General features: G+C 51.3%; 2 protein-coding genes across 7 annotated transcripts; one reads left to right on the forward strand and one right to left on the reverse strand.

Annotated features, from left to right (window-relative positions):
* Positions 1 to 13,658: 13,658 nt before the first annotated feature.
* LOC140428680 (uncharacterized) lies at positions 13,659 to 208,815 on the forward strand. 6 transcript variants are annotated; one of them, XM_072515405.1, is made up of 5 exons: positions 13,659 to 13,807; positions 29,935 to 30,330; positions 31,272 to 31,538; positions 31,661 to 31,813; positions 40,447 to 41,333. In XM_072515405.1, exons 2-5 carry the CDS (start codon positions 30,054 to 30,056, stop codon positions 40,608 to 40,610), a joined length of 861 nt encoding a protein of 286 aa, XP_072371506.1. In that variant the 5' UTR covers positions 13,659 to 13,807; positions 29,935 to 30,053; the 3' UTR covers positions 40,611 to 41,333. The 6 variants fall into 6 exon arrangements, 5 of the variants coding, with proteins under 5 accessions (XP_072371506.1, XP_072371505.1, XP_072371509.1 ...); XM_072515404.1 differs by having other exon boundaries at positions 13,664 to 13,840; XM_072515408.1 differs by lacking the exon at positions 40,447 to 41,333 and adding an exon at positions 208,295 to 208,815 and having other exon boundaries at positions 13,666 to 13,840.
* On the reverse strand, positions 70,294 to 192,676 carry eif6 (eukaryotic translation initiation factor 6). The gene is made up of 6 exons (XM_072515409.1): positions 192,503 to 192,676; positions 171,149 to 171,234; positions 137,245 to 137,420; positions 119,475 to 119,651; positions 86,295 to 86,476; positions 70,294 to 70,591 (listed from the first exon to the last, which is right to left on the reverse strand). Exons 1-6 carry the CDS (start codon positions 192,607 to 192,609, stop codon positions 70,582 to 70,584), a joined length of 738 nt encoding a protein of 245 aa, XP_072371510.1. The 5' UTR covers positions 192,610 to 192,676; the 3' UTR covers positions 70,294 to 70,581.
* Positions 208,816 to 230,612: the final 21,797 nt, after the last annotated feature.

Here is a 230,612-nt window from a genome sequence, read left to right on the forward strand (position 1 = left end):
ACCCTCATCACTCCCCTCATTCCCCATCACTCCCCTCATTTCCCATCACTCTCCTCATTCCCCATCACTCCCCTCATTCCCCATCACACCCCTCATTCCCCATCACTCCCCTCATTTCCCATCACTGTCCTCATTCCCCATCACTCCCCTCATTCCCCATCACACCCCTCATTCCCCATCACTCCCCTCATTCCCCATCACACCCCTCATTCCCCATCACTCCCCTCATTTCCCATCACTGTCCTCATTCCCCATCACTCCCCTCATTCCCCATCACACCCCTCATTCCCCATCACTCCCCTCATTCCCCATCACTCCCCATCACCCTCATCACTCCCCTCATTCCCCATCACTCCCCTCATTCCCCATCACTCCCCTCATTTCCCATCACTGTCCTCATTCCCCATCACTCCCCTCATTCCCCATCACACCCCTCATTCCCCATCACTCCCCTCATTCCCCATCACTCCCCTCATTCCCCATCACTCCCCTCATTCACCATCACTCCCCTCATTCACCATCACACCCCTCATTCCCCATCACTCCCCTCATTCCCCATCACTCCCCTCATTCCCCATCACTCCCCTCATTCACCATCACCCCCCTCATTCCCCATCACTCCCCTCATTCACCATCACTCCCCTCATTCCCCATCACTCTCCTCATTCCCCATCACCCCCCTCATTCCCCATCACTCCCCTCATTCCCCATCACTCCCCTCATTCATCTCATTCCCCATGACTCCCCTCATTCCCCATGACTCCCCTCATTCCCCATCACTCCCCTCATTCCCCATCACTCCCCTCATTCCCCATCGCTCCCCTCATTCCCCATCACTCCCCTCATTCCTCATCACACCCTCATTCCACATCACTCCCCTCTTACCCCATTACTCCCCTCATTCACCATCACTCCCCTCATTCCCCATCACTCCCCTCACTCCCCATCACTCCCCTCATTCCCCATCACTCCCCTCATTCCCCATCACTCCCCTCATTCCCCATCACTCCCCTCATTCACCCTCATTCCCCATCACTCCACTCATTCCCCATCACTCCCCTCATTCACCATCACTCCCCTCATTCACCTCGTTCCCCATCACTCCCCTCACTCCCCATCACCCCCCTCATTCCCCATCACCCCCCTCATTCCCCATCACTCCCCTCATTCCCCATCACTCCCCTCACCCCCCTCATTCCCCATGACTCCCCTCATTCCCATCACTCCCCTCATTCCCCATCACCCCCCTCATTCCCCATCACTCCCCTCATTTCCCATCACTCCCCTCAACCCCCTCATTCCCCATCACTCCCCTCATTCACTCTCATTCCCCATGACTCCCCTCATTCCCCATCACCCCCCTCATTCCCCACATTCCCCATCACTCCCTCATTCACTCTCATTCCCCATCACCCCCCTCATTCCCCATCACTCCCCTCATTCCCCACATTCCCCATCACTCCCTCATTCACCATCACCCCCCTCATTCCCCATCACTCCCCTCATTCCCCATCACTCCCCTCATTCCCCATCACTCCCCTCATTCCCCATCACTCCCCTCATTCCCCATCACTCCCCTCATTCCCCATCACTCCCCTCATTCCCCATCACTCTCCTCATTCCCCATCACTCCCCTCATTCCCCATCACTCCCCTCATTCACCATCACTCCCCTCATTCACCATCACTCCCCTCATTCACCATCACACCCCTCATTCCCCATCACTCCCCTCATTCCCCATCACTCCCCTCATTCCCCATCACTCCCCTCATTCCCCATCACCCCCCTCATTCACCATTCTCCCCCTCATTCCCCATCACTCCCCTCATTCCCCATCACTCCCCTCATTCACCATCACTCCCCTCATTCACCATCACACCCCTCATTCCCCATCACTCCCCTCATTCCCCATCACTCCCCTCATTCCCCATCACTCCCCTCATTCCCCATCACTCCCCTCATTCCCCATCACTCCCCTCATTCACCATCACTCCCCTCATTCACCATCACACCCCTCATTCCCCATCACTCCCCTCATTCCCCATCACTCCCCTCATTCCCCATCACTCCCCTCATTCCCCATCACTCTCCTCATTCCCATCACTCCCCTCATTCACCATCACTCCCCTCATTCCCCATCACACCCCTCATTCCCCATCACTCCCCTCATTTCCCATCACTCTCCTCATTCCCCATCACTCCCCTCATTCCCCATCACTCCCCTCACTCACCATCACTCCCCTCATTCCCCATCACTCCCCTCATTCACCATCACTCCCCTCATTCCCCATCACACCCCTCATTCCCCATCACTCCCCTCATTCCCCATCACTCCCCTCATTCCCCATCACTCCCCTCATTTCCCATCACTCTCCTCATTCCCCATCACTCCCCTCATTCCCCATCACACCCCTCATTCCCCATCACTCCCCTCATTTCCCATCACTGTCCTCATTCCCCATCACTCCCCTCATTCCCCATCACACCCCTCATTCCCCATCACTCCCCTCATTCCCCATCACTCCCCTCATTCCCCATCACTCCCCTCATTCCCCATCACACCCCTCATTCCCCATCACTCCCCTCATTCCCCATCACTCCCCTCATTCCCCATCACTCCCCTCATTCACCATCACTCCCCTCATTCACCATCACACCCCTCATTCCCCATCACTCCCCTCATTTCCCATCACTCCCCTCATTCCCCATCACTCCCCTCATTCCCCATCACTCCCCTCATTCCCCATCACTCCCCTCATTCCCCATCACCCCCCTCATTCCCCATCACTCCCCTCATTCCCCATCACTCCCCTCACCCCCCTCATTCCCCATCACTCCCCTCATTCACTCTCATTCCCCATGACTCCCCTCATTCCCCATGACTCCCCTCATTCCCCATCACTCCCCATCACTCCCCTCATTCCCCATCACTCCCCTCATTCCCCATCACTCCCCTCATTCCCCATCACACCCTCATTCCACATCACTCCCCTCTTACCCCATTACTCCCCTCATACACCCTCATTCACCATCACTCCCCTCATTCCCCGTCACTCCCCTCACTCCCCATCACTCCCCTCATTCCCCATCACTCCCCTCATTCCCCATCACTCCCATCACTCCCCTCATTCACCCTCATTCCCCATCACTCCACTCATTCCCCATCACTCCCCTCATTCACCATCACTCCCCTCATTCCCCATCACTCCCCTCATTCCCCATCACTCCCCCCATTCCCCATCACTCCCCTCATTCCCCATCACTCCCCTCATTCCCCATCACTCCCCTCATTCCCCATCACTCCCCTCATTCACCATCACTCCCCTCATTCACCATCACTCCCCTCATTCCCCATCACTCCCCCCATTCCCCATCACTCCCCTCATTTCCCATCACTCCCCTCATTCCCCATCACTCCCCTCATTCCCCATCACTCCCCTCATTCCCCATCACTCCCCTCATTCCCCATCACTCCCCTCATTCCCCATCACTCCCCTCATTCAACATCACTCCCCTCATTCCCCATGACTCCCCTCATTCCCCATCACTCCCCTCATTCACTCTCATTCCCCATGACTCCCCTCATTCCCCATGACTCCCCTCATTCCCCATGACTCCCATCATTCCCCATCACTCCCCTCACTCCCCTCATTCCCTATCACTCCCCTCATTCCCCATCACTCCCCTCATTCCCCATCACTCCCCTCATTCCCCATGACTCCCCTCATTCCCCATCACTCCCCTCACTCCGCATCACTCCCCTCATTCCCCATCACTCCCCTCATTCCCCATCACTCCCCTCATTCCCCATCACTCCCCTCATTCCCCATCACTCCCCTCATTCCCCATCACTCTCCTCATTCCCCATCACTCCCCTCATTCCCCATCACTCCCCTCACTCCCCTCATTCCCCATCACTCCCCTCATTCCCCATCACTCCCCTCATTCCCCATCACTCCCCTCATTCCCCATCACTCCCCATCACTCCCCTCATTCCCCATCACTCCCCTCATTCCCCATCACTCCCCTCATTCCCCATCACTCCCCTCATTTCCCATCACTCCTCATTCCCCTCACTCCCCTCATTTCCCATCACTCCTCATTCCCCTCACTCCCCTCACTCCCCTCACTCCCCATGACTCCCCTCATTCCCCATCACACCCCTCATTCCCCTCACTCTCCTCATTCCCCTCACTCCCCTCATTTCCCATCACTCCTCATTCCCCTCACTCCCCTCATTCCCCATCACTCCCCTCATTCCCCATCACTCCCTCATTCCCCATCACTCCCCTCATTCCCCATCACTCCCCTCATTCAACATCACTCCCCTCACTCTCCTCATTCCCCATCACTCCCCTCATTCCCCATCACTCCCCTCATTTCCCATCACTCCCCTCATTCCCCATCACTCCCCTCATTCCCCATCACTCCCCTCATTCCCCATCACTCCCCTCATTCACCATCACCCCCCTCATTCCCCATCACCCCCCTCATTCCCCATCACTCCCCTCATTCCCCATCACTCCCCTCACCCCCCTCATTCCCCATCACTCCCCTCATTCACTCTCATTCCCCATGACTCCCCTCATTCCCCATGACTCCCCTCATTCCCCATCACTCCCCTCATTCCCCATCACTCCCCTCATTCCCCATCACTCCCCTCATTCCCATCACTCCCCTCATTCCCCATCACACCCTCATTCCACATCACTCCCCTCTTACCCCATTACTCCCCTCATACACCCTCATTCACCATCACTCCCCTCATTCCCCGTCACTCCCCTCACTCCCCATCACTCCCCTCATTCCCCATCACTCCCCTCATTCCCCATCACTCCCATCACTCCCCTCATTCACCCTCATTCCCCATCACTCCACTCATTCCCCATCACTCCCCTCATTCACCATCACTCCCCTCATTCCCCATCACTCCCCTCATTCCCCATCACTCCCCCCATTCCCCATCACTCCCCTCATTCCCCATCACTCCCCTCATTCCCCATCACTCCCCTCATTCCCCATCACTCCCCTCATTCACCATCACTCCCCTCATTCACCATCACTCCCCTCATTCCCCATCACTCCCCCCATTCCCCATCACTCCCCTCATTTCCCATCACTCCCCTCATTCCCCATCACTCCCCTCATTCCCCATCACTCCCCTCATTCCCCTCATTCCCCATCACTCCCCTCATTCCCCATCACTCCCCTCATTCCCCATCACTCCCCTCATTCAACATCACTCCCCTCATTCCCCATGACTCCCCTCATTCCCCATCACTCCCCTCATTCACTCTCATTCCCCATGACTCCCCTCATTCCCCATGACTCCCCTCATTCCCCATGACTACCATCATTCCCCATCACTCCCCTCACTCCCCTCATTCCCTATCACTCCCCTCATTCCCCATCACTCCCCTCATTCCCCATCACTCCCCTCATTCCCCATCACTCCCCTCATTCCCCATGACTCCCCTCATTCCCCATCACTCCCCTCACTCCGCATCACTCCCCTCATTCCCCATCACTCCCCTCATTCCCCATCACTCCCCTCATTCCCCATCACTCCCCTCATTCCCCATCACTCCCCTCATTCCCCATCACTCTCCTCATTCCCCATCACTCCCCTCATTCCCCATCACTCCCCTCACTCCCCTCATTCCCCATCACTCCCCTCATTCCCCATCACTCCCCTCATTCCCCATCACTCCCCTCATTCCCCATCACTCCCCTCATTCCCCATCACTCCCCTCATTCCCCATCACTCCCCTCATTCCCCATCACTCCCCTCATTTCCCATCACTCCTCATTCCCCTCACTCCCCTCATTTCCCATCACTCCTCATTCCCCTCACTCCCCTCACTCCCCTCACTCCCCATGACTCCCCTCATTCCCCATCACACCCCTCATTCCCCTCACTCTCCTCATTCCCCTCACTCCCCTCATTTCCCATCACTCCTCATTCCCCTCACTCCCCTCATTCCCCATCACTCCCCTCATTCCCCATCACTCCCCTCATTCCCCATCACTCCCCTCATTCCCCATCACTCCCCTCATTCAACATCACTCCCCTCACTCTCCTCATTCCCCATCACTCCCCTCATTCCCCATCACTCCCCTCATTCCCCATCACCCCCCTCATTCCCCATCACACCCCTAATTCCCCATCACTCCCCTCATTTCCCATCACTCCTCATTCCCCTCACTCCCCTCATTTCCCATCACTCCTCATTCCCCTCACTCCCCATCACTCCCCTCACTCCCCATGACTCCCCTCATTCCCCATCACACCCCTCATTCCCTCACTCTCCTCATTCCCCTCACTCCCCTCATTTCCATCACTCCTCATTCCCCTCACTCCCCTCATTCCCCATCACTCCCCTCATTCCCCATCACTCCCCTCATTCCCCATCACTCCCCTCATTCCCCATCACTCCCCTCATTCAACATCACTCCCCTCACTCTCCTCATTCCCCATCACTCCCCTCATTCCCCATCACTCCCCTCATTCCCCATCACTCCCCTCATTCCCCATCACACCCCTCATTCACCATCACCCCCCTCATTCCCCATCACCCCCCTCATTCCCCATCACCCCCCTCATTCCCCATCACTCCCCTCACTCCCCATCACTCCCCTCATTCACTCTCATTCCCCATGACTCCCCTCATTCCCCATCACTCCCCTCATTCCCCATCACTCCCATCATTCCCCATCACTCCCCTCACTCCCCATCACTCCCCTCATTCCCCATCACTCCCCATCACTCCCCTCATTCCCCATCACTCCCCTCATTCCCCATGACTCCCCTCATTCCCCATCACTCCCCATCACTCCCCTCATTGCCCATCACTCCCCTCATTCCCCATCACTCCCCTCATTCCCCATCACTCCCCTCATTCCCCATCACTCCCCTCATTCACCATCACTCCCCTCATTCCCCATCACTCCCCTCATTCCCCATCACCCCCCTCATTCCCCATCACCCCCCTCATTCCCCATCACTCCCCTCATTCCCCTCATTCCCCATCACTCCCCTCATTCCCCATCACTCCCCATCACTCCCCTCATTCCCCATCACTCCCCATCACCCTCATCACTCCCCTCATTCCCCATCACTCCCCTCATTCCCCATCACTCCCCTCATTTCCCATCACTCTCCTCATTCCCCATCACTCCCCTCATTCCCCATCACACCCCTCATTCCCCATCACTCCCCTCATTTCCCATCACTGTCCTCATTCCCCATCACTCCCCTCATTCCCCATCACACCCCTCATTCCCCATCACTCCCCTCATTCCCCATCACTCCCCTCATTCCCCATCACTCCCCTCATTCCCCATCACACCCTCATTCCACATCACTCCCCTCTTACCCCATTACTCCCCTCATACACCCTCATTCACCATCACTCCCCTCATTCCCCGTCACTCCCCTCACTCCCCATCACTCCCCTCATTCCCCATCACTCCCCTCATTCCCCATCACTCCCATCACTCCCCTCATTCACCCTCATTCCCCATCACTCCACTCATTCCCCATCACTCCCCTCATTCACCATCACTCCCCTCATTCCCCATCACTCCCCTCATTCCCCATCACTCCCCCCATTCCCCATCACTTCCCTCATTCCCCATCACTCCCCTCATTCCCCATCACTCCCCTCATTCCCCATCACTCCCCTCATTCACCATCACTCCCCTCATTCACCATCACTCCCCTCATTCCCCATCACTCCCCCCATTCCCCATCACTCCCCTCATTTCCCATCACTCCCCTCATTCCCCATCACTCCCCTCATTCCCCATCACTCCCCTCATTCCCCTCATTCCCCATCACTCCCCTCATTCCCCATCACTCCCCTCATTCCCCATCACTCCCCTCATTCAACATCACTCCCCTCATTCCCCATGACTCCCCTCATTCCCCATCACTCCCCTCATTCACTCTCATTCCCCATGACTCCCCTCATTCCCCATGACTCCCCTCATTCCCCATGACTCCCATCATTCCCCATCACTCCCCTCACTCCCCTCATTCCCTATCACTCCCCTCATTCCCCATCACTCCCCTCATTCCCCATCACTCCCCTCATTCCCCATGACTCCCCTCATTCCCCATCACTCCCCTCACTCCCCATCACTCCCCTCATTCCCCATCACTCCCCTCATTCCCCATCACTCCCCTCATTCCCCATCACTCCCCTCATTCCCCATCACTCCCCTCATTCCCCATCACTCTCCTCATTCCCCATCACTCCCCTCATTCCCCATCACTCCCCTCACTCCCCATCACTCCCCTCATTCCCCATCACTCCCCTCATTCCCCATCACTCCCCTCATTCCCCATCACTCCCCATCACTCCCCTCATTCCCCATCACTCCCCTCATTCCCCATCACTCCCCTCATTCCCCATCACTCCCCTCATTTCCCATCACTCCTCATTCCCCTCACTCCCCTCATTTCCCATCACTCCTCATTCCCCTCACTCCCCTCACTCCCCATCACTCCCCTCACTCCCCATGACTCCCCTCATTCCCCATCACACCCCTCATTCCCCTCACTCTCCTCATTCCCCTCACTCCCCTCATGTCCCATCACTCCTCATTCCCCTCACTCCCCTCATTCCCCATCACTCCCCTCATTCCCCATCACTCCCCTCATTCCCCATCACTCCCCTCATTCCCCATCACTCCCCTCATTCAACATCACTCCCCTCACTCTCCTCATTCCCCATCACTCCCCTCATTCCCCATCACTCCCCTCATTCCCCATCACCCCCCTCATTCCCCATCACACCCCTAATTCCCCATCACTCCCCTCATTTCCCATCACTCCTCATTCCCCTCACTTCCCATCACTCCTCATTCCCCTCACTCCCCATCACTCCCCTCACTCCCCATGACTCCCCTCATTCCCCATCACACCCCTCATTCCCCTCACTCTCCTCATTCCCCTCACTCCCCTCATTTCCCATCACTCCTCATTCCCCTCACTCCCCTCATTCCCCATCACTCCCCTCATTCCCCATCACTCCCCTCATTCCCCATCACTCCCCTCATTCCCCATCACTCCCCTCATTCAACATCACTCCCCTCACTCTCCTCATTCCCCATCACTCCCCTCATTCCCCATCACTCCCCTCATTCCCCATCACTCCCCTCATTCCCCATCACACCCCTCATTCACCATCACCCCCCTCATTCCCCATCACCCCCCTCATTCCCCATCACCCCCCTCATTCCCCATCACTCCCCTCATTCCCCATCACTCCCCTCACTCCCCATCACTCCCCTCATTCACTCTCATTCCCCATGACTCCCCTCATTCCCCATGACTCCCCTCATTCCCCATCACTCGCATCATTCCCCATCACTCCCCATCACTCCCCTCATTCCCCATCACTCCCCATCACTCCCCTCATTCCCCATCACTCCCCTCATTCCCCATGACTCCCCTCATTCCCCATCACTCCCCATCACTCCCCTCATTGCCCATCACTCCCCTCATTCCCCATCACTCCCCTCATTCCCCATCACTCCCCTCATTCCCCATCACTCCCCTCATTCACCATCACTCCCCTCATTCCCCATCACTCCCCTCATTCCCCATCACCCCCCTCATTCCCCATCACCCCCCACATTCCCCATCACTCCCCTCATTCCCCATCACTCCCCTCATTCCCCATCACTCCCCTCATTCCCCATCACTCCCCATCACTCCCCTCATTCCCCATCACTCCCCATCACCCTCATCACTCCCCTCATTCCCCATCACTCCCCTCATTCCCCATCACTCCCCTCATTTCCCATCACTCTCCTCATTCCCCATCACTCCCCTCATTCCCCATCACACCCCTCATTCCCCATCACTCCCCTCATTTCCCATCACTGTCCTCATTCCCCATCACTCCCCTCATTCCCCATCACACCCCTCATTCCCCATCACTCCCCTCATTCCCCATCACTCCCCTCATTCCCCATCACACCCCTCATTCCCCATCACACCCCTCATTCCCCATCACTCCCCTCATTCCCCATCACTCCCCTCATTCACCATCACTCCCCTCATTCACCATCACACCCCTCATTCCCCATCACTCCCCTCATTTCCATCACTCCCCTCATTCCCCATCACTCCCATCACTCCCCTCATTCCCCATCACTCCCCTCATTCACCATCACCCCCCTCATTCCCCATCACTCCCCTCATTCCCCATCACTCCCCTCATTCCCCATCACTCCCCTCATTCCCCATCACTCCCCTCATTCCCCATCACTCCCCTCATTCCTCATCACACCCTCATTCCACATCACTCCCCTCTTACCCCATTACTCCCCTCATTCACCATCACTCCCCTCATTCCCCATCACTCCCCATCACTCCCCTCATTCCCCATCACTCCCCTCATTCCCCATCACTCCCCTCATTCCCCATCACTCCCCTCATTCACCCTCATTCCCCATCACTCCACTCATTCCCCATCACTCCCCTCATTCACCATCACTCCCCTCATTCCCCATCACTCCCCTCATTCCCCATCACTCCCCTCATTCAACATCACTCCCCTCATTCCCCATCACTCCCCTCTTTCCCCATCACACCCCTCATTCACCATCGCCCCCCTCATTCCCCATCACCCCCCTCATTCCCCATCACCCCCCTCATTCCCCATCACTCCCCTCATTCCCCGTCACTCCCCTCACCCCCCTCATTCCCCATCACTCCCCTCATTCCCCATCACTCCCCTCATTCCCCATCACTCCCCTCATTCCCCATGACTCCCCTCATTCCCCATGACTCCCCTCATTCCCCATCACTCCCCATCACTCCCCTCATTCCCCATCACTCCCCTCATTCCCCATCACTCCCCTCATTCCCCATCACTCCCCTCATTCCCCATCACTCCCCTCATTCCCCATCACTCTCCTCATTCCCCATCACTCCCCTCATTCCCCATCACTCCCCTCACTCCCCATCACTCCCCTCATTCTCCATCACTCCCCTCATTCCCCATCACTCCCCTCATTCCCCATCACTCCCCTCATTCCCCATCACTCCCCTCACTCCCCATCACTCCCCTCACTCCCCATCACTCCCCTCATTCCCCATCACTCCCCTCATTCCCCATCACTCCCCTCATTCCCCATCACTCCCCTCATTTCCCATCACTCCTCATTCCCCTCATTTCCCATCACTCCTCATTCCCCTCACTCCCCATCACTCCCCTCACTCCCCATGACTCCCCTCATTCCCCATCACACCCCTCATTCCCCTCACTCTCATTCCCCTCACTCCCCTCATTCCCCATCACTCCCCTCATTCCCCATCACTCCCCTCATTCCCCATCACTCCCCTCATTCCCCATCACTCCCCTCATTCAACATCACTCCCCTCACTCTCCTCATTCCCCATCACTCCCCTCATTCCCATCACTCCCCTCATTCCCCATCACTCCCCTCATTCCCCATCACACCCCTCATTCACCATCACCCCCCTCATTCCCCATCACCCCCCTCATTCCCCATCACCCCCCTCATTCCCCATCACTCCCCTCATTCCCCTCATTCCCCATCACTCCCCTCACCCCCCTCATTCCCCATCACTCCCCTCATTCACTCTCATTCCCCATGACTCCCCTCATTCCCCATGACTCCCCTCATTCCCCATCACTCCCCTCATTCCCCATCACTCCCCTCACTCCCCTCATTCCCCATCACTCCCCTCATTCCCCATCACTCCCCTCATTCCCCATCACTCCCCTCATTCCCCATCACTCCCCTCATTCACCATCACTCCCCTCATTCCCCATCACTCCCCTCATTCCCCATCACCCCCCTCATTCCCCATCACTCCCCATCACTCCCCTCATTCCCCATCACTCCCCTCATTCCCCATCACTCTCCTCATTCCCCATCACTCCCCTCATTCCCCATCACTCCCGTCATTCCCCATCACTCCCCTCATTCACCATCACTCTCCTCATTCCCCATCACTCCCCTCATTCCCCATCACTCCCCTCATTCCCCATCACTCCCCTCATTCCCCATCACTCCCCTCATTCCCCATCACTCCCCTCACCCCCCTCATTCCCCATCACTCCCCTCATTCACTCTCATTCCCCATGACTCCCCTCATTCCCCATGACTCCCCTCATTCCCCATCACTCCCCTCATTCCCCATCACTCCCCTCACTCCCCTCATTCCCCATCACTCCCCTCATTCCCCATCACTCCCCTCATTCCCCATCACTCCCCTCATTCCCCATCACTCCCCTCATTCACCATCACTCCCCTCATTCCCCATCACTCCCCTCATTCCCCATCACCCCCTCATTCCCCATCACTCCCCTCATTCCCCATCACTCCCCTCATTCCCCATCACTCTCCTCATTCCCCATCACTCCCCTCATTCCCCATCACTCCCCTCATTCCCCATCAATCCCCTCATTCCCCATCACTCCCCTCATTCACCATCACTCTCCTCATTCCCCATCACTCCCCTCATTCCCCATCACTCCCCTCATTCCCCATCACTCCCCTCACTCCCCATCACCCCCCTCATTCCCCATCACTCCCCTCACTCCCCATCACCCCCCTCATTCACCATCACTCTCCTCATTCCCCATCACTCCCCTCATTCACCATCACTCTCCTCATTCCCCATCACTCCCCTCATTCCCCATCACCCCCCTCATTCCCCATCACTCCCCTCATTCCCCATCACTCCCCTCATTCCCCATCACTCCCCTCATTCCCCATCACTCCCCTCATTCCCCATCACTCCCCTCATTCCCCATCACCCCCCTCATTCCCCATCACTCACCATCACTCCCCTCATTCCCCATCACTCCCCTCATTCCCCATCACCCCCCTCATTCCCCATCACTCCCCTCATTCCCCATCACTCCCCTCATTCCCCATCACTCTCCTCATTCCCCATCACTCCTCTCATTCCCCATCACTCCCCTCATTCCCCATCACCCCCCTCATTCCCCATCACTCACCATCACTCCCCTCATTCCCCATCACTCCCCTCATTCCCCATCACCCCCATCACTCCCCTCATTCCCCATCACCCCCCTCATTCCCCATCACCCTCCTCATTCCCCATCACCCCCCTCATTCCCCATCACCCCCCTCATTCCCCATCACCCCCCTCATTCCCCATCACCCCCCTCATTCCCCATCACCCCCCTCATTCCCCATCACCCCCCTCATTCCCCATCACCCCCCTCATTCCCCATCACCCTCCTCATTCCCCATCACTCCCCTCATTCCCCATCACCCCCCTCATTCCCCATCACCCCCCTCATTCCCCATCACCCCCCTCATTCCCCATCACCCCCCTCATTCCCCATCACCCCCCTCATTCCCCATCACCCCCCTCATTCCCCATCACCCCCCTCATTCCCCATCACCCCCCTCATTCCCCATCACCCCCCTCATTCCCCATCACCCCCCTCATTCACCATCACCCCCCTCATTCCCCATCACTCCCCTCACTCCCCATCACCCCCCTCATTCCCCATCACCCCCCTCATTCCCCATCACCCCCCTCGTTCCCCATCACCCCCCTCATTCCCCATCACTCCCACTCCGTTGCGTCACTTCCGCTCTGTCGAGGAACGGCGCGCCAACATCGGAAGTGACGTCGTTGTAGGCGTTCGTCCTCCCGGAATCGTCGGGCGGGTTGGCAACCGTGCCCCGCTCCCAATCCAGCCCCAGGCTGAGAGGCCTGCAACCCACCCGGACAGCAACGCGGCCCCGGAGTCAGGACACCGAGAGACCCCCGCACTGTCAGGGGGTCAGTACTGAGGGAGTGCCGCACTGTCAGAGGGTCAGTACTGAGGGAGTGCCGCACTGTCAGAGGGTCAGTACTGAGGGAGTGCTGCACTGTCAGAGGGTCAGTACTGAGGGAGTGCCGCACTGTCAGAGGGTCAGTACTGAGGGAGTGCCGCACTGTCAGAGGGTCAGTACTGAGAGAGTGCCGCACTGTCAGAGGGTCAGTACTGAGGGAGTGCCGCACTGTCAGAGGGTCAGTACTGAGGGAGTGCCGGACTGTCAGAGAGTCAGTACTGAGGGAGTGCTGCACTGTCAGAGGGTCAGTACTGAGGGAGTGCCGCACTGTCAGAGGGTCAGTACTGAGGGAGTGCCGCACTGTCAGAGGGTCAGTACTGAGAGAGTGCCGCACTGTCAGAGGGTCAGTACTGAGAGAGTGCCGCACTGTCAGAGGGTCAGTACTGAGGGAGTGCCGCACTGTCAGAGGGTCAGTACTGAGGGAGTGCTGCACTGTCAGAGGGTCAGTACTGAGAGAGTGCCGCACTGTCAGAGGGTCAGTACTGAGGGAGTGCCGCACTGTCAGAGGGTCAGTACTGAGGGAGTGCCGCACTGTCAGAGGGTCAGTACTGAGGGAGTGCCGCACTGTCAGAGGGTCAGTACTGAGGGAGTGCCGCACTGTCAGAGGGTCAGTACTGAGGGAGTGCAGCACTGTCAGAGGGTCAGTACTGAGGGAGAGCCGCATTGTCAGAGGGTCAGTACTGAGGGAGTGCCGCACTGTCAGAGGGTCAGTACTGAGGGAGTGCTGCACTGTCAGAGGGTCAGTACTGAGGGAGAGCTGCACTGTCAGAGCGTCAGTACTGAGGGAGAGCTGCACTGTCAGAGCGTCAGTACTGAGGGAGTGCTGCACTGTCAGAGGGTCAGTACTGAGGGAGCGCCGGACTGTCAGAGAGTCAGTACTGAGAGAGTGCCGCACTGTCAGAGGGTCAGTACTGAGGGAGTGCCGCACTGTCAGAGGGTCAGTACTGAGGGAGTGCTGCGCTGTCAGAGGGTCAGTACTGAGGGAGTGCCGGACTGTCAGAGAGTCAGTACTGAGGGAGTGCCGCACTGTCAGAGGGTCAGTACTGAGGGAGTGCCGCACTGTCAGAGGGTCAGTACTGAGGGAGTGCCGCACTGTCAGAGGGTCAGTACTGAGAGAGTGCCGCACTGTCAGAGGGTCAGTACTGAGAGAGTGCCGCACTGTCAGAGGGTCAGTACTGAGGGAGTGCCGCACTGTCAGAGGGTCATTATTGAGGGAGTGCTGCACTGTCAGAGGGTCAGTATTGAGGGAGTGCCGCACTGTCAGAGGGTCAGTACTGAGGGAGTGCCGCACTGTCACACGGTCAGTACTGAGGGAGTGCCGCACTGTCAGAGGGTCAGTACTGAGGGAGTGCCGCACTGTCAGAGGGTCAGTACTGAGAGAGTGCCGCACTGTCAGAGGGTCAGTACTGAGGGAGTGCTGCACTGTCAGAGGGTCAGTACTGAGGGAGCGCCGCACTGTCAGAGGGTCAGTACTGAGGGAGTGCAGCACTGTCACACGGTCAGTACTGAGGGGGTGCCGCACTGTCAGAGGGTCAGTACTGAGGGAGTGCCGCACTGTCAGAGGGTCAGTACTGAGGGAGTGCTGCACTGTCAGAGGGTCAGTACTGAGGGAGCGCCGCACTGTCAGAGGGTCAGTACTGAGGGAGTGCAGCACTGTCACACGGTCAGTACTGAGGGGGTGCCGCACTGTCAGAGGGTCAGTACTGAGGGAGTGCCGCACTGTCAGAGGGTCAGTACTGAGGGAGTGCTGCACTGTCAGAGGGTCAGTACTGAGGGAGTGCTGCACTGTCAGAGGGTCAGTACTGAGGGTGTGCCGCACTGTCAGAGGGTCAGTACTGAGGGAGTGTCGCACTGTCGGATGGTCAGTACTGAGGGAGTGCCGCACTGTCAGAGGGTCAGTACTGAGGGAGTGCAGCACTGTCACACGGTCAGTACTCAGGGAGTGCCGCACTGTCAGAGGGTCAGTACTGAGGGAGTGCCGCACTGTCAGAGGGTCAGTACTGAGGGAGTGCTGCACTGTCAGAGGGTCAGTACTGAGGGAGTGCTGCACTGTCAGAGGGTCAGTACTGAGGGAGTGCCGCACTGTCAGAGGGTCAGTACTGAGGGAGTGCCGCACTGTCAGAGGGTCAGTACTGAGGGAGTGCCGCACTGTCAGAGGGTCAGTACTGAGGGAGTGCTGCACTGTCAGAGGGTCAGTACTGAGAGAGTGCCGCACTGTCAGAGGGTCAGTACTGAGAGAGTGCCGCACTGTCAGAGACTCAATACTGAGGGAGTGCCGCACTGTCAGAGGGTCAGTACTGAGGGAGTGCTGCACTGTCAGAGGGTCAGTACTGAGAGAGTGCCGCACTGTCAGAGGGTCAGTGCTGAGGGAGTGCTGCACTGTCAGAAGGTCAGTACTGAGGGAGCGCCGCACTGTCAGAGACTCAATACTGAGGGAGTGCTGCACTGTCAGAGGGTCAGTACTGAGGGAGTGCTGCACTGTCAGAGGGTCAGTACTGAGGGAGCGCCGCACTGTCAGAGGGTCAGTACTGAGGGAGTGCCGCACTGTCAGAGGGTCAGTACTGAGGGAGTGCCGCACTGTCAGAGGGTCAGTACTGAGGGAGTGCTGCACTGTCAGAGGGTCAGTACTGAGGGAGCGCCGCACTGTCAGAGGGTCAGTACTGAGGGAGTGCCGCACTGTCAGAGGGTCAGTACTGAGGGAGTGCCGCACTGTCCGAGGGTCAGTACTGAGGGAGTGCCGCACTGTCAGAGGGTCAGTACTGAGAGAGTGCCGCACTGTCAGAGGGTCAGTACTGAGGGAGTGCTGCACTGTCAGAGGGTCAGTACTGAGGGAGTGCTGCTCTGTCAGAGGGTCAGTGCTGAGGGAGTGCCGCACTGTCCGAGGGTCGGTACTGAGGGAGTGCCGCACTGTCCGAGGGTCAGTACTGAGGGAGTGCCGCACTGTCCGAGGGTCAGTACTGAGGGAGTGCCGCACTGTCAGAGGGTCAGTACTGAGGGAGTGCCGCACTGTCAGAGGGTCGGTACTGAGGGAGTGCCGCACTGTCCGAGGGTCAGTACTGAGGGAGTTCCGCACTGTCCGAGGGTCAGTACTGAGGGAGTGCCGCACTGTCCGAGGGTCAGTACTGAGGGAGTGCCGCTCTGTCAGAGAGTCAGTACTGAGGGAGTGCCGCACTGTCCGAGGGTCAGTACTGAGGGAGTGCCGCACTGTCAGAGGGTCAGTACTGAGGGAGAGCCGCACTGTCAGAGGGTCAATACTGAGGGAGTGCCGCACTGTCAGAGGGTCAGTACAGAGGGAGTGCCGCACTGTCAGAGGGTCAGTACTGAGGGAGTGCCGCACTGTCAGAGGGTCAGTACTGAGGGTCACTACTGAGGGAGTGCCGCACTGTCAGAGGGTCAGTACTGAGGGAGTGCTGCACTGTCAGAGGGTCAGTACTGAGGGAGGACTGCATTGTCAGAAGATCAGTACTGAGGGAGTGCTGCACTGTCAGAGGGTCAGTACTGAGGGAGTGCCGCACTGTCAGAGAGTCAGTACTGAGGGAGTGCCGCACTGTCAGAGGGTCTGTACTGAGGGAGAGCCGCACTGTCAGAGGGTCAGTACTGAGGGAGTGCCGCACTGTCAGAGGGTCAGTACAGAGGGAGTGCCGCACTGTCAGAGGGTCAGTACTGAGGGAGTGCCGCACTGTCAGAGGGTCAGTACTGAGGGTCACTACTGAGGGAGTGCCGCACTGTCAGAGGGTCAGTACTGAGGGAGTGCTGCACTGTCAGAGAGTCAGTACTGACGGAGTGCCGCACTGTCAGAGAGTCAGTACTGAGGGAGTGCTGCACTGTCAGAGGGTCAGTACTGAGGGAGGACTGCATTGTCAGAAGATCAGTACTGAGGGAGTGCCGCACTGTCAGAGAGTCAGTACTGAGGGAGGACTGCATTGTCAGAGGATCAGTACTGAGGGAGTGCCGCACTGTCAGAGTGTCAGTACTGAGGGAGTGCCGCACTGTCAGAGAGTCAGGACTGAGGGAGTGCCGCACTGTCAGAGGGTCAGTACTGAGGGAGGACTGCATTGTCAGAGGATCAGTACTGAGGGAGTGCCGCACTGTCAGAGGGTCAGTACTGAGGGAGTGCCGCACTCTCAGAGGGTCAGTACTGAGGGAGGACTGCATTGTCAGAGGATCAGTACTGAGGGAGTGCCGCACTATCAGAGAGTCAGGACTGAGGGAGTGCCGCACTGTCAGAGGGTCAGTACTGAGGGAGGACTGCATTGTCAGAGGATCAGTACTGAGGGAGTGCTGCACTGTCAGAGTGTCATTACTGAGGGAGAGCTGTACTGTCAGAGGGTCAGTACTGAGGGAGTGCTGCACTGTCGGAGTGTCATTACTGAGGGAGGGCTGTACTGTCAGAGGGTCAGTACTGAGGGAGTGCTGCACTATCAGAGGGTCAGTACTGGGGGAGTGCCGCACTGTCAGAGGGTCAGTACTGAGGGAGTGCCGCAGTGTCAGAGGGTCAGTACTGAGGGAGTGCTGCACTGTCAGAGAGTCAGTACTGAGGGAGTGCCGCACTTTTAAAAGGTTACTACGGAGGGAATGCTGCACTGTCAGGGGGTCAGTACTGAGGGAGTGCTGCACTGTCACACCGTCAGGACTGAGGGAGTGCCGCACTATCAGAGGGTCAGGACTGAGGGAGTGCCGCACTGTCAGAGGGTCAGTACTGAGGGAGTGCCGCACTGTCAGAGGGTCAGTACTGAGGGAGTGCTGCACTGTCAGAGGGTCAGTCCTGAGGGAGTGCCGCACTGTCAGAGGGTCAGTACTGAGGGAGTGCCGCACTATCAGATGGTCAGTACTGAGGGAGTGCTGCACTGTCAGAGGGTCAGTACTGAGGGAGTGCCGCACTGTCAGAGGGTCAGTACTGAGGGAGTGCTGCACTGTCAGAGGGTCAGTACTGAGGGAGTGCTGCACTGTCAGAGGGTCAGTACTGAGGGAGTGCTGCACTGTCAGAGGGTCAGTACTGAGGGAGTGCCGCACTGTCAGAGGGTCAGTACTGAGGGAGTGCCGCACTGTCAGAGGGTCAGTACTGAGGGAGTGCCGCACTGTCAGAGGGTCAGTACTGAGGGAGTTCCGCTCTGTCAGAGGGTCAGTACTGAGGGAGTGCTGCACTGTCAGAGGGTCAGTACTGAGGGAGTGCCGCACTGTCAGAGGGTCAGTACTGAGGGAGTGCTGCACTGTCAGAGGATCAGTACTGAGGGAGTGCCGCACTGTCAGAGGGTCAGTACTGAGGGAGTGCCGCACTGTCAGAGGGTCAGTACTGAGGGAGTGCCGCACTGTCAGAGGGTCAGTACTGAGGGAGTGCTGCACTGTCAGAGGATCAGTACTGAGGGAGTGCCGCACTGTCAGAGGGTCAGTACTGAGGGAGTGCCGTACTGTCAGAGGGTCAGTACTGAGGGAGTGCTGCACTGTCAGAGGGTCAGTACTGAGGGAGTGCTGCACTGTCAGAGGGTCAGTACCGAGGGAGTGCTGCACTGTCAGAGGGTCAGTACTGAGGGAGTGCCGCACTGTCAGAGGGTCAGGACTGAGGGAGTGCCGCACTGTCAGAGGGTCAGGACTGAGGGAGTGCCGCACTGTCAGAGGGTCAGGACTGAGGGAGTGCCGCACTGTCAGAGGGTCAGGACTGAGGGAGTGCTGCACTGTCAGAGGGTCAGTACTGAGGGAGTGCCGCACTGTCAGAGGGTCAGTACTGAGGGAGTGCTGCACTGTCAGAGGGTCAATGCTGAGGGAGTGCCGCACTGTCAGAGGGTCAGTACTGAGGGAGTGCCGCACTGTCAGAGGGTCAGTACTGAGGGAGTGCTGCACTGTCAGAGGGTTAGTGCTGAGGGAGTGCCGCACTGTCAGAGGGTCAGTACTGAGGGAGTGCCGCACTGTCAGAGGGTCAGTACTGAGGGAGTTCCGCACTGTCAGAGGGTTAGTGCTGAGGTGAACGTTTCTAAAACAATGTTTAGACAGTAACTGAATTGTGTGCTATTCTTCACATCACCCTGTCCCTCGATTGAAGAATGATGCCTGTTCTACATCCGTTGTTTCTGCCAGAATTTCGGCAGGACATGGAAGTTATTCCTGAGGGTGCAGAGAGGTTTTCACACGCTGACTCCAGGGAGGAGGGAATGCAGTTAATCTGGAGAAGTGGGATTGTTCTGATTCGAGCAGAGGTGGTTCCAGGTGATTTATCAGAGATGTTTAAAATCAGGAATATCTTGATGGAGTAAATAAGGAGAACCCATTTTGAATTGTGGCAAGTTTAAGAGCCAGGAGATTGAGATTTGATTGGCAGAAGAACTGGAGGTGACATGAGAAAATTTGAATTTAACACAATGTGTGGGTGACATTTCACTGTCCGTGTGGAGTTTGCACATTCTCCCCGTGTTTGCGTTGGTTTCGCCCCCAAAACCCAAAGATGTGCAGGGTAGGTGGATTGGCCACGATAAATTGCCCTTAATTGGAAAAAATGAATTGGGGACTCTAAATTTAAAAAAAACAGCAAAAATAAAAGAAAGAGGAGATAAGGGAACAACCAGGAAAGAGCCTTAGAGGGGTAAAACTCCCTCGATACTGTCCCCATCAAACACTGCACTGTCCCCATCAAACACTGCACTGTCCCCATCAAACACTGCACTGTCCCCATCAAACACTCCCAGGACAGGTACAGCACAGGGTTAGATACCGAGTAAAGCTCCCTCTACACTGTCCCCATCAAACACTCCCAGGACAGGTACAGCACGGGGTTAGATACAGAGTAAAGCTCCCACTACACTGTCCCCATCAAACACTCCCAGGACAGGTACAGCACGGGGTTGGATATAGAGTAAAGCTCCCTCTACACTGTCCCCATCAAACACTCCCAGGACAGGTATAGCACGGGGTTAGATACAGAGTAAAGCTCCCTCTACACTGTCCCTATCAAACACTCCCAGGACAGGTATAGCACGGGGTTAGATACAGAGTAAAGCTCCCTCTACACTGTCCCCATCAAACACTCCCAGGACAGGAACAGCACGGGGTTAGATACAGAGTAAAGCTCCCTCTACACTGTCCCCATCAAAACACTCCCAGGACAGGTACAGCACGGGGTTAGATACAGAGTAAAGCTCCCTCGACACTGTCCCCATCAAACACTCCCAGGACAGGTACAGCACGGGGTTAGATACAGAGTAAAGCTCCCTCGACACTGTCCCCATCAAACACTCCCGGGACAGGTACAGCACAGGTTAGATACAGAGTAAAGCTCCCTCGACATTGTCCCCATCAAACACTCCCAGGACAGGTACAGCACGGGGCTAGATACAGAGTAAAGCTCCCTCTACACTGTCCCCATCAAACACTCCCAGGACAGGTACAGCACGGGGCTAGATACAGAGTAAAGCTCCCTCTACACTGTCCCCATCAAACACTCCCAGGACAGGTACAGCACGGGGTTAGATACAGAGTAAAGCTCCCTCGACACTGTCCCCATCAAACACTCCCAGGACAGGTACAGCACGGGGCTAGATACAGAGTAAAGCTCCCTCTACACTGTCCCCATCAAACACTCCCAGGACAGGTACAGCACGGGGTTAGATACAGAGTAAAGCTCCCTCGACACTGTCCCCATCAAACACTCCCAGGACAGGTACAGCATGGGGCTAGATACAGAGTAAAGCTCCCTCTACACTGTCCCCATCAAACACTCCCAGGACAGGTACAGCACGGGGTTAGATACAGAGTAAAGCTCCCTCGACACTGTCCCCATCAAACACTCCCAGGACAGGTACAGCACGGGGTTAGATACAGAGTAAAGCTCCCTCGACACTGTCCCCATCAAACACTCCCAGGACAGGTATAGCACGGGGTTAGATACAGAGTAAAGCTCCCTCTACACTGTCCCTATCAAACACTCCCAGGACAGATACAGCATGGGGTTAGATACAGAGTAAAGCTCCCTCTACACTGTCCCCATCAAACACTCCCAGGACAGGTACAGCACTGGGTTAGATACAGAGTAAAGCTCCCTCGACACTGTCCCCAACAAACACTCCCAGGACAGGTACAGCACTGGGTTAGATACAGAGTAAAGCTCCCTCGACACTGTCCCCATCAAACACTCCCAGGACAGGTACAGCACTGGGTTAGATACAGAGTAAAGCTCCCTCTACACTGTCCCCATCAAACACTCCCAGCACAGGTACAGCACGGGTTAGATACAGAGTAAAGCTCCCTCGACACTGTCCCCATCAAACACTCTCAGGACAGGTACAGCATGGGGCTAGATACAGAGTAAAGCTCCCTCTACACTGTCCCCATCAAACACTTCCAGGACAGGTACAGCACGGGGTTAGATACAGAGTAAAGCTCCCTCTACACTGTCCCCATCAAACACTCCCAGGACAGGTACAGCACGGGGTTAGATACAGAGTAAAGCTCCCTCGACACTGTCCACATCAAACACTCCCAGGACAGGTATAGCACGGGGTTAGATACAGAGCAAAGCTCTCTCTACACTGTCCCTATCAAACACTCCCAGGACAGATACAGCATGGGGTTAGATACAGAGTAAAGCTCCCTCTACACTGTCCCCATCAAACACTCCCAGGACAGGTACAGCACGGGGTTAGATACAGAGTAAAGCTCCCTCTACACTGTCCCCATCAAACACTCCCAGGACAGGTATAGCACGGGGTTAGATGCAGAGTAAAGCTCCCTCTACACTGTCCCCATCAAACACTCCCAGGACAGGTATAGCACGGGGTTAGATGCAGAGTAAAGCTCCCTCTACACTGTCCCCATCAAACACTCCCAGGACAGGTACAGCACGGGGTTAGATACAGAGTAAAGCTCCCTCTACACTGTCCCCATCAAACACTCCCAGGACAGGTACAGCACGGGGTTAGATACAGAGTAAAGCTCCCTCGACACTGTCCCCATCAAACACTCCCAGGACAGGTATAGCACGGGGTTAGATACAGAGTAAAGCTCCCTCTACACTGTCCCTATCAAACACTCCCAGGACAGATACAGCATGGGGTTAGATACAGAGTAAAGCTCCCTCTACACTGTCCCCATCAAACACTCCCAGGACAGGTACAGCACTGGGTTAGATACAGAGTAAAGCTCCCTCGACACTGTCCCCAACAAACACTCCCAGGACAGGTACAGCACTGGGTTAGATACAGAGTAAAGCTCCCTCGACACTGTCCCCATCAAACACTCCCAGGACAGGTACAGCACTGGGTTAGATACAGAGTAAAGCTCCCTCGACACTGTCCCCATCAAACACTCCCAGGACAGGTACAGCACGGGGCTAGATACAGAGTAAAGCTCCCTCTACACTGTCCCCATCAAACACTCCCAGGACAGGTACAGCACGGGGCTAGATACAGAGTAAAGCTCCCTCTACACTGTCCCCATCAAACACTCCCAGGACAGGTACAGCACGGGGTTAGATACAGAGTAAAGCTCCCTCTACACTGTCCCCATCAAACACTCCCAGGACAGGTACAGCACGGGGTTAGATACAGAGTAAAGCTCCCTCGACACTGTCCACATCAAACACTCCCAGGACAGGTATAGCACGGGGTTAGATACAGAGCAAAGCTCTCTCTACACTGTCCCTATCAAACACTCCCAGGACAGATACAGCATGGGGTTAGATACAGAGTAAAGCTCCCTCTACACTGTCCCCATCAAACACTCCCAGGACAGGTACAGCACGGGGTTAGATACAGAGTAAAGCTCCCTCTACACTGTCCCCATCAAACACTCCCAGGACAGGTATAGCACGGGGTTAGATGCAGAGTAAAGCTCCCTCTACACTGTCCCCATCAAACACTCCCAGGACAGGTATAGCACGGGGTTAGATAAAGAGTAAAGCTCCCTCTACACTGTCCCCATCAAACACTCCCAGGACAAGTACAGCACGGGGTTAGATACAGAGTAAAGCTCCCTCTACACTGTCCCCATCAAACACTCCCAGGACAGGAACAGCACGGGGTTAGATACAGAGTAAAGCTCCCTCTACACTGTCCCCATCAAACACTCCCAGGACAGGTACAGCACGGGGTTAGATACAGAGTAAAGCTCCCTCGACACTGTCCCCATCAAACACTCCCAGGACAGGTACAGCACGGGGTTAGATACAGAGTAAAGCTCCCTCTACACTGTCCCCATCAAACACTCCCAGGACAAGTACAGCACGGGGTTAGATACAGAGTAAAGCTCCCTCTACACTGTCCCCATCAAACACTCCCAGGACAGGTACAGCACGGGGTTAGATACAGAGTAAAGCTCCCTCTACACTGTCCCCATCAAACACTCCCAGGACAGGTACAGCACGGGGTTAGATACAGAGTAAAGCTCCCTCTACAGCAGCTGGTTAGTCAGTTTCAGCGGGAGCAGTGCGGAAGGAGGTTGCTGGGAGGTAAGTCAACCTTTAAAAGCACTTGTCTTTGCAGGGGCAGGCCAGTCGATTTCGGCGGGAGTGGAGCTGGCTGGTTAGTCAATTTCAGCAGGAGCTGAGAATTTTTCTTTTTTTAAAAATTAGTTTTTTAGGCGGGAACAGGAAGTCGACCCGCGGACGTCTGGGAAGACCCTCACCAATAAATTCTGGTGGAGAGGAAACCCGAGACACTACACGTGTAGTGTCTCCCACCCGCCCTCCTCCTCTAACCTAATAATAAAACCCTTTGGTCTGAGGTAAGTACCATATTTTTATTATATTATTATTATTTTTTATAAAAATTTAATTTAGTTGTTAGCCAGATCTTGGTAGAAAGTTAGAGGAATGGCAGGGAAGGGAGTGCAATGTTCCTCCTGCAGGATGTTTGAGGTGAGGGATGCAGTTAGTGTCCCTGCTGATTTTACCTGCAGGAAGTGCTGCCATCTCCAGCTCCTCCAAGACCGAGTTAGGGAACTGGAGCTGGAGTTGGAAGAACTTCGGATCATTCGGGAGGCAGAAGGGGTCATAGATAGCAGCTTCAGGGAATTAGTTACACCAAAGATTGGAGATAGGTGGGTAACTGTAAGAGAGACTGGGAAAAAACAGTCAGTGCAGGGATCCCCTGCGGTCGTTCCCCTGAGAAACAAGTATACCGCTTTGGATACTTGTGGGGGGGACGACTTACCAGGGGTAAGCCATGGGGTACGGGCCTCTGGCACGGAGTCTGTCCCTGTTGCTCAGAAGGGAAGGGGGGAGAGGAGCAGAGCATTAGTAATTGGGGACTCTATAGTCAGGGGCACAGATAGGAGATTTTGTGGGAGCGTGAGAGACTCACGTTTGGTATGTTGCCTCCCAGGTGCAAGGGTACGTGATGTCTCGGATCGTGTTTTCCGGGTCCTTAGGGGGGAGGGGGAGCAGCCCCAAGTCGTGGTCCACATTGGCACCAACGACATAGGTAGGAAAGGGGACAAGGATGTCAGGCAGGCTTTCAGGGAGCTAGGATGGAAGCTCAGAACTAGAACAAACAGAGTTGTTATCTCTGGGTTGTTGCCCGTGCCACGTGATAGTGAGATGAGGAATAGGGAGAGAGAGCATTTAAACACGTGGCTACAGGGATGGTGCAGGCGGGAGGGTTTCAGATTTTTGGATAACTGGGGCTCTTTCTGGGGAAGGTGGGACCTCTACAGACAGGATGGTCTACATCTGAACCTGAGGGGCACAAATATCCTGGGGGGGAGATTTGTTAGTGCTCTTTGGGGGGGTTTAAACTAATGCAGCAGGGGCATGGGAACCTGGATTGTAGTTTTAGGGTAAGGGAGAATGAGAGTATAGAGGTCAGGAGCACAGATTTGACGTCGCAGGAGGGGGCCAGCGTTCAGGTAGGTGGTTTGAAGTGTGCCTACTTCAATGCCAGGAGTATACGAAACAAGGTAGGGGAACTGGCAGCGTGGGTTGGTACCTGGGACTTCGATGTTGTGGCCATTTCGGAGACATGGATAGAGCAGGGACAGGAATGGATGTTGCAGGTTCCGGGGTTTAGGTGTTTTAGTAAGCTCAGAGAAGGAGGCAAAAGAGGGGGAGGTGTGGCGCTGCTAGTCAAGAGCAGTATTACGGTGGCGGAGAGGATGCTAGATGGGGACTCTTCCGAGGTAGTATTGGCTGAAGTTAGAAACAGGAAAGGAGAGGTCACCCTGTTGGGAGTTTTTTATAGGCCTCCTAATAGTTCTAGGGATGTAGAGGAAAGGATGGCGAAGATGATTCTGGATATGAGCGAAAGTAACAGGGTAGTTATTATGGGAGACTTTAACTTTCCAAATATTGACTGGAAAATATATAGTTCGAGTACAATAGATGGGTCGTTTTTTGTACAGTGTGTGCAGGAGGGTTTCCTGAAACAATATGTTGACAGGCCAACAAGAGGCGAGGCCACGTTGGATTTGGTTTTGGGTAATGAACCAGGCCAGGTGTTGGATTTGGAGGTAGGAGAGCACTTTGGGGACAGTGACCACAATTCGGTGACGTTTACGTTAATGATGGAAAGGGATAAGTATACACCGCAGGGCAAGAGTTATAGCTGGGGGAAGGGCAATTATGATGCCATTAGACGTGACTTGGGGGGGATAAGGTGGAGAAGTAGGCTGCAAGTGTTGGGCACACTGGATAAGTGGGGCTTGTTCAAGGATCAGCTACTGCGTGTTCTTGATAAGTATGTACCGGTCAGACAGGGAGGAAGGCGTCGAGCGAGGGAACCGTGGTTTACCAAGGAAGTGGAATCTCTTGTTAAGAGGAAGAAGAAGGCCTATGTGAAGATGAAGTGTGAAGTTTCGGTTGGGGCGATGGATAGTTACAAGGTAGCGAGGAAGGATCTAAAGAGAGAGCTAAGACGAGCAAGGAGGGGACATGAGAAGTATTTGGCAGGAAGGATCAAGGAAAACCCAAAAGCTTTCTATAGGTATGTCAGGAATAAGCGAATGACTAGGGAAAGAGTAGGACCAGTCAAGGACAGGGATGGGAAATTGTGTGTGGAGTCTGAAGAGATAGGCGAGATACTAAATGAATATTTTTCGTCAGTATTCACTCAGGAAAAAGATAATGTTGTGGAGGAGAATGCTGAGCCCCAGGCTAATAGAATAGATGGCATTGAGGTACGTAGGGAAGAGGTGTTGGCAATTCTGGACAGGCTGAAAATAGATAAGTCCCCGGGACCTGATGGGATTTATCCTAGGATTCTATGGGAGGCCAGGGAAGAGATTGCTGGACCTTTGGCTTTGATTTTTATGTCATCATTGGCTACAGGAATAGTGCCAGAGGACTGGAGGACAGCAAATGTGGTCCCTTTGTTCAAAAAGGGGAGCAGAGACAACCCCGGCAACTATAGACCGGTGAGCCTCACGTCTGTAGTGGGTAAAGTCTTGGAGGGGATTATAAGGGACAAGATTTATAATCATCTAGATAGGAATAATATGATCAGGGATAGTCAGCATGGCTTTGTGAAGGGTAGGTCATGCCTCACAAACCTTATTGAGTTCTTTGAGAAGGTGACTGAACAGGTAGACGAGGGTAGAGCAGTTGATGTGGTGTATATGGATTTCAGCAAAGTGTTTGATAAGGTTCCCCACGGTAGGCTATTGCAAAAAATACGGAGGCTGGGGATTGAGGGTGATTTAGAGATGTGGATCAGAAATTGGCTAGCTGAAAGAAGACAGAGGGTGGTGGTTGATGGGAAATGTTCAGAATGGAGTACAGTCACAAGTGGAGTACCACAAGGATCTGTTCTGGGGCCGTTGCTGTTTGTCATTTTTATCAATGACCTAGAGGAAGGCGCAGAAGGGTGGGTGAGTAAATTTGCAGACGATACTAAAGTCGGTGGTGTTGTCGATAGTGTGGAAGGATGTAGCAGGTTACAGAGGGATATAGATGGTAGCATGGCAGCATGGTAGCATTGTGGATAGCACAATTGCTTCACAGCTCCAGAGTCCCAGGTTCGATTCCGGCTTGGGTCACTGTCTGTGCGGAGTCTGCACATCCTCCCCGTGTGTGCGTGGGTTTCCTCCGGGTGCTCCGGTTTCCTCCCACAGTCCAAAGATGTGCAGGTTAGGTGGATTGGCCATGATAAATTGCCCTTAGTGTCCAAAATTGCCCTTAGTGTTGGGTGGGGTTATTGGGTTATGGGGATAGGGTGGAGGTGTTGACCTTGGGTAGGGTACTCTTTCCAAGAGCTAGTGCAGACTCGATGGGCTGAATGGCCTCCTTCTGCACTGTAAATTCTAGATAAGCTGCAGAGCTGGGCTGAGAGGTGGCAAATGGAGTTTAATGTAGAGAAGTGTGAGGTGATTCACTTTGGAAGGAATAACAGGAATGCGGAATATTTGGCTAATGGCAAAGTTCTTGAAAGTGTGGATGAGCAGAGGGATCTAGGTGTCCATGTACATAGATCCCTGAAAGTTGCCACCCAGGTTGATAGGGTTGTGAAGAAGGCCTATGGAGTGTTGGCCTTTATTGGTAGAGGGATTGAGTTCCGGAGTCGGGAGGTCATGTTGCAGCTGTACAGAACTCTGGTACGGCCGCATTTGGAGTATTGCGTACAGTTCTGGTCACCGCATTATAGGAATGACGTGGAGGCTTTGGAGCGGGTGCAGAGGAGATTTACCAGGATGTTGCCTGGTATGGAGGGAAAATCTTATGAGGAAAGGCTGACGGACTTGAGGTTGTTTTCGTTGGAGAGAAGAAGGTTAAGAGGAGACTTAATAGAGGCATACAAAATGATCAGGGGGTTGGATAGGGTGGACAGTGAGAGCCTTCTCCCGCGGATGGATATGGCTGGCACGAGGGGACATAACTTTAAACTGAGGGGTAATAGATATAGGACAGAGGTCAGAGGTAGGTTCTTTACGCAAAGAGTAGTGAGGCCGTGGAATGCCCTACCTGCTACAGTAGTGAACTCGCCAACATTGAGGGCATTTAAAAGTTTATTGGATAAACATATGGATGATAATGGCATAGTGTAGGTTCGATGGCTTTTGTTTCGGTGCAACATCGTGGGCCGAAGGGCCTGTACTGCGCTGTAGTGTTCTATGTTCTATGTTCTATGTACACTGTCCCCATCAAACACTCCCAGGACAGGAACAGCACGGGGTTAGATACAGAGTAAAGCTCCCTCTACACTGTCCCCATCAAAACACTCCCAGGACAGGTACAGCACGGGGTTAGATACAGAGTAAAGCTCCCTCGACACTGTCCCCATCAAACACTCCCAGGACAGGTACAGCACGGGGTTAGATACAGAGTAAAGCTCCCTCGACACTGTCCCCATCAAACACTCCCAGGACAGGTACAGCACGGGTTAGATACAGAGTAAAGCTCCCTCGACACTGTCCCCATCAAACACTCCCAGGACAGGTACAGCACGGGGCTAGATACAGAGTAAAGCTCCCTCTACACTGTCCCCATCAAACACTCCCAGGACAGGTACAGCACGGGGCTAGATACAGAGTAAAGCTCCTTCTACACTGTCCCCATCAAACACTCCCAGGACAGGTACAGCACGGGTTAGATACAGAGTAAAGCTCCCTCGACACTGTCCCCATCAAACACTCCCAGGACAGGTACAGCATGGGGCTAGATACAGAGTAAAGCTCCCTCTACACTGTCCACATCAAACACCCCCAGGACAGGTACAGCACGGGGTTAGATACAGAGTAAAGCTCCCTCTACACTGTCCCCATCAAACACTCCCAGGACAGATACAGCACGGGTTAGATACAGAGTAAAGCTCCCTCGACACTGTCCCCATCAAACACTCCCAGGACAGGTACAGCATGGGGCTAGATACAGAGTAAAGCTCCCTCTACACTGTCCCCATCAAATACTCCCAGGACAGGTACAGCACGGGGTTAGATACAGAGTAAAGCTCCCTCTACACTGTCCCCATCAAACACTCCCAGGACAGGTACAGCACGGGGTTAGATACAGAGTAAAGCTCCCTCTACACTGTCCCCATCAAATACTCCCAGGACAGGTACAGCACGGGGTTAGATACAGAGTAAAGTTCCCTCTACACTGTCCTTCAATGTGCCTTGACCCTAATCTCAGAAAAGTAATGTGTTTGTTTTCCTGTATTGTAGGGTTTTGTTACTCTGAAAGGAAACCATCCTGAATATTTTGGGGAAGTTGGCCATCATTCAGATTGAGGGTTTCTGCTCCAACTGACAGAATTGTGAGAAACACGTGGTTTGTGTGAAGAATGGACTCTCGTGATCCATGTCGTGGTGCCGTGGGCCAAGAGAGGTCTGCAGAGGATGAGAAAGTGCAATCAGTGATGATCTGGAGGTTGGAGGAGGCTGAGCAGAAACAGATTGTGCAGATTGGGTCGAGTGCATGTGGTGCAACTGCAGTCCTCAACATTCTGCAGGCGCTGAGATTTGACATTCCCGCTGAGGTTGTCGCCAGGTGTGTCCAGACCAGACTGCGCAAGAACGATGCACCGCTGGCTGAATATTTAATATCGCGAAGTGTTGCAGGTAGGAGTCTTTTCAGGAGCTTTGTTGTAATTTGTACTCTCTCACCCCCCCCCCCAACATTTAAATGCCCCAATCCTTCCTCCCCCTGAAGCTGCCCACTTGTGTCGGGTGACTGGTTCACGAGCCCCGACTGCTCTGTGATTTCTGTGTCAGCTGAGGAGGAATTCAGACATTCGTGGAAGTTGAGGAAGGTTTAGGGAAGGTCGTTCACTGTATTGCACACGTGACCAGGTGATCGAGAATACGCTGAGCAACAAACATCAAACCATTAACATGCTGCATCAGCGAGCACTGTTTAACAATCATTAACATGTTTGGTTTAAATGCACAAGTTAAATGCACAACACAGCTCACCAGCATCTGCTCAGGGGCCATTAGGGATAGAATCATAGAATTTTCAGTGCAGTAGGAGGCCATTCAGCCCATCGAGTCTGCACCGCCCCTTGGAAAGAGCACTCTACTTAAGCCCCATGCCTCCACCCTATCCCCACTTTATCCCCGTAACCCAGTACCTCACCTAACCTTTTTGGACACCAAGAGCAACTTAGCATGCCCAATCCACGTAACCTGCACGTCTTTGGATTGAGGGAGGAAACCATAGCACCCAGGGAAACCCACGCGCACACGGGGAGAACGTGCAGACTCCGCACAGACAACCCAAGCCAGGAATTGAACCTGGAGCTGTGAAGCAACTGTGCTAACCACTATGCTACCATGCCACCCTAGGATGGGCCTAACCAGCGACACCTGCACCATACTGGATGGACCTTCACTTGGGCTGAAGACTAGGGGAGGTGGCCGAGTCTTCACACTGGGCGGAAGTGGGCTTGAATATCTCTCTGATGTTTGGGATGGCTGGAAGTCTGATGAAGACAGGAACATGAGCTGGGACAGAGAATGCGATGCCAGTGACTGACTGCAGGTTGTTTTCTGCTTCCTAGGTGCCACCCACCAGCAGCTGATTGAGGGAGCGGAGAGGGCAACGGAAGGAGGTGTCGTAGGCAAGTTTTTCAGTTTCTACCCTGAACGACGTGTGCAATTGACAGCTTGGCTGGCACACTGGATGCGTAGAGGAGCTGTTGCTGTACTGACCATGAACATGCAAGTGGCAGTGCCAAGCGACAAGGAGATCCCAGATGCATGGCACCATCAGATGATCTTTGGAGTTGACACTGAAGAGATTTACATGACCAATCCCTTAGAAATAGGTGGGTTCAGGAGATTTTTTGTTCCCATCAATGATCCCTCCCTGTCCTTGGTGTTGATCCAGTTGAACAACTGGAGGTAATTTACTGCCCGCCGAGGCTAACGCTCTCTCTATTCTCTGCAGTGAAAAGCAGCCTTGTTAAACAACGCCTCTCCAGCGAATCGCTGTTACTGATCCGGCGACACGATATCCTGGCTCGGCTCTCGGGGGGCACGGATTTCTCCAGGTTCAAACAGCTCCCGAACCATTCCCTGTGGGAGCAGCTAGATGTTGCAGGTGAGTGGACTGGGAGTGACCTGAACTTTCCACATATGTCCTCAGCATCAGAAATACCAAATATAAGACCATTCGGCCCATTAAGTCTGCTTCTCCATTCAGTGAGATCATAGCTGATCTGAAACTTTAAAAAAATGTATTTTATTACAAACATTTATCAAAACAGGTTACAGCAAATAAACGCCCAGGAAACATATTTCCCAACAATCAACTATACAGTCTGTAAAGATTAGCCCTCTGGTCCTAGAATGCCCCACAAAGGGAAACATCCTCTCAGCATCGACCCTGTCAAGCCCCCTGAGAATCCGATATGTCTCAATAAGGTCGCCTCTCATTCTTCTAAGCTCCAGCGAGCACAGGCCCCACCTACTCAACCTCTCTGAAGAAAATCCCTCCATACCTGGGATCAACCCAGTGAACCTTCTCCGGACGGCCTCCAATGTCAGTATATCTGTCCTTAGATAAGGGGATCAAAACCACTCACAATATTCCAGGTGGGGTCTAATTAGCGCTTGTATAGTTTTAATAATGGTAATAATCTTTATTATTGTCACAAGTAGGCTTACATTAATACTGCAATGACGTGACTTCCGGTTGCGGCGATGCACTGCTAAGCCGCACGTTTCGGCAGCTCCCGTTCTAACAGACTTTTGGGCTCTTATCGGGAGCCCCAACGGAATTTTTTTTCGACCTAACCCAGTGTAGGGTGACGAAGGAAGGAGTCCCCCTGGGTGTGTATGGAAAGGAGCGGCGGTAGTGGCCAGATTGCGAAGGATCCTTTGGAGCAGCGGCAGAGAAGAGAAGGGAGAAGCAAGATGGCGGCGGATGGGGCCCGGACCAGCAGGAGTTTCTCCGACAATGTGTGGAGGAGCTTAAGAAAGAGGTGCTGGCGCCGATGCTACTGGCAATCGAGGGACTGAAGGAAACACAAAAGGTCCAGGCGATGGAGCTCCGTGGAGTGAAGGCAAAGGCAGCCGAGAATGAAGATGAGATACAGGGCCTGGTGGTAAAAACGGAGACACACGAGGCACTACACAAGAGGTGCATAGAAAGGCTGGAAGCCCTGGAGAACAGCTCGAGGAGGAAAAACCTACGGATTCTAGGTCTCCCCGAAGGAGCAGAGGGAGCTGATGTTGGGGCTTATGTGAGCGCAATGCTCCACACGCTAATGGGAGCTGAGGCCCCAACGGGCCCCCTGGAAGTGGAGGGAGCGTACCGGGTCCTCGTGAGAAGACCAAAGGCAGGTGAAACACCAAGAGCAATAGTGGTGAAGTTCCATCGCTACAGGGACAGAGAGATGGTCCTGAGCTGGGCCAAGAAGGCACGGAGTGGCAAATGGTAGAATGCGGTGATACGTGTGTTTCAGGACTGGAGTGCAAAGGTGGCGAGAAGGGGGGGCGAGCTTTAACCGGGCCAAGGCGGTGCTCCATAGGAAGAAAATAAAATTTGGGATGCTGCAGCCGGCGCGATTGTGCATCACGCGTCAGGGCAAGCACCACTACTTCGAGACGGCAGATGAGGCATGGACATTCATCCAAGAGGAGAAACTGGACTAGATTTGAGAGTTTAATGTTTGGAGAGAAGCAGCGAGGTGGTGGTACAGGAATGTAAAGCGGGGAAAGGGGAGGGCTATTGTACAGCAATGTTGGACGGGGAATTTCTCTCCCCCCGATGGGGGGGACACGAAGAAATGTGGGCGCCGGTGGAAAAAGGGACAGGGAAGGGGAATGAGGGAACTGCGCCATAGGGGGCGGGGCCGAGAGGAAAGCGCGGGTATTTTCCCGCGCTGTGGAAATTATAGCAGGAAAACGGGCGCAGGAAGGAAGGGAGCCCCACACGCAGGGAGGTCAAAGAGTGAACGGGGGAAGCCGAGGTCAGCCAGAGTTAGCTGACTTCCGGAAGCAATATGGGGGGAGTAACCAAGCTAGAGGGGGATCTCGGGGGTGGGGGGGGTGGGGGGGGGGGGATTAACTGGGTTGCTGCTGCTGAGTGCAAGGGGGAGCTGGTAAGAGATGAGGTGATCGGGGCGGGAAGGCGCTGCCTGGGGGACAGACGGGTGCGCGGGACCTGGATGGGGAGATGGCCTAAAACAGGGGATGGCTAGTCGACGGGGGGGGGGGGGCGGTGAATGGCCCCCCAATCCGGCTGATCACATGGAATGTGAGAGGCTTAAATGGGCCGATTAAGAGGGCACGGGTGTTTGCGCACTTCAAGAGACTGAAGGCGGACGTAGTCATGCTCCAGGAGACGCACCTGAAGGTGGCGGATCAGGTTAGATTAAGAAAAGGATGGGTGGGACAGGTATTCCCCTCAGGGTTGGACGTGAAAAACAGAGGGGTGGCAATATTGGTGGGGAAACGTGTATCATTCGAGGCTAAGAATATAGTGGTGGACAGTGGGGGCAGATATGTGATGGCGAGTGGCAGACTGCAGGGAGAGGCGGTTGTGCTGGTGAATGTATATGCCCCGAACTGGCATGACGCGGGATTCATGAAGCGAATGCTGGGACGTATCCCGGACCTGGAGGTGGGAAGCTTGGTAATGAGGGGGGATTTTAACACAGTGCTAGATCCAGGGCTAGACTGGTCCAGATCCAGGACCGGGAGAAGGCCGGCAGCGGCCAAGGTGCTTAAGGGATTTATGGAACAAATGGGGGGAAGTGGATCCGTGGAGATTCGCCAGGCCAATGGCTAAAGAGTTCTCTTTCTTCTCCCACGTCCATAAGGTATACTCCCGGATAGACTTTTTCGTTTTGGGAAGGGCACTGATCCCGAACGTGGCAGGAACGGAGTACTCGGCCATAGCCGTTTCAGACCACGCCCCGCATTGGGTGGATTTGGAACTAGGAGAGGAAAGGGAGCAGCGCCCACTCTGGCGACTAGATATGGGACTACTGGCGGACAAGGGGGTCTGCGGAAGGGTGAGGGGGTGTATTGAGCGATACCTGGAGGTCAACGACGATGGGGAGGTTCAGGTGGGGATAGTATGGGAAGTGGGGGTAGTATGGGAAGCGCTGAAGGCGGTGGTTAGAGGAGAGCTGATCTCCATCAGAGCCCACAAGGGGAAACAAGAGGGCAAAGAAAGAGAGAGATTAGTGGGGGAAATTTTGAGAGTGGATAAAAAATATGCGGAGACCCCAGACGAAGGGCTATACAGAGAAAGACGAAGACTACAGACGGAGTTTGACCTGCTGACCACGGGAAAGGCAGAGGCACAGTGGAGGAAGGCACAGGGGATGCAATATGAGTATGGGGAAAAGGCGAGCCGGCAGTTGGCCCACCAACTTCGGAAGAGGACGGCGGCGAGAGAGAACGGGGGAGTTAGGGACGAAACGGGAAATATGGAGCAGAGAGCAGGGAAAGTGAACGAGGTGTTCAAGACCTTTTATGAGAGGCTATATAAGTCCCAACCCCCGGGGGGAAAAGAAGGAATGTTACACTTTCTGGACCAGCTAAGGTTCCCGAAGGTGAAGGGGCAGGAGGTGGCAGGTCTGGGGGCGCCAATTGAGGTGGATGAGGTGATTAAAGGACCGGGGAACATGCAGGCAGGGAAGGCCCCGGGACCAGACGGGTTTCTGGTGGAATTCTACAGGAAGTATATGGATCTGTTGGCCCCGCTCTTGGCGAGAACCTTTAATGAGGCTAAGGAAAGGGGGATGCTACCCCCGACAATGTCGGAGGCGACGATATCGCTAATCCTGAAACGAGATAAAGACCCGCTGCAATGCGGGTCATACAGGCCTATCTCACTCCTAAATGTAGATGCCAAACTGCTGGCCAAAGTGATGGCGACAAGGATAGAGGATTGCGTCCCAGGGGTGGTGCATGATGACCAGACAGGGTTTGTAAAGGGGAGACAACTGAATGTTAATGTACGAAGGTTGCTGGGGGTGATGATGACGCCTCCACCGGAGGGGGAGGCAGATATAGTGGCGGCGATGGATGCAGAGAAGGCATTCGATAGGGTGGAGTGGGACTATCTGTGGGAGGTGCTGAAGAGGTTTGGGTTCGGTGAGGGGTTTATTAGATGGGTCAGACTCTTATATGGGTCCCTGGTGGCAAGCGTAGTCACAAACCGGCAAAGATCAGGGTATTTTCGGCTACATAGGGGTACAAGACAAGGGTGTCCCCTATCCCCGTTACTGTTTGCGCTGGCAATTGAACCACTGGCCATAGCGCTGAGGGGTTCTAAGAAGTGGAGGGGGGTGCTTAGAGGGGGAGAGGAGCACCGGTTGTCGCTTTACACAGATGATCTACTGCTATATGTTGCGGACCCGGTAGAGGGGATGCCAGAAGTAATGCAGATACTTAGGGAGTTTGGAGAGTTCTCGGGATACAAACTAAATATGGGGAAGAGCGAGCTTTTTGTAATGCACCCCGGGGAACAGGGAAGGGTGATAGATGCTCTGCCGCTGAGGAGAGTGGAAAGGAACTTCCGATACCTGGGGATCCAGGTGGCCAGGAACTGGGGAACCCTGCATAGACTTAACCTGACGCGACTGGTGGAGCAGATGGAGGAGGACTTTAAGAGGTGGGATATGGTGCCGCTATCGCTGGCGGGCAGAGTGCAGGCAGTTAAAATGGTGGTCCTCCCGAGGTTTCTTTTCGTGTTTCAGTGCCTCCCCATTCTGATCACAAAGGCCTTTTTAAAAAAAATAGACAGGAGCATTACGAGGTTTGTGTGGGCAGGAAAGACCCCGAGAGTAAAGAGACTACTACTGGGCTGCCAATGTGTCGATGGTCTGTAAGTGGATGAGGGAGGAAGAGGGAGCAGCGTGGAAGAAGCTGGAGATGGCGTCCTGTAAGGGAACGAGCCTAAAAGCGCTGGTGACGGCGCCGCTGCCGTTCTCCCCGAAAAGGTACACCACAAACCCAGTGGTGGTGGCAACCTTGAGGATCTGGGGGCAATGGAGGCGACACAGGGGGGTGACGGGTGCCTCGGTGTGGTCCCCGATAAGGAATAACCACAGGTTTGTCTCAGGGAGGATGGATGGGGGGTTCCAGTGTTGGCAACGAGCAGGAATTAGGAAGCTGAGGGACCTGTTTGTAGACGGGACGTTTGCAAGTCTGGGAGCGCTAGAAGAAAAATATAAGTTGCCCCCGGGGAACGCCTTCCGGTATATGCAAGTGAGGGCATTTGCGAGGCAACAGGTGAGGGAATTTCCGCAGCTCCCGACGCAGGGGATCCAAGATAGAGTGATTTCGGGGGTATGGGTCGGAGAGGGCAAAGTGTCCGAAATATGCCGGGAGGTGATGGACGAGGGGAAGGCGAGGATAGAGGAGCTGAAGGGAAAATGGGAAGAAGAGCTGGGGGAAGAGATTGAGGAGGGGCTGTGGGCTGATGCCCTAAGTAGGGTAGATTCCTCGTCCTCGGGTGCCAGGCTTAGCCTGATTCAATTTAAGGTTCTACATAGAGCACATATGATGGGAGCAAGACTGAGCAGGTTTTTTGGGGCGGAGGACAGGTGTGGGAGCTGCTCAGGAAGCTCGGCGAACCACACACACATGTTCTGGTCGTGTCCGGCACTGCAGGAGTTCTGGGGGGGTGTGGCAAGGGTAATTTCAAAGGTGGTGAAGGTCCGGGTCAAGCCAGGCTGGGGGTTAGCTATATTTGGGGTTGCGGAAGAGCCGGGAGTGCAGGAGGCGAAAGAGGCCGATATTTTGGCCTTTGCGTCCCTAGTAGCCCGGCGCAGGATTCTACTCATGTGGAAGGAAGCAAAACCCCCGGGCGTGGAGGCCTGGATAAACGACATGGCAGGGTTCATAAGGTTGGAATGAATAAAATTTGCGTTAAGAGGATCGGCTCAGGGGTTCTCCTGGCGGTGGCAACCGTTCCTTGACTATTTCGCGGAACGATAATGAAAAGATAGAAATGACAGCAGCAGCAACCCGGGGGGGGGAGGGGGGGAACACTATTTTGTGTTTTTGCTATTTTTTTTTTTTAGTTGTTGTTGTTAGTTCACTATATTATTTAAATAATGTTATTTACCAGTTAATGTATAATCCCGTGTTGAGTTGTAAAAACGGAAACATTTTTGTTTGAAAAATTTTAATAAAATATATATATTTTTTAAAAAACTACTGCAATGACGTTACTGTGAAAGCCCCTAGTCGCCACACTCCGGCGCCTGTTCGGGTACACAGAGGGAGAATTTGGAATGTCCAATTCACCCAACAGCACATCTTTCGGGACTTGTGGGAGGAAACCCACGCAGACACGGGGACCGGAGCACCCGGAGGAAACCCACGCAGACACGGGGACCGGAGCACCCGGAGGAAACCCACGGGGACCGGAGCACCCGGAGGAAACCCACGCACACACGGGGAGAACGTGCAGATTCCGCACAGACAGTGCCCTAGCGGGGAATCGAACCTGGGACCCTGGCGCTGTGAAGCCACAGTGCTAACCACTGTGCTACCGTGCCGCCCCATTTTAGCAGGACTTCCCTATTTTTGTTTAATCCTCCTGCAGAGAACCTCCTAGCATATGAAATCTGCTGTCCACAACCGTAAGAGCAAAGCTCACACTGGCTGCTCACTGGCCAGTAACTCACCTTCTGAAACCTATCCCCCAACCCAAAGGCACAAATCCAGCGTCGGGTGGAATACCCGCCACTCTCCTGCAACAATATCTACTCCAGAGGCTCCGCAGCATCCAGGATGAAGCAATTACTCAATGTCCGTGTGTCCAGACTGACCTCCACTTCACCCACCACTGATGCACAGTGAGAGCGTGTGTACAATCTATACGATTCACCTCCGTGACCACCAGAACTCCTTCGACAGCAGCTTCCAAACCCTTGACATCTATGACCTTGAAGGACAAGGGCAGCAGATCCATGGGAAAACCGCCACCTGCATGTTCCCGTCCAAGACACACATACACAGAAGATAGAAGCAGGAGGAGGCCATTCGGCCCTTCGAGCCTGCTCCGCCATTCATCCTGATCATGGCTGATCATCCAGCTCAATAGCCTGATCCCACCTTTCCCCCCAAATCCTTTGATCCCTTTGCCCCAAGGGCTATATCTTTTTTTTAAATTTAGAGTACCCAATTATTTTTTTCGCATTAAGGGGTAGTTTAGTGAGGCCATTTCACCTACTCTGCACATCTTTGGGTTGTGAGGGTGAGACCCACGCAGACACAGGGAGAATGTGCGAACTCCACTTTCACACTTGGAGTATAGTGTTCAATTCTGGTCACCACACTACCAGAAGGATGTGCAGACTTTAGAGAGGGTGCAGAAGAGATTTACTAGGAAGTTGCCTGGTATGGAGGGTATTAGCTATGAGGAGAGGTTGAATAAACTAATTACATTCATAGACAATCACAGCACAGATGGAGACCTGGTTGGACTTGGTTTTGTTCTCACTGGAACGAAGGAGGTTGAGGGGCGACCTGATAGAGGTCTACAAAATTATGAGGGGCATAGACAGAGTGGATAGTCAGAGGCTTTTCCCCAGGGTAGAGGGGTCAATTACTAGGGGGCGTAGGTATAAAGTGCGAGGGGCAAGGTTTAGAGGAGATATCCGAGGCAAGTTTTTTTTACACCGGTCGTAATGGGTGCCTGGAACTCGCTGCCGGAGGAGGTGGTGGAAGCAGGGACGATAGTGACATTTAAGGGGCATCTTGACAAATACATGAATAGGATGGGAATAGAGGGATACGGACCCAGGAAGTGTAGAAGATTTTAATTTCGACGGGCAGCATGGTCGGCACGGGCTTGGAGGGCCGAAGGGCCTGTTCCTGTGCTGTACTTTCTTTGTTCTTTGTTCCACACGGACAGTGACCCAGAGCCGGGATCGAACCTGGGTCCTCAGCACTGTGAGGCAGCAGTGCCAACCACTGCGCCACAGTGCCCACCCCCCCGATGTCAGGTCTCTGTGGTTTCAGGAATACAGCACTCACAGCCTTTCTGGAGAGAGAGAGAGAGAGAGAGACGGTGCTTTATTTGCAGCTTGTTTTCCCCGTAGATAGATCCTTCTTTCCTTTCTTCTTCCCTTACCTTCATCAAACTGAGCTCCTTGGAACTCTGAAAATCATTCCACTGGGAAAGGATCCAATCGGCACCTGTTTTAAACAGACAGAGTTGCCGTCTCCCCCCCCCCCCCCCCCCCATTTCTCTCTCTGGTGATGAAACGTCTGAGGCCTCCTGTTCAGACTAGCAGAGACTAGCAGCGTGTTCTCTCCTATAACTTCCAAATTCCTCAATCTCTGAAAGACGCATGTCCATTCATCACCCATGGATCAAAAATGATTCCGGCAAAATAAGAGAAAGAGGAATAAGGGAATCAACAGGAAGAGGCCTCACACTTTCAGGTGTCTGTCCGATGGTCATGAAAGGTTCGATACAAATGTGAGCATTTCTGTTTTTCCCTTCCAGGTAAAAATTCTGGCTCTGCCTCCCCAATAGCAATGTGGGTGCAGCCACACCAGAGGATAAATCATGTTAATTGAGGGAGCCGAAAAATTCCACAGTTTTGAGTATCTACGGTTGAATTGGAGGTGGTGATGCAGGTCGAGAGGACAGGGAATTAAATTGGGAGGAAAGGATAGTTCTGAGAAATTGACCGTGTAAGATTAATAACCGTGGTGTTTGGAGTAGTGACAATGCGTGCTTGTTTCCTCCCTCAGGTCAGATTGCTGCGATGATTTCCCAAGGTGCTGTTCCCGGTGAGGTTTCTGACTATGTGGTCATCCCAGCTGCCTACAGGTCAGGGGTCACGCTGTTTACCCCGAGACACTCGGACCTGACCAGTGAGCTTTTATCAGCCTCCGAGTTGTCTTTATTACACTGAACCGTTATGACCCAGAGCAAAATAGGTTAGAAACCTGGAGTCACCTTCACTGAAACTGGATAAGCAACAAACTGAAAAGCAACAAGTGGGAACCTTGGACGTAGCAAGTAACCAGCAAGGTGCACTGGCTGCTGAAAACAGGGTTTGTCTCTTTGCATTAATCACATAAATCAACAAGCTGTGGGATAAATTAAAAATGCAGTTCCTGAAAGGATTACTGCATCAAAATAAACAGAATCTCAAAAGGAAATGTAAAGCATCAAAACAAAATGTGATTAAAGGGGGTTAATAACCCAGTCCCTGTGTGCGCACCGAGCGAGGAGAATCGCGATAGTGCCGGCAGACACCACGTGCTCCTGTTCCAGAGACACCCGGCAGTGAACATAGCCGTGGAAGAGGGAAAGACAGTCAGGACGGACGACCCCCTCAACTGCCTGCTAGGCTCGGCTGAGGAGCAGGTCCTCCTTGCTCCCCGCCCCCTCTGCTCCGGGTACACTATTGTGTGTGCTCATGTCAGTGTTGGTGCAGTGTGAACACAGAGGAAACGGTCTCCCTCCAACCAGCCCCCCCCTCCAAAAACACCATAACCCCACCCCACCCCACCGGTCCCCCAGCTCCTCTTCCAAAGCAGTATCATTATCTCTGGCCTTGCCCTACCCTGATCCACTGGCTCTTTGCTTTCTCAAAGGGTTAATTATTATTGCCCCTAACCCCCCCCCCCCCCCCCCCCCAAAGGCCATTCTTTAAGGGTGATATGGAGGGTATGATATTTTAGCCGGATCCTGTATCCAGGAGTCACTGCACAGTAATCAAGCAGCAACCCTGGTTTATATTCCCTGATCCAATCGAATGTCCTGAGGGTAATTGCCCTTACTGGGAGTGGCCAACAGAGACTAGGCTGTGACTCTGTGCCCCCGAATGGGGCAGGGGGTTGATCTGGGATGGAACAGCTAATGCATCAGTCCTGGATCACTCTCTCCCTCCCTCACGAGGGTTCTTTCCCTCACACTCTGCCTTGCTCTCTCTCCCTCGCTTTGTTTTGCCCAGAGGATTAAAAAAAAAAAAAAATTTAGAGTACCCAATTAATTTTTTCCAATTAAGTGGCCAATCCACCCACCCTGCACATCTTTGGGTTGTGGGGGCGAAACCCACGCAGACACGGGGAGAATGTACAAACTCCACACGGACAGTGACCCAGAGCCGGGATCGAACCCAGGATCTCGGCGCCCTGAGGCAGCAGGGCTAACCCACTGCGCCACCGTGCAGCCCCTGCCCAGAGGATTTGATTGGTTTGTCGAATAATACAGTTCATTTTATTTTGAAAGGGAATTAAATCATGAGAATTTTTCTCACAATTTCTATTTGTTGATTCCTTGCAGAGCTGAATCTACAATTCCAGTAGCCTTGTCCTTACTTCCAAGCTTATGTGTAGATAAGCACGGCACGGTGGCACAGTGGGTAGCACTGTTGCTTCACAGTGCCAGGGTCCCAGTTTCGATTCCCGGTTTGAATCACTGTCTGTGCGGAGTCTGCACGTTCTCCCCGTGTGTGCGTGGGTTTCCTCCGGGTGCTCAGGTTTCCTCCCACAGTCCAAAGATGTAAAGGTTCGGTGGATTGGCCATGATAAATTGCCCCTTCTTGTCCAAAAAATGCTTTGTTTCCTCCCACAACTCCCGAAGTCCCGAAAGACGTGCTGTTAGGTGAATTGAACATTCTGAACTCTCCCTCAGTGTACCCGAACAGGCGCCAGAGTGTGGTGACTAGGGGATTTTCACAGTAACTTCATTGCAGTGTTAATGTAAGCCTACTTGTGACAGTAATAAAGATTATTATTATTAAATAAGGTTTGGTGGGTTACGGGGATAGGGTGGGCTTATGTTGGTGCTCTTTCCAGAGGCCGGTGCAGACCCGATGGGCCGAATGGTCTCCTTCTGCACTGCAAATTCCAAGATATCCTGCCCTTAAACAGCATTAACTGTTTGGGTTTGACTATAATTTGTACAAGTTTATTTTATTTTAGAGTCTGTCTGTGTTCAGTTGAAGCAGGGTCAGTTTATCAGCTTTCAAAAGGGGCTGGGTGAGTAGGGAGTGTGTGTGGTTACATAATCTTTTAAATTCTGAAAGAAATTTCCTGAGATTAAATGTGCTACTTTTCAAAAGATCGAGCCAGTGATTTTTTTGAAAATCTGTTCCTGTCATAACTCCGCTGGGGAGTGGGGTCATTAAGGCCCCCCCTGGGCTAGTGCCCGGTCAATGCCCCTTGACCTGGAGTCACAACACAAGTGAATTAACCAAGAATTCTTAGAAAGATACCCAAAGTCGGGCAGCACGGTGGCGCAGTGGTTAGCACTGCGGCCTCACGGCGCCGAGGTCCCAGGTTCGATCCCGGCTCTGGGTCACTGTCCGTGTGGAGTTTGCACATTCTCCCCGTGTCTGCGTGGGTTTCGCCCCCACAACCCAAAGATGTGCAAAGTAGGTGGATTGAACACGCTAAATTGCCCCTTAATTGGAAAAAATGAATTGGGTACTCTAAATTTATAAAAAAGAACGCTACCCAAAGTCTCTGGCCCATTGGCCGCCCAATAATTACAGTCACCAGGTCTGTAAATTTAAACACGATTACTATTTATTTATAACAAGAACTATCATGAAATATGCAGCAAATACAACTGGTTAACTATTAACTAATTCCTAATCCCCCACTTTAACTTGCTCCCCCCCCCCCCTACCCTCTATACACACCCGAGACAGGCAAACACAGAGGGGAGGGGTGTAATAAAATGATAAATAAAATAAAAATGTTTGTTTCAGATGGTGGTTTTTGGCACCTTCGTCTTCTTCAGACTTCACTTTCAGTTCGAGGTTTTTAACCGTAGATTCATTCAGGCCTCTGTAGTTCAGGAATACAGCGCTCACAGCCTTCTGGAGAGAGAGAGAGTCCTGGGGCGGGATTCTCTGACCCCGGGCCGGGGCGGACAAGGGCTGAGCTGGGCGCGATTCACTGGAGAATTGGCGCCGGCACAGCGGCGGTTGGGGACCGCTCTATGCGGCCCCACCGGCGATTCTCGCACAGGATGGGCCGAGTGGCCGCCGAGATCGGCCGAGTCCCACCGGCGACGTTCACATGTCTTACCCGGCGGGACCTCAGCGTCCATCCTGCGGGGGGCAGCCTGGTGGGGGGGGAGGCGGGATCCGACCCTGGTGGGGGGGAGGGGGATCCGACCCCGGTGGGCGGGGGGGTGGGGCGGGATCCGACCCCGGGTGGGGGGGGGGGGAAGGGCGGGATCCGACCCCGGGGGGGTGGGGGGAAGGGCGGGATCCGACCTCGGAGGGGGGGGGGCGGGATCCGACCACGATGGGGTGGGGGGCGGGATCAGACCCCGATGGGGAGGGGGGGCGGGATCCGGTGGGGGGGGGGGGGAGGGCGGGATCCGACCCCGGTGGGGGAGGGGGGGCGGGATCTGACCCCGGGGGGGGGGGGGGGGGCGGGCGGGATCCGACCCCGGGGGGGGGGGGAAGGGCGGGATCCGACCTCGGTGGGGGGGGAAGGGCGGGATCCGACCACGATGGGGTGGGGGGCGGGATCCGACCCCGGTGGGGGAGGGGGGGGCGGGATCCGACCCCGGTGGGGGAGGGGGGGGCGGGATCCGACCACGGTGGGGGAGGGGGGGGGGGGGCGGGATCCGACCCCGGGGGGGGAGGGATCCAACCCCGGTGGGGGGGGGGGGGGTGCGGGATCCGACCCCGGTGGGGGGGGGGGGAGGGGGGGCGGCGGCCTCCACTGTGGCCTGGCCTGCGATTGGGGCCTACCGATCGGCGGGCATGCTTCTCCTGGTGGGGGCATCTTTTACTTCGCGCCGGGCCCCTGTACCTCTCCACCACGTTGCGTCGGGGCCGTTGCGGAGAAGCTCCCATGCGCGAGTTCGCACCGGTTGCAGCGCGCATGCACAGACCCACGCCGCCGTTTGATGCCGGTATCGAGAGCTGGAGCTGCGTGAGTCGCCCCAGTGCCGTGCTGGCACCCTGTAGGGCTCAGGATCGTTGCTCCTGGGAGCCTGTTGATGCTGTGGGAAAACATGACGGCGTTTACGACGGCATCAACACTTCATAGAATCATAGAATCATAGAAGTTTACAGCATGGAAACAGGCCCTTCGGCCCAACCAGTCCATGCCGCCCAGTTTTTTACCATTAAGCTAGTCCCAGTTGCCCGCACTTGGCCCATAACCCTCTATACCCATCTTACCCATGTAACCATCTAAATGCTTTTTGAAAGACACAATTGTACCCGCTTCTACTACTACCTCTGGCAGCCCATTCCAGACACTCACTACCCTCTGAGTGAAGAAATTGCCCCTCTGGGCCCTTCTGAATCTCTCCCCTCTCACCTTAAACCTATGCCCTCTAGTTTTAGACTCCCCTACCTTTGGGAAAAGATGTTGACTATCTACCTTATCTATGCCCCTCATTATTTTATAGACCTCTATAAGATCACCCCTAAGCCTCCTACGCTCCAGGGAAAAAAGTCCCAGTCTATCCAGCCTCTCCTTATAACTCGAACCATCAAGTCCCGGCAACATCCTAGTAAATCTTTTCTGCACTCTTTCTAGTTTAATAATAGCCTCAGGATCAGAGAATCCCGCCCCGGGTCTTTGCTTGCAGCCTGCAATGGTTTTCCTGGTTCTTGCAATTTCAGGAATACAACACTGACAGCCTTTCTGGAATATGAGAGCAAGTCCTTGTCTGGTTGTGTCTGGGACTCCACTCCTCCCTCAGGTCTCTGAGATCCATCCCACTGGGATAGGATCCAACCACCACCTGTTACCGAGCAGAGTACAGCCTATTGGCCCATTCATTGGCAATCAGCCAATCACTCACACCGGGCCTCTGAAGGAGAAGGAGGCCACCCGGCCCATCGAGTCTGCACCGGCTCTTGGAAAGAGCACCCTACCCTAGGTCAACACCTCCACCCTATCCCCACAACCCAGTAACCCCACCCAACACTAAGGGAAATCGGGGAGTAAGCAGGAAGGACCCTTGCACACCTCCCTCCCTAAAAGAATGAAACATCAAGCACGGACTTTTCATCATGAGGTATGTAAGACATAAATCACAGACACATATCCATCCAATCCAGTCCCATTATGGAAGTTCCTTTTTCAGTCTCTACATTGGTAACTAGTCAGTCCTTAAACCCGTGACAAAGCATCTGCAATCACATTATCCTTTGCAGGAATGTGTACAATTTTAATGGTGAACTGTTTCAGTAATAAACTCCCAACGGAATAAGATTGCGTTCTGGTTTTAAACTTCTCTGTAAACGTGGATTATGGTCTGTATAAACAAAGCTTTGTTTATTCTCATGCCGGACAACATGCCCTTCAAAATGCTAAAGGGCTAGGAGCAGGGCTAAGGCTTCCTTTTCAATGGTGGAATACTTAATCTGGCACGGACTTAGTTTTTTCAAAAATACCCCACTGGTCTCTCTATTCCTGCATCGTCGCCTGGCACTAGCACGGCCCGTATCCCTTGGTCACTGTAGTGATCTCTGTATGTGCATGTACACAAGGGGTTAATGCGTAATCAGCAGCACCACATGATCACTAGAGGGCGGACCAACAGGGGTATAAAAAGCAACCACATTGTGTCTCCCTCAGTCTCTCTCTCTCTCGGGTGCACTGTGACCAGGGCAATTTCAGAATAGTTCAGGTGGCTAGTGGAGTTACGTATAGTTATTGTAGTTAGATCTTGTTAACCTTATCACTTGTATCAAAGTTAAAGTAAAGAACTCATGCACTTGTTGTTATAGTTACTCAATAAACCTTTGTTGTTACTGGACGAGTTTAAGTCTTCTTCATCGAGATTCAGAAGACCTCACCATCAAGTAGCACGAGTTACCTACCACACAGGTAACAAGACATGGTACCATGCGTGTTGGCTTTAAAAGAACAAGTTAGATATGGTTGGACAACAAGAGAAGAAAATTCTGGCCGGACATTCGACTGGAAGACTTCACAGCAAAATGAGTCCTTGACCACTACCTGATTCGATGGAAATCATTGGAATTCCATGGCAGCTGGAAACAACCGGTAATTTAAGTTTTAACTGGAAAATGTTTAAACAGATGTTCCAAATGTGTATCGCAGCTAATGAGTTAACCACTGTCTCTGACGCAACAAAAATAGCACTACTACTCACAGCAGGAGGGCATGAAGCCAGAAAAATCTATAATTGCTTTAATTACTTAGAAGGTGAAAACAACACCAAATTAGAAGTAATACTCAAAAAATGCGATGAACACTAACGGTCAATCTAGTGAGATGCTGAAAAAATGTAACTCCTGTCATAAATGCCACAGAAACGGAGGGCCCATCACTGATTTTATCACAAATCTCAAATCAATACCACAAGGCTGTGATTATGCTGATTTCAGAGATGCTATAATACTGGATCAATTAATTTCTGGAATGTCTGATAAAAATTTGAGGAAAGAACTTTCACAAAAAATATATTTAACATTAGAAATCGCTATACAAAAACAAAATCAATACTTTGAGTCTTTACAAAGACAGAATCATTATCTAGAAAACAATCCGTAAAAATGGCGTGAAAACTTACCACGAGTCGAAGGCAGAATCTCACTCGATGCAACAGCGCTTTTTGATTGGCAGCCACCTTGAGCGAGAGCGTTCCGGCCAGTACGCACATACGCACTTCTTAAAAAGAAAAAAAAAGGCGAAATACACTTGCGCGGGAAGCCGCGCATGCGCAGATGCGAAGAGAGCGCACTGTAAAGGAAAGTCAGATTGGGCACTCAATTCCTACGCCTTGCGTCACGAGCATCATGATGTCAGAAGACCCGGACCATGCCCACTTAAACAGGAAATGCCCGAAAATTACAAATAAGAATTTTAAAGCTACAAACTTCATATTTCTTTCCTCGAACGACAGAATGAAGCCCGAGCCTCCACCCACAGTTAAATATTACCTCCGCAGCACCCTGGAACAAGCAGTTTGCAACACCCAAAGAGGAGAGCACAATGACAAATCCAGACAAAAGATTTGTTGATTGACGAATACTACTCGGAAGATGAGTTCTTCATTGGACACCGAGAACACAATGACAAATCCGAAACAAACAGAGAAGATTTGTTCATTGAAGACTACTGCTCAGACATGGAGGAGTTATTCTGAGTTGATGGTCATTGCATCAGCAACACGGTTGAAAAGCTCAACACGACTCTACTCATGGTAGATGAATCCAATACCATGATGCCATGGCAGATCGTCAATGCATTGGATGACAGCAATACCCAAGAAGAAGGCGACGCCACGCAGAGAGCACAAATCGACTCCACAGATGGAGTAATACAAGCCTCCACAGCGAGCTCGTTGACACACTCCAGAATGGAAGCAATTAAAGACTCCGGAGCGACAACTGTGCACGAGGAAGACTATGACGGTCTATCCGCTTTATCTGAGCAACCAGCAGCAGACTATGAAAGTCTACCCAGCTCATGTAACCAACAAGAAGACATTGAATGTCTACCCACTGTGTGTAAAAACAGTGACAAAGTGATCACACTCGACATACAGAGTGTGCAGGATCACAGCGAGACTGACAGATCTCAGCTTGTCTGTGCAGAAGCACAGAGTAGGACTACTCTTGGGACCAGTGAGACCACGTCAATTGAAATCTTGAAGATTTTGACTCCAGAAGAGGAGCACCAAGAAACCAAAGGTGATTCAAATGAACCAGAAATAACTCCTGAAGAGGAGCATAAAGAGATCACAGATGATTCAAATATACCGGAAATGTCTCCAGCAGAGGAGCACCAAGGAAGCAAAGAAGAGCAATCAAATCCACCACAAATGACTAATGTCACCAATATCAATACGACATCAGATCATTCTTACAATTCTCAAGAAGAAACGCTCAATGTAACATGTCATGACATGCAGACACACACATAATGATATACAGGCAGGCATAGACAAGCAGCTAATGGACAGAGATCAGGACATGACCAATAAGCAGGCAGGACACTCAGGGGGGTGGGGGTGGTGGTGGGGGGTGGGGTGGGGGGTGGGGGGGGGGGGGGGGATGGGATCTGACTATAAAAGACACGCACTCACACTCCACCTCTTTCCACTGATGAACATCTAGAGAGTCAGTCAACGGTGTTGTTACAATCTCACACCTCCACCACGTGGCTAAGAGCTAGTCTGGCTCAGTCAGACAGAGTAACCACATTTAAGTTAGCAGAGAGTCGAACTCACAGAGAACTGTGCTAACTGTGCTATTAGTTCAATAAACCTGATTGAACTAACTTCAAGGTCTGGAGTATCTTTTCGATCTATACTGCATCCAGTTGCAGCCAGTGTTATACCAGTGTACCTAACACGACATAACAGACACCACAAAGGACACTGACGACAATAACTGTGACAATTACTCAAATTATCCACATGGAACACTTTTTGAGCGCAACAAGCAGCACAGCAACAACAAAAACTACAAGCACGACAAAAACAACGGCACGAACGACAACAAAAACAACAAAGACAGAAGCGACAATGACACAACGACCTGTACAACATGGTACAACTCTGCACATGAAGGACAATGCAAGATTACACTCCGAAACTATGACAAGAGTACAAACATGCCATGGCATAGCAAGAAATCTCACAAATTCACATTTGCTCCACGACAAACAAGCGAAGCAGCTTTCAAGAAAGATGACATACAGAATCAATACCACAAGCACAGGAAAAGGTCCAGCTCAGACAACAAAGTGATTCGACCATTCAAACACCTCATTGATGACTTCTTGGTTACTTAGACACAGGAACACTGATGACATTCACAAAGAAATAACACTGTGAGACAGCAGTGTTAACCCGGGTCCCTGGCACTGTGAGACAGCAGTGTTAACCCGGGTCCCTGGCACTGTGAGACAGCAGTGTTAACCCGGGTCCCTGGCACTGAGACAGCAGTGTTAACCCGGGTCCCTGGCACTGTGAGACAGCAGTGCTAACCCGGGTCCCTGGCACTGTGAGACAGCAGTGTTAACCCGGGTCCCTGGCATTGTGAGACAGCAGTGTTAACCTGGGTCCCTGGCACTGTGAGACAGCAGTGCTAACCCGGGTCCCTGGCGCTGTGAGACAGCAGTGTTAACCCGGGTCCCTGGCACTGTGAGACAGCAGTGCTAACCCGGGTCACGGGCGCTGTGAGACAACAGTGTTAACCCGGGTCCCTGGCACTGTGGGACAGCAGTGTTAGCCTGGGTCCCTGGCACTGTGAGACAGCAGTGCTAACCCGGGTCCCTGGCACTGTGGGACAGCAGTGTTAGCCTGGGTCCCTGGCACTGTGGGACAGCAGTGTTAACCCGGGGCTCTGGCACTGTGAGACAGCAGTGCTAACCCAGGTCCCTGGCTCTGTGAGACAGCAGTGTTAACCCAGGTCCCTGGTGCTGTGAGACAGCAGTGTTAACCCGGGCCCCTGGCTGTGAGACAGCAGGGTTAACCCGGGTCCATGACGCTGTGAGACAGCAGTGTTAACCCGGGTCCCTGGCACTGTGAGACAGCAGTGTTAACCCGGGTCCCTGGCACTGTAAGACAGCAGTGTTAACCCGGGTCCCTGGCACTGTAAGACAGCAGTGTTAACCCGGGTCCCTTGCACTGTGAGACAGCTGTGTTAACCCGGGTCCCTGGCACTGTAAGACAGCAGTGTTAACCCGGGTCCCTGGCACTGTGAGACAGCTGTGTTAACCCGGGTCCCTGGCACTGTGAGACAGCAGTGTTAACTCGGGTCCCTGGCACTGTAAGACAGCAGTGTTAACCCGGGTCCCTGGCACTGTGAGACAGCTGTGTTAACCCGGGTCCCTGGCACTGTGAGACAGCAGTGTTAACCCGGGTCCCTGGCACTGTAAGACAGCAGTGTTAACCCGGGTCCCTGGCACTGTGAGACAGCAGTGTTAACCCGGGTCCCTGGCACTGTAAGACAGCAGTGTTAACCCGGGTCCCTGGCACTGTAAGACAGCAGTGTTAACCCGGGTCCCTGGCTCTGTGAGGCAGCAGTGTTAACCCGGGTCCCTGGCACTGTGAGACAGCAGTGTTAACCCGGGTCCCTGGCACTGTGAGACAGCAGTGCTAACCCGGGTCCCTGGCACTGTGAGACAGCAGTGTTAACCCGGGTCCCTGGCACTGTGAGACAGCAGTGTTAACCCGGGTCCCTGGCACTGTGAGACAGCAGTGTTAACCCGGGTCCCTGGCTCTGTGAGGCAGCAGTGTTAACCCGGGTCCCTGGCACTGTGAGACAGCAGTGTTAACCCGGGTCCCTGGCACTGTGAGACAGCAGTGTTAACCCGGGTCCCTGGCTCTGTGAGGCAGCAGTGTTAACCCGGGTCCCTGGCACTGTGAGGCAGCAGTGTTAACCCGGGTACCTGGCACTGTGAGACAGCAGTGCTAACCCGGGTCCCTGGCGCTGTGAGACAGCAGTGTTAACCCGGGTCCCTGGCACTGTGAGACAGCAGTGCTAACCCGGGTCACGGGCGCTGTGAGACAGCAGTGTTAACCCGGGTACCTGGCACTGTGAGACAGCAGTGCTAACCCGGGTCACGGGCGCTGTGAGGCAGCAGGGTTAACCCGGGTCCCTGGCACTGTGAGACAGCGGTTTTAACCCGGGACCCTGGCACTATGAGACAGCAGTGCTAACCCGGGTACGTGGCACTGTCAGACAGCAGTGTTAACCCGGGACCCTGGCACTGTGAGACAGCAGTGTTAACCCGGGTACCTGGCACTGTGAGGCAGCAGTGTTAACCCGGGTACCTGGCACTGTGAGACAGCAGTGCTAACCCGGGTCCCTGGCGCTGTGAGACAGCAGTGTTAACCCGGGTCCCTGGCACTGTGAGACAGCAGTGCTAACCCGGGTCACGGGCGCTGTGAGACAGCAGTGTTAACCCGGGTACCTGGCACTGTGAGACAGCAGTGCTAACCCGGGTCACGGGCGCTGTGAGGCAGCAGGGTTAACCCGGGTCCCTGGCACTGTGAGACAGCGGTTTTAACCCGGGACCCTGGCACTATGAGACAGCAGTGCTAACCCGGGTACGTGGCACTGTCAGACAGCAGTGTTAACCCGGGACCCTGGCACTGTGAGACAGCAGTGTTAACCCGGGACCCTGGCACTGTGAGACAGCAGTGTTAACCCGGGTACGTGGCACTGTGAGACAGCAGTGCTAACCCGGGTCCCTGGCACTGTGAGACAGCAGTGTTAACCCGGGTACCTGGCACTGTGAGACAGCAGTGCTAACCCGGGTCCCTGGCTCTGTGAGACAGCAGTGTTAACCCGGGTCCCTGGCACTGTGAGACAGCAGTGCTAACCCGGGTCCCTGGCTCTGTGAGACAGCAGTGCTAACCCGGGTCCCTGGCTCTGTGAGACAGCAGTGCTAACCCGGGTCCCTGGCTCTGTGAGACAGCAGTGCTAACCCGGGTCCCTGGCTCTGTGAGACAGCAGTGTTAACCCGGGTCCCTGGCACTGTGAGACAGCAGTGTTAACCCGGGTACCTGGCACTGTGAGACAGCGGTTTTAACCCGGGTCCCTGGCTCTGTGAGACAGCAGTGTTAACCCGGGTACCTGGCACTGTGAGACAGCGGTTTTAACCCGGGTCCCTGGCGCTGTGAGACGGCAGTGTTAACCCGGGACCCTGGCTCTGTGAGGCAGTAGTGTTAATTTGTGTGCCACCGAGCAAAGAGTCTGTCTTCCCAGTACTTTTCTGAAACAACCGACTTTGTGTGTCCAACCTTATTATGAAAACATTGAAGATTTTTTATCTCTCTCCCACTATTATAGGTTTCCCTTTTAACCTGAGGCAAAATCTCTTTACTATCTCCAACTAGACGTCGTTTGCCTTGACTATCTGTGGATTTCTCATTTCCCCAATTTCTATCCTTCACAGACTGAAATTGATGTCGGAAACCAAACCTTGATTTCGAATTCAGAAATCATCTGGCATTTCTGCTGCCTGCCGAGCGGTTTTAAAAATATATATTTTTATTGGTATTTTCCAGTTTTTACAACTAAAGCAGTTTCTTACTTACAGAGACTTTTACACGTTGTCCCCGCCTTCCCCCCCCCCCCCCCCCCACCTTTCCTCTGTTGGTAGCTTAGTTTTCCTCTCAGTGTTGCCTCCTGCCTCCTGCCCTGGGTGTCACACACTGCGTTCTGCATCTTTCTGTTGCAGGATTTTTTATTTAGTTGTTGTCGTGGGGGGGGGTTGCTGCATAGCCTCTCCCCTCCTCCCACTTTCCCCATGTTTCACTCTGTGATTCCCGTGGATTCCCTTCTCTCTCCTTCCCCCTTTGCTCTTTCCCTTGTTACCTCCTTAGTTTTTCCTCTCCCCTTCCTCCACCTCTTCCTGGTCGCTGTTGGCTTTGAACAGGCCCTGGACCAGGCTGATGAATGGTCCCCACGCTGTGTAGAAGCCCTCGTCCGACCCTTGGATGGTATATTTGATCTTCCTCTTGTGGAGAAATTCCGAAAGGTCAGCAAGCCAGTCTGCAGCTTTGGATGGTGCTGCTGATCGTCAGCCGAGCAGGATTCGCTGGCGTGCGATTAGGGAAGCGAAAGCTAGGGCTCCGGCCTTCTTCCCTATGTATATTTCTGGCTGGTCCGATACCCCGAAGATTGCCACTATTGGGCATGGCTTCACCCTCACCCCCACAATCTTGGACATCGCCTCGGAGAAGGCTGTCCGGAACACGACAGGTCTGGAACAAGACCCGGAACATGTGCGTGTGGTTGGCCGGGCCTCCCTGACACCAGGAAGAACCTGCTCATTCAGGTTCTGGTCAGGTGCACTCTGTGCACCACTTTGAACTGCATGAGAGTGAGCCTTGTGCAGGAGGAGGTGGAGTTGGCCCTGCTCAGTACTTTGCTCCAGAGTCCCCAACCCACTTCCGTCCCCAATTTGTCCTCCCAGTTCTGTCTCGCTTCATCCAGTGGTAGTCTTGCCCTGTCCAGTAACTGTCCATATATGTTCCACAGATTCCCCCCTCCTTACTGTCTGTGTTGATTAGTTTCTCTAGTAGAGTGTCTCTCGGGGCCTGAGGCACTTTGCCATCTCCTTGCGGAGAAAGTGTTTAATTTGGAGGTGCTTGAGCTCCTGTCCCGTCAGCAGGTCCAGGTCCACATCTTCAGCGTGGCTACCACCACTGGGCTGGATGTGTGCATTAGGGGGAATGGGAGCGTTGCCGTGGCGAGGGCTCGGAGGGTGGTTCCCTTGCACCAGAACTCCTCCAGCCTGACCGATTCCATGTTTAGCTCTCGTATCCACCCCCTCACCCTCTCAGCTGTGGCCGCCCAGTGGGAGTATCGCAGGTTCGGTGGGGCCAGGACGCCCATATTTCTCCTCCTTTGCAGTGTCGACTTGGGGATCCACACATACATACATACATACATACATACATACATACATACATACATACATACATACATACATACATACACACACACACACACACACACACACACTCACTCACTCACTCACTCACTCACTCACTCACTCACTCTGACTCACTCACTCTGACTCACTCACTCTGACTCACTCACTCACTCACACTGACTCACTCACTCACTCACTCACTCACTCACTCACTCACACTCACTCACTCACTCACTCACTCACTCACTCACTCACTCACTCACTCACTCTCACTCACTCACTCACTCACTCACTCACTCACTCACTCACTCACTCTGACTCACACTGACTCACTCACTCACTCACACTCACTCACTCACACTCACTCACTCACTCACACTCACTCACTCACTCACTCACACTCACTCACTCACTCACTCTGACTCACTCACACTGACTCACTCACTCACTCACACTCACACACTCACTCACTCACTCACTCACTCTGACTCACACTGACTCACTCACTCACTCACTCACTCACTCACTCACTCACACTGACTCACTCACTCACTCACTCACTCACTCACTGACACTCACTCACTGACTCACTCACTCACTCACTCACTCACTCACTCACTCACTCTGACTCACTCACACTCACTCACTCACTCACTCACACTCACACACTCACTCACTCACTCACTCTGACTCACTCACACTGACTCACTCACTCACTGACTCACTCACTCACTCACTCACACTGACTCACTCACTCACTGACTCACTGACTCACTCACTCACTCACTCACTCACTCACTCACTCACTCACTCACTGACACTCACTCACTGACTCACACACACTGACTGACTGACTCACTCACTCACTCCATGATCATTTTGTCTATCTTGTGGAAGAAGGCCTTGGGGATGAAGATCAGGATGGATCTGAACAGGAAGAGGAACCTTGGCAGTACGTTCATTTTGATCGTCTGCACCCTCCCCGCCAGGTAATGCGGGAGTGCATCCCAATCTCTGTAGGTCCTTTTTAACTTCCTCCTCCAGACGGGTCAGGTTCCACTTGTGGATCCGTGTCCAGTCCCGGGCTATCAGGAGCCCCAGGTAGCGGAATTTGTTTGGGGCTAGTTTGACACGAAGATGAGTGGTAAAGCAAAAAGTGCAGAGGATACTGGAAGTCTGCAGAGGGATTTGGATAGGCTAAGTGAATGGGCTAGGGTCTGACAGATGGAATACAATGTTGACAAATGTGAGGTTATCCATTTTGGTAGGAATAACAGCAAAAGGGATTATTATTTAAATGATAAAATATTAAAACATGCTGCTGTGCAGAGAGACCTGGGTGTGCTAGTGCATGAGTCGCAGAAAGTTGGTTTTCAGGTGCAACAGGTGATTAAGAAGGCAAATGGAATTTTGTCCTTCATTGCTGGAGGGATGGAGTTTAAGACTAGGGAGGTTCTGCTGCAATTGTATAAGGTGTTAGTGAGGCCACACCTGGAGTATTGTGTTCAGTTTTGGTCTCCTTACTTGAGAAAGGGCGTATTGGCACTGGAGGGTGTGCAGAGGAGATTCACTAAGTTAATCCCAGAGCTGAAGGGGTTGGATTACGAGGAGAGGTTGAGTAGACTGGGACTGTATTCGTTGGAATTTAGAAGGATGAGGGGGGATCTTATAGAAACATATAAGATTATGAAGGGAATAGATAGGATAGATGCGGGCAGGTTGTTTCCACTGGCGGGTGAAAGCAGAACTAGGGGCATAGCCTCAAAATAAGGGGAAGTAGATTTAGGACTGAGTTTAGGAGGAACTCCTTCACCCAAAGGGTTGTGAATCTATGGAATTCCTTGCCCAGTGAAGCAGTAGAGGCTCCTTCATTAAATGTTTTTAAGATAAAGTTAGATAGTTTTTTGAAGAATAAAGGTATTAAGGGTTATGGTGTTTGGGCCGGAAAGTGGAGCTGAGTCCACAAAGATCAGCCATGATCTCATTGAATGGCGGAGCAGGCTCGAGGGGCCAGATGGCCTACTCCTGCTCCTAGTTCTTATATTCATCAGTCGCCTGATGTTCGCAGTTAGCTGTCTACCCTTGACAAAGCCCGTCTGGTCCTCCATGACAACTCTAGTGCCCAGTTCTCCAATCCCTTAGCCAGGATTTTCACGAGTATCTTCATGTCTACATTGAGCAGCGAAATCGGTCTGCATGATCCGCATTCTACATAGATACATAGATACATAGAATTTACAGTGCAGAAGGAGGCCATTCAGCCCATTGAGTCTGCACCGGCTCTTGGAAAGAGCACCCTACCCAAGTCCACACCTCCACCCCATCCCCATAACCCAGTAACCCCACCCAGCACTAAGGGCAATTTTGTCAGGTCTTTGTCTTTTTTGGGTATCAGCGATATCGTGGCCTGTGTAATTGTAGGAGACAGGGGGCCCCTTGCTAGCGAGTCTGCAAATTTTTCCTTTAGATGTGGGGCCAGGGCTGGTGTGAATGTTTATAGAAGTCCGCTAGGAACCGGCCGTTCCCGGTGCCGTCCCCGCCTGCGTGGAGCTGATACTCTCCGCTAGGAACCGGCCGGTCCCGGTGCCGTCCCCGCCTGCGTGGAGCTGATACTCTCCGCTAGGAACCGGCCGGTCCCGGTGCCGTCCCCGCCTGCGTGGAGCTGATACTCTCCGCCAGGAACCGGCCGTTCCCGGTCCCCTCCCCGCCTGCGTGGAGCTGATACTCTCCGCTAGGAACTCACCGGGTCCCGGTGCCGTCCCCGCCTGCGTGGAGCTGATACTCTCCGCTAGGAACTCACCGGGTCCCGGTGCCGTCCCCGCCTGCATGGAGCTGATACTCTCCGCTAGGAACCGGCCGGTCCCGGCCCCGTCCCCGCCTGCGTGGAGCTGATACTCTCCGCTAGGGACTCACCGGGTCCCGGTGCCGTCCCCGCCTGCATGGAGCTGATACTCTCCGCTAGGAACCGGCCGGTCCCGGCCCCGTCCCCGCCTGCGTGGAGCTGATACTCTCCGCTAGGAACCGGCCGTTCCCGGTCCCCTCCCCGCCTGCGTGGAGCTGATACTCTCCGCTAGGAACCGGCCGTTCCCGGTCCCCTCCCCGCCTGCGTGGAGCTGATACTCTCCGCTAGGAACTCACCGGGTCCCGGTGCCGTCCCCGCCTGCGTGGAGCTGATACTCTCCGCTAGGAACCGGCCGGTCCCGTCCCCGCCTGCGTGGAGCTGATACTCTCCGCTAGGAACCGGCCGGTCCCGGCCCCGTCCCCGCCTGCGTGGAGCTGATACTCTCCGCTAGGAACTCACCGGGTCCCGGTGCCGTCCCCGCCTGCGTGGAGCTGACACTCTCCGCTGGGAACCGGCCGGTCCCGTCCCCGCCTGCGTGGAGCTGATACTCTCCGCTAGGAACTCACCGGGTCCCGGCCCGTCCCCGCCTGCGTGGAGCTGATACTCTCCGCTGGGAACCGGCCGTTCCCGGTGCCGTCCCCGCCTGCGTGGAGCTGATACTCTCCGCTAGGGACTCACCGGGTCCCGGTGCCGTCCCCGCCTGCGTGGAGCTGATACTCTCCGCTAGGAACCGGCCGGTCCCGTCCCCGCCTGCGTGGAGCTGATACTCTCCGCTAGGGACTCACCGGGTCCCGGTGCCGTCCCCGCCTGCGTGGAGCTGATACTCTCCGCTAGGAACCGGCCGTTCCCGGTCCCCTCCCCGCCTGCGTGGAGCTGACACTATCCGCTAGGAACTCACCGGGTCCCGGCCCCGTCCCCGCCTGCGTGGAGCTGATACTCTCCGCCAGGAACCCGCCGGTCCCGTCCCCGCCTGCGTGGAGCTGATACTCTTCGCTAGGAACTCACCGGGTCCCGGTGCCGTCCCCGCCTGCGTGGAGCTGATACTCTCCGCCAGGAACCGGCCGTTCCCGGTGCCGTCCCCGCCTGCGTGGAGCTGACACTATCCGCTAGGGACTCACCGGGTCCCGGTGCCGTCCCCGCCTGCGTGGAGCTGATACTCTCCGCTAGGAACTCACCGGGTCCCGGTCCCGTCCCCGCCTGCGTGGAGCTGATACTCTCCGCTAGGAACCGGCCGGTCCCGGTGCCGTCCCCGCCTGCGTGGAGCTGATACTCTCCGCTAGGAACTCACCGGGTCCCGGTCCCGTCCCCGCCTGCGTGGAGCTGATACTCTCCGCTAGGAACCGGCCGTTCCCGGTCCCCTCCCCGCCTGCGTGGAGCTGATACTCTCCGCTAGGAACTCACCGGGTCCCGGCCCCGTCCCCGCCTGCGTGGAGCTGATACTCTCCGCCAGGAACCGGCCGTTCCCGGTGCCGTCCCCGCCTGCGTGGAGCTGATACTCTCCGCTAGGAACCCGCTGGTCCCGGTGCCGTCCCCGCCTGCGTGGAGCTGATACTCTCCGCTAGGAACCGGCCGTTCCCGGTGCCGTCCCCGCCTGCGTGGAGCTGATACTCTCCGCTAGGAACCGGCCGTTCCCGGTGCCGTCCCCGCCTGCGTGGAGCTGATACTCTCCGCTAGGAACCCGCCGGTCCCGGTGCCGTCCCCGCCTGCATGGAGCTGATACTCTCCGCTAGGAACCGGCCGGTCCCGGTGCCATCCCCGCCTGCACGGAGCTGATACTCTCCGCTAGGAACTCACCGGGTTCCGGTGCCGTCTGAGTGGAGCTGATACTCTCCGCTAGGAACCGGCCGTTCCCGGTGCCGTCCCCGCCTGCGTGGAGCTGATAGTCTCCGCTAGGGACTCACCGGGTTTCGGTGCCGTCCCCGCCTGCGTGGAGCTGATACTCTCCGCTAGGAACCCGCTGGTCCCGGTGCCGTCCCCGCCTGCGTGGAGCTGATACTCTCCGCTAGGAACCGGCCGTTCCCGGTGCCGTCCCCGCCTGCGTGGAGCTGATACTCTCCGCTAGGAACCGGCCGTTCCCGGTGCCGTCCCCGCCTGCGTGGAGCTGATACTCTCCGCTAGGAACCCGCCGGTCCCGGTGCCGTCCCCGCCTGCGTGGAGCTGATAGTCTCCGCTAGGGACTCACCGGGTTCCGGTGCCGTCCCCGCCTGCGTGGAGCTGATACTCTCCATGACCTCTCCCAGTCCTATTGGTGCTTCTAGTTCCCTCCGCCTGTCGTCCCCCAAGTGGAATGTTCAGTCCATTAAGAAACCATTTCATCCCTGCATCCCTGGTGGAGGGTTCGGAGGTGTACAGCCCTCAGTAGAAGGTCTCAAACGCTGTTAACCTCTTGGTTACTAGTCTGCCTGCGCTATAGTTTATCTGCGCTATCTCCCTCGCAGCTTACTGCTTTCTCAGCTGGTGAGTCAGTTGGCTGCCAGCCTTGTCCACGTGTTTATAGAAGATCCCCGTGTCTGGCGGAGTTGGTGCACTGCTTTCCTGGTGGATAGCAGCTTAAAGTCCAAGAGCTTTTTACTCTGCGCCAGAAGCTCTACAGTCGGCGCCTTGGAGTATTTTCTCTTGACCTCCAAGATGGAGTCGATCAATTGCTGCCTGGCCGCCCTCTCTTCCCTATCCTTACGTGCCTTGTGGACTATAATCTCTCCCCTAATCACCGCCTTCAGTGTGTCCTCGAAGGTGAGACCTCTCCGTTCCAGTTATTAGTACCGTACTCGCCTATGGCCAGTGATGTTTCCTGGCTGAAGGCCTTGTCGGCCAAGAGGTCCGTGTCCAACCTCCACGTGGGGCGCTGGGCACGGCTAATCTCCAACCTCGCATCCACATAATGTGGAGGGTGGTTGGAGATAATTATCGCGGAGTATTCCGCTCCTACTATTCCTGGAAGCACCGCTTTTCCCACTGCAAAGAAGTATTTGTGGACCGGTGAAAAGAATAAGAATTCCCTCTGACTAGGGTGTAGAAACGGCTATGGGTCCATCACCCCCACCTGCTCCATGAAAACTCCCAGTTCCCGAGCCATGGTCATCCCTTTCCCCGATCTGGGGTTCAATCAGTCTGTCAGTGGGTCCTGTACGCAGTTGAAGTTGCCCCCCCCCCCCACTTGGTGTATGTCCTCGTGGCGAGGATTAGTGGGAAACCAGAGGATTTGGAAGCCTTTTAAAGTGAGCAGAGGACAACTAAAAAAGCAATAAGGGGGAGAAGATGAAGTATGAGTGCAAGCTAGCCAGTAATATAAAGGAAGATAGGAAGAGTTTTTTTCAATATATAAAAGGTAAGAGAGAGTCAAAAATAGACATTGGACCACTGGAAAATGTGGCTGGAGAAGTAATAATAGGAAACAAAAAAATGGCAAACGAACTGAATAGTTACTTTGCATCAGTCTTCACGGTGGAAGTCACCAGTGGGATTCCAGATCTCCAGGAGCACCAGGGGGCAGAGGTGAGTGCCGTGGCCATCACTAAGGAGAAGGTTCTGGGGAAACTGAAAGGTCTGAAGGTGGATAAGTCCCCTGGACCGGATGGACTACACCCCAGGGTTCTAAAAGAGATTGCTGAGGAAATTGTGGAGGCATTAGTGATGATCTTTCAGGTATCACTGGAGGCAGAAAGGGTCCCAGAGGACTGGAAAGTGGCTAATGTAACACCACTGTTTAAGAAAGGAGGGAGGCAGAAGATGGGAAATTATAGGCCGATTAGCCGGACTTCGGTCATTGGTAAGATTTTAGAGTCTGTTATTAAAGATGAAATCGTGAAGTGCATGATAAAATAGGACTGAGTCAGCACGGCTTTGTCAAAGGCAGGTCGTGTCTGACAAATCTGTTAGAGTTCTTTGAGGAGGTAACAAGGATGTTAGACAAAGGAGAATCAGTGGACGTGATTTATTTAGATTTCCAGAAGGCCTTTGACAAGGTGCCGCATAGGAGACTGTTAAATAAGTTAAGAGCCCATGGTGTTCAGGGTAAGATCCTGGCATGGATAGAGGATTGGCTGACTGGCAGAAGGCAGAGAGTGGGGATAAAGGGGTCTTTTTCAGGATGGCAGCCTGTGACTAGTGGTGTGCCTCAGGGGTCGGTACTGGGACCACAACGTTTTACAATATACATTAATGATCTGGAAGGTACTGAAGGCACTGTTGCTAAGTTTGCAGATGACACAAAGATCTGTAGAGGGACAGGTAGCATTGAGGAAGCAGGGGGGCTGCAGAAGGACTTGGACAAGCTAGGAGAGTGGGCAATGAAGTGGCAAATAAAATACAATGTGGAAAAGTGTGAGGTTATGCACTTTGGAAGGAGGATTCTAGGCATAGACTATTTTCGAAATGGGGAAATGCTTCGGAAAGCAGAAGCACAAAGGGACTTGGGAGTCCTTGTTCATGATTCTCGTAAGGTTAATGTGCAGGTTCAGTCGGCAGTTAAGAAGGTAAATACAATGTTAGCATTCATGTCAAGTGGGCTAGAATACAAGACCAGGGATATACTTCTGAGGCTGTATAAGGCTCTGGTCCGACCCCATTTGGAGTATTGTGACCAGATTTGGGCCCCATATCTAAGGAAGGATGTGCTGGCCTTGGAAAGAGTCCAGAGGAGGTTCACAAGAATGATCCCTGGAATGAAGAACTTGTCGTATGAGGAACGGTTGAGGACTCTGGGTCTGTACTCGGAGTTTAGAAGGATGAGGGGGGATCTTATTGAAACTTGCAGGATACTGTGAGGCCTGGATAGAGTGGACGTGGAGAGGATGTTTCCACTTGTAGGAAAAATTAGAAGCAGAGGACACCACCTCAGACTGAAGGGACGATCCTTTAAAACAGAGATGAGGAGGAATTTCTTCGGCCAGAGGGTGGTGAATCTGTGGAACTCTTTGCTGCAGAAGGCTGTGGAGACCAAATCACTGAGTGTCTTTAAAACAGAGATAGATAGGTTCTTGATTAATAAGGGGATCAGGGGTTATGGGGAGGAGGCAGGAGAATGGGGATGAGAAAATATCAGCCTTGATTGAATGGCGGAGCAGACTCGATGGGCCAAGTGGCCGAATTTTGCTCCTATGTCTTATGGTGTTGATGTCGAGGATTTCGCCATGTTCTTTGTAAAGTCTGTGTCATCCCAGTTGGGAGCGTACACATTCACCAGGACTACCGGTGCTCCGTCCAGGACACCGCTGACCATGATATACCGGCCCCCTGGGTCTGTAACTGTCCTGGCTCCGTAAACCTCGTCCTCTTGCTAATCAGTATGGCTACCCCCCTGGCCCTCGTCCCGTAGCAGGAATGGTAGGTCTGTCCCACCCAGCGCTTCCTTACCCGCAGTCGGTCCTTCTCCCTCAGGTGTGTCTCCTGCAGGAAGATTATGTTGGCTTTCAGAATTCTTAAGTGGGCAGAGTCTGGATCTTTTCACTGGAACGCGGACACTCCAGGTGATAATCCTGATGCGGGGGTTTCTGACCCCCCCCCCACCCCGGTCCTGCGGGATCGACCATACTTACCTGGTGGACGCACCCCTGCACTTCGGGCCTCACTTTGCCCAGGGACCCTCCAAAGTGGCTGCTCACGGAGCCATCTTGTTTCCTCGGCCTCCTCCCTACCTGCCAAAGAAAAATCAGAGAACCAACTCTTTTTTTCCCATTCTGTTCCTTTAGTGCTCACCCCCTCCCTGCGTCGCCCTTTCCCCATCCCTCGCTATGTGCTCCTCCTCCCCGGCCAGGCCCTCCCTCCCTGCCAGGAGGTGCCCTGCGCTCCCCTTTGCTTTCTGTCTTCCCATGCTAGCTATCCCTGCTGGTGTGGTGCCTCCTCTCCCAGGGCTGGTCTCGCCTCTAACTGACATCCGCTCTCTCTGCCTGTACCCTCAGCTGTCTTCCCCTGTCCTCGCTTCTCTCTGTGACACGGTCTTTTTGATCGGAACGAGGCAGGGTAGTTCCGCGCAAACACGCTCACTGTCCAATGAGTCTTTGATTCTTCCGCAATCCTGGTCTGATCAGCCATCATCGTTGCTATGCTGCCCCTTTTCCAGGTCCTTAGTTCGAACAAATTCATTCGCTTTTTCCGGTGTGTTGAAGTAATATTCCTTTTTTCGGTATGTGACCCAGAGCCTGGCTGGGAACATCAGACCAAAACGTACCCCGTTCTTGTACAGGGCCGATTTCTTGGCTATGAGTTTGGCTGGATCTGCCCCAATGTCCTGGTAGATTCTGATTTGTGTCCTTCCCAGGTGCTCGCTTTAGCCTGGCCTGCCACCGCAGGATCCCCTCCCACTCCTGATATCATCTGGCGTGCCACCGCAGGATCCCCTCCCACTCCTGATATCGATGCAGCTTCGCGATGGCACCCTTGGTGGCTCCCCGGCCTTGGGTTTCGGTCTGAGTGACCTGTGTGCTCTGGGGAAGCTGTCTCTTCGGACTAGGTTGCCCAGCATTTTTGGCGACGTAGTCCGTCGGGTCTCTGCTCTCGATGCCTTCCGGGGTCCACGAACCAAACATTTTGCCGCCGGGTCGTTTTCTTGGTCCTCGACATTCCCCCTCAAGTTCTCTGCTGCCACCAACCTTTTCACTTCTGCCTCCAAGGCGGCGATTCTGTCGCTCTGGTCCATCGAGGCCTTTTCCAGGTCTAGGATTGTCCTTTCCGGAGGCGCCACTTACTTCCCCAGCCCGTCGATTGTCTTCCCTTTCCGCCACTTCTGCTGTGCCTTCGGCCCCTCGATCCCCGTTTACTGACATTCTTTCATGGTTATTCTCTTCTTGCTTTTGAGGTAAATTGGTCTTCGAATTTTGGGGTAAAATTTGACTAAAAGTGCCTTTTTGGTTCTGGTTGTGAGTAGTTTCCTAATGTGCGTCTGCTCAGCACATCATCACCGGAAGACCCCAGCAGCAGATTTAATCCTTTGTTCTTCCACGAGTTCTCACTATTGCAGGAAGTTAATCTCTAAATTCCTCCAAAATAATTATTCCCTTAGGACGTCATTCGTTTGGTCTATTTTTAATGCTCTTATCCACCTATCAAAATTAGTTTGTTTCTTCCAAATTCTATATACGTCTGACCTGGTTCGTTCCTGACTTTTCTAAACTTCTGTCGGCTTCTGGCACAAGTTCATTTGCACTTAAAATGGCTTTTCTCACCGAGATAACGATGCAAACACGTCACTAGATCTACCCATTAACACACTGACTCTCACTGGGGTACGGGTCCCACACACACTGACTCTCACTGGGGTACGGGTCCCACACACACTGACTCTCACTGGGGTACGGGTCCCTCACACACTGACTCTCACTGGGGTACGGGTCCCACACACACTGACTCTCACTGGGGTACGGGTTCCACACACACTGACTCTCACTGGGGTACGGGTCCCACACACACGGACTCTCACTGGGGTACGGGTCCCACACACATTCACTCTCACTGGAGTACGGGTTCCACACACACTGACTCTCACTGGGGAGTGGGTTCCACACACACTGACTCTCACTGGGGTACGGGTCCCACACACACTGACTTTCACTGGGGTACGGGTCCCACACACACTGACTCTCACTGGGGTACGGGTTCCACACACACTGACTCTCACTGGGGAGTGGGTTCCACACACACTGACTCTCACTGGGGTACGGGTCCCACACACACTGACTCTCACTGGGGTACGGGTCCCACACACACTGACTCTCACTGGGGTACGGATCCCACACACACTGACTCTCACTGGGGTACGGGTCCCACACACACTGACTCTCACTGGGGTACGGGTCCCACACACACTGACTCTCACTGGGGTACGGGTCCCACACACACTGACTCTCACTGGGGTACGGGTCCCACACACATTCACTCTCACTGGAGTACGGATCCCACACACACTGACTCTCACTGGGGTACGGGTCCCACACACACTGACTCTCACTGGGGTACGGGTCCCTCACACACTGACTCTCACTGGGGTACGGGTCCCACACACACTGACTCTCACTGGGGTACGGGTCCCACACACACTGACTCTCACTGGGGTACGGGTTCCACACACACTGACTCTCACTGGGGTACGGGTCCCACACACATTCACTCTCACTGGGGTACGGGTCCCACACACACTGACTCTCACTGGGGTACGGGTCCCACACACACTGACTCTCACTGGGGTACGGGTCCCACACACACTGACTCTCACTGGGGTACGGGTCCCACACACTGACTCTCACTGGGGTACGGGTCCCACACACACACTGACTCTCACTGGGGTACGGGTCCCACACACACTGACTCTCACTGGGGTACGGTCCCTCACACACTGACTCTCACTGGGGTACGGGTCCCACACACACTGACTCTCACTGGGGTACGGGTCCCACACACACTGACTCTCACTGGGGTACGGGTCCCACACACTGACTCTCACTGGGGTTCGGGTCCCCCACACACTGACTCTCACTGGGGTACGGGTCCCACACACACTGACTCTCACTGGGGTACGGGTCCCACACACACTGACTCTCACTGGGGTACGGGTCCCACACACACTGACTCTCACTGGGGTACGGGTCCCACACACACTGACCCTCACTGGGGTACGGGTCCCACACACTGACTCTCACTGGGGTACGGGTTCCACACACACTGACTCTCACTGGGGTACGGGTCCCACACACACTGACTCTCACTGGGGTACGGGTCCCACACACACTGACTCTCACTGGGGTACGGGTCCCACACACACTGACTCTCACTGGGGTACGGGTCCCACACACTGACTCTCACTGGGGTACGGGTTCCACACACACTGACTCTCACTGGGGTACGGGTCCCACACACTGACTCTCACTGGGGTACGGGTTCCACACACACTGACTCTCAGTGGGGTACGGGTCCCACACACACTGACTCTCACTGGGGTACGGGTCCCACACACACTGACTCTCACTGGGGTACGGGTCCCTCACACACTGACTCTCACTGGGGTACGGGTCCCACACACACTGACTCTCACTGGGGTACGGGTCCCACACACACTGACTCTCACTGGGGTACGGGTCCCACACACACTGACTCTCACTGGGGAACGGGTCCCACACACACTGACTCTCACTGGGGTACGGGTCCCACACACACTGACTCTCACTGGGGTACGGGTCCCACACACTGACACTCACTGGGGTACGGGTCCCACACACACTGACTCTCACTGGGGTACGGGTCCCACACACACTGACTCTCACTGGGGAACGGGTCCCACACACACTGACCCTCACTGGGGTACGGGTCCCACACACACTGACTCTCACTGGGGTACGGGTCCCACACACACTGACTCTCACTGGGGTACGGGTCCCTCACACACTGACTCTCACTGGGGTACGGGTCCCACACACACTGACTCTCACTGGGGTACGGGTCCCACACACACTGACTCTCACTGGGGAACGGGTCCCACACACACTGACTCTCACTGGGGTACGGGTCCCACACACACTGACTCTCACTGGGGTACGGGTCCCACACACTGACACTCACTGGGGTACGGGTCCCACACACACTGACTCTCACTGGGGTACGGGTCCCACACACACTGACTCTCACTGGGGAACGGGTCCCACACACACTGACCCTCACTGGGGTACGGGTCCCACACACACTGACTCTCACTGGGGTACGGGTCCCACACACACTGACTCTCACTGGGGTACGGGTCCCACACACTGACACTCACTGGGGTACGGGTCCCACACACACTGACTCTCACTGGGGAACGGGTCCCACACACACTGACTCTCACTGGGGTACGGGTCCCACACACTGACACTCACTGGGGTACGGGTCCCACACACACTGACTCTCACTGGGGTACGGGTCCCACACACACTGACCCTCACTGGGGTACGGGTCCCACACACACTGACTCTCACTGGGGTACGGGTCCCACACACTGACACTCACTGGGGTACGGGTCCCACACACACTGACTCTCACTGGGGAACGGGTCCCACACACACTGACTCTCACTGGGGTACGGGTCCCACACACACTGACTCTCACTGGGGTACGGGTCCCACACACACTGACTCTCACTGGGGAACGGGTCCCACACACACTGACCCTCACTGGGGTACGGGTCCCACACACACTGACTCTCACTGGGGTACGGGTCCCACACACACTGACTCTCACTGGGGTACAGGTCCCACACACACTGACCCTCACTGGGGTACGGGTCCCACACACACTGACCCTCACTGGGGTACGGGTCCCACACACACTGACCCTCACTGGGGTACGGGTCCCACACACACTGACTCTCACTGGGGTACGGGTCCCACACACACTGACTCTCACTGGGGTACGGGTCCCACACACACTGACTCTCACTGGGGTACGGGTCCCACACACACTGACTCTCACTGGGGTACGGGTCCCACACACACTGACCCTCACTGGGGTACGGGTCCCACACACACTGACCCTCACTGGGGTACGGGTCCCACACACACTGACTCTCACTGGGGTACGGGTCCCACACACACTGACTCTCACTGGGGTACGGGTCCCACACACACTGACCCTCACTGGGGTACGGGTCCCACACACACTGACTCTCACTGGGGTATGGCTCCCTCCCAGTCACTCTGTGGGTATCATTACCGAAACAGCTGCCTTGCAATTGTTTTTTTGTACTTAATTCTTTTTTTTTCCCCCAAGGGGCAATTTAGCGCGGCCAATCCACCGACCCGGCACATCTTTGGGTTGTGGGGGTGAGACCCACACATACACGGGGAGAATGTGCAAACTCCACACGGACAGTGACCCAGGGCGGGACCCGGGTCCTCGGCGCCGTGACTGCGTTGCAACGCTGCCATATTGTTTCTTTCACTGTCCATCCCGAATTGCCCGTAAACGCTGAGCAGTTTGTTGCAACCACATTGGGTTGGTTCTGGAGATCCTTTTGCTACCCCCACCTTCTATTTAGTCCTCTCTACTCCCCTCGTTACACGGTTTACAAGAACACTGGTCCCAGCACAGTTCAGATGTCCCAACATAAGAACTAGGAGCAGGAGCAGGCCATCTGGCCCCTCGAGCCTGCTCCACCATTCAATGAGATCATGGCTGATCTTTTGTGGACTCAGCTCCACTTTCCGGCCCGAACACCATAACCCTTAATCCCTTTATTCTCCAAAAAACTATCTATCTTTATCTTAAAAACATTTAATGAAGGAGCCTCTACTGCTTCACTGGACAGGGAATTCCATAGATTCACAACCCTTTGGGTGAAGAAGTTCCTCCTAAACTCAGTCCTAAATCTACTTCCCCTTATTTTGAGGCTATGCCCCCTAGTTCTGCTTTCACCCGCCAGTGGAAACAACCTGCCCGCATCTATCCTATCTATTCCCTTCATAATCTTATATGTTTCTATAAGATCCCCCCCTCATCCTTCTAAATTCCAACGAGAATCCTTCTAAATTCCAACAGTGTATCCCCACCTTCCTCAGTACTGATGTCAGAGGCCATGACCTAAAACCCACTTTTCCCACACCAGCCTTTGAGCCACATGTTGATCTTGAATTTTATATACCCAGTGCCAATTTACACACTGCTCAGATAATAATCCAGATTGTAACCTTGGAGGTTCTGTGGTTTAATTGAATGCTTTGTTCCTCAAACTTTCCAAGCAGAACCTCTTTGTACCGGTCACTGCTGCCCAAGGAATCCCCACCCTTCCGCCCCACTGCAAGTTCCTCTCCAGCCCGGAGCAGATGACCTGAATCCTGGCACCATAGCAGCCAGGGCTCTCATTCCCGGTCACAGAGAAGTGTCAATGCCCCGAACTATACTATCCCCGATTATGACTTAACTTCTCTCCTCTTCCGGTGTTCACCACCCCCATCCCCCTTGAACGTCTCCCTGTACCACATTGCTGTGGTCAGTTTGCTCATCCTTCCTGCAGTCCCTGCTCTCGTCCACACAGGGTGCAAGAATCTCAAACCTGTTGGACAAGGACTGAGGATCCTGTAACCCTACCACCTGCCTCACTCACAGCCACACCCTCCTGAATTCAAGGTAGTCAAACTCAGGGATGTGACTGTCTCCTGAAACACAGCATCTGGATAACTCTCTTCCCCCTCCCTGATCTGTTGCAGCATCCAAAGCTCAGACTCCAGCTCATCAACTCGGAGTTGGAGTCCCTCAAGAAACAAACATTTGCTGCAGATGTGTTCACATGGAACCACAATGGGCTCCTCCAGCTCCCACATCATGCAGGAACAACATATCGCCTGGCCCTGCATCTCTTATTTTTTCTACCCAGCCTTCAATCACAAATCAAGTGCAAGCTGGGAACCCAAGAATCTGCTACCAGCGTGTCAATAAAGAGGTCGAAAGGGGCGGGTTGGGGCAATTAGGAACAAAGATATCTTAGAGGGAAAGGCTAGAATAATTTACTAATAATAATTGCTTATTGTCACAAGTAGGCTTCAACAAAGTTGCTGTGAAAAGTCCCTAGTTGTCACATTCTGGCACCTGTTCAGGGAGGCCGGTACGGGAATTGAACCTGCACTGCTGGCATTGTTCTGCATTACAAGCCAGCTGTTTAGCCCACTGTGCTAAACCAGCCCCCAAGTACTTAGTGAGAATTTACTAAGGGAGAGAATGCTGACAAACATGGTAAAGGCAGTGAATTGGGTGAAAATTGATTCCCCGAGGGTCAGGGCTGGGAATGTTCAGAGAGGGCGGAGCGTGAGAATGGAACTGACTGGACTCCTCGAGAGCTGGCTTAGACTGGATGGGGCGAACGCTGCTCTCCCCAGGATTGGGCAATATTCAGGACGACTCGATTGACCTGGCCTGGGAGCTCAAACACTGTCTGGTTCGTGTATTAAACAAATGAGATGAAGCACATGTCAGTTGGTGATTTAAATCATTCGGGAAAGAGCAACCTGACCCAGTCTCACTCCCCCGCTCTAATCCGATAACCCCTGAACCCAACAGACACATCCCTGGACACTTTGGGGCAATTTATCACGGGCAATCCACCTCACCTGCACGTCTTTGGACTGTGGGAGGAAACCGGAGCACCCGGAGGAAACCCACGCAGACACGGGGAGAACGTGCAGACTCTGCACAGTGACCCAGGGCGACAGACAGCAGTGTTAACCGCTGTGCTGCACTGCCACCCCCGGTGCACACAAGGATATTCAGGAAGGGACAGGAACATTTAGATTTCATGGGTGTGTGTGTCTGTTATAGATGCTCCGTCTCACTGCCATTCACAAACTGCCTGGGGTCAGGACTTGAACTCTGCCCATTCCCAGAATTTCTGGTCCAGTTCATTAGAAAGGAATCGAGGTCTGAGGAATGACTAACAAGCCCTGAAAAATTAAGCATTTATTTATTCATAAGCAGTCTGATCTGGTTAATCAACACATCGAGACAATTCCATCACCTTGTTTCTTATACAACAGATTTCTCTCCTGGATTATTTAACTTTGAACAAGGCGGATTATGGGGTGTGGGATGATTGGAAATTAATTCTGAGCAATGTGGGTGTATTCGAGTAAGAATCGTCCATCAGTTTTGAGCGGTGTGTGGTCTCTCTCTTGTCCGTTCTGCAGATAATGATGATCAACATATTCTCCTGAAGCTGGGTCCACAATGTGTCTTTATGTTAAACTGAAAAAAAGCAAAAATCAGTCAGTCAGCGTTACCCTGGCAACAGCAGCAGGTTAGCACAGATATCAGTCAGTCAGCGTTACCCTGGCAACAGCAGCAGGTTAGCACAGATATCAGTCAGTCAGCGTTACCCTGGCAACAGCAGCAGGTTAGCACAGATATCAGTCAGTCAGCGTTACCCTGGCAACAGCAGCAGGTTAGCACAGATATCAGTCAGTCAGCGTTACCCTGGCAACAGCAGCAGGTTAGCACAGATATCAGTCAGTCAGCGTTACCCTGGCAACAGCAGCAGGTTAGCACAGATATCAGTCAGTCAGCGTTACCCTGGCAACAGCAGCAGGTTAGCACAGATATCAGTCAGTCAGCGTTACCCTGGCAACAGCAGCAGGTTAGCACAGATATCAGTCAGTCAGCGTTACCCTGGCAACAGCAGCAGGTTAGCACAGATATCAGTCAGTCAGCGTTACCCTGGCAACAGCAGCAGGTTAGCACAGATATCAGTCAGTCAGCGTTACCCTGGCAACAGCAGCAGGTTAGCACAGATATCAGTCAGTCAGCGTTACCCTGGCAACAGCAGCAGGTTAGCACAGATATCAGTCAGTCAGCGTTACCCTGGCAACAGCAGCAGGTTAGCACAGATATCAGTGGATAGTAATTACTGACCAAAAACTAAACAGAGGCTCCTACTTTCTGGTGAAACATTGTTGTACATCCTGGAACTGCGACCCTCGGATTTGGCATGGAATCAATGTAAACATACTCAGCGAGACCAGTAGTGGAAATTAATGATCTAATCCCCTCCCATGGGGCAGGTTTGGTGAAAGGTGACTTGGAACCCCAGCATCCCCAGGGTGCGAAGGGTTGTGGTCAGCCTTCCTGCTCATTGCTGCAGTCGAGATGCTGGAGCAGGGAAAAGGGAGCTGCCCTTTCTGCCAAACCCGCTCCCCCGTGACCTCCATCCAGTGACCCCCCCCCCCAAACCCCCCACCCCAACCCCCCCCACCTCAGCTGTGGAGTGGGTCCTTTGGCAATCTTGGGCCTCGAGTGTGTACATTACTGGCAGCAGCTACCACCTCCCCAGAGGCACAGCCCAGCAAAACACACTGCCCACATCTCACTGGGCTCAGCTTTAGGAAGTTGGGGGGGGGGGGGCGGATCTCAGCCCCCTTGATTCTGGGAATGGTCCACCGCTGCCCAGTTAAAGAGCCTGATTGGCACTTTGCTGCGTTTCCGAGAACAGGGGCTCTCCAGCCCGTGGGAAAGGCCCCTGCCCAAAGAATTACCCAAACTGAGCGGAGGCGAGTAACCCTGCAGACACAGCTCAACTTCAGTCCATTTGTCCCCCTCCCCATAACCCACTCTTCATGCCCTCCACCAACGCAGTGCCAGCCGGGTGTACCATCGCCGAGATCCACCGCAGCAACTCACCAAGGCAGCTCCTTCCAAACCCACAACCTCACCAATTAGAATGGGTTCAGTTAGAAAGGTTGTACAAACATCACCTGGAATACAGGTCAGTGAGAGGGTCAGACAGAAAAGGAACAGCGAGAGCGAAGGTCAGGGTGTGGGGACGAGAGAAAATATTGCTGCAAGTTCTCGCTGATGGTGGCTTTACAGCCAATCAGGGCTTTACATGCAGTCGGCGTTATGCAGATACATTGCACAGAACGATCCCAGAATGATCTGATAACAATTATGAGATAACCTTTTTTAGTCATGAAGAATCAATATTGGTCAAAACATGAGCGAGAGCCTGAAATTGTGAAATGGGTTTATTTTAAAAAAATTTTTTTTTTTTTTAAATAAGAGTACCCAATTCATTTTTCCCAAGGGGCAATTTAGCGTGGCCAATCCACCCACCCTGCACATCTTTGGGTTGTGGGGGCGAAGCCCACGCAGACACGGGGAGAATGTGCAAACTCCACACGGACAGTGATCCAGAGCCGGGATTCGAACCCTGCACCTCAGCGCCGTGAGGCAATCATAGATCATAGAATTTACAGTGCAGAAGGAGGCCATTCGGCCCATCGAGTCTGCACCGGCTCTTGGAAAGAGCACCCTACCCAAGGTCAACACCTCATAACCCAGTAACTCCACCCAACACTAAGGGCAATTTTGGACACTAAGGGCAATTTATCATGGCCAATCCACCTAACCTGCACATCTTTGGACTGTGGGAGGAAACCGGAGCACCCGGAGTAAACCCATGCACACACGGGGAGGATGTGCAGACTCTGCACAGACAGTGACCCAAGCCGGAATCAAACCTGGGACCCTGGAGTTGTGAAGCAATTGTGCTATCCACAATGCTACCGTGAAATGGGATTGACATCCAGTTAAAATGGCAGAGCAGGATTCGGGATTGACATCTCATCAGAAAGATGGTAGCCCAACAGTGCGGCACTCTCTCAGTACTGACCCTCTGACAGTGCGGCGCTCCCTCAGTACTGACCCTCTGACAGTGCGGCGCTCCCTCAGTACTGACCCTCTGACAGTGCAGCACTCCCTCAGTACTGACCCTCTGACAGTGCAGCACTCCCTCAGTACTGACCCTCTGACAGTGCAGCACTCCCTCAGTACTGACCCTCTGCCAGTGCAGTACTCCCTCAGTACTGACCCTCTGACAGTGCAGCACTCCCTCAGTACTGACTCTCTGACAGTGCGGCACTCCCTCAGTACTGATCCTCTGACAGTGCGGCGCTCCCTCAGTACTGACCCTCTGACAGTGCGGCACTCCCTCAGTACTGACCCTCTGACAGTGCGGCGCTCCCTCAGTACTGACCCTCTGACAGTGCGGCACTCCCTCAGTACTGACCCTCTGACAGTGCGGCACTCCCTCAGTACTGACCCTCTGACAGTGCAGCACTCCCTCAGTACTGACCCTCTGACAGTGCGGCACTCCCTCAGTACTGACCCTCTGACAGTGCGGCACTCCCTCAGTACTGACCCTCTGACAGTGCAGCACTCCCTCAGTACTGACCCTCTGACAGTGCAGCACTCCCTCAGTACTGACCCTCTGACAGTGCAGCACTCCCTCAGTACTGACCCTCTGACAGTGCGGCACTCCCTCAGTACTGACCCTCTGACAGTGCGGCACTCCCTCAGTACTGACCCTCTGACAGTGCGGCACTCCCTCAGTACTGACCCTCTGACAGTGCGGCACTCCCTCAGTACTGCCCCTCTGACAGTGCGGCACTCACTCAGTACTGTCCCTCTGACAGTGCGGCACTCCCTCAGTACTGACCCTCTGACAGTGCGGCACTCCCTCAGTACTGACCCTCTGACAGTGCGGCACTCCCTCAGCACTGACCCTCTGACAGCGCAGCACTCCCTCAGTACTGCCCCTCTGACAGTGCGGCACTCCCTCAGTACTGTCCCTCTGACAGCGCAGCACTCCCTCAGTACTGACCCTCTGACAGTGCGGCACTCCCTCAGTACTGACCCTCTGACAGTGCAGCACTCCCTCAGTACTGACCCTCTGACAGTGCGGCACTCCCTCAGTACTGACCCTCTGACAGTGCAGCACTCCCTCAGTACTGACCCTCTGACAGTGCGGCACTCCCTCAGTACTGACCCTCTGACAGTGCGGCACTCCCTCAGTACTGACACTCTGACAGTGCAGCACTCCCTCAGTACTGACCCTCTGACAGTGCGGCACTCCCTCAGTACTGACCCTCTGACAGTGCGGCACTCCCTCAGTACTGACCCTCTGACAGTGCGGCACTCCCTCAGTACTGACACTCTGGACAGTGCAGCACTCCCTCAGTACTGACCCTCTGACAGTGCGGCACTCCCTCAGTACTGACCCTCTGACAGTGCGGCACTCCCTCAGTACTGACCCTCTGACAGTGCAGCGCTCCCTCAGTACTGACCCTCTGACAGTGCGGCACTCCCTCAGTACTGACCCTCTGACAGTGCGGCACTCCCTCAGTACTGACCCTCTGACAGTGCGGCACTCCCTCAGTACTGACCCTCTGACAGTGCAGCACTCCCTCAGTACTGACCCTCTGACAGTGCGGCACTCCCTCAGTACTGACCCTCTGACAGTGCAGCACTCCCTCAGTACTGACCCTCTGACAGTGCGGCACTCCCTCAGTACTGACCCTCTGACAGTGCGGCACTCCCTCAGTACTGACCCTCTGACAGTGCAGCACTCCCTCAGTACTGACTCTCTGACAGTGCAGCACTCCCTCAGTACTGACCCTCTGACAGTGCAGCACTCCCTCAGTACTGACCCTCTGACAGTGCATCACTCCCTCAGTACTGACCCTCTGACAGTGCGGCACTCCCTCAGTACTGATCCTCTGACAGTGCAGCACTCCCTCAGTACTGTCCCTCTGACAGTGCAGCACTCCCTCAGTACTGACCCTCTGACAGTGCGGCACTCCCTCAGTACTGACCCTCTGACAGTGCGGCACTCCCTCAGTCCTGACCCTCTGACAGTGCAGCACTCCCTCAGTACTGACCCTCTGACAGTGCGGCACACCCTCAGTACTGACCCTCTGACAGTGCAGCACTCCCTCTGTACTGACCCTCTGACAGTGCGGCACTCCCTCAGTACTGACCCTCTGACAGTGCAGCACTCCCTCAGTACTGACCCTCTGACAGTGCAGCACTCCCGCAGTACTGACCCTCTGACAGTGCGGCACTCCCTCAGTACTGACCCTCTGACAGTGCAGCACTCCCTCAGTACTGACCCTCTGGCAGTGCGGCACTCCCTCAGTACTGACCCTCTGACAGTGCGGCACTCCCTCAGTACTGACCCTCTGACAGTGCAGCACTCCCTCAGTACTGACCCTCTGACAGTGCGGCACTCCCTCAGTATTGACCCTGTGACAGTGCGGCACTCCCTCAGTACTGACCCTGTGACAGTGCGGCACTCCCTCAGTACTGACCCTCTGACAGTGCGGCACTCCCTCAGTACTGACCCTGTGACAGTGCGGCACTCCCTCAGTACTGACCCTCTGACAGTGCGGCACTCCCTCAGTACTGACCCTGTGACAGTGCGGCACTCCCTCAGTACTGACCCTGTGACAGTGCGGCACTCCCTCAGTACTGACCCTCTGACAGTGCAGCACTCCCTCAGTACTGACCCTCTGACAGTGCAGCACTCCCTCAGTACTGACCCTCTGACAGTGCGGCACTCCCTCAGTACTGACCCTGTGACAGTGCGGCACTGTGCTGGGGTGTCGACAGGGACTAAGTGTGCAGTTGAAGGCCGTGTGAACAAATCGCACGTCAGAAACTGGTTGCTGGAAGCTCAGATCTGTTTCGGAGCTATCAGGTCAGAGTTCCACGGATGACTTTGAAACAGCAATTGTTCAGATTTGGGACATCTTTGAAAGGTTAAAAAGGCTCATCTGCAGAGCTGTTAATCCTGGCACCCCTCCTTGGTTTGAGTCGGAACGGTTTTTTGTTTAACGCTGAGGTGCTGTTCGGGAAGCCAGTTGTTGGAAGCTTGTTGGAGCTGGAATCTCGGTTAATAAGTAATTTACACAAATGGAAACACATTTTCCATCGCACTAATTCAATGTTGCACACTGCTGATCACATTCACTCGGAGTTATAGATTGCTGCACATTAGTCAGCCCAGCGATGGCCTTTTCCCTCAAATCCCATTTTCTGCTTGAATGAAATATTTATGTCATCTCACCACCTACTCGACAGCTGTTAATTGACTGCAGAATACACTGTCGAACTGGCTTTCCTGCCTAACAATAAATCTTAATAGCCTCCAGTCTCCTAACCAACATCACAAATGTGCATTTGCCTGTCGGTCGGTCATTTCATTGCTATTCGGGGGAGTTTGCTCAGCTCCACGTCCTACATTCCACAGCGACTGCCCTTCACAAACCCTTCACTGACTTTACAACACTTTGGACCATCTGGAAGCTGTGATAGAACATACAGTGCGCAGAAGGAGGCCATTCAGCCCATCGAGTCTGCACCAACCCACCCAAGCCCCGACTTGCACCCTATCCCCGTAACCCAATAACCCCTCCGAACCTTTTTGGACACGAAGGGCAATTTATCACGGCCAATCCACGTAACCTGCACGTCTTTGGACTGCGGGAGGAAACCGGAGCACCCGGAGGAAACCCACGCAGACACGGGGAGAACGTGCAGACTCTGCACAGACAGTGACCCTGGCGCTGTGAAGCCAGTGCTAGCCACATGTGCTACCGTGCTGCCCCGTGCTACACAAATGCAAGTCTTCCTTTGATAAGGCGCCACGTCAAAGGCTATTGGAGAAAACAGGTTCAAGGTGTAGAGGGTAACATATTGACCTGGATAGAAGATTGGCTGGCTAAAGAAAACTGAGGACGCAAGGAAGCTACACGTTCCCCTCACGGCCGCTCACCACCCTGACTTGCAAATATATCGCCGTTCCTTCACTGTCGCTGGGTCAAAATCCTGGAACTCCCCAACATTACAGGGGGCACGGCGGCATGAGGTGCAGGGGCAGGGGGCACTGCATTCCCTGTCCCTGTCAGGGGCAGGGGTAGTGGGCCACTGCATTCCCTGTCCCTGTGAGGGGCAGGGGGCTACTGCATTCCCTGTCCCTGTGAGGGGCAGGGGGCACTGCATTCCCTGTCCCTGTGAGGTGCAGGGGTAGTGGGCCACTGCATTCCCTGTCCCTGTGAGGTGCAGGGGTAGTGGGCCACTGCATTCCCTGTCCCTGTGAGGTGCAGGGGGCCACTGCATTCCCTGTCCCTGTGAGGTGCAGGGGCAGGGGGCACTGCATTCCCTGTCCCTGAGGGGCAGGAGCAGGGGGCACTGCATTCCCTGTCCCTGTGAGGTGCAGGGGCAGGGGGCACTGCATTCCCTGTCCCTGAGGGGCAGGAGCAGGGGGCACTGCATTCCCTGTCCCTGTCAGGGGCAGGGGCAGGGGGCACTGCATTCCCTGTCCCTGAGGGGCAGGAGCAGGGGGCACTGCATTCCCAGTCCCTGTCAGGGGCAGGGGGCACTGCATTCCCTGTCCCTGTGAGGGGCAGGGGCAGGGGGCACTGCATTCCCTGTCCCTGTGAGGTGCAGGGGCAGGGGGCACTGCATTCCCTGTCCCTGTGAGGGGCAGGGGGCACTGCATTCCCTGTCCCTGTGAGGTGCAGGGGGCACTGCATTCCCTGTCCCTGAGGGGCAGGAGCAGGGGGCACTGCATTCCCAGTCCCTGTCAGGGGCAGGGGGCACTGCATTCCCAGTCCCTGTCAGGGGCAGGGGGCACTGCGTTCCCTGTCCCTGTGAGGTGCAGGGGGGCACTGCATTCCCTGTCCCTGTGAGGTGCAGGGGCAGGGGGCACTGCATTCCCCATCCCTGTGAGGTGCAGGGGCAGGGGGCACTGCATTCCCTGTCCCTGTGAGGGGCAGGGGCAGGGGGCACTGCATTCCCTGTCCCTGTGAGGTGCAGGGGGCACTGCATTCCCTGTCCCTGAGGGGCAGGAGCAGGGGGCACTGCATTCCCTGTCCCTGTGAGGGGCAGGGGCAGGGGGCACTGCATTCCCTGTCCCTGTGAGGTGCAGGGGCAGGGGGCACTGCATTCCCTGTCCCTGTGAGGGGCAGGGGCTGGGGGCACTGCATTCCCAGTCCCTGTCAGGGGCAGGGGGCACTGCGTTCCCTGTCCCTGTGAGGTGCAGGGGGCACTGCATTCCCAGTCCCTGTCAGGGGCAGGGGGCACTGCGTTCCCTGTCCCTGTGAGGTGCAGGGGGGCACTGCATTCCCTGTCCCTGTGAGGTGCAGGGGCAGGGGGCACTGCATTCCCAGTCCCTGTCAGGGGCAGGGGGCACTGCATTCCCAGTCCCTGTCAGGGGCAGGGGGCACTGCGTTCCCTGTCCCTGTGAGGTGCAGGGGGGCACTGCATTCCCTGTCCCTGTGAGGTGCAGGGGCAGGGGGCACTGCATTCCCCATCCCTGTGAGGTGCAGGGGCAGGGGGCACTGCATTCCCTGTCCCTGACAGAGATTTGTTCATGGTTCTTACAGTGAGTGTGAGATTTCTGGTGACCAGCACATATTGGGATTTTGTCCTTCATCTCCATTTTCAGGTGGATTTTATAACTTTGAATTAGTGAGTTTTCGGTAACAGTGATTGGACAGAACACATTATCTCTGCGTCACTTGTTTATTTGCAGTTTCAGTTAACAAATTATTATTTTCCTATTACTACCATGGTCCTGATTCAATGTCTCACTGTCACCATTAAACTCCGTCTCCACCGGTCCCGACTGCTTGTTTCTCCCCACATCATTCGCATTCGGAACACCCGCCCCACAATTATCCTCATTTCTCCCCTTGCCAGGGATCCTGATTATTCCCCATTTCCATCATGTGCTGCTGGGAATAAAGCACTTTCCCTCAGCAATGTCCCTCATTGGTGTAAACAGGGAGAGAGACAGTAGCTCCGATCCCAGTGTTCCATTCCAATGTTGTACGCGTGCCACAGGTGTAAGGCAATGGGAGCTTTATACAGTCTGGTTTTGCAGTGGTTACTTGACCTTCCCAATCTGCAGGAACCATTCCATAATCTATAGAAACTTGGAAAATGATCACCAATGCATCCACTATCTTCATAGCAATCTCCAATATTCTGGGGATCAATCTTCAGTCATATTAATTCCTCCAATACAACCTTGTTTAAATAGATTTCCTTCAATTCATCTCTCCCATGTCACTTGGATCGCTACATCTGGCAGATTTCCTGTATCTTCCTCAGTGAAGATGTTGACAAATAATCTGTCTGGACTGTACACCGAACAATTCTTTTCATTGTACCTTGGTACACGTGACAATAAACTCAAATCAATAATCATTTAACCTCTCTGCCTTTCTCTATTCCTCATTCTGAATTCTCCTCACTCTGCCTGTAATGGCATCACATCGGCTGAGACAAACGTTCCGTTTTACATCCCGACAGAAGCTTTAAAGTCCATTTTTATGTCTTTTGCTCATTTACATTCCTATTATCTTCTCCCTTTCGTTATCAGTTTCTTTGCCTTCCTTTGCTGTACTCCCAAATCCTCCCAATCCTCGGGTTTACTACTATTTCTGGAAACGTTATCAGCCTTTTTGTTTTAAGCTTATACAATCCTTAACTTCCTTTGCCAGCCATGGTTAACTGGCTTTTTGCAGCTTGAAGGAATGTACAAGTGCTGTACGCTATGCAGTAGTTCTTTGAAGACTACCCATCACCTGTGCACAGTCACACATTTTAATGCATTTCCCCCAATCCACCTCAGCCAATTTGTTCCTCATATCTTCGTCATCCCTTTATTCAACTTGAACTATTCAGATTGAACTCGCTCACAATGTAAAATTCCATCACTTTATGATCACTCATCCCTAATAGTCCTTTTACAAGGTGGTTAATTAGCCCTTTATCATTAAATAATACTTGATGTAAAACAGATTGTTCTCCAGTCGATTCATCAACATACTTCCCTGGAAAACCACCCTGGAACTGTCCAGAAACTCTCCACCCACAGCCTCAGCGCTCATCTGGAGTAGTGTGCGCAATTCTGGACGCCGTATTATAGGAAGGGTGCAACTGCACTGGAGGGGGCGGGGGGTGCAGAGGCGATTCATCAGGATATTGTCGAGGATGGAACATTTAAGTTAAAAAAAGGTTGGATAGGCTTGGAGCAGAGAAGACTGAGGGGTGACATGACTGAGGTGTACAAGATTATGAGGGGAGTGGACAGAGTGGATAGGGAGCAGCTGTTCCCCTTTGTTAAAGGGTCAGTTACAAGGGGACACAAGTTCAAGGTCCGGTGCAGGATGCTTTGGGGCGGGGGGATTTGAGGAAAAATGATTTTACCCAGAGAGTGGTGACGGTGTGGAACACACTGCCAGGGAGGGTCGTAGAGGCGGGTTGCCTCGCAGTCTTTAAAAAGTACCTGGATGAGTACTTGATACGTCTTAACATTCCAGGCTATGGGACAAGTGCTGGCAAATGGGATTAGGTGGGCAGGTCAGGTGTTTTTCATGCGTCGGTGCAGACTCGATGGGCCGAAGAGCCTCTTCTATGCTGCACCCGGAGGTTCTATAAGAAGCAGCTGCAGAAATAGTGGATACTCTGGTTCGGATTTCCCAAAACATTCCCATGATTCTAGAACGGCTGCAGCAGACTGGAAATTAGCAAATGCAAAACTGCTATTCAAGGAAGGAGGGCAAGAATAAACGGAGAACTATAGATCATTTAGCCTGCTCTCTCATCAGGAAGATGTGGGAGCCTGTTAAGTCTTAACAAAGCAGCTGGAAAATCAAAGTATGATCAGACAAAATCAACACGGTTTTCCAAAAGGGGAATTGCATTTGGCAAACGCGACAAAATTTGAGGAAGTGACTAGTTGGGCAGAACAAGGGGAACGAGTAGATGTGGTATACATTTCCAAAAAGCATTCAATAAAAATGCTGCACAAAAAGTTAATAGGCAAGGCAGGGCTCACTTGGAGTAATATATTATCATGGATAGTGGATTGGTTAACAGATATAAAGTAATGAGTCGGTATAAGCTGGACACTTTCAAGTTGGCAGGCTGTGACCGTTGGAGAGCTGCCAGGATCACTGCTGGGCCCTCAGCTATCTACAAACTACATTAATGAATTAGACAGAGTATTGGTTTGCTGATGATGTAAAATTAGGTGGGATTGTAAGCTGTGAGCAGGCCACAAAGAGGCTGCAAAGAGATATAGACGGGTTAAGTAGGCAACAGATGGAGTATAATGTTGGGAAGTGTGAGGTTATTCACAGAGCAAGAATAGAAAAGCAGAATTTAAATTTTTTTAAATAAACTTTAGGGCAGCACGGTAGCACAAGTGATTATCACTGTGGCTTCACAGCGCCAGGGTCCCAGGTTCGATTCCCCGCTGGGTCACTGTCTGTGCGGAGTTTGCACGTTCTCCCCGTGTCCGCGTGGGTTTCCTCCGGGTGCTCCGGTTTCCTCCCACAGTCCAAAGACGTGCAGGTTAGGTGGATTGGCCATGCTAAATTACCCGTAGTGTCCATAAAGGTTGGGAGGGGTTATTGGGTTGCGGGGATAAGGTGGAAGTGAGGGATTAATGTGGGTCGGTGCAGACTCGATGGGCCGAATGGCCTCCTTCTGCACTGTATGTTCTATGTAATCAATGTAAAAGGTGTGAATTTTTAAAATGTTGGTATTCATTGGGTCTTTGGTGTACTCGCACGAAGAACACAGAGCTAGTATGTATGCAAGTGCAGCAAGCAATTAGGAAGACAAATGGCATGTCAGCCTAATTTGATGCAGTGTGGAAATTGGCGACGCTCATTTCCTCGGTGTTGCCAGAGCCAGATATTTTCTCCCCTCCCTTGATTGGATTAAATTCCATGGGAATCTACTGCCTGCTGGCACCTCAGCTGATGGCCATTTTCAGTGTGAGATTGGATGGTGACAGGACCACTGTGCTCCCCTCAACACTTCCAAAAAGCTGAATGGAATTAAGTGAGGAAGTTCGACTTCATCTGCAAGAACTCTGGTTAGATGACATCTGGACAGCTGTTTAGTTCAGCGCCCTGCTCCTCAGGAAAGATATATTGGTTGTGAAGCAGGAGCCAAGCCAATTCACCAAGATGATAATTCTCTCACCCTACAGGATAAATATTTCCCACTTTCTCAGTCTTTTAGCTGTGACAAAGAGTCATTGGACTCGAAACGTTAGCTCTTTTCTCTCCCTACAGATGCTGCCAGACCTGCTGAGATTTTCCAGCATTTTCTCTTTTGGTTTTAGATTCCAGTATCTGCAGTAATTTGCTATTATTGATAAGTTATCAAGGAAACTGCATCAAATAGGACAGAAACAAAATAACATGGATGCTAGAAATTAGATACAAGAGGAGAAAATGTTGGAAATTCTCATCAAGTCTGGCAGCATGTGGAGAGGAAACGGGGCTATTGTTTTTAGTGACCTTCCATCAGAATGGACATCAGTGAAGCTGCTGGGTTTTTACAAAGCTTCCTCCTTTCTCCAGGTGGAAGATTTCTTCAATTTCAGAACTGGCCACGGTGGGAAAGGAAACTGAACTCACAACCTGATCAAATTCTTTGATGAAGTCACAGAGAAGCTTGATGGGGGCGGACTGAGGTTCATGTTGTGTTTATGGACTTTCAAAAGGTGTTTGATCAAAGTGTCACATCATAGACGTGTTAGCAAAAGGGACAGTGGCAGTGTGGATATTAAACTGGCTGAGTGGCAGGAAGCAGAGAGAAATGGTGAATCATGGATTCTCAGACTGAGGGAGTTAGAGAGTGGGTGACCCTCAGGAGCTGGTGTTAGCACCGCTGCTGTTTCTAATATAGATCAGTGACATAGAATTGGGAAAGCAGGATATCATTTCAAAGTTTGAAGATGATATGAAGCCCCAAAATTTAGTAAATAGCGAGGAGGATAGTAACCGAGTTCAGGAGGCAGCCAGACCAGTAAATGGGCAGATACGTAGCAGATGGAATTTAACAGTGAAGTGTGAAGTGATTCATTTTGCCAGGAAGAGGAGACTATATAATTTAAATGTTACCATTTTAAAGGGAGTGTAGAAAGAGAGAGAGATCGGTGGGTGCATCAAAGGTGGGAAGTCAAGTTGAGAAGGTTGTTAAAAAAGGCATATGGGATTCTTATATTTATAAAGAGGGACAGAGTATAAAGGCAAGGAATTAATGCAAAATCTCCACAAAACACCGTTATTGTCCATCCCGAACTGACCTTGAACTGAGACGTTTGCCCGGCCATTTCAGGGGCCTTTAAAGGATCAGAGGGTCTGAAGTCACAAGTTGGCCAGACCAGGCAAGGACATCTCAAGTCCTTTAGGGAAGGAACTCTGAACCAGAAGGATTTTCACAACAATCGACAACGGTTTCAAGGTCATCATTTGACTTTTAATTCCAGCTTTTTATTGAATTCAGATTTCACCATGTGCAGTGGTGGGATTGGAACCTGGGGCCCCCTGAGGAATGCAGGAATCTCCTGAGGCCACTACCCTGAGAAAACAGATATCCTGCTTTGGATTCGGTGAGGGGAACGACCTCAAGGGAAAGCAGCAACAGCCAAATTTTTTGCACCACAGTTGGTTCCACTGCAAAGGGGAGGAGTTAAAAAGTGTGGGAATGCAATAGTTACACGGGATTCAATTGTAAGGGGAATAGACAGGCGTTTCTGTGGCCACAAACGAGACTCCCTGGTGCTAGGGTCAAGGATGTCTCCGAGCGGCCTCAGGACATTCAGAACAAGTGGTCGTGGTACACATTGGTACAGATGACATAGGTTAAAAAAAGGGATGAGATCCTAGAAGCAGAATATAGGAAGAAAGTTGAGAAGTCGGACCTCTGAAAGGTATTACTACCAATGCCATATTCTAGTCAGAATAGAAATATCAGGATATATCAGTTAATATGTGGCTGAACAGATGGTGTGAGGGGGAGGGTTTCAGATTTCTGGGGCATTGGGAGCGGTTCCTTTAAGGTGGGACCAGTACAAACTGGACAGGTTGCACCTGGGCAGGACCGGGACTGATGTCCTGCAGGGAGATTTGTTTGAGTGGCTGGGGAGGATTTCAACTAAAATGGCAGGGAGTTGGGAACCTGTGCAAGGAGTCAGAGGAGGAGGAACAAGGACAAAAACAGAGGCAGAAAGGGAATAAGAAATGTGATAGGCAGAAAAATCAAGAGCCAGATTCAAACAGGGCCACAGTGAAAAATATTGGGAACAGGACAAGTAATGTTAAAAAGACAAGCTTTAAGGCTTTGTGCCTTAACGCGTGGAGCATTCACAATAAAGCAGATGAAATGATCACAGAAATGGATGTAAACAGGCATGATATAGTCGGGATGATGGTCCGGTTCAGGGGATGTCCCGGAGGACTGGAGAATAGCCAATGTTGTTCCTCTGTTTAAGAAGGGTAGCAAGGATAATCCCGGGAACTACAGGCCGGCGAGCCTTACTTCAGTGGTAGGGAAATTACTGGAGAGAATTCTTCGAGACAGGATCAACTCCCATTTGGAAGCAAATGGACGTATTAGTGAGAGGCAGCATGGTTTTGTGAAGGGGAGGTCGTGTCTCACTAACTTGATAGAGTTTTTCGAGGAGGTCACAAAGATGATTGATGCAGGTAGGGCAGTGGATGTTGTCTATATGGACTTCAGTAAGGCCTTTGACAAGGTCCCTCAAAAGGTGAAGTCACACGGGATCAGGGGTGAACTGGCAAGGTGGATACAGAACTGGCTAGGTCATAGAAGGCAGAGAGTAGCAATGGAAGGATGCTTTTCTAATTGGAGGGCTGTGACTAGTGGTGTTCCACAGGGATCAGTGCTGGGACCTTTGCTGTTTGTAGTATATATAAATGATTTGGAGGAAAATGTAACTGGTCTGATTAGTAAGTTTGCAGACGACACAAAGGTTGGTAGAATTGCGGATAGCGATGAGGACTGTCAGAGGATACAGCAGGATTTAGATTGTTTGGAGACTTGGGCGGAGAGATGGCAGATGGAGTTTAATCCGGACAAATGTGAGATAATGCATTTTGGAAGGTCTAATGCAGGTAGGGAATATACAGTGAATGGTAGAACCCTCAAGTGTATTGAAAGTCAAAGAGATCTAGGAGTACAGGTCCACAGGTCACTGAAAGGGGCAACACAGGTGGAGAAGGTAGTCAAGAAGGCATACGGCATGCTTGCCTTCATTGGCCGGGGCATTGAGTATAAGAATTGGCAAGTCATGTTGCAGCTGTATAGAACCTTAGTTAGGCCACACTTGGAGTATAGTGTTCAATTCTGGTCACCACACTACCAGAAGGATGTGGAGGCTTTAGAGAGGGTGCAGAAGAGATTTACCAGAATGTTGCCTGGTATGGAGGGCATTAGCTGTGAGGAGCGGTTGAATAAACTCGGTTTGTTCTCACTGGAACGAAGGAGGTTGAGGGGCGACCTGATAGAGGTCTACAAAATTATGAGGGGCATAGACAGAGTGGATAGTCAGAGGCTTTTCCCCAGGGTAGAGGGGTCAATTACTAGGGGGCATAGGTTTAAGGTGCGAGGGGCAAGGTTTAGAGTAGATGTACGAGACAAGTTTTTTTACGCAGAGTAGTGGGTGCCTGGAACTCGCTACCGGAGGAGGTGGTGGAAGCAGGGACGATAGTGACATTTGAGGGGCACCTTGACAAATACATGAATAGGATGGGAATAGAGGGATACGGACCCAGGAAGTGTAGAAGATTGTAGTTTAGTCGGGCAGCATGGTCGGCACGGGCTTGGAGGGCCAAAGGGCCTGTTCCTGTGCTGTACATTTCTTTGTTCTTTGTTATTACAATGGCATTTTTTAGAGAGTCAACCGCATTGCTGTGGCTCTGGAGTCACAGGTAGGCCAGACCGGGTAAGGATGGCAGATTTCTTTCCTCAAAGCACGTTAGTGAACCAGATGGGTTTTTACAATTGATGATTTTTAATTCCAGATTTTGATTGAATTCAATGTCATATCTGCCAAGACAGGATTTGAACCGGGGCTCCCAGAGCATTCCCCTGGTGTCTGGATTACTGCACCCATCACCCCATCGTCTCCCCTTAAAAACATTCACAAAATAACATCAGGCAGTTCCTTAGCATGGTGACCCAGCTACACCATGAACCTCTCTTTCAAACACTGATTTCAAATTCTTTGTTTTCAGTCCACATTTTGCCGTGCATATGGATGTTTTCTCAGAGAACCACTTACCTTTCAATGAGTGAATCTCTCATACTGGTTGCGATTGCACTGGGCTGAGCTTCATTTAATCTAAAAACACTCTCTATAACCGACAGCTCTGTGCTGGTAGTATCAAGGCCACAGAAGGCACACCAATCATTCACCACCATCCCTCCAGCAATCACCTCGCTCCCACGATTCACTGTGCCAGCCTGTAACAAAGAGAACAGATACTGAAGTCAGGGTGCGTCTCGCTGACCAACTGCTACATGTGTCTTGCCCAAGAGCTGCGATGGCTCAAGTGTTAAATTACTGGCATCCTCCAGCCTGGGAAAACTTGGGCTATTTAGGGTGAAAAAGAAAGATGAATTGGATGGCCTCCCTGGGCAGACAGTAAAAAACATGGTAAACATGACAAGTATTACCCCCCCGACATCAACGTCAGCATGGAAACACCACTGTAAATACCACACAACGATCAGGCGCTCACACACTGGCAATTTGCTGGGGTTCACTCCTCCTATAGCCAATGGGTAAGGCTGACAGAGGAGAGAATAGTCAGACAATCCTGCCACTCTTTTGGGATTCATGAAGAGAGGATGGGCTCAGCTATTGCATCGCTCCTGGTTTTAATATCCCACCAAAACCAACTGCCCAGGCTTGTAGACGTGTGGGGACAGGCGTGATGCTGGGGTGGGGGGAGGCTGCACACTGAGCGGAATCAGCTTTTAAGTGATGTGGGGAAATAAAAGAGAAACAGAGCTGGGATACGAGTCCAATTGGGGTGTTGGTGGCCCCCATCACACTTCCCCCAGGCTCATAGCATTGGTCAAAAAGAACATTACATCATCAAATACTGAAAACCAAATCACAAATGCAGGGTGTGCATCAGGGGAACGGAACAGAATGTCTCTGCATTAGCGGAAAGCGGATTGTAACAGCTCGATCAAACAGAGGTCTGACATAAGAGGGCTGATGAGGGTAATGCTGTTGATGCAGTGTACATGGGCTCCTACAAGGCATTTGATACAGTGCCATGCAGCAGACATGAGCAAAACTATAGCTTGTGGAATACGAGAGAGTAGCAACATTGTTACGATAGCCTGGGCTAACGCACGGTCAATTCCAGCCCCACACGCCCCGGAGTCACAACAAAAGAGAATTAACCAATAATTCTTATAACAAATACCCAAATCCTTTGGCTGTCCAATAATCACAGTAAATGTAAATACAATTACTGTTTATTTATAACAAGAACTATGAAATATGCAGTAAACACAATTGGTTAACAACAAACTAATACTGAAACTCATTTAAACGTGCCCCCCACCATCTACACACATCCACACAAGACAGACAAACACAAAGGTGTACAAAGGGGTAAAAATCATAAGTGGAGTGACAAAAGAGTCTTTGTTTCAGATGATTTAGCACACTTTTCTTCACAGCAAGCTTGCAGATTAAAGTCTTTGGTTTGCAGTCTGTAATGATCATCTTTGTAGATGCATTCAGGCAGGTGCTCTGGTTTAGAGATGCATTACTCTCAGCTTTTCCTGGAGAGGTGCCTTACTTCACATTAAATTTTGCTTTCAGTTCACGGTTTGTCTTTTTAAAAAAAAAAAAATGTTTATTCAAATTTTTTTTCAACCGTATTTTTAACAAACCCCCCCCCCCCAGCAACAAAAAGAAACATGAACCCAACAATCAAAAATTATACAAAACTTATACATTGGGTTTCCCCCATATACAGTAACCCTCCATATGACATTCAAAAGTACCCATAGGGAAGCCCCCCCCCACCCACCCACCCGAATTCCCCTCCCGAACAAGACCCCTCCCCTGGGCTGCTGCTGCTGACCTCCTCCTAACGCTCCGTGAGATAATCTAGGAACGGTTGCCACCGCCTGAGGAACCCCTGCACAGACCCTCACAAGGCAAACTTTATCCTCTCCAGCTTGATGAACCCAGCCATGTCATTTATCCAGGCTTCCACACAGGGGGGCTTCGCGTCTTTCCATAATAGCAAGATCCTCCGCCGGGCTACCAGGGACTCAAAGGCCAGAATACCGGCCTCTTTCGCCTCCTGCACTCCCGGCCCGTCAGTTACCCAGAATAATGCCAACCCCCAACTGGGCTTGACCTGGACTTTCACCACCTTGGACATAGTCCTCGCGAAACCCCTCCAAAACCCATCCAGTGCCGCGCACGACCAGAACATATGGACGTGATTCGCCGGGCTTCCCGAGCACCTCCCACATCTGTCCTCCGCCCCAAAGAACCTACTCAACATCGCCCCTGTCACATGCGCTCTGTGAGTAACTTTGAACTGTATTAGGCTGAGCCTGGCGCAAGAGGAGGAAGAATTAACCCTACTCAGGGCATCAGCCCACAGACCCTCATCTATCTCCTCCCCCAGTTCCTCCTCCCACTTGCCCTTTAACTCCTCCACCGAGGCCTCTTCCTCTTCTTTCAGCTCCTGATATAGCGCCACAACTTTGCCTTCTCCAACCCATACACCCGAAATCACCCTGTCCTGGATCCCCTGTGCCGGGAGCAGCGGGAATTCCCTCACATGCCGCCTCACAAACGCCCTCACTTGCATGTACCTGAAAGCATTTCCCGGGGGTAACCCAAACTTCTCCAGCGCCCCTAGGCTCGCAAACGTCCCATCTATAAACAGGTCCCCCATTCTACTAATCCCTGCCCGATGCCAGCTCCGAAACCCCCCATCCATCCTTCCCGGGACGAACCGATGGTTCTCCCGAATCGGGGACCAAACCGAGGCTCCCACCTCGCCCCTGTGTCGTCTCCACTGCCCCCAGATCTTCAACGTCGCCGCCACCACCGGACTCGTGGTATACCTTGTCGGCGAGAGCGGCAGCGGTGCCGTCGCCAGCGCCCTCAGGCTCGTGCCCACACTGGACGCCATCTCTAACCTCTTCCACGCCGCCCCTTCTCCCTCCATTACCCACTTGCAGATCATCGCCACATTGGCTGCCCAATAATAGCCGCACAAATTCGGCAGCGCCAGCCCTCCCCTGTCCCTACTACGCTCCAGAAACACCCTCTTTACCCTCGGGGTCTTATTTGCCTACACAAAACCCATGATGCTCTTACCTACCCATTTGAAAAAGGCCTTGGGAATCATAATGGGAAGGCACAGGAACTCAAAGAGAAACCTCGGGAGGACCGTCATTTTAACCAACTGCACCCTGCCCGCTAGCGAGAGTGGCAGCACATCCCATTTTTTGAAATCCTCCTCCATCTGCTCCACCAACCGCGTCAGATTGAGCTAGTGCAGGGCCCCCCAACTCCCAGCCACTTGGATCCCCAAGTACCGAAAGCTCCTTTCCGCCCACTTCAACGGTAGGTCATCTATCCCTTTTCCCTGGTCCCCTGAATGCACCACAAAGAGCTCACTTTTCCCTACATTGGACTTATACCCCGAAAAGTCCCCAAACTCCCTTCGGATCCACACGACCTCCACCATCCCCTCCACTGGATCTGCCACATACAGCAACAGGTTGTCCGCATACAGCGACACCCAGTGTTCCTCTCCCCCTCGGACCACCCCCCTCCATTTCCTGGACTCCCTTAGTGCCATGGCCATCGGCTCAATTGCCAATGCAAACAACAAGGGGGACAGGGGGCACCCCTGCCTCATCCCTCGGTACAGCCGGAAGTACTCTGACCTCTGCCGATTCGTAGCCACACTCGCCACCGGGGCTCTATATAGCAGCCTGACCCAGCTGATGAACCCCTCCCCAAACCAAAACCTCCGCAGCACTTCCCAGAGATACTCCCACTCCCCCCGATCAAAGGCCTTCTCCGCGTCCATAGCTGCCACTACCTCCGCTTCTCAATCCACCGAGGGCACCATGATCACATTGAGGAGCCTCCGCACATTAGTGTTTAGCTGCCTGCCCTTTACAAATCCCGTCTGGTCCTCATGAATCACCCCTGGGACACAGTCCTCAATTCTCGTAGCCACCACTTTTGCCAGCAACTTAGTATCCACATTGAGGAGCGAGATCGGTCCATACGACCCACATTGCAGTGGGTCCTTGTCCCGCTTCAGGATCAGAGATATCAGCGCCCCGGACATTGTCGGATGCAGGGTCCCCCCCTCCGTTGCCTCATTGAAAGTCCTCACCAGCAACGGGGCTAACAGGTCCGCATACTTCCTGTAAAACTCAACTGGGAACCCATCTGGCCCCGGGGCCTTCCCCGCCTGCATGCTCCCCAGTCCTTTAATCAGCTCCTCCAGCCCCATTGGCGCCCCCAAACCAGCCTTCTCCTGCTCCTCCACCCTCGGGAACCTCAGCTGATCTAAAAAACGTTGCATCCCCTCTTCCCCCTCTGGGGGCTCAGACCTGTACAGATCCCCATAGAAGTCCCTAAATACCTTGTTTATTCTCACCGCACTCCGCACCGTATTCCCCCCGCTATCCTTAACTCCACCTATCTCCCTCGCTGCCTCCTTCTTACGAAGCTGGTGTGCCACCATCCGACTCGCCTTCTCCCCGTACTCGTACGTCGCCCCCTGCGCTTTCCTCCACTGTGCCTCTGCTTTCCCTGTGGTCAACAGGTCGAACTCCGCCTGGAGGTTCCGTCGCTCCCTGAGTAGTCCCTTCTCGGGGGCCTCTGCATATCTCCTGTCCACCCTTAGGATCTCCCCCACCAACCTCTCCCTCCCCTCTCTCTTCTCCCTGTGGACCCTGATGGAGATGAACTCTCCCCCGACCACTGCCTTCAGCGCCTCCCAGACCACCCCCACCTGCACCTCCCCATTCGTCGTTGGCCTCCAAATACCTTTCAATGCACCCCCGCTCCCGCCCGCACACCTCATCCGCCAATAATCCCACATCAAGACGCCACAGCAGGCGCTGGTCCCTCTCCTCCCCCAACTCCAGCTCCACCCAATGGGGGGGCGTGGTCTGAAATGGCTATGGCCGAATGCTTTGTTCCCCCCACTTTCGGGATTAGCGCTCTACTCAAAATAGAAACATCTATCCGGGAGTAGGCTCCATGGACGTGGGAAAAGGAGGAAAATTCCCTGGCCAACAGCCTGACAAACCTCCATGGATCCACTCCCCCAATTTGGTCCATAAACCCCGAGCACCTTGGCCGCAGCCAGCCTCTTACCACCCGCACCCCCTGCAACCTACCGCTCACCATCACATATCGACCTCCATTATTCATTACCTCGAACGACACCCGCTTCCCCACCAGTATTGCGACCCCTCTGTTCTTCGCATCCAGCCCTGAATGAAAGACCTGCCCTACCCATCCCTTTCTCAGCCTAACCTGATCTGCCACCTTCAGATGTGTCTCCTGGAGCATAACCACGTCTGCCTTCAGTCCCTTTAAGTGCGCGAACACCCGGGCCCTCTTGACCGGCCCGTTCAGGCCCCTCACATTACAAGTTATCAGCCGGATTGGGGGGCTGCTCCCCCCCCCCCCTCGCCGACTAGCCATCTCCTTTTCTAGGCCAGCCACGTGCCTGCGCCTCCCGCAACCTCCAATCCCCCAGACGGCGGACCCCCGCCTCGACCACCTCTCCTACTTCCGGCTCCCCTTTGGCCAATGCAGCAGCAACCCTATTCCCCCCCCTCCTCCCCCCCCCTAGATCCGCATCTAGCCATTTTGCTCCCCCATAACACTCCCGTAAGTCAGCTGACTCCTGCTGACCCAGGCCTCTCCCGCCATTCCATCGACCCCCCCCAGTGTGAGAATCCCCCCTCTCCTCCCCCCGGCAGTCAGTGTGCGTTCCTCTCCAGCACCGCCTGCCCCCCCCATCCTTCCCTAACGCGGGAAAAAGCCCACGCTTTCTGGAGCCGGCCCCGCCCGCTCTGGCGCAGCTCCTTTTGCAGCCTTACGCGGGCCTCCACTCCCTCTTCCTTCATGGGGGTCTGCCCCTCCAACACCGACGCCCACACTCTCCCACAATCTCCCCATCAAATCCATTCACCCATCCCCATCCAGCACTCAAACCAAAGGAACATTCTCTAAACTTAATAAACACCATATACACAGTAAACATCCCCCCACAACAAACCCTCAATTTGAATCCAACTTTTCAGTCTGTATAAAGCTCCATGCCACATCAGGCGTTTCAAAATAGCGGTGCCGATCCTGGAACGTGACCCACAATCCCGCTGGCTGCAGCATACCGAACTTCACCCCCTTCCGATGGAGCACCGCCTTAGTACGATTGAAGCCAGCTCTCCTCTTAGCCACCTCCGCACTCCAGTCCTGGTAAATTCGGATCTCCGTGTTCTCCCACTTGCTGCTCCGCTCTTTTTTGGCCCATCTCAGGACACACACTCTGTCCATAAAGCGGTGGAACCTCACCACTACAGCCCCTGGCGGCTCGTTGGCCTTTGGGTCTCCTCGCTAGGACCCGATGAGCCCCATCCAGCTCCAGGGGCCTCGGGAAAGCTCCCGCGCCCATCAGCGAATTGAGCATCGTGCTCACATATGCCCCGGTATCGGGCCTCTCCACTCCTTCAGGGAGACCCAGAATCCGAAGATTCCTCCTCCTCGACCTATTCTCCAGGTCCTCAAATCTTTCCGCCCACCTTTTCACTTGTGCTCCTCCACCGTCACCGCCAGGCCCAAGATCTCATCCTCGTTCTCAGAGGTATCTTCCGCACCTCCTGGATCGCCGCCCCTTGGGCCTTCTGGGTCTCCACTAGCTTCTCAATCGCCGCCTTCATTGGCACCAGCATTTTGGTTTTCAGCTCCTCAAAGCAGCGTTTAAGAAACCCCTGCTGCTACTGCGACCACTGCGCCCACGCTGCTTGGTCTCCACCCGCCGCCAACTTGCTTTTCCTCCCTCGCACTTTTCGCTGCACCAGGATCACTTTTTTAACTGCTCCACTCCTGGTCCAATCCATATAATGTCGGGGGGACCTTGTTGTCACCTTCCCACACTGGAAGCCGTCGAACAATTGCCGTTGGGGCCCCTCTAGAGAGCCCAAAAGTCCGTTCCCGGCGGGAGCTGCCGAACGTGCGACCTACCTAGGCATAGCCGCAACCGGAAGTCCAGTTCACGGTTTGTCTTCAGGCCTCTCTAGTTCTAGGAAAACAAGAGGCCTTCTGGAGAGCGCGTCAGCTGGATCTCTCCGGAGGGAGCTGGATCTCTCTGGGGAGAGTTAGCTGGATCTCTCTGGGGAGAGTTAGCTGGATCTCTCTGGGGAGAGTTAGCTGGATCTCTCTGGGGAGAGTTAGCTGGATCTCTCCGGGGAGAGTTAGCTGGATCTCTCCGGGGAGAGTTAGCTGGAACTCTCCGGGGAGAGTTAGCTGGATCTCTCCGGGGAGAGTTAGCTGGATCTCTCCGGGGAGAGTTAGCTGGATCTCTCCGGGGAGAGTTAGCTGGATCTCTCTGGGGAGAGTTAGCTGGATCTCTCTGGGGAGAGTTAGCTGGATCTCTCTGGGGAGAGTTAGCTGGATCTCTCTGGGGAGAGTTAGCTGGATCTCTCTGGGGAGAGTTAGCTGGATCTCTCTGGGGAGAGTTAGCTGGATCTCTCTGGGGAGAGTTAGCTGGATCTCTCTGGGGAGAGTTAGCTGGATCTCTCTGGGGAGAGTTAGCTGGATCTCTCTGGGGAGAGTTAGCTCGATCTCTCTGGGGAGAGTTAGCTCGATCTCTCTGGGGAGAGTTAGCTCGATCTCTCTGGGGAGAGTTAGCTCGATCTCTCTGGGGAGAGTTAGCTCGATCTCTCTGGGGAGAGTTAGCTCGATCTCTCTGGGGAGAGTTAGCTCGATCTCTCTGGAGTTAGCTGGATCTCTCTGGAGTTAGCTGGATCTCTCTGGAGTTAGCTGGATCTCTCTGGAGTTAGCTGGATCTCTCTGGAGTTAGCTGGATCTCTCTGGAGTTAGCTGGATCTCTCTGGAGTTAGCTGGATCTCTCTGGGGAGAGTTAGCTGGATCTCTCTAGGGAGAGTTAGCTGGATCTCTCTGGGGAGAGTTAGCTGGATCTCTCTGGAGTTAGCTGGATCTCTCTGGGGAGAGTTAGCTGGATCATTCTTCACCCCCGGCTGCCAAAATCAAAACTGAAACCAAACTCAAACCTTGGATTCTGTGAAGCATTCCAGTGGGATCAGATCCAATTAGCACCGGTTACCGGGCAGAGCACAGGCCTATCCATTGGCTACCAGCCAATCAACCAACCCGAGTCCTTACCCATCGCTCGGTCACAGATGCTGGACAGTTTGCAACTTCTATTTAAATCAACACTGCCTTCCGGGTTCTTCCTGCTACAATCAAAGACACAGGCTTCTTGCCTTAAAAGACATGTCCAATAATCATCCACGGATCAAATAGCTAATGGCAAGAATAAAAGAAAGGGGGCACAAGAGAACAAACAGGAAGGATCCTTACACCATGGATACAAAATTGGTTGAAGAGAGCCAGGCAGAGTTGCTGCAGGGGTTCAGACCGGAGTCAGACCTGTTCCGTAAAACAGTATCAAGAGATCTCTTTCTCAAATAACTCTGTAAAGCAGGTGTTCCTCTGTGCCATTGGTGTCCAGGGTGGATTGAAAATGGAGATGGTATCATTTCTTGTTGTTTAGTGGGAATAAAGACAGCCATTGAGGATATTGTATTCACTGTATTGCGTAGTATTGTTTTAAGGGCAATTGTAAGCTATATTCTGGGGTGTGATGTTAAAGATTTTAATAGTGTTCGTAATAAACTTTTGTTTGAGAACACATATCCCCCATTGCTTTGTGCAATCACTTTTGGAGCAAAGTATCTCCCTCACAGTCTTACAAAATTAAAAATATCAGAATTCCGGTCAAATATCCCAGCCACTGTTGGGGTCCGACGGGGTCGAAATAGGAGATTCACACAGCGAGTGGTTAGGGTCCGGAATGTTCTGCCTGAGAGTGAGAGAGACAGATTCACACAGCGAGTGGTTAGGATCCGGAATGTTCTGTCTGAGAGAGAGAGAGAGACAGATTCACACAGCGAGTGGTTAGGATCCGGAATGTTCTGTCTGAGAGTGAAAGAGATTCACACAGCGAGTGGTTAGGATCCGGAATGTTCTGTCTGAGAGTGAGAGAGACAGATTCACACAGCGAGTGGTTAAGATCCGGAATGTTCTGTCTGAGAGTGAGACAGATTCACACAGCGAGTGGTTAGGATCCGGAATGTTCTGTCTGAGAGTGAGAGAGACAGATTCACACAGCGAGTGGTTAAGATCTGGAATGTTCTGTCTGAGAGTGAGAGAGACAGATTCACACAGCGAGTGGTTAAGATCTGGAATGTTCTGTCTGAGAGTGAGAGAGACAGATTCACACAGCGAGTGGTTAAGATCTGGAATGTTCTGTCTGAGAGTGAGAGAGACAGATTCACACAGCGAGTGGTTAGGATCCGGAATGTTCTATCTGAGAGTGAGAGAGACAGATTCATACAGCGAGTGGTTAGGATCCAGAATGTTCTGTCTGAGAGTGAGAGAGACAGATTCACACAGCGAGTGGTTAAGATCTGGAATGTTCTGTCTGAGAGTGAGAGAGACAGATTCACACAGCGAGTGGTTAAGATCTGGAATGTTCTGTCTGAGAGTGAGAGAGACAGATTCACACAGCGAGTGGTTAGGATCCGGAATGTTCTGTCTGAGAGTGAGAGAGACAGATTCACACAGCGAGTGGTTAGGATCCGGAATGTTCTGTCTGAGAGTGAGAGAGACAGATTCACACAGCGAGTGGTTAAGATCTGGAATGTTCTGTCTGAGAGTGAGAGAGACAGATTCACACAGCGAGTGGTTAGGATCCGGAATGTTCTGTCTGAGAGTGAGAGAGACAGATTCACACAGCGAGTGGTTAGGATCCGGAATGTTCTGTCTGAGAGTGAGAGAGACAGATTCACACAGCGAGTGGTTAGGATCCGGAATGTTCTGTCTGAGAGCGAGAGAGACAGATTCACACAGCGAGTGGTTAGGATCCGGAATGTTCTGTCTGAGAGTGAGAGAGACAGATTCACACAGCGAGTGGTTAAGATCTGGAATGTTCTGTCTGAGAGTGAGAGAGACAGATTCACACAGCGAGTGGTTAAGATCTGGAATGTTCTGTCTGAGAGTGAGAGAGACAGATTCACACAGCGAGTGGTTAGGATCCGGAATGTTCTGTCTGAGAGTGAGAGAGACAGATTCACACAGCGAGTGGTTAGGATCCGGAATGTTCTGTCTGAGAGTGAGACAGATTCACACAGCGAGTGGTTAGGATCCGGAATGTTCTGTCTGAGAGTGAGAGAGGCCGATTCACACAGCGAGTGGTTAGGATCCGGAATGTTCTGTCTGAGAGTGAGAGAGACAGATTCACACAGCGAGTGGTTAGGATCCGGAATGTTCTGTCTGAGAGTGAGAGAGACAGATTCACACAGCGAGTGGTTAAGATCTGGAATGTTCTGTCTGAGAGTGAGAGAGACAGATTCACACAGCGAGTGGTTAAGATCTGGAATGTTCTGTCTGAGAGTGAGAGAGACAGATTCACACAGCGAGTGGTTAGGATCCGGAATGTTCTGTCTGAGAGTGAGAGAGACAGATTCACACAGCGAGTGGTTAGGATCCGGAATGTTCTGTCTGAGAGTGAGAGAGACAGATTCACACAGCGAGTGGTTAGGATCCGGAATGTTCTGCCTGAGAGTGAGAGAAACAGATTCACACAGCGAGTGGTTAGGATCCGGAATGTTCTGTCTGAGAGTGAGAGACACAGATTCACACAGCGAGTGGTTAGGATCCGGAATGTTCTGCCTGAGAGTGAGAGAGACAGATTCATACAGCGAGTGGTTAGGATCCGGAATGTTCTGTCTGAGAGTGAGAGAAACAGATTCACACAGCGAGTGGTTAGGATCCGGAATGTTCTGTCTGAGAGTGAGAGAGACAGATTCACACAGCGAGTGGTTAGGATCCGGAATGTTCTGTCTGAGAGTGAGAGAGACAGATTCACACAGCGAACGGTTAGGATCCGGAATGTTCTGTCTGAGAGTGAGAGAGACAGATTCACACAGCGAGTGGTTAGGATCCGGAATGTTCTGTCTGAGAGAGAGACAGATTCACACAGCGAGTGGTTAGGATCCGGAATGTTCTGTCTGAGAGTGAGAGAGACAGATTCACACAGCGAGTGGTTAGGATCCGGAATGTTCTGTCTGAGAGTGAGAGAGACAGATTCACACAGCGAGTGGTTAGGATCCGGAATGTTCTGTCTGAGAGTGAGAGAGACAGATTCACACAGCGAATGGTTAGGATCCGGAATGTTCTGTCTGACAGTGAGAGAGACAGATTCACACAGCGAGTGGTTAGGATCCGGAATGTTCTGTCTGAGAGAGAGACAGATTCACACAGCGAGTGGTTAGGATCCGGAATGTTCTGTCTGAGAGTGAGAGAGACAGATTCACACAGCGAGTGGTTAGGATCCGGAATGTTCTGTCTGAGAGAGAGACAGATTCACACAGCGAGTGGTTAAGATCTGGAATGTTCTGTCTGAGAGTGAGAGAGACAGATTCACACAGCGAGTGGTTAGGATCCGGAATGTTCTGTCTGAGAGTGAGAGAGACAGATTCACACAGCGAGTGGTTAGGATCCGGAATGTTCTGTCTGAGAGTGAGAGAGATTCACACAGCGAGTGGTTAGGATCCGGAATGTTCTGTCTGAGAGTGAGAGAGATTCACACAGCGAGTGGTTAGGATCCGGAATGTTCTGTCTGAGAGTGAGAGAGACAGATTCACACAGCGAGTGGTTAAGATCTGGAATGTTCTGTCTGAGAGTGAGAGAGACAGATTCACACAGCGAGTGGTTAAGATCTGGAATGTTCTGTCTGAGAGTGAGAGAGACAGATTCACACAGCGAGTGGTTAGGATCCGGAATGTTCTGTCTGAGAGTGAGAGAGACAGATTCACACAGCGAGTGGTTAGGATCCGGAATGTTCTGTCTGAGAGTGAGAGAGACAGATTCACACAGCGAGTGGTTAGGATCCGGAATGTTCTGTCTGAGAGTGAGAGAGACAGTTTCACACAGCGAGTGGTTAGGATCCGGAATGTTCTGTCTGAGAGTGAGAGAGACAGATTCACACAGCGAGTGGTTAGGATCCGGAATGTTCTGTCTGAGAGTGAGAGAGACCGATTCACACAGCGAATGGTTAGGATCCGGAATGTTCTGTCTGAGAGCGAGAGACAGATTCACACAGCGAGTGGTTAGGATCCGGAATGTTCTGTCTGAGAGTGAGACAGATTCACACAGCGAGTGGTTAGGATCTGGAATGTTCTGTCTGAGAGTGAGAGAGACAGATTCACACAGCGAGTGGTTAGGATCCGGAATGTTCTGTCTGAGAGTGAGTGAGACAGATTCACACAGCGAGTGGTTAGGATCCGGAATGTTCTGTCTGAGAGTGAGAGAGATTCACACAGCGAGTGGTTAGTCTCCGGAATGTTCTGTCTGAGAGAGAGACAGATTCACACAGCGAGTGGTTAGGATCCGGAATGTTCTGTCTGGGAGTGAGAGAGATTCACACAGCGAGTGGTTAGGATCCGGAATGTTCTGTCTGAGAGTGAGAGTGAGACAGATTCACACAGCGAGTGGTTAGGATCCGGAATGTTCTGTCTGAGAGAGAGACAGATTCACACAGCGAGTGGTTAGGATCCGGAATGTTCTGTCTGAGAGTGAGAGAGACAGATTCACACAGCGAGTGGTTAGGCTCCGGAATGTTCTGTCTGAGAGAGAGACAGATTCACACAGCGAGTGGTTAGGATCCGGAATGTTCTGTCTGGGAGTGAGACAGATTCACACAGCGAGTGGTTAGGATCCGGAATGTTCTGTCTGAGAGTGAGAGAGACAGATTCACACAGCGAGTGGTTAGGATCCGGAATGTTCTGTCTGAGAGTGAGACAGATTCACACAGCGAGTGGTTAGGATCCGGAATGTTCTGTCTGAGAGTGAGAGACAGATTCACACAGCGAGTGGTTAGGATCCGGAATGTTCTGCCTGAGAGTGAGAGAGACAGATTCACACAGCGAGTGGTTAAGATCCGGAATGTTCTGTCTGAGAGAGAGACAGATTCACACAGCGAGTGGTTAAGATCTGGAATGTTCTGCCTAGAGGGTGTGGTGAAGGCCGGTTCAATCGAGGCTTTCAAAAGGACATTTGACTGTTTTCTGAATAGGTGAAACGTGCGTAGAGAGAAGACAGGGGGTGTCGCACTAAGTGAATCCGTCATCCGGAGAGCTGGTGCAGACATGGGCTGAATTCTGTGCCATTGTGCGCTCACTATTCCAAGATCATGGAATGCAGTGATGACCCCCAGCTTCCTTTCGTGACTGCAAAGCACTTTCTTAAAACCCACCCTTCGCCACCGTCACCCTCTTAACGCACCCTTCTCCACCATCACCCTCTAACCCACCCGTCTCCACCATCACCCTCTTAACGCACCCTTCTCCACCATCACCCTCTAACCCACCCGTCTCCACCATCACCCTCTAACCCACCCGTCTCCACCATCACCCTCTTAACGCACCCTTCGCCACTGTCACCCTCTAACCCACCCGTCTCCACCATCGCCCTCCAACCCACCCGTCTCCACCATCACCCTCTTAACGCACCCTTCTCCACCATCACCCTCTAACCCACCCGTCTCCACCATCACCCTCTAACCCACCCGTCTCCACCATCACCCTCTTAACGCACCCTTCGCCACCATCACCCTCTAATCTACCCTTCGCCACCGTCACCCTCTAACCCACCCTTCTCCACCATCACCCTCTAACCCACCCGTCTCCACCATCACCCTCTTAACGCACCCTTCGCCACTGTCACCCTCTAACCCACCCGTCTCCACCATCACCCTCTTAACGCACCCTTCGCCACCATCACCCTCTAATCCACCCGTCTCCACCTTCACCCTCTAACCCACCCGTCTCCACCATCACCCTCTAACCCACCCGTCTCCACCTTCACCCTCTAACCCACCCGTCTCCACCATCACCCTCTAACCCACCCGTCTCCACCTTCACCCTCTAACCCACCCGTCTCCACCATCACCCTCTAACCCACCCTTCTCCACCATCACCCTCTAACCCACCCTTCGCCACCGTCACCCTCTAACCCACCCGTCTCCACCATCACCCTCTAACCCACCCTTCGCCACCGTCACCCTCTAACCCACCCTTCTCCACCATCACCCTCTAACCCACCCTTCGCCACCGTCACCCTCTAACCCACCCTTCTCCACCATCACCCTCTAACCCACCCTTTGCCACCGTCACCCTCTAACCCACCCTTCTCCACCATCACCCTCTAACCCACCCTTCGCCACCGTCACCCGCTAACCCACCCTTCTCCACCATCACCCTCTAACCCACCCGTCTCCACCATCACCCTCTGACCCACCCTTCGCCACCATCACCCGCTAACCCACCAGTCTCCACCGTCACCCTCTAACCCACCCTTCTCCACCGTCACCCTCTAACCCACCCGTCTCCACCATCGCCCTCTAACCCACCCGTCTCCACCATCACCCTCTAACCCACCCGTCTCCACCATCACCCTCTAACCCACCCTTCGCCACCGTCACCCTCTAACCCACCCGTCTCCACCATCACCCTCTAACCCACCCGTCTCCACCATCACCCTCTAACCCACCCGTCTCCACCATCACCCTCTAACCCACCCGTCTCCACCATCACCCTCTAACCCACCCGTCTCCACCATCACCCTCTAACCCACCCGTCTCCACCTTCACCCGCTAACCCACCCGTCTCCACCATCACCCTCTAACCCACCCTTCGCCACCGTCACCCTCTAACCCACCCTTCTCCACCATCACCCTCTAACCCACCATTCTCCACCATCACCCTCTAACCCACCCGTCTCCACCATCACCCTCTAACCCACCCGTCTCCACCATCACCCTCTAACCCACCCTTCTCCACCATCACCCTCTAACCCACCCGTCTCCACTATCACCCTCTAACCCACCCGTCTCCACCATCACCCTCTAACCCACCCTTCGCCACCGTCACCCGCTAACCCACCCGTCTCCACCATCACCCTCTAACCCACCAGTCTCCACCGTCACCCGCTAACCCACCCTTCTCCACCATCACCCTCTAACCCACCCTTCTCCACCGTCACCCTCTAACCCACCCTTCTCCACCATCACCCTCTGACCCACCCTTCTCCACCGTCACCCGCTAACCATCACCCTCTAACCCACCTTTCTCCACCGTCGCCCTCTAACCCACCCTTCTCCACCGTCACCCTCTAACCCACCCTTCTCCACCGTCACCCGCTAACCATCACCCTCTAACCAACCCGTCTCCACAGTCACCCGCTAACCATCACCCTCTAACCCACCATTGCAGTCAGAACAGTACATCACAGAACAGGCCCTTCGGCCCTCGATGTTGAGCCGAGCCTTGTCCGAAACCAAGATCAAGCTATCCCACTCCGTCATTCTGGTGTGCTCCGTGTGCCTATCCAATAACCGCTTGAAAGTTCCTAAAGTGTCCGACTCCACTATCACAGCAGGCAGTCCATTCCACACCCTAACCACTCTCTGGGTAAAGAACCTACCTCGGACATCCCTCCTATATCTCCCACCCTGCATCTTATAGTTACGTCCCCTTGCAACAGCTACATCCACCCGAAGAAATAGTCTCTGAACGTCCACTCTATCTATCCCCCTCATTATCTTATAAACCTCTATTAAGTCGCCTCTCATCCTCCTCCGCTTCAAAGAGAAAAGCCCTCGCGTTCCCTCAACCTTTCCTCATAAGACCCATCCTCCAAACCAGGCAGCATCCTGGTAAATCACCGTTGCACCCTTTCCAATGCTTCCAAATCCTTCCTATAGCCGTCCACACACTTGCTGATGAAGTCTGTGACGGTGGTGGCATATTCTTTTAAGTTGGTCGCTGAGTTCTTAAATATGGACCAGTCCACTGTCTCCAAGCAGTCATGTAAGAGCTCTTCTGTTTCCTCGGTCCAGCACTGCATGACCTTCTTAGCTGGATTCTCCCGCTTGAGTTTCTGCTTGTATGCCGGGAGGAGGAGCACCGTCTTATGGTCTGATTTCCCAAAGTGCGGTCGGGGGATGGAACGGTAGACTCCCTTGATTTTTGAGTAGCAGTGGTCAAGAGTGATGCTGCCCCTGGTGGGACAGGAGATGTTCTGGTGGAATTTTGGCAGGACACTCGAGGTTGGCCTTGTTGAAGTCTCCGGCCACGATGAACAAGGCCTCCGGGTGTTCTGTTTCGTAGTTGTTTATAACTGTTTGTCCAGCATCTTCCTCACTTCTGCCTGGGGTAGGATGTAGACCTCTGTGATAATGGCTGAAGTGAACTCGCGTGGAAGATAGTATGGGCGGCACTTCACGGTCAGGTATTCCAGGTCCAGGGAGCAGTAGGTCGTCAGGGTCACCAGATCCAAGCACCAGGAGGAGTTGATGAGGAGGCAAACCCCTCCACCCTTTGCGGTCTGCCCAGTGAATTGAGAAGCCTTCAGGTTGTATGGCACAGTCTGGTGAGGCGGGGGTGAGCCATGTCTTTGTGAAACAGAGCACACAGCAGTCTCTTTCTTCCCTCTGAGAGGTAAGTCCAGTGTTAAGCTCGTCCAGCTTGTGTTCGATCGCTTGGACGTTTGCCAGGAGTATGCTGGAGAGGGGTCTTGAAACCGCGTTGCTTCAGTCTCACCTGCAACCGCCGCGTTTCCCTCGCTACCTCGGTCATTCTCCATGATGACCCTCTAACCCACCCTTCTCCACCATCGCCCGCTAACCATCACCCGCTAACCATCACCCTCCAACCCACCCGTCTCCACCATCACCCTCCAACCCACCCGTCTCCACCATCACCCTCCAACCCACCCGTCTCCACCATCACCCTCTAACCCACCCGTCTCCACCATCACCCTCTAACCCACCCGTCTCCACCATCACCCTCTAACCCACCCGTCTCCACCATCACCCTCTAACCCACCCTTCTCCACCATCACCCTCTAACTAACCTGCACATCTTTGGACTGTGGGAGGAAACCGGAGCACCCGGAGGAAACCCACGCACACATGGGGAGGATGTGCAGACTCCGCACAGACAGTGACCCAAGCCGGAATCGAACCTGGGACCCTGGAGCTGTGAAGCAATTGTGCTATCCACAATGCGACCATGCTGCCCCAATATTAGCCGATATTGTTAAGGGTTCTCGCTCTTCAGATGTTGTCCTTCTCGCCTTTAAATCTGTCGTCATCACCGCTCTCCCCAAAATAACTTATGACCCCAGTGTCATTGCAGACGACCAACCCATTTCGTTTTCATTTCCCCAACCACAGTTTCCTCGGAGATGTCACTTCCCAAATTTGTCCCCATCTTTCCCTGAGCTTGAATCTCTCCAATCAGATTTCTGACCCTGTTGCATTACCGAAATGGCTCTTCATGTTATAAATGAGATCCTAGTCAGTGTGACAGAGATAAATGGTCCCTCCCTGTCCTTCTCAACCTATTTTCAGGCATTGATACGGTAACCACACCATCCTCCTTCAACACCTCTCCACCGTCATCCATTCAGTTGGGTGCGGCAGCTCTCACCTGGTTTAATTCTTGTGTATTTAATTGCAGCTAAAGTATTATTTGCAATGAATGGCTTCCACTCCCCCCCCCCCCCCCCCCCCCCCACCTATTTCACATCTACACGCTGCCTCTCAGCGACATCATCCGAAAACAGGGTTAGTGTTCATATGGACACTGACAACACCCAGCTCTACCTCACCACTTCTCTCACCTCCCCCACTCTTGCTAAATTGCCAAACTGCTTATCCCACATCCAGCACTGGATCAGAGGTTTCCACCAATTAAACATTGGGAAAGCTGAAGCCACCGCTTTTGATCTCCACTCCGACCCCTCTCGCTGGGAACGGTCTGAGATTCAGCCAGTCTGTTTGTGATCTTTGTTTCATACTTAACCCGGGGAGGAGCTTCTGACCTTTTATTCATAATTAAGACTGCCTATTTCCACATCACCCGTCGCAGCAAATCTGCCGCTGAAACGGACTCAACTATTCTAGCGTACTCGAGGCTGCTCTCCCACATTCTACCCTCAAGCGCTTCGGGACGGTTGATTACGTTAAAGGTGCTAAACAAATAACTTGTTATCCCAGGGAATAAACAGGAAAGGGAAATGTACAGAGCCAGGGTGTGAAGGTGAACAATTCCCTGCCTTTCGATTGTCACCGGGTTGTGATACTGAGCGGCAGTCACAGCCTGATCAGTGCCAGTGTGCTGGCCGAGAGCTGGCAGCTGCTGTAAATATAAACCCTGGTGCGTCACTCACATCCCTGAAGCAGAGAGAAAGGGACAGATCATACCATCGCTGCTATAAACAGGCGTCGAGAGAGACTGTGCTGTTCAGTTACCATAGCAGCAAGCTGAGCGGATACAACTAATTAATGTTATTGCAGAGCCGGAGATTCTAACAAGGTTGCTGGCTTCACCAGCAGCTGAGAGAAATTCCTCGGGGTCGTGGCTTTAGGTGCTGACCCTGACAACAGCACTGGATTGTAATATACATATAACCTAAAATATACAGTCTAACTATCATAAATAGCCAAATACTAACCTACACCCTCTACCCCCCCTGCCCCAACCCTCTAACATGTCCAGGACTTAAAGGAGGAAATAAATGGCCCCCACCGCTGGTCGAACCGCCCCACGGAGCCTCTGATGGTTCACTTGACTTTCTCCAGATGCAAGAGCATTAACAAGTCTTCAATCCAGGCTGAAGCCTTGCTTGTAGAGGGGGATCTCCAGCTGAGTAATATTCGCCTCCTGGCTACATGGAGGCGAAGATAAAAACATCCACCCTCACTCCAGAGTAGAAAGACAGAATGTCCGAAACCCCAAATATTGCAAACAGCTGGCAGGGTTCGAAGGTTATCTGCAAAATCTTGGATATTGTGTCAAAAAAGGGAGGCGCAGAATCCAGCAAGCTGAGGACAAAATCAAAACGTATGCGTGTGGTTAGCCGGTGTAAGTGAACAGCGGTCACACTGTTCTCCACGTCTCGAAAGGATCCACTCCTCCTCGCATTTGTCCAATGCTTTTCTATGTAGCACTTTGAACTGAACCAAACTCAGTCTAGCACAGGACGAAGTGGAGTTCACCCTGTAGAGGGCTTCTAGAACATAGAACATTACAGCGCAGTACAGGCCCTTCGGCCCTCGATGTTGCGCCGACCTGTGAAACCACTAAAGCCCATCTACACTAGTCCCTTATCGTCCATATGTCTATCCAATGACCATTTGAATGTCCTTAGTGTTGGCGAGTCCACTACTGTTGCAGGCAGGGCATTCCACACCCTTACTACTCTCTGAGTAAAGAACCTGCCTCTGACATCTGTCTTATATCTATCTCCCCTCAATTTAAAGCTATGTCCCCTTGTGCTAGACATCACCATCCGAGGAAAAAGGCTCTCACCGTCCACCCTATCCAATCCTCTGATCATCTTGTATGCCTCAAATAAGTCACCTCTTAACCTTCTCTCTAACGAAAACAGCCTCAAGTCCCTCAGCCTTTCCTCATAAGAGCTTCCCTCCAAACCAGGCAACATTCTGGTAAATCTCCTCTGCACCCTTTCCAATGCTTCCACATCCTTCCTATAATGCGGCGACCAGAATTGCACGCAATACTCCAAATGCAGCCGCACCAGAGTTTTGTACAGCTGCAACATGACCCCATGGCTCCGAAACTCAATCTCTCTACCAATAAAAGCTAACACACCATACACCTTAACAACACTCTCAACCTAGGTGGCAACTTTCAGGGATCTATGTACATGGACACAGATCTCTCTGCTCATCCACACTCCCAAGAATCTTACCATTAGCCCAGTACTCTGTCTTCCTGTTATTCCTTCCAAAATGAATCACCTCACACTTTTCTGCATTAAACTCCATTTGCCACCTCTCAGCCCAGCGCTGCAGCTTATCTATGTCCCTCTGTAACTTGTCACATCCTTCCGCACTGTCAACAACTCCACCGACTTTAGTGTCATCTGCAAATTTACTCACCCATCCTTCTACGCCCTCCTCCAGGTCATTTATAAAAATGACAAACAGCAGTGGCCCCAAAACAGATCCTTGTGGTACACCACTAGTAACTGGACTCCAGTCTGAACATTTCCCATCAACCACCACCCTTTGTCTTCTTCCAGCTAGCCAATTTCTGATCCAAATTGCAAAATTACCCTGAATCCCATGCCTCCGTATTTTCTGCAGTAGCCTACCGTTGGGAACCTTATCAAACGCTTTACTGAAATCCATATACACCACATCAACTGCTTTACCTTCATCCACCTGTTTGGTCACCTTCTCAAAGAACTCTATAAGGTTTGTGAGGCATGACCTACCCTTCACAAAACCGTGTTGACTATCTCTAATCAAATTATTCCTTTCCAGATGATTATACATCCTATCTCTTATAAACCTTTCCAAGACTTTGCCCACAACAGAAGTAAGGCTCACTGGTCTATAGTTACCGGGGTTGTCTCTACTCCCCTTCTTGAACAAGGGGACAACATTTGCTATCCTCCAGTCTTATGGCACTATTCCTGTAGACAAAGATGACTTAAAGATCAAGGCCAAAAGCTCAGCAATCTCCTCCCTAGCTTCCCAGAGAATCCTAGGATAAATCCCATCCGGCCCAGGGGACTTATCTATTTTCACACTTTCCAGAAGACAGAATGAGGCTGTACAGATTTGAAACTGAACCCCTCCCCTGGTGTGCCAAGGTTGGGACCTTTTCCAGCCGGGAGAGGCGGGGGAGGAGCTAGACAAAACAAGCTTAGTTGACAAATCCCGATTTGAAAAAAACCCGGAAACGGCCGAGTCCAGTCAGATTGTATCTGTCAGAGAGTTTAAGGCAAAGCTTCCATCTCGGAATAAATCCCCAAAGTGCGCCAGGCCTCCCGTTCTTCAGCACCTGAACGATGGATCCAAGTTGGAAGGCAGGAAGAGGTGGTTGTCACATCTCGGGGCAAGTGAGGACAGCGAGAGGAGATTGAAGTGCTGCCAAAACTGTTTCCAAATCCTGAGGAGTGAAGTCACCACAGGGTTGGAGGAAAGCCGCCCAGGGAGAATGGGGCGGTAACTATGGTGTGTACAGAGGAGGCTGTGACACAACGGCACAAGACCGTGTCTCTAACCTACTCCTATTTGATTTCAGATACTCAGCCATTGTAGGATTCTCTGCATGTTGGCAGCACAGTAATACAACAGGAGATTGAGGAGGACCAGCCTCCCGATCCTCTCTCTGAAGCAGAGCGCTGCGGACTCTGGGACTCGGACCTACCCAGACAAACATAGACATTGATTTGCTAACTGTAATAAAAAATACTTTGGGTAAAAAATGGGCATACTTTGAAATAAGAACAAAACCTTGGTAGCCCATACACCTGAACAGTCTAGATCCTGCCCACTCGAGTCAGGGAGCGAGTATTCTACCTCAAGTCCATTTTGGTCTTACTGTTGAGGCTTGAAAAGTTCAGTTTGTGGAGTAAGTCCCAGTTATGGGCCACCCGGCGGATCCCCAGATATTGAAAATTAGAGGGCGAGGCAGAAAAGCCAAGCTGAGCCCCTCTGGCCATTCAGTTCACTGGGAAACACGCACTTTTACTGAGGTTTAATTTATAGCCTGAAAATGTGTCACATCTCATGAGTATGTTGATGATGTTTTCGGTGTACAGTGTGATCCAGTGCTCCTCCCCCTCTGTGTGTTCCCCTCCATCCCTCTGACCACAACGATATCGCTAGAGGGTCAATGGCCATTGCAGGCAACAACAAAAAAAAGATCAATTCAGGAGCAGACGCAGTGAGCATGCAAAAACGCCACCGGTCAACCCCTCCTATTCTAGCCAAGAGAGGGGTCAATGTCTTGGACATCCCAGTTTGGGGCCGGGATTTGGATATGGAGTGTCCAAGACACAATTTAAATCTCTGCCCAGAATCATCTGATGAGTGTAATTCGGGGAGGACCAGGGAGTTTATGACGCTCGGGTCGTCCCAAGTGGGAGCATAAATATTCACCAAAATAACCAGAGTATTTCCCAGTGAACCACAGACAATAACGTAGCGACCATTGAGGTCACCCATAATCCAGGAGGGAGTAAATTGCATTATTTTGTGGATGAATATTGCCATGCCTCTAGCCCTACCATTAAATTCTGAGTGAACAATTTGTCCAATCCAAGTTGTGAGAAGTCTCATCTGGTCCTTCACCTTCTGGGTGGGACCGGAACCAATGTTCTCGGGGGGGTGTTTGCTAGTGCAGTTGGGGAGGGTTTAAACTAATGTGCCAGGGGGATGGGAACCGATGTAGGAAGTCAGTGGGGACAGAAACAAAAGGCAGGAAGGGAGAGTGTGTAAAGCATGACCAGAGAAAGCAGGGCAGAGAGCAAGGAAGGTCTACATTAAACTGCATTTATTTCAATGCAAGGGGCCTGACGGGCAAAGCGGATGAACTCAGGGCATGGACGGGCACATGGGACTGGGATATTATAGCTATAACTGAAACATGGCTAAGGGAGGGGCAGGACTGGCAGCTCAATGTTCCGGGCTACAGATGCTATAGAAAGGATAGAACAGGAGGTAAGAGAGGAGGGGGAGTGGCGTTTTTGATTAGGGAGAACATCACGGCAGTACTTAGAGGGGATATATCCGAGGGTTCGCCCACTGAGTCTATATGGGTGGAACTGAAAAATAAGAAGGGAGAGATCACCTTGGTAGGACTGTACTACAGGCCCCCAAATAGTCAGCGGGAAATTGAGGAGCAAATATGTAAGGAGATTACAGATAGCTGCAAGAATAATAGGGTGGTAGTAGTAGGGGACTTTAACTTTCCCAACATTGACTGGGACAGTCATAGCATTAGAGGCTTGGATGGAGGGAAATTTGTTGAGTGTATTCAGGAGAAATTTCTCATTCAGTATGTGGATGGACCGACTAGAGAGGGGGCAAAACTTGACCTCGTCTTGGGAAATAAGGAAGGGCAAGTGATAGAAGTGCTAGTGAGGGATCACTTTGGGACAAGTGACCATAATTCCATTAGTTTTAAGATAGCTATGGAGAATGATAGGTCTGGCCCAAGAGTTAAAATTCTTAATTGGGGCAAGGCCAATTTTGATGGTATCAGACAGGAACTTGCAGAGGTAGATTGGGGGAGACTATTGGCAGGCAAAGGGACGGCTGGTAAATGGGAGGCTTTTAAAAATGTGTTAACCAGGGTGCAGGGTAAGCACATTCCCTTTAGAGTGAAGGGCAAGGCTGGTAGAAGTAGGGAACCCTGGATGACTCGAGATATTGAGACTCTGGTCAAAAAGAAGAAGGAGGCATATGACGTACATAAGCAACTGGGATCAAGTGGATCCCTTGAAGAGTATAGAGATTGTCGAAATAGAGTTAAGAGGGAAATCAGGAGGGCAAAAAGGGGACATGAAATTGCTTTGGCAAATAATGCAAGGGAGAATCCAAAGAGATTCTACAGATACATAAAGGGGAAAAGAGTAACTAGGGACAGAGTAGGGCCTCTTAAGGATCAACAAGGGCATTTATGTGCAGAGCCACAAGAGTTGGGTGAGATCCTGAATGAATATTTCTCATCGGTATTCACGGTGGAGAAAGGCATGGATGTTAGGAAACTAAGGGAAATAAATAGTGATGTCTTGAGAAGTGTGCATATTACAGAGGAGGTGGTGCTGGAAGTCTTAAAGCGCATCAAGGTAGATAAATCCCCGGGACCTGATGAAATGTATCCCAGGATGTTGTGGGAGGCTAGGGAGGAAATTGCGGGTCCCCTAACCGAGATATTTGAATCATCGGCAGCCACAGGTGAGGTGCCTGAAGATTGGAGAGTGGCGAATGTTGTGCCCTTGTTTAAGAAGGGCAGCAGGGAAAAGCCTGGGAACTACAGACCGGTGAGCCTAACGTCTGTAGTAGGTAAGTTGCTAGAAGGTATTCTGAGAGACAGGATCTACAAGCATTTAGAGAGGCAAGGACTGATTCGGGGCAGTCAGCATGGCTTTGTGCGTGGAAAATCATGTCTCACAAATTTGATTGAGTTTTTTGAGGGAGTGACCAAGAAGGTAGATGAGGGTAGTGCAGTAGACGTTGTCTACATGGACTTTAGCAAAGCCTTTGACAAGGTACCGCATGGTAGGTTGTTGCAGAAAGTTAAAGCTCACGGGATCCAGGGTGAGGTTGCCAATTGGATTCAAAATTGGCTGGACGACAGAAGGCAGAGGGTGGTTGTAGAGGGTTGTTTTTCAAACTGGAGGCCTGTGACCAGTGGTGTGCCTCAGGGATCGGTGCTGGGTCCACTGTTATTTGTGATTTATATTAATGATTTGGATGAGAATTTAGGAGGCATGGTCAGTAAGTTTGCAGATGACACCAAGATTGGTGGCATAGTGGATAGTGAAGAAGGTTATCTAGGATTGCAACGGGATCTTGATCAATTAGGCCAGTGGGCCGACGAATGGCAGATGGAGTTTAATTTAGATAAATGTGAGGTGATGCATTTTGGCAGATCGAATCAGGCCAGGACCTACTCAGTTAATGGTATGGCGTTGGGGAGAGTTATAGAACAAAGAGATCTAGGAGTACAGGTTCATAGCTCCTTGAAGGTGGAGTCGCAGGTGGACAGGGTGGTGAAGAAGGCATTCGGCATGCTTGGTTTCATTGGTCAGAACATTGAATATAGGAGTTGGGACGTCCTGTTGAAGTTGTACAAGACATTGGTACGGCCACACTTGGAATACTGTGTGCAGTTCTGGTCACCCTATTATAGAAAGGATATTATTAAACTAGAAAGAGTGCAGAAAAGATTTACTAGGATGTTGCCGGGACTTGATGGTTTGAGTTATAAGGAGAGGCTGGATAGACTGGGACTTTTTTCCCTGGAGCGTAGGAGGCTTAGGGGTGATCTTATAGAGGTCTATAAAATAATGAGGGGCATAGATAAGGTAGATAGTCAACATCTTTTCCCAAAGGTAGGGGAGTCTAAAACTAGAGGGCATAGGTTTAAGGTGAGAGGGGAGAGATTCAGAAGGGCCCAGAGGGGCAATTTCTTCACTCAGAGGGTAGTGAGTGTCTGGAATGGGCTGCCAGAGGTAGTAGTAGAAGCGGGTACAATTGTGTCTTTCAAAAAGCATTTAGATGGTTACATGGGTAAGATGGGTATAGAGGGTTATGGGCCAAGTGCGGGCAACTGGGACTAGCTTAATGGTAAAAAACTGGGCGGCATGGACTGGTTGGGCCGAAGGGCCTGTTTCCATGCTGTAAACTTCTATGATTCTATGATTCTAAGCGGGTCTCCTGTAGGAACACACCGCCCGGGTCAAAGCGTACAAAGACACTAGCTCGCTTCACTGGCCCATTCAAACCCATGTTGCAGGTTATAAAGGTGGAGAACCTCTGCTACCTTGCCCACCAGGGTCAGCCATTACATCCGTAGTTCAACAAGAAATGTCATAACACCACGGCGAGGAGATCCCAGCAGCACGGCGGTCTGTACCAGTCCTGCGGCCGGACAGGTACAAATGAATGGACAATGTAAGACTACCAGCTCTGCCCCCCTCCTGCACCCCCCCCCCCCAATCCCCAACAAGACCCCTCCCTCCACCCCATCCCCAACAAAGACATCAAATTTATATAAATCCCAAAGGCAGCATGGTAGCACAGTGGTTAGCACTGCTGCCTCACGGCACCGAGGACCCGGGTTCGATCCCGGCTCTGGGTCACCGACTGTATGGAGTTTGCACATTCTCCCCGTGTTTGTGTGGGTTTCGTCCCCACAACCCAAAGGTGTGCAGCGTAGGTGGATTGGCCACGCTAAATTGCCCCTTAATTGGAAAAAAATGAATTGGGCACTCTAAATTTATTTATTTTTAAAAAATTTATATAAAACCTAAACTCGCCAACACTAAAGTCTAAGCTCCTACTCGCTGGATATTTGCGAGTGGGAGCTGCAGAATAGTCAGGCTTCCCTTCTCCAGCTATCGCAGAGTCCCTCGAACCAATCCTGTACTAGAAGTTTAGAAACTCCATTCTCATTCAAAAACAAGAATTTCACATTTAACATTCCTGTGGTAACAACCGCACTCCAAGAACAATATATTAACACGAGATTAATGAGGGAAAAGAAAAAGGGAACACTTTTAAAGGTGGCACAGTGGTTATCACGGCAAGAGAGGGGCAAACTCCACACAGAAACCCAAGGCTGACATTGAACCCGGGTTCCTAGCGCTGTGAGGCAGCAGTGCTAACCACCGTGCCACCCCAGCATGAATTAGGAACAGCCCATTAGGCCCCTCGAACCGGTTCTGCCATTTGATGAGATCATGGCTGATCTGACTTGTGTCCTCAACGCCACTTTCCTGGCTGTACCTAACCACAGGCCGGGCACCGATCCACAGGCCGGCTCCGAGCCACAGGCCGGCTCCGAGCCACAGGCCGGCTCCGAGCCACAGGCCGGCACCGATCCACAGGCCGGCTCCGAGCCACAGGCCGGGCTCCGATCCACAGGCCGGGCTCCGATCCACAGGCCGGCTCCGAGCCACAGGCCGGGCTCCGATCCACAGGCCGGGCTCCGATCCACAGGCCGGGCTCCGATCCACAGGCCGGCTCCGATCCACAGGCCGGGCACCGATCCACAGACCGGCTCCGAGCCACAGGCCGGGCTCCGATCCACAGGCCGGCTCCGAGCCACAGGCCGGCTCCGAGCCACAGGCCGGCTCCGAGCCACAGGCCGGCTCCGAGCCACAGGCCGGCTCCGAGCCACAGGCCGGCTCCGAGCCACAGGCCGGCTCCGAGCCACAGGCCGGCTCCGAGCCACAGGCCGGCACGCGGGCACCAATGCTCTCACAGGCCCCACAGTTGTTCTGAATTTATTTGCACGTCTCAAACAGTTGAGAACACAGGAAAAATCTTTTAATTAAATTGCTTTGAGACAAGCTGCTAGTCTGTTCACAGAGAAATCGTTAACTCAACTGAACCCCAAATGAAACTCAAATCAGACTGCTTGAAGCCTTGACTGCTCCCATTGGAGGTGAGTAGTGTGTTTAAAAGCCTTGCCTTTACAGGAGCAGCCCTTTGGATTTCGGCGGCAGCGGTGCGCAGGGGCCTTCTGGGAGGTGAGTAGAGTATTTAAAAACCCTTACCTGGTCCCGTGTCTGTTCTTCTTTTCTGTTTTATTTGTTTTTATATAAGGCGGGAACCGGAAGTTCGACCCGCGGACCTCTGGGAAGTCCGCCCCCCCCCAACCAATAAATTCTGGTGGAGAGGAAACCCGAGACACTACACGTGTAGTGTCTCCCACCCGCCCTCCTCCTCTAACCTAATAATAAGACGCATTGGTGTGAGGTAAGTACCATATTATATTATTATATTATTAGCATTGTGCAGGTCAAGGATCGGAGGTGGAGGAGCAGTCTCTGTCAGCGAGAGAACCTGACAACATCTCAGACACTCAGAAGGTAAGAAGGTAAGTAAGTGATTTTTACTTTTATACCTTTTTTCAAATTGTGTGTGTCGGGGGGAAACTAAAGTGACATCACAGAAAAGCTGTGGCCAGAGTGGCTGGTTGGGATTCTAACCTAAATTTAAAAAAAATTTGAGTATTTGGGAACTAATTAAACATAATAACTTAATTATAATTTAGAGGATATCTAAGCCAGAGATCGGAGAGTATTATAGTTAGCTATCGCATTTCTATTAGAAATCTAGTGCTAGGAAACAGATAGTTGACAGTAACTGTGAAATTTAAAAAAAAGTATTTAAAAAAAAAAAAAGACAAATTTTAATTAATTGACGCAATGTCAGTTAGAGGGGTGCTGTGCTCTGACTGTGAGATGTGGCAGGTCCGGGAGGCTTCCAGCGTCCCGGATGGCTTCATCTGCAGAAAGTGCACCCAACTGGAGCTCCTCACAGACCGCATGGTTCGGTTGGAGCAGCAATTGGATGCACTTAGGAGCATGCAGGTGGCGGAAAGCGTCATAGATCGCAGTTATGTAAATGTGGTCACACCCAAAGTGCAGGCAGAGAAATGGGTGACCACCAGAAAGGGCAGGCAGTCAGTGCAGGAATCCCCTGTGGTTGTCCCCCTCTCGAACAGATATACCCCTTTGGATACTGTCGGGGAAGATAGCCTATCAGGGGAAAACAGCAGCAGCCAGAGCAGTGGCACCACGGCTGGCTCTGATGTTCAGAAGGGAGGGTCAAAGCGCAGAAGAGTAATAGTAATAGGGGACTCTATAGTCAGGGGCACAGATAGGCGCTTCTGTGGACGTGAAAGAGACTCCAGGATGGTATGTTGCCTCCCTGGTGCCAGGGTCCAGGATGTCTCCAAACGGGTAGAGGGAATCCTCAAGGGGGAGGGCAAACAGGCAGAGGTCGTTGTACATATTGGTACTAACGACATAGGTAGGAAGGGGCATGAGGTCCTGCAGCAGGAGTTCAGGGAGCTAGGCAGAAAGTTAAAAGACAGGACCTCGAGGGTTGTAATCTCGGGATTACTCCCTGTGCCACGTGCCAGTGAGGCTAGAAATAGGAAGATAGAGCAGATAAACACGTGGCTAAACAGCTGGTGTAGGAGGGAGGGTTTCCATTATCTGGACCACTGGGAGCTCTTCCGGGGCAGGTGTGACCTGTATAAGAAGGACGGGTTGCATCTAAACCGGAGAGGCATAAATATCCTGGCCGCGAGGTTTGCTAGTGTCACACGGGAGGGTTTAAACTAGTATGGCAGGGGGGTGGGCACGGGAGCAATAGGTCAGAAGGTGAGAGCATTGAGGGAGAACTAGGGAATAGGGACAGTGTGGCTCTGAGGCAGAGCAGACGGGGAGAAGTTGCTGAACACAGCGGGTCTGGTGGCCTGAAGTGCATATGTTTTAATGCAAGGAGCATTACGGGTAAGGCAGATAAACTTAGAGCTTGGATTACTACTTGGAACTATGATGTTGTTGCCATTACAGAGACCTGGTTGAGGGAAGGGCAGGATTGGCAGCTAAACGTTCCAGGATTTAGATGTTTCAGGCGGGATAGAGGGGGATGTAAAAGGGGAGGTGGAGTTGCGCTACTTGTTCGGGAGAATATCACAGCTATACTGCGAGAGGACACCTCAGAGGGCAGTGAGGCTATATGGGTAGAGATCAGGAATAAGAAGGGTGCAGTCACAATGTTGGGGGTATACTACAGGCCTCCCAACAGCCAGCGGGAGATAGAGGAGCAGATAGGTAGACAGATTTTGGAAAAGAGTAAAAACAACAGGGTTGTGGTGATGGGAGACTTCAACTTCCCCAATATTGACTGGGACTCACTTAGTGCCAGGGGCTTAGACGGGGCGGAGTTTGTAAGGAGCATCCAGGAGGGCTTCTTAAAACAATATGTAAACAGTCCAACTAGGGAAGGGGTGGTACTGGACCTGGTATTGGGGAATGAGCCCGGCCAGGTGGCAGATGTTTCAGTAGGGGAGCATTTCGGTAACAGTGACCACAATTCAGTAAGTTTTAAAGTACTGGTGGACAAGGATAAGAGTGGTCCGAGGATGAATGTGCTAAATTGGGGGAAGGCTAATTATAACAATATTAGGCGGGAACTGAAGAACATAGATTGGGGGCGGATGTTTGAGGGCAAATCAACATCTGACATGTGGGAGGCTTTCAAGTGTCAGTTGAAAGGAATACAGGACCGGCATGTTCGTGTGAGGAAGAAAGATAAATACGGCAATTTTCGGGAACCTTGGATGACGAGTGATATTGTAGGCCCCGTCAAAAAGAAAAAGGAGGCATTTGTCAGGGCTAAAAGGCTGGGAACAGACGAAGCCTGTGTGGCATATAAGGAAAGTAGGAAGGAACTTAAGCAACGTGTCAGGAGGGCTAGAAGGGGCCACGAAAAGTCATCAGCAAATAGGGTTAAGGAAAATCCCAAGGCTTTTTACACGTACATAAAAAGCAAGAGGGTAGCCAGGGAAAGGGTTGGCCCACTGAAGGATAGGCAAGGGAATCTATGTGTGGAGCCAGAGGAAGTGGGCGAGGTACTAAATGAATACTTTGCATCAGTATTCACCAAAGAGAAGGAATTGGTAGATGTTGAGTCTGGGGAAGGGGGTGTAGATAGCCTGGGTCACATCGTGATCCAAAAAGACGAGGTGTTGGGTGTCTTAAAAAATATTAAGGTAGATAAGTCCCCAGGGCCTGATGGGATCTACCCCAGAATACTGAAGGAGGCTGGAGAGGAAATTGCTGAGGCCTTGACAGAAATCTTTGGATCCTCGCTGTCTTCAGGGGATGTCCCGGAGGACTGGAGAATAGCCAATGTTGTTCCTCTGTTTAAGAAGGGTAGCAAGGATAATCCCGGGAACTACAGGCCGGTGAGCCTTACGTCAGTGGTAGGGAAATTACTGGAGAGAATTCTTCGAGACAGGATCTACTCCCATTTGGAAGCAAATGGACGTATTAGTGAGAGGCAGCACGGTTTTGTGAAGGGGAGGTCGTGTCTCACTAACTTGATAGAGTTTTTCGAGGAGGTCACTAAGATGATTGATGCAGGTAGGGCAGTAGATGTTGTCTATATGGACTTCAGTAAGGCCTTTGACAAGGTCCCTCATGGTAGACTAGTACAAAAGGTGAAGTCACACGGGATCAGGGGTGAACTGGCAAGGTGGATACAGAACTGGCTAGGCCATAGAAGGCAGAGGGTAGCAATGGAGGGATGCTTTTCTAATTGGAGGGCTGTGACCAGTGGTGTTCCACAGGGATCAGTGCTGGGACCTTTGCTCTTTGTAGTATATATAAATGATTTGGAGGAAAAAGTAACTGGTCTGATTAGTAAGTTTGCAGACGACACAAAGGTTGGTGGAATTGCGGATAGCGATGAGGACTGTCTGAGGATACAGCAGGATTTAGATTGTCTGGAGACTTGGGCGGAGAGATGGCAGATGGAGTTTAATCCGGACAAATGTGAGGTAATGCATTTTGGAAGGTCTAATGCAGGTAGGGAATATACAGTGAATGGTAGAACCCTCAAAGAGTATTGAAAGTCAAAGAGATCTAGGAGTACAGGTCCACAGGTCATTGAAAGGGGCAACACAGGTGGAGAAGGTAGTCAAGAAGGCATACGGCATGCTGGCCTTCATTGGCCGGGGCATTGAGTATAAGAATTGGCAAGTCATGTTGCAGCTGTATAGAACCTTAGTTAGGCCACACTTGGAGTATAGTGTTCAATTCTGGTCGCCACACTACCAGAAGGATGTGGAGGCTTTAGAGAGGGTGCAGAAGAGATTTACCAGAATGTTGCCTGGTATGGAGGGCATAAGCTATGAGGAGCGGTTGAATAAACTCGGTTTGTTCTCACTGGAACGAAGGAGGTTGAGGGGCGACCTGATAGAGGTATACAAAATTATGAGGGGCATAGACAGAGTGGATAGTCAGAGGCTTTTCCCCAGGATAGAGGGGTAAATTACTAGGGGGCATAGGTTTAAGGTGAGAGGGGCAAGGTTTAGAGTAGATGTACGAGGCAAGTTTTTTACGCAGAGGGTAGTGGGTACCTGGAACTCGCTACCGGAGGAGGTAGTGGAAGCAGGGACGATAGGGACATTTAAGGGGCATCTTGACAAATATATGAATAGGATGGGAATAGAAGGATACGGACCCAGGAAGTGTAGAAGACTGTAGTTTAGTCGGGCAGTATGGTCGGCACGGGCTTGGAGGGCCGAAGGGCCTGTTCCTGTGCTGTACATTTCTTTGTTCTTTATTAACCACATCTTACTGAGGCCAAACACAATGTCTCTAATAACCTACTCCACAGGAAATCTTCATACAAACCAAATTCCATCCACTCAAACCTTCACGATGCTTTCATTATCCTTGAAGCAGAAGTGTCTTTTAAACCAGGAAGGTACACTACTGCAGCACGCACACACACAGTAACCCTGGCTTTAACCCTTACTGCACCCAATACAGAGAATACAATATCTCTGAAACTCCTACATTACCCAGTGTCGAGGGCTGGGCCAGGTGATACTGGCTCATCTATTTTCAACTTAATGTCCTTCAGTAAATCTGCCGTCCTTACCCGGTCTGGCCTACATGTGACTCCAGACCCATAGCAATGTGCCCTCTGAAATGGCCTAGCAAGGGCAATTAGGGATGGGCAATAAGAGTGCAGAAAAGATTTACGAGGATGCTACCAGGACTTGATAGTCTGAGTTATAAGGAGGGGCTGGATAGGCCGGGACTTTTTTCCCTGGAGCGTAGGAGGCTTAGGGGTGATCTTAGAGGTCTCTAAAATAATTGACTTTGTCTATATAAATGTTTCTGGAATCTACCTCTTCACTCACCCGAGGAAGGAGCATTGCTCCGAAAGCTAGTGATTCGAAACAAACCAGTTGGACTTTAACCTGGTGTTCTTACTGTGCCCACTCCAGTCCAACGCCGGCATCTCCACATTATCAAATAATGGAGGAGCACAGATAAGGTAGATAGTCAACACCTGTTCCCAAAGGTAGGGGAGTCTTAAACTAGAGGGCACAGGTTTAAGGTTGGGGGGAAAGGAGGAGATCCAAAAGGGTCCAGAGGGGCAATTGTTTCACCCAGAGGGTGGCGAGTGTCTGGAACGAGCTGCCAGGGGCAGTGGTAGAGGCGGGTACAATTTTGTCTTTTAAAAACCAGTTAGACAGTTCCATGGGCAGGGTGGGTATAGAGGGATATGGGCCAAATGCGGGCAAGTGGGACTAGCTTAGTGATAGAAACCGGGCGGCATGGACAAGCTGGGCCGAAGGGCCTGTTTGTATGCTGTAAACCTCTGACTCTAAATGCATTGCCCAGCCAGCAATGCCCACATCTCCTGAATGATTAAAAACAATCTCTGGTTAATCCAGGGGTCCAGAGTTCTATCACAGCCCAGCTAGGATCACCCAACTCACTGTGCAAGGATTGACCCCGGCACGTCTCTGTGCCACGTGGATGTCTGGTTCTGCCAGCAGCTGAGCCATAGCGGCGGTCTTTCTCCTCCAGTCACCAACCAGCCGGAGCTTGCAAGAGTTGGGCCAGGAATAGCTGATCTCAGCTTCTTCCAGTCAAACACCTAATCAGCTGTTGGTTGATCATCTTCAGAACAAGAAACCCAAACTGAAACAAGACATGGGAAGAGAAGAACAAGGAAGCAAATGCTCGTACCACCAGAGGAACTTGCAGCAGAGATGAGAGCTCATCCTGGTCTTCAATGGATGTCTTTGGATGAACTAAGCCTCCCTGGTTACTGAAGGCACAGTAACTGCCCACCAGAACCTGCTCAGCAACAGTCTGTCGAAAAACCTCCACCTTCAGCACGTCAGCCAAGATCTCCTCCGTCTCCTACACAAAGAGGAAGAAAACAAAGGCGTTTAGTCTAAGAACGCAGAAAGTTAAGAGGCAGTTTGGGTTTAGCGGCTCTGCGTTAAGGCTGAACTACTCAACCCGAGTGCCAGAAATACAGAAACAAAGACTTGAAGTGACATGGAGCCTGAGCCTCCACTCCCCAAACTCCTTCAATCTGTCTCTTCCCCTGCCCACATCACACACAGACCTGTGCCTATATGTGCAGTCCTGTAAAATAAGTGCTGTCTGGAACCTGTGCAGCTAAACGCCCTCACTAGCTATCAATCAGCACCCAGGGAGCGCCCCCCTGCCCGAGGGTCAGCACCCAGGGAGCGCCCCCCCTGCCCGCGGGTCAGCACCCAGGGAGCGCCCCCCCTGCCCGCGGGTCAGCCCCCAGGGAACGCCCCCCCCCGCCCGCGGGCCAGCCCCCAGGGAGCGCCCCCCTGCCCGCGGGTCAGCCCCCAGGGAACGCCCCCCCCGCCCGCGGGCCAGCCCCCAGGGAGCGCCCCCCTGCCCGCGGGTCAGCACCCAGGGAGCGCCCCCCCTGCCCGCGGGTCAGCCCCCAGGGAACGCCCCCCCGCCCGCGGGTCAGCCCCCAGGCAGCGCCCCCCTGCCCGCCGGTCAGCACCCAGGCAGCGCCCCCCTGCCCGCGGGTCAGCACCCAGGGAGCGCCCCCCTGCCCGCGGGTCAGCACCCAGGCAGCGCCCCCCTGCCAGAGGGTCAGCACCCAGGGAGCACCCCCCTGCCTGAGGGTCAGCACCCAGGGAGCGCCCCCCTGCCCGAGGGTCAGCACCCAGGGAGCGCCCCCCTGCCCGAGGTTCAGCACCCAGGGAGCGCCCCCCTGCCCGAGGGTCAGCACCCAGGGAGCGCCCCCCTGCCCGAGGGTCAGCACCCAGGGAGCGCCCCCCTGCCCGAGGGTCAGCACCCAGGGAGCGCCCCCCTGCCCGAGGGTCAGCACCCAGGGAGCGCCCCCCTGCCCGAGGGTCAGCACCCAGGGAGCGCCCCCCTGCCCGAGGGTCAGCACCCAGGGAGCGCCCCCCTGCCCGAGGGTCAGCACCCAGGGAGCGCCCCCCTGCCCGAGGGTCAGCACCCAGGGAGCGCCCCCCTGCCCGAGGGTCAGCACCCAGGGAGCGCCCCCCTGCCCGAGGGTCAGCACCCAGGGAGCGCCCCCCTGCCCGAGGGGCAGCACCCAGGGAGCGCCCCCCTGCCCGAGGGGCAGCACCCAGGGAGCGCCCCCCTGCCCGCGGGTCAGCCCCCAGGGAGCGCCCCCTTGCCCGCGGGTCAGCACCCAGGGAACGCCCCCCTGCCCGCGGGTCAGCACCCAGGGAACGCCCCCCCCCCCCCCGCCCCAGGGTCAGCACCCCCCTGCCCGCGGGTCAGCACCCAGGGAACGCCCCCCTGCCCGCGGGTCAGCCCCCAGGGAGTGCCGCCCTGCCCCAGGGTCAGCACACAGAGAGCCCCGCACAAGAGGCATTGAGTGAGCACAGCATGCTCCGAAGCGCCCCCCCGAACGGGCACTTTGGCTGCCAGGATCCTACATCATTAGTTGGCTGCCACAAACATTAATGAATGTTGGAAATGAAAATGCTGCACAGTTATACAGGTCTACAATGCAATGGCCATTCGGCCCATCGCGTCTGCGCCAGTCAAGAACAACCTGACTATTCTAACCCCATTTCCCAGCACTTGGCCCATCGCCGTGTCTGCCCTGGGATCGCAAGCACACGTCTAAATACTTCTTAAATGTTCTGAGGGTCTCTGCCTCCACCCCCCTTTCAGGCAGCGAGTTCCAGACTCCCACCCCCCTCTGGGTGAAAAGGTTTTCCCTCACATCCCCTCTAACCCTCCTGCCCCTCACCTTAAATCTCTGCCCCCTGGTCATTGACCCTCCACCAAGGGGAAAAGCTTCTTCCTGCCTACTCGAACTAGACAGGGGCTTTTCACAGTGAAGCCTACTTGTGACAAGAAGTGATTTTCTTTGCATTTTCTATGCTCCTATGTCTCTGAACTTGTTCAATATCTCTCTCTCTCTATCTTTCTGTCCGTCTCTCTTTCACTCTCCTTGCGTCTCTAATCGACATCTTTCTCTGGTCAATGAGAACGTTGTACTGAAGCCGCTGCTCAGGGCCTGGGCTGGCCAGGCTGGTGGTCACTGCCTTTCAATTGAGTGAACAGCGCCTCTCTCAGCCTACCTCAACCAGAATAAAAGGCTCATTAATCACCATGGGGACAGGCCCCAGTCACTGAAACATTATTAGGACTGTGTGAGATTAATGGCCGGTTCGGAGTACAGGAGGGTGGGATTCAGGGTGATTACAGTCAGTAAGCATTCCGTTACGGGCGCTCTTCTACATTTAGGATGGGACTGCGACCTGGGGGTCGTGCTGCTCACTCGTTCATGTATCCAGGGACCCGGTATCTAGCAGTGGACTATATAGTGGAGCCACTGCCAGGAAAGATTTCCTCAAACAACAAGTACTAATCGATGCTGAAATCAGAAGGCAACTGCTGAGCATTTCTTGCTCTTTGGATCCAGGGTGACTCGTGTGTCATAAAGGTGTTGTTTTAATACCAAGGGGAAAGTAGGTTTAAACAGGAGGATCCTTATAGTGTGGATAATGCTACACAGATGGTCCCAGGTCGCAGTCCATGGGGTGTAGGTAAATCCATCACGCTTTTAGAATTGAGCTTCAGGACTTTGACCCTGCAGTAGGAAGGAAAGGTGAGGGCAGCACAGTGGTTAGCACTGCTGCCTCACGGCGCCGAGTTCCCAGGTTCGATCCCAGCTCTGGGTCACTGTCCGTGTGGAGTTTGCACATTCTCCCCGTGTTCGCGTGTGGCTCGGAGGGGAACTTCCAAGTGGTGGAAGGTTAAGAAACCTTGGGGGAGTTGCTGCAACTCCCTGTTACACACGGCTGCTAGGGTGAGTCGGTGGTGGAGGGAGTGAATGTTTAAGCTGATGGATGGGGTGATCATCTGGGCTGCATTGTCCTGGATGGTGTCGAGCTTCCGGAGTGTTGTTGAAGCTGCACTCATCCAGGCAAGTGGAGACCCATTGCATCACACTCCTGACTTGCAGATGGACAGGTTTTGAGGAGTCAGGTGGTTGAATTACTGGCCACAGGATTCCTAGCCTTTGACCTGCTCTTGTAGCCACAGTATCGATGTGGCTAGTCCAGTTCAGATTCTGGTCAATGGTAGCCCTCCAGGGGATTCAGCGATGGTAATGCCATTGAGCAGGAGACAAGGAGAGGTGGTTAAATCATCTCTTGATGGAGATGGTCATCGCCTGGCACTTGTGTGGGGTAAATGTTACTTGGCATTATCAGTCTAAACCTGAACATTGCCCAGGTTTTGCTGCACATGGACACTGACTGTTTCCGTATCCGAGGAGATGGAAATCATGCTGAACATTTGTGCTAATCATTAGCAAACATCCCCACTTCTGACCTTACGATGGCAGGAAGGTCGTTGATGAAGCAGCTGAAGATGGTTGGGCCCCGAGGACATGGGCCTGAGGAACTCCTGCAGTGATGTCCTGGGACTCAGTTGATTGACCTCCACTAACCACAGCCATCTTTCATTATGCCAAGTATGACTCCAGCTAGTGGAGAGATTACCCAGTTTAGCGAGGCCTCCTGAATTCCATACTCAATCAAACGCTGCCTCGATATCAATGGCAGTCACTTTTACTTCAGGATTGTATTTTCTTGCAAACATACCTCCTTTAAAGAAAAGGATTTTGTTTTTAATACAGTTTGTGCCATGCTGACTGGGTCGGTTCAACTGCTGTTTTGCACATTTATCTCAACTTGGGTACGGCTGTGGAAAGGCAGAGATATTTAGGGGAAGAAGATGGAAGAAGCCAGATTTCTTGATCTCTATTTAGGCAATGTTACTACAAAATGGTCTGAGGAAGCAGTGATGGAACAGAAAGGAACAAGCAGCATCTTCCTAGAGGAGGGAAGAGAAGTGGGAGGAACAGCTTGAAAGACGGAGTTACTCGTTACACAACTTGGACATTTAACATGTTGCCAGACTGGCAGGAACTTATTTCCGCTTTTACATTTTGCAGCCCCATCAGTGCAAATGTCACCAACACCCGTGCCGTGTCTGCACAACAGTCCGGTCGGTGCACACCCGTGCCGTGTCTGCACAACAGTCCGGTCGGTGCACACCCGTGCCGTGTCTGCACGTGTTAAACAGTCCGGTCGGTGCACACCCGTGCCGTGTCTGCACGTGTAACACGGTCCGGTCGGTGCACACCCGTGCCGTGTCTGCACAACAGTCCGGTCGGTGCACACCCGTGCCGTGTCTGCACGTGTAACACGGTCCGGTCGGTGCACACCCGTGCCGTGTCTGCACGTGTTAAACAGCCCATTCAGTGCACACCCGTGCCGTGTCTGCACGTGTAACACGGTCCGGTCGGTGCACACCCGTGCCGTGTCTGCACGTGTTAAACAGCCCGGTCAGTGCACACCCGTGCCGTGTCTGCACGTGTTAAACAGCCCGGTCAGTGCACACCCGTGCCGTGTCTGCACAACAGTCCGGTCGGTGCACACCCGTGCCGTGTCTGCACGTGTAACACGGTCCGGTCGGTGCACACCCGTGCCGTGTCTGCACGTGTTAAACAGCCCGGTCGGTGCACACCCGTGCCGTGTCTGCACAACAGTCCGGTCGGTGCACACCAGTGCCGTGTCTGCACAACAGCCCGGTCAGTGCACACCAGTGCCGTGTCTGCACAACAGCCCAGTCAGTGCACACCCGTGCCGTGTCTGCACGTGTAACACGGTCCGGTCGGGGCACACCCGTGCTGTGTCTGCACAACAGCCCGGTCAGTGCACACCCGTGCCGTGTCTGCACGTGTAACACGGTCCGGTCGGGGCACACCCGTGCCGTGTCTGCACAACAGCCCAGTCAGTGCACACCCGTGCCGTGTCTGCACGTGTAACACGGTCCGGTCGGGGCACACCCGTGCCGTGTCTGCACAACAGCCCAGTCAGTGCACACCCGTGCCGTGTCTGCACGTGTAACACGGTCCGGTCGGTGCACACCCGTGCCGTGTCTGCACAACAGTCCAGTCAGTGCACACCCGTGCAGTGTCTGCACAACAGTCCGGTCAGTGCACACCCGTGCCGTGTCTGCACAACAGTCCGGTCAGTGCACACCCGTGCCGTGTCTGCACAACAGCCCGGTCGGTGCACACCCGTGCAGTGTCTGCACAACAGTCCAGTCAGTGCACACCCGTGCCGTGTCTGCACGTGTTAAACAGTCCGGTCAGTGCACACCCGTGCCGTGTCTGCACAACAGTCCGGTCGGTGCACACCCGTGCCGTGTCTGCACGTGTTAAACAGCCCGGTCGGTGCACACCCGTGCCGTGTCTGCACGTGTAACACGGTCCGGCCGGTGCTGGGATCAGCTATGTAACACTAGGTGGTGTTCAAGCTGAAGGTCGCGCGGCCTTTAGCCACTTACATGACTGCGGTTTGCTCCATTCCTGTCAGGCATCTCGGCATTCACATAGGGAATGTCACAAAACTTCAAAATCTGATCTACCGCATACTACTGGGAAGAGTTTATCAATAATTAATCCCATTTACGTGAGGGAAGAGATAACTTACATAAGCACTAACAAACATTACTAATTTACAACACTTGGAAAGAGGTTCCATGGATTCCAAACATTATTCAGTAACTGGCTCATTGCCAGACAAATGCACAATGCAAATGTCAAACACGCATCGCACTGCTGGCACTCAGGAAATGGATCAAATGGAGCATCACTATTCCATTTTAATTGCTGGAAAGTCTATAAATAAAAACTCAAAAATAATGGCAACGTGATCGCCACATACCCATGACCCCCCGAGCGGGGAATTGACCCCCGAGATCAAACACAATATAAATAGGCCATTTGCCCCATCCACTGCCGGGAAAGCAGTAATCACAACCAAGGAAAGAGACACAGATTGTAATTGGTGACTGAGTCTAGAACCAGGCTGCATTTTAAATTTAAGAGATTTGCAGAGAGGGGTGGAAAAGCTTTTACAGTTACATACGTGATGGAATTCCTTAGTCCCAATTCTGGGTGTCCACTCACAACGAACGCACACCAGAGAACGCGCACCATAACTGCAACTTTAGGTGACCCAAGCTCCAACCTCTCCACTGCAGGAAGGTTTAGTCACACTGGAGCTACAAACAATATCCAAACCTAAACCTGCCAACCTTGTTGCTCAACCTATTCTAAATGAACAGCAGCACAATGATGATTTAGAATCAAACTAAAAAATTAAATCAGAATTATGATCACAGTTCCCGAAATGATCTCCTACTCAAGATTTGGAGGAAAATGTAACTGGTTTAATTAGTAAATTTTCGGACGACACAAAGGTTGGTGGAATTGCGGACAGCGACGAGAACTGTCGGAGGATACAGATTAGTTGGAGACTTGGGCAGAGAGATGGCAGATGGAGATTAACCCGGACGAATGTGAGATAATGCACTTTGGAATGTCTAATACAGATGGGATGGGAAATATACAGTAAATGGCAGAACCCTTCAGAATATTGACAGGCAGAGGGGTCTGGGTGTACAGGTCCACAGGTCACTGAAAGGGGCAACACAGGTGGAGAAGGTAGTCAAGAAGGCATACGGCATGCTTGCCTTCATTGGCCGGGGCATTGAGTATAAGAATTGGCAAGTCATGTTGCAGCTGTATAGAACCTTAGTTAGGCCACACTTGGAGTATAGTGTTCAATTCTGGTCGCCACACTACCAGAAGGATGTGGAGGCTTTAGAGAGGGTGCAGAAGAGATTTACCAGAATGTTGCCTGGTATGGAGGGCATAAGCTATGAGGAGCGGTTGAATAAACTCGGTTTGTTCTCTCTTGAACGAAGGAGGTTGAGGGGCGACCTGATTGAAGTTGACAAGATTATGAGGGGTATGGACAGGGTGGATAGTCAGAAGCTTTTTCCCAGGTGTCAGAGTCAATTTCTAGGGGACATCGGTTTAAGGGACGAGGGTCAAGGTTTAAAGGAGATGTACGAGGGAAGTTTTTTTTTTTAATACACAGAGGGTGGTGGGAGCAGATAAGATAGTGAAATTTAAGGGGCATCTTGACAAATACATGAATAGGATGGGAATAGAAGGATACGGACCCAGGAAGTGTAGAAGATTGTAGTTTAGTCGGGCAGCATGGTCGGCACGGGCTCGGAGGGCCGAAGGGCCTGTTCCTGTGCTGCAATTTTCTTTGTTCTAGTTGAATATGGAAATCAGGCACTTGAAAGAGCCACCAGAGGGCGCCCGGTGCTACTGAAACCAAACCTAAAGCAGGAATCAAACTCTTGGGAAGGGAACAAAATAAACCAACATTCCTTTAGTCTAAACGTCTAGAAATCACATAACTGCTTGCCTAACGCAGGTAAAATTAATTTAACAAGTGCAGTACTTTGAATAATAGAGAGAGAGTGAGAGAGTTACTATGAACTGCAATCTCAGCAAAGCATTCTGGTTGTGCTATAACTAGTGACGAGAGTTTTTAGCTGAAGACAGAAGTACGGTTTCTTGATATTTGCTGTAGTTTAAGCTGGAGATTCTGCAGCATATTCGAGCGAGTTGATGACTCGAGGCTGGGCGAGTTCATTGCTATTGAAAATCTGTAAAGGGATTTGAGTGAAGGGCATCTTTTTAGACTGGATGATGGAAGCACAAATTTATTAAACTGTGTTTTCCTCAACACTAAACCAAGCAAAATGCATTTATTTCCTGGAACACAAAGAAGTTTGACTGTAGAAGCGGAGACAGAAACAAAATCTTTGAATATGTTTCACACCATGAGTTCAAACATTTTGGGTATTTTGTGATTTTATGATTTTTCCAAAAATCTGTTGAAGGTTAGCTCTGAATTGCTGTGAATAATTCCTCAATCAGCTCCTTGCCACTGTAGAGGGCTGTTAAAGTCATCGAGGGCGTGGGCAGCATCGAAGGGATGGGGGGACGACGACCAGGGTTTGGGAGGCCGAGGGCGAAGGAGTTTTCATTCTTCTCCCATGTGCACCATGGTGTACTCCCGGACTGTTTTTGTGATGGACAACACGCTCTGGCCGTCTCGGGGTACTCAGCGATTGTGGTTTCTGACCTATTTGTGGGTGGCTCGGGCGGGGGGGGGGGAGACACGACAGCTGCAGTGGAGGCGAGACGTAGAGTTGCTGGCGGATGAGGTGGAGAGAGAGCGGGTGAGGGCCACCATTCAGGCCTATGTGGAGCTGAATGACACAGGCGAGGTCACAGCTGCCTTGCTGTGGGAGGCACTCAAGCCTGTAGTGAGGGGGAGTTTGTAGCAATTTGGGCGCACAGGGAGAAAACGGAGCGGGACGAGACAGCAAGGCAGCATGAGATTTTGAGGGTAGACGGGCAATATTCGGAGGCATGGTTGAAGGAGAGGCAGAGGCTCCAGATGGCATTTGGGCCAGTTTCTACGGGGAAGTCCTTAGAACCTTAAGTTTTAGAACCTTAGTTAGGCCACACTTGGAGTATAGTGTTCAATTCTGGTCGCCACACTACCAGAAGGATGTGGAGGCTTTAGAGAGGGTGCAGAAGAGATTTACCAGAATGTTGCCTGGTATGGAGGGCATTAGCTATGAGGAGCGGTTGAATAAACTCGGTTTGTTCTCACTGGAACGAAGGAGGTTGAGGGGAGACCTGATAGAGGTATACAAAATTATGAGGGGCATAGACAGAGTGGATAGTCAGAGGCTTTTCCCCAGGGTAGAGGGGTCAATTACTAGGGGGCATAGGTTTAAGGTGAGAGGGGCAAGGTTTAGAGTAGATGTGCGAGGCAAGTTTTTTGACGCAGAGGGTAGTGGGTACCTGGAACTCACTACCGGAGGTGGTAGTGGAAGCAGGGACGATAGGGACATTTAAGGGGCATCTTGACAAATATATGAATAGGATGGGAATAGAAGGATACGGACCCAGGAAGTGTAGAAGATTGTAGTTTAGTCGGGCAGTATGGTCGGCAGGGGCTTGGAGGGCCGAAGGGCCTGTTCCTGTGCTGTACATTTCTTTGTTCTTTGTTTTGTTCTTTGAAGTCAGTGGTGCAGCTGTGGAAGGCCAGAAGGATACCAGTGTGGGGAGAAGGCGAGCTGGATGTTGGCCCATCAGTTGAGGAAGCAGGAGGCAGCGAGGGAGATCGCTGGGGTCAGGGATGGTAAGGATAAGATGGTGATGGGCCTGAAGTGGGTGAATGGGGTGTTTGAGGCTTTTTATAGGAGGCTCTATGAGTTGGAGCCCCCGACCGGGAGCAGGGGGAATGCGGTGGTTCCTGGAAGAGTTAGTTTCCCGAAGTGGAGGAGAAGCTGGTTCAGGGCCTGTGGCCCCAATTAGGCTGAGGAGGTGACGGATGGTTTGGGGGCGATGCAGACAGGGAAGGCCAGGCCCAGATGGGTTCCCGGTGGAGTTTTATAAAACGTTTGAGGCGGATCTGGGGCCACTGCTGGTGAGGGCCAATAATGAAGAGAACTCCTCCCTACATTTTTACAGACTTCCACTCCAATTGTGAAGAGGGTTAAAGGCCTTGAGCAGTGTGGGTCGCACTGCCCACGGCACGGGAGCAGTGATCAGCACTGTTGCTTCACCGCGCCAGGGACCCGGGTTCGATTCCCGGCTTGGGTTACTGTCTGTGCGGAGTCTGCACGTTCTCCCCGTGTCTGCGTGGGTTTCCTCCGGGTGCTCCGGTTTCCTCCCACAAGTCCCGGAAGACGTGCTTGTTGGGTGAATTGGACATTCTGAATTCTCCCTCAGTGTACCCGAAAAGGTGCCGGAGTGTGGCGACTAGGGGATTTTCACAGTAACTTCATTGCAGTGTTAATGTAAGCCTACTTGTGACACTAATCAAGATTATTATTATGATTATATCAGTATTGAATGTGGATGCCCAATTATTGGTGAAGGTGTTGGTATCGCGAATTAGGTACCTGCAGATATGTGACTTTATAAGGAGAGAGGTGCCATCCTTTCCAGGGCTGCCGCCCCTGGGGTTGCAGGTCAAGGTGCTGCCGCAGGATGAAGGGGAAGGTGTCGGATGTCTATAAGGAGTTGCAGGATTGGGAGGGAGCCCTGGCAGGGGATATTAAGTGGGAGGAGGAGCTGGGAGGGGAGGTGCGGGACGAGATGTGGGCTGAGGCATTGCAGAGCGTGAACGCGTTGTCATGTGCGAGTTAAGCCTCATCCAGTTTAAAGTGGTGCATAGGGCCCCCATGACGGTGGGGAGGATGCGTAGGTTGTTTGCGGGGGTAGAGGATACTGTGCGCGGGGGGGCCGCAAATCACGTCCACATGTTGTAGGCGTGTCCATGACGGAGAGGGCTCTGCCAGCGGTTCTCCGGTGTCCGAGGTGCTGAGTGTGGAGGCGGCACCGGGTCCAGAGGTGGCGATATTTGGGGTGTTGGAAGACCCGGGAGTCCAGGGGGTGAGAGGGGCCGATGTTTTGGCCTTTGTCACCCCGATAGCCTGGAGACAGATTTTGCTGCGGTGGGGGGACTCGGAGGCGCCTGGCGGAATCCCTGGGGCTGGAGAAGGACAACTTTGCCTGAGGGGATCGTCAGAGGGTTCACCCTGAGGTGGAAGCCATTTATCGATTTCTTCAGGGAGGATTGGGGGGGGGGGGGGGGGGGAGAGAAGAGAGGAGGTCTGCGGGGGGGGGGGGAGAAGAGAGGAGGTCGGCGGGGGGGAGGGAGGAGGAGGTCGGCGGGGGGGGGAGGGAGGAGGAGGTCGGGGGGGGGGGGGAGAAGGAGGAGGTCGGGGGGGAGGAGAGAGGAGGAGGAGAGAGGAGGAGGAGGTCGGGGGGGGGGGGGGGGGGGAGGAGGAGGAGGTCGGGTGGGGGGGGGAGGAGGAGGTCGGGTGGGGGGGGGGAAGGAGGAGGTCGGGTGGGGGGGGGGGAGGAGGAGGTCGGGTGGGGGGGGGGAGGAGGAGGTCGGGTGGGGGGGGGGGGGAGGAGGAGGTCGGGTGGGGGGGAGAGGAGGAGGAGGTCGGGGGGGGGGGGAGAGGAGGAGGAGGTCGGGTGGGGGGGGGGAGGAGGAGGTCGGGTGGGGGGGGGGGAGGAGGAGGTTGGGTGGGGGGGGGGGAGGAGGACGGGGGGGGGGGGTCGGGGTCGGATGGGGAGGATGTCGGGGGGGGGGGGGAGGGATGGCGGGGGGGGGGGGGGGAGGATGTCGGGGGGGGGGGGGAGGATGTCGGGGGGGGGGGGGGGAGGATGTTCGGGGGGGGGGGGGAGGATGTCGGGGGGGGGGGGGAGGATGTCGGGGGGGGGGGGGGATGTCGGGGGGGGGGAGGATGTCGGGGGGGGGGGGGGAGGATGTCGGGGGTGGGGGGGGGGAGGATGTCGGGGGGGGAGGAGGATGTCGGGGGGGGGAGGAGGATGTCGGGGGGGGGGGAGGAGGATGTCGGGGGGGGGGAGGAGGATGTCGGGGGGGGGGAGGAGGATGTCGGGGGGGGGGAGGAGGATGTCGGGGGGGGGGGGGGGGAGGATGTCGGGGGGGGGGGAGAGGATGTCGGGGGGGGAGGATGTCGGGGGGGGAGGATGTCGGGGGGGGGAGGATGTCGGGGGGGGGGGAGGATGTCGGGGGGGGGGGGGGGAGGGAGGATGTCGGGGGGGGGGGAGGGAGGATGTCGGGGGGGGAGGATGTCGGGGGGGGGGGAGGATGTCGGTGGGGGGGGAGGATGTCGGGGGGGGGGGGAGGATGTCGGGGGGGGGGAGGATGTCGGGGGGGGGGAGGATGTCGGGGGGGGGGGAGGATGTCGGGGGGGGGGGGGGAGGAGGATGTCGGGGGGGGGAGGATGTCGGGGGGGGAGGATGTCGGGGGGGGAGGATGTCGGGGGGGGGGAGGATGTCGGGGGGGGGGGAGGATGTCGGGGGGGGGGGGGGAGGATGTCGGGGGGGGGGGGAGAGAGGATGTCGGGGGGGGGATAGGAAGTCGGGGGGGGGCGGGAGGATGTCGGGGGGGGGAGGGAGGATGTCGGGGGGGGGAGGGAGGATGTCGGGGGGGGGGAGGAGGACGGGGGGGGGGGTCGGGGTCGGATGGGGAGGATGTCGGGGGGGGGGGAGGATGGCGGGGGGGGGGGGAGGATGTCGGGGGGGGGGGGGGGAGGATGTCGGGGGGGGGGGGAGGATGTCGGGGGGGGGGGAGGATGTCGGGGGGGGGGGGGAGGATGTCGGGGGGGGGAGGATGTCGGGGGGGGGGGAGGATGTCGGGGGGGGGGGAGGATGTCGGGGGGGGGGGGGAGGATGTCGGGGGGGGGGGGGGAGGATGTCGGGGGGGGGGGGGAGGATGTCGGGGGGGGGGGGGGAGGATGTCGGGGGGGGAGGAGGATGTCGGGGGGGGAGGAGGATGTCGGGGGGGGGGGAGGAGGATGTCGGGGGGGGGGGGGGAGGATGTCGGGGGGGGGGGGGAGGATGTCGGGGGGGGGGGAGGATGTCGGGGGGGGGAGGATGTCGGGGGGGGAGGATGTCGGGAGGGGGGGGGGAGGATGTCGGGGGGGGGGGAGGGAGGATGTCGGGGGGGGAGGATGTCGGGGGGGGGGGGGGGGAGGATGTCGGGGGGGGGGGGGAGGATGTCGGGGGGGGGGAGGATGTCGGGGGGGGGAGGATGTCGGGGGGGGGGGGAGGAGGATGTCGGGGGGGGGAGGATGTCGGGGGGAGGATGTCGGGGGGGGGAGGATGTCGGGGGGGGGAGGATGTCGGGGGGGGGAGGATGTCGGGGGGGGGGGGGAGGATGTCGGGGGGGGGGGGGAGGATGTCGGGGGGGGGGAAGAGAGGATGTCGGGGGGGGGATAAGGAAGTCGGGGGGGGCGGGAGGATGTCGGGGGGGGGAGGAGGATGTCGGGGGGGGGAGGGAGGATGTCGGGGGGGAGGATGTCGGGGGGGGAGGATGTCGGGGGGGGGAGGATGTCGGGGGGAGGAGGATGTCGGGGGGAGGAGGATGTCGGGGGGGGGGGGGGGAGGATTGTCGGGGGGGGGGGGGAGGATGTCGGGGGGGGGGGGGAGGATGTCGGGGGGGGGGAGGACTGTCGGGGGGGGGGGAGGATGTCGGGGGGGGAGGATGTCGGGGGGGGGGGGGGGAGGATGTCGGGGGGGGGGGGAGGATGTCAGGGGGGGGGGGAGGATGTCGGGGGGGGGGGGATGTCAGGGGGGGGGGATGTCAGGGGGGGGAGGATGTCGGGGGGGGGGGGGGGGAGGATGTCGGGGGGGGGGGAGGATGTCGGGGGGGGGGGGGAGGATGTCGGGGGGGGGGGAGGATGTCGGGGGGGGGGGAGGATGTCGGGGGGGGAGGATGTCGGGGGGGGGGAGGATGTCGGGGGGGGGGAGGATGTCGGGGGGGGAGGATGTCGGGGGGGGGGAGGATGTCGGGGGTGGGGGGGAGGATGTCGTGGGGGGGGAGGATGTCGGGGGGGGGGGAGGAGGTCGGGGGGGGGAGGAGGTCGGGGGGGGGGAGGAGGTCGGGGGGGGGAGGAGGTCGGGGGGGGAGGAGGTCGGGGGGGGGGGAAGAGGAGGTCGGGGGTGGGGGGAAGAGGAGGTCGGGGGTGGGGGGGGGGAAGAGGAGGTTGAAGGGGGGGGGAAGAGGAGGGTCGGGGGGGGGGGGGGAAGAGGAGGTCGGGGGGGGGGGGGGGAAGAGGAGGTCGGGGGGGGGGAGGAGGTCGGGGGGGGGGGGAGGAGGTCGGGGGGGGGGGGGTCGCCGGGGGGGGATGGAGGGGAAGAGGAGGTCGGGGGGGGGGGGGATGAGGAGGTCGGGGGGGGATGGGGAATGTCGGGGATGGGGAATGTCGGGGGGGGGGGGGGGGAGTGAGGACGGGGGGGGGGGGGGAGGAGGAGGTCGGGGGGGTGTCGGTGGGAGGAGGATGTCGGGGGAGGGGGGGGGGGGGGGAGGATGTCTGGAACGCACTGCCTGGGAGGGTGGTGAGGGTCTGGAACGCGCTGCCTGGGAGGGTGGTGAGGGTCTGGACGCGCTGCCTGGGAGGGTGGTGAGGGTCTGGAACGCGCTGCCTGGGAGGGTGGTGAGGGTCTGGAACACGCTGTCTGGGGGGGGGTGGTGAGGGTCTGGGACACGCTGCCTGGGAGGGGTGGTGAGGGTCTGGAACGCACTGCCTGGGAGGGTGGTGAGGGTCTGGGACGCACTGCCTGGGAGGGTGGTGAGGGTCTGGAACACACTGCCTGGGAGGGTGGTGAGGGTCTGGAACACACTGCCTGGGAGGGTGGTGAGGGTCTGGAACACACTGCCTGGGAGGGTGGTGAGGGTCTGGAACACGCTGTCTGCGGGGGGGGGGGGGGGGGGTGGTGAGGGTCTGGGACGCGTTGCCTGGGAGGGGGGTAGCCTCACATCCTTCAAAAAGTACCCGGATGAGCAGTTGATACGTCACAACATTCCAGGCTATGGGCCAAGTGCTGGAAAATGCGATTAGGCGGGCAGGTCAGGTGTTTTTCTTGCATCGGTGCAGACTCAATGGGCCCGAAGGGCCTCTTCTACACTGTTGTATTCTGTGATGTGTCCCCTTAAAAGCTGTATTTCCTTGACTTTATTAGATTTTCAAATCTCCCTTCATCTGATCCCTCCCTCACTCTTCAGTTTAAACCCTTATCCGCAGCCCTGGTTAGACGATTCTCTGGGACACTGGTCTCCGCTCTCAGCATGGTTAAGTGGAGTCCAGCCATTCAATCCCTTTCAGATTGTGTCTAAACTAGCCTTATAGTGCGGGATTGAACCGTGTGCACACCAGGCCCAGCAGCATTTTCAGGCTCTCGTCTGAAGGATATTCATTAACCAGTAGAGTTTTTCGAGTAAACCAGCAGCTTTTATGGTCTTTACTGGGGTCAGTCAGAAACTGTAATTCAATTCACAATTTGCAACGGTCTGACCTGAACACACAAAATTGTTGGAGATTGTTCAATATCAGATTCTCAACACTACTGAGTCCACCAAATTCCCAACGTACTGAGGCATCATTTGTCCTCGAAGTTCGATCGTTATTCCAAGCCTGTAATCAAACCCAATCCGCCATCAGCACGGTAGCATTGTGGATAGCACAATTGCTTCACAGCTCCAGGGCCCCAGGTTCGATTCCGGCTTGGGTCACTGTCTGTGCGGAGTCTGCACATCCTCCCCGTGTCTGCGTGGGTTTCCTCCGGGTGCTCCGGTTTCCTCCCGCAGTCCAAAGATGTGCAGGTTAGGTGGATTGGCCATGATAAATTGCCCTTGGTGTCCAAAATTGCCCTTAGTGTTGGGTGGGGTTGCTTCTCGATGGGCCAAATGGCCTCCTTCTGCACTGTAAATTCTATGATAATCTATGATCATCCCACTCACATGTACCTTAGGTCTGGGATAAATCAGGTCATAACAAAACAGGCTTTAAAATCTGCTTCAAACATACATATGCATTGTTACCTTTTGAGCAGGTGCATGGAGGAGTTCAGAAACAACTGCACCTTCTCCATGTCAGGAGGTACACGGCAAGGTTTAAATCATCATACCCAGGAGCCCACCCAGTAAGTCATTCCAATTTCGGCAAGAGGTAGTCTAGAAATTTTACATATTTTGATGGTGACCAGAGGGAAAGATAATTAGTTTATGACTTGGGTAAATGCTGGAAAAACAGCAGCCATGGTACAAAACCAGGATCTGCCACTCCCACCAGCTTAAAGAGACTTTGCGATCCATAATTCTGGGTTTTCTCAGGAAAACTCCGAACTTTCTAATGACGCATGCCTTCATGTTTGAATGAACTGTCCTGGGCCTGGGTCTACATCATGTCCAAATGTCCAGTCCCTCGATACAGTTCCAGCCTGCAGGATAATGAATCTTCTCCCCAAGCCAAGTAATTCTACAAAGTCGTTGTCATGCATACAACAACCACACTTTGCATCTAAAATGTGAGAAACTTCACACTCCAAATCCTTTTACTGGAGGAGACTTTATCAACAGAAGGGATGGGGATCGCAACGCATCTTAATCAATTCAGCAAGTAAACCGGCTCCTTTTGTGCATCTCTTATTCCTACCTCAGTTCCGAAAGTCATATTGGACTTGAAACATTAACACTTCTAAACTAGCTCAGTTTTTCCAGTACAGCTTTTCTTTTAGCTCTCCAGCATGATCGACACCATCCAGGACAAAGCAGCCCCGCTTGATTGCTCCCCCTTCCACAAACCCTCCACCACTGGGCAGCACAGTAGCATAGTGGTCAGCACTGTGGCTTCACAGCACCAGGGTCCCAGGTTCGATTCCCCGCTGGGTCACTGTCTGTGCGGAGTCTGCATGTTCTCCCAGTGTGTGCGTGGGTTTCCTCCGGGTGCTCCGGTTTCCTCCCACAGTCCAAAGACGTGCAGGTGAGGTGGATTGGCCATGATAAATTGCCCTTAGTGTGCAAAATGGTGAGGAGGGGTTATTGGGTTAGGGTGGAAGTGAGGGCTTAAGTGGGTCGATGCAGACTCGATGGGCCTCCTTCTGCACTGTATGTTCTATGTTCACTGACGAACAGTGGCAGCCGTGTGCACCACCTACAAGATGCACTGCAGTAACTCAACAAGCTCCTTAGACAGCACTTTCCAAACCCATGACCACTACCATCTAGAAGGACAAGAGCAGCAGATACCTGGGAACCCCACCACCTGGAGGTTCCCCTCCAAGTCACTCACCATCCTGACTTGGAAATATATCGCCGTTCCTTCACTGTCACTGGGGCAACATCCTGGAACTCCCTCCCCAACAGCACAGTGGGTGTACCTACACCTCAAGGACTTGCGGTTCAAGGCGGCGGCTCACCACCACCTTCTGAAGGGTGCAGCCCACATTCCTATGTTCCCCACACTGCTACGGTACTTTGGTAAAAAGTGGTGAGTAAGCAAACTGTCAATGTACTGGCAAGCCTCATTCAGTCGCATGTGGCTCGGTGTTTGACGCTACTTAGAGAAGAAGTTTCAGATTTTGAAAGAGAAGAGGTTGGGAAGTGGGGGGGGGGGTAAAGAGACAAATCTCTTAACGGGTTTGAGACCCCAGAGTCAGTCATTAATTTATAGCCGACTCCAAATGAGGAGGCAGAGCTGCTGCACCCGACCTGTGACAGCACATTAAAAACATGCCACAAGGTCATGAGGCTGTCAGCATTCTGGAGTGGCATCTCCTAGGAGTATACAGTGCTGAGTAAAACAAGCGTTTTGTTACTATTGCCCTTCACGATAACCTACATGTGCGAGGTTGGATTTTCCGTTCTCACAAAGATGAAGACGGCACAAAGGAACCGGCTGCACCTGATTTGCGCATTGCCCTCTCCTCCTGTGATCCCTGATTGGAGATAGTGAGGACCACGAAGGCTTGCCTGACATATTAAAGGATAGCAAATGTGGCATGGATCGCGAAGTTCGGCCGCTGTGGGTTACGTAGAGCGGCCAGCTAGCAAACGTTTGAAAAACACGGATTTTACTGACATTGCCAGAAAGGCAGTACTTCAGATGAAGTCTGCTTGTTCGATCAACTGGCACATTCTTCGGTGTACTTTTCAATAAATACTCCCATAAAATAACCCCAGTAAAGCATACATACTCTGTCAAGATCTGGGTGCACCAGCGCCACATAGTCATTGCAGGCGATAACATTTCCGAGTGCAGAAAGTCGCTCCTCAATTCTCTGGATGGCTACGGAGTCTGGAAGACAATTGCGGATATGCTGCAACTCCTGATCTGTTGTGTTATTAGGGACCAATAAACCATGTCGGTTACCTGCAGAAGACAAGTGTACTGATTAAACCAAGACTGAATAATGGACCACATCCTCTGAACAAGTTCAAACAACAATGATTTCTCATGGTGTGGTCAACAGCGCAGCCGTCAGGGTTAGCATTACTGCAGAAAAAGGCATTAGATTGGGATACATATGAATTAGGAAGAGTAGGAAACTCAGTCCCTTGTCCCTGCTACGTCATTCAACATCATGGTTGATTGGATTGTAACCTCAAACCCACATTTCTGCCTGCCCCCTCACCCCTCTTGTTAATCCAGAATCTATCTCGCTCTGCCGTAAAAATATTCATAGATTCTGCTTCCACTGCCTTTTGAGGAAGGGAAGAGACAACCTTCAAAAATATTTATCCTCGCTTGTCTTAAATGAGTGACTCTTATTTTTAAACAGTGATCCTTAGTTGCAGCTTCTCTGACAAGAGGAAACATCCTCTCCATATCCACCCTGTGAAGACCCGCCAGGATCTCGGGAACATGGGAACAGGATCAGGCACATCAGCCAGTCCAGCCTGGTCCACCATTCAACTAGATCGAGGTTGATCAGACACTTCAACGCCTTTTACACTCAATGCCCAGAACCCTTTACATTATTGTTAATCAGAAATCTATCACTCTGCTTTAAACATACTCAATGACCGAGCTTCCACAGCCCTCTGGGGTGGAGATTTCCAAAGATTCACAACCCTCTGTGCAAAAGAATTTCTCCTCAGCTTGGTCCCAGTGGCAACCCCCTTATCTTGAAATTATGCCCCAGGTTCCAGAGTCCCCAATTGGGGAAAACATTTGCCCACGAAGGGCCTGTACTGCGCTGTAATGTTCTATGTTCGGATATGGAACCTGACCCCAATGTTTGTTAGGATACCAAATGAGAAACCCCAATAGAAATATTTCTATTTGTAATACTGAGGAAAAGAGACTTCACCCCAGGAGTGCCAACTCTGACCAATAGGATTAAAACAAACTTGAATTTAAACACAGAATTAACCACATTAATCTCAAACAAATAGCTTTACAATTATCAGTTCAAACTTATGCCCCACACCTTCACTATAAATATCCCAGCCTTGCAACCCCAACAGTTCAAATGCCACTTTTATTCTAAACATTATCAAATTCTCACATATCAATGGATAACTATTTAATACAAAGTGTCATTTTTAATTTAACCAAATAACAACCCCAAATCTCCCCCACCCCTCAGCCCAATTATCCTCCCTCCCTCACCCCACCAAACTGCGGGCCACAAACACATCTTAAAGAAAGTGATGAACGGCATCCACCTGGAATAGAACCTTTCCTTCGACACTCTCAGGATATATTTAATCTTTTCCAATCTCCGGAATTCTGCCGGGTCTCCCAACCATTCCGAGGCGTTGGGTGGCACCGCGGACCTCCATGCAAGCAGGACCTGCCACCGGACCACCAAGGAGGCAAAGGCCGAGACATCAGCTCTCCTCCCCTCAAGAAGCTCTGGGGAGTCGGACACCCCAGAGATCGCCACCAGCGGACACGGCTCCAGCTTGGGGCAGGACCACACCAATGTGCGATGATTCGCTGCCCCCTTGAACACCGCTCACACCTGTCCCCCACTGCAGGGAAAAACAGACTCGTGCGTGTCTTAGTTAAATGCACTACTTCAAACTGCATCTCGCTCAGCCTGGCACAGGAGGTGGTAAAGTTCACCATGTGCAAAATCTCACTCCACACCCCTCCCTCTAGCCCCAGGCCCAGCTCCTCTTCCCACTCCTTTTCTAGTGATGGTGTTCCCGTCTCCAGCAAACACATACCAGAGATCTTCCCTTGCCCCATCTCATCCAGTGATAACATTGCATCTATCAGTGTGGGTCTTGGCATCTGGGGGAATGAAGACAGCTCTTTGCGAATAAAGTTCCTTGCCTGCAAATACCTGAATGCACTCGTCCTTCGGAGTTGAAATATCTCCTCCATCGTCCCTCTAGACTCGCAAACCTAACCTTCCACAAACAAAATGGCTGAACCCCTCAACCCCATTTCTCCTCCAGATTCTGTACATTGTATCCAGCCCTAATGGTGCACACCTATGATTATCACAAATTGACATCAGTAAACACATGTCCCTCAGTCCAAAATGTTGCTTAAATTCGTTGCAAACTCTTAAAAATGCCACTACGGCCGGGCTCGTCGAGTCTGGCCAGGGAGAATGGAAGAGGGGCCATAACCAATGACCTTAGACACGACCCTACACAGGAGGCCTCCTCCATCTGTCCCCACCCCGGGCCCTGAAGAGGGGAGATGCCCTCCCGCTATCCTTGGTGGTAGAGCACATTACAGTCAAAATTAATGTTCTGCTGAGGTTTTTATTTGTGTTCCAGTGTCTTCCAATCTTCCTCCCCAAATTCTTTCTTGCTAGGTTTGATAGAAGAGTCTCTGCCTTTGTCTGGGTAGGAAAGACTCCCAGGATTAGAAGAGTCTACCTGCAGAGGGCGACAATTGGGTGGGTTGGCGCTGCCAAAGCTGATGGTCCACTTGTACATAAAGTTAACAAAACAGCTTACTTGCTTATCTGCAGAGAGATTTTTGGAGAGATCCTTTCAAGAGCAGGTCGAGTACACTTCTGTCTTGTCAGATCATTCTGCCCAACCCAACAGCATTTAAACATAGAACATAACAGCGCAGTACAGGCCCTTCGGCCCTCGATGTTGCGCCGACCTGTGAAACCACTAAATCCCATCTACACTAGTCCCTTATCGTCCATATGTCTATCTAATGACCATTTGAATGTCCTTAGTGTTGGCGAGTCCACTACTGTTGCAGGCAGGGCATTCCACACCCTTACTACTCTCCGAGTAAAGAACCTACCTCAGACGTCTGTCTTATATCTATCTCCCCTCAATTTAAAGCTATGTCCCCTCGTGCTAGACATCACCACCTGAGGAAAAAGGCTCTCACTGTCCACCCTATCCAATCCTCTGATCATCTTGTATGCCTCAATTAAGTCACCTCTTAACTTTCTTCTCTCTAACGAAAACAGCCTCAAGTCCCTCAGCCTTTTCTCAAAAGATCTTCCCTCCATACCAGGCAACATTCTGGTAAATCTCCTCTGCACCCTTTCCAATGCTTCCACATCCTTCCTATAATGCGGCGATCAGAATTGCACGCAATACTCCAAATGCGGCTGCACCAGAGTTTTGTACAGCTGCAACATGACCTCATGGCTGCGAAACTCAATCCCTCTACCAATAAAAGCTAACACACCGTACGCCTTCTTAACAACCCTCTCAACCGGAGTGGCAACTTTCAGGGATCTATGTACATGGACACCGAGATCTCTCTGCTCATCCATACTGCCAAGAATCTTACCATTAGCCCAGTACTCAGTCTTCCTGTTATTCCTTCCAAAATGAATCACCTCTCACTTTTCTGCATTAAACTCCATTTGCCACCTCTCAGCCCATCGCTGCAGCTTATCTATGTCCCTCTGTAACTTGTAACATCCTTCCGCACTGTCCGCAACTCCACCGACTTTAGTGTCATCTGCAAATTCACTCATCCATTTGGCAAAACTGCAGACAGACCTGGCTCCTCCTATTAACTGTATCAATAGTATCTCACTAAGATGTCCCATTGCCTGTTTAGCTAGGACTAAACACAATTCGCTCAAATTATCTATATCAGAGAATCATCCAAAATATAAACTATTCTATTAGCCCTTTATCTACAACCAGGTTAAGTGGTTAGAATGAAGGATTACCTCACTCTTAAGACACCTTAATTAGAGCGTTAGCAGAAACACAGTCTGGGTACCGTAACCTAGATTCTCTAATAATATTACTGCAACAAATATAGATCTTAACTCAGGCTTGTAATAAGATATTTTTTTTAAGGTAAGGGGCAGAAGGTTTAGAGGGGATGTGAAGGAACAAATTTTTTATTTGTACCCAGAGTGTGGTGACAGTTTGGAACTCGCTGCCTGAAAGGGGGGTGGAGGCAGAGACCCTCAGAACATTTAAGAAGTATTTAGACGTGTGCTTGCGATCCCAGGGCAGACACGGCGATGGGCCAAGTGCTGGGAAATGGGGTTAGAATAGTCAGGTTGTTCTTGACTGGCGCAGACGCGATGGGCCGAATGGCCATTGCATTGTAGACCTGTATAACTGTGCAGCATTTTCATTTCCAACATTCATTAATGTTTGTGGCAGCCAACTAATGATGTAGGATCCTGGCAGCCAAAGTGCCCGTTCGGGGGGGCGCTTCGGAGCATGCTGTGCTCACTCAATGCCTCGTGTGCGGGGCTCTCTGTGCTGACCCTGGGGCAGGGCAGACACAGCTATGGGCCAAGATCTGGGACATGGGATGAGAATGGTTAGGCGGTTGCCTTTGACCACCGCAGACACGATGGGCCTTTTCTGTGCTGCATGATTCGATATAAAACAATCTGATTTCCATCACCACCTGAATCTATCCAGCCTTTCACTTGAAGTATTTTGTAGGTTTTAACGGGTTCACCCCTCAGTCTTCAAAACTTTATACAGGCCCAGTTTCCCCAATCCCTTTTCACAGGGCAGTCCGATCATCCTCAGAACAAGCGTCTAGTGAACCTTCGCTGCACTCCCTCTACAACAATTATATCCTTCCTTCAGAGGACCAAAATGTAGAGAGTACTCCAGGTGCAGTCTAACCGAGCTTCTCTACTATTGAAGACCTCACTACTCCTGTACTCAAAGCCTCGTGATATAGGCTAACATTCCATTTGTTTGCTGCACATACGACAGCCTTCAGTGACTTATGGACAAGTCCAAAGATGTGCAGGTTAGGTGCATTGGCCGTGATAAATTGCCCTTAGTGTTGGGTGGGGTTGCTGGGTTGTGGGGATAGGGTGGAGGTGTTGACCTTGGGTAGGGTGCTCTTTCCAGGAGCCGGTGCAGACTCGATGGGCCGAATGGCCTCCTTCTGCACTGTAAATTCTATGATGATCTATGACACCGAGGTCCCTCTGTACATCTACAATTTCTAATTTCTTATCATTTAGGAAATGCTCTGCACATCTGTTCCTTCTACCAAAGTAGATTACCTCACATTTTTCCCACATTATATTCCATCTACCATGTTCCTGCCCACTCACTAACTCCGTCCAAATCCCCTTGAAGCTCTTTGCATCTCCCTCACAACACATTCCCATCAAGCTTTGTATCTCTGTGAACCTGAAATATTGCATTTCTGTTCCCACATCTAAATCATTGATATATATTGTGAGCAGCTGGGAGCAGAGTACGGAGCCTTGCAGTAGCCACAGTGAGAATACCCTGTTTATTCTTACTCTGTTCTCTGCCTCTTCAATCCTGAATCAATGCCAATATATTGTCACCCATCCCATGTGCTTATATTTTGCTAACCAACCTCCTGTGGGGAACGTTATCAAAATCTTTCTGAAAATCCAAATATTTATACTACCTCCATCGACTCTCCTTTGTCAATGTTAGTAATATCCTCAAAGAATTCCAACCAGTTCTCTAAACAGGATTTCCCATTCACAAATCCATGCTGACTATTCCCAGTCAGATCAGGAGTGTCCATTTATCACATCCTGTATCATAGAACATAGAACAATACAGCGCAGTACAGGCCCTTCGGCCCACGATGTTGCACCAAAACAAAAGCCATCTAACCTACACTATGTCATTATCGTCATAGATGAGCATTTCCCCCACTACAGAGATACGGCTAACATGTCCCAGGGATAGCTTATCTGGTCTGGGCTGCATGCGAAGCCCAAGTCCAAAGACAATAAATGCTGGCCCAGGCAGGATGCACATATCCTAAGAATATAAAAACAAACCCCTCCACACCCAGGCTGATGACACTCGGCTCTATTTCTCTATCTGCCCCCTGATTACTCCTGTGTTATCAAACTGATGTTTGAACATCCAGTCTTTGATGAACCGTAATTCACTTCAGCTAAACACTGGTCGATCGCCATCAGCCCCCAGCACAGACCATAGGCTTCACCTCCGTTCCTAATAATCGACTCCACTTGAAGCAGACACACTTTGTTTGCTCAGTCAGCTGGATTGCCACCGATATACGGCAGCATGCTGTACAATCACTTACTGCCATCTCTATAGCAACATCACCATTAGCAATTCCGGATGTTGAAGCTGATTCTTCTTTCCTGATTGAAGTTAAATGTCAGTGTTGGCTACAAGTTTGCAGATGGCTTTGGGACCCTTACAGGCTCGCCCAGTGAGGATATCACTTATCGGCGCTAGAGGTGGAGATGGATTGTTGGCTAAAAGGAGCTGACCTCTTTCCATTTTCTCTTGGTGGCTCCACTTGTTCACGGAGATCGTGACAGCGACGATGGATCACATTTTAGTTGCCATTGGGTACCTGCTTCCTATGTGCCGATGTTATTAGAGCACCTTCATGGAGGCTTTGAAATTATAGCAACAACTTGTATTATCACTCACCTCTTTCATTAGTGAATTCCTCACCTATGCCTGCAGCATTATCCCTCCCCTCTCCACCCTCTGCTTTCAAACTTCAGCTCATCTCCTAACTCTACTGCCCGATCGACCCTCAGCCTGCTCATCCGCTGAATTTTAGCACGTTCATGTAGGTGCCTTCGCCCGTTATTGGTACTTCATCCGAAGCAACACCTGACAGTTTCCTATAATCCCTATGGAGTCCCTTCCTTGATGACAAATGGGTATGAAGGTTTAGATAGGAGATCAGATTACAAAGACATACTGCTGTAGCTAGAAGCCCAGAATCCCCTGTGGTCGTTCCCCTTAGTAACAAGTATACCGCTTTGGATACTGTTTGGGGGGGGGGGGGGGGGGGGGGGGGGGGGGGGGAGAGAGAGAGAGAGAGAGAGAGAGAGAGAGACTTACCAGAGGTAAGCCATGGGGTACAGGTCTCTGGCACGGAGTCTGTCCCTGTTGCTCAGAAGGGAAGGGGGGGAGAGGAGTAGAGCATTAGTCATTGGAGACTCCATAGTTAGGGGGATAGATAGGAGATTCTGTGGGAACGAGAGAGACTCGCGGTTGTTGTGTTGCCTCCCAGGTGCCAGGGTGCGTGATGTCTCGGATCGTGTTTTCGGGATCCTTAAGGGGGAGGGGTAGCAGCCCCCAAGTCGTGGTCCACATAGGTACCAACGACATAGGTAGGAAAAGGGATAGGGATGTAAGGCAGGAATTCAGGGAATTAGGTTGGAAACTTAGATCTAGGACAGAGTTATTATCTCTGGGTTGTTACCCGTGCTACGTGCTCGCGAGACGAGGAATAGGGAGAGAGAGGAGTTGAACACGTGGCTACAGGGATGGTACAGGAGGGAGGGTTTCAGATTTCTGGATAATTGGGGCTCATTCTGGGGTCGGTGGGACCTCTACAAATGGGATGGTCTACACCTGGACCAGAGGGGTACCAATATCCTGGGGGGGAAATTTGCTAATGCTCTTTGGGAGGGTTTAAGCTAGTTCCGCAGGGGCTTGGGAACCTGAATTGTAGCTCCAGTATACAGGAGGTTGAGACTAGTGAGGTCATGAGTAAGGTTTCAAAGTTGCAGGAGTGTACCGGCAGGCAGGAAGGTGGGTTAAAGTGTGTCTTCTTCAATGCCAGGAGCATCCGGAATAAGGTGGGTGAACTTGCGGCATGGGTTGGTACCTGGGACGTCGATGTTGTGGCCATTTCGGAGACATGGATAGAGCAGGGACAGCAATGGTTGTTGCAGGTGCCGGGGTTTAGATATTTCAGTAAGCTCAGGGAAGGTGGTAAAAGAGGGGGAGGGGTGGCATTGTTAGTCAAGGACAGTATTACGGTGGCAGAAAGGACGTTTGATGAGGACTCGTCTACTGAGGTAGTATGGGCTGAGGTTAGAAACAGGAAAGGAGAGGTCACCCTGTTAGGGGTTTTCTATAGGCCTCCGAAAAGTTCCAGAGATGTAGAGGAAAGAATTGCAAAGATGATTCTGGATAGGAGCGAGAGCAACAGGGTAGTTGTTATGGGGGACTTTAACTTTCCAAATATTGACTGGAAACGCTATAGTTTGAGTACTTTAGATGGGTCTGTTGTTGTCCAATGTGTGCAGGAGGGTTTCCTGACACAGTACGTAGATAGGCCAACGAGAGGTGAGGCCATATTGGATTTGGTACTGGGTAATGAACCAGGACAGGTGTTAGATTTGGAGGTAGGTGAGCACTTTGGTGATAGTGACCACAATTCGACTGCGTTTACTTTAATGATGGAAAGGGATAGGTATATACCGCAGGGCAAGTCATATCTGGGGGAAAGGCAATTATGATGCGATGAGGCAAGACTTAGAATATTTTTTTGTCAGTATTCACACAGGAAAAAGATAATGTTGTCGAGGAGAATACTGAGATTCAGGCGACTAGACTAGAAGGGCTTGAGGTTCATAAGGAGGAGGTGTTAACAATTCTGGAAAGTGTGAAAATAGATAAGTCACCTGGGCCGGATGGGATTTATCCTAGGATTCTCTGGGAAGCTAGGGAGGAGATTGCTGAGCCTTTGGCTTTGATCTTTAAGTCATCTTTGTCTACAGGAATAGTGCCAGAAGACTGGAGGATAGCAAATGTTGTCCCCTTGTTCAAGAAGGGGAGTAGAGACAACCCTGGTAACTAGAGACCACTTCTGTTGTGGGCAAAATCTTGGAACGGTTTATAAGAGATAGGATGTATAATCATCTGGAAAGGAATAATTTGATTAGAGATAGTCAACACGGTTTTGTGAAGGGTAGGTCGTGCCTCACAAACCTTATTGAGTTCTTTGAGAAGGTGACCAAACAGGTGGATGAGGGTAAAGCAGTTGATGTGGTGAATATGGATTTCAGTAAAGCGTTTGATAAGGTTCCCCATGGTAGGCTACTGCAGAAAATCCAGAGGCATGGGATTCAGGGTGATTTAGCAGTTTGGATCAGAAATTGGCTAGCTGGAAGACGACAAAGGGTGGTGGTTCATGGGAAATGTTCAGACTGGAGTCCAGTTACTAGTGGTGTACCACAAGGATGTGTTTTGGGGCCACTGCGGTTTGTCATTTTTATAAATGACCTGGAGGAGGGCGTAGAAGGATGGGTGAGTAAATTTGCAGATGACACTAAAGGCGGTGGAGTTGTGGACAGTGCAGAAGGATGTTACAAGTTACAGAGGGACATAGATAAGCTGCAGAGCTGGGCTGAGAGGTGGCAAATGGAGTTTAATGCAGAAAAGTGTGAGGTGATTCATTTTGGAAGGAATAACAGGAAGACAGAGTACTGGGCTAATGGTAAGATTCTTGGCAGTGTGGATGAGCAGAGAGATCTCTGTGTCCATGTACATAGATCCCTGAAAGTTGCCACTCAGGTTGAGAGGGTTGTTAAGAAGGCGTACGGTGTGTTAGCTTTTATTGGTAGAGGGATTGAGTTTCGGAGCCATGAGGGCATGTTGCAGCTGTACAAAACTCTGGTGCGACCGCATTTGGAGTATTGCGTGCAATTCTGATCGCCGCATTATAGGAAGGATGTGGAAGCATTGGAAAGGGTGCAGAGGAGATTTACCAGAGAATGTTGCCTGGTATGGAGGGAAGATCTTATAAGGGAAGGCTGAGGGACTTGAGGCTGTTTTCGTTAGAGAAGCGGTGACTTAATTGAGGCATACAAGATGATCAGAGGATTGGATAGGGTGGACAGTGAGAGCCTTTTTCCTCGGATGGTGATGTCTAGCACGAGGGGACATAGCTTTAAATTGAGTGGAGATAGATATCAGACAGATGTCAGAGGTAGGTTCTTTACTCAGAGAGTAGTAAGGGCGTGGAATGCCATGCCTGCAACAATCGTGGACTCGCAAACACTAAGGGCATTCAAATGGTCATTGGATAGACATATGGACGATAAGGGAATAGTGTAGATGGGCTTTAGAGTGGTTTCACAGGTCGGCGCAACATCGGGGGCCGAAGGGCCTGTACTGCGCTGTAATGTTCTATGTACTCCACAGGCTACTGGATCCGCTCGTCTGCAGTGGTCTCTGGAAGGCAGCATTAAAATGAGTTTTTGCAAGGGCAATGCAGTCACCCTACCATCAAGGCAATTCTGAAGATGGATCCACAGCAGATATTCTGGAGAGAATGAAGCCAAGCAGGTTAATCCTAGCTCCATCTTTGTAGGCTTATCTTTCAGTGGAAACCTCTTACCCATGCACATTCTGTGCTCTTGCTTCTTCCCAAGCAATGTTTAAATGGTGTTGAACATTAAGGGGCGCTGACTGGAGTAGTAGGAATACAATTGCTGTTATGCTACAGCGAGTTCCTTTGGACCAGCAGGATCTGAAGTGATGCTTCACAGGTTCAGAGGAGGATGCTGAAGGCTCCCTGGGCCAAGATACGATGCCTGGGTTCCTCCTCCTCAATATAATATTATATTAATATAATATTCAGGTTTCTAGCCAGCCTTCAGAAATGAGTAAAAGTGAATTGAACGATAGATTTTTGTTGGTTGAGGGTATTAAACGATATGGAATCAAGGTGGGTAAATGGAGTTAACATACAGATCAGCATGATCTATTTCAGTGGCAGGACAAGCTGGAGAGGGTGACTGACCCTCCTCCTGTTGCTATACGAAACAATTTTCAATTTGAACACCTTCACAGTACTGAAGCTTTAGAGATCAGAACACAGCCTATGCCTTTTCATTTATTTTCTTTAATATTTTCATTAATCGCAGAAAATGAAACTACAACCGACCATATTTAACAACAGTTACAGAGATTACAGAACCAAGGAATTTGGCCCAATTTCATTTACTCCATTCAGGGGCTGCGGGCATCGCTGGGTCACATTTATCGCCCATCTTGAATTGCACTTGAATAGAGTGGTTTCTCGGCCATTTCGGAGGGCAGTTAAAAGTCAACCACATTGCTGTGGGTCTGGAGTCACATGTTGGCCAGACCGGGTAATGAAAGGGGAGGTGAGGAATGTCAGATCAAGTATGATCCTATTGAACAGCCAAGCAGGCTCCAAGGGCCGAATGGCTTACTCCTGTTCCTATTTCTCATGGTCCTACCCCCATCCCTAAAGGACATTAGTGAACCAGATAGGTTTTTACAACAATCGTCAACATTTCATAGTCCTCATTAGACTTTTAATTCCAGATTTATATTGAATTAATCTGCCATGGTGGGATTTCAACCTGGTCACCAGAGTACGAGGCTGGGTCTCTGCATTACGAGTCCAGTGACACTACCACTGAGCCACTGTCTCCCCTCCTTGGGAATAAGGTTGGGTGAATGCAAAAAGTCGGTAGCTCTTCTTAAAACAAGTCATATAGAACGAGCGGAACATTCAGAATGAGGCGGGAGCAGAGCACAGCCCCTAACTGAGTTTGGCGAGGAAGCCCCCCCTCCTAGATGTGTGTGGGGCAACTACTGTAGACCAGCTGATGAAACTGAAACACAGAAAAGAGGAGGAGGCCATTCGGCCCTTCGAGCCTGCTCTGCTAGATCAGGGAGTTACAGTATTAATGATTCAGGTTGCCTGCTCAAAGGAGCGCAAGAACAGAAAATTCAAACCCCTCACCATGGACATGCAGTTAGTACGCACAAGATGACTCGTTGGTCTAGGGGTATGATTCTCGCTTTGGAGAGTTTAAAAGTTTAAAAGTTTGCGGCCTGGGTGAGGTCAGCTGGGAGCGGGAGAGAGAGAGAGAGCCGGGACATTGAAAACAGCGCGGGTGATTTAAAAAGCGCGGGAGCTGCGAGGCAGAGCGGACAGTTTAAAAGTTTGCGGCCTGGGTGAGGTAAGTACTGCTTAACAACCTCCTTACCTTGCAGGTCAGCTGGGAGCGGGAGAAAGAGAGAGCCGGGACATTGAAAACAGCGCGGGAGATTTAAAAAGCGCGGGAGCTGCGAGGCAGAGCGGAGAGTTTAAACGTTCGCAGCTTGGATGAGGTAAGTACTGTTTAACAACTTCCTTACCTTGCAGGTCAGCTGTTAGTTTCGGGAGATCAGTTTCGGGAGCAGGCCTATTGGCTGACTGTAAATCAGGAAGGATACAAAAGGTGTGGCTGAAGTGCCTTTAGAAACGAAGTGCAGAAAGCAAACAGATTGTATCTGAGTTTGGGTAAGGCCGAGTTCGGGTAAGAGGTGAGTGAGGGCTGTGTTTTTTGGAGTTTGGCGTTTGGGAGGTGGGGGGGGGGGGTTCCCAAAAAAAAAAATTTAAAAATCCAATTAAGTAAGTAAATTAATTAACTAGTTAAGGGAATTTGGTGCTCATCTTAAGGAGGTGCAGAGAAGCAGACCTGTGAGGGAGTCTCGGGAGCAATTACATCACAGCCAGCAGGTAAGTGATTGACTTGTGACTGGTAAGTGATTTTTCTCTCTTTGACTTTCTCCGAGCTGTGTAGTGTAGTTCAAATTTAACTTCAGGTTTAAGTCATGGCAGGAGAGCTCAGACCCGTGTCAGGCTCCTCTTGTGAGATGTGGCAAGTCAGGGACCCTTCTGGTGTCCCTGACTCCTTCATCTGCAAGAAGTGTGTCCAACTGCAGCTCCTGTTAGACCGCTTGACGGCTCTGGAGCTGCGGATGGACTCACTTTGGAGCATCCGCGATGCTGAGGAAGTTGTGGATAGCACATTCAGTGAGTTGGTCACACCGCAGATTAAAATTACTGAGGCAGATAGGGAATGGGTGACCAACAGACAGAGGAAGAGTAGGAAGGCAGTGCAGGGATCCCCTGCGGTCATCTCCCTCCAAAACAGATTTACCGTTTTGGAAACTGTTGGGGGAGATGGCTCACCAGGGGAAGGTGGCAGCAGCCAGGTTCATGGCACCGTGGCTGGCTCTGCTGCACAGAAGGGCGGGAAAAAGAGTGGCAGAGCTATAGTGATAGGGGATTCAATTGTAAGGGGAATAGACAGGCGTTTCTGCGGACGCAAACGAGAAACCAGGTTGGTATGTTGCCTCCCTGGTGCAAGGGTCAAGGATGTCTCGGAGCGGCTGCAGGGCATTCTGGAGGGGGAGGGTGGACAGCCAGCTGTCGTGGTGCTTATAGGCACCAACGATGTAGGTAAAAAACGGGATGAGGTCCTACAAGCTGAATTTAGGGAGTTAGGAGTTAAACTAAAAAGTAGGACCTCAAAGGTAGTAATCTCAGGATTGCTACCAGTGCCACGTGATAGGCAGAGTAGGAATGACAGGATATCTAGGATGAATACGTGGCTTGAGAGATGGTGCAAGAGGGAGGGTTTCAAATTCCTGGGACATTGGGACCGGTTCTGGGGGAGGTGGGACCTGTACAAATCGGACGGTCTGCATCTGGGTGGGACCGGAACCAATGTTCTCGGGGGTGTGTTTGCTAGTGCAGTTGGGGAGGGTTTAAACTAATGTGGCACGGGGATGGGAACCGATGTAGGAAGTCAGTGAGGATGGAAACAAAAGGCAGGAAGGGAGAGTGTGTAAAGCATGACCAGAGAAAGCAGGGCAGAGAGCAAGGAAAGTCTACATTAAACTGCATTTATTTCAATGCAAGGAGCCTGACGGGCAAAGCGGATGAACTCAGGGCATGGATGGGCACATGGGACTGGGATATTGATATTATAGCTATGACTGAAACATGGCTAAGGGAGGGGCAGGACTGGCAGCTCAATGTTCCGGGGTACAGATGCTATAGAAAGGATAGAACAGGAGGTAAGAGAGGAGGGGGAGTGGCGTTTTTGATTAGGGAGAACATTACGGCAGTACTTAGAGGGGATATATCCGAGGGTTCGCCCACTGAGTCTATATGGGTGGAACTGAAAAATAAGAAGGGAGAGATCACCTTGATAGGACTGTACTACAGGCCCCCAAATAGTCAGCGGGAAATTGAGGAGCAAATATGTAAGGAGATTACAGATGGCTGCAAGAAAAATAGGGTGGTAATAGTAGGGGACTTTAACTTTCCCAACATTGACTGGGACAGCCATAGCATTAGGGGCTTGGATGGAGGGAAATTTGTTGAGTGTATTCAGGAGGAATTTCTCATTCAGTATGTGGATGGACCGACTAGAGAGGGGGCAAAACTTGACCTCGTCTTGGGAAATAAGGAAGGGCAAGTGACAGAAGTGTTAGTGAGGGATCACTTTGGGACAAGTGACCATAACTCCATTAGTTTTAAGATAGCTATGGTGAATGATAGGTCTGGCCCAAGAGTTAAAATTCTTAATTGGGGCAAGGCCAATTTTGATGGTATCAGACAGGAACTTTCAGAGGTAGATTGGGGGAGACTGTTGGCAGGCAAAGGGACGGCTGGTAAATGGGAGGCTTTTAAAAATGTGCTAACCAGGGTTCAGGGTAAGCACATTCCCTTTAGAGTGAAGGGCAAGGCTGGTAGAAGTAGGGAACCCTGGATGACTCGAGATATTGAGACTCTGGTCAAAAAGAAGAAGGAGGCATATGACGTACATAAACAACTGGGATCAAGTGGATCCCTTGAAGAGTATAGAGATTGTCGAAATAGAGTTAAGAGGGAAATCAGGAGGGCAAAAAGGGGACATGAAATTGCTTTGGCAAATAATGCAAAGGAGAATCCAAAGAGCTTCTACAGATACATAAAGGGAAAAAGAGTAACTAGGGACAGAGTAGGGCCTCTTAAGGATCAACAAGGACATCTATGTGCAGAGCCACAAGAGTTGGGTGAGATCCTGAATGAATATTTCTCATCGGTATTCACAGTGGAGAAAGGCATGGATGTTAGGAAACTAAGGGAAATAAATAGTGATGTCTTGAGAAGTGTGCATATTACAGAGGAGGTGGTGCTGGAAGTCTTGAAGCGCATCAAGGTAGATAAATCCCCGGGACCTGATGAAATGTATCCCAGGATGTTGAGGGAGGCTAGGGAGGAAATTGCGGGTCCCCTAAGAGATATTTGAATCATCGGCAGCCACAGGTGAGGTGCCTGAAGATTGGAGAGTGGCGAATGTTGTGCCCTTGTTTAAGAAGGGCAGCAGGGAAAAGCCTGGGAACTACAGACCGGTGAGCCTAACGTCTGTAGTAGGTAAGTTGCTAGAAGGTATTCTGAGAGACAGGATCTACAAGCATTTAAAGAGGCAAGGACTGATTCGGGGCAGTCAGCATGGCTTTGTGCGTGGAAAATCATGTCTCACAAATTTGATTGAGTTTTTTGAGGGGGTGACCAAGAAGGTAGATGAGGGCAGTGCAGTAGACGTTGTCTACATGGACTTTAGCAAAGCCTTTGACAAGGTACCGCATGGTAGGTTGTTGCAGAAGGTTAAAGCTCACGGGATCCAGGGTGAGTTTGGCAATTGGATTCAAAATTGGCTGGACGACAGAAGGGTGGTTGTAGAGGGTTGTTTTTCAAACTGGAGGCCTGTGACCAGTGGTGTGCCTCAGGGATCGGTGCTGGGTCCACTGTTATTTGTGATTTATATTAATAATTTGGATGAGAATTTAGGAAGCATGGTTAGTAAGTTTGCAGATGACACCAAGGTTGGTGGCACAGTGGATAGTGAAGAAGGTTATCTAGGATTGCAACGGGATCTTGATCAATTAGGCCAGTGGGCCGACGAATGGCAGATGGAGTTTAATTTAGATAAATGTGAGGTGATGCATTTTGGCAGATCGAATCAGGCCAGGACCTACTCAGTTATTGGTATGGCGTTGGGGAGAGTTATAGAACAAAGAGATCTAGTAGTACAGGTTCATAGCTCCTTGAAGGTGGAGTCGCAGGTGGACAGGGTGGTGAAGAAGGCATCGGCATGCTTGGTTTCATTGGTCAGAACATTGAATACAGGAGTTGGGACGTCTTGTTGAAGTTGTACAAGACATTGGTACGGCCACACTTGGAATACTGTGTGCAGTTCTGGTCACCCTATTATAGAAAGGATATTATTAAACTGGAAAGAGTGCAGAAAAGATTTACTAGGATGTTGCCGGGACTTGATGGTTTGAGTTATAAGGAGAGGCTGGATAGACTGGGACTTTTTTCCCTGGAGCGTAGGAGGCTTAGGGGTGATCTTATAGAGGTCTATAAAATAATGAGGGGCATAGATAAGGTAGATAGTCAACATCTTTTCCCAAAGGTAGGGGAGTCTAAAACTAGAGGGCATAGGTTTAAGGTGAGAGGGGAGAGATTCAGAAGGGCCCAGAGGGGCAATTTCTTCACTCAGAGGGTAGTGAGTGTCTGGAATGTGCTGCCAGAGGTAGTAGTAGAGGCGGGTACAATTGTGTCTTTTAAAGAGCATTTAGATGGTTACATGGATAAGATGGGTATAGAGGGTTATGGGCCAAGTGCGGGCAACTGGGACTAGCTTAATGGTAAAAACTGGGCGGCATGGACTGGTTGGGCCGAAGGGCCTGTTTCCATGCTGTAAACTTCTATGATTCCATGACAACCTTTATAAAAAGTGACGAAAAAATAAAGCATGGACCTCAGTTCTGATCTCGGCTCGGAGGAGAATTTGCAAGCAGTTTCTCAACTCAACACACCTTCCCAGTCAGCCTCTGAGCCTTGTAAACAGAATTGATTAAATATTCATGGCTGTCACTTCTATCAGCTGCTGTGCATAGTGCTGCAGTCAGCAGGAATACATTATACAGCAGCAAGCCCGGCTAGGGGCAGAGCTACAGCGTAAAACAATCCTGGAATTGCCAGAGATGGGAACACAACCGCAGTGCCAGACCTTGGAAGGGAATGGGGTCAACAGTGAAAAATCATCAGCACTTTAAAAACAAGGACTAAAGAGAATTGAATATATTTTAAAAGGAAAAAATCTGCAGGGCTGTGGAAAAAGATCAGGACATGGCCCTAATCCCCTCAATTGCATGTTCAAAAAAAAATCTGTATTCTAAATGTAATTCCCTCACTAACACTCTCAGAAAACAAATGCTATTCTTCATTCACTAGCAGTTTGCAATTTTATCAACTTTCAGGCAGGCAGACTAGAGTCTGAGGTTACTCATCTATTATTGAAGATAAAACACAGCAGCAGCAGCAGCCCGAGCAGCTGCTTCACGCAGGATAAAACCCAGGAGGAGAAGGTGACCTCAATTCCACAGCCTGCCTGGCAGGATTAAGTGGATCCAATTTCAGGCCTTTTTTTGAAAGGGTTATTGGAACCTGCAATTTTTCACCCGTGACTCACCAAATACATAATTGGACTGTTATTGCTTCAGAGGCATCGTATCCTTCAAAACTCTGGTTGGGAAGGAATGTGACATTCACTGTCCGGGGGCATGCTGGATAGAACTCCAAGGACAGACAGCGCAGGAATACTTAACATTCTCACAACAGGAATTATTGGTTTGCCGAGCAATAGGCCTCCGTGCTTACAGGCACATTCGACCATTGATCAGAGCCTATTGAAGACTCACAGCATCAATCTGCTCCCCCTCAAATCGATGAACTGTCATTGATTTGATAATCCTTTAAACTCAAAGTCTTGGTTGAGATCCAAACTAACTAACTGATTTTAAAGAATGCACTTCAGCACAGTACAGAGCAGCCCATTCAGAGCTGTAGGTATAAGCCAGTTTTTGCGTTCCACTGGAGTCACATCCCAGCCCATCAGCAGCATAGCAAGTAGGTCTGAGTACTGTAGCTTGTACAAAATCTACTTTAAAGATTCAAGAACTTCACTGGTGATAACTAATTCAGAAAGGATTAGAGAGGTGTAGTGAGCAGATAAGATATTGTGCAATGGTGAGTATTTTAAAAGGCAGGTTCCATTGCAATGCTTAAGAAGTCAGGCCAAAATAGATTTTTTTCATTCAATTCACCCAGATTCCAAAGCCACCGCCATCCACCCACCCACCCCAACCCCATAACCCCAAGGCACCAAATGAACGGAATGCACAGGTACTTAGCTCATCAGTTTTCCTTGCTGAGGCAGGGGGGAGTTTCGAGTTGATTGCACCTGCCCCTCCACCACTCAATATCAAATAAACAGAGTCTGATTGAATGAAGACACAGCCATACAGCTCTGGAATAATAGCGTGACACCATCCAGCAAACCACCCAGGTGTGACATTCCTGATTTTCTCAGGTTTCTTTCTACTGGGTCATTTCTTCATTTTCATCTTTTCCTTTGCTCGATGCCAACACCCACCTTGAAACAGACTAAGGGAAGCAGTTAGGAACTCAGATTCCAGATCTTGGTCAATGCGAGGCACATTCCTTTGGAGATGTGCGGGTGAGTGTAAGTGAGCCGTTAATCACAGAGCCTTCCTTCATGCTGACACTTAATGGGCACTTTGTAACGGAGGCCGCTCAAATCTCTCTTTATAACACACCAGTAAAAACACCAACAGATTCCACCAGTAACACGGGAGCAGAAATGCTGCTTTTGAAAGGAACATAGAACACAGAACAGTACAGCACAGAACAGGCCCTTCGGCCCTCGATGTTGTGCCGAGCATTGTCCGAAACCAAGATCAAGCTATCCCACTCCCTGTCATTCTGGTGTGCTCCATGTGCCTATCCAATAACCGCTTGAAAGTTCCAAAAGTGTCCGACTCCACTATCACAGCAGGCAATCCATTCCACACCCTAACCACTCTCGAGTAAAGAACCTACCTTGGACATCCCTCCTATATCTCCCACCCTGCATCTTATAGTTATGCCCCCTTGTAGCAGCTACATCCACCCGAGGAAATAGTCTCTGAACGTCCACTCTATCTATCCCCCTCATTATCTTATAAACCTCTATTAAGTCAAAGAACAAAGAACAAAGAAATGTACAGCACAGGAACAGGCCCTTCGGCCCTCCAAGCCCGTGCCGACCATACTGCCCGTCTCTCATCCTCCTCCACTCCAAAGAAAAAAGCCCTAGCTCCCTCAACCTTTCCACATCTACCTCCTCCAGCCTACCCGCCCGAATCACACACAGCCTCAAAAACACGGCCCCTCTCCTTTGTGAACACTGAAGAAAAGTATTCATTCAACGCCTCTCCTATTTCTTCTGACTCCATGCACAAGTTAGGCACACAGAGAGGCTGAAACTCAAGATTCCCGTGTAAATTTTAATTAGATTGATGGACTTAAAGATCAAATTTCAGCCCCACTCTATTCCATTTAAAACCACTGAAATAATAGTCAGCAATAGTTCCCAATTTAACATGCAGACATTACTGGTGTGGACCACACAGAGCCAGCACAGGATGTGATCAGCCAGACATTCAACCAAATAGCACAGTGGTACAATGATTCTTATAGGACGGAACCACAGCACAGCTGGAACAAGAACCAATAGGGGAACATCTGCTAATATTTTTCCGAAGGTAGAATACTCCACTTTTATCACCAGGCTCATTAGGAACCTATAGCATAGCATTCTAACTGTAATAATCTGACGGTGAACAAAGAACAAAGAAAAGTACAGCACAGGAACAGACCCTTCGGCCCTCCAAGCCTGCGCTGACCATGCTGCCCATCTAAACTAACATCTTCTACAGTATACGGGGTCCGTATCCCTCTATTCCCATCCTATTCATGTATTTGTCAAGATGCCCCTTAAACGTCACTATCGTCCCTGCTTCCACCACCTCCTCCGGTAGCGAGTTCCAGGCACCCACTACCCGGTGTAAAAAAAAAATTGTTTAAATTACCTCGTATATCTCCTCTAAACCTTGCCCCACGCACCTTAACCCTATGCCCTCTAGTAATTGACCCCTCTACCCTGGGAAAAAGTCTTTCGACTATAAAAATGATCCACCTACAGTGCAGACTTTGTTTGCACTGAGTGCTGAATTTGGTGCATTTGAGTGCTATAGCGAGAGTTTAGTGACTGAGGGAGTGCTGAATTTGGTGCATTTGAGTGCTATAGTGAGAGTTGGGTGGCTGAGGGAGTATAAGGGTTAATTTTTATCTAAAGTCTAGTCTTTCTTTCATTTAGTTAATTAACTTAAAAGTTGCTGTTTGGTTTAGAAGAAGGTGAATTTTCAATCAGCTTCAAATAAAGGTTCTACTTGTAGGTACTTGCAGCTGGAGCCTGTTGAAATGAAATGAAAATCGCTCATTGTCACAAGTAGGCTTCGAATGAAGTTACTGTGAAAAGCCCCTAGTTGCCACATTCCAGCGCCTGTTCGGGGAGGCTGGTACGGGAATTGAACCGTGCTGCTGGCGGCCTTGGTCGGCTTTAAAAGCCAGCGATTTAGCCCTGTGCTAAACAAATTAGTTAATTGGATTAGGCCAGTTTTCAGAGGCTAGATTCACAGTATAAAAGTGATCCACCTCCAGTGCAGACTTTGCTGTATTTGGTGCATTTGAGTGCTATAGCGAGTTTGGTGACTGAGGGAGTGCTGAATTTGGTGCATTTGAGTGCTATAGCGAGAGTTTGGTGACTGAGGGAGTGCTGAATTTGGTGCATTTGAGTGTTATAGTGAGAGTTTGGTGACTGAGGGAGTTAGGTGAGGAGAGAGTAAGGTGCTCCTTTCATTTCATTTCCTACATTTCCACAAAGAGCAAGAAGGGAGCCAGGAGTTTACAGAGAGTGCAATTGACCGCGAGCAGAGTCGGAGGACGGAGGTCCAGTTGGTCCACAGGGCAGCTATATTCTGCAAGGTAAGAGGGGATGGAGGCTAGGCCAGTTACATGCTCCTCCTGTAGGATGTGGGTGGTGAGGGATACCATCAGCATCCCCGCTGACTATACCTGGGGGAAGTGTACCCAACTCCAGCTCCACAGAGACTGTGTTCGGGAACTGGAGCTCGAGCTGGATGAACTTCGGATCATCCGGGAGGCAGAGGGGGTTATAGAGAAGAGTTACAGGGAGGTAACCACACCCAAGGTACAGGACAAGAGTAGCTGGGTCACAGTCAGGGGAAAGAAAACAAACTGGCAGACAGTGCAGGGATCCCTCGTGGCCGTTCCCCTTCGAAACAAGTGTACCGTTTTGGATGCTGTTGGGGCGGATGACCTACCGGGGGAAGGCCCTAGCGGCCAGGTCTCTGGCACGGAGTCTGGCTCTGGGGCTCAGAAGGGAAGAAAAGCAATAGTAATAGGAGATTCAATGGTTAGGGGAATAGATAGGAGTTTCTGTGGTCGCGAGCGAGACTCCCGGAAGGTATGTTGCCTCCCGGGTGCCAGGGATGTCTCGGATCGTGTCTTCAGGATCCTCAAGGGGGAGGGGGAGCAGCCAGAAGTCATGGTGCACATTGGTACCAACGACGTAGGTAGGAAAAGGGGTGTGGAGGTAATAAACGAGTTTAGGGAGTTAGGCTGGAAGTTAAAAGCCAGGACAGACAGAGTTGTCATCTCTGGTTTGTTGCCGGTGCCACGTGATAGCGAGGCGAGGAATAGGGAGAGAGTGCAGTTGAACACATGGCTGCAGGAATGGTGTAGGAGGAAGGGCTTCAGGTATTTGGATAATTGGAGCACATTCTGGGGAAGGTGGGACCTGTACAAGTGGGACAGGTTGCAGCTGAACCAGAGGGGCACCAATATCCTGGGAGGGAGGTTTTCGAGTACTCTTCGGGAGGGCTTAAACTAATTTGGCAGGGGAATGGGAACCGGATTTGTAGTCCAGCAACTAAGGTATTCAGGACGCCAAAGCGTGTAATGAGGCAGTGGGGAAGGGAACACTGACAAAGGAGAGTAGTTGCAGGCACGGAGATGGGTTGAAGTGTGTATACTTCAACGCAAGAAGCATCAGGAATAAGGTGGGTGAACTTAAGGCATGGATTGGTACTTGGGACTACGATGTGGTGGCCATCACGGAAATTTGGATAGAAGAGGGGCAGAAATGGTTGTTGGAGGTCCCCGATTATAGATGTTTCAATAAGATTAGGGAGGGTGGGAAAAGAGGTTGGGGGGGGGGGGGGGGGGGGGGGGGGGGGCGGGGTGGCATTGTTAATTAGTGATAGTATAATAGCTGCAGAAAGGCAGTTCGAGGAGTATCAGCCTACTGAGGTAGTAGGGGTTGAAGTCAGAAATAGGAAAGGAGCAGTCACCTTGTTGGGAGTTTTCTATAGGCCCCCCAATAGTAGCAGAGATGTGGAGGAACGGATAGGGAAACAGATTTTGGAAAGGTGCAGAAGTCACAGGGTAGTAGTCATGGGTGACTTCGGCTTCCCAAACATTGAGTGGAAACTCTTTAGATCAAATAGTTTGGATGGGGTGGTGTTTGTGCAGTGTGTCCAGGAAGCTTTTCTAACACAGTATGTAGATTGTCCGACCAGAGGGGAGGTCATATTGGATTTGGTACTTGGTAATGAACCAGGGCAAGTGATAGATTTGTTAGTGGGGGAGCATTTTGGAGATAGTGACCACAATTCTGTGACTTTCACTTTAGTAATGGAGAGGGATAGGTACGTGCAACAGGGCAAGGTTTACAATTCGGGGAAGGGTAAATATGATGTTCTCATACAAGAATGAAGTGTATAAGTTGGGAACATAGGCCGTCAGGGAAGGACACAAGTGAAATGTGGAACTTGTTCAAGGAACAGGTACTACATGTCCTTGATATGCATGTCCCTGTCAGGCAGGGAAGAGATGGTCGAGTGAGGGAACCATGGTTGACAAGAGAGGTTGAATGTCTTGTTAAGAGAAAAAGGAGACTTATGTAAGGCGGAGGAAACAAGGTTCAGTCAGGGCGCTGGAGGGATACAAGATAGCCAGGAGGGAACTGAAGAAAGGGATTAGGAGAGCTAAGAGAGGGCATGACAATCTTTGGCGGGTAGGATCAAGGAAAACCCCAAGGCCTTGTGAGAAATATGAGAATGACTAGAGGCAAGGGTAGGTCGATCAAGGACAGTAGCGGGTGATTGTGTATTGAGTCTGAAGAGATAGGAGAGGTCTTGAACGAGAACTTTTCTTCAGTATTTACAAATGAGAAGGGCCATATTGTTGGAGAGGACAGTGTGAAACAGACTGGTAAGCTCAAGGAAATACTTGTTAGGAAGGAAGACAAATCCCCCGGGCCTGACGGGATATATCCAAGGATTCTATGGGAAGCAAGAGATGAAATTGCAGAGCCGTTGGCAATGATCTTTTCGTCCTCACTGTCAACAGGGATGGTACCAGGGACTGGAGAGTGGCGAATGTCGTGCCCCTGTTCAAAAAAGGGAATAGGGATAACCCTGGGAATTATAGGCCAGTCAGTCTTACTTCGGTGGTAGGCAAAGTAATGGAAAGGGTACTGAAGGATAGATTTCTGAGCATCTGGAAAGACACTGCTTGATTTGGGATAGTTAGCACAGATTTGTGAGGGGTAGGTCTTGCCTTACAAGTCTTATTGAATTCTTTGAGGAGGGACCAAGCATGTGGATGAAGGTAAAGCAGTGGATGTAGTGTACATGGATTTTAGTAAGGCATTTGATAAGGGTTCCCCATGGTAGGCTTATGCAGAAAGTAAGGAGGCATGGGATAGTGGGAAATTTGGCCAGTTGGATAACGAACTGGCTAACTGATAGAAGTCAAAGAGTGGTGGTGGATGGCAAAAATTCAGCCTGGATCCCAGTTACCAGTGGCGTACCGCAGGGATCAGTTCTGGGTCCTCTGCGGTTTGTGATTTTCATTAATGACTTGGATGAGGAAGTTTAAGGGTGGATCAGTAAATTTGCAGACGATACGAAGATTGGTGGAGTTGTGGATAATGAGGAGGGCTGTTGTCGGCTGCAAAGAGACATAGATAGGATGCAGAGCTGGGCTGAGAACTGGCAGATGGCGTCTAACCCTGAAAAGTGTGAGGTTGTCCATTTTGGAAGGACAAATATGAATGCGGAACACAGGGTTAACGGTAGAGTTCTTGGCAATGTGAGGAGCAGAGAGATCTTGGGGTCTATGTTCATACATCTTTGAAAGTTGCCACTCAAGTGGATAGAGCTGTGAAGGAGGCCTATGGTGTGCTAGCGTTCATTAACAGGGGGATTTAATTTAAGAGCTGTGAGGTGATGATGCAGCTGTACAAAACCTTGGTACGGCCACATTTGGAGTACTCTGCATAGTTCTGGTCGCCTCATTTTAGGAAGGATGTGGAAGCTTTGGAAAAGGTGCAAAGGAGATTTACCAGGATGTTGCCTGGAATGGAGAGTAGGTCTTCCGAGGAAAGGTTGAGGGTGCTAGCCTTTTCTCATTAGAACGGAGGAGGATCAGGGGCGACTTGATAGAGGTTTTATAAGATGATCAGGGGTATCAGATAGAGTAGACAGTCAGAGACTTTTTCCCCGGGTGGAACAAACCATTACAAGGGGACATAAATTTAAGGTGAATGGTGGAAGATATGGGGGGGGGGGGGGGGGGGGGGGGGGGGGGATGTCAGAGGTAGGTTCTTTACCCAGAGAGTAGTGGGGGCTTGGAATGCACTGCCTGTGGAAGTAGTTGAGTCGGCCAACGTTAGGGACCTTCAAGCAGCTATTGGATAGGTACATGGATTACGGTAAAATGATATAGTGTAGATCAATTTGTTCTTAAGGGCAGCACGGTAGCATTGTGGATAGCACAATTGCTTCACAGCTCCCGGGTCCCAGGTTCGATTCCAGCTTGGGTCACTGTCTGTGCGGAGTCTGCACATCCTCCCCGTGTGCGCATCCTCCGGGAGCTCCGGTTTCCTCCCACAGTCCAAAGATGTGCAGGTTAGGTGGATTGGCCAGGATAAATTGCCCTTAGTGTCCAAAATTGCCCTTAGTGTTGGGTGATGTTACTGGGTTATGGGGATAGGGTGGAGGTGTTGACCTTGGGTCGGGTGCTCTTTCCAAGAACCGGTGCAGACTCGATGGGCCGAATGGCCTCCTTCTGCACTGTAAATTCTATGATAATCTATGATTAATCTGGGACAAAGGTTCGGCACAACATCGTGGGCCGAAGGGCCTGTTCTGTGCTGTATTTGTCTATGTTCTATCCACTCTGTCTATGCCCCTCAATTTTGTAGACCTCTATCAGGTCTCCCCTCAACCTCCGTCGTTCCAGTGAGAACAAACCGAGTTTATTCAACCTCTCCTCATAGCTAATGTCCTCCATACCAGGCAACATCCTGGTAAATCTCTTCTGCACCCTCTCTAAAGCCTCCGCATCCTTCTGGTAGTGTGGCGACCAGAATTGAACACTATACTCCAAGTGTGGCCTATCTTGAGGTTCTATACAGCTGCAACATGACTTGCTAATTTCTATACTCTATGCCCCGGCCAATGAAGCCAAGCATGCCGTATGCCTTCTTGACTACCTTCTCCACCTGTGTTGCCCCTTTCAGTGACCTGTGGACCTGTACACCTAGATCTCTGACTTTCAATACTCGAGGGTTCTTCCCATTTACTGTATATTCCCTACCTGCATTAGACCTTCCAAAATGCATTACCTCACATTTGTCCGGATTAAACTCCATCTGCCATCTCTCCGCCCAAGTCTCCAGACAATCTAAATCCTGTTGTATCCTCAGACAGTCCTCATTGCTATCCGCAATTCCACCAACCTTTGCGTCGTCCGTAAACTTACTAAATCAGACCAGTTACATTTTCCTCCAAATCATTGAGATATACTACAAAGAGCAAATGTCCCAGCACTGATCCCTTCGGAACACCACTAGTCACAACCTTCCAATTAGAAAAGCACCCTTCCATTGCTACTCTCAGCCTTCTATGACCTAACCAGTTCTGTATCCATCTTGCCAGCTCACCTCTGATCCCGTGCGACTTCACCTTTTGTACCAGCCTGCCATGAGGGACCTTGTCAAAAGCCTTACTGAAGTCCATATAGACAACATTCATTGCCCTACCTGCATCAATCATCTTTGTGACCTCCTCGAAAAACTCTTATCAAGTTAGTGAGACACGACCTCCCCTTCACAAAACCACGCTGCCTCTCGCTAATACGTGTAATTGTTTCCAAACGGGAGTAGATCATGTCTCAAAGATTTCTCTCCAGTAATTTCCCTACTACTGAAGTAAGGCTCACCGGCCTGTAGTTCCCTGGATTATCCTTGCTACCCTTCTTAAACAAAGGAACAACACTGGCTATTCTCCAGTCCTCCTAGACATCACCTGAAGACAGTTAGGATCCATAATTTCTGTCAAGGCCTCAGCAATTTCCTCTCCAGGCTCTTTCAGTATTCTGGGGTAGATCCCATCAGGCCCTGGGGACTTATCCACCTTAATATTTTTCAAGATGCCCAATACCTCGTCTTTTTGGATCTCAATGTGACCCAGGCTTTCTACACACTCTTCTCCAGACTCAACATCCACCAATTCCTTCTCTTTGGTGAATACTGATGCAAAGTATTTATTTAGTACCTCGCCCATTTCCTCTGGCTCCACACATAGATTCCCTTGCCTATCCTTCAGTGGGCCAATCCTTTCCCTGGCTACCCTCTTGCTTTTTATGTACGTGTAAAAAGCCTTGGGATTTTCCTTAACCCTACTTGGCAATGACTTTTTGTGACCCCTTTTAGCCCTCCTGACTCCTTGCTCAAGTTCCTTCCGACTTTCCTTATATTCCACACAGGCTTAGTCTGTTCCCAGCCTTTTAGCCCTGACAAATGCCTCCTTTTTCTTTTTGACGAGGCCTACAATATCACTCGTCATCCAAGGTTCCCGAAAATTGCCATATTTATCCTTCTTCCTCACAGGAACATGCCGTCCTGAATTCCTTTCAACTGACCGTTGAAAGTCTCCCACATGTTAGATGTTGATTTACCCTCAAACATCCACCCCCAATCTATGTTCTTCAGGTGCAACCTAATATTGTTATAATTAGCCTTCCCCCAATTTAGCATTCACTATAGGACCATTCTTATCCTTATCCACCAGCACTTTAAAAAACTTACTGAATTGTGGTTACTGTTCCTGAAGTGCTCCCCTACTGAAACTTCTACCACCTGGCTGGGCTCATTCCCCAATACCAGGTCCAGTAGAGCCCCTCCCCTAGTTGGACTATCTACATATTGTTTTAAGAAGCCCTCCTGGATGCTTCTTACAAACTCTGCCCCGTCCAAGCCCCGAGCACTAAGTGAGTCCCAGTCAATATTGGGGAAGTTAAAGTCTCCCATCACAACAACCCTGTTGCTTTTACTCCTTTCCAAAATCTATCTGCTCCTCTGTCTCCCGCTGGCTATTGGGAGGCCTGTAGTAAACCCCCAACATTGTTGCACGGGGCAGCACGGTAGCCTTGTGGATAGCACAATTGCTTCACAGCTCCAGGGTCCCAGGTTCGATTCCGGCTTGGGTCACTGTCTGTGCGGAGTCTGCACATCCTCCCCGTGTGTGCGTGGGTTTCCTCCGGGTGCTCCGGTTTCCTCCCACAGTCCAAAGATGTGCGGGTTCGGTGGATTGGCCATGATAAATTGCCCTTAGTGTCCAAAATTGCCCTTAGTGTTGGGTGGGGTTACTGGGTTATGGGGATAGGGTGGCGGTGTTGACCTTGGGTGGGGTGCTCTTTCCGGGAGCCGGTGCAGACTCGATGGGCTGAATGGCCTCCTTCTGCTCTGTAAATTCTATGATTGTGACTGCACCCTTCTTATTCCAGATCTCTACCCATATAGCCTCACTTACCTCGGAGGTGTCTTCCCGCAGTACAGTTGTGATATTCTCCCTAACCAGTCACGCAACTCCTCCACCCCTTTTACATCTCCCTCTATCCCGCCTGAAACATCGAAATCCTGGAATGTTTAGCTGCCAATCCTGCCCTTCCCTCAACCAGGTCTCTGTAATGGCAACAACATCATAGTTCCAAGTACTAATCCAAGCTCTTAAGTTCATCGGCTTTAACTGTTATACTTCTTGCGTTAAAACATATGCCCTTCAGGCCACCAGTCCCGCTGTTTTCAGCAACATCTCCCTGTCTGCTCTTCCTCAGAGCCATAGTGGCCCTATTTCCTAGTTCTCCCTCCATGCTCTCACCTTCTGACCTATTGCTCCGGTACCCACCCCCCTGCCATATTAGTTTAAACCCTCCCGTGTGACACTAGCAAACCTCGCGGCCAGGGTATTTATGCATCTCCAGTTTAGATGCAACCAGTCCAACTTATACAGGTCACACCTGCTCCGGAAGAGCTCCCAGTGGTCCAGATAACTGAAACCCTCCCTCTTACACCAGCTGTTTAGCCACGTGTTTAGCTGCTCTATCTTCCTATTTCTAGCCTCACTGGCACGTGGCACAGGGAGTAATCCCGAGATTACAACCCTCGAGGTCCTGTCTTTTAACTTTTCGCCTAGCTCCCTGAACTCCTGCTGCAGGACCTCATCCCCCTTCCTGCCTATGTTGTTAACACCAATATGTACCACGACCTCTGCCTGTTTGCCCTCCCCCTTCAGGATGCTGCTACCCGTTCTGAGACAACCTAGCACCAGGGAGTCAACATACCATCCTGCAGTCTCTTTCACGTCCACAGAAGTGCTTATCTGTGCCCCTGACTATAGAGTCCCCTATGACTTGTTCTTCTGCGCTCTGACCCTCGCTGAACATCTGAGCCACTGCTCTGGCTGCTGCTATTTTCCCGATAGGCTATCCCCCTCGTCAGTATCCAAAGTGGTATACCTGTTCGAGAGGGGGACAACCACAGGGGATTTCTTCACTGACTGCCTGCCCTTTCTGGTGGTCACCCATCCCGCTGCCTGCACCTTGGGTGTGACCACATTTATATAACTGCTAACTATGACGCTTTCCGCCACCCGCATGCTCCTAAGTGCATCCAATTGCTGCTCCAACCGAATCACAAGGTCTGTGAGGAACCCCAGCTGGGTGCATCTTCTGCAGATGTAGCCGTCCGGGACGCTGGAAGCCTCCCGGACCTGCCACATCTCAGTCATCATCTGGTACAGTGGTCAGCACTGTTGCCTCACAATGCCAGAGATCCGGGTTCAATTCCGGCCTTGGGTGACTGTGTGGAGTTTGCATTTTCTCCGTGTCTGGGTGGGTTCCCTCCCACAGTTCAAAGATGTACAGGTTAGGTGGATTGACCATGCTAAATTGCCCCTCAAATGTCCAAAGATGTGTAGGTTAGGTGGGATTCCAGGAATATGGCAGGGGAGTGGGCAGAGGTAGGCTTGATGGGCCAAATGGCCTCGGTCTGCACGGTAGGAATTCTATGGTTCTAGGAGTTGGCGCTGGGGGGAGGGGTTTAGATTTCTGGGTTACTAGGATCATTTCTGGGGAAGGTGGGACCTGTACAAGCGGGACAGTCTGCATCTGAACCAGAATTGGATGAACATCTTTCTGGGTGGGTTTGCAAGTGCTGTTGGGAGGGATTTAAATTAGTTCTGCAGGGGAGGAGACACAGCGTGTTTGGCAATGGGGGTTACAGCATGTTGAGTTTCAAGTGAATACGGAGAGGCGGGATGGCCTCTACTTTAATGCCAGGACTATCATGGATAAGACAGGCAATTTAAGAGCGTGTATCGACACATGGAGTTGTGATGTTGCTGCCAGAAAGACATGTTTGGGGGAGCTCAACATTCTAGGGATAGGATCTTCAGGCAGGACAAGGGAGTGTAAAAGAGGAGGTAGTCTTGCATTATTAATTAAGGAGTCTTTTACTGCAGTAAGGAGGGACGATATCATGGAAGGGTCTTCTAATGAAGTTGTGTGGGTAGAACATGGGAATGCTGACCAAGCATCTGCAACAGGAGGAACAAGTCCAGAGAACTCTGGATGTCTGGGAATATTCAGGACTGGATAGAAAGTAAAAGGCGTTTAACAGGAACACAGAGAAACTCTACAAAGACGAGTGTTGAATATAAGAAAGTGCAGGGTGAACTCAGAAAGGCGAATAGGAAAGCAAAGAGGGGGAATGGAAAAGCATTGGTGGATAAATTTATGGAAAATCCCAAGATATGCCATAATTATATCATGGGAAAAAGGTAGGACCCATTAGGGACCCAGGCAGTAATCTGTGTGCCAAGCCGGGTGACATTCGGAGGGTGTTAAACAATTACACAACTGTCTTCACTTTGGAGGAGGAGGATGTTGGTGCAGAATTCAGTCAGAGGGACGGAGGCTCTTGAGCAGGTTGACATAGGGAGTAATGATAATAATCTTTACTATCGTCACAAGTAGGTTTATATTAACACTGCAGTGAAGTTACTGTGAAAATCCCCTAGTCTTCACATTCCGGCGCCTGTTCGGGTACACTGAGGGAGAATTCAGAATGTCCAATTCACCTAACAAGCATGTCTTTCGGGACTTGTTGGAGGTAACCAGAGCACCCGGAGGAAACCCACGCAGACACGGGGAGAACGTGCGGACTCCACACAGACAGTGACCCAAGCCAGCAGTCAAACCCGGGACCCTGGCGCTGTGAAGTCAGGAGATTTTGGCAAGCTTAAAAAGTGGAAAAATCTCTAGGCCCAGATCAGTTGTATCCCAGGATGCTGTGGGAGGCGAGGGAGAAAATTACTGGGGCTCTGGCCCAAATGTTTAATTCCTCTCTGGCCACAGGGAGAGGTACCACTGGATTGGAGGACAGCTACTGTGGTTCCACCTTTCAAGAAGGGTGGTAGAGATAAACCAGGGAATTACAGACCAGTGAGTCTCATGCCAATGGTAGGAAAGCTATTGGAGAAAATTCTGAAGGACAGAATCAATCTCCACTTGGAGGGACAAGGTTTGATCAGGAATATTCAGCATGGCTTTGTCAGAGGAAGGTCATGCCGAACAAATTTGAATGATGTTTTTGGAGGAGGTGACCAGGTGTGTAGATGAGGGTAGTGCAGTTGATGTAGATTACATACATTTCAGCAAAGCCTTTGACAAGGTCCCACACGAGAGACAGAAGGTACAAGCACATAGGACCCAGGGCAATGTGGCAAGTTGGATCCAAAATTGGCTTAGCGGTAGAAGACAGAGGCTGGTGGTAGAAAGTTTGTTTGCGTGACTGGAGGCCAGTGTCCAAGTAAGTGTGTGTGTGTGGGGGGGGGGGGGGGGGGGAGAGAAGAGGGGAGAACTGAAAATGGCTTGTCACAAGTAGGCTTCAAATGAAATTAGTGAGAAAAGCCCCTAGTCGGCACATTCCGGCACCTGTTCGGGGAGGCTGTTACAGGAATTGAACCCGTGCTGCTGGCATTGTTCTCCATTACAAGCCAGCTGTTTAGCCCACTGTGCTAATCCAGCCTCTATAGAGAGAGAGAGAGAAAAAGAGAAAGAGTAGGAGAAAGAGAAAGAGAGAGGATAATAAGTAAGTTCGCAGATGACACGAAGGTTGGCCGGGTGGTTTGACGGGGAAGGAGGTTACAGGTGGATAAAGATGGATTGGTCAGATGGGCAAATTAGTGCCTGATGGAATTTAACCCTGAAAAGTGTGAGGTGATGCACTTTGGAAGGAGTAACACAATAAGAGAGTACCCAAAGGAACGAATAGGAAGCTCTGAGGAACAGAGAGATCTTGGGGATTTGTCCACAGGTCCCTGAAGCGGGAGGGGGGGGCGTTAATATGGTCGTTAAGAAGGCGTACGGGACACCTGCCTTTATCAGTCGCGGCATAGATTATCAGAGCAGGGAGGTTATGTTGGAGCTGTAAAGGACTTTGTTTAGGGCACAGCTAGAGTATTGTGTTCAGTTCTCGGCACCGCATTATTGCACTAGAGCGGGTGCAGAGGTGATTCACCAGGATGTTGCCTGGGATGGGAGCATTTCAGCTACAAAGAGAGAGGCTGGATAAACTCAGATTGATTTCTTTGGAGCAGAGAAGGCGGAGAGGGAACCTGATTGAAGTCTATAAGATTAGGAGAGGCAATGGACAGGATGGATAGAAAGCAGCTCTCCCTCTTGAAGGGTCAATAACAAGAAATTTTAAGGTGAAAGTCAGGAGGTTTAGAGGGGATTTGAGGAAAATAAATGTTAAGTTCTTGAGCAACTAAATGCTGGCCTAACCAGCAACGCCCACAAAACCCAGAGGGTGTTGGGAATCTGGAATGCTCTGCCTGGGAGGCTAGTTGAGGCAGGAAAACCTCACAGTACCTGAAATGTCATAACATTCAAGGATATGGGCCCAGAGTTGGGAATTGGGGTTAGTGGATTCAAGTGGTTATTTTTCTGGTCTGTGCAAATCTGATGGGGAGAGGGACCTCTTTTGTACTGTATGATTCTATCTATGTTTTAACTAATTTAAATCCACCTCTTACCACCGGAGGCATATTTTATACACATTAAACCAGAAGATACAGATGGAGAAAACTATTTCAGAATTTCAGACAGTAAATTACTGTCAACAAAGTGCAGGAAGTATCAGGTTGGTAACTCCAGTAGCCAGTGACCAGAGGAAGTGGGAGAAGAATGGTAGCCAGGACATGGAATCAGGCAATGAGAGTCTCAGACGTTACAGATCTCACAACACACAATATGTCTGGGTGAGCTCCACTGTAAGCTCCATATACAATGGGAGATTAACTACACAGCAGAGGGACGAGCATTACCAGTTGAGTCATCAGGCATTTTAACCACCAATGATTACTGCAGTTTTCTTCAGGGCAATGGGAAACCATCAGCACAAAACTGACAACTCGTGGAGCTGGTCAGAATGATAAATAAAGAGAAAGGAAAGAGTGAATGATCCTCACAGACAATGACACTGCATTATACTGTACAAAAACTCTACGGAGAGGTTATACTCATCACGCCAGGTGTGACGAACGCAGAAATTTCAGATGTATTGTATTATATGTATTTGGTGTCGGGTTAAAAGCCTGGATAGTGAGAGACTGCAGCAGTCATGTTTTTAAAAATCCTGGTTTGAAAGGTTGTGAGTGAGAGGTGCAATTAAAGCATCGTAAAAGCTTGTGATAAATGATGTTTGTTTGGATTAAGAGGGTTCCCTGTGGAAGTATTTAATTAGAGACCTACCTTTGTGTTCAGCAAGTTATGATGTAACTAAGGGAGTACCAGGCACTCCAGCAGAGAAGCAGAGGTTGGTTTCTGGGAGCCAATCCATGAAGACAGTTTCTGAAAACTTGAGCTAGCTGCCAGGATTCAGGTCTATCTCGTAAAACAGTCTCGAAGAACATCTCGTAAGCAAGTATACCTGGGCCTGCTAACTGTATTAAAAGTGGGTTGGGAGCCGAGATGGCTTTGTTGTTTGATTGTAAGTAAAGATAACAAGTTAAGGGTTATTGTGTCACTGTATTGATTAGCATTGTTTAAGGTGCCATTGTAAGCTATTTTTCGTGTAATATACTGTGTTAGTAATAAAGTTTGTTTAATGTACCATATCTCTATTTCTTTGCGAAATCACTCCTGGAATGAGGTATCCTTTTCTCAGTCTTCCAAAAGTAAAATAAAATATTTGGATTGCGGTCCAGTATCCCAGCCACTGTTGGGGTCTGGTCCAGGATCGGAATACTGGGATTTCTTTCTTCATAGAGCCATTACAGCACAGATGGAGGCCATTCTGCCCACTGGGTCCATGCTCACTATACAGCAATTCACCCAGTGGCCCTGCAAGTTTACTTCCCTCAAGTGTCCATCCAATTTTCTTTGGAAATCATTTATGATCTCCGCTGGCAACATCTTTGTAATCAGCAGGTTCTGAACGGTGATACAGGTCTATAAGATAATGAAATGGTTTGATAGGGTAGAGGTGATGAAGATGTTTTCACGTAGGGCGAGTCCGGAACAAGGGGCTAGAAACAGAAGATAGTCCTTAATAAATTGAAATGAAAATGGAATGAAAATCGCTTATTGTCACAAGTAGGCTTCAATGTTGATAGGGAGAGGTGAAGTAGCATGTCAGTGTGGAGCATTAATATCCAGGTGAAGCAATTTGGCGGAATGACCTGCCGGTGTTCTGTAAATACTTTGTAATAACCGGACCCCTGCATAATTAAAACACAGCTTACCGACACACATCCTTCCGATAATTCTGCATCCTGCAATCGAGGCGTGGACCACGGGAATAGTCTCAGACAACTCCCCTTCAAAGACACTGAAAACAAAACAACTTGTTAGCAGCAAGCTCTACCACGCTGATTAACACATTATTCTGACCAACATACAATATAGAGGAATGGGTTTGTACAAAGTGAACTCAAAGAGGAATTCCTCAGGCAACCTTTTTTCACAGTCATGTGAAACCTTGGGCACCAGAACGGAATGCCAAACCCAGGATTCCATTCATCACCAAGGTTGCTAGTGCTAGCATCACAACTTCCCCTCATACTCTCAACACTCCACCCAATGCTTGATCGGAGAAAGAATTTTGGCTCAGTAGAGTAGAATCACAACAGTGCAGGAGGAGGCCATTCAGCCCATTGAGTCTGCACCAACCCTATGAAAGGGTATCCTACCTAGAGTCAGGCCACCACTCTATCCCCTTAACCCAGTAACCCCACCTAACCTCAACTTTTGGACAATGCATTTAGAAAATCATAGTATGATCAGACAAAGTGAACATGGTTTGATGAAAGGGAAATTAAAGGACAGAGCTAGCAGGGTGAATAAAGGAGAATCATTAGATGCAGTATACTTGGATTTCCAAAAGATGCCACACACAAGGAAAATATGCAAGAGCCCATGGAGTTGGGATAACACATTAGTAGAGATGACTGGTTAACAAACAGGGAGTAGAGATAAATAAGACATTTTCAAGTTGGCAGGCTGTAAACTGGTGGAGTGCCGCATGGATCAATGCTGGCACCGTAGCCATGTACAATCTACATAATAATAATAGCTTATTGTCACAAGTAGGCTTCAATGAAGTTACTGTGAAAAGCCCCTAGCCTGTTCGGGGAGGCCGGTACGGGAATTGAACCCGCGCTGCTGGCATTGTTCTGCATTGCAAGCCAGCGATTTAGCCCACTGTGCTAAACCAGCCCCTACATTAATGTCTTAAATACATTGCTCTTGGTCTATGTTTTCTGACAAGGCAAAGTTAGGTGGAAAGCTGCAAGGAGGACACAAAGACCGCAGAGAAACAGACAGGTGAAGTGAGTGGGCAACAAGGTGGCAGATGGTACACGGTGTTGGCAAGCGTGAGGTTATTGCCTTTGCAATTAATAGAAAAGTGGATTTTTTAAAAAAATTGCATCAAACTTATAAATGTTAAGACTGTGTTTTGGATGGTACTCATACAAGGAATACAAAGTAAGCCTGCAGAAACAATTAGGAAGGCAAATGACATGTTGGCTGTTAAGGGGAACAGGGCTGGTTTAGCTCAGTGGGCTAGACAGCTGGTTTGTGATGCAGAACAAGGCCAGCAGCGCGGGTTCAATTCCCGTACCAGCTTAGAATTCTGAATTCTCCCTCTGTGTACCCAAACAGGTGCCGGAATGTAGCGACTAGGGGCTTTTCACAGTAACTTCATTGCAGTGTTAATGTAAGCCTACTTGTGACAGACGATAGGCTATCTTACCTTAGAGTACAGGGAAAAAAAAAAAAAAAAAAAAAAGGGGTCTTATTACGACTGTATAGGTAAGATTACACCCAGAGCAGTGTGTATAGTATTGCTCTCCACATTACAGGATAGAATTGTAGTGGAGACAGTTCAGTGAACATTCACTAGATTGGTTCCTGGGATGCGGTTTCTGGGATGCAAGGGCTGATGATAAGAGGATGAGTAACCATAGCGGATATTGTCTGGATTGGTTAATAATTCTGCAGAGGCTCAACAGGGGAGATAGATCGTTTCCCCAGCTTGGGGTATCTGGGGGCCCAATCTCAGGGGAAAGGACCAATCATTTGGGGTTGTAATGAGGGGAAATATCTTCACTCAGGGTTGTGAATTGTTTGGAATGTTCAAACCCGAGGGCTGTGGATGCTCCACCACTGAATATATTCACAGCCGAGTTCGAGCTTTGGTTTTTCAGGGATCTGGGGGAGCACGCTGAGCCAAGTGGTTGACTCTTTAATTGTCCTCTGAAATGGCTGAGCAAGCCACTGTGTGTCAAAAATGACTACAAAGTCTAGGGAATGAACCCAGGCGAATCACCCAGCATCGACCTCGAGACTGGAAACAACAATGGCAAACCTGGCCCTGTCCACCAGGCAAAGCCGTCCTCACTAAAATCTGGGGCCCTGTGTTGAAATTGGGAGAACTGTCTCACAGCCTAGACCAATAGCCTGACACTGCCATGCTCATGCCATATCTTACCATGTCCCAGACACCACTGCCACCATTCCTGGGTATGTTCTGTCCCACTGGCAAAACAGACCCAGTAGAGGTGGCAGCACAGTGGTATACAGTTCGGAGGGAGTTGCCCTGGAAGTCCTCAACATCGACACCAGACCGCACTGAGGCTCTGGAATCAGGTCAAACAGACATGGAAACGTCCTGCTGATTACCACATATCATCCTGTCTTCCCCACATCAGATGATGAACCAGTATTCCATGTTGAACATCACTCGGAGGAAGCACCGAGGGGGACACGGATGCAGAATTGACTCTGGACTGTCGAACTTCAATGCCCATCAACAAGAGTGACTCAGTATCATCACTGCTGACTGAGCGAGCCGAGTACTAAGGACCTAGCTATTAAACTGGGTCTGCGGCAGGTGGTGAGGGAACCAACAAGAGGGAAAAGTTAACTTGCCCTCATCTTCACCATCTGCCCATGACAGTAATCGGCAGGGGTGACTACTGCAGAGACCTTGTGGAGACAAAGTCCTGTATTCACATTGAGAATAACCACCATTGTGTTGTGCGGCACTACCACCATGCTAAATGTGACAGATTTCAAACAGATCAAGCAATCAGCTGCTGTGTGCCATCAGCAGCAGGATTGTATACAACCACAATCTGTAAACCTGCAGCCCAGCTTTTCCCCACTCTCCCATTCCCATCAAGCTGCGGGAATCGACTCTGGTTCAATGAAAATGCGGGAGCAGCACCAGGGATACCTAAAAATGGTGTCAATCGGTGTGCCAAACAACACGAGATAGACAGAGTTAACCCATCCCACAACCAACGCGTCAGATCTAAATTCTGCAGTCTGCCACATCCAGCCGTGAATGGTGGACGACAATTAAACAACTCACTGGAGGAGGAGGCTCCACAATATCCCCATCCTCAATGCTGGAGGAGCCCAGCACACAGTGCAAAGGTCAAGGCTGAGGCATTCGCAACAATCTTCATTCAGCCAGAGTGTGAGCAGGGTGACGCCAGACTCATAAAGAGGTTGTTTGGAGCGATTGCGGCTGATAATGAGTTCTGCGGGAATGTAGCAGTGACGATTAAGACTTATGTTGAGCTCAATCAGAATGGGGAGGTATTGGCAGCCACGTTCTGGGAGACTATCGAAAGCCGTGGTCCAAGGGAGAAATGAGAAGTGGCAATCGTTGGAAGAGATAGTGGAGGTGGATAGGAGGTACTCTGTGGCCCCCATGAAGGAGTTGCTGGCGGAAGGGAAAAGAGGCTGGAGGGGCAGTCGACGGTGGAAAGGGCAGTAGGTCGGCTGCGGCGGGCACGCGGGGGGTTGCAGTAAGGGGAGAAGGCGAGCCATATGTTGGCCACCCCAGCTTCTGGGTATGTGGAGGAGAATCTGCTGGCTACGCTGGTGCAGGCGATTTAGTTGCTCCCAAAGGAGAAGGGCCACTGGAGTGCCAGTCCTATAGAACATACAGTGCAGGAGGCCATTCGCCCCATCGAGTCTGCACCGACCCACTTAAGCCCTCACTTCCACCCTATCCCCGTAACGCAATAATCCTTCCTAACCTTTTTGGTCACGAAGGGCAATTTATCATGGCCAATCCACCTAACCTGCACATCTTTGGATGGGACTATAGGCCCATCTCGCTGCAGAAAATGGGGAAGAAAGTGTTGGCAAAGGTATGGGCGAGAAGGTTGGAGGGGTGTGCACCGGAGGTGGTCTCAGAGAACCTTAATCAACCCTTCTTGTCACTTTCTCAAAGAATTCAATCAAATTTGTGAGGCACGACCTTCCTTTAACAAATCCATGCTGACTATCCCTGACTAGTCCATGCCTTTCTATGGTGACAGTTAATCCCGTCTCTCAGGATTAATTCTACTAATTTGCCCATCACTGACGCATGACTAACTGGTCTATAATTGGCATTTCCTTCGATCTCTTTTTAAACAATGGAACCACGTCTGCATTTCTCCAGTCTTTTTTCGAAAATAAATTTAGAGTACCCAATTATTTATTTATTTTTCCAATTAAAGGGGCAATTTAGTGTGGCCAATCCACCTAACCTGCACATCTTTGGGTTGTGGGGGTGAAACCCAGGCAGACACGGGGAGAAGGTGCAAACTCCACACGGACAGTGACCCACGGCCGTTATTCGAACCCGGTCCGCAGCACTGCAGTCCCCAGTGCTAACCACTGTGCCACATGCCACCCCTGCATGTCTCCAGTCCTCCGGTATCTATTGAAGATTGGAATGGAAAATCATCAAAGAGCATCTGCTATCTCCTCCCTGACCTCCTTCAGTAGTCTCAGAAACAATTAATCCGGCCCTGGCTACTGCCCACACCACCCATTCCTTCGGTTACGGAGCTAGAATCTGAGAAATTATTTCTAATAGCACTCTTGAGTGTACCTACACCACATGGATCGCATTGGTTCAAAAGGTGACACCCTGGGAGGCAATCCTAAATGTTAACCCCCAATCCCACACTCCATCAGCACTTACCAGTTTCCAAGTGCTAAAACCCAGTTTAACGTCACAGTAATGTTGCACATTAAACTGGTTCCCAGGATACGGATATAATGGTGATTTTTGTAAAGTGTTCAGGTCAACACTTGGCTCTCTGATTCTTCACCTCAACAGGGATTTGGATGGAGGCAGAGGAGTTGAGTTGTTGTTCCTGATCCAAAGAGCCGGAGGTGATGCAGGGTGGTGGGAAGGGGTGCACAGAGGGAGAGACATAAGGAGCAGGAAAGAATCACGGCCCCATCATCTGTCCTCCACCATTCTGTGGCATCACTTCTAAAATTCTTTCACGAGGGGTGGGTAGGCCAGCATTTATTGCCTACTGTCAGTTGCCCTTGACAAGGTGGTGGTGAGGTTCCTTCTTGAACCACTGAAGTCTATGCAGTACTGTGCTGGTAAGGAGGGAGTTCCAGAATTTCTCCTCCGTGACAGCAAGGAACAGCCAATATATTTCTATGTCAGGATGACGAGTGACTTGGAGGGAACTTGCAGTTGCGATGTTCCCATGTGTCTACTGCTCTCGCTCTTCCAGATGGTAGAGGTTGAGTATTTGGAAGGTGCTGCCTAAGGAACCTTGGTGAGTTGCTGTAGTGCATCGTGTAGATGGTACTCAAGGCTACCATTGTGCCTCAGTGGTGGAGTAAATATTTGTGGATCGAGTGCCAATCAAGCGGGGCTGCTTTGTCCTGAATGGTGTCGAGCTTCTGGAGTGTTGTTGGAGCTGCACTCACCCAGGCAAGTGGAGAGTATTCCATCACACTCCTGACTTGTACCTTGTAGATGGTGGACAGGCTATTCTTGGGGGTGGGGTGTCAGGAGGGGAGTTACTTGCCACAGGTTCCCAGCCTCTGACCTGCTCTTATAGCCACAGTATTTATACGGCTAGTCCAGCTCAGTTTCTGATCAATGGTAACCATCCAGGATGTTGGAAGTGGGGATTTTGGATTTAGTAATGCCATTGAGCATCATGGGGCAATACTTCCCTCTTGATGGAGATGGTCATTGTCTCGTCTTCCAAGCATTATTCAGATTCCTACTGCAGAAAGCGTCAACCCCAGTGGGGACAAAAATAATAATAAACTGTCAACATTGCTAGTTTGGGCACACTGGAGAATAGTTGGGAGTGTGACAGGAAACTGCACCCGCAGGGGAGCAAAGAAAAATATCACAACTTAATCACATCCAACAGCCCTGAACCCCACAGCCATTTGAGCAATGGATCAATACAGAATGTCCAGTGCAGAAGGAGGCCATTCGGCCCATCAAGTCTGCACCGGCTCTTGGAAAGAGCACCCCACTTAAGCCCACATCTCCACCCTATTCCTGTAACCCAGCAACCCCGTCTAACCCAAGGACAATTTATCATGGCCAATCCACCTAACCTGCACATCTTTGGACTGTGGGAGGAAACCGGAGCACCCGGAGGAAACCCACGCAGACACGGGGAGAATGTGCAGACTCCGCAGACAGTGACCCAAGCCGGAATCGAACCTGGGACCCTGCCACTGTAAAGCCATAGTGCTAACCACCATGCTACCCCTTATATATTAGTGAGATATATCAGTGAGATATTTCAAGATGATTAGCAGAGAGCAGTCCATGGTAAACTGAGATAAGAGGGTGGGAACATTTCCCTTCGATGATAGATTCTCCAATTAGCCCCCTCGCCCCCGTCCTGAAGGCAGTGTTACGCAGCTGCATGGATAACGGTCAACATGACGCGGCTGGTCTGTTGTGAGTGATACATGGGCTGATGCCGTGACAATGTAGGTGTTAGGGGACAGGGGAGAGGTTATTCTCATTAAGTTTACTGATTATTTCTATACGACTAAACAACAGAGTGCAATCCCAAGGCACTACTTCTACAATTTTGCATAATAAATCTGGCATTTGAGCAGCGAAGTTGGCCCATTAGTCATCACTGAACTAATGGATGAGATTCAGTGGCACCAGCCATTGTAAATCAGCAGAAATGTTGGTTTTAAAGCAATTTGTATCTGGAATTTGTAATATATGGAATCGGACAGAAATAAAATATAACATAACCGGACTCGGAATTGTAGATTAGGGACAGGAGGAGGCGGCCCAAGCATGGTGAATGTGGCAGTGCACAGGTACTGATCTAAAGCAACACACCACAACCTTAACAAACGCTTGTAGGCTGGGATACATCACCAGTCCTCCTCCTCAATGCCGTTTTAGTGACAGCTATGGGGCATCTATCAAAGCAGCAGAGCGAATGTTGGGCACCAATACACTGCTTTTACATTCCAGTTCAAAGTGACGCACAATGTGGATAGATCCAGCCATTCAGCCCACCCAGGCTGTTCCTCCATCTGTTTCTGTTCTTTCTCCAGATCCCTCCATACCATCACTTCCTGCTAAACACCACCATGGTTTTTTGTATCTTTGACCTTCGGCAAGATGCTGTACATGCTCAGCTCTTTGAGAGTGTGATTCTGGACTCCAATACTGACCCTGCCAATTACTTTACAGCAGAGTTCACAGGTTATTGTGCGGTGGCACAGCCCCTTTATCCCAGGTATCCGCCTGGCCAGTTATGGCAGGGCACACGAAAGACTGATACATAACCGTTTCAAACTGAACATTATACTGTAGAGATCTGACCATCGCAAAATCCAATGCTTTGCTTTAAATTCTACACTGTTTGAAGTGATAGATCTGGCCCCATGTAACTGCCATGCTGCTGCTTCTCGGTATCCTGTAATCTCACATGGCTGTTCTTGCAACGAGTCCATACCCTTTTTTTTTTTTATAAATACACCCACTCACTGATGCCAGACGTGCCTGCAATTCTGTTTCATCAGAATACCTTCCAGCTTAAGTTGGGATACACTGCCATCCATTCCTAAATCCAGGTCACTGCTCTCTTCAGGTACAAGCAGAGGCTTGGCACAGGACCCTTGGAGACAGACATCGCTTGTCATTGCCTGACAGTCTGAGGCCTTCAGACTTTCTACCCCAACTTTGCTCGCTGCATCCCAGCAGTTTCTCATTCATATACAAAGTTGCCTCTAATGCCATGAATTTGTCTTAGCTGGTAATGTAATCTCAGATCTCTCCCAATCCAGATGTGCAGCCCCTGTGGTTGAAGAGCATGAGGCAGCTGTTTAGGCTCAACATGTGCACACTGTTTTGGGGGGGGGGGGGGGGGTAAGAGAGACACAGGTAAATGCAAACCTATTTAATCCTCCACATTATCTGAAGATGTTATCCCAAGACATGCAGCAATAACAGGAGGATGAAATGCAGTCTCTGGGATGGTCATTAGAATGTGAAATGCCAGTGCAATGCTTGGACTGAGTGAGCAGTCAGATCACTGGATCTCACTGCACCATGGACACACCCACAGTAGATCACAGGCAGACTGTGCACTGTGTGCTTCCATCAGAGGAAGCAATTTGCTCAAACACACTATTGTTTGGTAAATATTTTAAAATATCTAAATAGGGTGCTCTGGAAACGAGCACTTTAAGAGGCACTCAGTCACAGTATCTGCAGGGGGAATTAATGGCTTTGTTACTCCGAGGGGGTGAAATGGTTCTCACTTCACCCCAAACTATCCCTGCACTCATTCTCTGCTACTAGAGACTGAAAGGCCAAGGACGACTGGGTGCAACGAGTTAGACACAGATCTTTACTTTCCATATCTTGGGGTCAAACACAACTCATGCGATAAGAATGCAGGAAGAGGAGGAGGCCATTCAGCCCTTTAAGCCTGCATTGCCATTGTGCCAGATTGGTGTCTTAACTTCACCTTCCCACCATGGCTCCATTTACACCCTTGACGAACGTCAATCTCAGGTTAAGAATTATTAATTGACTGCTTTGATGAATGACATAATTTTCACGCTGTTGCCACCATTTGGGAAGAAAGGTTTCCTAACTTCTCTCCTCGTTGGCTTGTTGGCCTGGCTCAGATTTAAAGACGACGCCCCCTTGTTGTAGACTGACTCGCCAGCAGAAAATGTTTCTCCCAATCTCCCCTCAATTCCTTTCAAATCCTAAACACCTCAATTGATTCACCCCTAAACCGTCTTTATTCCTGGGAATTTACAGAGGAGGCCATTCGGCCCATCAAGTCTGCACCGGCTCTTGGAAAGAGCACCCCACCCAAGGTCAACACCTCCACCCTATCCCCATAACCCAGTAACCCCACCCAACACTAAGGGCAATTTTGGACACTAAGGGCAATTTATCACGGCCAATCCACCTAACCTGCACATCTTTGGACTGTGGGAGGAAACTGGAGCACCCGGAGGAAACCCACGCAGACACGGGGAGAACGTGCAGACTCCGCACAGACAGTGACCCAAGCCAGAATCGAACCTGGGACCATGGAGCTTTGAAGCAATTGTGCTATCCACAATGCTACCGTGCTGCCCACGAATGCAGGGCTGCGTGTGTGAAATCTCTCTTCTATTCTTACCCTTGAAGCCCTGGTAATATTCGGATGAATCTTCACTACCCTCCGTCCAGGACAATATATCCGTTCCAAGGTGTGATATCCAGAACCGTGGTTCACCCAGGGCTTTGTATGTCTGCATCATGACTGCCTCTCCTTTGTGTATTCTAGTTTTCTCGATATAAACACAAACACTTTAGCTTCTTTGACCCGGAGTATTATATGTTAGTGATTGGTCTACAGAGACCCCAAAATCTTTGGAACGCCACTGTTCCTTAGTATCTCAAAAAAATTCAATCTCTCCTTATTCTGGTTCAAAGGGATATTGTAAAACCTCGGACATGATGTCAGCAAACACCTGCCAGAAACCCCTCAGCCTCGGACACGCCCAAAACACATGGACATATGAAACATCGGAGGACACCACCACCACCCCCCCGCACAGCTCCCACACCTATCCTCCACCTCCTCAGTCATGTGAGCCCTGTGGACCACCTTAAATTGTGTCAGGCTGAACCTGGCGCACAACGAGGACACATTAACTCTCCTCAGGGCCTCCTCCCATAATCTGGCCTCCAACTCCCCACCCACCTCTTCTGCCCACTTTCTCTTCACCTCCCCTATCGAGGCTCCCTCCCACTCCACCAGCTCCTTACAGATCGGAGACCTTCCCCTCTCCTGCTCCTGCTCTCAACACCCTTGGGGGGGGGGGGGGGGGGGGGGGGAGGAGGAGGAGAGAGAGAAAGAAGAAAACAGTTAGGCCAAAACCTGCCTCCGCATAAAATCCCTCACCTGCAGTTATCGGAATCCATTCACCCCCGGCAATTCAAACTCTTCCTTCAGCTCCTCCAGGCTCGGGAAACCCACATCAATAAAGGGATCCCCAAATAGGGGCCGGATTAGCACAGTGGGCTAAACATCTGGCTTGTAATGCAGAGCAAGACCAGCAGCGCAGGTTCAATTCCCGTACCGGTCTCCCTGAACAGGCGCCGGAATGTGGCGACTAGGGGCTTTTCACAGTAACAGACATTAAGCAATGATCATCATTATTGATCCCTGATCTTCATCCCTGCCTGCTGCCATCTCCGAAACATCCCATCCAGCCCCCCCCGCCCCAGAGCGAACTGGAACTCCATGATAATCTATGAATCTATGGTGATTACCACATATCGACACCCACACTGATGCTCCCTCTAATTCCACATGCTGCCTCCACTGTCCTCATATCCTCAGGGCTGCGACCGCTTAGGGGCTTGTGGAGTACCGAGCCGGTGAGAACTGCAGAGGTGCTGTCAATAATGCCCCCAAACCAGTGTCCTTACATGAGGCCGCCTCCACCTGTTCCCATACCGACCCCTCCCCCACTACACACTTCCTATCGCAATATTCGCCGCTCTGTAATAGTTGATGAAATTCGGGAGAGCCAGCCCCAACCCCCCCAGCAGCACCTTTTTCACCTGCGAGGTTTTACCCACCAATACAATGTAGAGATCTCTGCATTCACATTTTTAAAGAATGCCTTGGGAATAAAAATTGGGAGACTCTGGAAAACAAAAAATCTCAGGAGGACTGTCTGCCAACGACACTGGGAGTGCGCCCCACCTCCGAACCGAAAATCCCCTCCTCATCTGTTCTACCAGCCGCCCCACATTCAGTTTATGCAGCTGCTCCCACTTCCACGCCACCTGGATGCCTAAATATCGAAAGTTCCCTCCCACATCCACTCGGCACTTCTGGCTGAAGATTGATACGAATGACTCAGCCTTGCCTTTTGCACAGATGTGCTGGGCTCCTCCATCATTGAGGATGGGGATATTGTGGAGCCTCCTCCTCCAGTGAGTTGTTTAATTGTCCACCACCATTCATGGCTGGATGTGGCAGGATTGCAGAGCTTAGATCTAACGCGTTTCTTGTGGAATCATTGAGCTCTGTTGGTTACTTGCTGCGTATGCTGTTTGGCTCACAAGTAATCCTGTGCTGCATCTCCACCAGGCTTTCAGTATGAATGATGTTGCTCCTGCCACGCTCTCCTGCACTCTTCATTGAACCAGGGTTGACCCCCTGGCTGGGTGGTAATGGTAGAGTGGGGGATATGCTGGGCCATGAGGTTGCAGATTGCGGTTGATACAATTCTGCTGATGGCCCACAGCGCCTCATGGATGCCCAGTCTGGAGTTGCTCGATCTGTTTGAAGTCTATCCCGTTTAGCACGGTGGTAGTACCACACAGCACGATGGAGGGCACCCTCAATGTGAAGACGGCACTCCACAAGGACTATGCGGTGGTCACTTCTACCGATACGGTCATGGACAGATACATCTGCAGCAGGCAGATTGGTGAGGAGGTGGTCAAGTATTTTCCCTCATCACCTGCTGCAGTCCCGGTCTAGAAATATAGAAGATCGGAGCAGGAGGAGGCCTTTTGGCCCTTCGAGCCTGCTCCGCCATTCATCACGATCATGGCTGATCATCCAACTCAATAGCCTAATCCTGCTTTCTCCCCATAGCCTTTGATCCCATTCTCCCCAAGTGCTATATCCAGCCGCCTCTTGAATATATTCAAAGTTTTAGCATCAACTACTTCCTGTGGTAATGAATTCCACAGGCTCACCACTCTTTTGGTGAAGAAATGTCTCCTCATCTCTGTCCGAAATGGTTTACCCTGAATCCTCAGACTGTGACCCCTGGTTCTGGACATGCCCCACCACTGGGAACACCCTCCCTGCATCTACCCTGTCCAGTCCTGTTAGAATTTTATAAGTCTCTTATGAGATCCCCTCCTCATTCTTCTGAACTCCAGCGAGAACAATCCCAACCTAGTCAATCTCTCCACATATGACAGTCCCGCCATCCCTGGAATCAGTCTGGTAAACCTTCGCTGCACTCCCTCGAGAGCAAGAACATCTTTCCTCAAAGGAGACCAAAATTGCACACAATACTCCAGGTGTGGCCTCACCAAGGCCCTGTATAATTGCAGCAACACATCCCTGCTCCTATACTCGAAACCTCTCGCAATGAAGGCCAACATACCATTAGCCTTCTTTACCGCCTGCTGCACCTGCATGCTTACCTTCAGCGAATGGTGCACAAGGACACCCAGGTCCCGATGCACACTCCCCTCTCCCAATTTACAACCATTCAGGGAGCAATCTGCCTTCCTGTTTTTGTTTCCAAAATGAATAACCTCACACTTGTCCATTGGTTTGCCCACTCGCCCAACCGGTCCAGATCTTGCTGTAGGATCCCTGCATCCTCGTCACAATTCACCCTCCCACCTAATTTAATATCATCTGCAAACTTTGAGATGTTACATGTTGTTCCCTCATCCAAATCATTAATATATATTGTGAATAGCTGGGGTCCCAGCACCGATCCCTGTGGTACCCCACTAGTTACTGCCTGCCAATTTGAAAAAGAACCATTAATCCTTACTCTTTTGTTTTCTCTCTGCCAACCAGTTTTCTATCCACCTCAATACATTGCCCCCAATCCCATGCGCGTTAATTTTGCACAATAATCTCTTATGCGGGACTTTGTCAAACGCCTTCTGAAAGTCCAAATATACCACATCGACTGGCTCCCCCTTGTCGACTGTACTGGTTACCTCTTCAAAGAATTCCAACAGATTTGTCAAGCATGATTTTCCCCTTCATAAATCCATGCTGACTGATCCTGCCACTGCTTTCTAGATGTTCCGCTAGTCCTTGATAATGGATTCAAGCATTTTCCCCACGAGCAGCTATGTTCTTTAGGACCCGGCCAGCTTGGTCGCTGGTGGTATTACCGAGCCAGTCTTGGTGATGGACATTGAAGTCCCCCCACCCAGAGCATATTTTACGTCATTGCCAACCCCAGTTCTTCCTCCACGTGGTGTTCAACATGGAGGAGTCTGGATTAATCAGCTGATGGTGGCCGGTACGTGGTAATCAGCAGGAGGTTTCCTTGCCCATGTCTAATCTGAAGTCATGAGACTTCATGGGGTTCAGAGTCGATGTTGAGAACTCCCACAGCAATTCCTTCCTGACTGTATACCACCTCTGCTGGGTCTGTCCTGCCGGTGAGACAGGACATACCCAGGAATGGTGGTAATGGTGTCTGGGACATGGTCTGCAAGGTATGATTCAGTGAGTAAGACCATGTCACGCTGTTGCTTAACTAGGTCGGTGAGACAGCTCACCCAACTTTGGCACAAGCCCCCAGATGTTAGTAAGGAGGACTTTGCAGGGTCAACAGTGCTGAGTTTCCAGTTGTCGTTTCCGGTGCCTGGTTCGATGCCAGGTGGTCCGGCCGGTTGCATTCCTTTTTTGTGGGTTTGCGTAGCAGTTGAATACAACCGAGTGTTTTGCTAGGCCATTTCAGGGGGCATTTAACAATCAACCACATTGCTGTGGGCCTGGAGTCACAGGCAGCACGTTAGCACAGTGGTTAGCACTGTTGCTTCACAGCGCCACGGTCCCAAGTTCGATTCCCGGCTTGGGTCAGTGTCTGTGTGGAGTCTGCACATTCTCCCAGTGTCTGCGTGGGTTTTCTCTGCGTGCTCCAGTTTCCTCCCACAAGTTGTGGCAGGGGGATGGGAACCAATGCAGGAAGTCGGAGGGAAGTAAAACAAAAGACAGTAAGGGGGAAAGTGTAAGGCAGAGAAGCCATAGTCAAAAATCAAAAAGGGCCACAGTACAGGGTACAGTGCAGGACCGGGGGTGTTGTACCCAAATGCGCGCAGTATACGGAACAAGGTAAATGGGCTTGTTGCGCACATTGAAATTGGCCGGTATGATGTTGTGGGCATCACCCAGACGTGGCTGCAAGGGGATTAGGGCTGGGATCTAAATATCTAAGGATATGTGTCCTATCGAAAGGACAGGCAGGTGGGCAAAGGGGGCAGGGTTGCATTGTTAGCAAGGAATGGAGTTAAATCGATAGCAAGGAGCGATATAGGATCAGAAGGCATAGAATCTCTGTGGGTAGAGTTGAGGAAACGCAAAGGTAAAAAGACCCTGATGGGAGTTATGTACAGGCCCCCTAGCAGTAGTCAGGATGTGGGGCAGAAAGTAATAGAAAAGGCAGATAAAAAAGGCAATATTACAATAATCATGGGTGACTTCAAAAAGCAGGTGGACTGGGAAAATCAGGTTGGTAGTGGATCCCAAGAAAAGGAATTTGTGGAATGTCTAAGAGATGGTTTTTTGGAGCAGCTGGTGACAGAGCCGACTAGGGAACAGGCAATTCTGGATTTGGTGATGTGTAATGAGGCAGACTTGATTAGGGAACTTAAGGAGAAGGAACCCTAAGGGAGCAGTGACCACAATGTGATAGAATTCACCCTGCAGTTTGAGAGGGAGAATCTGCAATCAGATGTAACAGTATTACAATTAAATAAGGGTAATGACAGTGGAACAGCAATGGCAGCAGTTTTTGGGGGTTATTAGGGAGGCACAACAGAAATTCATCCCAAGGAGGAGAAAACATGTTAAGGGGTGGACAAGGCAGCCTTGGTTGACGAGGGATGTCAAGGACAGCATAAAGGCTAAAGAAAAAGCATACAAAGTGGCGAGGATTAGTGGGAGACCAGAGGACTGGGGATCAAAAGCGAGCAGAGGACAACTAAAAAAGCAATGGGGGGGGGGGGGGGGGGGGGAGGAGAAGATGAAGTATGAGTGCAAGCTAGCTAGTAATATAAAGGAAGATACAAAGAGATTTTTTCAATATGTAAAAAGGTAAGAGGCAAAAATAGACATTGGACCACTGGAAAACGTGGCTGGAGAAGTAATAATAGGAAACAAAGAAATGGCAGAGGAACAGAATATGAGTGATGATCTTTCAGGAATCACTGGAGGCAGGAAGGGTCCCAGAGGACTGGAAAGTGGCTAATGTAGCACCACTGTTTAAGAAGGGAGGGAGGCAGAAGACGGGAAATTATAGGCCAGTTAGCCTGACTTTGATCATTGGTAAGAGTTTGTTATTAAATTCGAGATCGCGAAGCACTTGGAAGTGCATGGTAAAATAGGACTGAGTCAGCACGGCTTTGTCAAAGGGGTTGTGTCTGACAAACCTGTTAAGAGTTATTTGAGGAGGTAACAAGCAAGTTAGACAAAGGAGAATCAGTGGACGTGATTTATTTAGATTTCCAGAAGGCCTTCGACAAGGTGCCACATAGGAGATTGTTAAATAAGTTAAACGGCCATGGTGTTAAGGGCAAGATCCTTGCATTGTTAGAGGATTGGCTGACTGGCAGAAGGCAGAGAGAGGGGATAAAGGGGTCTTTTTCAGGATGGCAGCCGGTGACCAGTGGTGTGCCTCAGGGGTCGGTGCTGGGACCACAACTTTTCACAATATACGTTAATGATCTGGAAGAAGGAACTGAAGGCACTGTTGCTAAGTTTGCAGATGATACAAAGATCTGTGGAGGGACAGGTAGTATTGAGGAAGCAAGGGGGCTGCAGAAGGACTTGGACAAGCTAGGAGAGTGGGCAATGAAGTGGCAAATAAAATACAATGTGGAAAAGTGTGAGGTTATGCACTTTGGAAGGAGGAATCTAGGCATAGACTATTTTCGAAATGGGGAAATGCTTCGGAAAGCAGAAGCACAAAGGGACTTGGGGGTCCTTGTTCACGATTCTCTTCAGGTTAATGTGCAGGTTCAGTCGGCAGTTAAGAAGGCAAATGCAATGTTAGCGTTCATGTCGTGAGGGCTAGAATACAAGTCCAGGGATGTACTTCTGAGGCTGTATAAGGCTCTGGTCAGACCCCATTTGGAGTATTGAGAGCTGTTTTGGGCCCCGTATTTAAGGATGGATGTGCTGGCCTTGGAATGGTCCAGAGGAGGTACACAAGAATGATCCCTGGAATGAAGAACTTATCGTATGAGGAACGTTTGAGGACTCGGTCTGTACTTGTTGGAGTTTAGAAGAATAAGTGGGGAGGGGGGGCTTATTGAAACTCACAGGATACTGCGTGACTCGTTTCCACTTGTAGGAAAAACTAGAACCAGAGGACACAATCTCAGACTAAAGGGACGATCCTTTAAAACGGAGATGAGGAGGAATTTCTTCAGCCAGAGGGTGGTGAATCTGTGGAACACTTTGCCGCAGAAGGCTGTGGAGGGCAATTCACTGAGAGTCTTTAAGACAGAGATAGATAGGTTCTTGATTAATAAGGGGATCAGGGGTTATGGGGAGAAGGCAGGAGAATGGGGATGAGAAAAGACCAGTCATGATTGAATGGCGGAGCAGACTCGATGGGCTGAGTGGCCTAATTCTGCTCTGATGTCTCTTGGTCTCGAAAGACGTGCTATGAGGTAATTTGGACATTCTGAATTCTCCCTTAGTGTACCCGAACAGGCGCCGGAATGTGGCGACTAGGGGCTTTTCACAGTAACTTCATTGCAGTGTTAATGTAAGCCTACTTGTGACAATAATAAAGAGCATTATTATTGAGTTTATTTCAATGTCAGGCTGACTGGTCTGTAGTTAGTTTAATTTGATTTGATTTATTGTCACATGTATTAGTTTAGTGAAAAGTATTGTTTCTTGCATGCTTTACAAACAATGCACACCATACAGAGGGAAGGAAGGAGAGACTGCAGAATATAATGTTACAGTTATAGCAAGATGTAGAGAAAAGATCAACTTAATACGAGGTCGGTCCATTCAAAAGTCTGATGACAGCAGGGAAGAAGCTGTTCTTGAGTCGGTTGGTACGTGACCTCAAACTTTGGTACCTTTTTCCTGAAGGAAGTAGGTGGAAGAGAGTATGTCCGGGGTGCGTGGGGTCCTTAATTATGCTGGCTGCCTTTCCGAGGCAGCGGGAATTATAGGTGGGGGGGGGGGGGGGGGGGGGGGGGGGGGGGGAGAAAGAGAGAAGCGACCAGGACAGGCTGTTGGTGATCTGTACACCTAAAAACTTGAAGCTCTCGAACCTTTCTACTTCGTTCCCACTACGCTGCCTGGAGTCGATGACAATCTCATTCGTTTTGTTGACAGTGAGGGAGAGATTATTGTCGTCGCACCAGTTCACCAGATTCTCTATCTCATTCCTGTACTCTGTCCCGTCATTGTTTGAAATCCGACCCACTACGGTGGTGTCATCAGCAAATTTGAAAATCGAGTTGGAGGGGAATTTGGCCACACAGTCATAGGTGTATAAGGAGTATAGTAGGGGGGCTGAGGACACAGCCTTGTGGGGCACCAGTATTGAGGATGATCATGGAGGAGTTGTTGTTGCCTATCTTTACTGATTGTGGCCTGTGAGTTGGAAAGTTCAGGATCCAGTTGCAGAGGGAGGAGCCGAGGCCAAGGAGTTTGGAGGCGAGTTTCGTAGGAATGATGTTGGTGTTGACGGCTGAGCTGTAGATGATAAACGGGAGTCTGACATGGGTGTCTTTGTTATCTAGGTGTTCCAGGGTAGAGTGCAGGGCCATGGAGGTGGCGTCTGCGGTGGACCTGTTGCAGCGGGAGGCGAACTGTAGCGGATTAAGGCAATCCGGGAGGCTGGAGTGGATTCATGCCTTGAGTAACCTTTCAAAGCACTTAATGATGGATGTCAGAGCCACTGGACGATAGTCATTAAGGCATGCGGCTTGACGTTTTTTTGGTACAGGGATGATGGTCGTCTTTTGAAGCAGATAGGGACCTCAGATTGTTGTAAAGAGGTTGAAGATGTCTGCAAATACCCCCGCCAGCTGATCCGCGCAAGACCAGAGTGCTCGTCCGGGTACCCCATCCGGGCCAGAGGCTTGTTGACCTTCGAAAAGGCTGCTCGGACGTCTGCAATAGTGATCTCAGATACAAGTTCATCTGCGGCTTCTGGGGTGGAGGGCTCACTCTCACTGACCTCTTGCTCAAAGCGGGCATAGAATGCGTTGAGCTCATCAGGGATGGGTGCGTTGGATCTGACGATTTTACATGCCTTCATGTTGTAGCGCGTTATGTCTTGCAGACCTTGCCATAGACGGCGGGGATCCGTGTGGCTAGCCTGGGACTCGAGCTTGGTCCGGTACTGTCTTTTAGCATCTTTGATGGATTTCTGTATATCATATCTGGCTTTCTTGTAGAGGTCAGGGCCGCCCTCTACATTGAATATTGAATGATTTGAAAGAGCTTATTTCAATATCAGAGTGTATGTTCTGTAGTTACTGAGTTTATTTCAAGGTCAGGATTGGATTGGATTTGTTTGTCACGTGTACCGAGGTACAGTGCAAAGTATTTTTCTGCGAGCAGCTTAACAGATCATCAAGTACATGGGAAGAAAAGAAAATACATAATAGGGCAACACAACATATACAATGTAATTACATAAGCACTGGCATCGGATGAAGCATACAGGGTGTAGTGTTAATGAGGTCAGTCCATAAGAGGGTCATTTGAGAGTGTGGTAACAGTGGGGAAGAAGCTGCTTTTGAGTCTGTTCGCGCGTGTTCTCAGACTTCTGTATCTCCTGTCCGATGGAAGACGTTGGAAGAGTGAGTAAGTAATGTGGGAGGGGTCTTTGATTATGCTGCCCGCTTTCCCCAGGCAGGAGGTGTAGATGGAGTCAATGGATGGGAGGCAGGTTCGTGTGATGGACTGGGCGGTGTTCACGACTCTCTGAAGTTTCTTGCGGTCTTGGGCCGAGCAGTTGCCATACCAGGCTGTGATGCAGCCCGATAGGATGCTTTCTATGGTGCATCTGTAAAGGTTGGTAAGGGTTAATGTGGACATGCTGAATTTCCTTAGTTTCCTGAGGAAGTATAGGCGCTGTTGTGCTTTCTTGGTGGTAGCGTCGACGTGGGTGGACCAGGACAGATTTTGAGATGTACACCCGTAGGAATTTGAAACTTCTAACCATCTCCACCTCGGCCCCGTTGATGCTGACAGCGGTGTGTACAGTACTTTGCTTCCGGAAGTCAATGATCAGCTCTTTAGTTTTGCTGGCATTGAGGGAGAGATTGGTGTCGCTGCACCACTCTACTGGGTTCTCTATCTCCCTCCTGTATTCTGATCCGACCCACTCTGGCCATGTCATCAGCAAACTGTAGATGGAGTTGGAACCAAATTTTGCCACGCAGTCGTGTGTGTACAGGGAGTAGAGTCGGGGCCTAAGTACGCTGCCTTGCGTGGGCCCCGGTATGGAGGACTATTGTGGAGGAGGTGTTGTTGTTCATTCTTACCGATTATGGTCTGTGGGTCAGAAAGTCGAGGATCCAGTTGCAGAATGAGGAGCCAAGTCCTAGGTTTTGGAATTTTGATATGAGCTTGGCTGGGATTATGGTGTTGAAGGCAGAGCTGTAGTCAATAAATAAGAGTCTGATGTAAGAGTCCTTGTTGGCGAGATGCTCTCGGGATGAGTGTAGGGCCAAGGAAATGGCATCTGCTGTGGACCAATTGCAGCGGTATGCGCTTCATGACCAACCTCTCGAAGCACTTCATTATGACTGAAGTCAGGACCACTGGACTGTAGTCATTGAGGCACATTGCCTGGTTCTTCTTTGGCACCGGTATGATGGTGGTCTTCTTGAAGCAGGTGGGGACCTCAAGAGTGGAGATGGGACAGGTTAAAGATGTCCACAAACACCTCTGCCAGCTGGTCCACGCAGGCTCGGAGTGCACAACCAGGGATCCCGTCCGGGCCCGTCGCCTTCCGAGGTTTGACTTCCGAGGTTGCATCTGGCAGAGTCCCGGGCGCTGGTTGAGGTAGAGGGGTTGCTGGGCAGGCATATTTGCAATCCAGATGGGTCCCAGCATTCTGTGGGCACGGGAATACCTTGCAGCGCGTTCGGGTCCTCGCGCGGGGTCTCTGCCATTTCAGGGGTCCTGGGATGGGGCTTCCTGAGGCAGGCTGGGCTGGGTCCCATGGTCTGTTCCCTCCTTGGGCGCTCCTGGGTCGGGTCAGGCTGACTGGTTTGTAGTTACTGAGTTTATTTTTTTGCCTCTGGTTCTCATTCCTTACACCAGTATCTCTCAGTTTACTCTGGCCATACTCCTCGTATTTGAATACCTGTCAAATATCTTCTCACTTGAAGGGGAATGGTCTCAGTTTAAGAATATAACAGGATCTATCCACGTAACTAAAGTCCCTCATCCCTGAAGCCATTTTCGTAAATCTTTTCAGCACGCTCCCCTATGCCTCCATATTTTTCAGAGTGTGCTTTCCCAGAATGAGACAATACTAGTGTTTTATTCACCTAACATATGGGCGGCACATCAGCACAGTGGTTAGCACTGTTGCTTCACAGCACCAGGGTTCCAGTGAACTAACAATGCTAACCACTGTGCCACTTTGGCTTTCCTTAATTATGATGTGGAGATGCCGGCGATGGACTGGGGTGGGCACAGTACGAAGTCTTACAACACCAGGTTGAAGTCCAACAGGTTTGTTTCAAATCACTAGCTTTCGGAGCGCTGCTCCTTCCTCCGATGAATGAAGATTCCCTCTACCTCTTCATTCACCGGAGGAACGAGCAGCGCTCCGAAAGCTAGCGATTTGAAACAAACCTGTTGGACTTCAACCTGGTGTTGTAAGACTTCTTACCGTTCCTTAATTAAATTGCATTTGTCCAAGAAACAATTAATTTTGTCCCTAACTACTGTTTGTAGAGGATTTCCCACCAAAGTTAAATTGACTTGGACTTGTCGTTACAATGTCCTCCAGTCCCTCCGCTGAGTCCCGTGAAGACGGAGGATTGTGGTCAGCACCCCTCCAATTTCCATTCTACCTTCCTTCGATATTCCTGGATGCATCTCAGCCGGTCGCCTTGTCCACTCAGTCCGCCCCACGCTCCCTCCATCATTCCACCCCTCCTAGGGGAAAGAATTTCATCCTGGGTCACCATGCCCAGGGTAGCATCGACCCCCCTGGTGGGAGTTAAATCCCTCAGCCCCCCATGTGCGAGCTCCCCAACCAACAATACAGCGGCTCTGGACGAGACGGGGGCCATTCAGCGCCCCCCCCCCCCCCCCCCCCCCCCCCCCCCCCCGGCCCTCCCACCACCCCCCCCCCCAGGCCCTCCCCCCCGGCCTCCCCCCCCGGCCCCCGGCCCCCGGCCCCCGGGCCTGTCCCCCCCCGGCCCCCGGGCCTCCCCCACCCCGGCCCCCGGGCCTCCCCCACCCCGGCCCCCGGGCCTCCCCCACCCCGGCCCCGGCCCCCGGGCCTCCCCCACCCCGGCCCCCGGCCTGTCCCCCCGGTACCTGTAGAAGTTGTCCGCGCCGCCCACGGCCAGCAGGCAGTACGAGTTGGTCAGTTTGCTGAAACAGCCGATCTCGTTATTGTTCTCGAACGAGACGCGGACGGCCATGGCGGGGAAGGGTCAGAGGTCACTCACCCGGCCACGTGCTCCCTCCCGGTACCTCACTTCCGATCCGTCACAGCCAATCATCCGCTTTGACCGCCGTCCCCTTTAACCCGGAAACAGACACAGGCTTACTTCCGTCTGAGGATGCCCGGATTCAAGTGCTGTGGACACAGAGAGGCAAGAAAATCAGTCATCAATAACCACTCAGTAATCAATCAATAATCAATCAATAATCAGTCAGTGATCAATCAGTAATCAGTCAGTAATCAATCAATAATCAGTCAGTGATCAGTCAGTAATCAATCAGTAATCAATCAGTAATCAGTCAGTAATCAATCAATAATCAGTCAGTAATCAATCAGTAATCAATCAGTAATCAGTCAGTAATCAATCAATAATCAGTCAGTAATCAATCAATAATCAGTCAGTAATCAATCAATAATCAGTCAGTAATCAGTCAGTAATCAGTCAGTGATCAGTCAGTAATCAATCAGTAATCAATCAATAATCAGTCAGTAATCAGTCAGTAATCAATCAGTAATCAATCAGTAATCAGTCAGTAATCAATCAATAATCAGTCAGTAATCAATCAATAATCAGTCAGTAATCAATCAATCAGTCAGTAATCAATCAATAATCAATCAGTAATCAGTCAGTAACCACTCAGTAATCAATCAATAATCAATCAGTAATCAATCAATAATCAGTCAGTAATCAGTCAGTAATCAGTCAGTGATCAGTCAGTAATCAATCAGTAATCAATCAATAATCAGTCAGTAATCAGTCAGTAATCAATCAGTAATCAATCAGTAATCAGTCAGTAATCAATCAATAATCAGTCAGTAATCAATCAATAATCAATCAATAATCAGTCAGTAATCAATCAATAACCACTCAGTAATCAATCAGTAATCAGTCAGTAATCAATCAATAATCAGTCAGTGATCAGTCAGTAATCAATCAGTAATCAGTCAGTAATCAATCAATAATCAGTCAGTAATCAATCAGTAATCAATCAGTAATCAGTCAGTAATCAATCAATAATCAGTCAGTAATCAATCAATAATCAGTCAGTAATCAGTCAGTAATCAATCAATAATCAGTCAGTAATCAGTCAGTAATCAGTCAGTGATCAGTCAGTAATCAATCAGTAATCAATCAATAATCAGTCAGTAATCAGTCAGTAATCAATCAGTAATCAATCAGTAATCAGTCAGTAATCAATCAATAATCAGTCAGTAATCAATCAATAATCAGTCAGTAATCAGTCAGTAATCAATCAATCAGTCAGTAATCAGTCAGTAATCAATAATCAATCAGTAATCAGTCAGTAACCACTCAGTAATCAATCAATAATCAATCAGTAATCAATCAATAATCAGTCAGTAATCAGTCAGTAATCAGTCAGTGATCAGTCAGTAATCAATCAGTAATCAATCAATAATCAGTCAGTAATCAGTCAGTAATCAATCAGTAATCAATCAGTAATCAGTCAGTAATCAATCAATAATCAGTCAGTAATCAATCAATACTCAGTCAGTAATCAGTCAGTAATCAATCAATAATCAGTCAGTAATCAGTCAGTAATCAATCAATAATCAATCAGTAATCAATCAATAATCAGTCAGTAATCAGTCAGTAATCAATCAGTAATCAATCAATAATCAGTCAGTAATCAGTCAGTAATCAATCAGTAATCAGTCAGTGATCAGTCAGTAATCAATCAGTAATCAATCAATAATCAGTCAGTAATCAGTCAGTAATCAGTCAGTAATCAATCAGTAATCAATCAATAATCAGTCAGTGATCAGTCAGTAATCAATCAGTAATCAATCAATAATCAGTCAGTAATCAATCAGTAATCAATCAATAATCAGTCAGTAATCAATCAGTAATCAATCAATAATCAGTCAGTAATCAATCAATAATCAGTCAGTAATCAATCAGTAATCAGTCAGTAATCAATCAATAATCAGTCAGTAATCAATCAATAATCAGTCAGTAATCAGTAATCAATCAGTAATCAATCAATAATCAGTCAGTGATCAGTCAGTAATCAATCAGTAATCAATCAATAATCAGTCAGTAATCAGTCAGTAATCAATCAGTAATCAGTCAGTGATCAGTCAGTAATCAATCAGTAATCAATCAATAATCAGTCAGTAATCAGTCAGTAATCAATCAGTAATCAATCAATAATCAGTCAGTGATCAGTCAGTAATCAATCAGTAATCAATCAATAATCAGTCAGTAATCAGTCAGTAATCAATCAATAATCAGTCAGTAATCAATCAATAATCAGTCAGTAATCAATCAGTAATCAATCAATAATCAGTCAGTAATCAGTCAGTAATCAATCAATAATCAGTCAGTAATCAATCAATAATCAGTCAGTAATCAATCAGTAATCAGTCAGTAACCACTCAGTAATCAATCAATAATCAGTCAGTAATCAATCAATAATCAGTCAGTAATCAATCAGTAATCAGTCAGTAACCACTCAGTAATCAATCAATAATCAATCAGTAATCAATCAGTAATCAGTCAGTAATCAGTCATTAATCAATCAGTAATCAATCAATAATCAGCCAGTAATCAATCAATAATTAATCAGTAAATCAATCAATCAGTAATCAATAATCAGTCAGTAATCAATCAATAATTAATCAGTAAATCAGTCAGTTTTTACTCATCAATAATCAGGGTGGTACGGTAGCACAGTGGTTAGCACAATTGCTTCACAGCTCCAGGGTCCCAGGTTCGATTCCCCGCTGGGTCACTGTCTGTGCGGAGTCTGCACGTTCCCCCCCCCCCCGTGTCTGTGAGGATTTCCTCCGGGTGCTCCGGTTTCCTCCCACAAGTCTCCAAAGATGTGCAGGTTAGGTGGATTGGCCATGATCATTAGTGTCCAAAAAGGTTAGGTGGGGTTACTGTGTTACGGGGATTGGGTGGAGGTGTGGGCTTAAGTAAGGTGCTTTTTCCAGGGGCTGGCGGAGACCCTATGGGCCGAATGCACTGTAAATTCTATGATTCCATGAATCAATAATCAGTAATCAGTCAGTAATCACTAATCATCAGTAACAGCGAGTGTTTCACGGGGAATGTCTTTGTGTGTACAGTATATAACTGTACTGACCTTGCTCACCATCCAGCCTGGGGCTACTCTTTGTCCCCAATGATCCCCGACCTGAGCCAAGCACATGCTCTGCGGTGACAGGCCAGCCAGACCGGGGAAAGGCGGCAGACATCCCTCCCTAACAGACAGGCGGGTTTTGCAACAATCGCCAATGGTTTCATCAGCATCATTACTCAGACTTTTAATTCCACCACTTACCATGGTGGGATTTGAACCCAGATCCCATGGGTCCCCTGGGTCTCTGCATCACTACTCCGGTGACAGTACCACTGTGCCACGGCTCTCCCCTCCGGCATTCAGCTCTTTTGTCCATGTTTGAACCAAGGCTGTAATTAGGTGAGGAGCTGAGTGACCATAGCAGGACCCAAACTGAGCGTCCCTGAGCCGGTTATTGCAGAGTAAGTGCCTCTTGATAGTACTGTTGATGACTTTATCGAGGGTTTTACAATAGATCTTCATTCATGAGATGCGGGTGCCGCTGGCTAGCGCTGCAATTATTGTTTCTTCAAGATGGCTCTGGAGCGACTCTCTGCGAGCTCTCTCCCACAGATCCTTTTCCTACATCTCTTATAACCGTACTAACCTTTTAAAACATAATTCTAACACTAACATTATCTATAACCTTTCTCTTTTATGTCTCCATATGCTTCATCTGATGTCTATGTATTAACTTTGCGTATTTATGTATGTGCTATGTTTTTTCACGATGGAATGATCTGTCTGGACTGTACGCAGAACAATAAATCTAAATCTCATTGACCATCCCGAGTTGGCTGAAGACTGGTATCTGTGATGCTGGAGGAGGTCAAAATTAATATTCACTCAGCATTTCTGGCTGAAGACAGTTGCAGATGGTTCAGTAGTCCTGTGTTCTGCTTCACCATGTTGACACCTCATTTTTCGGTATGCCTGGTGTTGCTCCTGCCACGCTCTCCTGCACTCTTCATTGAACCAGGGTTGACCCCCTGGCTGGGTGGTAATGGTAGAGTGGGGGATATGCCGGGCCATGAGATTGCAGATTGTGGTTGATACAATTCTGCTGCTGCTGATGGCCCACAGCGCCTCATAGATACCCAGTCTGGAGTTGCTGTATCTGTTCAAAGTGTATCCCATTTAGCACGGTGCTAGTGCCACACAACACGATGGAGGGTATACTCGGTATGAATACATGACTTCTTTCCCACAAGGACTGTTCGGTGGTCACTCCTACAGATACCTTCATGGACAGATTTTTGATTTTGATTTGATTTATTGTCACATGTACCGAAGTACAGTGAAAAGTATTTTTCTGCGGCCGAGGGAACATACACAGTAACGTACATTGTAGACAAAAAGAATAATCAACGAAGAACATTGACAAATGGTACATTGACAAACCGTGATTGGTTATAGTGCGGAACAAGAGGCCAAACAAAGCAATACATGAGCAAGAGCAGCATAGGGAGTCGTGAATAGTGTTCTTACAGGGAACAGATCAGTCCGAGGGAGAGTCGTTGAGGAGTCTAGTAGCTGTGGGAAAAAAGCTGTTCCTATGTCTGGATGTGGAGTCTTTAGATTTCTGGATCTTCTGCCTGATGGAAGGGTCTGGAAGAAGGCAATGCCTGGGTGGGAGGGGTCTCTGACAATGCTGTCTGCCTTCCTGAGGCAGCGGGAGATGTAGACAGAATCTGTATGAGGGTGGGTTGGGCTGAGTTCACCACACTCTGCAGCTTCTTGCGATCTTGGGCCGAGCAGTTGCCGTACCAGCTGTGATGCAGCCGGATAGGATGCTCTCTATCGCACATCTGTAGAGGTTTGTGAGAGTCGATGCAGACATGCCAAATTTATTTAGCTTCCGTAGGAAATAGAGACGTTGTTGGACTTTCTTGACTGTTGTGTCAGCGTGAGTGGACCAGAACAGAATGTTGGTGATGGTGACCCCCAGGAATTTAAAGCTATTGACCATCTCCACTTTTGAGTCATTGATGCAGACGGGAGTGTGTGCCGTGCTATGCTTCCTGAAATCGATGATTAACTCCTTGGTCTTTCCGACATTTAGAGAGAGTTTGTTTTCGGTACTCCATGCAACCAAGTGATTTATCTCCCTCCTGTAGTCTGATTTGTCGTTGTTTGAGATAAGGCCCACCACAGTCGTATCATCCGCAAACTTATAGATTGAGTTGGAGTTAAATCTTGCCACACAATCGTGTGTGTATCGGGAGTACAGTAGAGGACTGAGCACACATCCTTGCGGGACCCCGGTGTTGAGGACTATTGTGGTGGAGGTGCTGTTCCCTATCCTGACAGAATGAGGTCTGTTGGTGAGGGAGTCAAGGATCCAGCTGCACAGGGAGGGGTCAAGTCCAAGATTGCAGAGTTTGGTTATAAGTCTTGTCGGGATACTGGTGTGGAAGTCGGAGCTGTAGTCTATGGACAGCAGTTCATAGCTGCACCTGTGTCAAATGGATTGATGAGGACAAAATCACGTTTGCTTTTTCCCCGTGTTGGCTCCCTCACCATGTTTGACCCGATGGCACCACATATCTTTTGTCACCACTGTTGGGTCTGTCCTGTGAGTGGGACAGGGCATACTCAGGAATAGTGATGTGGTGTCTGGGATCTGGTCAATCTCAGTCGCGCTCACCAAATCATGTCTTACAGACAATGTCAGGATGTCTGGCAGCTCTGCCAATGTTGGAACAAGCCCCAGATGTCAGTGAGGGGTCTTTGCAGGGTCAACATCGTTGAGTGTGCCGTGACATTTCTGCTGCTAAAGTAGATGCCGTGCTGTCTGTACAATTTGATTCCTTTTAGATTTGATGTGCATCTGCTACTCTTGTCCTTCTAGGTGGTAGAAGTTTTGCACTGAGTGCTGAATTTGGTGCATTTGAGTGCTATCGTAAGAATTTGGTGACCGAGGGAGTATAAGGCTTCATTTTTATCTAAAGTTTAGTCTTTCTTTTATTTAGTTAATTAACTTAAAAGTTGCTGTTTAGTTTAGAAGAAGGTGAATTTTCAATCAGCTTTAAACAGGCTTCTACTTGTAGGCACTTGCAGCTGGAGCTTGTTAATTAGTTAATTGGATTAGGCCAGTTTTCAGAGGCTAGATTCACAGTATAAAAGTGATCCCCTACAGTGCAGACTTTGTTTGCACTGAGTGCTGAATTTGGTGCATTTGAGTGCTATAGTAAGAGTTTGGTGACCGAGGGAGTGCTGAATTTGGTGCATTTGAGTGCTATAGTAAGAGTTTGGTGACCGAGGGAGTGCTGAATTTGGTGCATTTGAGTGCTATAGTAAGAGTTTGGTGACCGAGGGAGTTAGGTGAGGAGGGAGTAAGGTGCTCCCTTCATTTTGTTTCCGACATTTCCGCAAAGAGTGAGAAGAGAGCCAGGAGTTTACAGAAAGTGTAGCTGACTGGGAGCAGAGTCGGAGGGCGGAGATCTAGTTAGTCCACAGGGCAGCTATATTCTGTCAGATAAGAGGGGATGGAGGCTAGGCCAGTTGCATGCTCCTCCTGTAGGATGTGGGTGGTGAGGGATACCACCGGTGTCCCCGCTGACTATACCTGCGGGAAGTGCACCCAACTTCAGCTCCTCAAAGACCGTGTTAGGGAACTGGAGCTGAAGATGGATGAACTTCGGATCATCCGGGAGGCAGAGGGGGTGATTGAGAAGAGTTACAGGGAGGTAACCACACCCAAGGTACAGGACAAGAATAGCTGGGTTACCGTCAGGGGGACAAAAACAAACAGGCAGACAGTGCAGGGATCCCTCGTGGCCATTCCCCTTCAAAACAAGTATACCGTTTTGGATGCTGTTGGGGGGGATGACCTACCGGGGGAAGGCCCTAGCGACCAGGTCTCTGGCACTGAGTCTGGCTCTGGGGCTCAGAAGGGAAGGGGGGAGAATAGAAAAGCAATAGTTGTAGGAGATTCAATGGTTAGGGGAATAGATAGGAGATTCTGTGGTCGCGAGCGAGACTCCCGGAAGGTATGTTGCCTCCCGGGTGCCAGGGCCAGGGATGCCTCGGATCGTGTCTTCAGGATCCTTAAGGGGGAGGGCGAGCAGCCAGAAGTCGTGGTGCACATTGGTACCAACGACATAGGTAGGAAAAGGGGTGTGGAGGTAATAAACAAGTTTAGGGAGTTAGGCTGGAAGTTAAAAGCCAGGACAGACAGAGTTGTCATCTCTGGTTTGTTGCCGGTGCCACGTGATAGCGAGGCTAGGAATAGGGAGAGAGTGCAGTTGAACACGTGGCTGCAGGAATGGTGTAGTAGGGAGGGCTTCAGGTATTTGGATAATTGGAGCGCATTCTGGGGAAGGTGGGACCTGTACAAGCAGGACGGGTTGCATCTGAACCAGAGGGGCACCAATATCCTGGGAGGGAAGTTTTCTAGTACTCTTCGGGAGGGTTGAAACTAATTTGGCAGGGGAATGGGAACCGGATTTGTAGTCCAGCAACTAAGGTAGCCAATATTCAGGACGCCAAAGCGTGTAATGAGGCAGTGAGGAAGGGAACACTGACAAAGGAGAGTACTTGCAGGCACGGAGATGGGTTGAAGTGTGTATACTTCAACGCAAGAAGCATCAGGAATAAGGTGGGTGAACTTAAGGCATGGATCGGTACTTGGGACTACGATGTGGTGGCCATCACGGAAACTTGGATAGAAGAGGGGCAGAAATGGTTGTTGGAGGTCCCTGGTTACAGATGTTTCAATAAGATTAGGGAGGGGGGTAAAAGAGGTGGGGGGGTGGCATTGTTAATTAGAGATAGTATAACAGCTGCAGAAAGGCAGTTCGAGGAGTATCACCCTAATGCGGTAGTATGGGTTGAAGTCAGAAATAGGAAAGGAGCAGTCACCTTGTTAGGAGTTTTCTCTCGGCCCCCCAATAGTAGCAGAGATGTGGAGGAACAGATTGGGAAACAGATTTTGGAAAGGTGCAGAAGTCACAGGGTAGTAGTCATGGGTGACTTTAACTTCCCAAATATTGAGTGGAAACTATTTACATCAAATAGTTTGGATGGGGTGGTGTTTGTGCAGTGTGTCCAGGAAGCTTTTCTAACACAGTATGTAGATTGTCCGACCAGAGGAGGGGCAATATTGGATTTAGTACTTGGTAATGAACCAGGGCAAGTGATAGATTTGTTAGTGGGGGAGCATTTTGGAGATAGTGACCACAATTCTGTGACTTTCACTTTAGTAATGGAGAGGGATAGGTGCGTGCAACAGGGCAAGGTTTACAATTGGGGGAAGGGTAAATACAATGTTGTCAGACAAGAATTGAAGTGCATAAGTTGGGAACATAGGCTGTCAGGGAAGGACACAAGTGAAATGTGGAACTTGTTCAAGGAACAGGTACTACGTGTCCTTGATATGTATGTCCCTGTCAGGCAGGGAAGAGATGGTCGAGTGAGGGAACCATGGTTGACAAAAGAGGTTGAATGTCTTGTTAAGAGGAAAAAGGAGACTTATGTAAGGCTGAGGAAACAAGGTTCAGACAAGGCATTGGAGGGATACAAGATATCCAGGAGAGAACTGAAGAAAGGGATTAGGAGAGCTAAGAGAGGGCATGAACAATCTTTGGCGGGTAGGATCAAGGAAAACCCCAAGGCCTTTTACACATATGTGAGAAATATGAGAATGACTAGAGCGAGGGTAGGTCCGATCAAGGACAGTAGCGGGAGATTGTGTATTGAGTCTGAAGAGATAGGAGAGGTCTTGAACGAGTACTTTTCTTCTGTATTTACAAATGAGAGGGGCGATATTGTTGGAGAGGACAGTGTGAAACAGACTGGTAAGCTCGAGGAAATACTTGTTAGGAAGGAAGATGTGTTGGGCATTTTGAAAAACTTGAGGATAGACAAGTCCCCCGGGCCTGACGGGATATATCCAAGGATTCTATGGGAAGCAAGAGATGAAATTGCAGAGCTGTTGGCAATGATCTTTTCGTCCTCACTGTCAACAGGGGTGGTACCAGGGGATTGGAGAGTGGCGAATGTCGTGCCCCTGTTCAAAAAAGGGGCTAGGGATAACCCTGGGAATTACAGGCCAGTTAGTCTTACTTCGGTGGTAGGCAAAGTAATGGAAAGGGTACTGAAGGATAGGATTTCTGAGCATCTGGAAAGACACTGCTTGATTAGGGATAGTCAGCACGGATTTGTGAGGGGTAGGTCTTGCCTTACGAATCTTATTGAATTCTTTGAGGAGGTGACCAAGCATGTGGATGAAGGTAAAGCAGTGGATGTAGTGTACATGGATTTTAGTAAGGCATTTGATAAGGTTCCCCATGGTAGGCTTCTGCAGAAAGTAAGGAGGCATGGGATAGTGGGAAATTTGGCCAGTTGGATAACGAACTGGCTAACCGATAGAAGTCAGAGAGTGGTGGTGGATGGAAAATATTCAGCCTGGATCCCAGTTACCAGTGGCGTACCGCAGGGATCAGTTCTGGGTCCTCTGCTGTTTGTGATTTTCATGAATGACTTGGATGAGGGAGTTGAAGGGTGGGTCAGTAAATTTGCAGACGATACGAAGATTGGTGGAGTTGTGGATAGTAAGGAGGGCTGTTGTCGGCTGCAAAGAGACATAGATAGGATGCAGAGCTGGGCTGAGAAGTGGCAGATGGAGTTTAACCCTAAAAAGTGTGAGGTTGTCCATTTTGGAAGGACAAATATGAATGCGGAATACAGGGTTAACGGTAGAGTTCTTGGCAATGTGGAGGAGCAGAGAGATCTTGGGGTCTACGTTCATACATCTTTGAAAGTTGCCACTCAAGTGGATAGAGCTGTGAAGAAGGCCTATGGTGTGCTCGCGTTCATTAACAGAGGGATTGAATTTAAGAGCCGTGAGGTGATGATGCAGCTGTACAAAACTTTGGTAAGGCCACATTTGGAGTACTGTGTACAGTTCTGGTCACCTCATTTTAGGAAGGATGTGGAAGCTTTGGAAAAGGTGCAAAGAAGATTTACCAGGATGTTACCTGGAATGGAGAGTAGGTCTTATGAGGAAAGGTTGAGGGTGCTAGGCCTTTTCTCATTAGAACGGAGAAGGATGAGGGGCGACTTGATAGAGGTTTATAAGATGATCAGGGGAATAGATAGAGTAGACAGTCAGAGACTTTTTCCCCGGGTGGAACAAACCATTACAAGGGGACATAAATTTAAGGTGAAAGGTGGAAGATATAGGAGGGATATCAGAGGTAGGTTCTTTACCCAGAGAGTAGTGGGGGCATGGAATGCACTGCCTGTGGAAGTAGTTGAGTCGGAAACATTAGGGACCTTCAAGCAGCTATTGGATAGGTACATGGATTACAGTAAAATGATATAGTGTAGATGTATTTGTTCTTAAGGGCAGCACGGTAGCATTGTGGATAGCACAATTGCTTCACAGCTCCAGGGTCCCAGGTTCGATTCCGGCTTGGGTCACTGTCTGTGCGGAGTCTGCACGTCCTCCCCGTGTCTACGTGGGTTTCCTCCGGGTGCTCCGGTTTCCTCCCACAGTCCAAAGATGTGCAGGTTAGGTGGATTGGCCATGATAAATTGCCCTTAGTGTCCAAAATTGCCCTTGGTGTTGGGTGGAGGTGTTGAGTTTGGGTGGGGTGCTCTTTCCAAGAGCCGGTGCAGACTCAGGGGGCCGAATGGCCTCCTTCTGCACTGTGCAATTCAATGATAATCTATGATTAATCTAGGACAAAGGTTCGGCACAACATCGTGGGCCGAAGGGCCTGTTCTGTGCTGTATTTTCTATGTTCTATGTTCTAAGTTACGGGGTTGGAAGGTGCTGTCTAAGGAATTTTTGTTGGTTTCTGAAGTACATCTTGTAGATGGCACACACAGCAGCCACTGTGTGTCGGTGGTGGAGGGAGTGAATGTTTGTGGAAGGGGAGCAATCAAGCGGGTTGCTTTGTCCTGGATGGTGTTGAGCTTCTTGTGTGTTGTTGGAGCTGCGCTCATCCAGGCAAGTGGAGAGTATTCCATCACACTCCTGGCTTGTGCCTTGTAGATGGTGGGCAGGCTTTCGGGGGGGGGGGTCAGGAGTTACTCGCCGCAGGACTCCAGCCACTGACCTGATCTGGTAGCCACAGTATTAATGTGGCTGGGTCCAGTTCAGTTTCTGGTCATTGGATGATTGTTGATTGTGGGGGATTCAGTCATGGTAATGTCATTGAATGTCAAGGGGCGGTGGTTAGATACTCTATTGTTGAAGACGGTCATCGACTGACACTGTGTGCTGCAACCTTTCAGCCCAGGTGTCCAGGTTATGCTGCCTATGGACATAAACTGCAGTCATGAATGGTGCTGAACATTTTGCAATCATCAGCGAACATCCCCATGTCCAACCTTGTGATAAAGGGAAAGCTCTTGATGAAACAGCTGGGCCGAGGAAACTATCTTCTTCACAAGGAGAACACTGGGGTAAAACTGAAATGGAGCTGTTACAGAGTGCAGTGTCTTCCCTGAAATCAATCCCCATGTTTCGGATTCTGTTTCAAGGACGTTAAACATGTTCAGGTTGATCAGTCTGACGTGATGTACGAGAAAACTTTTGATTCCAGTAAAAGCTGCAACTCAAATTACTGAAGAGCTTTCTCTGGGGAATGGGTTACATCATTTCATCTGAGGATCAAAATTTCATATCTTTCCTGAAAAACCCACATCAAGCTCCATTGATACCAGAGATGCCAGTGAGATTCTTATTGTGTCTGGAAAGGGCAGCATAGTAGTCGGCCAAGGATGGTATGACCGGTCCAGGCTTGGAGGGCCAAAGGGCCTGTTCCTGTGCTGTATTGTTCTTTGTTCTGCAGTGGTTAAAACTGCTGCTTCACAGCGCCAGGGTCCCAGGTTCGATTCCCACTTGAATCACTGCCTGTGCGGAGTCTGCACGTTCTCCCCGTGTCTGCGTGGGTTTCCTCCGGGTGCTCCAGTTTCCTCCCACAAGTCCCGAAAGACGTGCTTGTTAGGTAATTTGGACATTCTGAATTCTCCCTCAGTGTACCCGAGTGTGGCGACTAGGGGATTTTCACAGTAACCTCATTGCAGTGTTAATGTAAGCCTACTTGTGACAATAAAGATGATTAGTATTATAATTATGAGGCCCATTCTCTCATTTGCCTCAGTGAATGTCAATGATGGTTTGTAGCTCGGTGTCAGAGTGTGCGCACACACAGGCATTGTCTGCGTTCTGCAGCTCAGTGACAGAGGTCGGGGTGGTCTATTTCACTATTAATATTGATCTCTTTCAATTCCTCCCTTCCTCAAAACACTGCGTTCTCCAACATTTCTGGTATGTTTTTGTGTCTTCCTTTGTGAAGATCGACCAAAGCAGTTTCTGTGCCTCCTGTTTATAATGAGTTTCTATTCCGAATGTGTCGGTCATATTCTCGTGTCTTTCTGGCATTGCCTGTGGGCCAAGATAAGTTCTTGATCAATAAGGGGATCAGGGGTTATGGGGAGGAGGCAGGAGAATGGGGATGAGAAAAATATCAGCCATGGTTGAATGGCGGAGCAGACTCGATGGGCCGAGTGGCCGAATTCTGCTCCTATGTCTTATGGTCTAAGAGGAGCAGAATGATATTCTACTGCCCAGTTCAACCTATTACCAGCTTAAGGATCTTCGTCCTACCACCATTTGATCCTCCCTTAAATATACTCTTCCCCCCCATCCCCATGTTCTCCACTCCCTCTCCAATACCTCCTCCCCCTAATCCCTATCCGCCCTCGTAATGTACCTCCACCTCCTCTGTGGATGGTGGGAAGGTGGAGGCAGTCAGTGGGGAGAGGGGGAGAATTCAGCAGGAGGACGGTGACAGGTCAGTAGGTGGAGGGGAAGATGTCAGCGGAGGGAGATGGATAGGGGTCAGCGGGGGGAGGAATAGGGGTCACCGGGGGGGTGGATAGGGGTCAGCGGGGTGGGTGGGTAGGGGTCAGCGGGGGAGGTGGGTAAAGGTCAGCAAGGGGGATGGATAGAGGTCATTGGGGGGTGGATAAGGGTCAGCGGGGGAGATGGATGGGGTCAGCAGGGGGTGGATAGGGGTCAGCAGGGGGTGGATAGGGGTCAGCAGGGGGTGGATAGGGGTCAGCAGGGGGTGGATAGGGGTCAGCAGGGGAGGGGGATTTGGATCAGCAGGGGGTGGATAGGGGTCAGCAGGGGGTGGATAGGGGTCAGCAGGGGGTGGATAGGGGTCAGCAGTGGGTGGATAGGGGTCAGCAGGGGGTGGATAGGGGTCAGCGGGGAGGGGGATTGGGGTCAGCTGGGGGTGGATAGGGGTCAGCGGGGAGGGGAATTGGGGTCAGCAGGGGGTGGATGAGGGTCAGCAGGGGAGGGGGATTGGGGTCAACAGGGGGTGGTTAGGGGTCAGCGGGGGGATGAATAGGGGTCACCGGGGGGATGGATAGGAGTCAGCGGGGGGGGGGATGGATAGAGGTCATTGGGGGGTGGGTAGGGGTCAGCGGGGGGGGGGTAAAGGTCAGCAGGGGGGATGGATAGAGGTCATTGGGGGTGGATAGGGGTCAGCGGAGGGGGTGGATAGGGGTCAGCGGGAGTGGTGGATGGGGGTCAGTGGGGGGCTAGGGGTCAGCGGGGACAATAGGGGTCGGGGGGTGGACAGGGGTCAGTGGGGGGCTAGGGGTCAGCGGAGACAATAGGGGTCAGGGGGGTGGATAGGGGTCAGCAGGGAGTGGATAGGGGTCAGAAGGGAGAGGATAGGGGTCAGCAGGGAGTGGCTAGGGGTCAGCAGGGTGTGGATAGGGTTCAGGGAGTGGATAGGGGTCAGCAGGGAGTGGATAGGGGTCAGTGGGGTGGATAGGGTTCAGCAGGGAGTGGATAGGGGTCAGCAGGGAGAGGATAGGGGTCAGCGGGGGAGGTGGATAGGGGTCAGCAGGGAGAGGATAGGGGTTAGCAGGGAGAGGATACGGGTCAGCAGGGAGAGGATAGGGGTCAGCGGGGGAGGTAGATAGGGGTCAGCAGGGAGAGGATGGGGTCAGCAGGGAGAGGATAGGGGTCAGCAGGGAGAGGATAGGGGTCAGCGGGGGAGGTGGATAGGGGTCAGCAGGGAGAGGATAGGGGTCAGCAGGGCGTGGATAGGGGTCAGCAGGGCGTGGATAGGGGTCAGCAGGGCGTGGATAGGGGTCAGCAGGGAGAGGATAGGGGTCAGCAGGGAGAGGATAGGGGTCAGCGGAGGAGGTGGATAGGGGTCAGCAGGGCGTGGATAGGGGTCAGCAGGGAGAGGATAGGGGTCAGCGGGGGAGGTGGATAGGGGTCAGCAGGGAGAGGATAGAGGTCAGCAGGGAGAGGATAGGGGTCAGCAGGGAGAGGATAGGGGTCAGCAGGGAGAGGATAAGGGTCAGCGGGGGAGGTGGATAGGGGTCAGCAGGGAGAGGATAGGGGTCAGCAGGGAGTGGATAGGGGTCAGCAGGGCGTGGATAGGGGTCAGCAGGGAGTGGATAGGGGTCAGCAGGGCGTGGATAGGGGTCAGCGGGGAGAGGATACGGGTCAGCGGGGGAGGTGGATAGGGGTCAGCAGGGAGTGGATAGGGGTCAGCAGGACGTGGATAGGGGTCAGCAGGGAGAGGATAGGGGTCAGCAGGGAGAGGATAAGGGTCAGCAGGGAGAGGATAGGGGTCAGCAGGGAGAGGATAGGGGTCAGCGGGGTAGGTGGATAGGGGTCAGCAGGGCGTGGATAGGGGTCAGCAGGGAGAGGATGGGGTCAGCGGGGGAGGTGGATAGGGGTCAGCAGGGTGTGGATAGGGTTCAGCAGGGCGTGGATAGGGGTCAGCAGGGAGAGGATAGGGGTCAGCGGGGGAGGTGGATAGGGGTCAGCAGGGCGTGGATAGGGGTCAGCAGGGAGAGGATAGGGGTCAGCAGGGAGAGGATAGGGGTCAGCAGGGAGAGGATAGGGGTCAGCAGGGCGTGGATAGGGGTCAGCAGGGAGTGGATAGGGGTCAGCAGGGAGTGGATAGGGGTCAGCAGGGAGTGGATAGGGGTCAGCAGGGAGTGGATAGGGGTCAGCAGGGAGTGGATAGGGGTCAGCAGGGCGTGGATAGGGGTCAGCAGGGGAGGGGGATTTGGGTCAGTGGGTGGGGTGGATAGGGGTCAGCGGCGGAGATGGATAGGGGTCAGCAGGTGAGATGGATAGGGGTCAGCAGGGAGATGGATAGGGGTCAGCGGGGAGATGGATAGCGGTCAGCGGGGTAGATAGGGGTCAGCGGGGTGGATAGGGATCAGCGGGGTGGATAGGGATCAGCAGGGTGGATAGGGGTCAGCAGGGTGGATAGGGGTCAGTGGGGTGGATAGGGGTCAGCAGGATGGATAGGGTTCAGCGGCGTGGATAGGGGTCTGCAGGGGGTGGATAGGGGTCAGCGGGGGAGGGGCTTTGGGGTCAGCAGGAGGTGGATAGGGGTCAGCGGGGGAGGGGGTTTGGGGTCAGCAGGGGGTAGATAGGGGTCAGCAGGGGGGAGGGGGGGGGGGGGGGAGGGGAGGAAGAGAATCTGTGGCTCGCATTAATAAAGTTGCCTAATGATTGTTTCATGGATTGTTGAGTTTTACTAACATTTGTGATTTGATCTTATTTCCTGACAGACAATGGGTGGAGAGCTGAGCACCGAACCCAAAGCAGCAACTAAGCTGAGCCAGGAGACAGCGACAACGGCAGAAACTACACCAGAATCTACTACTCCTCTCTGTAGCCGCAGCCAGGCTGAGCACAACAACATTCCCCAGATACCCCTCGGGGGCAAGCTGGTGGATGACATGCGCTTCATGATAACTTGTACTAACTGGTACTGAACCCTGGGATGCAGCAAGAGGCCATGTCGGCGGGGGGTGGGGGGGGGGCGGGGGGTGGGGGGGGGGGAGGGGTCAGGAAATGACAAGACATCTGATGTATAAATATTGAGAGTGGATTAGGATTAGACGGCATCAAATCCCAAGATTGATAACTTCGCCAATTTGCACAGTGGAGGCTGCATATGAGGAGTGGTCTACCACAGGTCTACCACCTGTGCCATTTTTACCAATATTGTCACTCCTAACTGTCACAGTCTGTTTCCCAATATTAACATCATCACTCTTTGCAGTCCGAAATAAATGAGATGAAGGTTTGCTGTGTGATTTGATTGTCATTATGTTGAAATAATCTGTCCCGTGCCCCAGATAACAGATTATCTGCTGCCTGAATTAAAATTGAGATTTAACGGTGAAACATCTGCCAGGGATTTAAACCCAGCCAGAGAGACCGAAACACAGGAAACAGACCAAGCCACCCAGCCCATCAGCCTGTTCTACCATTCAATCAATGTCTCTGAACTCCATTTATCCACCGTGACTTTGCAACCTTCTACCCCATAATTAATAAAAAATACAGCAACCTTAATTTTGAATTGACTCTCGGCCTCAATAGCTTTTGGGGGGAGAAGAGTTTCACCCCCCTCCATGTGAAGAAGTGCTTCTTGACATCCCCTCTGAACGCCCTGGCACACATTTTAACGTTGTGCCCCCTTGTGGAGACGACTCCCCCCCCCCCCCCCCCCACCGAGGACATGGTTTGCGGCTGAAATCCCATCGCAGGTTTGTAGCAGCACAGAGAGGCCATTTGGTCCTTTGTGTCTACTCCAGCTCGCTGAGGGAAACATTTAACTAATGGCACTCACTGTCTTCTCCCTGAAGCCTGGCATATTCTTCTTTTTCATGCAACCTAACTCCCTCTCGAATGTCTCAATTCAACCTGCTTCCCACCACACACAGGCAGCGCATTCCAGATCCTAACCACGCGCTGCGTGAAACTGTTTCCCCAAGTATCTCCATTGCTTCTTTTGCCAATTACTTTAACCTTTTGGTCTCAATGAGAATAACGATCCCATATGTATCTTGTCCGTGCCACAGGACCTCTGACAAACCTCTCAATCTTCTTTTGCCCAAGGAAAACAGTCCAACTTTTCCAATCTGTGTGACTGAAGTTCCTCATTCCTGGAATAATTCTTGTGAATATTTCCTGCATCCTCTCCAATCAATGCCTTCACATCCATCCTAGGGTGAGGGGCCAAGAACTAGATGCAATACTGTGGCCACACCAGTGTTATATTCGGATTTCACATAGCTTCCTTGCTTTTGTAGTCTATGACCCTTTTAATAAAAAGAATACAGTGTACTTTTACTCACCTGTCCTGCCACCTTCAATGCTTTATTCACACATGGCACCCAGGTCGCTCTGCACTCCCTTTACAGTTGCACCCTTTATTTTGTTTTGTTTATCTGCATTCTTCCTACCAAAATTAATCACTTTACAGTACTCTGTATTGAACTTCATCTGCCACTTGCCTGCCCATTCCACCAACTTGTCTATGCCCTTTTGAATTTCTGCACTAACCCCCTCACTGTTCACTGTGCTTTCCACTTTCTTATTGTGTGCAAATTTTGAAAGTATGCCCTGTAACTGAGACCGAGGTCATTAACATACATCAGGAAGAGCAAGGGTCCCAATATTGATGCCAAAGGAACTCCATTACAAACATTACACACCTTCCTCCAGCCCAATAAACATTTATTAATCACTACTCTCTGTTTCAGCCAATTCTATATCCATGTTGCTCCTGTCCCTTTTGTGATGAATGTCACAGTTTCAGAGATATTGTATTCTCTGTATTGGGTGCAGTAAGGGTTAAAGCCTGGGTTAGTGTGTGTATGATTGTTACAGTAGTGTTTTAGAAAATCCTGGTTTACACGGCAGCCAGGCTTCATGGCTACAACATGTGCAATTAAAGCATCATAAAAGTTTGGGCTAATGGACCTTTGTTTATATAAACAAGGTTCCCTGGGGAGTAAATAATTAGAGACATTGGGTGCAATTTAACGGTCGCATTGCTCCCGGCAGGGATCCATGCGCGCCGGTTAGATCGCAGGAAAGGCCGAAATCGGGATTCATGCTGGGCGCCAATTGGTTTGCAATCCAAGTGGCCCCCTCCCATTGGGGGTTCCGGATCCAGACTGGACGTGACTAGAAACCAATTATCACCAATTAAGGGCAATCTCCTTCTCATTTACAAGATGGACACCCTACCTAACGGCCTTCCGGGATCTACCCGGCCCCGCAGCAGGTGGACATGTGGGCGCCCTTTAGCAAACCTATTTTAAAATGGGAAGCTAGCACAGTGGCTGCTGTGGGAATTGGAGGAGGTGAGTAGCCTTTTCAAAACTGGGCATGCAGCTGCTGCTCCAGTGCTTGGGAGAGTGGGGGAGCCCCTGGGGGCCCAACACAAGGCCACACGAAAAAGAACCCCCAAAAAGACAAGCAGACAACAGGAGAGGAAGAGCGGAAAAGAAGGGAGAGGAAAGGGAGAAGGAGGGCACTGCCCACAGACAAACATCAAACAACCACCCACGGTGAAATAAGGGGCCTAGAATAAGTCTCGGACATGGCAGAATAAGGGAGGTGGGGAACAACATGTAAAGAACAGTACAGCACAGGAACAGACCCTTCGGCCCTCCAAGCCTGAGACTAACCGTTTCACCTATTTTTATGTACAGTGTAAAAATGTACGGCTGGATTCTCCGCAGCCCACGCTGAAATTGCGGCCGGCGTGGGGGCGGAGAATCCACTTTCACGCCGTAATCAGGCCCGGCGCCGATCCGGCAATTCTCCGGGCCCCAAAAATCGGCGTTGCCATAGAGTACACCGCGCCGCCGGGGGGACTATTGCCAGAGGCCCGCCCAGCAACCCTCCGCTCCCAACCGGCCAAGTTCCCGACGGTGTGGAACTAACCACCTATTGCCGGTCGGGATGCTGGTGTGGCGGCTGCGGACTGAGTCCGCGTCTGCCCCGGCCAGACGCTTATAGGCCGCCGGGGATTAAATCTGCGCGGTTTCAGGCTCGGGCGCTGATTTTCTCTGTGTGGCCCCGCAGTCCGAGTCTGCCATGGCGCTCGGCGCGTCCGCTGAAGGCCGCTGCGGACTCGTGCGCGGACTCCAAACCGGTAGTGCGGGGGCCCGTATCCGCAGCTAAAGCTGCGAGATTTACTCTGGGTCCCTGCTAGCCCCCTGCAGGGCATTGAATTAGCTCAACTTTTTCTAGGAAATCCGGGAGTAAAACTCCGCTGTTTTTACGCCAGAGTGGGGACAGAGTCCCATTTTGGGAGAATCCACCCTGTAAACTTTAATAAAAATATTTCAGAAACAGTGAAAGTCCAAATCTATTAGTAATGACAGTGATGAACATTCAGATGAGAGTTCTGAATTCGATTTTGGTTCTATTTATGAAGAAATGATAAACAACTTGTATGGAATAGACCTGTCACTAACTGATCTTGAACAGCTGGCAAGAAATTCTTCCAAAGCTAGGAAAGAAGAAGAAGAAAATGAATTGGACTTTCCTCAAAGTAATTTGTTGCAGCCTCCTGCAGTAAACCCATTGCAATCCACTTCAGGTGAAAATATAATAATAATCTTTATTAGTGTCACAGGTAGGCTTACATTAACACTGCAATGAAGTTACTGTTTCCCAGAGCGTGCCTGTTTTGATGGAAATTACATAATAGCATGACATCAGTTAGTCAGGACAAGGACAGCAAGGACTGTGAAGTGACACCAAGCAAACAGCAGATTAACCCACATCTTTTGAAAGGCTCACAGTGCCTCTTCAAGGAAAAGGAAGCAAATAGCAAAGGAGATCAAATAATCAGTGATCAATTCCTTTTAAAAATTAAGAGGAAGATGGATGAAGAACCAAACACTGTAAATTCTATGATTCAAACACTGATTCTGCAATCACATCTGTTAAAAAACAGAAAGTTCATTGAACCAATAACGTGTTATCCTCTGATCCCGAAAGTAAAGATGAAGAGTTGAAATCGGGAAAGCACAAGTTGTTTCAGTCCGTTTTACTAAGTGGAGATAAAGGCTGCGGTTATGAAGACTCCGATGAAGAGGGAAAAGGTGTAAAACAAAGAATGGTGCATTTACAGCCAACCGACTGCGAAGATTGCACCCTCAGCTTTACTGACCACTGAAAAGAACCGTGTGAAGGTAAAGCTGGAGGGGTTGAAGAGTGTTTCTTGATTAAAAACAAACCAAAAATTTCCCCCAGCATTGACATTGCTGCTTGGAGTGTGGCTACAGAAGACCCTCGAAATTTGGATAAGGTGTGCGTGTGTGTGTGTGTGTGGGGGGGGTGGGGGGATGCAGGGAGGGGTGGGTGCGGGGGTGCAAACATAAGCTTAAGGCACAGCAATGAGTTTCACAGGTACCTTGTGTTTTTCAATATCACGTGTGTAATTATCAGTTAAGGTTGTCAGGCATACACTTTTTATTTCACTTCTCAAGTGTCATAACGATAAATGACTACTTTGCTAACAAGCCCCTGTGTATTTGCTGAATTTTGGCCTCAGTGTCTGGTGAATGATGTTTAGAGCAGCAAACTATTACTGAGGCAATGATGTGATTTGTGGTTCATGGCAGGGTTTGAGTGACAGGTTTGGAGTGTAGGTGCTGCCCTTGATCTCAGACAGAATGTAAGCCTTGCCAGCCTCGCTGAGGGGGCACTAAATCACAGTCCGACTTGTGTCCCTGCCTCTCTGAATTCCTCATCCTCACCATGTGCCTGCCTGGGTTCCCCACCTGAGTCATCTCTGAATGCCTCCTCTGAGGGGACTGCACCTGCCTGTCTCCTCCTGGTCCCAATGGTTCCCGCAGAGAGTGTGAGATTATGCAGAGCACAGCAGACAGAAATGATGAGCGACATTCACTCTGATGGATATTGCAGGGCACCCCTGGAGCGATCCAGGCATCAGAACGTTCATGGTGCGATTGGCTGCAGCCTGAAACAGGGCCCTCCCAGTTTGTGAATCTGAGCTGATTGGCCCTGCTGGACATTACATAAAGTGGAGTGACTCATTCTTTCCAAAAACCAGCTGAGATATCATCAAACCAAAAGAGAACAATTCAGCCGTCTCCCACTGTCCATTCTCCCACATATTGGAAAAGCATTATTAAAAGACATCATTCACTTGCCCAGTTGCAGCCACAGCTCAATTTAATCAAACTCCATGGACAGTGTATTAACCTGAATGTTTTGTACCAATATTTATTGAACGGTAATCTGGTTTCACACATTGACACAAGAAAGTGGTCCCTGTTTTACTCAATCTTTTACCAACCATTTCCTCACTTCCTATTTTGTGCAGGAGAAACTGTTTTAGAAACATTCAACAAAATAATTTAAATCATCTGAAAACATGTTACTGTGTTGGGTATTATCAACGTGGCCGTTCATTCACTAACGAGAGCATTTGCACATGGGGAGAGTTCCGGGGTGCAATTCTCCGACCCCCCGCCGGGTCGGAGAATTGGCGAGCGCCGTGCGAATCACGCCTCGACGCTGCGTGGTCGGCGCGGCGCCGGTCGGGGTATGCGGCGACTCTCCGGCACGGGCCGGCGCGCCAATTCTCCGGGCCGAATGGGCCGAGCGGCCGTCATCAAAAAGCTGAGTCCTGCCGGCGCCGTTCTAACCTGCTGTGGGCCGGCGGGACGTCGGCGTTGAAGGGTCCAGGTGCGGCCTGTGGGGGGGGGTCTGACCCCAGGGGGGCCTCTGTAGTGGCCTGGCCCGCAATCGGGGCCCACAGATCGGCGGGCTGGCCTCTCTGCCCCCCGGCCTCCTTTCCTACCCGCCGGCTCCTGTAGCCCTGCGCCATTTGGCGTCGGGGCCGCCGCGGGGATGAAGGCCACTGAGCATGCGCGGACCCCACGGCGCCGGGTTCAGGCCGGGATCGGCAGCTGGGGCGACGGAGGCTGCTCTTGTGTCGTCCTCGCCCCCTGTGGGCCGCAGACTGGGATCCCAGAACGGGTGCCGACGCTGGAGTAAAACACTCCCGTTTTTACTCCAGAGTCGGCATTTAGCCGCCCGTTGGGAGAATCCCGCCCCCAATCAGTGAATTTGCCAGCACCTTCCAAACCCACGACCACTACCATCTAGAAGAACAAGAGCAGCAGATACCTGGGAACCCCACCACCTGGAGGTTCCCCTCCAAGTCACTCACCACCCCGACTGGGAAATATATCGGCCGTTCCTTCACTGTCACTGGGGCAACATCCTGGAACTCCCTCCCTAACAGCACAGTGGGCTGCAGCAGTTCATTGAATTATAGAATCCCGACAGTGCAGAAAGAGCCCATTCGGCCCATCGAGTGCACCGCCCCCTCAAAAGAGCACTCCACCCATACCCACTTCCTCCCTACTCCAGCAACCCCATAACCTAAGCTGAATATCCCCGGACAAAAGGGACAATTTATCATGGCCAATCCACCTAACCTGCACAACCCGGAGGAAACCCACACACGCACACACGGTGAGAATGTGCAGACTCTGCACAGACAGTGACCCAAGCCGGAATTGAACCTGGGACCCTGGCGCTGTGAGGCAGCAGTGCTAACCACTGTGCCATCGTGCTGTTCAAGAAGGCAGCTCACCAGCACCTCCTCAAGGGCAATTGGGGACAGGCAATAAATGTTGGTATAGTCAGCGATGTACACATTCCGAGAATAAAGAAAACATGATAAAGAGTAGAACTGCTTAAATAGTGGCAGCACGGTGGTGCACTGGTTAGCACTGCTGCCTCACAGCGCTGAGGTCCCAGGTTCAATCCCGGCTCTGGGTCACTGTCCGCGTGGAGTTTGCACATTCTCCCCGAGTCTGCGTGGGTTTCGCTCCCACAACCCAAAGATGTGCAGGGTAGGTGGATTGGCCGCGCTAAATTGCCCCTTAATTGGAGAAAATGAATTGGGTACTCTAAATTTAAAAAAAAAGAACTGCTTAAATAGAATGGGCACCAGTTTAAGGGAGGGGTACAGCAGGAAATTTAAATGCAGCTTGGCACCTTAACCCAATTGGATTTTGCCAAGAGACAGGGTTGATGCAGATGTAAAATTGGTCACTGAAGGATTCCCGAGGTGCGGTAGCACCGTCCCTTTAAAGGACGAGCCATTGGTGATCACATGACCAACTCAGGGCCACTCGCTTGGGAGCGGTCTAATTGGGAAGGTGGGACTCCTGGAGCAGGGGTGGGGCGGGGGTGCTGAAAGTGCGCATTGGGGCCCCATAGCAGGATGTCCTTACGGGGGGGGGATGCCCATGTGTGTGTCTGTGTGTGAGGGGGGGGGGGTGACGGACATTGCCCGTGTGTGTGTGGGGGGGTGACATTGCCCGTGTGTGTCTGTGTGTGTGTGGGGGGGGGGTGACGGACATTGCCCGTGTGTGGGGGGGGGGTGACATTGCCCGATTGCCCGTGTGTGTCTGTGTGTGTGGGGGGGGGGGGACAACATCGCCTGTGTGTGTGGGGGGACGACACATTGCCCATGCGTGGGGGGAGGGTGACATTGCCCGTGTGTGTCTGTGTGTGGGGGACATTGCCCGTGTGTGTCTATGTGTGTGGGGGGGAGGGGGACATTGCCCGTGTGTGTCTATGTGTGTGTGGGGGGGGGGGGGACATTGCCCGTGTGTGTCTGTGTGGGGGGGGGGGGGGACAACATCGCATGTGTGTGTGGGGGGACGACACATTGCCCATGCGTGGGGGGAGGGGGACATTGCCCGTGTGTGTCTGTGTGTGGGGGAGGGGAGGGGGACATTGCCCGTGTGTGTCTATGTGTGTGGGGGGGAGGGGGACATTGCCCGTGTGTGTCTGTGTGGGGGGGGGGACACACATTGCCCTATTGCCTCGAGAACAGTGTTAACACGGTCCGTAACGCACGTACAGTAAATACGTTTACATATCAGCGGGCCCGACCCGGTATTCTCCGGGGCCTCCACAATTCTCCGCCTCCAGTGGGCCAAAGTCCTGACGCCGAGGTTAGTTTGTGCACGGAACACCATTGCCACAGCCGGCAAGGCAGCCATGCAGCTGCGCACACCGCTAACAGCCCACTGGGAACTTAGGGCCAAGGGTCGTATAGGTGTCCCCCACCCAGGCCACTCCCCTAGGTGCCCTCTGGCCCCAGCCGACCCACCAGCGGTGTGGGCGCGCTCCAGCACAACCAGTGCCATGTTGTTGGCTGGGATGAGTGTGTGTGGGGAGTGTAATGTGTGTGTGCGGCTGGGATGAGTGTGTGTGGGGAGTGTAATGTCTGTGTGCGGCTGGGATGAGTGTGTGTGGTGAGTGTAATGTGTGTGTGAGGCTGGGATGAGTGTGTGTGGGGAGTGTAATGTGTGTGTGCGGCTGGGATGAGTGTGTGTGGGGAGTGTAATGTGTGTGTGCGGCTGGGATGAGTGTGTGTGGGGAGTGTAATGTGTGTGTGCGGCTGGGATGAGTGTGTGTGGGAAGTGTAATGTGTGTGTGCGGATGTGGTGAGTGTGTGTGGGGAGTGTAATGTCTGTGTGCGGCTGGGATGAGTGTGTGTGGTGAGTGTAATGTGTGTGTGAGGCTGGGATGAGTGTGTGTGGGGAGTGTAATGTGTGTGTGCGGCTGGGATGAGTGTGTGTGGGGAGTGTAATGTGTGTGTGCGGCTGGGATGAGTGTGTGTGGGGAGTGTAATGTCTGTGTGCGGCTGGGATGAGTGTGTGTGGTGAGTGTAATGTGTGTGAGAGGCTGGGATGAGTGTGTGTGGGGAGTGGAATGTGTGTGTGCGGCTGGGATGAGTGTGTGTGGGGAGTGTAATGTGTATGTGCGGCTGGGATGAGTGTGTGCGGGAAGTGTAATGTGTGTGTGCGGATGTGGTGAGTGTGTGTGGGGAGTGTAATGTCTGTGTGCGGCTGGGATGAGTGTGTGTGGTGAGTGTAATGTGTGTGTGAGGCTGGGATGAGTGTGTGTGGGGAGTGTAATGTGTGTGTGTGAGGCTGGGATGAGTGTGTGTGGGGAGTGTAATGTGTGTGTGTGGCTGGGATGAGTGTGTGTGGGGAGTGTAATGTGTGTGTGTGAGGCTGGGATGAGTGTGTGTGGGGAGTGTAATGTGTGTGTGTGAGGCTGGGATGAGTGTGTGTGGGGAGTGTAATGTGTGTGTGTGGCTGGGATGAGTGTGTGTGGGGAGTGTAATGTGTGTGTGTGGCTGGGATGAGTGTGTGTGGGGAGTGTAATGTGTGTGTGTGAGGCTGGGATGAGTGTGTGTGGGGAGTGTAATGTGTGTGTGTGAGGCTGGGATGAGTGTGTGTGGGGAGTGTAATGTGTGTGTGTGGCTGGGATGAGTGTGTGTGGGGAGTGTAATGTGTGTGTGTGAGGCTGGGATGAGTGTGTGTGGGGAGTGTAATGTGTGTGTGAGGCTGGGATGAGTGTGTGTGGGGAGTGTAATGTGTGTGTGAGGCTGGGATGAGTGTGTGTGGGGAGTGTAATGTGTGTGTGAGGCTGGGATGAGTGTGTGTGGGGAGTGTAATGTGTGTGTGCGGCTGGGATGAGTGTGTGTGGGGAGTGTAATGTGCGTGTGAGGCTGGGATGAGTGTGTGTGGGGAGTGTAATGTGTGTGTGAGGCTGGGATGAGTGTGTGTGGGGAGTGTAATGTGTGTGTGTGGCTGGGATGAGTGTGTGTGGGGAGTGCAATGTGTGTGACTGGGATGAGTGTGTGTGGGGAGTGTAATGTGTGTGTGTGAGGCTGGGATGAGTGTGTGTGGGGAGTGTAATGTGTGTGTGTGGCTGGGATGAGTGTGTGTGGGGAGTGTAATGTGTGTGTGTGGCTGGGATGAGTGTGTGTGGGGAGTGTAATGTGTGTGTGTGAGGCTGGGATGAGTGTGTGTGGGGAGTGTAATGTGTGTGTGTGAGGCTGGGATGAGTGTGTGTGGGGAGTGTAATGTGTGTGTGTGGCTGGGATGAGTGTGTGTGGGGAGTGTAATGTGTGTGTGTGAGGCTGGGATGAGTGTGTGTGGGGAGTGTAATGTGTGTGTGAGGCTGGGATGAGTGTGTGTGGGGAGTGTAATGTGTGTGTGAGGCTGGGATGAGTGTGTGTGGGGAGTGTAATGTGTGTGTGAGGCTGGGATGAGTGTGTGTGGGGAGTGTAATGTGTGTGTGCGGCTGGGATGAGTGTGTGTGGGGAGTGTAATGTGCGTGTGAGGCTGGGATGAGTGTGTGTGGGGAGTGTAATGTGTGTGTGAGGCTGGGATGAGTGTGTGTGGGGAGTGTAATGTGTGTGTGTGGCTGGGATGAGTGTGTGTGGGGAGTGCAATGTGTGTGACTGGGATGAGTGTGTGTGGGGAGTGTAATGTGTGTGTGCGGCTGGGATGAGTGTGTGTGGGGAGTGTAATGTGGGTGTGACTGGGATGAGTGTGTGTGGGGAGTGTAATGTGTGTGTGCGGCTGGGATGAGTGTGTGTGGGGAGTGTAATGTGTGTGTGCGGCTGGGATGAGTGTGTGTGGGGAGTGTAATGTGTGTGTGCGGCTGGGGTGAGTGTGTGTGGGGAGTGTAATGTGTGTGTGCGGCTGGGGTGAGTGTGTGTGGGGAGTGTAATGTGTGTGTGCGGCTGGGATGAGTGTGTGTGGGGAGTGTAATGTGGGTGTGACTGGGATGAGTGTGTGTGGGGAGTGTAATGTGTGTGTGCGGCTGGGATGAGTGTGTGTGGTGAGTGTAATGTGTGTGTGTGGCTGGGATGAGTGTGTGTGGGGAGTGTAATGTGTGTGTGCGGCTGGGATGAGTGTGTGTGGGGAGTGTAATGTGGGTGTGACTGGGATGAGTGTGTGTGGGGAGTGTAATGTGTGTGTGCGGCTGGGATGAGTGTGTGTGGGGAGTGTAATGTGTGTGTGCGGCTGGGATGAGTGTGTGTGGGGAGTGTAATGTGTGTGTGCGGCTGGGGTGAGTGTGTGTGGGGAGTGTAATGTGTGTGTGCGGCTGGGGTGAGTGTGTGTGGGGAGTGTAATGTGTGTGTGCGGCTGGGATGAGTGTGTGTGGGGAGTGTAATGTGGGTGTGACTGGGATGAGTGTGTGTGGGGAGTGTAATGTGTGTGTGCGGCTGGGATGAGTGTGTGTGGGGAGTGTAATGTGTGTGTGTGGCTGGGATGAGTGTGTGTGGGGAGTGTAATGTGTGTGTGCGGCTGGGATGAGTGTGTGTGGGGAGTGTAATGTGGGTGTGACTGGGATGAGTGTGTGTGGGGAGTGTAATGTGTGTGTGCGGCTGGGATGAGTGTGTGTGGGGAGTGTAATGTGTGTGTGCGGCTGGGATGAGTGTGTGTGGGGAGTGTAATGTGTGTGTGCGGCTGGGATGAGTGTGTGTGGGGAGTGTAATGTGTGTGTGCGGCTGGGGTGAGTGTGTGTGGGGAGTGTAATGTGTGTGTGCGGCTGGGGTGAGTGTGTGTGGGGAGTGTAATGTGTGTGTGCGGCTGCAGCTTGTCAGCCTCCCGAGTGTCAATCACGGACCCGGCGAATCCGGCCCCGTTTCCCATCGGAATGGATTGTGTTCCACGTGGAGCCGGTGCTGCCCCTCCACAGTCACTGAATCGCTCCGGGTTCGGTGCCAGTTTTGCTGTTGTGAAAGTCCACGAATCCTGCCCCTGCGTAATGTAACACCGCTGTTTAAGAAAGGAGGGAGGCAGAAGATGGGAAATTATCGGCCGGTTAGCCTGGCTTCAGTCATTGGTAAGATTTTAGAGTCTGTTATTAAAGATGAAATCGTGAAGCACTTGGGAGTGCATGGTAAAATAGGACTGAGTCAGCACGGCTTCGTCAAAGGGAGGTCGTGTCTGACAAATCTGTGAGAGTTCTTTGAGGAGGTAACAAGCAAGTTAGACAAAGGAGAATCAGTGGACGTGATTTATTTAGATTTCCAGGAGGCCTTTGACAAGGTGCCGCATAGGAGATTGTTAAATAAGTTAAAAGCCCATGGTGTTCAGGGTAAGATCCTGGCATGGATAGAGGATTGGCTGACTGGCAGAAGGCAGAGAGTGGGGATAAAGGGGTCTTTTTCAGGATGGCAGCCGGTGACCAGTGGTGTGCCTCAGGGGTCGGTGCTGGGACCACAACTTTTCACAATATACATTAATGATCTGGAAGAAGGAACTGAAGGCACTGTTGCTAAGTTTGCAGATGACACGAAGATCTGCAGAGGGACAGGTAGTATTGAGGAAGCAAGGGGGCTGCAGAAGGACTTGGACAAGCTAGGAGAGTGGGCAAAGAAGTGGCAAATGAAATACAATGTGGAAAAGTGTGAGGTTATGCACTTTGGAAGGAGGAATTTAGGCATAGACTATTTTCGAAATGGGGAAATGTTTAGGAAATCAGAAGCACAAAGGGACTTGGGAGTCCTTGTTCACGATTCTCTTAAGGTTAACGTGCAGGTTCAGTCGGCAGTTAAGAAGGCAAATGCAACTCACTGAGTTCTCCCAGTGAGCCAGAGAAGACAGAGCCAGGAGTGAGACAAAGCTAAGAGTGAGTTTGGGAATTTGAACCTAGGTGGGAATTCGAAGCTGGGTGGGGAGGAAGTGCTTTTTATCCCTGGTAAGTGACTGGTAAGTAGTGTTTCTGTTTTTCTGTTTCTTTTCATTGGTATATTTATTTATTTTTTCTTTTTTGTTTTTTTTGTTGAAATTGTAGTTGTTGAAGTTAACCAAAGGTTTAAGACACGGCAGGAGATCTCAGACCCGTGTCATGCTCCTTGTGTGCGATGTGGGAGCTCAGGGACACGTCCACTGTCCCTGGCACCTTCACATGCAAGAGGTGTGTCCAGTTGCAGCTCCTGTTAGACCGCTTGACGGCTCTGGAGCTGCGGATGGACTCACTTTGGAGCATCCGCGATGCTAAGGATGTCGTGGATAGCACGTTTAGCGAGTTGGTCACACCGCAGGTGAAAGGTACTGAGGGAGATAGAAAATGGGTGACCAAAAGACAGAGCAAGAGTAGGAAGGCAGTGCAGGTGTCCTCTGCGGTCATCTCCCTGCAAAACAGATTTACCGCTTTGGATACTGTTGAGGGAGATGGCTCACCAGGGGAAGGCAGCAGCAGCCAGGTTCATGGCACAGTGGCTGGCTCTGCTGCGCAGCTGGGCAGGAAGAAGAATGGCACGGCTATAGTGATAGGGGACTCAATTGTAAGGGGAATAGACAGGCGGTTCTGCGGACGCAATCGAGACTCCAGGATGGTATGTTGCCTCCCTGGTGCAAGGGTCAAGGATGTCTTGGAGCGGCTGCAGGACATTCTGCGGGGGGGGGGGGGGGGGTGAACAGCCAGCTGTCGTGGTGCACATAGGCACCAATGATATAGGTAAAAAACGGGACGAGGTCCTACAAGCTGAATTTAGGGAGCTAGGAGTTAAACTAAAAAGTAGGACCTCAAAGGTAGTAATCTCAGGATTGCTACCAGTGCCACGAGCTAGTCAGAGTAGGAATGACAGGATAGCTAGGATGAATACGTGGCTCGAGAGATGGTGCAAGAGGGAGGGATTCAAATTCCTGGGACATTGGAACCGGTTCTGGGGGAGGTGGGACCTGTACAAACCGGACGGTCTGCACCTGGGCAGGACTGGAACCGATGTCCTAGGGTGGGTGTTTGCTAGAGCTGTTGGGGAGAGTTTAAACTAATGTGGCAGGGGGATGGGAACCGAGGCAGGAAGTTGGAAGGTAGTAAAACAGGGACAGAAATAAAAGGCAGTAAGGGGGAACGTGTAAGGCAGAGAAGCCATAGTCAAAAATCAAAAAGGGCGACAGTACAAGGTACAGTGACTGAGGGGAGCTCAGTGAATAGGACCAGGAATACTAAAATAAATAAAACGGGAAGTGAAAACATTAATGGTAAGCGATGCGGCAGGTTGTTACATGAAGATATGGGTTCAACGACAAGGAAAATTAGGAGAAAGGTTAAGAGGAAATATAACTTAGGAGAGGTTACTGATCGAGGTGTTAAGATTCAGAACAGAGGTAAAAAAGCCAACATAAGTGTACTTTACCTGAATGCTCGTAGTATTCGGAATAAGGTAAATGAGTTGATGGCGCAAATCATCGTGAATGACTATGATTTAGTGGCCATTACTGAAACATGGTTAAAGGATGGTCACAACTGGGAGTTAAATATCCGAGGGTATCAAACTTTTCGGAAGGACAGAGTGGATGGTAAGGGAGGTGGTGTAGCTCTGTTATTTAAGGATGACATCCGGGCAACAGTAAGGGATGACATCGGTGCTATGGAGGATAAGGTTGAATCCATTTGGGTGGAAATCAGGAATAGTAAGGCGAAAAAGTCACTGATAGGAGTAGTCTATAGGCCACCAAATAGTAACAGGGTGGTGGGGCAGGCAACAAACAAAGAAATAACTGATGCATGTAGAAATGGTACAGCAGTTATCATGGGGGATTTTAATCTACATGTTGATTGGTTTAACCAGGTCGGTCAAGGCAGCCTTGAGGAGGAGTTTATAGAATGTATCCGTGATAGTTTCCTAGAACAGTATGTAATGGAACCTACGAGGGAACAAGCAGTCCTAGATCTGGTCCTGTGTAATGAGACAGGATTGATTCAGGATCTCATAGTTAGGGATCCTCTTGGAAGGAGCAATCACAATATGGTGGAATTTAAAATACAGATGGAGGGTGAGAAGGTAAAATCAAGCACTAGTGTTTTGTGCTTAAACAAAGGAGATTACAATGGGATGAGAGAAGAACTAGCTGAGGTAGACTGGGAGCAAAGACTTTATAGTGAAACAGTTGAGGAACAGTGGAGAACCTTCCAAGTGATTTTTCACAGTGCTCAGCAAAGGTTTATACCAACAAAAAGGAAGGACGGTAAAAAGAGGGAAAATCGACCGTGGATATCTAAGGAAATAAGGGAGAGTATCAAATTGAAGGGAAAAACATACAAAGTAGCAAAGATCAGTGGGAGACTAGAGGACTGGGAAATCTTTAGGGGGCAACAGAAAGCTACTGAAAAAGCTATAAAGAAGAGTAAGATAGATTATGAGAGTAAACTTGCTCAGAATATAAAAACAGATAGTAAAAGTTTCTACAAATACATAAAACAAAAAAGAGTGGCTAAGGTAAATATTGGTCCTTTAGAGGATGAGAAGGGAGATTTAATAATGGGAGATGAGGAAATGGCTGAGGAACTGAACAGGTTTTTTGGGTCGGTCTTCACCGTGGAAGACACAAATAACATGCCAGTGACTGATGGAAATGAGGCTATGACAGGTGAGGACCTTGAGAGGATTGTTATCACCAAGGAGGTAGTGATGGGCAAGCTAATGGGGCTAAAGGTAGACAAGTCTCCTGGCCCTGATGGAATGCATCCCAGAGTGCTAAAAGAGATGGCTAGGAAAATTGCAAATGCACTAGTGATAATTTACCAAAATTCACTAGACTCTGGGGTGGTCCCGGCGGATTGGAAATTAGCAAACGTGACACCACTGTTTAAAAAAGGAGGTAGGCAGAAAGCGGGTAATTATAGGCCAGTGAGCTTAACTTCGGTAGTAGGGAAGATGCTGGAATCTATCATCAAGGAAGAAATAGCGAGGCATCTGGATGGAAATTGTCCCATTGGGCAGACGCAGCATGGGTTCATAAAGGGCAGGTCGTGCCTAACTAATTTAGTGGAATTTTTTGAGGACATTAACAGTGCAGTAGATAATGGGGAGCCAATGGATGTGGTATATCTGGATTTCCAGAAAGCCTTTGACAAGGTGCCACACAAAAGGTTGTTGCATAAGATAAAGATGCATGGCATTAAGGGGAAAGTAGTAGCATGGATAGAGGATTGGTTAATTAATAGAAAGCAAAGAGTGGGGATTAATGGGTGTTTCTCTGGTTGGCAATCAGTAGCTAGTGGTGTCCCTCAGGGTTCAATGTTGGGCCCACAACTGTTCACAATTTACATAGATGATTTGGAGTTGGGGACCAAGGGCAATGTGTCCAAGTTTGCAGACGACACTAAGATAAGTGGTAAAGCAAAAAGTGCAGAGGATACTGGAAGTCTGCAGAGGGATTTGGATAGGCTAAGTGAATGGGCTAGGGTCTGGCAGATGGAATACAATGTTGACACATGTGAGGTTATCCATTTTGGTAGGAATAACAACAAAAGGGATTATTATTTAAATGATAATATATTAAAACATGCTGCTGTGCAGAGAGACCTGGGTGTGCTAGTGCATGAGTTGCAAAAAGTTGGTTTACAGGTGCAACAGGTGATTAAGAAGGCAAATGGAATTTTGTCCTTCATTGCTAGAAGGATGGAGTTTAAGACTAGGGAGGTTCTGCTGCAATTGTATAAGGTGTTAGTGAGGCCACACCTGGAGTATTGTGTTCAGTTTTGGTCTCCTTACTTGAGAAAGGACGTACTGGCACTGGAGGGTGTGCAGAGGAGATTCACTAGGTTAATCCCAGAGCTGAAGGGGTTGGATTACGAGGAGAGGTTGAGTAGACTGGGACTGTACCCGTTGGAATTTAGAAGGATGAGGGGGGATCTTATAGAAACATATAAGATTATGAAGGGAAATTATAGGATAGATGCGGGCAGGTTGTTTCCACTGGCGGGTGAAAGCAGAACTAGGGGGCATAGCCTCAAAATAAGGGGAAGTAGATTTAGGACTGAGTTTAGGAGGAACTTCTTCACCCAAAGGGTTGTGAATCTATGGAATTCTTTGCCCAGTGAAGCAGTAGAGGCTCCTTCATTAAATGTTTTTAAGATAAAGATAGATAGTTTTTTGAAGAGTAAAGGGATTAAGGGTGATGGAGCTGAGTCCACAAAAGATCAGCCATGATCTCATTGAATGGTGGAGCAGGCTCGAGGGGCCAGATGGCCTACTCCTGCTCCTAGTTCTTATGTTCTTATGTTCAATGTTAGCATTCATGTCGAGAGGGCTAGAATACAAGAGTAGGGATGTTCTTTTGATGCTATATAAGGCTCTGGTCAGATCCCATTTGGAGTATTGTGAGCAGTTTTGGGCCCTGTATCTAAGGAAGGATGTGCTGGCCTTGGAAAGGGTCCAGAGGAGGTTCACAAGAATGATCCCTGGAATGAAGAACTTGTCGTATGAGGAACGTTTGAGGACTCTGGGTCTGTACTCGTTGGAGTTCAGAAGGATGAGGGGGGATCTTATTGAAACTTACAGGATACTGCGAGGCCTGGATAGAGTGGACGTGGAGAGGATGTTTCCACTTGTAGGAGAGACTAGAAGCAGAGGGCACAATCTCAGACTAAAGGGACGATCCTTTAAAACTGAGATGAGGAGGAATTTCTCCAGCCAGAGGGTGGTGAATCTGTGGAATCTTTGCCGCAGAAGGCTGTGGAGGCCAAATTACTGAGTGTCTTTAAGACAGAGATAGATACGTTTTTGATTAATAAGGGGATCAGGGGTTATGGGGAGGAGGCAGGAGAATGGGGATGAGAAAATATCAGCCATGATGGAATGGGGAGCAGACTCGATGGGCCGAGTTGCCTAATTCTGCTCCTATGTCTTATGGTAGTCTCAGGAATGGAGAATCCCGACACTTAAGTGTGGGCTAAACTGGTGGGGAACTCCCAGGGCCCCCCAAAATGACAGTCTTTAGATTGCGGTGAGGGGGGGGGGGGGTACTCACCGGCAGAGCATCCCGCCACAAATGACACGTAGAAACATTCCCGTCAGATCGCGCCCAGAGGTATTAGAATCACAGGGCACAGAAAACACAGCTCATCGTGTCTGCGACGGTCAAAAACAATCAGCAACCATTCTAACCCCATTTCCCAGCACTTGGCCCATCACCGTGTCTGCCCTGGCATCGCAGGCGCCCATCTAAATACTTCTTAACTGTTAGGAGGGTCTCTGCCTCCACCCCCCCTTTCAGGCAGCGAGTTCCAGACTCCCACCCCCCTCTGGATGAAAAGGTTTTCCTCACATCCCCTCTAACCCTCCTGCCCCTCACCTTAAATCTCTGCCCCCTGGTCATAACTAAAACTCTCCAGCCCAGGCAGCATGCTGGTAAATCTCCTCTGCACCCTTTCCAGTGCTATCCGTCCTATACTGTGGATTCCAGAACTGCCCACAATACTCTAGCTGTGGCCTGACCAACGTTTTATACAGTTCCAGCATAACCTTGTAGCCACCTAAAATAGCTGATTCCCTATTAATTTGGCCAAAACCCGATATAAAATGGCTAACCGAAAAGGCTGATGGGAAAAGCAGCCAACAGGACACAAACGGACAGCTGCAGACAGAATAGCGTATTCGGCTCTGGGGAAGTCGGCCCAGATCGATACCTGCGACTATTAGCAGCACATCAACCCAGACATCTGCCGTTTAATCGGCTATCCCCGGGAACAATTGCAACATATTAGCAATTGAATGCCGGGCCAGACCTGTCGGCGCCTGCAGCGGCCGAAACAAAGACAGGTGAACGACCACCCCCCGATCAGGGAATCGCCCCATTATTGGAGCATATCGAACCCAGTGATTGGGAACAGGTCCAATCACTTGGGACTCAGGGTCAAGGGCCGCCCCGAGAGGCGGGAAGCCCCTGGGCCCTATAAAGTGAGGGGCCAAGTTCAGATCTCTCTCTCTCCCTTCTTCACCTGCTCGCAACCTTCGCAAGAACATCGACCAGAAACTGTAAGTTTGAGTCCAGCGATCGCTACCCGATAGAGACTCCTAGCCATCGACCCGTATCAGCCTTTGAATCCCGCAGGCCAGATCCAATTCGATAAGCCATTCATTTCCCTGACCTGGTGGGCCCTTCCTAAAGTTAAGTATTGGCCAGTAGTGGTAGGTTTTGATATAGACAGTAGGATTATTGTGTAAGTATTGATTGTTGTACATAATAAATGACCGTTGATTTCAATCTTACTAAGCGGTGTGCTGACTTATTAATCATAACTCAAGCTTGAACCACGTGGCGGTATCAGAAAGATACCTGGCGACTCGTGAGCAAAGGTGACATAATCAGAGCTAATAAACTAAGGCTAAAAAGAGCTACAACCTTCCTGCTCTTAAACTGTATGATGTGGAGATACCAGCATTGGACTGGGGTGTGCACCGGAAGAGGTCTTACAGCACTAGGTTATGAAGGAGTAGTGCTCCGAAAGTTAGTGATTCAAAACAAACCTGTTGGACTTTAATCTGCTGTTGTAAGACTTCTTACTTAAATCTATGCCTCGACTAATAAAGGCAAATATTCCTTCTTAGCCACTGTATCCACCGGCTCTGCTACTTTAAGGGACGGGTGTACATGCACACCAAGGTCCCTCTGATCCTCGGGGCTTCCCAGGGTTCTGCCGTTTACCATGTATTCCCCGGCCCTGTTTGTCCTGCCCAAGTGCATCACCTCACACTTATCCGGATTGAATTCTATTTGCCACTGATCGCCCATCTGACCAGCCCGTTTATATCCTCCTGTAACTAAAGGTTATCCTCCTCACGATTTACCAATCCACCAATTTTCGTTACATCCGCAAACTTACTGATCAACCCTCCTACATTAATGTCTAAATCATCACGGAGGGGTGGAGCATCACAGAGGGGTGGAGCATCGTGGAGGGGCGGAGCATCGCAGAGGGGTGGAGCATCGTGGAGGGGTGGAGCATCGTGGAGGGGCGGAGCATCGCAGAGGGGTGGAGCATCACAGAGGGATGGAGCATCGTGGAGGGGTGGAGCATCGTGGAGGGGTGGAGCATCACAAGGGGTGGAGCATCACGGAGGGATGGAGCATCACGGAGGGGTGGAGCATCACAAGGGGTGGAGCATCACAGAGGGATGGAGCATCACGGAGGGGTGGAGCATCACGGAGGGGTGGAGCATCACGGAGGGGTGGAGCATCACGGAGGGGTGGAGCATCGTGGAGGGGTGGAGCATCGTGGAGGGGTGGAGCATCACAAGGGGTGGAGCATCACAGAGGGGGTGGAGCATCACGGAGGGGGTGGAGCATCACGGAGGGGTGGAGCATCACGGAGGGGTGGAGCATCACGGAGGGGTGGAGCATCACAAGGGGTGGAGCATCGCGGAGGGGTGGAGCATCACAAGGGGTGGAGCATCACGGAGGGGTGGAGCATCACAGAGGGGGTGGAGCATCACAAGGGGTGGAGCATCACAAGGGGTGGAGCATCACGGAGGGGTGGTGCATCGCGGAGGGGTGGTGCATCGCGGAGGGGTGGAGCATCACAAGGGGTGGAGCATCACAAGGGGTGGAGCATCACGGAGGGGTGGAGCATCACGGAGGGTGTGGTGCATCGCGGAGGGGTGGTGCATCGCGGAGGGGTGGTGCATCGCGGAGGGGTGGAGCATCACGGAGGGGTGGTGCATCGCGGAGGGGTGGTGCATCGCGGAGGGGTGGTGCATCGCGGAGGGGTGGAGCATCACGGAGGGGTGGTGCATCGCGGAGGGGTGGTGCATCGCGGAGGGGTGGAGCATCACAAGGGGTGGAGCAACACAGAGGGGGTGGAGCATCACGGAGGGGGTGGAGCATCACGGAGGGGTGGAGCATCACAGAGGGGAGGAGCATCATGGAGGGGTGGAGCATCATGGAGGGCGGAGCATCGTGGAATGGAGGAGCATGATGTATCCAACCTGCTTCAAATAGAGCAAATGGTGGTTTTGCGCGGGCCCACCGTGCGGGGCGCGGACCTCACTCACGCCGATCAGCACCGGGCACAAATCACAATTGTTGCATACCTTCTGTTCGCCGTCCAATCACAATTCTAGCTGCTGGCATCGAGAGGCAGAGAATTCAGCCCAGATTTCAGTCCTGTTTAAATGCAGGTTCTTTATTTCCAACTTAGAATTGTCCAAATTTACAGGCTAAAACTGTACTCCAGCCTATCATTATGGAATGATTCAAGGATTCAGGGATGTTCCCAAGTTCCATGGATCAAATCTAATGTGAACTGACAATAACTGGCTGCGTTCTGCTGAAAGGTCTTTGACTTGATGCATCGGCCCAGATTTGCAGGAGTTCTGGACACACTGCCAGACCTGGGTGTGGCGTCCCGCCCAGCAGGGCTGGAGGGGGGGGGGGGACTCACACGAGGGCAACCCAAACTCGGCTGGGCCACTGCAACTCAGTTCCAAGTTCAAACACTTGTTGCTGCAAAAGACTAAACCCAGAATGTGGGAGTTAATCATCTTTAGAGTGTATCCAAATGATGCTGAAGATGGTTCAGGAAAACTCATTAAAAAAAAATTTAGAATACCCAATTATTTTTTCCAATTAAGGGGCAATTTAGCGTGGCCAATCCACCTACCCTGCACATCTTTGGGTTGTGGGGGTGAAACCCACGCAGACACGGAGAGAATGTGCAAACTCCACACGGACAGTGACCCAGAGCCAGGATCGAACCCGGGTCCTCAGTGTCGTAGGCTGCAGTGCTAACCTCTGTGCCACCGTGCCGCCCTGAAACTGTCATTCATGTGAAGTCATTAAAATCCAAGCCTTTTGCAAATTAAACAAAAACAGGCTGTTGTCAGTGAGAATTGAAAAAAACTCTGCTCTAACAATTGCAATAGCAGTTTGTTAACATTTCCCTAAAGGTTATTATTATGAATGCTTGGTTGCTTTCCATTAGTTGTAATTATCTCAGCATTGTGGGGGGCGGCCTTAAGTTCACAGCTTTTTTTTAAATTTAGAGTATCCAATAATTTTTTTCCAATAAGGGGCAATTTAACGTGGCCAATCCACCTACCCTGCACATCTTTGGGTTGTAATAATAATAATAATCACTTATTGTCACAAGTAGGCTTCAATGAAGTTACTGTGAAAAGCCCCTAGTCGTCACATTCCGGCACCTGTTCGGGGAGGCCGGTACCGGAACTGAACCTGCGGTGCTGGCCTTGTTCTGCATTACAAGCCAGCTGTTTAGCCCACAGTGCTAAACCAGCCTCGAGGTGAGACCCAGACAAACACGGGGAGAATGAGCAAATTCCATACAGTCACTGATCCGGGGCCGGCATCACACCCGGGTCCTCAGCGCCGTAGGTAGCAGTGTTAATCACTGTCCCACCGTGCCGCCCCCAAATTTAATAATAATAACCACTTATTGTCACAAGTAGGCTTCAATTAA

This window comes from Scyliorhinus torazame, chromosome 8, assembly GCF_047496885.1.
Source record: "Scyliorhinus torazame isolate Kashiwa2021f chromosome 8, sScyTor2.1, whole genome shotgun sequence".
Lineage (NCBI taxonomy): Eukaryota > Metazoa > Chordata > Chondrichthyes > Carcharhiniformes > Scyliorhinidae > Scyliorhinus > Scyliorhinus torazame.

Coding starts and splice junctions, on each gene's coding strand:
- eif6 (XM_072515409.1), bottom strand. CDS start 192,609: ATGGCCGTCCGCGTCTCGTTCGAGAACAATAACGAGATCGGCTGTTTC. Junction 171,235..192,502: donor GGCGCGGACAACTTCTACAG/GTACCGGGGGGA, acceptor TTTTGTTTTCAG/TGTCTTTGAAGGGGAGTTGT. Junction 119,652..137,244: donor TGCACCCAGATCTTGACAGA/GTATGTATGCTT, acceptor CTCTTTGTGTAG/GAGACGGAGGAGATCTTGGC.
- LOC140428680 (XM_072515405.1), top strand. CDS start 30,054: ATGGACTCTCGTGATCCATGTCGTGGTGCCGTGGGCCAAGAGAGGTCT. Junction 31,539..31,660: donor GACCAATCCCTTAGAAATAG/GTGGGTTCAGGA, acceptor TATTCTCTGCAG/TGAAAAGCAGCCTTGTTAAA. Junction 31,814..40,446: donor GGAGCAGCTAGATGTTGCAG/GTGAGTGGACTG, acceptor TTCCTCCCTCAG/GTCAGATTGCTGCGATGATT.